The sequence below is a fragment of the Carassius auratus genome, chromosome 1, assembly GCF_003368295.1.
Source record: "Carassius auratus strain Wakin chromosome 1, ASM336829v1, whole genome shotgun sequence".
NCBI lineage: Eukaryota > Metazoa > Chordata > Actinopteri > Cypriniformes > Cyprinidae > Carassius > Carassius auratus.
The window spans coordinates 6,374,995-6,663,352 of record NC_039243.1 but is presented as its reverse complement, the minus strand read 5'-3'; the positions used below and the strand labels follow the sequence as shown (position 1 = coordinate 6,663,352).

The following is a 288,358-nucleotide window of genomic DNA, read 5'->3' as shown; positions in this document are numbered from 1 at the left end:
ATTTGTGCACATACATTCATTAAGAACTAATAATTATATATGTGTGTACATGCAGAGGTATTTTAGTTATTACAGCTACATAGTTGTTCAGATGTGAAATTGGTATTATATACAAGTACTATATTGGTCAGCACTGTGGATTATTTAATATATAGCTATCAGTTAACATCAGCATCAAAGACATTTTAAAACATTTCAGCTTAATTCATTTTCAGCGAGTTTTTTAAATAACTTCTGTTTGCGATCTAATGTGGATTTTGTTCACCATATAAGACAGAAATATTTATATTCAATGTAAAAGATCTTCATGTGGATCATGCATACAAATATATACAAATATCTCACTGGATTATTACAATTAATGGCAAAATGAATGTGTGGAAATGTAAACTAATATATCCTACTGACACACAACAGCAAAAGATATAAATAATTGTCTTAAAACAGTTTTTTTTTTTCAATGTGAAAATACTAACATGCCTAATACTTCTGCACAGTACTGTATATATTAAAATTTTATTAGTGGTATTATAAAAGAATGAGTATGCAGTTGTGACAACAATCTATAGAGTTTTTAATGAGAGTTTTAAAGCAAGGTTGTCTGCATTCAGTGTTTATACAATGTTTAATAACTTTTATATACATGTATAAATAAACCTATGTATGTTTTTGATTCAGCAGCTTCCACTGGAAATCCTCAGGGAAGTTATTTGTCAGCGGGTGATTCTCCATATTTGACACTTTCTCTGGTTTGCAGATGGTTTAGGGATGTGCTCCGAAGTTTTTCGGAAAGCGGCACAGTTTGTCTGGCTAGACAGTAAGATTTCCCTGTTTAATGCTCATTCTCCAATTGAATTTTATAGTAGAAGGCTGTTAAACTTTTTTTGTATTATTATTATTATCTTTCATGTATTTTGTCTTTACTCTATAAGTTGTGGCCAACTGGAAGAATTGTCCTCCTGTCTCCTGACCGGAACGAGTTCAGACGGATGTACAGCATCAGGGAATGCTTGCAGTGCAGAGCCCTTTTCAAGTTTAACCCACCAGGGTACAGGGAAGAGACCGGCGTGGTGATCTTCTGAGCTTTTGTTTACACAGGATTTTGTTCCAAGGACTGTTTTTTTTATTTATTTTTTTGCGGCATGAAACACATTTGTGTGTTAAGTTCATTGAAGGGAAATAGAGAATGGACTGAGATCAACTGGTTTTGATGTATTAATTGATGTCATTTAAAGTTAAACTTTGCAGTGTATAATGTTTTAATAAAAAAGCTATGGAAAACACATGCATGACAACAGGTTTCAGTCATTTACATCAGTCTATCATTCTTTAAGGTTTCTCATATTTGATGATAACATCATTTGCTATGCATTGCTCATAATGGATTCTTAGTTTAGTTGTGACAGGATTGTGAGGATTAATGAGGTTTTCAGTAGTGCAGTTCAGAAAACAAATAACAGAAAGTAACAAGTGTTTTTGGGCAAGTTCTTTAGAACCTGTATAGTTCCTTCCTTGCAAAAAGTAACCATGGATTTATTGTAGTAAAAATATTTGTTGGCATATTAATTACTGTGAGCTGTAATTATAAAAACACCATAGTTTTACTATAGTTACTGTAGCAGAACCATGGTAAATTTTCGTAGGGGCCAAGGGAATGTTCAGAATATTATTGGTGACGTTCAGAGACTGGTGACAATTTGTTACACACACACACACACACACATATATATATATATATATATATATATATACACACACACACACACATATATATATATATAATTTGAATATATAAATCAAGGTACTCCATGGCTATCTACATAACCATACTTCGCATAATATTGCCGTGTCATTTTCAAACCAGAGAGTAATGCCGAGGTAGCGTCTACACTACAGCCATTGAGGGAGTAGACCATTTATTTCTATTCTGTTCGTCGTAATCCAAAACTCTTTGTATTTATACGGGATGTTGTGGAAATGCAACAATAAATGCAAAAACACAACATTTATATTCACTTTTTAATTTATATTAAAAGTTTATTCATCTGAGTGTCTACTTCCGCATTCCAATCCTGCTAATAGCGTCATAATTCTCTATACCAATAAGCTGTAAAATCGTCACTCATCTCTACACCAATAAGCTCATCTTAATCATAAACCAATAACCGCTGATGTGGGCGGGGCGACACGCCCCATCGTCCAGACTGCACTCTGGGATACTTGGAGTAAACAAACGCAGACGTTTAAATCCTCGGCTGTCAACGAGACGCCTCCGCCGGTATGAATCTTTACAAATAACACATTGTTTTAATAAATATCATTAGTTTTTGGTGCTGTATGCAATAATATAGATGTATTTGTTTTAAAAATCTGTTTTAGACACAGGTTAGCTAGAGTTTCGTACTGTAGGTGGTGGTTTTGTCCACGAACGAACAGATGAACGTTACTGCGACCGTTCAAGTACACGCACACTATAACCTATGTAGTGCGTAAAGAATACATTTTTTGTAAGTCAAATGTCTGCACACTAATGGTGTTGGGCTTACTGAAAATAAAACTGAAACTCCTCTAGAGATGCAGAAGGTCTGTAAAAGGAGCAAGAGCGCCACCTTCAGCTCAGACCGAGGATCCACCTTGATGATCTCTGGAGAGCAGGATCCACTTCAGCAGAACTACACAGAGACCCTTCCTACAGAGATGAGCGTGAGGATCTTCAGTGAGCTGGACGTCAGGAGTCTGTGCCAGGCCTCGCTCACCTGCAGACACTGGAATGATATAATCGAGGGCAGCGATCAGCTGTGGAGGAGCCACTGTCTTACAGTGCTGGCTGTTTGTAGGAGGGAGGTGGACGGGGACAGGCTGGATGGGTGTTCATGGAAGGTTTGTGTTTTTGCTGTTTAAATGAAGTGATATTCTGCTTCATTTTGCTCCTGTCTCTGCTGTGTGTTGCTTATTTGCATTTCCTTTTTGTGCCAGGTTACTCTTGTTCGTAACTACAGGAAAGGCTGTGTAAAGCGGAGGTGGCTGAAGGGCCGATACAGTAACATCCGCTCTGCTGATGATATCCCTCCTAACAGTATGTGTCCATTAGACGTGGAGACCTGGGGAGAGATACTGGAGGCAGAACTGGATAGATAGAGCAAACAGAGACTTCTCTGGATCCTGCCAGTGGACTGAAATACATCCGCGGTGTCTTACAATGGAAACATTGTGACTGAAACACTTATTGTGCAAATCATTCTATGGAATGTTTTATAATCGGTATTGCAAAAAAAAAAAAAAGCACAAATGCTGTTGTGGTTAAAAATACATGATCATGTGGCTTTTGTTACTGTAATTTTTTTATGTATTACTGAAATTTGCTTGAGACTGTAATGGAAAACTATAGGTTTCATATGATGGAATCATTTTGCAGGTGGAACAGAGAGAGACCTTTTCTTTGCACTTTTATTTTAATTTTTTATAAATCAACAAAAATGTGCACATTTTGATTTAAGTATTGATTGTTATGTATGTATTAGATTTTTTTTTAGAGTCACTGCCAAAACATGTTTTGCCTTATATAATGCAACTATTATTTTATCAAAGCTAATATATTAATGAATATCATGTGTCCCAATGCTGTACTTCCCTCTTCATTGCTGGCCTCTCTTTCCATTTCGCTCTTTCCGCTATCTGTATGCATATGCCTTATCTTTATAACCACATAATAATTCAAAACAATATAGAAATATTGTTACATTTAAATGCACAATTTTTGCTATTTAAAAAAAGCTTTTTTGTACACAAAGTGAGAAATCAGTATGTATGGACTTGTGAAATGGAAATAATTTTTAAAAAGAGACTTCGAAAGAAATCCTGAATATCTTTTCAGTCCTATTAGACATTAAAAAAAATATTTTTTTACTACTAATAAATAGCATTGTGCCATCTCAAACTTGTAGGAAGGCATTAATTGATAAATACGTTAATTAATGGACTAGAGTCATGTGAATGATTGTGACTTTTTTTTCAGCTATTTGGACTCTCATTCTGATGGCACCCATTCACGGCAGAGGCTCCTTTGCTGAACAAGTGATGTTATGCTAAATTTCCCTAAATCTGTTTTAATGAAGAAATAAACTCATCTACATCTTGTATGGCCTGAGGGTGAGAACATTTTAAGAAATTTTTATTTTTTTTGGGTGAACTATTCATATGAATTCATAATGGAGGAATCTGTGTGATGAGAATATAACTTATTTTTTAACTTCTCTGATTACTCAAATTATGTATATTATTTTCATTCTATTATTTTAAATGGTTAAAATGACACTGTTACTCTGCCTGACTGTCCATTAAAAATTTGCACAGATACTGTAATTAAAACTTATGCTTTCTGCAAAGACTAAACTGCATACAAATGCATGCAAAAATGCATACACTCCTTCAAAAAACCTTCATTACAGACTATTAAAAATAGTTTATTTTAGTGCATTTAAAGTGTACTTTCACTAAAAATGGCTCAGTACTGATGGCAGTATTATTAGCGCAGCACCACGTGATTCTTCAGTTTCAGCACTTTGGACAGGGACTGTTTTTAATCGCGAGGATAACGGAGAAGGACACGAACACAGTGGGATTAGGATAGAAATCTAATACTTAATAAGATATTTACACTATTTTTGAATCCTAGAATACAATACACATGATAAAAATAAATATAAAAACAATCGATAGGACAGCAATGCCTATTTTAGCAATGCCATTTGGTGAATTGTATGAGACCATTTTAGCCATACACATATGCATAAATGTATTCTGCATTATTGAATGGGCGTGATGGCTTGTGTAGACGTCACAGCATCTCTCATCAGCTTCCTGGGACCATCCGCCATCCCGTTAATGACCGGGAGCCCTGAAAATACATCGACCTCCGTTATCTCGCAGCTATGGCCGACGTTCCAGCGATAATAAACATCGCGATTTCTTTGAAAATCCAACCCAATGACGGACCCGTGTTTTATAAAGTGGACGGGACGAGGTTCGGCCAGAGCAGGACAATCAAATTGCTAACAGGATCGAAATACAAAATCGAGGTGATCGTGAAACCCGGTAGCGCGGAGGCCGCGTAAGTCCATTCAATATGAATACGCGGTCAAATTGATCCGGTTTACATGCTCCTGTTATTATAGGTTGTTGCATACAAAACGTTCGCAATATTGAGGGCGAAAGCTGCACCTGCGCTTCTCTAACAAAGGAAATATATCGTGTTTGTGATATAAATACACTGCTGCTGTTTATACATGCATTAAACTCGATTGTTTGTTTGCGCAGTGGGCCTGAGTTATTTAGAAACGCTGTTAAATTGAACCATGGTGACGTGTTACAAGTACGAGTCGTTAATGTTTAATTGACAGAAGGAATTTCAGATGTGTGTGTCAAATAAGCTAAGCAGGCAGATAGTCTGACACATGTTTAAACTGGGTTTTCAGCACAATGGGAATCGGCGGAAAGAGCTTTCCATTGGAGCAGCAGTCCAAAGATGAAGAACAGATCGTCTACAATGGCTCCTATGACACTGAAGGAGTGCCACACACCAAGAGCGGGGACAGACAACCTGTGCAGCTCTTCATAGAGGTGACGAAACCAGCCGGGAATAGAATAGAACAGAATTCATTATGAACTGCAAGATTCTATTGTTCATGAGGATTTGGGATTTTAAGCTAAACTCAGCCTTAGCATTAGATTTCACTTGAACCGCAGTGTTTTGGCTACGGACCTAAATGGCACCTCAAATTACTGAGCAGCTTGTGCTTGTGTTACTACAAGACTCCTGATTTGCTCCTGACAGATGATAAAACAGGCAAACAAATCATAGTTTTGAGTCATATGTGGAGGTCAGAATGTCATACAGTTGGGGGATGGGCTCTTTGACCTAAAACTATACCAGAACATACAGCAAACTCATATAAACACCATGCAAACTAATGCTTGAGAAATTTTGCCCAATATTGTTATTTACAAGAGCCTATACATTAATGGTAATCTCCAAAATATATTTCAACCTTGAAAATTGTATTTTCAGTTTTTATTATTTTATCTATCCTAAATTAAATGGAAAGCAAGTGACAATAATGAAAAAAAAAAACTAAAAAAATTTCACTCAGAAATTACAAATAAAATTTCATGAGAAAAAAAACTTCCCAAGAAATGGTAAGTAACATTTAATTAAATTTGAAATTTTGAAATAGGAAAACTGAAATAGTATTCTCTTGTTAAATGTAGTGCAATAATCTGTTTTTTTTTTACAACTTCAAAAAAATAAGTGCAGACAAGTGCAACATGTGAAAAAAAAACTACAATTATAGACTGCTAGCTTAATCAGTCTAGTGAGTTTGCTGCTGTACATCTAGTTAACAAATAAAACATTGTTTTTCTAACAATGTCGAAGCATTTTCTTTTTGTTAATTTTGCAGTGTGTCATGGAAATGCAAGCATGTAATCATTCATGCATCTGTAACTAAAGACAAATCACTCAGCCAACTAATTAAGTAGAAAGAACTGAACTGCAAAATGTTTTTAACCTCCCATCTTCTTTTTGTTGCCAGTTCAAAGATGCCGGCATGTTTGAAACCGTGTGGCAAGTGAAATACTACAACTACTACAAGAGAGAACACTGCCAGTTCGGCAACAGCTTCAATTGCATCGAGTACGAGGCCAAGCCCAACGAGACCCGCAGCCTCATGTGGATAAACAAAGAGGTTTTCCAATAAAACACCAGTGGAGTGGCAGCAGCAAACCTGCACAATATGTCCTATAACCATCACGGGGCCGCAGTGTGCGAGATAAATGTAGTGCTCAAGTGAAAGAAGATGTGACTATTAAAGGCTCAAAACAAGTGATCCATCAGGGAATCTGTTCATCAGTCAAGCACTGCATCTATTTGTTGTACCACTGGTCATGCATGATGTGAACATTTCAGTCTGAACAGAATTTCTCCTTATTTATGTCTCCTCCTCTTTATCATGCCTAAGCTGGTGAAATAAGATGGTGATAGTCTCCATGGGAAGGGGTTTTAAATGAGACTTGCACAGAACATATCCGCTCTATTATGGTTACAAATACACCAAGACGATCTTTCAACAAGACTCAGATGAGAAAACTGCACTGCAGGCCTGTATTTAACCCAGTGGTTTGCTGTTGTAGAGACGGGCAGTGCTCTAAAATGCTTGCTCAAAAAGGTGCTGTATGAACATACACAGGCTATACATGATACTCTTTATTAGTATGTATAATATAATATTATATAAGTGAAGACCTGTTGTTTAATATTGTGGACTTTTGAGACCAGCGTAAAACAATTATATGTGACAGACATGTCTGTTACTGTAAAGGTGTGAATGGATGTTTAATTATTTCCTATTTTGTGTTACAAGCTTAAACTGTTTTTTGCCTATTTTTCACAGAAGCATTAGTTCACTGGTGCGGGTTAGAAGTGAATCAGAAAAGCAGTCAGTGCTTATTTTTGCTTAATTCTATGCCTATTTTAACTCATGTTCTAATGCATTGTTTGCTCGTGGGATGTCTGTATGTTGCTGAATATCAATCTTGATTTTTGTGTGACTTTGAGCCAAACTTTTCACTTTTTTTGTAAAATTATAAACAATCTTGTTGCTTGAGGTTCTGTTCTGTTTTAATAAATACATGTTTTAATACAATACCAGCCAATAAAGACCAAAAGAAAAAGAAAAACATACAAAATATGCAATACATTGAAAATAATATATGTCGTGGTTATTTTTAACTTAGCATATTGTTATAATTGACTTTATTCCTGATATACATTACCTACAACAGGCAGATATTAAAAATTTTATACAAAAGCAGGCCTCACAAAAAACACCCCAAGGCCGATGAAATATGCCACAGCAAGAACAAACAATAAAATAAAGGAAACAAAGATAAAACAATTTAAAAAGAGAAAACTATTGGATATTAAGTGGCACATGTAAAACATTACAAAAAAAATAATAAAATAAAAGCATTTAAATGTTACATTTAACCATAATCCAAATTATATTTATTACAATTCCCAAAAACTATTTTTAACTTTTAATTTTATTTAGGATTGTTCACCAAATGTCTTTTATACAAAAGCAGTCCTCACGATAAAAGCCCCTTAGGACATAGATTAATCAAGAAAAAAAATGTATTAAAATATATTTATGCGATTGTACTTCGCCATAATTCTAATCATATTTATTACAAACTACAAAAAAATAAAAATAAAATAAAATAAACTAATATCATATTAAGGTACTGTAGCATTTCATCATGAAGTCATACTAAAGGCCATTTCAAACTCCATTTTTAAACTCCAATCCATCACCGCCTCTTCGATTATGTCTAGGTTTCTATTTCAGACTTGAGATGCAAAATCATTTGATCAACGATGCGAATGCTCGTGCATTTACAGAGAGAGAAAATATGGCAGAAGTACCCGGATGTGCTGTTCCAATGCCCCTCCCTCCCTCCCTCTCTTTCTTTTCTCTCTCCACCAACACCACTAACATTACCAACTCAACCCACTGCCTCTTCCCCCTCCGCTGCGGACCTAACGTTACCGAAGCCACTGCAGTCAATCCGTCGTCAAAGCCCGAGGACAGAATAGGAGCGACGCGCTACTGCGACTTCCTCGCCCAGAAAAGTAACCGTTACCGACAGCGCCCGTTCAGTTCCGCGAGATTCTCCGCAAGGCGAAGACAACCCCGGCCACAGAATGGTAAGAATCTCTTACATGGCTCGCTAAACCGCTGCAAGTAAACCCGAAAAAGCAGATACTTCCGATACCGCTGCGCTTTGGGCGTTTAACGCGTTTCTGCTGCCGTTACGGGCTGGAAATTCGCTCGCTCGCGGTGTCGTGATCGAAGCCGTTGTTGATAAAACAGAGCCATGGCTGTCAGTGTGGCCCACGGTCAGGACTGCTAGGCTCTGTACGTTATGAACGGAGAGGCACACAGAAAACACATCGCTGTCTTCTAGATTCCTGTGTAAATACGGTATTTGAGCGAGCAGGGATCAAATGTAATAGCTCGGCGGGTAAAAAGAGACGTAGTTTGGTAGCTAGTAGCTGCTACTCGATCGATACACGACTGTCAAGCTGATCGAGAGATGGTGCGCGTGTCTGTTGACTACTTCAATCGACTGGTTGATTCTTCACAAAAGCTTGACTTTGCTGAACCATTAATCATAAAATGGGGTCTCCAACATTTAGGGACCTTTTTTTGTCCCCTGGGGTCATTTTAAATGCATGCTTTTTCATTTAAATGTATTTCTTTTTTTCCCCCTCCTTTATATTTTCTAATTTGTCATGATTCTGTTGGTCTTGACCCACACTTTTCAGCTTTCCCTATATGATAAATTAATAAAAAGTGTTAAATCTGGGATAATTTTCTAGTGTATTTTCATAAAAGCATAAAATAATTGCACATCATATGATATTAATTCGAATCACTGTGCCAAACACTGCTGGCATTACAACTATTCCAAGCATTTTAGATAACAACTGTGCTTCTTAATATTTGGTTATGATGTGACTGTAATTTGCCAGGTTTTAGACTTTCACATTATGATTTGAGAGCGGATTTATTAGTTGTCAGTATCACAGGCCAAACAGATAGTATTTAGATGTTTAAATCTAGAAATATTGTCAATGAACTGTGTTTATGTGGCCTTATTGTAACATTTAGCTTTGTATTTGTTATTATGACATACATTTAATGAGTTCAATGTTCAGTGACACGAGAGGAAGTCGTATTAGCTATATTACTGATTAATAGGGATGCACCGAAATTCTGGGCCGAAAACAAAACCGAAAATGCTTTGACATAATGATGTATTATTTTATTAAATAATAAGTAATTTTGTAAGGCTTTTTAATTTAACTCAATAATTTAAATGATACTGAATTTAAAAAACACAAGCGAAAAGAAACCACACTTTTATTGAAAGTATCAATACAATTGGACAAAAAATATAGTAATATTATTAAGTTTTATTCATATTTAGTCTGATCATTTTTGGAGGCTGAAATTTTGGTACATACCTACTGATTGACCAATGAATTTGTGCTTTGAATGGAAGCAGATATTTATTTTGAACTACAGTATTTATGATTAATTATGTGGTTAAATTTAATTTTATTTGCGTTTTTGTGCTGTCCATGACCTTATCAGAACAGAACTGCAATCTATTTTTGGGTCTTGACCCTCCAACAATAATTTTATTTTATTTTTATTTTTATTTTTATTTTAAATTCTTATGAACTATAACAACCGGTCAAATAATGGAAGCTCATTGGTCAGAAGGTGTGTGCCAGTTGTTTGTTTGGTACAGATATTAAACTTAACCTTAACTTACCCCAAATTGCTATCATCAGTAGTGTGGCCGATACAATGCAGATATATGTATAATTAATGATAGCAAACAAGAGGGACACAATATAAAAGTTTGGAACTGACATTAGTTGGAATGGAAGCACACTTTGTTTAATCAGCTTGGCCAGTGAGAGAATCTCACTCTGCATATCTGTGTTTCAATCCAAGACGACACTCAATTCAAAGAATAGAAAAGTATGCGTACTTGGGATGCGTAGCATAGGATTACATACTCCAAGGACTAGCTTCACAGACCCAGATTAAGCTTAGTCCTAGACTCTACCAACACCATTTCTATACTGCAATGTAATTTCTATCCTCTCAAAAGACATTTCATCTGTAGTGCCTTATAATCAGGCCCAGACAAAATCAGAGGGTGTTTTCCACAATTCCAACACTGATTTGGGTGAAACATAAGTGGAATAGATTGTAACATTGTAAAATACATTACATGGAGCTGACTGAGAGTGCTATAATAAGTAATCAAAACTGGTTACACTTTTGTTTTGAGACATTTGCTCAATGGCAAAAGAAAAAAATTGTCATTCTCTCAGCTGTTGCATTAGAAATACTCATGCAGCAATATTAACTAGTTTTCTGTCATTTAATGCAAAGGTAAAAAGACAAAGTATTATATTATTTTTCCCCTATACAACCCCATAGAGAAGACTCCATTTTCACCAGAAAATCCAGTTGACATTTTGATTCAAAATTGAGGTCTAAACATTTAAAAAAAATTAAATAAATGTATGCACAGATTGATTATTCACTTTAAGATAACTTACATAGATTTTCATTTTATGCTTTTTTTAATGTTAAATTATGCAAATGAACATCTGTTAACCAAATGTTTTGCATATTTGCATATTCATTTTAAATCATTACTTTTCACCTGACCTTTCCCTTTAAAAATAAATTCAATAAATTCAGTATTTATTAAATGTGTAGCATATAAAAGTAAAGAAATCTATCCAGAAGCCAGTTGCCTCCGATGATCCTGATGTCTTATTAAAAGGCATTTCTTCTGAAGGAGCTTCTTGATTGGACGTGACTGGGAGCGCCGTGATGTCATAAAGAGTCAAACGTAGCCCAATCGAACATTGCAACATTTGTATGAAAGTTTCCTCCCTCTTCCTTGCTTTGGGACATCTTTCCTTGCCTGTCGACTCGCTCATGCTTGACCGTATAACCAGATGAAGTAATCCTAAACCCTCAATCCACTTTAAGTTCATTTGCTGTCTCTCTACCACTAAAGTCAAAATAGCACAGGGCACTCAACCTTAGCTAACCTACTAGCTGTGGCAAAACCCTGTCTGCTTGTAGTGCACGTGAGCGCTCAAACTAATTTTAGAGGGAGGGACATACTGAAATGGCTATGTTTAATACAGTAAAATAGAGAAGTCAGTGAACAGCGTTCGACCTCGCAGTGACTCAAGTGAGCCGTCTCACACACGTTTAATCTACTTCCACACCATATGTGCAAATACACACACTTATGTACACACAGCATGGAAATACACCTCCTTTACTATCTTTACTACATGGTTTATCCGTGTGCTTGAATTTTTATCTTTGAAGAGAATTAGAAAACATTTTATTTTAGCATCATGAAATGGCTCTATTATGTAGTCGCACAGGGACTTAACTTTGTAAGCTATGTAATAAACATCTAATGGAGAGCTCTAGATATTCTGGAAGTTGCACTAGAAACGTCTAGGCACAGTGATGTCCCGGTTTATCCGTCCCGTTCTCTACTTTGTATTCTCACTGCAAGTCATAACAGGCCTTCAGCACACAGCTCAATGAAAGCATCATTCCTCTTGCCGACTTGAAACAACTTGATTTCTGTCTGCATGTCACACCTTTCTACATTTTTTTTTTCTCTTTTCTGAAATCTTGCCCTCTTCTTGTCTCATCTGTAGGTCAATTTAAAATGAAAACTTTCATAAATTCACTTATTCTAATGCTGTATTGTTTTTTTTTTTCTACCATGAAACCCGAATTAAGATAAGAGTATCCAAGCCGCTCTTTTTGCATAAAGACACTTATGTTCACTAGGGGTGTCCATGGTTAACCGGTTAACCGATTAACCGTTAAAAATTGTGTAACCGAGTGAAACATTTTGCTCGGTGAAGTGACGTCAATAGCGTGCATTGAATTTAGTTGTAATACATTTTTGCACCACCAGAGACCGCCAGAGCGCTCCCAGACATTTGTAATGTCCACAAGAAGAAGTCATTTTTCTAATATGAAGCGGGCTAATACGAGTGACGGGGCAAAATGCAAGTATTGCAATACAGTGCTTAGATATACTTCAAGTACAACCTCGTTGTTGTAATCTCAACAGCCAACACCCGGGCATCATTAGGCCGGTCAGGACACACTGGATGCATGGCGAAAGCATCTCAGCTGCGTGGCGTGTCTGTTTTTAATTCGGTTCCCATGTTAACAGGTTAGAGCTTGCCGACTGCCTGCGTCAGACGCGCGGCTCAGGCGCGGCTCGACGCGTGCATGCTAGAAATAGAACCGACGCCTTGTTGGAAGCGTTTCCAGGCAAAGTATAATAGGAAAATATGTTTATATGTCATTTTGTACAAAAATACATATTAATTCATGACATTTTGATATTTGAAAGTCTATAGGTTGACATAAATTCAGATATAAATGTAATTTAAATAAAGAAATAAATAATTATCGATTTTCAAATATTGTACGTGTCAAACATAATCATAGTCATAGCCTTAGCGAGGCGGCCGCGGAGTCTGCTTGTTACCTTTTGCCTTATACATTTTAGGCTTATTCTCAAATTCAGATTGTGTTAATGGGCGGCATTATTAGGCAGTTTTAATAGGACAATTTGACCGGAGAGATTAAATTTTGTCGGACATTCCATTTTTTTTTCGGCCAATGTCCGGAAATTACTATGGTTATGGTTACTATGGCACACTATGGTTAACCGAGTATTAACCGCTAAGGGCCTCGGTTAACGGTTAATGAAAAACTTGAGAACGTGCAGCCCTAATGTTCACCAAGGCTGCGTTTATCATATTAGAGTGATTTCTGAAGGATCATGCGACACTGAAGACTGGAGTAATGATGCTGAAAATCGGCTTTAATATCATAGGAGTAAATACAATTTTATAATATATTAAAAAAGAAAACTTATTAGAAATTGTAATATTATTTCTAGGGCTGCACGATTAATCACATGTGATTGTCATGCGCATCTCGTCAGTAAAACTGGTTCTTTGATTAGTTATAAATATCCATCACCAGCTTTCAAATGGAGCAGCACTTACTGTGACTCACATGTGATTAATCGTGCAGCCCTAATTATTTCACACCATTCCTGTTTTTACTGTATTTTTTAACTAAAGAAGCGACTTTCAAAAACATTAAAGCATTTTACCAACCACAAACTTTGCATCAGTCGTGCATATATCAGCATAAATCAGCTATTACCCACACTTCGCTCTAGATTTTGATGAGTTAACTCAATCGAGACATCACTAAAGGATGTTGCCATTTCCCTTTTAGAATGATTGCTGATATGATCCTTGATTATGTAGTGTTTATGTGCTTTCTCTTTTTACATCTACAGTATTATACACAGCAAAATCCAGTTTCTTCTCTGAGACTGATGGCCCCGTGCATAGTATTGTAAACTCACTCCTCAAATCTGATTAGCTAATTAACTAAGACACATTTAGAGCCATAGTTGTGACTCTGATGACCCTTTCACCTTGTGACAGCTGTATGTAATGATGAGAGAACATACAGAGATGACTAAATCCACTTTTACATTAGAGTAATGAGTAGAATATAATAGATGGTATGCTTGCTTGAGGTATTTGATGAGGCCGAGTCATTGATTATGCTGTTTGATGTCTGTCAAGCTTTACAGAACCTGCAGGATTGATCAGTAACATTTTATGTGCATCGTCATGCTGATTCAGACTCTTGTTCTCTCTCTACAGGGAAATGAGGCGAGTTATCCTTTGGAGATGTGCTCACACTGTAAGTAATCTGGCCTGTTTCAAACTGTATTTTTTGTTTCCTTAATTTCACCAGAGGTACTGAAGCATCTCAAACTAAAACTTCAATGGTCCTTCCTATATACTGTATAATAATATACTAATATACTGTACTGTATAAGCACAGCTCTAGTTGCAGAAATAAGTGTGAATACTTTTGATACAGATGTTACATTTAATTTTTTGTTAACATTTATTATTAATATATACATATTAGTACATTTTTTACTTTTTTGTGCAATTTAATTTTTTATTATTATTTTATTTTAAATACCTTTAGGTACTTTTGCATACTTTGCATTTGTGTAAATAGGGTAAATCCAGTCATAGTTTATGTAGGTTATATCAAATTCTGAGCTAAATGATTTTTGGTTAAGTGCTAGGTCTAAAACAATGTTTTGAACACCATCTATCCATATCTGGATTTGTTTCGGCACTCTTAAAATAATAATAATAAATAAATAAATATGTATAAAAAAAAAACAGTGATTATGTAATTATTGATCTACGGATTATGTAGGCAAATACACTGTTTTAATAATGTGTGTTCAGCTCATCTGATGCATATTGTGGGGTTTTGTTTCATCAGTAATTTTAGTCAAATTAGAAGTTTTGCACATTCACATTATAACCAAAGATGACCATGGTTAGTCACTTGCATGTTGCTGGTGGTGTGTGATCAGAATAAGCCGCCAGTGCAGTCTACACCTCAGCAGAGGGTATCCCCCGGATCAGTGGGGCTCTCCGGGTCTGGAGCAGGGCCAGCGCTAGTGTAACCAGACTAGACACGGTGGTGTACTAGGGCTATAAATGCCTCCAGCTGGTAAAGGTTAGTCTCTGGGCTGTAGGAAGAGCTTGTTTATTTTTAGAGTTGGTGGGAGTGAGTTGAAGAACACAAGGTAATGGTCCATTTTTTATGTGTTGTTTTTTTTTCTGTTCTATTTTAGACATTGTAAGTACTGACAAACACAGTAGAGCTTTTGGACTCCTTTTTTAGTGTAAAAGTGCTGACCAGTGCTTGACTGTAAAATCTAGAGCTTATCTTTTCCATTTATTTAAAGGGACAGTTCACCCATAAATCAATATTCTGCCATCATTTACTCAACATCATGTTATTCCAAACCAAAAGGAGATATGTTTTTTATATTTTTGTCCAAACTATGAATGTCAGTGCAGTCCAAAATATATAATTATATATATATTTATACTCAACAGTAAAAGTTATAGGGTCAAGAAACATTTAAGTAAAAAAAAAAAAGCGTATGTGAACGTTATCATTTTTTATATTGTGCCACTTAAAGCTGCAGTAGGTAACTTTTGTAAAAATATATTTTTTACATATTTGTTAAATCTGTCATTATGTCCTGACAGTAGAATATGAGACAGATAATCTGTGAAAAAATCAAGCTCCTCTGGCTCCTCCCAGTGTCCTATTGCCATTTGCAGGAATACATCACTCCCGGTAAAAAACAACCAATCAGAGCTGCGGTCCGTAACTTTCTTTTTGTGTTCAAAATTTACTAAATGTATATAATAAGCGAGTACACCATGAATCCATTTTCCAAACCGTGTTTTTATCTTGTCCTGAATCACTAGGGTGCACCTATAATAAGTGTTTATATTCGGACTATTTTAGATTGCTTCGGGGGTACCGCGGCAGAGTAACCCAGTACCTTTGTGATTCTTCATAGACATAAACAGAGAGAAGTAGTTCTGGCTACGATGTTCTTCCGCAAGACGCAAGCAGTTCTGTTTATTAACCGCTAGAGCGTCAAAAGTTACCGACTGCAGCTTTAAGATCAGCTATAGAACTACATTACCCAGAGTTCTCTGGGTACAAGCACAATGTTCCCTTAATGTTGCTATGGCAACTTCACTGGCACAGGTTTCCAAGACCACAGAGAGATGACCATACTGATACATGCATTGCACAGCAAAGAATAAGCTGCATGTATGTGTTCTGTGAATAAGAGGACAAATGTCTTAAAGATCTGATGCTAGCATGCCATTAACCGGTCAAGGTGAGGAGTGAACGATTAATAACTCATTCCCAAGAGGTTTTGCTGCAGAATAGAGAGGCAACAGTAATGAATTTTGCAGGGCTGTAACAGGGTGAGAACAAGTAGGCTGCTGTGAAACTGAGCCACCTGTTGGCCAGATGGGTGCTTAGAAACCACAAGGCCTCTGCAGTTAGTGACTGGTAACAGGACACTTATGACATTGGCCCAAATCATTTTTGAAGATGAAATGCATCTGGCAAACGCAGACTGTTTATGTGAAATGTTAGAGATCAGATGGTCACCAGGTTGAGCACAACAAAATGGCACTGCATCGTTATGATGGGTCATAATTAATAGGTTACTAGAGATGTGAAAAGCTATGCATTTTCCAAATTTGCTAGTCAGTAAGTTGTCTGAACCGGTGTTAAGGTCTTGTATAACTAAAGCAGTATTCTGGGTAGCATTTGTAGTGTAATGTTGATTACCACGAAAATTATTTTGGCTTTCTTTAAATAAAATTTGGATAATTTAAAATTTGAATTTATGAATGCAAGCATTAATTATTTTGATAAAACTATTAGTTGAGCTATAGAACTTGAAATAATTTTTTTATAATATTTTTTTACTGGTGTCGCATAAATGTAATTTCTTACTCTCAGATAGCATTTACAAAGCTTGTTGTTCAGGCCAGACCTGCCAATGTGCATCAGCACTGTTTCTATTGCAACTGGATCTTCTAAAGATAAATGCGATGACTCCATTAAGAAGGCGTGACTTTTACACCTTATTGCATTCGTAAGTAAAAGGAGTGCATTATCTTTGAAAATCTTCGGTGCTAATCAACATTATGCCACATGCTGTCAGTTGAGCTTTCTTAGAGCATTAAGACATGTTCGTATGTAATGAAGCAGAGTGTAATGTCCTTAGACACATTTTTTTAAAGTGAAACCATTATTACCACAAAACAGTGGTAGAAATGATTTTGCTGAAGTTGAAACATTTTTATAAACCATCCTGTGCTGATGAGCACGTACTCCGCTGCTCTCCCTCCATTGGGTTGCCGGTCTGTTGCTAGGGGGCTTTTCTGAGAGGCCCTTATCAGCCATTACAGTGTGTGAGAGACCATGGAGGATCAGCATGACTGCTATAAATATTTCCCCTCTGGCTTTCCCATCTCAACATTGTTTCAATTCTGTGACTCAGTGATGCAACTGCCCCTGCTGATGTCAAATGGGCCGTAGTGAATAGCGTGAACATTTTAGCTCTTGTTTTGAATCTTTTATTGCTTTGAACGTACCTTTAGGTAGCATAAAAAACACTTTCAGTATGTAGACTGTGACACTGGCATGCATTGTCCTGACGTCTCGGTGAACGACAGATGCATGATTGTGGCATACAGTCACCTGCTTTAATGACACACATTGGGCACAAGCTATATCAGGGTTAATCCGTGCCATATTATTAGATATGAAAAATAAAGGGTTACATCATCAACTTGAGGGTAAACGGGAAAGTATCCACATACTCAAAATAGCACATTAACCCTAACCCAATTGTTGCAATTAAATTCAAATGTTTTATTTTATCTGTTTGTTCATGTAAAAAGTACAAAGCGAAATGGATAATTATTATTTTTTAAACAATTGCAAAATTTAGCATGCCAGGCATTTCACGTATTTAATATTTTAACATTTCCTAACTTCTTTTTTTTTAATGCATATAAAATTCAAATGAGAAATCTAAAATGAATCACTAATTCAATTGAGAAATTCAAATGAATCTTTCATTTGAACCATGTTACATCGAGGGACTGAAGAGTTACAAAGGTTGAGAAATCGCTGCTCTCGGCCACATTGTGATTTAGATTTTTAATTCTATTAACTGGCAGCCGATTACTGGAGGTGTGCACCACGTGGCTGTGTGAATGAGATTAGGCCATTTAGCAGTCCACAGAGCACAAGAGCGAGCTGTAGTTGAGCAGCGGTCCTCTGAGGGATGACCATGACTGCCAGACAGGAGAAACTGGGTAAGGTTCATTCTGGGATGAGTTCTGGCTTTCTTTTGGCAGCCAAAGATGAATGGAAATATGTGTGAGAGCCCTGGATGTGGAATATTGCGCCCTGTGTGTGAGATTGCTTGTTTTAAGACATATGCAATCTTTGAAGTCATTTTAAATTAAATTTTTAAAGATGGATGTATGGTTTTAGCTGAGGAAAATCAAAGAGATATGGATGTATTGTTTGTGTTTGGTGTTGAAATGACTTGTTCTCACTGTTCTCTCTCTCTCTCTCTCTCTCTCTCTCTCTATTTTAGTTGATGCTGATGAGATTAAAAGACTAGGAAAGCGGTTTAAGAAACTCGACCTGGATAACTCCGGTTCTCTCAGCGTGGAGGAGTTCATGTCTCTACCCGAGTTGCAGCAGAATCCGCTGGTGCAGCGAGTCATTGAAATATTCGACACAGACGGAAACGGAGAAGTGGACTTTAAAGGTTTATTCCTGTTTATTCCAGTAGATGTGTAGTGTACATTGGGACGGGTGGGGGTGTGATCTAAGCATCAATATAGTGATGTCTTCATTACAAATTATACTGAATTCCAATTGGTGTTTTTGCTTGCATTCATTTGCATGCTGAATTGTGATTGGTCTTGTTTTCCTTGCATATTTTGAAAGCATTCATAACTGCCTTCATACAATCAAAGGGCTGAACTCCTTTCCTTTCTGGTCTTTTGAATGACATGATATTTCCTACAGGAAATGTAAAATTATGTGTTCAGATCTCAGTTGAAATTGTTGCATTGGGAAGTCCAGTCGAAGCACAAGATTTACCAGAGGTCCATGCTGGTTTCAGAGGCTCTCTGTGCTTGAGAAGTGCAGATGCATTAACATAACTTGACCCAATTAAAGATGAAGAGTGTAAATCACGCTCCTATTTTCTGTCTTTTTTCTTGCAGAGTTCATTGAAGGCGTCTCTCAGTTCAGCGTCAAGGGCGACAAGGAGCAGAAGCTCCGCTGTGAGTGTCTTTCAGTCTTGAATTTCACCAACACTTTCCTCTAGTTAAGTTTAAGAGTTTAGTACAACTGTGCTCATCCAGTGTTGAGCCAAACCAAAATAAACACAGGAAACCCCTCATGAAACTAGTCTGTAGTGCACCGGAGCAAAGCATTAGATCACTTTTCCTGGCAGGTTTTTTATTCTTCGTTTGTTTCTGCAGTTGCCTTCAGGATTTATGACATGGATAAGGATGGCTACATATCCAACGGTGAGCTGTTCCAGGTGCTGAAGATGATGGTTGGGAATAACCTGAAGGACACCCAGCTGCAGCAGATCGTCGACAAAACCATCATCAACGCAGACAAGGATGGGGACGGAAGGATATCTTTCGAGGAGTTCTGCGCTGTGAGTCTGAGAGGGGTCAACTTCATTTTGGGTCTGCTTTTTAATGTTGGGATACAGCCAAATTTGACATACCAAACACTTTCTTCTGCTTTTGCTGCAAGAGGAAATAAACATGAAAATAAGAGTTAATTTTCACTAGTGAGGCACCAGAGTTACTTTACAGAAACTCAAAATTAAAGTTTATTTAATAATCAATTGAATAATCAAGTTAATATCAACTTTTTAATTGATATTTGTGTTTTTTACTCCAATATGTTGTTAAAATATAACATTTAAACTGTGTCTGTCATAAAACCTTGTTTTCATGAGATTTATTATATGCACCGTATTTTCCGGACTATAAGTCACACTTTTTTTCATAGTTTGGCTGGTCCTGTGACTTATAGTCCAGTGCGATTTGTAATTTGACATGAACCAAGAGAAATGAACCAAGAGAAAACATTACCGTCTACAGCCACGAGAGGGCGCTCTATGCTGCTCAGTTCTCCTGTAGTCTACACTGAAAACATAGAGCGCCCTCTCGTGGCAGTAGACTGTAATGTTTTCTCTTGGTTCTTGGTTCTAAATAAATGCGACTTCTAGTCCAGTGCGACTTATATATGTTTTTTTCCTCATCATGACGTATTTTTGGATTGATGCGACTTATAGTCAGAAAAATAAGGTATATGACTAAGACAGGCTAAGAAAAAATATAAAGACTATGTAATAGAGCATTTTTTTTTCTTTTATTGACGTCTTTCCATAGAACGCTCTGTTGTAGCTTATCCACAAATACATGTGCACAAATAGATGCTGACACAGTCAAAACACACCATCAGAGAAGCCCTAATTAAACATCATTTCGGTCAGTGATTTTGGCTGAAATGCAAAATACATTTTTAAACAAGTATTTTCAGATGCCGAAATTTTGGCGCATCACTCATTTAACCCAAGCATTCAGAGTGTTTTTTCTTCCCAAATGTATTTTTTTCTTCCTGCATTTAATATGCATATAATTAACAAGTTCATGATCGTATTTACCATAATATCTTAATCTTTTGGCTGTTTGTCAACCGTTAGTTAGAAGTTGCAATGGTAGAGTGTGTCGAACAACTGACTAGTTATTAATATTTTTCCAGTATCTTTTTTTAGTTTTGGTATATTTTAGCAGTGGAGCTTTAATTAATGTTCTTGTCACCTTTTCCTTCTCTTCCGCAGGTTGTTGGTGGCTTAGACATTCACAAAAAGATGGTGGTGGACGTGTGAAAAGATGGAACACCCTCTTTTCACTTCTCCATTTCTGAGAATCAGCTCCAGATGTTCCGCTCACACGCTCTCTCTCTCTCTCTCTCTCTTTCTTGTTCTCTGTCTTTCTATGGAAGTATTTCTCTAAATGATGCCTGTTCCCCGTCTGTACTCCCTGAGCCTAGTGACGCCTGCCATCCTAAGTGTTATAGAGCATGAGATTCTTCTGTCCACATTCTCGGGTATTTAAGGACAGTCAGAGAGATGGCTTCTCTGTCGATTACGGAGTGATTCAGTGTGGTGGAGAAGGGAAAGAGGAGGGTGTGTGTGTGTGTGTGTGTGTGTGTGTGTGTGTGTGTGTGTGTGTGTGTGTGCGTGTGCGTGTGTGTCTTTATTTTTCTTTTTGAAGGGGGGATTTTTGTATTTATTTTGGTCCTGTTTTTTTTTTAAAGATGATCTAGGTCTACAGGGAATGGTGTGTATGTGAGCGATATATGACTTGACGCTTGATTTCAGTGCAACATGCTTCAAGCATGAAGTGCCAATCAAAACGTGGGATTTAACAATACCTGAATATTGGAATCGCTATCAAATGTTTTTCATGTCATGGGGAGATTAAAAAAAGTTTATTATCAAGCTTATTGTTTTTTTTTTTTTTTTTTTTGCTTCCACCTCTTTTTAGCAAATGCCTGCTTCAGATCTCATGCAACATGCAAATCCGATTTTTTACCGAGAATGTGTGTTAATACTGTCAGGGAGTTCATCTACCGTCTTGCTTTCTAATATACAGTAGACTAGGATAAAAAGCAAATATATTTGAAGTTGTGCATATATAATGCGTATGGTTTACTTTTAAGAGCTGTGTTTTATCGCAGGGGTCGGGTGGGGAGGGACGATCAGATCACATCAGGTTACTGTAGGATGGAACAGTGCCATCAGTAAAACTTCTGGACTTTTTTGTGTGTCTGTTCTGGATTTATTACCATTTTAACACCACAAACGAGTCATTTTGATTTACCTCTAGACACTGTAGATACATTCGAGGATACAGTGCATATTGTGGCAAACTGAATCCACAATAACATTTGAATATTTGTGAAATGTAAGGTTAATTTTTTTTCCAACTTGACTGCAGGCAGCATTGTAAAGCCCTTATAGCTGATATTTGTATATTAGGGATTGAAAGACCGTTTTTCTTTCACAGATCGTCGAAGCACGCAAAACCAGATGATGATCAGTTTATCTTTTCCTTCGTCATTTCAAAGACTGATCCGTGGGATTCAATAGTTCAAAAAGGAGAGACCAAAGCAGACTCTTTCGGTGTGGATGAATAAACTCGACGCGTTCGGCCACTCCGCTGTTTTGTTTTGCTTTAAATGTGATTCTCCCGCGCAAACCGGCGTTTCCCGCCAGCTGCTGCACGGTGATGACGCTTAAATATGTCTGTCTTCGAAGACCGTCGAGGTCTTCTGATGCGTTTGCATGATAATGGAGGGTTTCTCTCTCACACTTTTTTGTTGTTGTTGTTGTGCATGTAGATCTAATTTTTTGGGAGGGGGGCGGGGGGTATGTCTTGTTTACATATGAATCATACTATTGAGATATAATATGAATGGTATATATATATATATATATGGACGTTGCCAAACTTTTGGTAAATGTTTAAATAAATGGAAACAATTTTAAAGCAAGTTTTTTTTCACTACATATATCCCTTATTATTATTATTATTATTATTATTATTAAAATGAAAAAATAAGAATGTGTGAGTTATTCTGGATTGGTGTGCATCTCTCTAAAAAATGATTTCCTCTTAAAAAAAAAAAAAAAAGGAGTTTTATTTTCCTTCCTTTCCGTTCGCTTTTTTTTTTTTTTTTTGTTGTTGTACAGAATGTATTTGTTAATGCTCCTTGCTTTCGGTTCTATTTTGTATTTCTTTAGCTGGGGGTCAGACAGCCATCTGTATAACTTTCGACTGGAGAGCCGTGGTTTTTGGACACAAAACATAGAAGTGGATGAAAACATTTCGCTTTTAGGTTGAACGTTTTGTTTCTTTCTTCATTTCTTTGCATGCTGCGTCAAATGCTGTGGGAACCATTGAAATGTCATTCATGAAAATGAGAAATAAAATATTTGAGACTTGTACAACTGTGTTGTGTGTTCATCATAAATTTCTTCATATACCGTATATAAAACTCACAGTTTTTAAAGAGGTGATTTCCCATTGATACTTAAAAAAATAAATAACCAAAGTCAGTGTGAATAAGGTGATATTTCCTGGCGTTAGCTGGTGTCTCACTGTCAAAAGATGCTACAAATATTAACAAAGTAGTTTCAATTCTGTGACGTCTATCCATCTCGGTTTTTTATAATTAGTGTAATTAAGTACCTGATCTTGACCAGAGATTATTTCGATCTGTTTTATGTGTTCTTTAAATTGACATGCGTTTTATATTGCGACACAATTATGTTATTTTACAGGTTAAAAGGTCGAGCCAAAGTCCTAAATCTGTAATATTGTCGTTTTCCCACTAGGGGACAGTAATACACAACAAACGAGCACTGTTGAGCCAAAGATGTGTCCTATGTAGTCAAATTGTTATAAAATCCAACGTTTACTGTTATAAAACATATAATACCTTAACCCTTGCATCATTTTAGTTATGTAGTTACAAAAACCCCTCAGTGCAAGGTTCAGATGAGGTTAGATTTTGGTTTTGTTAGGAATGAAAATAAGGCTGTGAGGGCTAAAAGTGTGTTCCATGAATTGTACTGTTGTTTATCAACCAGTGCTGGGTGGTAACTGATTACACGTCATCTGGGTTACATAATTAGGTTCCAAAAATAAAGTACTTGTAAAATATATTACATCTTAATTTACTTATGTCTACTCACGCCATAGCAATACATCCTTCATAATTTGATTCTCCCTAATCCTTTTTCTCATCTTCCGAACATTTCATTGAATCCATCTAAAATAGCATTATATACATTAAGAAAGTCTTCCAGTTTTATGTACATTCACACAGAGACCAGTCACTAGGTCACAGCATGTGACCACTAAATTCACCAAAACTATTTCAATTTGAAGTGTTTTTTTCAACATTTCTAAACTATATCAACTGCTGATGAACACACTAATTTTATTTGTATCACTCAATGGCTTAACAATGTATTACCGTGTCGTAATCAATAAATCAATGTGATAAATCAGTTTGGTCAAAAGTAATCTAAACGTAATCAGATTATATTACTTAAAATATGTAATGCACTGGATTATGTTACTAACTACAATTTTTTTTTTTAATGTCATTTAGAATCAGTGACAATCTCGTTTTCACCTGCGTCGAATTCAGTTTCTAAGCGGATTAAGGTCTTGTCCATTTAGTCTCCAGCACCTGAAAAAAAAAAATTCAGAAGAGACTTTCACTAAATCAAATGGTACCTTTCAGAAGAAGGGTTATCAGTAGTCAACACTTTTCCCTGGGAAAGAAATCAAATTAAACCAGCCTAAACTGGTTCGTTAGTCTCAGCCTGTTTAAACTGCTCTTCCAGTTTGACTAAAAGTGGTTCACGAACCGATAGATCGTTATGCTTCAGCCCACATCTTTCGAGGACTATGTTTTATATAAATGATAAATGGCCATGCTTAATTTCAGTGCAGAATATATATTGATGTCTATTAATTGCTGGCTCAGAAAAATGCTCGAAAATATGACCCAAAATAAACCGAAGAGGGTAAATGTACAGACATTTTCCAACATGTGTTTTTTCTTTCTTGCATGACCAGGGTCCAGTACAGGATCTTTCTGCGGGAGAGATTCAAGACCAGTCGTATCAGTCAACATCAGGTGAAGCACAACAGACAAATTAGAACATCTATCAATTACAGCTACACACACACACACACACTTATTTCCCACACACATGCATAGACACTAGAGGACTTTGATCCACTTCCAGAATCTGTGCCCCGGTAGGACAATAGTCTTGGCCTGGCAGGTTGGCTTTTCTCAGGCAGTGTCTGGGACAGCGAGCAATATTTTGTATCGGTGTCCGTACTGATTGCGAAGGAGAATAATTGATGAAAGTGAGAGAACTGGAGTAAAGCAGAGAAGAGAGCGGGTTCAGCTGGAGTTCAGCTGTATTCTCAGGTGACTTTATTTCTGCACACAGGCTGCTGATAAGCATGTTTATCGAGCAGACAAAAGGACAGTGAGGATCCGGTTGCTTCAGTTTAAACCTGTCCTCCATGTCCATGTGCTGGCGACGGGACACCAGACTGGCTTTAAATGAAGCAGTACAGGGATAAAAGGTGCAGGCTCCTACAGTCAGCCAATCAACCAATGACACATTTGACCAATGAATTTCTATTTTTAAAAGATGGATATGAATTAGTTAACATCTTTTTAGAAAATTCAGACTGATTCATTAATGAATCACTTTGATTCTGACTGATTTTTATGCTTTAAAATGAACCTAGACCTTCTGGCCAGTGAATTGCATGGCTTTTCCAATCATTTGAGTACAGATTACACTCACAAAAGAACTAATCTTCAGTCATTACTTTTTCCTTTCCCTCATATTTCCAGGTTTTCCACGAAGGTGCAATTCTTAAGCATGATTGATCGAACTTCAACCTGCCTCAAAAATTTGACACGCTACCAAAGTGCTGTAAATGGAGCTGTTTTTCTGCATCATCCCTAATGTGTGCACTTGCTAGGGAACCAGCGGTTAATGAAGCATAGATGTAGACCTTTGACTTCAGCTATGTGATCCTCAGGTCGACCCCATATCAAAACACACACTAATCTCTGCATGTACGACACGAAGCTCCCCAGAATGCTCCATTCATGCTGTCCTCATCAGAGTTCAGACAACACGCGGAGCAGCTAAGTGCCTGGACGCTTGGCTGGTCGGGTGAAACCACATCTCCGGCCCGCGGGGGTTTTCAAAGTTCTGTGCGACTAGCTACAGTTACACACCGGCAGGCTGATAACAAGACTCGACTTTCAGGAGCACTCATGTGTGCTGCAGGTGTCCGAGGACAGTGGTGTCAGACGGGTGTCAGAGAGCTAATGATGAGAAACAGACCCACAGAGAAGACTCGCACACCGTTACACCAGTTTCCCCGAGTTTAAAAACCTTAGTTCAGACTTAAAAGAATATAGTTCAACCCGAAGTGAAAAAGTTCTACTCACCCTCAGGACATCCAAGATGTTTTGGGGAAATTTGGAGAAATTACATACCTTGCTCACCAGTGGATCCTCTGCAGTGGATGGGTGCCGTCAGAATAAGAGTCCAAAAAGCTGATAAAAACATCACAATAATCCACACGGCTCCAGTCCATCAATTAATGTCTTGTGAAAAAAAAGCTGCATTTGTAAGACACAAATCCATCAAGGCGTTTTAACTTGAACCTTTTTCCAAAGTAAATCCATAATCCACAAATCCACCAACAGCTGTTTATAACTGTTTTTGATATGATTCTCAGCTTTTTTTCTTCACAAGATGTTAATTGATGGACTGGAGTGTTGTAGATTATTGTGATGTTTTTATCAGCTGTTTGGACTCTCATTCTGACGGCACCCATTCACGGCAGAGGATCCATTGGTGAGCAAGTGATGTAACGCTAACCACATATTTTCTGATAGAAAGAAAAAAAAACACTCATGTACATCTTAGATAGCCTGGGGGTGAGAAAATTTTCGGGAAATTCCTATTTTTGGGTGAACTATTCCTTTAAATATGTGCTTGGTTGAATCTAAAAATGCTAATAAAAATATATGTTTAAAAGAAGAAGAACCAGCCAAAAGAGCAATAAATATTTCTATTTAACCCACCCTTAACTTTTTCCAATTTTTACTTTCTATGACTGTGACTGATTTTCTGAAAACACCTTAAGTAATGTTCCCTGATTGTGGGAACCTGAAAATAAATGTATTATAAGTGTCAGCTTGGTCATCAATCTGCAGCTCTTGATATGGTTGAGATATAAATCAGTTAGATAAAAAATATATATATATTTATTCAAAATATTTTTATTAAAGGGGTTTATTATTGCCTTAATTACAATTACAATTACAACTCAATAAATACTATACATCGCTTACTTTAGGTCATTTTATTATTCTGGGCTTTTTCTTTTAGACTCATTTAAAGGACAAAAACACTAAAAATCAACCAACCAAACATGTTTTAATTTCTTCTACATCATTATAAATTGTATCACACACACACACACACACACACACACACACACACACACACACACACACACACACACACACATATATATATATATATATATATATATATATATATATATATATATATATATATATATATATATATATATATATATATATATACTCTATATATATATATATATATATATATATATATATACTCTATATATATATATATATATATATATATATATATACTCTATATATATATATATATATCTACTCCTGATTTTAGTAATGAGCAGTGGGGATGTATTGAGAAGGTCAGCATACATCTCTGATGCCCAAACAGGCAAAATACTAAACATATGTCCTTAGATCAGCATCTCTTTTTTTTTTAACAGTCAAATGTTCTACTCATAAGAATGACCCTTAAAACGAAAACAAGTTCCTAAAGGGTTTCGGTAACACCTTGTCCATGAACAAGTGGCATGATGTGGGAAAATTAAATGTGCTTCCATTTTAATCCAAAAAATGGCAATAGTTCTAGTTGTGGTGTAGACACAGTGTAACTCGTTATATACATGTATACCTGTTGTGTTGTGCATCTTCATAGCAACAGTGAATCAGACCGGAGCTCTGAGGTTCTGATTGGCCAGGATCCTGAGTCTCCGCCTCTCCACAGCCTGCTGCTTCTTCCTCTCAATCTGAGCATCACTGCATGTCGGGGCTCCAGAGTTAAACACATCTACAGAAAAACACTCAATAAAGGGCATTTATTTAGGAAACCTTGATGCAAGTGAGATATGTAATGAATATAATGCCAAACTCTAGGATTTTTAATTAAGTAAATGTTAAATTACTTTTATTTTTATTATTTAACAGATCTAGGACCAGCAGTAGCATTTGTTTTTGTTTTATCTAATTTTTTATAAAGCATAAATACTTTTGTTCAGTAAGCAGGCAAAAAAACTGGTCTTAACACAGTAAAGGAATATATAATGTTACAAAGTTTTACTGTATTTAAATATGTTCACAATAATTATTACATAATTATTAAAAACTATTATAATAATAATATAAAGTAATATTAAGAAATTATTATTAAAATACCCCTACATAGCACTTGCACACACCACAATAATAAAGCAAAGAGCATGTAACATTTACTTTACCTTTGGCAATGACCACCGCAGACCTGAACGAGTCACTGTCTGCTGTTCTCACATCTGATTGGAGGACGGCCAGAACGCCCCTCTCGTGACCCTGCTGTTTTGGGGGGGACAGCACAGGTACCCCGTCCCACCACAGACGAGCTTCTCACCTGTTTGAATTTATACGCTCCATTACTTCAGGGGCCAGATGGTCTCGTTGCATCACATGACACATTAGAGCCGAGTCCTGTAGGCCCGGAGCTCACCGCATGAGCTTTCTGGGAGACACTGATGTGTTTGCACTGGACGTGGGAACATTAGCGGCCAGCTTTTTGGGTGGATAAGGATGAGCAAACACTGTTTGCTGACTGGTCGTTTCACAGGTGCCGTACAGCTTTTTTTGTAGTGCTTTTGTGGTGTTTTGTTGGTTGCTTGTTAAAGATAACTCCTCTAGATTATCACACGCCTCACAAAACAGATCATCGTCCTCCACTCCGTCATCCCAGATGTCATCAGATGCAAAAAAAAACATCATCATCTAAAACATCACTAAAGCCATCTCGGGGTGTAACGGCATCCTCTCCTTGTTTAAGACCTCCATAGTTTGGGTTCTGGGAGGATTTGAACGAGGAGGTTTTATAATACTGAGACTGGTGGACGGCAGCATCTCTTTGGTGTTTGGCCGGAAATGGCGCATTGAGGAAACAGCAAAACCTGAACATAACCTGAAGCTGTCGTACTTGTGTTTTGTGCTGATATTGCTGATTCTGGTTGTCGTTAAAACAACGCGGAGAAACTGGCGTAGCTTTACTCGTGGGGAAATGAGCCGCATTAGATCTTCTACAGTGCTCTGTCTGCAACTTACACAACATACACATCAGCAATCAAATACATATACATGATGTTATACATTTAAACCTATTTTTCTGCACCATTTATCGTTAATGCTTAGTTCGTGCATAAACGAACAACTCTGCACCTTGCTGCATTAATACACTATTTATCATAAAGCGAAGCTGGCAGTTTTATCACTCATTTCGAGTGAAGCGGAAGTTGCAAACGACTTTTCTCCAGTGTTGTGATGTATTTCCGAGAGAAACGGAATATTAAATGAGAAACAATAGTGTTTTGTGAATCCAATGTGCTCTGTCTGTCTTTTCTGATCTCCTGTTGTAGAAGTCTGGAGCTCTGTGTGTGTGTGTGTGTGTGTGTGTGTGTGTGTGTGTGTCAGTGCAGGACTGTGGAAAAGTGTCTGCAATCAGAGCACATTAAGTTTGTGCTTTTCTCAAATGAGCTGTGTCCAAATTGATCGTGATCTTAGCTTGTCAGATTCTTTTTCCTTTACATTCATACATTGCATGAATTTCATAATACAGCATGTGTCCACATAGTAATGTTTATATGTTTATTTTGTTGTTTTCTTGCAAAGCTTTGCTTGCAGACTGCAGCGCTGCAAAGCTGCAGTGTTATTTCAGGGTAACGTAACACAGGAAATAGCTGCAGGAGCTGAACATAAATTTAAAGGCGCATGTGATCGACCTCTCAGAGGTTAAGTGGAAATGTGCATCCGATTGATGTCATACCAAGCTATTTTGTTAACAGAACGTTTGACGATTCATTAATCAGTAACCTTAACATTAAACAAATTACTGTTCGAACTAGTAGTCAGAATTATTTGCCTTGCATCATTAAGAAGGGTTTTTAATCTTTTAGATGCCATAGACCCCTAAATATTATATCTTTATGTGAGGGACCCCCATCCTAAATTTTAAAAGGCAACTATACATTTTAGTTTGTTTAATGCATAAAGACCCAATTTATACTCATTTAAATGAGTGTAGTATTCATTTCAAAATATTATTTGGAAAATATTTTGTTTCCATTATCTACTCAATATTGTAATATACAGTTAGATTGTTATTTATTTATTTAAAACGAATTTATATTATTTATTAATATCTTATGTGCATTTATTTACCTGATTTAATCTAATGAAATATTTAAATCATATTTTTATGTACTTACTATTTAAAAAGTTTCAATTTAAATTTGAATGGTAAAAATTATTTTAAAATTACTACTTAGTTTATATTAAGTTTTTTTTTTCACTCACTGTACTATACTATTAAATTTGTTATTTATATATTTATTTAGTTAAGTCCAATTCCATTGTTTGTTTATTTATTTAAATATTATTTATTGATGCATTTATTTGTATCTGTTCGTATCTATTATTTTTATTCATTTCCTCATCATCATGTCATTCCAAACTTTTTTTTTCTGTTTCATGTATATTTTCATGTTTTGAACTGTTAAATATGAAATATAATGTAATTATACCACTTTTGTCGTGCTTTAATGGTGTTTTGGGTCCTTTTTGGACCTTGACTGATGTTCAGTGAAAAAGAGTTGCGTGTGTTCACATACCGATTTGGAACAACATGAAAGTAAAAGTAATGAATTTACTTTTTTTTTTTTTTGCTGAACTGTCACTTTAAGGCATATTTACGATGTCATTGTATCAGAATCACTGTATCTGTTCACCCAAATGATAAATGAAGACCATCTCATTGAATTATCAAAGCATGATATATTGCGGTTTGGCAATTTAGCCGAGTTTCCTGTGCGCTCTGTCCATGTCAGGAAGGGCCTCGCAGCCGAGTCTAATCAATAGAGAGAAGTCATTCTAAACAAGAGCAGACTGGGGATATATTATTTGATCTGACCCGTGGCTAATAAATCTCCCGTGAACTGTTAAACTGTCAGGCTGACATGTAGACGGAGGTCTGATTGACTGCCCTGTCATTGCTAAAGCTAGCTCAACAGATTACTTATGTTTATATCTGAGCCCGGGCTGGGTACCTATACACACACACACACACACACACACACACACAGAGTCTGCACTGCTTGGCCTTTTATTTGATAAATGGCTGTTCTCCGAGCAGTCGGTTATTGGGAAACTCTGTGATATATGGCCCTGTACAGTCGCCAGAGCCGGTCCAGATCCGGTTACCTGCAGCAACCTGATGATGTCATCAGAAGAGGTACCTAACAACCCCTGGTTGGCCTTTCTTGTGGTTAGATCCTGATTAGAGGAGCTGATTGAATGTGTGTATGTGTGTGTGTGAAATTGCGTAATCACTCACAGGCCTGTCTTTGGTGTGGTTTGGCCGAGGGTCACACAGGGGTCGGCTGCTAACTGTACGCATGCTAGCTGACCCATCAAATGGGTCACATCTTTGCCTGAGTGATTCTGGAAGGCAAGTTTGTGATTTGACATTCTGATTGCCCCTTAAGGTCTGTTCACACCGAGCACAATAACTGTAACAATAACTATACATTTACAGCGATAGGGTACGTTTACACGACAACGATTGTAATAAAAATGGACACGGTTTTCCTTTGAGTTTTTGAAAACTTTTGAAAAGTTTTGACAATTGTTTGCACACATCAACAACATTAAACGTTCACACGCATCCATGAAAGCAACTAAAAAAAACTAAATGCCTTTGACATATAAAATGAATGGCCAAAAAAACAAACAAATAAAATGTTTTCATTTTTAATTGAAAAAGGTGTCATGTAAACACCTCCTCAAATAGTCAATCTAAACTAATTCCATGAGAATACAGGAACACAACTAACAAAGGATTGTTGTTATCCATAATCACCTTTAAGACCCATTCACACAAGACTAAGTCTTAGACACAATGTATAGGCCTAAAGGTCCTATGACTTTGGTCTACTGAAAGTTTTCTGAAATACATTTTGTCAGCTGAACAATCATCATTATTATTATTATTATTATTAAACAACAGTACAGTCCATTGAACGCATGTACTGATTACCCATCATTCTTTATCTTCTGACACACCACTGCTTTGCCAAATGAGAGAAATGGTAGGAAACACTGATTATTATAAAGTGAAAGAAAAATAAATGCCTTAACTTTATTGTCATGCTCTACAAGATTAAGATAAATGAATCTAGAGTTATTCAGAACAAGGTCTGAATCATTCATTAAGTAATCAGGGCCAATTCTGCCTTCATCTTGACTACTGTGCAAGCCTGTGTGTTTGTTAAATGAAGCCAGTTGCTTCTTCAAACGAGGGCAACTTCCTGTCCTGTAAGCTTTCACAAGACAACCCGACACCCATCTGTTTGTCTCTTTCTCTCTTCCTTCCTCTCTTTACCCTTGAACTGAAATAGATCCAGAGAGATATTCAATCATTTAAATGGTGGACACCTCTTATTATATGCATGGTTTAAATGGTTAAAACAGCATTTATGTGTTAATCGTTCAGAGCTGATGTAATGCCAGATAATAAATTATATTGAAGCCCGTTTCAAGGAAATTATCTATTTTTTTTCAATGACAATTAAGTACATTTTCCCCTCTGACTTAATAATTACATGTAAAAAAAAAAAAAAAAAAAAAACCTATTTTAATTGTATGTATAAAAATAAATATGAACTCAAAAAAACTTTCATACACAACATAGTGTGAGTGTATAATGCAGTGCTTAAAAGTCACATTTCTGGATGCATTGCATTCAGAGTACAAAAACTTTCCTTATGATCCTAAAATACTGTAGATTTCATGAAACACAGTACTCCTGTACAGCGAAAGGTCTGAAGGATTAACTGATCTGAAACATGCACTCCGAATGCAAACAGGAAGGCTGTTTCAGAGTTAAATATGTCAACGTAAAACAGTTTGCCAGAATTGTAAACATGGTTTTGGATACGCTTCAAGATTCTCCTGTGTTGAGATGATGCCGGGTGTGTTTTGGTAGTGAGTTTAAACAGGAAAGTGGAAGAAGGGCGAGATCAAGCATTAAAATCCGACCCAGACATTTGAATTTCTCTGACCATAACTCACCTTCATACCACAGATGGTTTTGTTACAACCACAACCTATAAGCCACCTTCTCTCGTTCAATCCTCCTTCCTGTTCTATAGGAAATAGTTCATTTCAGGTGAGAATGCACATATATATGTTTGTCTGGAAATTAAATAGACATTAGTTTACCCCAGTTGTTGATGAAATGTTCAGTGTAACCAGAAGTAGTCATCTACAAACCACAAGAGAAACAGTACCTCAAGTGCCCTACAGAGGGCGATACACACCGGCTCCAGTGCAATGCGAAGACGGTGTTCAAAACAACATAGAAGCATACTTCTATTTCTCCAGTATATAGTATGTAATTATGTACAGTATGCATGGAATACATGTTTGCCAAAATGTGTATTTTTAACTGAGCCTTGCAAAGAAATACTGTATACCTTCCATATTCAGTGGACATTGTGTCTTCTCGTCTCATTAATTGTTAAGACGTTTTTATAACTATTTATTATTAAACTTTCAATAAAAGCAGATTTTCCCCAAAACTGGATCAAATTGGAAGTGTTTTTGAGATGATAGAAAGATGTACCATACTGAGGTCACGTTACTAGTGTAGCTCTGTTTGAAACATTCAGAATTGCAGATTGTTTTACATACACTATTATTCAAAAGTTTATTGTCAGTCAGAGTTTTTAATGTTTTTGAAAGCAGTCTTGTCTGCTCACCATAGGTATATTTATTTGATCAAAAATACAATAAAAACAGTAAAATTTTGAAATATTAATACAAATCAAAATAACTGCTTTCTATGTGAATATATTTTCAAATGCAATTTATTCCTGCAATGCAAAGCTGAATTTTCAGCATAATTCCTCCAGTCTTCAGTGTCACACGATCCTTCCTAAATCACTCTAATATACTGATTTGCTACTCAAGAAACATTTCCGATTATTATTCTTGTTTAAAAAAAAATTCAGTGTTTACGGTCACTTCTAATCAATTTAAACCTTACTGATCCCAAACCTTTGAACAGTAGTTTACTATTATTCAAATGAGTATGTACTGTACATTATAGAAAGCAGTGCACTAGTAGTTCATTCCAAACATAGTCAATTAATCGAAGCAGACGCGCAACAAAAATGATATAAACACGTGTGTTGAGGTATGATTTTTTTTATGTGAATAAACCCACACTCACTAAAAACCAAACACACACACACACACACACACACATAGTGTGAATATACAGCTCAGCTCACATCAGTCAAATTCAAAACAATCATTAGTACCTTTCAAAATCATTGACCGTCCAGATGCATCTGAGCACAGTAAATGATGTGTGAGAAACCTTTAGTTGCATTCATCAGGCAATACCAGCATTTATCAATCTTTCCTGTATCACGTTTGACACATCCAGCAGCTTTATATACATGTAAAGCTTTGTATTGAACTGCTTTGCACAGATTAGATCGACATTAGACTCCTGTTACAGACGCCTGTGAAGTGTGACGCAGGCCTGTGGTCGGGTGACGTCGAGGTCTGACGCTGGAAAAATACTCCCGGGCTTTTGTCTGCACAATAATGACTCTTCATTTCAGGTGGCACTTGAGTTGAAACATGAGACTTTGTTTCGGCCTTTCAGGCCACTTGAAGATTCACCTGGTTCCAGGTGAAAGGTCACATGAAGGAATCTCCCGGCCCAGAGCGGCTCCAGGTGTTGAAGCATTTCTTTTTCCTGGATTGTTTTCTCTCTGTCCTGATACGGTTGATCTGCCCATCACAGGGAACGTGAGTCCTGGTGGCCATCTTGAATCCGTCTGTGCCTCGTTTCGAGAGAGAAGCTGTAGGGGTTTCTTTAGGGTATTATTTGAATAAAGGCCGTTCGTGGTGGTGCAAGTCACAATCCAATTTCCGAATCCGTCCAAAAACTCCGGGTGCGTGCCTCTCGCCAAAAGCCTGACTCTGTAATGAGAAAGAGTTGAAATCATTTATGAGCGAACAGTACTGGCGACGGCGCTGTCGCAAATCATTTCAGCCGACATTTCTATCAAAACAGCCGCTTTCATCTTTATCTTTTCCTGTGGGTTGAGACATTAACTGATTCTGATGTCATAAACTGTCTCCACTGAGTAATTAAGTGACTAGTTAATCAGGCTGCCTGGGTAATACCATGTGACGGTGGAATTATGGGATAGGGACTGCTGGTAAATTTCCCAAATAAACAGCAAGCAACACATCAAATGAACATGAAAGTTTCGTGAAACACTAGCAAAGTATTTCCTTGTGAAATATAGCGTACTGCTCTGTTTTATGACTCTGAGAAATCTTTGTAAAGGTGGGAGATGTACGAGTGTTAGCTGGGCCTGCTTCCACTGGAGGGGAATCCCTGGTGCAGTGTCGTACCTCTGCTCCGCTGTGTTCAGAAGGAGGCCAGGGGTTTGTTTACATGTAGTGCCACTGACTCTCCAGCCCCATGTTCACTCCCCCAAGACCACCCAGAGCCGCTGAGAGACAGACAGACACAGACAGAGAGACTTTAATTTCTCTGCTATTATGTGTTCACTACATGTGACACTGGACCACAAAACCTTAAGTCTTAAGTGTCAATTTATCAAAATTGAGATTAATACATAATCGCAACGTGGAATAAATGATCTTTCCATTGATGTATGGTTTAATAGGATTGGATAATATTTGCCCGAGATACAGCTATTTGAAAATCTGGAATCTGACGGTGCAAAAAAACAAACAAATTGCCTTTAAAGTTGTCCAAATTAATTCTAAGCAATGATTATTACTAATCAAAAATTACTTTTGATATATTTACACCAGAAAATTTACAAAATATCTTCATGGAACATGATCTTTACTTAATATCCTAATGATTTTTGGCATAAAAGACAAATCGATAATTTTGACCTTTATATTGTATTCTTGGCTATTGCTACAAATATACCCCAGCGACTTAAGACTGGTTTTGTGCTCCAGGATTTACAAATAATATATTCACAAACACATCGACCAACAGCCTTGACAACGGATCTTTCGCATTTTATTTTCAAATGTTTCTGGTGAATTTTGAATAAAACTGTGCATACTTATCTAATTATTATTGATAATAATATTTGAATTGTATATATATATTCTGTAAATCATAATACAAATGTATGATAGTCATTAATTTTTTGCTTAAAAAATTTAATGAAATGAAAAATAATCCAAACAGGACACATTATTATTATATTGTATAATAAAAAAATCACGCTGAATACAAAAAATGTATTTTGTCTGATGCTCGATTCTTTGAAAAATATGAAATTCAAGAGAACAACTTTTATTTGAAACAGAAATCACTTAACATTAACATTTATAAATGTCTGTCCTGACACTTTTCAATTGAATGCAAATATTTAGACGGGCTTGATGTACCTGGGGGTCTGATGCCCATGTGCGACTGCCCCTCCATCACAAAACCACCCACCGGCTGACCATCAGGAGTGTACGGGCCACCGTGACCTACTGCACACACACACACACACACTAACATGTTTACACACATATTACACAAAAGACAGTTAAGAAGGTCTGACATTAATACGCCAGCCGCTTCCCAGAGGAAATGTGTAAACAGATGCGATGCTAATAACACTCCCCTTTCCAGTTCCCCCAGAAAAGTTTGACAAAATGATTTCGTAAGCATCTGTTTGGATGGATGTCTTTGAGATTCATTGCAAACAGCAAGCCTTAGTCCTCACCAGACCAACATGCATCAGACTTCACCCTGAGGTGAGCGTGTGTGTGTGTGTGTGTGTGTGTTCATCCTGAAATACATTTTAGGGGCAGTTCATGCATGCACATGTTCTTTTAAAAATAGCACAACATATGTTTGGAGATATATGTTTGGTCCATCGTTTATCATTATTAGCATGTTTGGAAATTGTTTTAAAACGCTTGCACACTAAAAACTTGAATTTGAGCCATGGTCTTAAAAACTTGATGCTCATGGCACAAAATACAGATTTTTTTTTTAAATGTAACGCAACGGCCAATTTCATTCATCTCACAAATATTTGCACAGACCAGTAATTAAAATATAGTGCAGATGGGGCGCGAGAGCACATCCTGGATGAACGGCACTTCAGTGTGTGCTCTGAGAACTGAAAATAAAAAGATGTGGGTCAGTTTACAAGGCACTTGCCTGCGCGGTTGGACTGGTCGATCATCGGCTGGACGATTCTTCTCCTGGCGTTGATAAACCTGATGAAGCAAAGGAAAGAACAGGGGTGAAAACAGTACAAACATTAAAAAAAAAACAATAAAAGCAGATTTAAGTTTTATTAGCGCTGCTGGCTTCTGTCAAAGGCAAACATCATTAAAATTATTGCTCATACTTATGATTATGGATTTGAACAAACCCAGAGTATGAAACTTTGGCGTGTAACTCATCCAGCACCGTTCGTGCTCCAGACATGAATGATTCCTCAAATCATGCAGCTTATTAAGTCTCAAATGATCAAATTCATGACTTTTGCCTGGTGGATAAGAAAATGGATGAAAACTCCAATAGACTATGGACCGAAATACCAGAGATGAGAGAGTTGTGCCAGTTAGAAACACCACATCAACCGTCCACAACATCCTATCGGTGGCAAATCTTTAGTACACTATTTTAACACAGAACATAAATAAACACGTTCCACAGACCTTCAATGCTTTCTGCATTTATTCCCATGCTACGCTTGACCTTTGACCCCCTGACTCAATGACCTCACACCCCGGGCAGCGCCGCAGCTCTGCTCTTTCTCAGCCTAAAAAATTCCCCGTGACCTCTGTCCGCCGAGTGCCAGGGCACAAGTCCACATGATTAATGAGCGCTCCGCGTCACCCCAGGTGCTTCGCTTCCATTTCAACCTTCACAAAGGAGGGGAAGTTCTACTTTTAATTCATAGGAAGTGAATTACACACGGTGTCACGGTCTGAGATGATAAAGACCATACGACGTTAGAGTCATGGGTGAGGAGAAGACTGACTTTAGACTAAATGCTCACAGTATTCCATTATTGCAAAAAAAAGAGGAATTTAAGGAATAAAGTCTAATTTTCAGAGAATATATGAATTATTGTTTTAAGAATAAATCTAACAAAAGTTGATAAAAAAACACTCTTGAGAAGTTTTTCTTAGAATTTTGTCTTAAGTAGGCTATGTGATAGAAAATCGTACTGGAAGAAAGATTCTGATACAACAAGGATGCATTAAATTGATCAAAAGTGACTGGAAAGACATTTATAATATCACAAAATATTTATGACGAACAAATCTTGAAAAAAAAGTGCACCACGGTTTTCACAAAAATTTGAAGCAGCACAACTGTTTTCAGCATTAATAATGATCAGAAATGTTTCTTGAGCAGCAAATCTGAATGATTTCTGAAGGATCATGTGACACTGAAGACAGAATAATAATGCAGAAAATTCAGCTTTGGTCACAAGAATAAATTAAATTAAAATAGAAAATTATTTTTAATTGTAATTTTACAATATTCTATTCAAATAAATGCCTTGGTGCACATTAAATACATAATAAATGCATCTTCTGTTTTCCAAGCATCCTACTATTCACATTACAATGTACTGTACATTGTGCATTGGATTCTTAAATACACAAAACTTTATTAAAATGTATGGAGATCACATGGAAAAATAAAATTGGCAATTAAAATGTATGCTTTATAGGATGTTATGCTAAATTGTACATATAATTTTGCACATCACAGCTTGAGGAGCACAATAAAGCAGAGTAAAGCCAGAGATTAAGATGAAGAGCAGCGTCAGAGGTCCAACATTCGGAGCAGGTACTATAAACACTTTAGTGAGGTTGTTGAGGGCGAGCATCTCCCTCAGCTCCGCCCGTTAGGTGACCAATCAGAGATAAGAGCCATATACCCAGCGGGGACGGACCCGTCCCACTCTTTAAGGGGGTTAAAAGCTGACCCCTCATTGAACCCCTCTTCTCACCACGAGCCCAAGTTTACGAGCTTCATGCCTCTGCCTGTTCACTCCAAACACACACACACACACACACACACTCGTACACGGCCCAACACGCACGCCAAACACATAACAACACTACGCAGCCAGTCAAATATTTGGGGGCCCTTTCTGGTGCACAAGGGAGCAAAGAAACACATAGTACCTTCCCTCCAAAATTCAACACGGAGCAAACCTGCTGACCTATATATATATTACTGTATTACTGTATACATCCAAAAATATGTAAAAGTATCAATATATTTGAGAAACATACATAAAATTATAATATACATTTATAAATAATATGACTATATTATAAACAATACAAATATGATAATAATATAATGATAATATATTATACATAAAAATTTTTTTAGTTTATATATATATATATATATATATATATATATATATATATATATATATATATATATATATATATATATATATATATTCACATTTCTTAAATATTTTTACATTTAAATATATACTTAAAACAATTTTATTTATAAAATGCTAAAATATATATTTTTAATAAAATAATAAATTACTCATAAAATGTATTTGTATGTGTGAGTGCATATGTGATATATGTTTCAACAACAAATTCAACAACAACAAAGCGTTCTTTTAGTCCGACATTATTGTGAGTTCATTTGGAGGACAGTGTGTGTGTGTGTGTGTGTGTGTGTGTGTGTGTGTGTGTGAGAGAGAGATAGAGAGAGAGTGAATGTGTGTGTGTGTGTGTCTCCACGTTTAAATAAACCAGTCCAGCTGTTCCCAGTGATAATTTCTGTTTAATTTGACAGCAGCTCGTTTTCGCCCCTCTCGTTCCCTCATCAGTTTCTCTGCGCTCCAGAGCTGCAGACATACACACGGCACTTTCTGCGCTCTGTTTGTGTTGGGCTTTGAAGAGCACCTAATGTATTTTCACTCCGGTGATTAAAATGCTAATCAGTTGTCATTTTGATTATGAAGGGCTCTGGAGGTCTAGATTTTGTTTACAGTGATGAGCCCAAAGCCAAAGACGAGAAAATGGTCGGCCAATTAAAATGTACGTCATGTAATAAAATCTGCTTTTATTAGTCAATGAAATTATTCGATATGATGGAATAAACTTGATTACACATAGTACAAAATGTATATTTTATATATATATATATATATATATATATATATATATATATATATATATACATTTCATTTTTCAATATATTTATTCTTCAGTCAACTAGTGCTTCTCAACTGGAGGGTTACAAGGAGTGTGTGAATTATTAAAGGAATTTCTGCTTGAAAAAGCCCCACAAATGCTTAAACTACCATGTAATCGTGCATGGTTAGGATAGCAAAACAGATATGCTTATCAGCTTAAAAGTTGATATGGAGGAGAAAACGCTTCCTATATATTGCTGTTGACGGCCAAGGCTGTCAAATTTCTCTGCAAATACGACAGATGCAAACATGGACAGGCCGCATGTCGTGCCTAAAAACATGGTCAAACCTATGCAAGCTCAAAAAATATGATCCAGAATGCATTAAGTTAGGGTTCAGTTGCTGCAAGCGTATTCATTGTAAGTGGCAACCACAATGTGTTTTTGTGTGGTGAAAGACTGGCTGCCGAGAGCATGAAGCCATAGAAATACAAGAGACATTTAAGAACCAAACACTCAGACTATAAAAACAAGCCTGTTGAGTTTCTTTAAACTGTCTGTCTGTCTATCACAGAAATGAATACTTTCATTCAGCAAGGATGCATTGAATCGATCAAAAGTGGCAGTAAAGACAATTATAATGTTATGAAAGGTTTCTATGTGAAATGAATGGTGTTTTCACTTACCAGTTGTTGACCTGCAGGATGGTGAGTCCAGTGTCCTGGGACAGCTGCCTCTTCTGTTCCTCAGACGGGTACGGGTGCTGCGAGACACATTTTTAAGATTACATTTGACATTTTATTTTTGATCGAATGAATTCAGCCTCGGTGAGCATAAGATGCTTCTTTCAAAAACATTTAAAAACCATAATTATTGAAACGGCACACCAATCAATAGGACTTGAAGAATCAGGTTCCAGTTGCCATTGTCCCTCTATTAAACTGTGACTGTATTGTCTTTGCATGTGCAGCCAAACAAATGCATTGTGTTTCTTGGCAAATAAAGCCTTAGACTCTAAAGGAAGCCCCATGCGCTCATCGGAGAGCTGCCAGCTGGGATTTAGACACCAAGCCACAAAGTAATTACAAATTGCTGTCCTGTAACCAATGGTGATGGCTGTAGCAATCACCAAAGCCTTTCTCTAAACCCAGAAGATAGGCACACAGTGAACGAGGAGGTCTCAACCTGTAATTAGACAACAACTGATCCCGGGTCAGCCATCTAAAGATTAACGAGATCTAAGAATAAAGAGGCGTGCATATTAAACTGATCCTGGAGCAGGGGTTTTACAGCAGCGACTATAAACACCTCACCCATGAACGACTCTCTCTTAACACCTGTTGCACGCTGAGAGCTCTGCTAGCAAATGGTGGGTAACTTTACGAGCGAGTGAGCCATGCTGGCTGGAGGTGTGTGTGCGTGTGTGTGTGTGTGTGTGTGTCCTGTGAAACTCAATGAAGAGTTAAAGGTGTGTGTGGGGTCATTAGCCTGTTTACAGAGGCAGTAAAACTGTTAGGGCTCTAATGATCGGTAATTCAGGGTGAACGGTATTTAAAAAGACTCTAAAACACACCCAGCTTCACCCGCTGCAGCTGTGTGTGTGTGTGTGTGTGTGCGTGTGTGTGTGTGTATGTGATGGTCTCTGTATTGTACTCAAACACTGTGTCTAGACTTTAGACTAAACTCTACCTAAACTATACCAGTGGTTCAACGGGGAATATGGTGGGGAAAAAAACAAAGCTAGATGCAAATAATAAAATGTAAAAATCGGTCATAGCTAATATAATACTTTTAAATATTTTTGGGCATTTACTATGTACATATATGAATGAAGATATTAAACATTAATGTATTTTACTTTAAAAAAAATAAATAATTGCATATATTATTTTTTTCACAAATATGTTTTTAAAAAAAATAATAATAATTTTGGGGCATATATTGTTCATATTAGTATTATATATTAAATCTATAAATATATCATATTATATATTAAGTATATAAAGTGACACACTAATATTTAAAAAATGTGTGTGTTCCTGTGGCTCAGTGGAAGAGTATTGCATTTGTAATGCAAAAGGTCATGGGTTCCATTCCCAGTGAACACACAAACTGGTTAAAAAAAATGTATAGCCTGAATGCACTGTAAGTCGCTTTGGATAAACACATCTGTTAAAATGCATGAATGTAAATGTTTTATAACATTGTAAAGTAAAGTATAATAATTAAGAGCTGATACATAAATATATCTTTTATTAAATATAATTCTATATAAATACAAATTTAGATCTGAATTCTGAATTAAACATATTTGAGAATATATATATATATATATATATATATATATATATATATATATATATATATATATATATATATATATATATATATATATATATATATATTTGTATTTGTATTTTTTTTTATGAATATATAATTTCATATATAAAATGTATATATTGTTATATTCCTGATTATTGTCTATCCTTTTTTTTTTTTTTGGTATAAAATACAACTTAATAGCTACTTTTACTGAATTTAATGTAGCTGTCTCAGAGTCACCAGATCCTTCAGCTTCACAATCAGCAGGATTCTGATGGATTCAGCTGTCAGCACTCATCAGTCTCAGTATATAAACACCTTCCCATCACCACCTCAGTGTCTGCTCTGGTTGTTCACTAGCATGCATCAACTTACCGGCTGCTTACCTGCTCTACCTATACCTGTTCGTCTGATCCTTACCGTGTTGTCTGTCATCATCGTCTCTCTTCATCCCAGCACACTGTCTCAGCCTCACCATGCAAAGTGACCCACAGTGACTATTCAGCTAAATCTATGCTCAAGACTCTCAGCTATTTGATCTCACCTCTGATCATCGCTTGCTCCTCTACTGAAGCCTGTAATCAAGCTCTATTAGATGTCATTTACCTGTGTTGTCTCCTTTTGTTTGCTCACAGTAGTACTTTCTCAAACGGATAGCTTTATAGTAGCTGTACTCTAAATTACGAGTAGCTTGTTACTTGACAAGCTAATATTAAAAGTAGCTTCTCCGACACAGGTTTTCATTTTAAAAAGACGTTCCTGCAAAGACCCAGCAGGCCGACTGTGATTTTCATTAACTTTGCAGTGCATCCCAAAGTGAGCCTGACTTCAGCGTCCGACGGTTCTCCGTTTCATCTCTACGTCTCCTCCTCGCCTCCCTCCCCTCTGCGTTTACCAAAAAAGTCTGGCTGTGATGAATCACCTCTCCTTTCTTTCATTCTCCCCAGCATTTTTCTTTTCTGCATCCCTTTCTTTTCATGGGCAAGGACGGAAATTCCCTGTAGGTCTGGCAGAGCCCAGGTCCCCAGGAGGAGCTGTCAGAGCCGTAATGGATGGTGTTTTGATAACAGCGAATTCGACCCTGGAGAGACCCTGGGTGGGGGGGGGGGACCCCAGCAGATCCATCTTCACACAACATGCCCGTGCAGTTCGGCTAAATGAAGTCTGGGGCCCTCCCCGCCCCCACTGCAGCCTCATTTTTTGGGACTGACGTTAATTGCGGCTCCCTCATTACAAACAAATGCTCCGGTGCTTCAAAGGAAAACTACGCCTGTGGAGAAACCGGCTAAAACAGTGGCATGAACAGCCTAGAAATAATACAAGCCATAAACAAAAGGCACGTACAGGTGGACATTAAATACAGTAAGTGAAATCTCTGTATTCCCCACTGTCTCTTTCATATATGTGCAATGATGTAATTTTCATGCTTGGGTAAAAAAAAAAAAAATTTGCATGAAAATGACATCATTGCACAGTGAAATCCAATACTCATTTCTTGCTAATTTTGGGCTGCTGATTCCAGAAATAGTGCTTAATTTTGCTCAAGCACGCCACACTTTCGCACAAAATATGTGGCTTTTCTGCTTTCAACATTCATTTGTAAGTGGTATATATATATATATTCTAAATATTCATTCATATTTTTATGGAAAAACTGTCCGTTGCAAAGAATTTTGTTGATATTTTTGAACTAAGCATAAACAAATTAAGTAATATTAGGCCAAGTCACTTATTTTGGCAAATCAGCAGATTAAAAAATTAAAAATAATTCAAATCAGCTGATTTTTTTTCAAGGTACAGATCCAAGCCTGCATATTTTTGGGACACAAAACTTCATGCAATACAAGCAACAATGAACCGTCCAAAAAATAATAATAAACACTATATAAGTAGTCATAATGACTCATGTATTATAAAAAATGGCAGCATATGGGTCTTGGGCAACAGTAAGAATGAAGAAAATAATGACTGGGTGAACTATTCCTTTGGTCTGCGCTGCAGCAGAATTAAAGGGTAATCAGTGAGCGGAGGTCACATTTATGACTGACAAGCACGAATATGGAGATTGGAAATGATCAGAGCCTGGGAAGAAGGGGCAGGGTGGAAAACGTGAATTAAGCTTTGCTTGTGCTTCTCGCTTTTCTAAACTTCAAACAGAAGGATGCAGTAATGTCTGCGATGGCGCTGCATTGTGTTTGTGTGGCTGCTGGAGCTGAATGGATCAGGCAACTGTACGGGAATAAAGGTTGGGGGCGCGTTCTTTTACACCCACGACCTTTGACCCCCTAATGATCTCAGGGAATGTTGTAATGTCATCTATCTGCATGCTAACCACCTTATTCGGCGCCTGAAGGAAAGCCCTCAGTTCTAGAATCCACAGTCTGTTTCATTATTTGCCTCCAAATCACAGTGAAGAGTGTTTAGGTGTTTGTGTGCCGCTACAAAATATCTTTACAATAGTGTTATAAATATGTACTATTACCCTGCGACTGTCATATAAATATATTAACACCTCTTGGACTCTATTCATTTTTTAATTTTTTATTTTATTTTTCCAGCATGTGCATATTGTATTGATTCCTCTGTGAGGGATATTTGTGATTCTGCCTATTTGTAAAATTTAAGTATTTGATTTTATTTACCGTTCAGTGGTTTGGGATGAGTTTGGGACTTTTTCTGAATGTAAGAAGAACAGAAAAAAAGTTTAATTTATGAAATATTATTTAAATTCTAAACAACTAAGTTATACGTGCATATATATTACAATGTAATTTATTCCTGTGATCAAAGCTGAATTTTCAGCATCATAACTCTTCAGTCTTCAACACATGAAACATAAATCTTTTGAAATGTTATAAATGTCTTTACTGTCACTTTTGAACAATTTACTGCATCCTTACTAAATCAAAGTATACATTTCTTTAATGAATATATAAATAAAAATAAATAAATCTTATTGAGCCCAGACTTTTGAATCAATATAGCAAATATATATATATATACACACACACACACACACACACACACACACACACACACACATATATATATATATATATATATATATATATATATATATATATATATATATATATATATTTCAAGTATACAAAGATGGCCCCAATTTTTTTTCTACCAATATTTTCATATATATATATTTTTTTTAAATATAAATGTATATTTTAAAATAATTTAATATGTATATTTTGATTAAAATATATGCAGTGATTACAGTCAAGCACATGTTTCAGTAATATGAAAGCAAAAAAAAAAAACTTCTAAAATTGCTCAGGCAGCTTTGTATTTTTCTGCTTCACATCTGCTGTCAAGAAGGGAACAAACTACCCACTAATTACCCAATCCAAATCACAGCCTTTATGTGGGATGCATTTGAGCTAGTGTTTATGAGGCAGTGCTATTTGTTTGGAAGGAGATTCAACAAGTTTCCAAATGAGAGAGGAGCAAAACGAAGATTCAGAAATGTCTGTTCAATTCTCTGAAAGCAGTATCACTGATTATATATTCAAGACTAGAGGGAGAGGGGGAGGGGCTCTGAGTCGTACCCGCCCACTTTACCATGAAAACCATTAACACACTGTACACATGACAACAGTAAGGAACCCTGCCTGTGTTTCATCCCAATATATTGTTACACTGCTCATTAGTGCATCTTTCTGTGTGTGTGTGTGTGTGTGTGTGTGTGTTTGTGTGTGTGTGTTCACTAACTACCCTCCAGGCACTGTGGGAGCGTCACTGAGCTTGAAATAATGTAGCCGTGCAGGTACAGACACGCCACATGAGCTTCTTGTCTTGTTCTGTGCATCTATAAGCTGTTTTATAGGTTTATATACATATACATACATATATACATGCATTTAACTTGGACTACTTTCATTATCGTCAATGTAGTTGAGTAACTATTTTTGAAAGCTGTAATTATTCCATTTACATTGACGTTGCAAACATTTTAATTACTTTTGGCCTTGGTTCAGCCCATCTGGTTTGGTTTTGATAAGAGCTTGATTTGTGTTATCATTGGGAAAGCAGAGAGGTGTTTTACCGTGAGGTGCTGGAACAGCCATGCCCTCATGATGTTGGTTGCCACTTTGGGAAAAATGCCTCTTTTCTTGTTGTTCTTCCTCTCTTTATCAGGGTCTTCCTCCTCTCCTGTGCTTGGAGAGGCAACACTCTGATCCAGAAAGTCACCTGGAGAAAAGAAAACAATTACAGGTTTAACAGATTTGAGTGACAGTGTACAGATAATTTTTTTTATATATATTTGCATTGGCTGCATTTTGCTTTTTCACATTTTCAGATCATTTAAAAGGGTGTTCATAAACCTTCTAATGAATGCAAATGCACATTTAGATTGATGTTGTTGTTTTTTTCTATTAAAGTACATCAGAAGTACTTCGTTTTCGTTCATCATAACTTGAGCATGACGCTGTGAATGTCTTTCAGCACAACAGAATAATCACATTATTTTCTATTATGCTCTTATTATAAATAATAACAATTATAAAACAGTAACTTTCAAAGCTATAAATGTCCTCCTTTGTGAAAATTACCATTTATTGTAAATAACAAGAAAGAAACCCACATTGTTTCAAACTTGTTGTCATGTCAGACAGAAAAAAAAACTGCACTGTGAAAAGTGTTAACCTGCAGCTGTTGGTATAAATCAGGATGATTCAATGATGTTCAACCATATTTTTGACCTGAATAAAAGCAGTTAATTTAGATGTTACCAAAAACTGACATAAAAAGTAAAAATGCATGGCCCCTTTAAATTCAGTCTAAAAACAAACAAACTACAAAATGCATAACAAATGTTTACAGTATAAAATATCTTAACCGTTAACTAGCTAAAAGCATACAGGCTCTTTACTTTTATGCATTAAAAAATGTCATGAAAATAAAATGTTAGCTATTTTTGAAAACAAACTTGACATAAAAAAGGAAAAAGGTTTGACATGGCCCCTAGAAATAAAGAAAATCCTCATGCAAATGTTACAGTTTTCCTAAAAGCCTACTGGCAGCCCTTTAGGTTTATGCATCAGAGTCAAGCAAATGTTTACAGTATAAACAACGCTCCAGGACAGACTCAGGCTTCATTGTGATCATTGAACTGTGTGTTTGTCTGTCTGTTGTTTCTCTTTCTCAGGTAGTGAGATATTCTGTCCGAGCCAGACTCACAGCTGCTGCGCTGAGGCACAGCGAACAAAACACACACACACACACACACACACACACACACAGATGCGGTGCTCTGGGAAATATGTACTCTGGTTTTATTGGCCATGGTTGGTGCTCAGAGCAGAGGAGCCAAGAGAAGAGTCTTTATATCCATCATGCACCATTTCCTGTCCAACACACATCCACACACACACACAAGCGGCTGCAGTTATTTAGGAGCAGTCTACCGGTGTGTGTACTTGCATGTTTGTGTGTGTGTGTGTGTGTATGTATGTCTGAGACCCCTGTGGTGGTGCTAAAGTGTAAATGTATGCTAGAGATGACAAACCTGCAGCAGATCTGTTTCACTTGGCACATAGCAAGACCTTCGCAAACACTGGTGTGTGTATCTGTAGCGTGGCGTGTGAGTGTGTTACCGTGCTCGCTGCTGTTGTCTCCATTGTGAGAGCCGTGGCGTCTGCCACCGGCTGCAGGAGCCTCAGAAGAATGAACAGATGCAGCGTCGTCCTCCCTCCAGAATGCCTAGAGAGAGACGGACGGAGAGAGAGACAGGTAGACAAAGTAATAAGCTGCGGTCAGCATAATATAGGATTGGTTAAGTACAGTATAGCAGTGCATACCAGAGGCGTGCTGTAAGGAGTAATACAGAACACATGCTGCAAGAGCAAACAGTTGAAAAGCTCTACAGACTGCTGTATATAAACACACGTGCGCGTGCACGCACAAACATCTGCGCAGAAGTTATAAGACAAACAAACGCACTCACATACACGCACAGGATATTTTGAAAACCCATCTTGTTGGCTTCAATCGACCGAATGAAGCGGATGGATACGGGCCGGGATACTGATTGGTCAATTGAGCATTTGAACTGTGCTAAAATACATAATATAATATAACAGCTATGACGTGAAACACCTGTGCATCTGGCCAGTGTGTATATGACACATACTGTAGAGACTAAATATGAACGCTACATGTCAGCGGAAAAACTGAATATTTATTATGTTGTAAAGATGCAATCTGATCAGTGTGTTGCTTTTAACTGACACTAAACCTAGAGAGAAATGTCTTAACCATGCGTTGGCAACCGTTCACAAACAAGCGATAAGAACAAGACAGATTAATATTAGACAAGACCGTGGCTAGTTGTCACATTTTTGACTCCAATCATTATTTCTTATAGAGGCATTATTCAATAGATTCAATGTCTATATACAGTATATATACATATACAGTATATATATATATATATACAGTACACACACATATACACACATACACACAAAGACATACTATATATATATATATATATATATATATATATATATATATATATACATAACATTTTTTTTTTTTACATTAAAGTATCTTATATCTGCATTCTGAATTGCATGTTATTATTGCATGTTTATTCAGTTATGAGTTGTTTAGGAAAGAAAATGCTTCAAAATTTGGACAAGCTCTAGTGCCAATTGTTCACAGAATAGCTACATAGTTTGTTCTACTCAGAATAATACTTTTCATGAAAAAGGAGATGTTCAGCATCACTGCACAATAAGGAGACACTATCTTGCGACACGCTTACAATAAATCAATATTTTCAACCAGACAAACACAATCCCTAACATTTCAAAACTGCACCATTAAGAGAAATGCACTGCGAGTTATCCTCACATGACACACAATTCACAGAGAACAACAAACATATGTGCAGACAATGCAGTAAACAGACAAACCATGCCTCAGTGATTTGCACACACAGCACACTTAACAGTGTTAATGAACTCTGATGGATTATTTACACATCATTAACACTTCCCAAGTTTGCTGCATTTATATATATATTCTGAAATAACAACATATATTTATATGTTTTTTTATAAGTAGGCATTTTAAATCCTTGAACTTTAGTGACCATAGTTCAGATGTTGCTGAAGTTTAACACCAACAGTTAGGAAGACGGTTATCTAAAACATTTTGATTATACTTCTCCCCATGCAATAGAAATTAGAAGAATGGGAGTTTTAATTAACCTGCTTTATAAAATCAAAAATGTCTTTTTAATCTCTTTAAAAATGTAAGGTGAAAGGTTTGTTCATGTTTCTCTGTCAGTATTCAAATGAGCAACATATAATCTGAATTATCATATGATCTGTAATCATTTTGTGGGATTTAATCAAGCATGACACTATAATGTGAATGGTTACGTTTCATTTAACCACAAAAGAGCAAAAATGTTTCATTATAAAATGACAGAAGATTGATTATCTGCTGTTATTTAATATATATGAGGGGGACAAATAGTCTGTGGCGTATTGTATCACGTGAAACAGGAGTTTCAGGCCTCCCCCACAAAAACAATCTCTCCAGATAGTGTTTCAAGTTTACTTTGTTACTGTATTCGAATGGCTGACAACACTGAAATTATAAATTAAAACTATATTAACCTATTACAGAGAGAGTATATTTTAGGTGCCTTAAGGTTTGCTGCTGTTTTATTTGTTTAGTTTTCTAAGGTAAAAATAAATAATTTTTAAATGCACAAATATTCCAAATAATTTCTCAAAGAATCTGCATGCATAATAAATATATAAACAAATTACAAAAACGCTTAAAATAGGTTTCACATCAGCTGCCCATTTGTTGGGAAAAAATAACTTTTCACAGCACAGAACTCATATATACCTATATATATATATATATATATATATATATATATATATTATATTATTTTGTTTTATGTAAGCGTCTACTAAACTTTTAATATAACAAGTAAATTAACTTTTTCTTTACAGGGACTGTATGTAGCAAGAATATACAGCACTGCCTGTTCAAAAGCATAGAAAAGCAGACAGACTTGAGCTAAGGACTTGCCGGGTCTGTCCCGCCTGGAGTGCGTGTAAATTCTTCTCCATCAGATCTGGATCCCCCCTCTTTATCATCCACCATCAGATCAGTGGGCATCTTTCCCTTCAGACAGCTGATGTAGCGGTGACAGAAATTGTCACACAGCTCGTGCACCTACGACAAGGACACATTTATCATCAATGACCGGCCAATATGTTATTTGCATGTATAGGCCTACGTCACTCATAATAATAAAAGGCTAATAATAAAAAATAGGTAAAAGTCCAACCTTCTCTAGTTCGAGCAGATGAAATCGTAACACTTGTATGGCTTGAATCATCTAAAATAAAACGACACATCACATCACAGAAATGTTTTGTGATTATAGTTTCATTTTATCCAGCAATAAGAATGAAACTGTTTAAGGGAAAAATACTAGAAATTGATTTTAAAAGATTTCAAACCACAGGGCGACCTACCAAATTATCCAAGTCTGGATTTGACGAGAAGAAAGGTTTTTCTGCTCTTATCTGAAATTAAAAAATAGTGTCGTGTCGTTAGTGCATAATAACGAGGCACGAAGATTAACTCGGACTGCGTTGTTGGTTGCTTATATCAGAAGGCCTGCTGTTTTTTATTGTTGTATTAAAGCATTGCTAGACCTGACCTGCTTTGAAAATACTGTGATATCTTCGTCAAAGGATTCAGACGAGCAGACGTCTCCGGTCACTCCGCTTTCTCTCGGAGTACAAGTCGCTAATTCACATTTTTCGAAAACTAGTGCAAGCAGAGGAAAGAGAGGGTGCCTGAAAAAAAAAAAACACATTTGGTGGAGTTTATAGCCTTTTCGTGGCGAAAATAACGATTTGCCTCAAGCACAGGACATTCAGGCTCGAGGCCCTGTCTTTCTCTTTCTCTCTCCACAACTTTTTCAATAACAATGAAATTAAATATAGGCCTATATTATTATGTAAAAAAATAAAATAAAATAAAAAAAGGTTTATTTTTTATTTTTAGGCTTTATACACCAATTATGGTTGTGACAAACGAAGTTCATTCTGGCATTGCTATCGTTAAAAACTGATGATGATAGGAGGGAAATAAAAGTTAATTTTCGAAAAATTAAATAAAATAAAAATCCCACTGTCTACAAATAAACATTTCCACTAATACCAGTATTTCAGCATAACAAAGTAGCCTAGTCAAACAGAACATCGTAAAATAATAGCAAAAAATAACTAATTTATTTTTACTTTTAAATTCTACCCAACAGTTTAACTCCTCTTCGTAACAAAAATATACAGGGCTTTAGGCTAGTAATTACATACCCGTAAATTGCGTCTTTATCCCGTTTTAGCGCGTCGTTAACGGGCGACGGGGCACCGGGAGCCGCGGCGTGCGCGTACTGGTGAAGCGGCAGGCCGTGACTCACGTGCACCGCCTGCATCGCTCTGGCCGCGTGAGGATCCCCGTACATCGGAGACGGGATCCCGACCGCATCCATTCCGTAATGGACCAGATCCTCGAACTGAGCAGATGCAAAATGTGAGAGTTAAAACTCAGACTCTGTTGTGCACACATCTTGCAAATGTAGATATACCAGCAGCCAAGGGAGCATGAGCGAGGAACAAAGCTCGTATTTGTTTAATAGGTAATACATTGAGCATCACAAGCTAATTAACGAAATAGCCTCCACGACAATAGTTTCAACCTTCAAACAAATTAATTACATTTGGATCAGTTCTAATTTCCAGGCTCTATGTGGCTCTAAATGTGCCAGAACGCACAACGGAAAATATGAATGTGTTGCCATAAGAATACCTACCTTAAAATATTTTCAACACGTTTTACATTTTTAAAAACATGGAAATTTTAAATTCACATCTTTTGTCAAATTCAAATTAGGGCTATAACTTGAAATGACAGTGATACAACAAACCAATATTCGGCCAAAACGATTTAATAAATAAAAATAAAACTGAGTTTTCTTGTTTACGGCATATTACAAATTAATTAGAAATGCATAATATAATTTAGAATTAAAAAGAAGCACTGTTTTAACTGCGTGTAAAAATGATTACTGCAATTACAATCGATGTTTTGTAATATTAAATCAGTCTCGGATAAGTAGGCTATCCAACGAGAGAAATATGAGTTATGAACAGGCTGTAAGCATCAAATTACGCTTTTGCCTGTCAGCTATATATGGAATTAGTTGAGATAATAATTGCAAAATAATAATAATAATAAAAAAACATAAGCCTATTTGAATTAAAAATATATAAATATAATAATAAATAATGGTTTTAAGACGGAAATGAAAAATGGAGTGCTATGAAAAAAAAAAAGGATTTTGGATTGGTTTCACTTGTTGCTGTGTGTATTCCAAAATAACTTTGGTGTTTAAACACACACATCGTTCATCCGAGGAATTAAAGGGCATCTGACTGTAATTATGTCCATTATCAGCGTCTAAGGTAGAATTAGTCTTGACGGCCACGTTTGAGTGTTTTCTGTTGCGGAGGTTTTTACGCACCCGTTGCGCCATGAGGACTCCGTGTCACCGACTCCCTGCTCTCGACGCGTCCGGATCTCCGTGCAGCGAGCCCGGGGAATCAAAACTCTCCCGAACACCCAGCTCAAGTGCCCGTGATGAACAATAACATCGTAATTCACCCAAATACTCCTGGTCAGCTTTCACAACAAACGCAACGCTGTCTATCAGCAAGTAAAAAATCCAGATCCCGACGCTTCGAAATAACCAAAGTGCGCTTCGGATGTCTGCTGTGTTCTTCTATTGCCAATCGAAGATTTGTAGCCAAAGGGTGAAAAGGCAAACTCCATTCGGGTCTTTGATCGCTTGGCTGGTTTATTCTTAATGCAATAACACCTCTATGAGATGTGAGGAGCGTGGAGAGGGAGGACGAGGAGGAGGAGGAGGAGAGGGCATTTGGACTTCTTAAAGGAGACGTAAGAGGGAGACCAATGCTAACCCGTGCGTAAAGAGCGCACAACTGTATTCCGAGCATGCAGGCCACTGGAAAAATACAGTATATCGTTAAAAAAAAAATATATATATTTTTTTTCATTCTTTTTTTATACTTGGACCAACAGTAAGGTAACCAACAGTCTGAAAGTGCAAGGTAACAGATGACCAGTTTAGATTTACTAGTGGCAAAGACCAGCTAAAAACCAGTTCGTGTCCCAATACTACATGGAATTAGATTTTTTAAATCATCCTAATAATGGTACATAATGAAACCTGGTAAATGTTTAAACAATTTAGCTTTATTTAGAAGGGAACTGATCTATCCAACATTGTTACTATGTACATTTATGAAATTGTGAAAAATTCAAAAACACATGATTGGAACACTATATTGGTTTGATTTATTAAATGCATCTTCTAATTTAAATCAGAGAAGGTAAAGAGGTCAGCAGTGATCTAATGTAAACTATATTTATTAATCATCCTTATGGCGCCCTCTGCTGGAAGATATGATGTTGAAAAGATTTTCCAATGGACGTGATTACTTAATAACTGCTTAACTTGAAGCTGAAGACTAAATTACTTTCTTTATTTTTGTTGTTATTGAACTTGTATTGTTTGCCTTATAATTTTAACAGTTTTAAATATAAGCTGTTTTACCGAGACTTTTTCTCGTTTATAAAGTATTGAGGAACATTCCACATTCCACGTAATCATCTAATACTCTTTTCCAACAGCTCTTTAAAAAAAGTTATTAACGCTAGCGCCTCCTCTCACCATGAGGGGGCAGCAGATGAGCGGCTTTGACTTTGGCCCTGAATTTGGGTTTGGAACACAGCTCACTTTAAAACGGCCTCACTATTCCAACTCTATTTGCCTCTGAGTCTGAGAAACTGGAAACTCCTGATCCAAGTTCAACAACCACCACAATTTACCTGCTTATTTTATCAATGTTTTTGAGACTGACTAGTCAAGATTTAGGACCAATGTATAGGCCTATTACATTCACATTTTCTAAAGAATTGCTTAGAACAATTTATATGTCTCTACAAAACTAAAGATCATTAAATGCTACAAACAGATTATTTGCTGATCAAACTGCAACAGGATCTAAAAACCAAACTTACCACCTTGAACTGGTATGGTCTAAGGGGGGCTACCAAATTTTCCCTGTGCCCCTCCATCATCCCCAGGATCCTTAGATTCCAACTTGTAAAAAGGGTTCAAGCCCTCGTCCTTTTCCAGAGCAATTATCCGAGGCTTCTGCACACCTCATGTCTGATCGCATCTCAAGATACTGACAATCTCATGAGCAGAAAAAAGATGTAATTATTCTAGTGAAATATGTATTAGTTTTGCTCAGTTATGTATTTTATCAGCATATTGCACTCTTTCTTGTTTTCTATACATGTAGTTTACATGCACCTTAAAGAATCTGGAAAATACTATTAAAAATTAGGCAACATAAATTGCTTTTGTCTTTTCATTTAGTTCTGCCCTGAAGGTTTTTCACATAACAGACATTTACATATGACATTATAATATCTGCATGTACACAAATGAAGGAAGGTTTATATATTGATTATCAATACTGTGTCGTTATCATCTACAACTTTTGAAAGATCTGTTTTTATTGCAAGTCAAGCCAAGTTTCTTTCTTCTGTTGAGCACACAATAAGATGTTTTGAAGAATGATGGTAGCTAAAGACTCGACAGCAGCCAATGACTTTCATAGTATATAAAAAATTACTATGGAAATGAATGGCTACTGACAGCATTTCGGTTATCCCAGTATGTTGCCATGTGCATCAGTGAATGTTTGCAGTTTTGATCAGGTGACAACACAGTATTCAAAATTAAGAATCAAGAGTATTAAAAATAAGCAGTGATAAATAAACACAAAATGCATTATTTGTATAATCCCTCTTTTTAAATTATTAACATTTTCCAGATTGTTCAAGACTGACTGTCTCTTTTTCTCTTTGTATTAAATGCATTTTATTTACATCTAAAAACTTAAATACGAATCAAACTGAATCATTCTCAATTTCTCAATATATATATATATATATATATATATATATATATATATATATATATATATATATATATATATATATATATATATATATATATATAATGTATATTATAAAGCTTTCAAATTAAATATAAAGCTTTCAAATTAAACCAAAAACCTCTTATGAATCGAACCAAGTCTGACCAACCACTGCAAAATAATGCTGCCCTATGGTTTTCATGCAGTCTAGAACGAAAGGGGAAAGTAATTAGTTATGTATTTTATTAGCATATTGCACTCTTTCTTGTTTTCTAGGATGCCTGTATGTATAGTTGAAGATATAAGTTTACATTCACCTTGCATTCGTTTAGTACTTCCCTGAATAAGTTTTTCCACATAACAGACATTTACGTATGGACATCCACCAAGACATAATAACATTGTTCAATCTCTGTATTTAAACCCCGGATGCTTTATGGGGAAAACAATAACCCAGACCCACAGGTTAAGGTCAGAGGAGGCACACTAGGTGGCAGGACGTCGGTGCAGCCCGTCACACCGGAGATGCCTCAGTCCAAAACGGCCTGTATTCGTTCCAACGTGACGTCATTGCTTCCGCAACCCCCCACCCTCCCCCCACCTCCAGTGTCGGCGGCTCTCGCCCGCTGCTGACTACACAATCCAACATGGAGTAACGAGAGATGGGGCTCCTCTTCGAGACCAGCGCGCAGGAGACGCGAGGCGAGAAACCATCGATATAGCCACCAGGATGTTGCAGAACGCGAGGATTAACCAGATGCACTGCAAACCCTGACGGATAAAGTGCAGTGCGCGGAGAAAGAACGAGAATAAGGAACGCGGAGACGGATTTGAGGGAAACTCGTTGATGCACTGGACTTTAAAAAAAAGGCGAGGTGGAAAATAGAGACGACATGAAGCCAGAACGCTGCGCGCCCGCGGTGGGATATTATTTCTATTGTAGGTGAAACGTGGGGAAACATGACTGAGGAATCGCACCCAGACGAGTGAGTATTCAGTTTTTGAGAAAACGACGCATGTGGACACGAATGGAAAGCGTATCCCGTGTCCAAGAATGCGTTCCCGAGCTCAGTCAGATGCAGGGGACTCGTGCATGCGCCTCGGAGAGAGACTTTGGAGATGTTAATGCTAGGAAACAATGCAGTGTCAAAGGGATTTGAGTGCTGGGCCCCTGCTGCAGGGATCTGGTCTCAAAGCGAGAAGAGGGAGAGGAGGAGGTGGAGGAGGAGGAGGAGGGGGTGCGAGCGGAAACATTTTGTGGACGGATCCTTTACTTGAATACCTTATATCCCGTCGACTGTAAAGGCGAATTAGCGCTCCAAAAAAGCTACTAGGCGACTGCAAAGTTTCTAAACACACAACGCCTGAGCATGGAGCCAGTTCTTGGTCTCCTTCTTTGTGGTGGTCTGACATGCCATATCCGCCATTTCTTTTTCGTGAATCGCTCTCATTTGCATACTGTCCTTCATTCATAAAAACACAGAAGGGTGCGCGCGCACATCAGAGCGCCTCAGAGCTGTGCTGATGTTACAGCAGGCCCTATAGTGGCCTATATACAGGCCTATATGTGCTTTTAAGTGTTACATTTAATCTGACGGCTTCCTCTTTTTGCAAGAAACATTAATTACTATTTCACTGCGTTCTTCTGCCTAATATAAACACTGTATCTCACGGTAGTTTGACTCAAGCCGATCAAAGTCTCGTTAATAGCATTAGAGCCGAGTTAAAACGCCTTGTGAACTTAGTGAGCTCTTTATGGGCTTAAACTATTAACTTCTGTAACAAACACTCAACCTGTATTTACAAGCTGATGTTTATTTAGTCTGTCTTTTATGATTTTGACAAAACGATTATGTGAGTTTGTATCGTTAATACTAGTGTAATGAGAGTCTGAAGCAATATTAATTAGAGTAGACTTGTGTTTTCAACCTATATGACTTGTATTGATTTTACAGTGCATTGCTGTAAAATACTATACAGTATTATATACATTACAGTATTATAACCGGTGTAAATTAATGCAATTTGTTGTTGTTAGGCTACTCCTAGCAACAAAAATAGACATTTTATATTCTGACAGGCAAACAGTTCTAACATGTGTGTGTTTGAGTTATATATACATGAATACATACATATACATATATATATATACATACATACATACATATATATATATATATATATATATATATATATATATATATATATATATATATATATATATATATATATATTTATATATATACGTGCATACATGCATACATATTTAGCCGATGTGTAAAGCCATAATAACGCAGTACGACAATTTATCGTTTGTTTCTATGGTTTCCTTCTGATGAGAACTTGTCATCTAACTTCTTTTTTTTTTTTTTACTTGAGCATCGTCTTTGTAGGAATGACTTTTGAGCAAAAGTTACATATTTAATTTAAATTGCTTGAACTCCACTTATGTTTCCTTTACTTGAGATGTAACGCCGAAGCTGGTGGGGAATTTGTCTCATTTAGATTTATGGCACACTCACGCCCGTTTGAGTAAATACTTGTGTCAAACTGGGATGTAAAAGCCCATATAATAGCCCGAGGTTGTGAAATGTTGACTTTTATCGGCGGAGGGGAGGGCTGTGGCCTACTCCAAAATGGGGGGAGGTTTCTGAGAAGGCGCTCCTGGAAGGGAAACAATGGAGAGAGGATTAAACCCAGATCCGGCGGAAGTGAAGCGGTGAAGCGTTACCTCGCTGTCACGCCCCTCGATTGTTTGATTCTCAGTGACGTGCAGGTAATGAATGGATTACTCTGCACTATTCATTTCTCTGCAAGGAAATCCTTCTCTTTTACTTAATAATCATATCTCTCTTTTTTGTGTTGTCTAAACCGTTATGGCCCAGTTAGGCTATAAATGATTGAAGTTTCAAGTCTTGAAAGGTTGAAATATATATGGATACTTTAACTATTAAAATATCTGAATGGGATTGCTTGAGTTGCAAAGCAGTTGTAAACCAAATACTAGGTTTATATATATATATATATATATGAGCTAACTTTACTGACCCCAGAACTCAAGTATCCAAATACTCTTTTCATTCAATAGTTTTTAAAACATAGTTAAAAGAATAGTCCGCCCCAAAATGAAAATTCTGTCATCATTTGCTTACCATTAAGTAGGTTTGAGTTTCTGGTGAGTAAATTATGACAGATTTTCATGTTAGGGTGAACTGTCCTTTTAAGATTGTGAAATTTGTTGCTTGATTGCATTAAAAGTGTTTTTAACCAGTTTGGTGTTTTGCTATCTAACGCAATGACATTCATGCAGTGTTTAATTATGTCTTAATGGTCTAAAATACTTTTTGGGGGCAATGTATCAAAATGCCTTTATCACAAGACCTGGAGTGAAGGAAAATCATCAGGAAGTTTGTTTGAAAGTGTTTGCTTAAATGATGTTTTCAAATAGGCTAATGGATGTACTTGGAATTAGTGTTGTCCTCACTACTTGAGTCATGATGCATATCTGGTCTCTCTGTCACATAAGTTGTATTATTCAAAATCACCTGGATAATTCAGGTTTACTGCGACTGAATAATTAGAGATAAATGCCACCGTTTGGGATGGGCATTGTTAAAGGATTAAAAAATGAAAATCCTGTCATCATTTACTCGTCCTCATGTCTTCCTGTTAAGTAAATGATTGCGAGATATTAGTTTTGGTTGCGATGTTCCTTCAAAATGTTGAAGATTTCAGAGAAACTCTAGAATCCTGGTGTTTGTTGAACTGTTTTTTGAAGTGGAATGTGAGCGAGTTCCTCAAAAACGTGCTGAGCAAACCAGTGGCTCCCCATTGGTAATGACTGTAGCCTGAAGCTGTGTGTACATGCTCACGTGAACTGGCTGGCGTCCAGACCTCAGACCCGGATGTCCTCTCCAGCCTCTGGGTGCTTGGGAAGAGCCGATGGGGAGGGGAGGAATGTGATCTATATTGATCACACCAGCATGACCTATATGCAGAACCATTATGGGTCGATAATATCTGACATTGAGGTAAAGTCAGTCCAGATGAACCCCTCTACTGGTTCCAGCATAGTTCTGATGTATTTACAGTAAAGATAAGGACTGATTTCCCAGCCAGCCACTCGCTGGAAGTGTGAGGGTAGAGGAATGCAGAGCGTTTTAAAGAGTGGAAGAAGATCAGAATGAAACGGTTTTCCTTTGTATGCTGTTCAGCGTGCGGGAGACAATGGTTTCTATGGCAGCTGCAGATGTCATTGCATTGTGTACACTGTGAATTAGCCACTTTCACGTTTACATTTAATCATTTAGCACATTTAGTATAAAATGACATGCCAAAAAAATACAATAGTACAAGATTTATTCATAGCCTAATTATCAAAATTACGCTATAAGCAACCTGATGTCATGGCTAAGGTATACATAAAAAAGGAATATATATATATTTTGCATAAGCAATCATGTGTCAATGTATATTTTTGGAAATTCAAGTTACGTACTTTTATCTGTTTATAAAGACACAAACCAAAAGATGAGATTGTATGATAAGTCTGAAAGTAATTTGACAGATTCCAGCAAAACCTCAGATTGAGATCAAGAGGAAATGAACTCATGTTCTTGCTGCTGACATTTATTTCTCGACATACGATGTGCTGATTTTTAAGCACTAGTTCCTGTGTGAATGGCCTGTGATGTTCTCCATACCATGATGTTAATGCTCCTGTCTGATAGTCACGATGTTCAGTTCTGGAGACGGTTCCTCTAAAGAAATAATTCACGAAAATTAGCTGAAAATGTTCTCATCCTCAGGCCATCAGAGAGTAGATGAGTTTGTTTCTTTAATGGAACAGATTTGGAGAAATTTGTTACATCACTTGCATCCTCTGCAGTGAATGGGTGCCGTCAGATTGAGAGTCCAAACAGGATTCGTATTTTAGCTGGAGTCAGTGGTTTAAGTTTAAAGGTGGCTTTGTTTATTACAAACACACAGCTTAAGACCTTCATTTCTGGACTGGAGACTGGTTTGGATTATTGTGATGTTATCATTCTGTTTGAAAGTTGAAGCAGTAAATCAGCCGTTCTGATGTTGACTGGCCAATTCATTCCAGCATTAATACCAGGTAAAGATGAGCCTGTACTCAAGGCCTGTGAATCTGTGTTAAGTTCCCATGCTCTGCTGTACTACTCATTATGTAAATGATGTTCTGAGAAATCCTGATCCCAAACTTTGCATTTGTTAAACCTTCTGTCATATTTTGCACATGGTTGCACATAAACTAGGTTCAGCATTATCATATCTATGCATAAGGCAAATCTCATTAGCAAAACAAACACCATCCTCTTTAAGATTTTCATTGAAACCTCATTTGCAATGCAGAGCTATCGACTCTGCCATCTTCCAGAATGGATTATGACCTCATCATTTTGACTCAGGTCTGGGACCAATCAGGATGCTTGGTTTGACGCTGATATGTTAGCATAAGCTTTGACATCACTGAACTAACCTTTATGAAACAAAAATATATTGCAGTATATTGGAAAATATCATGTAATATATTAGCATATATTCTTATATATATTTATTTTTTTCCAATATATTGAAAGCGGCAATCATTTGTATATTTTGCAATATATTATATAATATATGTATCATCAATATATTATTAAATGTATTCAAAAATATAAATTATTAGAAAATAAAAAGGGAAAATAATATATTACAATATATCACAATATATTTTAAGAAATATATTGGTAAATATATTTTCCTTTCGTAAGGGAAGAAGGACAGAAGGCTTGTTTTGAGGATTGCAAAACCTCTTGCTGACACTAAAGTCCGCATATTTATATTTATAAAATATATGGCTGGGCTGTTTATCTAATTTATTACTATTATTTTTGTAAACGTGTTATTGTACGTATGCATGGTTTCAAATGCAATAACCCCAAGAAAAAAAATATTTGCAAAAATATTTTTATTCATGCTTTAAAAATTCAATTATATTATTATTTCAATATGTGCAAGGACATTTTTTTCATCTCTTGCTTAATGGTTACACCGCTTGTTATTTGTAGTCAATAAATCATAATTTTTATAGAAAATTAAATAAACAGGTCCCATTAGTTAACAGCAGTCATGTATTAGTGCTAATTAAGAACATATTAATGCCTTATTCTACATCCCTAATATTGCCCAATACCTAAACCTAACAGCTACCTTACTAACTGTTAATAAGCAGCAAATTAAGAATTGATTGAGAAAAATGTTGTAGTTAACAAGTGTTACCTATTGTAAAGTGTTACCAATTTTTCTTGTTAGTTCATGTTAACTAATATAGTTAACTTATGTTAACAAATGGAACCTACTGTATACAGTTTGAAAAATGCATTAAACCAACATAACTTTTTGAAAACTTGCCACATGCGTTTTAAACCAGACGTCGTCTTCTAATCATCTCTGACCGTCTTATTTGTCATCGCACCACATCAGAACATCCTTGTGTCTCTCCCTGCAGTGACAGTTACATAGTGCGAGTGAAAGCTGTGGTGATGACGAGGGATGAGTCTAGCGGGGGCTGGCTGGCTCAGGAGGGCGGTGGTCTCAGTCGAGTGGGTGTCTGTAAGGTGGTCCCAGACCTAGAGCTCCTGGGACGCAACGGCTTTCTCATCTTTGGAGAGCGAGTCCGAGACAAGCAGGTTAGAGAGCTGCCAGTGTGTGCCAGTCTCCATGGTATGCACCAAAGACCTGATTCTTCAACCCTTAACATTGTGTTTGTGTTGAGCAGGTGATCCTGCAGTGCTTTCTGAAGAAGGATCTGGTGTACACTAAAGCCACGCCCACTTTCCATCACTGGCGAGTGGACAACAGGAAGTGTGGCCTGTCTTTCCAGAGCCCCGCTGACGCCCGAGCGTTCGATCGCGGCGTGAGGAAGGCCATCGAGGACCTCACAGAGGGTGTGTGGATTCGTGAGGATCATGAGAAAGGTTTAATGTGTTACATGTTAACCATGACCATAACATGACTCTTGTTCGTTTTCTCCAGGCTCCACGACTTCATCCTCCACGCTGCAGAATGAAGCCGAACTGGGTGATGATGATGTTTTCACGGTGAGTCTCGGACTACAGTCTCTCAGTCCCTGGCTTTAAAGGATGATTTATTATTTATTTTCAATCAGAGGAGCCATAATTTCACTGTATTCATAATATGGTGTATTTTACCGAACATACTGAAATTCGGGCTCCTCTTTGTATCAACGATTCTTAGTAATAAACATCAAGATTTACTTGCGCAGATGGTTTTAATTTGATAAATGTTGTGTTTTTGTGCACATTTTTAAGGGATGAAATAAAATGTTGGAAGTGATTCATTAAGACAATTCAATGAATCGACAAAAGGTTTTAAAACACCCTTTTTTTACATCATTTTTTATCGCTAGATAAAAAAGATTTTTAAAATATATAATGAATATTCCACATATCACTAGAATGTTATTATAATCTTTTTTTCTATTCATTTATCTCAAAGAATATGAGATATTATTGAGATATACAGTATAATATGCTATTATTGGGTCAGTTGCAATTTTTTGTTAGTTGGTCAAGTGTGTGTGTGTGTGTGTGTGTGTGTGTGGGCTGTGCTCAGGAAGTGACCTTTGCTCCCTTTTGTCCTCCTATTGCTCCTAATACAACACAACAATGCCACGCCAAAGCCTTAAGATACAAGAGACCGTTTATAACGCGCATGCATTCAGAAACTCAGATGAATTGTAATTCTTTGGGTTTGACTTCAGTCTTTAGGTGTTCAGTGATCAGCGTTTGCCATGGTCTCTCAGGAGTGGTGTTCCTCTAATCGCTAACTTTAGAAGTTTATGACTCACAGCTATTCATACAAGCCCAGCCAGACACTGATTATTACTAATCAGAGTAGTCAGTCGCTCCTAAGTTTAGAGAGGGAGAGATGGGATGTGTGCGGTGGGGTTAGAATGGGCAGCAGCTGTTGGATGTCTAATTCCCTCTGAGGTAAAGTCTAAAGTGATAATTAGCACAGCCACAAATATATTTCCATCCAGACATTACACACACACACTCACAACCCTGGATGTACTTACAATGCATATAGATTTACACTCTGTCTCAAGACAGTATTCCTTTATCATCTAAATGCTACAGTAAAAAGCTGGTCAACTGTGTGTTAATTTAACATTTACGATGAAAAATATAATAAGAGTATTAATGTATTCTAATTAACTGTATTATTTATTTAATAGAAACATTAATTAAATTGTTATGTAAAATTAACAAGGCAATGCACTTTTATGGAAAAGTGTTCCGTAATAAATTAAGAAATAAATTATAACTTATTTATAAGAGAATAATTAACATTTAACAAGACCACACTTTTCTTTTTGTTTTCTTTCCTTTCCTTTGTTTTTTGGGGTAAATGTAATGTATAAATCACCTTATTATTTATGGTGAAATTTTATATTTAACAAAATGGCCCATGTATTTTTACTGTAAAATATTGTAAAAATTGTGTAAGTAAAATTAACATTTAAAGTAAAATAATAATAAAAATAAAAAAATAATATATATATATATATATATATATATATATATATATATATATATATATATATTTTAATTTATTATTATTTTACTGATAATAGTAAAAAAAATATATATATATATATATATATATATATATATATATATATTTTTTTTTTTTTTTTTTTTTTTTTTACTATTATCAGTAAAATAATAATAAATTAAAATATATATATATATATATATATATATATATATATATATATATATATAAGACAATAGATGTTCTGAAGTGTTATATATTGTTACATTTATATGTTTGTTTTTGTAAGACTTTATAATTTCCGGTTTAAAAACATAACATAATGTTCCCTGTAGTCCAAAAAGAGTATGTAAATTGTAATTTCTTCTTATATTCCTTTGTTGTGCATTTTGGGGTGTTTATGTTACTTTATGTTGTGTAGTTAATGTTTACTGCGTTTTTAAGTGTGTGTGTTTCACATGTGTCACCCTGATGCTGCAGCTGTCAGATTTGTGCTGTAAATTTAACAAATGTGTTTTACAGTGTAGTGTAGATTTCAGACTTTGGAGAAGAAAGGAGTCAGATGACTTAAGAGAGGCGAGCTGTGTTTGTAATCATCTCGAGCGCTTTCTCTCACACACACTCTTGAGTTATTGATGGCCGTGTGGCTCACTGTCAACTCTTAAAACAGATGCTCTCTCTCTCTCTCACACACACACACACACACTCCGCTGGCTCTCGTTCAGGCTCCAGGCTTCAGGAAGAGCCACAGGAAGGAGACAGTGTGGATTTCAGGGGTTGAAGGTCAGAGATAATAGTGCTGATGATAGTACTCAAGCACTTAATTTACACAAACCTCACGTACCCGTACACAGGGTCAAAGGTCAAGCAGAATGACCTGTGCTGTGTTGTTCTGGAACGTTTGAAATGCTTTTATATTGATCCATTTCTGTTTTTATACAAACACTTTGAAGTGATGATTTGATGCAATTCAATGTTCTATTTTTCAGCTGAATCCAAGTTATCATTAGTTTTATATCATGGTAACCTTATAAATCTCAACAGGGCTATTTTGCTGGAAATTCAGTGAAGAATACAACTGTGTTACCCTCGTTCAAGAGTGGGGAGTCATTTAGTTTGTGCCACCATGATCCTGCCAACATGCACTAATTGGGACACAATTTCTGTTCTCTATCTGTCCTTCAGAATGCCACAGACAGCTCTTCTAACTCTTCTCAGAAGAGAGAGACGTCCATGCAGACGCTCGCACCAATCAGCTTCTCCGAGCCCCACCATTGCATTCTGGGACATCTCTACGACCAACACAGACACTCTGACCGATTCTACCTGGAACAGGCGAGTTTGTATGAATAATATGTTTATGCAAAATTGACTAAAGTTATGTAATTGTAAAATGTATGCTTTGTCTTCTGTGTTTCTGGTCCTGTCTGACCTAGTTTTCCCCAGTCTGTTTAATTAGTTATTCTGTTCACCTGTTGATTATCTCATTAGAGCCCTTTGTTTGGTTCTTGCTTCTAAACCCTCAGTTCTCCTCAAGTCTAGGTCTGTTCTCATCTAAACTTGTTGGTTTTATGAGTTTCCTGTGGATTTATCTGTTAAAGACTGTTATTGTTAATTCTTCTTTGTCGTGCACTTCGCTAACAACAACCAACTGTAACAAAAGAATGGACCTAAACAGTTTCTAGCTGCATTTTTCTTTCTTTTTGTTTTGTTCTCTCTACCCAATATATACCCAATTCTTCTGAGTCTCCGCTGGTTCTGCCCAGCTCATATTCTCCTGAGTTTCTACCCAGCCTCTCGCTCCTAAAACCAGCCAGTTCCTCGGTACTGCCTCCACTGGTTCCTGTCAGCTCCTCAGCTCATCCTCAGTCAGCGCTATCTGTGCTCTCTGATTTGCCTCGGGGCTTCCAGGCTCCCGCTCCACCTAGGAGTGGGGATTCTCTGTCCTATCAGCTCTGCTTAGGCTCCTTGCTCCTTCATCTCCACCATGGCCCGTCATCCCACTGGCTCCACCAGGCTCCCACTTCTTTCTGGCTCCAACTTTGTCAGTCGTCGACCTTCCTCCGCTATGGAGGACTCTTCTGGTTTATCCTCATCCCTCTGGATCCACCTTGATCCTCATTTACTAAAGCTCCACTGCGGCCTTCCTCGCATGAGCCTTCTGCTTCACCTTTGGCCCTCCGGACCTCAGGTGTCGCCCTGCCTCTCCGTCTGTTCTGCTCCACCTGGGTCTCCATCGCTCATCCTCAGGGTGTCGTCTGCTAAGTTTCCACCATGGCTCCTCCCTCCCTTGACTCCACCCTGGTTGGGCCCTGGACCAACATCTGGCTCCTCCCACCTTCTTATTCCCTATGGACTTTGGTTTTGTTTTGCCACTCTCCTGCTCCTTGCCCCCCTTCGAACCCCTACCCTCCCTCCTCAGATGGATTAGTTACAGCGCAAGGATGTGCCTTCTGGGAGGGGGAGCTACTGTAACATGTATGCTTTCTTTTCTGTGTATTTCTAGTTTTCCCCAGTCTGTTTAATTAGTTATTCTGTTCACCTGTTCATTATCTCATTAGTTCCCTGTGTTTGGTTCTTACTTGTAAACCCTCAGTTCTCCTTTAGTCTTGCTCCGTTCCCATCTTTACCTGTTTCATGTGGTTTATCTATTAAAGATTGATATTGTTGATTCTTCATTGTGCGCTTCACTAACAACAACCAACCAACCATGACAGCCACCATGATGGGCAATATATAGTTTCCATTTTGGTAAAGCTTTCATTATGATATAGATTGATAGATATAGATATTTTTAAACATATTTTTTTTAATAATATATATATTTTTAAATATTTAGTGTAGCAGTCGTAGTGCTATGTTAAACAACAACATTAGTAATTATAGTTATTGTTGGTGATGTTATTATTGTTATCAAGTGTAAAAAGTTGGCTAAAAATTCACTTTCAACCAGTAGCATTTTTTTCAGTTCACTGAATAAAGCTTAAATATTTTTAAAATAGTTAGTTTTTTTTTTAATCAACTTTTTTAAATGTATAAATAAAATACTTTAAGAAATTGGATTATAGATATACATATTAATTTAAAACATAAATTATGTGTGTTTGTGTAATTAATATTTTGAAATTCAGTATAATAAATTGAATTAATAATATCTGTAATGTTATTACACTGTGTTATATTAAAATTATGTAATATTCAGTCAAAATCAATGTTCATGCACAGGGGTTGTTCTTGCAAACTGGATTTGCACCATTGTTTCCACCATTGTTTAGTGTGATTTTTAGACCTCTTTATGTGAAATGTTGATTGTTTATCATAAAATATTGATCTGCTAGCATTCCCGTCTTTTATACCTGTGTATTCAGATATTTCTATCGGGATGTCTATGGATCTTGTGTTTACCAGTCTTTCTGCTGTACAGACGGTGCCCATGTTCCCGTGTCCCCGTCATGTAAGGTTTCACGAGGAGGAGGACGAGGAGATCGTCCGGATTAACCCACGCGAGCGCTCTTGGTTAACGGGCTACGAGGACTATCGGCACGCCACCACAGCGACGCGAGCCAAACCTCTGCGCACGGACGCCACGGACGCTTACGTTCACCTCGCTAAGAGCGAACCTCCCAAACACGACTACACTTATTCGTACCCACTCAGCGGGGACGGACACACGCCACGCAACGGCAAGACGGGCATCGGCGGCGGTGTGGTCACAGGTCAGCCGCGGGTGCTTAATGCTAAATGGCTGCCACGACGCGTGGAGGACAGCAGAGAGCGCTTACGGTGTGTGTACTGTCAAAACATGTTCAGTCCGGCCGAAAACAGACGCGGGCGCTGCCAGGAAGCTCCAGACCCCGTGCAGACGTGCATTCACCGGGTGAGCTTCATGTGGTGCGCGGACAGCCTGCTATATCATTGCATGTCGGACCCCGAGGGTGACTATTCGGACCCGTGCTCCTGCGACGCCAGCGAAGAGCGCTTCTGCCTGCGCTGGCTAGCTCTCCTGGGACTGTCGCTGCTCGCGCCCTGCATGTGCTGCTACGCCCCGCTGCGAGCGTGCTACCACTGCGGCGTCGCGTGCCACTGCTGCGGCGGGAAGCACAAGGCCTCGGGGTGAGCGGAGAAAAACACGAGCACACCTGCCGCTGGGAAGAACGAACTTATGGCTGCATCTGTGTTTCTCATCGTTGTTGTTTTTTTCTCCTTCCCTCCTGAATTTCAGAGGGTTGCTCCATATTTTTGTTTAATTTTCTCAATTCAATTGTACTGGACCGCTGTCCTGGTTTGTATTTTTCTTTGTTTTTAAAAGAGTAACCCTCAGCTTCCATTTAAAAGACTACACGATAAATATCCATTTATATATGAAAAGGTATATATAAATATATGTAGATATAAATATATAAATCCAGGTACTTTATATTTTTATGCTCATGTGCTTTGAAGGTTTGAGTTGTAATCTTCCTTCCGTCTCGTCTGTGTTTCAATGTTTGTTTGATTTGATTTTCCTCCCCCCGTCAGCCTTTCGTTAAGTCTCTCCAGTCAGAGGCGTCTCTTCTACTGTGATCCACTCCGTCTAGATAAGACAAACCCAGAGGAATCCAAAATAGCTGACCTGTAGGAAGGTGTGTGTGTGTCTGTGTCTGTGTCTGTGTCTGTGTGTGTGTGTGTCTGTGTGTGTGTGTGTTGGGTCAGAACGGGTGTTGGAAATGTTATTTTGCCAAATTGCCAATATTTAGTCACTGTGTGGAAAATTGCAAACACATTGGTGCCCAAATATAAAGTAGGTGTGTGGGTGAATCTCATGTGACGGTCATATTTTACCCCAAAATCTAAAGAAAATGGGCCTTATTTTGCCTATTTTAGGACTTTAGCGTTGTGGCATTATTTCAGTTTCATTACAGTGTAAAAATGTCAAAATCAGATGCTACTTGTAAATTTCACAAATTCAATTAAAGTGAAATTTTTAAGTTGTAAGACTAAAATAATATTTTCTTTGTACTTTCTCCAATAAACTTTTTGTATAACTTTGAAAAATAATTTACAGTGCAAAAAATCATTAAAATATTACTGAAACAGTATTTTTTTAAAAATATCCCAGTAGAGTAAGTTGTTGCATTGCTTGATTATCGTGAAAAAATGTCACAGTGCAAACTGTTCCCAGTTTCTCATTTTGGGGTGCGATATGAGCTGAACATGTTCTTAAAAGGTGATGTATGTGCCTGTTCTCTGTGTTTTGAAAACCAGCCTCAAAATCGATGTACCCCTCCTACGGGACGAAAAACAAGATGTCTTTTTTCTCCGCCTTTGTCTTAAGCACAACACAAACTAGTAAAACTAACAAACAAGAAAAAAAACAACCATCTGAACACTGTGCAAAGTTGTTTGTTATGTACTCAAAATATAACTCCAATCGCTGGCCAATCAGCATCATCCTTCAAAACAACATCCAGCCAATCAGTGGACTGTGACAGCGTTGTCATTACGACTGTGATCCAGATGTTTTCTGTCCTATTTGTCTGTCTCTCTGGTGTCTGTCCTTCTTCTCCCCATCTCCCCGTGAAAAGCTTTTGCAGTAGTACTATCTGACGCGTGACTAAAGAGGAGCATTTTATTTTTTTACTGGTGTCCAGGAGAGCGACTTCTCTGTCTGTCTGATGCTCCTGAACAATCTGAGATTAAAAGAAAGTGCCTGAGTCAGCCAGTGCGTCTCTCACCCCTTCTGTCCACCCTGAAATGTTACGGTCACACTCTCGCGACTCTCGTCTTTTACTCACATCTGGAACATTTCTGTGACAAAGAGTGAAACCTGATCACAAGCAGGTGTGACACGAGTCAAGATCATTTGTTGTTGAGTGCAACAGTAGGCTTTCAGAAGTAAAAACTGGGTTGTTTTTCTCATTAGAGATACTAATATTTAGTAACATCATAAAATGTTTTGCAAGCTCAGAAACTGTTAAATGTTGGTATGTAATGTCACAAATCTCAAATGTATTTAAAAATTGTTCCCAACACTCATTTATTTATATATTTGTATATATTTGAATATTTTGTAACAAATATATCAATAAAAATATATTGAATATACTTTTTTGTATATATAAAATGACATTTTCACCTTTTTATAAAATCATATTTTTCATATCTCTATGTATATGTATTCACACATGCATATATGCACATCAGTGATTTTGAGCAAAAGGATACCATAGCTATTATTATTTTGAATTTTGTTTTTATATTTTTTATTTTAGTTAAGCTTTTGTCTTTTTTGTACACGTGTCTATCTAGTTTTTATTGTTTTTTATTTCAGTTTTAATTATTTTAGTACATTAGAACACCACATTAAAATGAGTACACTAATTACACATTTAATTTAGTACACTAAATTAAAATGACAAATGTTGCCTCAGCAACCAGCTGAAGTTTTTAATTTTTTATTTTAGCAAAAATGTATTTTATTTCAGGTAACATTTTCATTATTTGGAAATAAACTTTAACTGATAAAATGACATATAATTAAAAAAATAATAATAATGTTAATAATAAAATTAACATTAATGTACACACAGCACCCCATATTGACTGAAAAACACAGAATTGTTGACATTTTTGCAGATTTATTAAAAAAGAAAAACTGAAATATCACATGGTCCTAAGTATTCAGACCCTTTGCTGTGACACTCCTTCATTTGAGTCCAGCTGTGTTTGATTATACTGATTGGACTTGATTAGGAAAGCCACACACCTGTCTATATAAGACGCATGAATCATGAGGTCAAAGGAACTGACTGAAGAGCTCAGAGGCAGAAATGTGGCAAGGCACAGATCTGGCCAAGGTTACAAAACAATTTCCGCTGCACTTAAGGTGCTGAGACCAAGATAGAACTTTTTGGCCTTAATTCTAAGCGTATGTGTGGAGAAAACCAGGCACTGCTCATCACCTGTCCAAAACAGTCCCAACAGTGAAGCATCATACTGTAGTGGTGTTTTTCAGCTGCAGGGACAGGACGACTTGTTGCCATCAAAGGAAAGGTGAATGTGGCCAAGTACAGGGATGTCCTGGACGAAATCCTTCTCCAGAGTGCTCAGGAACTCAGACTGGGCTGAAGGTTCACCTTCCAACAAAACAATGACCCTAAGCCCAGACAGAGCCCTGACTTAAACCCAATTCAGCATCTCTGGAGAGACCTGAAAATGGCTGTCCACCAACGTTTACCATCCAACCTGACAGAACTGGAGAGGATCTGCAAGTAGGAATGGCAGAGGATCCCCAAATCCAGGTGTGAAAAACTTGCTGCATCTTTCCCTAAAAGACTCATGGCTGTATTAGATCAAAAGGTGCTTCTACTAAATACTGAGGAAAGGGTCTGAATATTTAGGACCATGTTATATTTCAGTTTTCCTTTTTTAATAACGGTGCAAAAATGTCATCAATTCTGTTTTTCTGTCATTATGGGGTGCTGTGTGTACATTGAGGAAAAAAATGAACTTAAATTATTTTAGCAAATGGCTGCAATATAACAAAGAGTGGAAAATTTAAGGGGGTCTGAATACTTTCTGTACCGTGTGTGTGTGTGGTTCTAGTAAACCAAAATAACCCCGATGCACATCCACATATTTGTATTATAAATCTGATTTAAACTTAACATTTTATTATTGGGAATGACTTATACAGTAGTTTGTTCCCTCATAATGTTCAGTGCATTTGTCTTTTTTTTCCTACAATTCTGCATTAAATCAAAAAGTTTTAATGTCATGTTTGTTTGCTATTTTAAAACTATACTTTTTTGCATTGATTTGCAAAAATACTTCCACAACCAAGGCTGTGTGCACATCTTCACCATTGCCACAAAGTTATATATCAGCAACTGTTTGGATTGGCAGTATTTTGTGTTGCACACTTTCGTCGAGGACAGCTTGTGTCATGTCCGTTTTAGGTGGAAATAAAAGCCAAGAGACTAGAACGCACTGATAGACAAATGGTAGTAAGTCACGCAGATGTTTGGCCATTCAATATTATGGAAAAGCGTGTGTGGCCACTGTCCAATGAGAAACCGTGCATGAACTGGATGTGGCGGTGTGTGTGTGTGTGTGTGTGCGCAGCAAGCCGGGCACGTGCTGGCATGACTGCACATCCCATAACCCAGCACTATTACTCTGCATGATCTTACAGAATGGGCAACCATTGTAATGCAAAGTCGGAAAACCTCTTAATCATGAGCTCCCGAATGAGTGAATCACAGCTTGAGTGGGACAGATTGGGAGGGGGTCCCAAAGGCCTTGTCCAGCTTTGGAACTGTAACTACAAATAGCATCGAATTCCTACATGTGCAGACATTTAGACCACGCTGGACTCAACAGGAGTCCTTCTTTGTCCTCTTCCCGCGGTTACAGCACACTAATGCATATACCACAGCAGGGATGACCAAAACTCCTTACAGCATGACGAAACCAGACCCATCCTCTTCTAATCTGGGTTTTGTCATTTCATCTGCTGACAGATTTGTTGGTTATAATGGGAGCATGCTAGTTTCCTCTCGTTATAGAAGTGTACTAGTTTCGTCATTTCTCCGGCTGACAGTCTTGGATAATGAGAGAATATATGTATTTTTTTTCTGATTTAATGATGCAATGTAAAAAAAAAAAGTGAAAATGCTACAGTACAAACCTGTTAAATGGTTATCGGTAATTTCCTGTAAAATGTACTAGAAAAAAACGAAAATTGACATTCCCAAAATTCTCTGCGTTGCATTTTAAATTTTGTTTGAAATTGATTTTCTCTTTGAAAAGAACCGTTTCTTTTTTTATTTTTTTTATTTTTTATGTTTACTAGGGTTGTATGTTTCATATAATGTTGTTAAATGAATGTTTATTGCATATTTCAGTTTAATGAGTCTCACCATGATGGTGTTGCACCTTATATATATCTTATAGTCTAAAAACTGCTTGTGATGGGCTTTGTTTCATCATGTGACTTTCTTCTCACCACCTGCTTTTGGTGGTTACCAGTGTATTACAAGGGTACAAAATGGATTTCAGTACTTCAGTAATTGGTATATTAATATTATATCAGTTAAATTACGGTATTAAACTGTTAATGTAAGGTAAAACCGTGTTACCGTATTTTTTACGGTATAATTCTGGCAACCATATGTCAGATAATTTTTTACAGTGTATTTTTAGGTTTGTCTTTTGATATGTCATTTTAAATCTGTATCTGCATTTTAGTTTTTTGTTTGGTCAGCTTTGTTTAAAATGTCAGCATACTAGTTATATAGTAGCTATTTTTGTCTACTTTTTTCATTTCATCCATCAACAGCTTTGTTGATTTTAACAAGAGTTTAGTTTTATTCATATTTTCCATATTTAGTTTTGTACTTTTATTAGTTTTTTTTTTGTGTATGTATATAATATTATTTTTTTTCTATTTAGCTTTAATTTATTTGTTTAATTTTTTGTAATTTTACTGTCCTTTAACCAAAACTTACTTTATTTCAGTTGGTTCAAGCAACATTTTTTTTATATTTCTATTTCTTTAGTTATTAATTTCCCAGTTTAATTGGACTAATTTTACCTTAACCCAAACTTATTTTATTTCAGTTGGTTAAGGCAACATTTTTTTTTTATTTTTTTATTTATTTATTTATTTTATTAAATTTCAAATTAGAGTTAAAAATGCTTGTTCTGTACTCAAGTGCATTGGTTTGCCTTATAACGATTAATAACGGTTCTTTCTATTGTAATCAGTTCGTTTACTGTTAATTAACATTTTAATATTTCATACTTATTAGTTTAAGTTGACACTGGTTCTTAAGCAAGCATACCAGCTTTGTCACTTCATCTGCTGACATTTTTGTCAATTATAATGGTCCATTGGAATATATTTTGTTTGCTGATAATAAGGATGTACTAGTTTTGCCATTATATTCATTTTACCACTGACATCTTTGTTACTAGTTTTGTCGTTTCGTCTGCTTTGTTGATTTATAATGGCAGTGTACTATCTTATGTTTTCGCTTTGTTTCGTCCACTGACATCGTTGTTGATTTTAACAGAGCTAGTTTTGCTATTCGAGTTTGGTCATTTCAGTCAAGCTTCATTGATAGTAGATGTGTAACGTCGGAGTGAAGAACAGGGTGTTAATCGTTTGCCGCTCAGCAGGCACATTCAATCTTAAAACATGCTCATTTGTATGCATTACTGTCAGATTGGCCCATCTTTCTGATTGTGTGCAGCTGAACCCCGTCACCCCAAGCTTACTCCCAGGCTGCAGGAGGCGCCATGATGACGCTCCCTCGTCTCATTCAGGACCCTTGTCGAGTGTTTGTGCAACGCGGCTTCCTCCCAGTTGGGAACATACCAGGATGTTATTGTGCGTGACACAGTTTGAAGTGTGTTTGTGAGAAAGATGAAGGTCACCAAAGATTAAATGGACATCAGTATCAACACTGTAGCTTTACACAAAAGAACAAGGAAGAGGGAGGAAACCGAGATGTTCAGAGAGCGGAGGGGAGTGAAGGAGCCGTCTGTGTCTCCAGAGGAGTCTTCCCACACTGAGCAGGGACCTCGGAAGGAGCTGTGTGTGTGTGTGTGTGTGTGTGTGTGTGTGTGTGTGTGTGCAGCAGGAAAAGAGAAGGCCGGCCAGCATTGTCTCTTTCCCCGTGTACACCCTTGTTTATTTACTTTCGGCAGTAGTTATCTGGCAACCTGTCTGCAGGGCCGGAGAGGTCATGGTAATGAATTTACTGCATTAGTCCGAGGTCAGCTGAAGCCTTCTGGACCACGCACGTCTCTGTGGAGCGATCCAGTGCTTTGAATCCAGTTAAAATACACTTTAAGATTCCAGGTCCGGAGGGAGCTTTTGGTAGCGCCTGGATCTTTGAGACTAAAGTATTGAGAGAGACACAGTAAAAATTGGCTCCGTTGGGAGCAGTTTCTTATGAGCAGACAGCATGATGGGAAATGGATCCGGATCTGGGACGGGAAGGAAGCAGATGGACGCATTGCATGCTACCTTTACACCCTTAACACTCTGGGCTTGGGTCAGTCATTTTAGGCGGGGGGGGGATTATGTTTAGATTTTTTTTTTTTTTTTACTTCTTTGGAATAGAGTGTATTAGCTCATGTCCCCTTTTTCAGAGGTGCTGATTCTGGAAGTATTTATTCAGTTAATTTTTCCCAAAAGGTCTTTGTTAAAATGCTATAACCCTTGAATCAACCCAACCGGCTAACAGGTGAAACACAACTGTACAACATTTGAGTTGAAGCAAGAAGGTTTTTGAAAATCAGACAAAGATACAACACTGGGCTATAATGAGGGAAAGAACTATAATCCCATGAAGAACTGTGAATATATATGATGATATAATAGAATTGAAATCGATGGAGAAATATAAGACTATCCATTTCAAGTCATGTATTGCATATATATATATATATATGTATATATAGCAATAATTATGTCTCTAGACGACTAAAAACAAACAAATATTCATCAGACATTTTAATTAATTAATTGTCTTTCACTGTGAGGTTGAGTTTACAATCTGAGGAGCATGAATTATCTTCAGAATGATGTGTGTGTGTGTGTGTGTGTGTGAAGAACAACACCTAGTCAGTCTCTTATTTACATTGTGTCAATGCTTTGCTCATTATAATGAGTGGATTTGCCAGCATGTTGAACTACTGGACAAAAACCAGCGGGAACAAAAAACTAAACAAATGTTTGACGTCAGTTACTCCTACTCGAATACTATATGCAACATAAAACATGCTTTGGGAAGTCATAATTCAGAGATAAAAAGTATTGATTACGACAAAGCCTAAAATTATGATACGCTCATTATGAGATAAAACTCTAATATATTATAATAAATCATATTGTTGCCATAATTTTGAGAAAATTCATGATTATGATCAACTTTTTTTCATAATTGCTACTTTTTGTCTCTTTTTTGTGTTAAAGGTTAGTTGATAAATGGATCAAATCAAGTCCCAATGCTCCACTTCACATAAAAACGGATCACATTTTGAAAGCAAAGTGAGTTTACAGAGGCTTTCATTCGGACTTTTTTTGGCCCCACTTTATATTAGGTGGCCTTAACTACTATGCAGTTACATAAAAAATAAGTACAATGTACTTATTGTGTTAATATTGTATTGTAGAACACTTTTGCTGCTATTGAGGTGGGATAGGGGTAAGGTTAGGGAGAGGGTTGGAGGTATGGGTAAGTTTAAGGGTGGGTTAAGGTGTAATTATGAATGTAATTACAGAAATTAAATACAGATGTAATTACGTCATTTTTTTATAATATAAGTACAATGTAAAAACATGTATGTACAGAATAAGTACATTGTACTAAATTACTAATTAAAATGTAAGTACATAGTAGTTAAGGCCACTTAATATAAAGTGGGTCCCTTTTTTTTTAAATTGTGGATGTGGGAGAGTGCTTCAATATAGCCTTGTGCTCCATACTCCATCCCAGCATGCCCTAATGCTGACTGTCTTAGCAAATAACTGCCAGAAAGGAGCATTTCCACCAGATTCCTGCTCTCACAGTCCGGCTGCATAAGGATATTGATAGTAAACATGTCTGTGGTTCATGTCATACACTGATGAATCGGCTAGTTGTGCTCTGGATATAGCATGCGGAGTTCAACTCAACAGAATAACTATTCTCTTCCCCAGAGGCCAGTTCAGTCATGTGTACAGTGCAGAGTGGAATTATGGGATATATATTATGTGAATAACAGTTTTCTGCAGTCTCTACCGTGTTACTTGTTATTAAGCAGATGCCACTGACAAATCAAAATATGACGGCACACTGATGACTAATATTTTGATCTATTGTATGATGTAAAACATGCAATATAGTGCACCAGCCATATATTGGTGTTGCTTTGTCATTCCACAGGCAAATAAATGATGACAAAAGGTTCATATTTGGGTGAACTTCTTCATACCCACCACAATTTGGGACAAGATCTGCATTCCTGTTATTTATGCAAATAGACCACTGCTCTCAGTACGTGTAATGTAACACAACGAGTGAGTCGCTGTTTTCAGAGCAGCCTGGCCTTAATTTAAACAGGCCCCACTGAGTCTGACAGCCCCCTGTTTACATGAATAAAATCGGAAACAAATGTGAACACAATCAGCCCCTCCTCCACACACACACACACACACACACACACACACACACACACACACACACACACACACACACACACACACAATCAGGCCACAGCTCTGTATTTCTGTGCAGGATGACTGTCTGTTCAAGAACTTGATGGTCTTCTTGAGAAAAGAACAGGAACATAAAGAGAAAAAAACATTTTGTATTGTTCACGAACATTACAAATATTTCCTACTAAAGGAATATATTGTCTTTTCTTCCGCCCCGGCCCAGACCCATGAGACTCGTTAAATGCCCAATTCTCCTTTAGTGAATCCCACAAAAATCTCAACGTCAAAACGAAAAGCAAAAAGAGATTACATTTGATTATCTCGTTTTAGTATCAGGAAGTTTGCATTGTGACAACTTTCTGGACAATTAAACGGATTCATCTCCCAAACTCTCATTACAGTAACACACAAGGACATTTTGTAACGCCCATTATTCTTAATAAATTCTTAATAAAGTCATTTTTTTATTACAGTATAAATACTGTAATTACTTTATTCTTTTTTAAACATTTAAATCAGCATAGCAGTACAAAAACCTGCCACGTATATTTAGTTATTTTAAACAGCATTAAGGTAATGACAATGGGTGGGTTTTTTTTTGTTTTGTTTTTTTGCATTTCATGAATGAAAAGCATTCATTTTTGCTCATTATCAAAAATTTGATTTTTTCACAAATTCCATTCAAAAAGTGAAACTTGTATATTCATTTAATACAATGAATATTTGTTATAACTTAGGAAAATTATAACTTAGGAAAATCCCAAATTCAGTATCACAGAAAATTAGATTATAACTTAAGATCAATACAAAGAAAGGATTTTTAGAAATACTGGCCAAACTGAAAAGTATGAACATGAAAAGTATGAGCATGTACAGCACTCAATACTTAGTTGGGGCTCCTTTTGCCTGAATTACTGCAGCAATGCGGCGTGGGATGGAGTGGATCAGTCTGTGGCACTGCTCAGGTGTTATGAGAGCCCAGGTAACTCTGATAGTGGCCTTCAGCTCTTCTTGCATTCTTGTTCTCAATTAAGAACAGGGATACAATGGTCCTTAAACCAGGTACTGGTATTTTTGGCACTGTGTACAGGTGCCAAGTTCTGTTGGAAAATGAAATCTGCATCTCCATGAATTTGGTCAGCAGCAGTAAGCATGAAGTGCTCTAAAACTTCCTGGTATACGGCTGCGTGGTCCAACACCAGCAGATGACATGGCACCTCAAACCATCACTGACTTTACACTGGACCTCAAGCAACATGAACTGTGTGCCTCTCTTCTCTTTCTCCAGACTCCGGGACCCTGATTTCCAAAGGAAATGCAAAATTTACTTTCATCAGAGCACATAACTTTGGACCACTCAGCAGTCTAGTCCTTTTTGAAGTGAGACGCTTCTGTCGCTGTCTGTTGTTCAAGAGTGGCTTGACACAAGGAATGTGACAGCTGAAACCCATGTCTTGCATACGTCTGTGTGTAATGGTTCTTGAAGCACTGACTCCAGCTGCAGTCCACTCTTTGTGAATCTCCCCCACATTTTTGAATGGGTTTTGTTTCACAATCCTCTCCAGGGTGCAGTTATCCCTATTGCTTGTACACTTTATTTCTACCATATCTTTTCCTTCCCTTCACTCTCTATTAATGTGCTTGGACACAGAGCTCTGTGAACAGCCAGCCTCTTTTGCAATGACCTTTTGGGTCTTGCCTTCCTTGTGCAAAGTCAGCAGTCTTCCCTATGATTGTGTAGCCTACTGAACTGAGAGACCATTTAAAGGCTTTGTAGGTGTTTTGAGTTAATTAGCTGATTAGGGTGTGGCACCAGGTATATAGACAGATGATACGTAGATAATCAGATTGATGTACGTTTGTTTACTTATTCAAATATGGATAATAGTGTGAATAAATTATGAGTGTTTGTGTGCATGCACACACGCGTACACACACACACACACACACACACACAATACTGGCTTCAATCTGCTTAAAAGACTCACTTTAACCATCGAGTAATAAATCAAATTTTTTTATTTAAATCAGCGGTCTGGCAGTATGCTACAAATTAAACAAAATCCAAAAGCAGAAAACAGTCAAACAAAATGACTACAATACCCAAACTTGGCACTGGAAGAATGTGTGAGAGTGACATCAATGGAGTCGTCGTTTAGTTTGATCCATGTGCGAGTGTGTACAAACACAGAAACATCACTGATCCAGCTTCCAGACGGCTGTCACGATTACAAACACTAAAATCATCATCATCAACAATACCATCATTATGTAATTCATATTACAAACAGGCAGTAAACCGCGTCATCACGGGTGCCTTAAGTCTGGGAATGAAGCGCCTGACCCAGAAACACCCATCGGGCGTCAGCGTTCCCAGACTATTAGATCCAACTCCTCTAGGACATGAAAATGACCGACAACCAACAGCAAAGAAAAAAGCACGAATGCAAAACCATAAAGAAATAGTTCAGGCAGCGAAACATGATTCAGACTCGTTAGAACACTAAATAAATGAGCTGATGAAAAGGATTCAGGGTTATTGCAATGGAATGAAGCCGCATGGATGGATGATGCACATGTGTGTGAAAATGCACTGCTGCAGCTGCTCGCACGGTTTTATAGCCAATGTATGTGTGTGTGTTTCACTAAAATCCCCAAATCAAAAACAAAAGCAATCAGAAATTACATTTGATTTTCCTATTATTTTCTTGACAATTACACACATTCATCTGCCAAATCTCAGTACAGTAACACACTGGACATGTTGTAATTCCATTAATAGATTCTTACTAAGTGAATTACGTTTTTTTTTTTTTTTTTTTTACATTTAAATCAGTATTAAACATAGTATAAAAAATGAAATAAAAGTATTCAATAATACTAAACCAAAATAGCACGCATTTCAATCATTTAAAAAAGTTATTTTTTTTGCATTACGGAAATAAAAAATAAGGGATTTTTCTGCATTACTGTAATGAGTATTTGAGGAAAAATGGTGATTAATGTCATTAAAAATAACGTGACAAAATCCTTCAAGGAAACTATAACTTATTATTTCTTTCTTTTGATTTTGAAGATTCACCCAGCTATTTGTGGAGATGAGGTTCTAGACACAACTGTACACCAAGCATGCAGCAGAACATTATCACTCCCTTTTAAATACAGTATGATACTGATGAAGGTCCTTTAAACTGATCCTGGAACTGAGTCTATATCTAAAGACTTCCAAATGCCAATTCAAACGATGAAAATGACACTCTGCTCATCAAGAGTGCATTCAAAGCCTCCTCGGTGACATTGTTGGATAAAAACACGCTCTTCAAATGTTCTGTTAAATACTATTGGGGGAAGCTGGTTCCAGATGCTACTGCATTTCTCTCTCTCTCTCTATTTTCGTGGGGCATCCAATAATGAAGTGCACGGATGCTGAGATTACAGACAGGAAGAGACAGAAAACAGACGTTTCAGCAATAGCAATCTGCCTTCAGAAATACGTCTGTGTGTTTGATACTCTTGGCCACAATTACATTCTTCATTTTTTTATTAGCAAACTGGATGCAGAGATTTTTATCCATACAATAAAATTAATTTTATTACCAAAGAAACTTTATTTTTCTTAAAAATACATCTTTTTATTGTTTTGTCCCTCTACGTACACAACATCCTCCTGTTTCTTGCTCTCTTTTGAGCGGTGTTTCTCTTCGTTAGGGTCAATGTGAACTCATGAGACAGACAGGACATGATATGGTGATACACATGAAGGATGGTTAGAGGATTCATTTTGGCAGCATAAACTAGCAAATCACTCGATTTCATTCAATTTTTGTCTCGTGCTGTGCAGAGGTCATATGAATCTTTACATTTGGAATGTTGTACAAACAGAGCACTTTTTTGGATTGCAAGGGAATTTCAAGTATTTGAATATCATTTTTCTCATCCTCATAATCTGCTGAAACCTCTGTGCTGTATACGCTGCCAAGATGCCACCCTGACTGGGAGTGTGAATGCAGTGTTGTGTGTGTGTGTGTGAGTGTGTGTGTGTGTGTGTGTGATTTATCTAACAGTGACCCCCAGTTTCTCCAGAACCCGTGTGCCCTTCTCCTGGTACTCTTCTCTGGTCATCCAGAAGTTGTCTTTGTCCTTCATGATGTCGGCTAGCACCGCTCCGCCCAAAAACACCATGTGTTTACGACGTGGAGGATCCTCGATGCGGATCTTAAACTTCTACAAAAACAGAAGCCAAGGCAGACTCAGAAAAACAGCCAATTCTAAATGATGCAAGAAATTATGAGTAATAAAACCCAAAAATCGCCAGTGTTATTTTAATATTTGGATACTATTTTAGTTTTTATGAATATTCTAATTTAATTGTAATTTTTATATTTTTTTTCATTTTCAAAAGAATTTTGGTTCAAGTTTGTTTTTATTTTAATTATATTTTAAAGGCATTTTAGTACGAGTTAATTAATGAAAATTAGAAATTTCTACCCTGCAACTAGCTATATATATATTACACACACATATATAAACAAACTGTTCTATATAACTATACTATGGAGGCAAAAAGGCTCTGGAAATGATTCATCCATTTCAATATAGCTGACATTTGATCATGCTTTATCATAAGCCTATCTAGTTATCGGTTTAGTGCATCTGTGAACATCACAGTGACCTTTCACATAGTTAGGAGGGAAAAACATGTCATTAAAAAGTAAAAATTTTAAAGGAATTTCCCTTAATAAAGGAAGCTGATGTCGGTCTATAAATAATCTCAAATAATGTTAAATAAACTGCTACATCGCTAAATACTCAGTTACCGGTGAATATCACCACCTAGTGATCAGAAGGTTTTAGGACGGTCTAACTGATCATCTCTATTTTGGGGTCTGTATTACATGTTAGTTGTGGTTAAGCTTTGGTACCGAGAGCTTGTCGACGTCTCCCTTCAGGACTCTCTCCAGGTAGAGCTGCTTGAGCTCGCGCTCCAGACGAGACGGCAGACCCGGATACATCGTAGAGCCGCCCGACAAAACTATGTGTTTGTAAAACTCAGCCCTGACATAAAGACAGAGACAAATGTCAGTGCGTATATGTAATTGAACATAAAAACATGCGTCTGAGACAAAAAAAAAAGATCATTTTGACAATATATGTAACAGCTAAAGTAATAATAATAAATGTAATAATATTTTAATTATATGATACATAATACGTTGTAACAAAGATATAAATATACAATGCTATCTCATGACCAATTTGTACGTATTTTACGAGGTGGCTAATTCGTAAGAATCTGTACGACCTCACTCGTATGATTTTGTACGATTTATCTAGACCCCAATGTCATTCGTACAAATTCATACAAATTGTGCAACTCCTAAAATACATACGATTTAGCACAAATCATATGAATTTGTACGAGTGAGGTCGTATGAATTAACCACCTCGTAAAATATGTACAAACTGCCGTGAGATCAGGCTGAAATATAAATAATGATAACATTACAATTTAAAAAAATTATTATTATTAGTAAAATAATATATTTTTTTAATTATACAATAGTATATATAAAAAAAGATTAAATTGTTTTACTATATTATTATTATTATTATTATTATTATGACCTGTTGTAGCACTTAAAAAAATAACATAATAAATAAAATGCATTACTATTATTTAGTTTGTAAAATAAATGAAAAATAAAATAATATAAAAATAATATACAAGAGAAAAAAAATCTCTTGTATATTAATCCTGATCATGAGATATGTAAACTGACCTGGTGTCGATGTCTGCGGCCTGGATGGTGTTGAAGAGCAGTTCAGCCACACCCACTCCCTCCACGTTAATGAGGTGGGGCTGGAACAGAGCCTCCGGAGCCTCGAACCGCTCGCCGCCCACTTTAATCACTCGGCCGTCCGGAAGCTACAAACCCAGGGACAAACTAGTGTGAATTCTCCCATTTTATACCCTGCTGACGGTTTCAAAGAGACACAGCACATTGCTGCCCTCTGCTGGCAATAACAAGTCTGCTGTCACGAGGGTCATTATGGTTTAAGATGGTCATGGAGAAGATCTTATGAGTTAACAACCGTCTCGCTGCTCCTCCATTGGGCTGAACTCACCGTGTAGGACTCCACCAGCACGGTGGTCTCCAGCGCAAGCTTCTGCTCCTGCTCGATGTTATAACCCACGTAACACAGCTTCTCCTTCATCATCCTCACCGTCTCGAAGTCCGCTGAGTGGTTGAAGGCATAACCCCTCAGCAACAACAGCTGCAGAGAAATGGACAGCGTTAAGAGTCATTCTGGAAGGTTGTCCGTGGAAAATACATCTGAACGATTGCAGCATGTAAATGAGAACTGTTTGTGTGGAGCAGCATTTACTGTGAACGCAGCCGTTACTACATGCATAGAAATAAATTACACACTGAACCCGCAGAGCATAGATTTATTGAATTGAATCAAAGCCTCTGTGAATTCACAATAGCACTAAGCACTATGATTTATTATGATTGGATTTAATATTTTATGCGGACTTAGAAAATGGGCTAATAATGCTTTTCATGGATTCTGTGCTGTTTCCGGTATTTTGAAAATTAATCGACACAGATTAAGATTTTTTTTATAAACGAGTATTTGAATTTAAAATCGAGGAATCATGACAGCCCTAAACAAAATTATAAAAAAAGAAACTTTAAATGAAAGCTTTAAACATAAAAATGACAGCTAATGAGACAAGAGAGAGTATTGATGGGGCGGTACCTTGATGAGGTAGCGTGTGATGTCTCGTCCAGCGATGTCCAGACGACGTGTGAGATGAGGAAGAGAGAAGCCTTCGTACACTGGACAGATATGAGTGACACCGTCACCAGAGTCCACCACCACACCCGTCAGCAGACCTGTACAGAGAAGAGGCATTCCCAAACATCACCTTGTCAAGTCTGGCATGGACTACTGCTTTTTTAAATATAATATTATACAACATTTTATTGGGTGTTAATTTTGTTATTTTATACAATATATTTGTATTATTTTATAATAATTTTATTTTGAATTATTTTTATTATGTTACATTTTATATTATTTTTATTATTATTATTTTACATTTTTATTATATTTCTTTTTATATAATATTTTATTTTGTACTATTATTATATATATTATTTTACATTTTATTTTAGATTTGTATGATATTTATCATTATTATTATTATTATATATTTTATTTTGTATTATCTTTATTATGTAATTTAAAAAAAGTATATTTATTATTATATTTTATTTCATATTATTTGACATTTTTTTTCATATTTTTATTTTATTTTCTTATTATTATTATTATATATATTTTTTTACATAATTAAAAAGGTTGAGTACCTTGAGCGTAAAGAGTGAGCACGGCCTGGATGGCGATATAAACGCCTGAGAACTGATAGGTCTCAAACATCACCTACAGGGAGACAAGAGGGACAAAAATGATCACAAGCCTCACTGAGGTTCATCACAGATTTAATTCAACGAACGGGTGCTCAAACCTCGATGATCTTCTCTCGGTTCTTGGTGGGGTTCATGGGCGGCTCTGTGAGCAGGATCTTGCAGTTCTGGGAGTCGATGTTGAGCTTCTCGGGGCCGAAAGTGTAGTCCCACAGGTGCTTCATATCGTCCCAGTTCCTCACGATCCCGTTCTCCATCGGGTAGTTCACCTCCAGCATGGAGCGCAGCTCGCTCGCCTCGTCACCCACCATCAGGTCCTACAGGTCAAAGGTCAGAATGCTCAATGTTACCTTTCAATGTGAGCTGAATGGAAGAAAAATTAAGTGTTGAATGGAGCTGGAGAAAACTGGGAAAACAAACTTCATTTCATCAGTTTTTCAAAATAAAAGTCACTGATGTTTATGAAATAGACTATTTTCTGTACACTTGTACACAAATGCGAGTTCTAAAATTACTAAAACTGAAATAAAGATATTACAAAAAAAACTAATAAAATTAAATTGGAAACTGAAAGCATAAAAATAAAAACTCATTCAAAATATGAATACTATAAATGTATTTAAATAAAACTAAAATAACACTGCCTCCCATATTACGTTTTAACCATAATTAAATATTATCGTGTAATCATGCAGTATTTTTTTCCAGGTGTTAAAAGCAAACTTTTAACCTGACATTTCCTGGCTTTCTTATTACAATGAATTTATTCATCTACTTTTTGTTGCCATACCAGCATCTATGGCTACTCATGACCATGAACCCTGTATATCATATTTGGACACGGCACACTCATGCCATTCTGTACAGACCAGTGCATTCTGGGTAATGTCAAAAACTGACCCATACAAGCAAGATCATTTCATCAGGGTTAGTGAGAGATAAAGATTAGTCCAAACATTAATGCAATAATATTGTCAACCAGCTCTGCATCTCCTGAAAGGGTTTGGAGAGAATCGCTACAGGTAAGACTCTCACACACACACACACACACACACACTTACCATCTTCCTATAATCCTACAGCACCTCAATACAGTAACAGAGGAGAGAAAGACATATTTGGAGAAAACAGGAGATGAGCAATGAGAGTGAGAGTCAAAACTGATGCAGGCTCAGCGATCTTATCCCTGATTCTTGGAAAAAGGGACAAAACATGTCCTACTTACAAAAGACAGTAAGGGAATCGGTATACTCGGGTCATTCATTGCTTAGATTTTTTAAATAACTGTATTAAAATGATTTAAAATGCATAAATTAGTTCTCTTAATTTATTGTTTGAAACTATGTTTGTTAGTACTTTTTTATTCTTTTTCTCAACTCCTTAATTTAATATAGACTATGTAGCTCCGCCCCTTTTCAGCACTGCGCTCGCTGTCTTCAGGTTTGTATTTCCACGGCACGATCATAAAACATGTTCCCCAACATCATTCATAAGCTGACAGACCTTTGTCTAGAAATATATCCATTTCTAATTAAAGTATTTTAAAAAAAAGTGTTTATGGCAAAAAACAAACAAAACAAAAAAGTGTTTACATGGCTAAAAAACAATCTAGTCATATTTTTTCAGTTTTCTTAAAGTATATCTTAATATTTCTGTGTTTCCTTTTTAATCAAAGATGAATATTTCGGTGAGAGGAACCTGAAGGACCCCTCTCGAGGCGGCTCCACCCCAGTGAACACCACTCTGCAGGAAGTTCAAGTCAAACAGGAACCGTTACCAAACTCACAGCATTTCTTTGAAATCCTTTAAAATTATAATTTACAACCTCTGATACAAAACAAATCCAGTTGGTGGCCTAGATAGGCAGCATTTCAAGATTATGAACCTGCTTGTGATACATTTAATAGCAAAGATCATAAATAAACAGTTTCATATGATTAAAAACGAACTGTTAAGTTACTAATTTCAATCCGGATGCAGCTTTAGGGGACTGCTGTAGGGTGTATACGGCTGATTGGGACAGAGCCCAAGACATAGGGAAAGATTTAGGGTGCAGTTCAGTGGGGAAACTTACCTTGATCTCGATGTTTCCCACTTTGGCTGTGGAGCGGATGATCGGTCTTCCCACCAGAGCCGGGAAAATGTGCTCCGGGAAATTAGAGCCGGCATATCCACACTTCACAAACTGAAGAAAAGACAGACAGACAGAGAGTTGTGGAAACAATGACACACATGCCGACTCTAATGTTCAGTTTAAACTAAATTCATATTACTATTTGTGGATTTTCGATGGTACCGGGGGAAATTTTAATAATATAAATAAGTAGACAATTTTGTGTAAACTTATTGCGGATTATAAACAATTCTAATCAGTAACCATAGTTTTCTGGACATTTATTGCAGCGATATCATGTTTTTTCTAAACATGCTAACACCATGGTATTGCAGGATATGTACCACAGTATTCTTCACCATTACCATTTAATCCCAGACACAGAGAGAATGATGATGTGATGTGTTTCTATGGGTTGTCTCGTCACTTCCTCTCTCGGCCAGATGTGAAATTACAAACTCGGAAGTGAGTTTGAGATCATCTTTAGCTTTTACTGACACAAACTCGCATGCAACATCGATAAATATGTGCACAACCATGTAATTTAATAAATTATGCACGCTCACATTGCGACCTCATTCAAATATTAACGGAAATACGTGTGTCAATCGTGTCAATACATTCATTAAGATCCTGCAAAACACCCACATGCAAAGCATTTATAACACGGTCCGATCTATGATTTCTAAACATCCGATCACAGCTTTTTTTCCACATAACAGGCCGAATGTAACGTTAAATCACAGATAATCACTGTGTGAAATAAGGTGCTATCAGATCACTTCCTGTTCCGCTGCATCTTCTTCCTACAAGCCGTCATTAAATCACACACAGCGGCGATAAAACACATCATTCAGACCGGAGCGAGCGGTATAAGGTGCGCAGTCACACTCACCCCGGTCCCGTTGTCACAGACCACCACTTTCCTGCCTTGACTGTCCATGTTTGTACAGACTCGGTGAATCCGCCCTGATCTCAGCTCCGCCGCCGCCGCCGCTGTCTTCGGACACCCGGAAGTCTGCGAACTCAGCCCTGCCCTTCACTCCTCTTCAAAATAAAAGTCCGCCACGACACTTCAAAACAAAATCACACGTACAGCTACAAATTTAAAGCTTTTCACGAAAATTATCGAAAATACCCACCTTCAACGGACAGAGGTTTACAACTGGTGTTATTTCAGGACCCAGAACAACGAACAAATTGATTTTAAAAATCAAAGCCATAAAATGATAAATGGGTTGTTTAGCATTGAGAACAGACTTTTTTAGGGCTTGAAAGTATTTTTAAGTGCAGGTGACAGTTCAGGTAAAAAATATAAATACATATATATCTCACTAATCTCTTCTTCTTTTTCTAATTTTGACAAACTTTAGATAAAATTACAAACAATAATAAAAGCAAATAGGACAGTAGCTCACCTTTTCAATGGTACCAAGAGGCACTCAAATATGGGACTCTTGGACCACAAAACCAGTCATAAGGGTCAATTTCTCAACATTTAGATATGTGCATCATCTGAAAGCTGAATAAATACATTTTCATTGATGTGTGGTTTGTTACGAACAGACTATATATTTGGCCAAGATACAACTATTTGAAAATCTGGAATCTGAGGATGAAAAAAAATAAATAAATAGTGAGAAAATCGCCTTTGAAGTTGTACAAATGAAGTTCTCAGCAATGCATATTACTAATCAAAAATTACTTTTTTATATATTTATGGTAGAATATTTACAAAACATCTTCATGGAACATGATCTTTACTTAATATCCTAATGATTTATGTCATAAAAAGAAAAATCTATGTTTTTTTTAGCTATTGAATATACAACCCAGCAATTTAAGACTGGTTTTGTGGTCCAGGGTCACAAATGTCAGTTCATAAAATGTTGTTTAAAAAATACTTGAAGTTATTCTAAGTCATATACTCATTGAGGACAACTGAGGCATTTTAACCAATTTACTCCTCGTTTACATTTAATAGATCATTTCCATCTTCCAATTCTGAAAAAAAAAAGTCCAAAATAAACAAAAGTATAATCTCATAATCTATTGTTCACTGGTCCCATGTCCAGGAATGAGTTCAAAATGTAAAAGACAATACATACACAATGAAAAAATTTACAATTATTAGAAATGATTGTTCAAACATTGACAGCAGTTCAGCTTAATCCACTGCATCTCCATAACAATCCTTAAAAATACAAGTTGTAAAAATAAAATGTTGACCTGAACAAGTAATAGCAAATCAGACATCAAATATTCAGACAGCTTCCAGCATTAAACCTAATGCCACACATCTTCTAGAGCTTGAGGAGGTTCTACGGCTGTGATTCCCAGTTAAACATACAATTAAATAAGAGAAAGCTGTGAACTGGTGATGAAGCACAATGATTTAAAACAAAAACACACTCAGTTCACACACACAAGCTAAGAGATTTACAATTTAACAAGTTAGAAAACCAGCAATTTCATACAGCAACAAGGAGGTTTACTCATAGTCATAATTACCCACAATCCCTCCAAGCTCTGTTATACAGCAATCTCAGTAGAAAAAAAAGAAAAGAAAAACTACCCGTTCACCTTCTTAAAGACAGCAACACAACAGCAGGATCACGTGTTCAGTGTATGAGACAAAATGTCAGTGTGTATGAGTTTATATACACGTTAAAGGAATAGCTCATCCAAAATTTAAATTTAGCTGAGAATGAACTCACTCTCAGACCATCCAAGATGTAGATGAGTTTGTTTCTTCATCAGATCACCAGTGGATACTCTGCAGTGAATGGGTGCCGTCAGAATGAGAGACTAAACAGCTGATAAAAACATCACAATAATCCACAACACTCCAGTATACGTCAATTAACACACTGTGTGGTGAAAAGCTGCATGAAAAGGGAACTTTTTTGCTGGAGGAAGCAAAAATAAAAATGGATTATGGTCACGTATTTTGGCCTCAAGCAACAGTTTAAAGCTGATATACCTTAATCATCGATTTGTTTCTCACGAACATGCAGCTTTTCGCTTTACAAGATGTTAATGGATGACTGGATTTGTGTTGTGGATTATTGTGATGTTTTCACTGCAGAGTATCCACTGGTGAGCAAGTGATGTTACGCTAAATTTCTCCAGATCTGTTCTGATCAAGAAACACACTCATATACATCTTGGATGGCCTGAGAAGGAGTACATTTTTATGAGATTTTAATTTTTGGGTTGAACTTTCCCTTTAATGTGGATGAATCATTTGAAAAATAGCAATAATAGAAAGTGCTCCCCTTCCATTCATGAAGAAATGCCACATTTAAGGAGCAGTTTACCAAAGGAACGCACCTCAAAAGTATATTATGCATTAAGAAAACTAACCTTATTTTTGGAATTATTATATTCTCACATTAATTATTAAGTAAATATCTCACAAAATTCTCATTAATGTCATGTTTTCTTTATGCAAAATCTGATTTCTTTGCATTCCTTGGGTTCTGGGGTGAAATATGACTCGGACAGGGTTTCTTGTGAAACTCAGTGCCAGGTTTGCTTTATATTTTGGAGTACACAGACATGAGGAACAGCAGTTTCATGATGTCGGGTTCACTGGGGTAGGGTCTGTGTTATATGCGATATGCTCCTCACAGGAGCACAAACTCATCTGTGCTTCCTCTCTTACTGTTCCTGCTCATTCTGTTGCATGAGAAAATATTTGCAGGACCATCCAAAGACCCCCCGCTCTGCCCCTCCAGTCCATAGTTCTGTCCCCTGCCCTCTACAAATGTAAAGATGGGATACTTCTCTTTAGAAGATGACAAAGCCTGGAAAAGAACAAAAAAAATAACATGCACATATTAAAAAATATATAATAATTATGATTTCAGTTTCTTGATATTTCTGCATTCATTCTGAAAATGCATAAAAATACAAATTCTGGCATTATCATCTTTTTTTTTTTATTCCAGTAGACATATATCTTATTGATTCAAACAAGACACTCACTTCACTGACCGCTGAACACAAAGACTCAAAGTCTTTCTTAGTCTGCGCGTAGAACCCGATGGTGCAGCTGGGATCCATACGACTGAAGTTCATCTTCCTGGGTGAGTTACAGTGAAAAGACTACGAGAGAAAAGACAAATGCAGCTTCAGTTCCTCCTACCTGGTCAAAACTTTGAGTTATGAGGGATGCTTTCCATCTCACCTCCAGAGAAAAGCTGCCTTGGGTGACGTCCACCACTGGCTGACAGTAGTGTGGGTCCAGATACAACAGCTGCTCGTCTGGAAGACAGAGAGCAGCAGCCAATCAGAGAGCAGACAGGAACGCAGTAACCAATCAAAACATAGCGCTTAATAGACACATACCTTGAAAACCAATAAAAAACAGGGAATGCTTGGGTTTTCCTCCAATAATTCCTATACAGCATTTTAACTTGAGAATGTTCTAGAAAAAAAGAGAGGTTCTTCATTTAAGACAAAGGTCAAAATAAGGCATTGTGTATTCTATATTAATGAAAAAAAATAAATAATAATAATTAATTAATTAATTAATTAATAAATATAAATATATATATATATATATATATATATATATATATATATATATATATATATATATATATATATATATATATATTAGGGCTGGGCAAGTTAACGCGTTTTTATCGCGTTAACGCATTAATTAATTAACGCCGACAATTAGTTTATCGCGCGTTAACGTACTTTTTATTTTGAAAGTCCGTTGCTCACTGCGTTTCAGTACACATAGCTAGACTGTAATAAAACAACAGAATACAACACAAACCATGGGTCACAGGAGGGGTGGGATGTTTATCAGTAGGCTACTGGCTGCTTGGGATGAGCTACAGCGCAAAACAGAAAATTATGTCCAGAGTCGAATTCCATCTGGTTGGAATGTCTTGTATAAGCGACTCCTCCTTTTTTCTAAGTTCAATTTGTTTTGTTCTAATTCTAATTCTGCAGCACTCGCTGCACTGTGCTTAAACTGGCCCGCAACCTTTCTGCATTTGGCCAGGACGTTGTCAAACGCGCTGTTGTGCAGAGATACTTTGACAGAACGCTGGAGACTGTGCGCGTCGCAGGGGACTTGTTCAAAAAGCAGATGTCTCGCAGCAGCTATCATATTTCTTGCGCTATCTGTGCTAAGTGTGCTGACTTTATTTGAAATGTGCCACTGCTGTGCAACAGGAATAAAATGTTTAGCGCACGTTTCAGCAAAATGTCTCTCTTTATCATCTCAATACAAATCTACTTATTTGTATTTTTTTGTAATTTTTATTCTTTTATTCTGTGTTTTGTGTTCTGTCGCTGTCATTCTGTTGTACTGCGGAGCTTCTGTCACGAAAACAAATTCCTCGTATGTGTAAACATACCTGGCAATAAAGCTCATTCTGATTCTGATTATGATCTGAAAATGTGAACGACCTTGTGTCTTAGCAACTGGCTAGGTGCAGATGAGTAAGTAAATGTAAAGTTGGAAGAATGGATAAATGAAGTTAATTTTGTCCACTCAACCTGCATTACTGAAAGATTTTTTATTATTTTTATTTTTTTTTTGGACTGAGATTCTCAGTCTCTTAAAGGAGATTGATGTTGTTGCTCGGAAGGGGCCAGTTAAAATGTTATGATTGAGGTTCTGGACATAATTTTTATATTTTTTTTACAAACTAAACAAAACTTTAATGTTTTATTTAATAAAACATTATTTTTTTTATTTATACGTTAATGTTATATTTAATTTGATTACATTAATGTTTAAGTTAAGATTTACAAGAAATGTTAACTGCTACTAACTTTTAACTGTTGTAAAAAAGCACTATTTGTTTAAAGCTTTGACAAACAAAAAATTTTATTGCACTTTTGTGCAGAACTTTGAAAGAATAAAATTACACAATACACTACTTTTGATTTCATTATTGAATTTTGCGCATGCTGCGATTAATCGCGATTCATCACAGAAAATCATGCGATTAATCGAGATTAAAATATTTAATCGTTGCCCAGCACTAATATATATATATATATATATATATAAATAAAATTTCATTTTTATTATAGTTTTACAATATAATAATGTAGTTAAGTTTTTAATATCATTTGGTTCATTTTTACACAAATATGTGTGTCAGGCTAAAAGGTGATGACATGTTTTCACCCATATTTTGACATTTTATGTTCACAGTTATTTGAAACATTAAAGTAGACCCTTTATTTGTATATTGTATATTTTTACGTATAGAAATAACTTTTGTAAATGTAACTTGCTCCGTAAATATATAATATAACATAATATCTGTTCACTTCATACATTACATACGTAACTACTGAGTTGATGTGCAGTAGATGATGTACCTTAACGCACTCAATGTAGGAAGGGTTTAACGATTCTCCTCCGAGTCGTACTGGCACTAGGATGATGACTGATTTCCAGCCTGTGCCAGCAGACTCGGACAGCTCACACAACCTCATGATATCTCCTTTATACACTGCGGCACACACAGAAGCAGAAGCATGAGCTAAACATCACTTAGAAACAGGAAAAACTTTCAGTTTCACTAACTGGTTTTTATAAATGACCGCATGATGATGCACAACCCAGCATGAAAGCTCACCCGTGCAGTCCTGTGCCACGTATACAGCAAGGTTGTGTAACTCAGCGGATCTAGCCACTGCTTTTCTGGCAGAAGAAGACACATCATCACAAAGTCATTAAAATGAAGCTTTTACATCTAAATACAATAACATTAATTTGCTCTCCTCTAACCTCAGCATATGAGCCACTACGGACGGGCCGTACCAGTCCCCTGCCCTCTTCCCAGACTCCTTTCCCAGCTCCACCAACTGGTGGACACCAAAAGGAGCTGAGGGGTGGTCCCCAAACCAAGACACCACTTTTCGGTGCAAAGCCTCCACCTGAGGCTCATTGCTGGCTGCAGGACACCCCCCCGGGGTCCTCCTGTGTCCCTCACTGCTGCCAGAGCTCGGGTCCCTCTGGGAAATGGGGCTGGTCCAGGAAGAACTGAAAGACGGAAGAGACATGGCGGCTGGACGGGAGGGAGAGCGAGGCTTCAGCACTTCAAAATCCACATCTGTCAGTGGATGACAATCTGCCCACCTCCAGTCTGGGATACAGAGAGCAGCAGACACCATTTCACAGTTTGGGGTCAGGAAGATTTCCAAAAAAACAAAACAAATGCATTAAATTGATTAAAAATGACAGAAAATAAATTTTCAATGTTTCATAAGATTTATTTTTCAATCAAATGCAGTTCTTTTTAACTTTCTATTCATCGAAGAACCCAGAAAAAAAAAATATATATCATGTTTTCCAGAAAAATATTAAGCAGCACAACTGTTATTAACATTGATAATTATAAGAAATGTTTCTTGAGCAGCAAATCAGCATATTAGACAGATTTCTGAAGGATCATGTGACACTGAAGACTGGAGTAATGATGCTGGAAATACAGCTTTGCATCACAGGAATAAATCACATTCTAAAATCTATTTACCCGTATTTTCCGGACTATAAGTCGCACTTTTTTTCATAGTTTGGCTGGTCCTGTGACTTATAGTCAGGTGCGACTTATTTATCAAAATTACATAACCATAAGTCGCAGTCATTTAGAACCAAGAAACAAGAGAAAACATTACCGTCTACCGCCCTCTCGCAGCTGTAGAAGGTAATGTTTTCTCTTGGTTCTTGGGTCTAAATAAATGCGACTTATAGTCCAGTACGACTTATATATGTTTTTTTCCTCATCATGACGTATTTTTGCACTGATGCGACTTATACTCAGGTGCGACTTATGGTCCGAAAAATACGGTAAGTAGAAAACTTTTTTTTTTTAATTGTAACAATATTGCTGTTTTTTTTTTTACAGTATCTTTAAACCAGTAAGTGCGGCACTGGTAAGCAAAATGTTCTTTCAAAAACATTTTTTTTTTTTTTTATCCAACCCCAAATTTTTTAACAGTATGGTGTGTATTACAGCACTAATGATCTATATGACTTAACAACAGTTGTTGTTTATTATGGTTAATAAAAGTATTTTTTTTATATTTATGCAGGTTTTAGGCACTCTGCTTTGCATCATTAACATATTTCTTTATAATTTGCATTTCATTTACATGCAAATAAAAAAATGGGACAGTCAGACCTGGAGGCATGAGATGCTGCAGTAACCCCTGCGCCAGCAGCATCTGTCCGCTGCGCAGCATGCAGCCCCAGCCGCAGTCTGTGGTCAGACTGGATCCCTCCAGCTGAGGAAACTCCCTCCTGTAGGTGAGCCACACACACGACACGAACGCCTGCCGGAAACCATCCACCTCATCTGGGATTGAGATGCAAAGGAATACAACCTTCAACATTTGTATAAGCTTTATTCTCTAATTTAAAATGCAGACTAAAAGCATTCATAGGTTGAGTTGACTCAACTCTCAGGCAGATCACATGACGCACCTTCACTGTTGAACAGGTAGGACCGACCCAGGAGGATCAAAGGAGAGGTCTTGTTGAAGGTAGTTTTAGTTTTAACGGTCCAGCCTGGGAAAATGATGACAGGAACTCACTGAGATACAGTCAGTGATATTTGTTGTCGTCATTTGTAAAAGACAGGCCTCTACATCTGCCTTCAAAAATAGCTTGAGAAAAAAGGAACTAACCATTTGAGGCATTATTTGGTGTCAGTCATACAAACCAGTTTTCGCAAACCGTAACAATCCCAATCATGTGTTTGAAAACTAACCATATTTGACGTTGTTCCAGGCGGACATGAACTTGGCTTTCAGGCGATCCACTTCATCGGGCTCTCCGGAGCCTTCTCTGAGGCCGTCAGGCGCTGAGCCGAGGCCGTTGTGGCGTCTGGACTGCGCCGAGGGCTTGTCCTCATGAGCGCCGCCGCCCACGATGTACTGAACGCCACTGGGAGACACAGAGTTCATGGTTCAGGCTGGATACAGCAGCATTACAGAGGAACTTCAGCCTGAAACACAGAGATGAGAGGTTCCTTCATTTCTTGGTACATTTTTGATGAATGAGCAATTGGTAGTTCCTTGACCTTCTGAAATAAAACAGCTCTGATTTACTGAACTCAAAACCTTCCTTAGTCCCCCTCCTGTTTTTTCATTTATTTATCCAATTGCAATCAGTCAGTGACATTTGCAATTGAATGGGACTGGAGACACTTCGCTGCCTCTCATTGGCTGAATCAAAGCAAGAGCACCAATCAATCACTCCCATAGATCAGCTTCCCTCCACATCACTCTCACTTTTCATTTTCCTTTCTTTCTTTTCTTCCTTCAAGAGATCAAATTCAGGGCAGCTGGCATGGACTCCAAACAAACAAAAAATGTACGCCCCGCATTCAGCAAGAGCACCTTTCCATTGACGCGTCAAGCTGCCCCGATTTACTCATGCATGTCTACCCAGATTGTGTTTCTACTTCCGATATGTTTTAGATTTGCTTGAACAATGTTGTATAATTGAGATAAGTAATATTTACAGCAAACAGTAATATTTTGAAATATTATTTCAAATTTCAAATAACTTTTCTATTTTCTTTATGTAATTTTTGTGATGGCAAAGCTGAATTTAGTGCTCAAGAAAAAGTTCTTATTATTATCAATATTGAAATCAGTTAAAGTTTTTGTAGAAAGAAACCGCAATATATTTTTTCAGGATTCTCTGATGAATTTGAAATTTAAATATATTGTAACCTAAATGTCTTTACTCTCACTTTTGATCATTTTGATGTGTTCTTGCTGAATAAAAGTATTAATTAAAAACAATTATAGTGTATGTAGATTTTTTAAAATTATTTTATTTAAATGGTTTTCTATGCCTGAAAAAACTATTTAAATTTCACTGATATTTCCATGCTTTCCTTGACTATGGGAACTCTGCCTGTAATTACCAACATGGATCTATAAAACCAACTTAATACCATAAAAGAGTTACAGCACTTTCTGTAGAAGCATCAAAGAAGTCACACAACTTGAATTACTCACTACACCACAGTACACATCTTTCGAACTAGAAAACATGCCACCTGTGTGTTACGCAAACAATCCAGCTGTGTGTGTGTGAAAGAGCCGGTCACATGAGCCCTGACTGAGGACAGGTGTGCCAGCTGACAGACACAAGAGACCACGCACACATTACTGTGGGAATGTTCTCACTTCCCATTTACTTATTCTCTCAAGGAGCTTACGGTCTAATGAAGGGAAATGAGACAGTGTCACCAGTTCACGATGACAGTCAACGTCATTTCCCAATAATGCGAAATCTATAAAAATTTCCACTTCATCCTAGTACACTAGACTGCTTGGAGAAAGTGGATGCATGTGAATTTTCGACCATGTGACCTCCGAGTGCTCAGCAGAAAAAGTGAACAGCCAGGTCATCACAATGGCTTCATTCAGAATAGCATACTACATGTATACTTGATTACTGGCATGATAACAGTGTATGAACTCTCTGTTTGCACAGGATTGCCTGCTTGCATAAACTATTAAACTATGTGTTTCCCACAATGCAGTGCCTGTCCTGTCCTGTCCTAATTAAACATCTTTTATTTACAAAATGATAACTAGACTGCCCTCGCTCAATTCAACATGCAACTTCTTGAGGTCACCATTGCAGAAAAGAAAAATGCAGTATAAGTATATAAAAATATTGATATGTAAAAATTGATTGCCTGAATGTACTGTAAGTCGCTTTGGATAAAAGCGTCTGCTAAATGCATAAATTTAATTTAATTTTAGTTTTAATTTAAGTATATAATGCACATAGTACAGTACACTAGTGTTTCATTTTAAACACAGCCCAACAGAGGAAAATCCAGTTTACTGTGAAATCATGTAATTAGAAATAAGTCATTCATAATTGCACGGAGCAATCGCCCACTTTTAGTCATGATACAGCTTTTAATGTCCTTAAAATGACCCAGCTATTTAAAAGGCAGCCTGATTTGTCTGGAATTAAGTAAAATCAAGTGTGAGGACAGGTATCATGTATCCAGACACTGACCAAAACTGCGACTCTAATGCGATTCAAAGTTTATTTTGACCAGCTAGAAGCGTTTACCTTCACGTTAGACCCGGCATGTTTGATGTTCCGGATATTTTCCTATTTTTGCTATAAATAGGCAGCGACGTCCGGTCAGTGTGGAGCTGCTCGAGCGCTGGTCTGGAGGAGTCTTGGCAAGGACGACCGCTGTGTGAAACCGAGCTCAGGCCTCATCAGGCGCCGTCGTCCTGGCGAGCACGTTATCGATTAAAGCAGTAGTCATGAGTTTCTGAGTCTTTACAATCTTGCGCGGCTCCCGAGCTGACGAAGAGCGTATAAAACAGCAAGCGATTTAAACCAGTATGCAGACACTTCCTGTTGTCAATGCGGCTACGCAACCTCGACCCGCCCACCGAGCGACGTGATTGGTCAGGTTTGACAGTTGCCGTTTAATGATTGGACGATCTACACGTACGAGAAACTGTGGTCAGTTAATTATTTTATTAATTTATTTAATTGATCAAATATGTACATACAAGATGAATATAAAGTAAAGCGATAGCCTGTGTTATCAAAAGGAAATAATTAATTTAGGTATTTATTTCGTTAGTCAGATTTTACATTTATGAGGGGAAAAAAATTCCTCATGTTCCAGTTTTCGTAGACAAAGTGTGTCATACATTCATAATTACTAGTATAAACCAGAAAAAGTTGATGGTAGTGTTATGCTTTGTTTGCAGTTGAGTAGACTCTGCTTGCAAAGCACTAATAGCATCGCTGTGTTCATAATAAAAGTATCAGCTAGTTTTTGTATTCGCAAAAAGTCAGTTTGAGTAGTGTTAACTAATAATCCCTTAAACAGTGATAAGGGAGGTCAAAAGATCTGTGACCAAAAGTCTATTACTATTTAGACTTGACTAAGAATCTAGCAATACCTTAACCAGCAAAAACCCTAGCAACTCGAACAAATAGACAAGAAGGTTCTGGTTCACCTTTTGTCTTGATGAACTTTCCAGTTCAAGTTTAGTAGGTTATTCTCCAAAGCAAATAAAACAAGCTTGTCATTTTATACAATATCTCTTTATTAATAGATTACACACAATTCACCTCAGTTAATGGATCGCTTGATGTTTGCTGTAAATAAATTGATGTACAGAGCCAAATAAATAGAATAAACTAACAAATGAATGTCCAAAATGCCTCATAACAGGTGATACAAGACTGAGATCCTCTTAATTTATCCTGTGTAGGAATACCTTTATATCTTTATATACCTCCATGTACAGTATTGTACAGAATTTTGGACAGTTGGATAAAACAACAAAGAACATATACAAAAAATCACATGAAATAAAGTGCATTCTCATAAGATCACATTTTATAGGAAATTACAATAAAAAATAAAATAAAAAAGGAACTTTTTCAAATATGGCCACATGAACACAAACACAATATAATCTGACATATAGGAGCGGATACTTTCAATATGTGTGGATTCTTGTTTTCAGTCCACTCTGTGAATCTGTTGTGCAGTGTAAATCCAATCATTCAGAGCTGAATAAGACACAGGGCTTTACAGCACAGAGTAAGTGATCATTATAAAACATTAGTCTCATATTCCATCCGCTGTAACAGTCACATGGTGGAAACATTCAGGCCAGTGAAATGTTAGTTGCCTTTAACCACAACAGAGAATTCATGCACGGGAAAGGGCCGAATATGAAAAAAAAACAAAAAACAACAACAACTGAAAATCAGTTTTCTTGTGTGTTACAAATATAACATCAGATATATTCACACCTTCACCCAAAATTTTAACATTATTTTGTGCATATTTTGTCGTCACTTCTCCATTTCACTGATGCATCCAAATAACTCTCTGGTATACTCTGTTGAGTTTCTATATAATACATTAAATCACTAATACTGAAACCAGATATGAAACGGCAAAAGCTATGTGAGATGAGAGTTGATGAGAGATAAGCAACGTCAGAATACATTTATGGAAAGATTAATCGATATCTTAATGTCTATCCAAAGGCATCATCATGCTACAGCAATTCAAGACCTTTGTACGTTACAGTGAAATACAAATAAATAAAGCACTCTTGGTTTCGTCACTGATTGCAACCCATACTACTATTATCCCTGTAAATATAAGATGTAAGTGATGTAACACTCTGGTGACAGTGTTTGTGTTATCCATCAGGTGGCAGCATAAATCCATCTATTTCAGCCACTCCTTATCATCATCTCCATCATCATCACCATCTTCTTGATATATTTGTTTTAAAACTAGCAATATGCTTATTTATACATGGCATAAAAAATAATGAAAAGGATAAATCAAATATATATGTGGTTATTATGGGTTTATACTATTTCTTTATTATGTTTCACTAGGGTAAACTATGGTTACTGTAGTAAAACCACTGTTCATCTTTACTAATGTTTGCTATTGATGCTTCAATGGATATGGCAAAAAATCCCCACACATCCCTACAAACATTTGTTTTGCATAAGTTTAAGTTAAAACAGAGTTACTTTAGTAACACATGTTTAGTGATATTTTCATTGCATGTTAGTGAACAACATTCAGACCACACAAAGAAATGTCAACAGGCGACAGGCTGCACCGGCTCCGCGTTGCCATGACAACAGTGACATTTACTGATGCCTGAGCAACTACAGAATATTTTTACCATAGAATCCTCTTTCAGTCAGATTCCAACAACCATCGTTAATTTGCTGATCCAACAATTTCTGTAATCAAGACCTGTGTTATGAAAAGACAATGCTCATGTACTCCGAAATTCTTGATATGCATTTAGCACTTAAATCATTATGTTTTTTAGTTTATGATCTCACTTTCAATAGCCACTGCTCCAGAAAACATAGCCAGAGACTTGCAGAGATGTTCAAACCCTTAACCACTCATTTCACCTCATTTTATTGATTTACAAAATGCATTTGCATTCTTTCAATACACAGCTTCTTTTGAATGACTGTGAATGCTCTCTTTAACAGCCAGATGGTGTAGTTATGACATCTAACATCAGGGGCTAACTGGGCCATACTTAACAGCCAAACTTTGACCCCTTGCTTTAACCAACTGCAAACCCCCATGGCTGGAGAATTATTATTCAGGTAGCGAATATGAGACTTGAGCGCTAGAGTCACAGTGAGGTCAACCATCACTTTCAAAGAGAATTCAGTAGCACAAAATAGAGTAGAGATGCACCAGTCCATGTCAAGCGCTGTGCATTACATTGACCTACGTGTGAGTATTAAATCTGCCAGTAAACTGTAAATTTACAGAGACACTGTAAGGCTAGAAACACACTATATGCAAGTATGCAAACATAGAGGTGCCTGCTTGCCAATGCATACTAAGGAACTGTCTGTGATCAATGATTATCTCGGAGGAATACCATTGTCTTTTCAGTTTAGTTAGTTTGATTTGATTTGAAAATAAATAGCTAAATGTAGCTACAAGATGCTAAATTTATAATACCATTTATTATATTGGTGGAGTTATTTCAATGTAAGCTTTAAATATTTCAGTCTTTCAAATGCACCAGCTTTCTGTTAAGGGACTGATATTTACTTCAGAAGGCATCAATCTGCACAATTAACAAAATGTCCACAGTTTCAACTGTCTTAATTCAGTATGATGAGAGACTTAGTTAAGAGGGAATTTTATAAGGGGAATAAATCTATGGTTTAGGCAACATCCTCCTCATGGCTAAAGCAGTATGCACTAGCCACTAATGCAGAGGCGGCCTTTCACAGAACGGTATGGCATTGACTTAAACCTCAATTAGTTCCAGTCCATTCTTGGTCTGCTCTAAGACAATGGGGGGAGGTCCCCCCTTGGTTCTGGGGTCATGTTGTGGGGTGGTGGGGGGCATTGCTGCTCCTGCACTAATGGTTATGCTAAACCTGATTAGAAACTCCTGAATCATGTAAGAAGCCCAAAAAACAAAAACTGCAAAAGAAGCAATGCGTTCTGTCAATGCCAAAAACTTGATATGCTGGAACCTTGAACAAATTCTTTTCAGTTTTTGTGTTTAAGGAAATTAAGTGGTTGGTCACCTTAGGAAAAGTACACATAACATTGTTTTGGTGTTCATAGAATTCAGCATTGCTTGATCTGTTAAAGCACTTTGCGCTTGTCAATTTTTTTTTACTTTGTAGCACAAGCACCACAAAACATGCACCCAATCATCACCTCATACACAAATACCCAACACACATTCTAATATAATACTTCTATAACTTTTTCTGATGCAGCTCTGCATGTACACTAAATAACAGCCTTTAAAATAACCTTGGAGTTGTTGTCTTTGTTCAGCGTAATATGTTTTAGTGTCTTTTTTTCACTGGGTGGAATGTCCCTTAACATCTAAGTGCTCAAAAACCTTTAATTCAGCTTAACCCTAAAAAAATGCATTTATTATTCCAACTAGCAGAAGATCAAGAGCCATTCTGAGGAGTAATGACAGTCTTCACCTGCGGAGAGGTGCTAGTAGGACTCTGGCTGACTACTTTGGAGCTTGGTCTACTCCCAGAAGAAGGATCAGGTCTTCCTGGTGCACAAGTCTTGGTGACCCCCAATGATTCAGTGGTATCTTTGGCCTTGGGCCCCTCCTGAGGTCCGCCTTTATCAGGCCCTATGGATTTCCCTGTGCTTCTCAACTGTGTAGCCAAACCAGATTTTTCACCAGGAGACTGAAGTTGAGTTTTGGGCAGATCAGGAGGAACTCCAGTTGGAGAAGAAGTGGGAGATGGAGAGTGTTCCTCAACTACTTCCAAGAGGCATTTGTCTTCCCAATCCAGTGTTCCCCGGTAGCAGCTGACCGGAGCTAAGCCCTTGTCCTGCCTAAGTTTTCCCAAAGCAGAGCACTGCACCTGGGGTGGGTGAGATGGGACAACCCCTTTGGATGGAGCAGTTCTTGCCCTGACATCTAAAGTTCTGGTATGGGAATCTAATATGCTCTTTTTGAGACCCTCTCCATCACCTGGTCCATTATTTGCTTTGGTTATCTCTGTGCTTGTTGTCTTCCCGAGATCACTGCATGGCATACTTGGCTTGACTGAAGTTGAAGTCTTCCCAGTATCCTTTCCCCCTTCTTTCTCCAACAACTCTTTGTTAATAACACCAAATGTACTCACAGAGTATGAAGGCTTAGTTGTTCCTAGTGCCTGGCTTTGGGCAACTTTTGTTAGACTTCCTTGGTCATCATTTGCTGTTTCCTTAATGAAACTTGGATCTGTTGCTTTGACAGACGGGGAAGACGTGGTCAGGGGCGATGGAAGAGAGGCAACTTGGAATAGAGGTTTGGACTCTGATGCTACCGGAGAAGACTTGGTCAATGGAGGCTGCCAAGTCTGAGGCTTGGCTTGGCAACTTTCCTGCAGTGTGGAAGGGGGCCGCTGATACGCTTCAACACTTGCAGATTTCTTATTTCCAGATAGAGTAATGCCACCAGAAGAGAGGGTCTCTTTAACCACCCCTGTTTTAGCTTCACTAGCTTGACTTGGTTCACCAGTCCTCTCCTTGTCTCGATCCCTTTCTCTCCCGGCAAGCAAAGCATCTCTACTCAAAGGTGACTCCTGCCTGCCCAGCTTCCTGGCCGGCTTCAGAACGCCCTTTTCAGGCGATGATGGTGTCGGTTGAGTGGGTGAAGGAGAAGTTGTTGGAGCAGATGCCAGATTCTCACCCTCAATTTCCACCAAACTCTGGAGGCCAAGCTCACAGTGGAAACCATCCTTACGATAATCTGAATGTCCAACCTCCAAACTGTGCTTCCTCATCAACCCAATCCCACCTTTCTTATCAGATGAAGATGAAAGAGGTGACCCAAGTTTCTCTGCTGACTGCACTCTTTTGAGTAGTGGTGATCTGGGTGGCTCAGCACTCTTGGGTCTAGGCCTTATGATTGGTGGAGATGAGTGTAGTTTGGCAGGAAAGGTTTGGGTGGTGTTGGAGCTCCCGACTGTGTGCCCAGGCAAAGGAGGTGGTGAGGACTGAGTTGGGGATGGTGTATGAGCCAATGGAGACAAAGGAATGTTGCCTGCTGACTTGCAGCGGGCTGAACGGTATTGGCGGTGTAGTTTGGGGGAAAGTCCATGCAGGGAGCTGGGTCTCATATGCTGGGTTGTTGCGGGGGAATTCGGGGCACTGGAGGCAGGAGAACTGCTCTGGGAGGAGGCACCTGGGTCAAGAATATCAAAAGGCAATTGAAATGAATGTATACACTAAACTTTTAAAGTTGCTGGTTTTACCTTTGATATCACAACATATGCATTGATCTACTCACCAAGGTGGGATGACTCAGGGGTTGAGCGGTAGCTCTGGGTAGGGGAGTGACCGGACAGGCTGTGTGTCGGAGAGCCAGGAAGACTATCGCTGGATGACAGGGACCGGTTTAGAGATGACAGGCTACGGCTCGTATGCAGCAAGTTGGATTGCTTAGTTATTTTGCGGAACAAAGACCCACGCCTCTTACTGTGAATGATCATGGAAGAAAAATAGAGAAACAGACAGGGGTAAAAAAAAAGATGAAAGATATTCTTTATATAGACAATCTTCACAACTGGAGGCACATTTTACCTCTCCTGTCCCTCTTTGACTGTCCTCTTACTGCGTCTAGCCATCTTGGACTTGCAACTGGACTTGCGTGCTGGTCCCACTTTAATGGATGTGTTTTCAAAAGGTGTTGTGGTCACAGTTACCTTGTTTCCACTCTGAAAAAAGAAAAAGCAAAGAAACATATAGGACTGTTTGGACAGCTATCAATAAATCTTTCTCAGGTCATGTCTGTTATTACTTCTCTGTGTAGTCTAACTTACAATTTTCCCTCGTTGATGAGAACATTTTGTGTCTCACCTTAAGTATAAGCTCTACCACCTCGGTATGGACCAATCCATGCACAGATTCACCGTTGACATGAGTGATGAGGTCACCAGCACATAGTCCCGCCTCCTGAGCAGGGCCTCCATCCTCCACATGCTGTGATTGGTTAAGGACGGAATTAGCTTCAACAAAACTATTGCTGCAAATCTGTTCTATAGTCAATCAACCATTTTTTCATGTTGTATTGCTGTCTCACCCAGACTATGTGGTGCACACTATAGATGTCAGTGTCTCCAATGTAGACCCGAATGGCACGGAGTGTGAACCCATACTTTTTGCCAGAGCGGTGGATAGTAATTGGTGAACGAAGCACCGTTACAGTGGGGCAGTAATCACGGCTGGGAGAGGAGTCTCGTGATGAGGGGTTGGATGAGAGAGAGCGTGGGGACATTGGACTGGCCAGTGGAGAACTACCGTGCTGCTCAACTAGATATTGGTAAATCAATAATCAATATATAAAATTTTTTTGCACTTGGCATTATTTGTATAACGAATGTATGACAAGTTCTCACAAGGAATGAAGGCTGAACTGTACCTCCGGGTATGATGACAGACAAAGCGGTGGCAGATGCAGATTTGATGACCTTGTTGCTGGGACGTGAGGTGCGTTTCTCCCCATCGCTTGACAGCTGCTGGTGACGCGCTTGCCGAAGCACCAGATCTTTGGTCGCTCGCTGTCCGACGGTGTCACCCATGGCCACCCCGTCCCTACCAACCACTGCTATGGCTCCTGGTATAGCCTTTGGTGCTGATATCTCACCTGGTCTCAGTGGCTTGTCTGCAAAATTTTATATACACAGAAAATATGTTTATCTGAAACTCTACTGTCTATAATATTCTTTTTCATTTCCACTTACCTGCCCCTTTACTTGCCGACATAACTTCCTTTCCAGCATTCCTCTGTTCATTAGCACTTGGCGATGACGGTGTGGTGGCTCCCTCTACTAATGATGCCGAGGTTTTAGCAGCACCCTGTTTTTCTGAGAGCTCTCCATCGCCCTCTTGAGTAGCGGCAAACCTGTGGGTGTCCATTAGGGCGGAAAAACGGCGCCGGGCACCCATAGGAGGACTGTAATCTCCGTCCATATACAAAGACTCAGAGTATGATAGACGCTTCCTGTGAAAAAAAGAAAAAAAAGAAAAAAAAGTAAGTAGTTGAGAGGGATTGTTAAAATTCAATAATTTTGATAGAATGTCTTCATATGCATTTATATAATTTAACTCTCTCAAACGTACATCTCAGGTGAGCCTGTCCTCCAGCTCTTGTCCCTCAAGCTTCCCAGACTCTCCCGCTTGGCCGTCTTGTCATCACGGCGACCTTTGTGCTCTCGACGGGTTACTACAGGTGTCTTCTGCTCCAGCTGGGACAGGTGCTCCATGCTGCTATACACCTGAAAGACAGAACAAAGGCTGCATTTCATCACAGAAATGTTTCTTGAGCAGTAAATCACCATATCAGAATGATTTCTGAAGGATCATGTGACACTGAACTGACTGGAGTAATGATTCTTGAAATTAAGTTTTGCATCAAAGGAATAAAGTTCATTTTAGAATATATTCAAATATATAAAAAAAAACTTCTGTCAGAGACTTCTGTCAGTAAGATTAAATAATCTTTGATCTGACTGTTTGAACAGTAGTGCTTTATGGTGGCTTTTTTTTCCTTTGTTATATTTAGTGCTTGAAATCACTTGAAATATTTAATCCAAGGTCTTGGTTCAACAAGTGGTTCTGAAGAGGGTTGCACATCTATACAAAAAATGTTTTTAGAAAATAAACAAAATCAATGGAGTTAAAATTGTGACAATTATGTCCGTTCTCTAAAAGGAATCTGAGCATGCAATGTGACCTTGATGGACCATTAAAAATTAAATAAGAAGAAAGATAAAGAAGAAAGATAAGTGTTAATGTGTCTGTTTACAGATTCAAGGGTATTTCTGAGAAAGAAAGCATGAAATATGAATGCAGCCATGTGTCAGACTGACCTTGCTGAAGCGCGGCGAGCAGGAGGAGAACTGTCTTATCTCTACTGGCTCATCGTCATTGGTGTCGTCCTCGTCGTAGGAGTTGATGTGCCGATAACGCTCGGACCGTGCTGAAACAGAGGGAGTATGAGATGATGATGATGAGAGATAGAGAGATGGCGATCAAGTGTCCTTACTGTCGAAATAGCTGGTGTCCTCCTCAGACTCTAGATTAGGGATAAACTCGGCCTTCTGTCGGAGTAAACCATTCCAGTCCAATCCCAAGAAAAACGAGTGCTGCTTTACTTCAAACGCTCCACCTGTTAGTGTAAAGAGAAGCACATTTATAGACAAATAGATAAACACGCAATCCTGTTAAAAATTTATAAAAACTTTAGTAAAATCATGGTTCATCTTCTTAAGGGACTGCCTCTGTCACAGGGTGTTGCACACATAAAATGCAACCTTTTTATTCTGACAATTACAATTTGTTCATTGTGAAACAACTCAAACATATAATGTTTTTCTGTCCTCTGATAAGGATTGTTCTGGGCTGCCATTTCCAAAAGCATCAATGCATTCTTGCGATACTTTTGAGAAATAATTTTTGAATGCACTATCAAAAGTGGTGTGTTCAGGCGCTTTTTAAGGTGCTGAAAATAGACTGCGCCATAGACCAACTCAAACCTGGTCTAAGGTCTGACGCAATGTTTTTTCTTTGTTATTTAAAGAACGTACACGCTGCTTATTAAACTCAGGGATGCACAGCAGCACACAAACATGCCAAATATTACAAAGTAATGCAATGCAAAATTTATATATATATAAATGCCTACATGTCATAATGGATAGTCATCGCATATATCAGAATTAGGCTATATATTTGCTCACACATGAGCAGCTCCGTTTCATTTCGGAGACGCGTTCTGTCTTTGCACATGCCAAATACAGCTGTGTAAATAGCAAATCCGTCATGACACGAGCGCAACTGACTCTTAAAATGAATGGAAGATGAGACTCTGATTGGTTTATTGCATGTTACGCCCAAAAAAACACCCATTACTCATTAAGAAAATAGGGACAACCCATTTAGACCATGCGCCCGGGCGCGCCAACCGTTTGGACATTCCCTGATAGCACCTGTGCCATGCACTTTACACTTTGCGTTTAGATTGTTAAAATATGGCCTCATATGTCCAATCTGAATTCATGACGTCTTGACTTATAACATACCGTATTTTTTGGACTATAAGTCGCACCTGAGTATAAGTCGCATCAGTGCAAAAATACGTCATGATGAGGAAAAAAACATATATAAGTCGTACTGGACTATAAGTCGCATTTATTTAGAACCAAGCACCAAGAAAAAACATTACCATCTACAGCCTCTAGAGCACTGAGCAGTATAGAGCGTCATCTCGTGGCTGGAGAAGGTAATGTTTTCTCTTGGTTAATGTCAAATTAATTTTGATAAATAAGTCGCACCTGACTATAAGTCTGTATATACATAAGTATGTAGTCCGGAAAATACGGTAAGTGTGTGAAAGTGTGTTAAACTGGTGGATGTGTACCTGTACCCAGTCGCACTAGTGGGTTGGTTTGCAGCAGGGCAGAGATCAGGCTCTGAGCTTCACTAGGCAGTGCCTCGTCTCCCTTAGGCCACTCAATATCATCTACACAAACACACACACAGAAATCTGTTGGCAGCACTGAAGCTCTTCAGCACTTTTCAGTGTATGGCATTACAAAGCTCTGGAGCACTTTTGAAGAGGTTTCCAGAGAAGAAGAATGTGTTTGCTTTAGCACAAATCAACACCGCTGCTGCTAATATTAGCTCTGATGTGCTGGGACATGAAGTTTGATCAGGATTCACCTCAAGATTCAGACTCACCTGTGATCACCTGACCAAAGAGCTCTTCAGTCGTGTCTCCGAAGAACGGCACGCAGCCCACTAGGAATTCGTAGAGGATGATACCCATGGCCCACCAGTCCACTGGTTTCCCATAGCCCTGCCTGAGAATGACCTCCGGGGCGATATACTCCGGCGTGCCACACACCTGGGACAGAGAGACAATACCATCCTGTGTACACCTGGCATGTGAACTGAATCACAAGAGGACATGCCTCTTTCCTTACCTGTTTGTCCAGGAACTCCCTGGCGTCCTTTTCTATGTGTCCCTCAAACAGGTTAGTGGTGAGATTCATGAGTCCCATCTTTGACAAGCCAAAATCTGTCAGCTTAATGTGACCCATCGACGTGATCAGCAGACTGTGAAGAAGAACCACAAACCATGAGCGTTCGCTTCAGAAATAAATGACAACATGAGATCTGTTTTACACCTTGTAACAGAGAGCTACAGTCGGTTCCCCAAAGTAAAAATCCTGTTTATTTTCTTCATAGTGTTAGAATTGATTTTTAACGATAACTTATAAGCCATTAAAGACAGACCTACGGTAAACAACGAGTTAGTTAATAGATCATATAAGCTTTTGTTGAATGTATTTTTAATATAGTCATAATCAACCTCAGAATTCCTTATGAAAAACCACATTACCCATGATTCTGCAGAGAAATCTCCACAAATCAGAAGACTGGGAGTATCACGTCACTATTATTGACATGAGGCAGATTTTTAATGCTCTCAAACTACTTAAGAAAACATGTTTGTGTGAGTGTGTGCATGCAAATTTTTTAACTTAAAATATTTTTTACATACACACTCAACATCTGTTGAAATCACTGATGTCATTTGCAGTGCTTTATGTGTTTGTAGTTCTTTCACGTTCTTTCACAGCCTACAGTATGCTAGCTAGCTATGCCTTCATCACATATATGCATATTACCTGGTTGCAATTATTTACAAAATACAGTCTTCTACTTTTGAAGAAATTTTTTTTTTGTCTGAAATCAAAGTTTGTAACGTGAACTTGAGATTCACCTTGTTGCTGGTTGGATTGGTTTATAGCTTATAACTAAAAAGAGAAAAATAAATGGGATAAATACTTCAGTAACAAATGCTGCAGAATAATTGGACGGGCACTAATGCACGTGTGTAAAATGTGTAAAAGATGCTTTTGCAGTACAGTTTTTTTCTACTTTGTACAGTACTTTGGATCAATAAGTTGTTTTCATACGTGTCCTCCACTCCAACAGGGGGCGATCACTTACTTGTCTGGTTTCAGGTCTCGGTGTACGATGCCATAATTATGAATGTACTCCAGCGCTAAAACGGTTTCGGCAAAGTACATCTGGGCCATTTCCACAGGAAGTGCTCCGATATTCTTTAGCAGCGTTGCACAGTCACCGCCTAAATAAAAAATAAAGTGTTTTTAATTGGCTAAACAATGACTAAAATCTGGGTTGTGTGTAGAAATTAGGATTCAATCAACTGCAGAATGAGGATAATGTCTTACCCTCCACATACTCCATAACCATACACAGGTGACGGCGCGTCTCAAAAGAGCAGAACATGCTGACCACAAAGGGGTTCTCGGCGAAGGTCAGGATGTCCCGCTCCACGAACGCCTGCTGGATCTGGTTCCTCAGGAGCAGGTTTTGTTTGTTGATCTTCTTCATAGCAAAGCGCTGCCGAGTCTCTCGGTGTCGGACTAAATACACAGCTCTGCGATCCAAACGACAGGGAGAGATCTGTTTTATACACATTTACATATTGGTTTTGAGTAGTTTCAGAGTAATTTGAGAGTGAATAGCGGTATTCTCACCCATACGCTCCATTGCTGATGAGTTTGATAGTCTGGAAGTCTGATTCACAGGGCGCTTTGATGGCCTTGAGCTTCCCCTGAGACAAAGACACATAAAGGATTCAGTGCAGGGGAAATAAATCAACTGGAGTATAATTTCACTCCCTATGCCGTTTCATTTCTACCACTTTTATCCTGAATCCCTGACGTGCTGCGAGAGTTTGCCTAGTCCTTCATTAAAAATATGTTTCCATGTTAAAGAGGGAGAACATTGCAGGCTTATATAACACATCTTGATCTGTTTTTTTCCACACCCTCTTTTTCTCTTAAATTACTAGTGGGTAAACGTTTCAATCTTTGCAATCTTTTTCATTATTGCAAAGCAATATAAACATGATTATATTAATACACTCACTTCAGCAGAGTCGTCCGTCTCTGGCGTGTGGGGTCCCTCGCTGTCATAACTCTCCAAATTCACCATTTCTGCATGCAAGAAGCAAGGTAGGTTAATACATTTTACTATGCAGTGAACATGTACTGGCTCTGAGACATAAATTAGTTGTTTTAGAAGTTTGACACGTTTCTAGGCCAATTAATAACCTAAAATAGCCTCAAGATTAATTAAATGATTATATAATGGGTATATAATAATAATAATAATAATAATAAACCACTGTTCAAAAGTTTGCAGTCAATAAGATTTAGAATTTTTATTAAATAGGTCTTCTGCTCAACAAGGCTGCATTTATTTAAAAAATACCGTAAAACAGTAATATTGTAAATTTATATTAAAATTTAAAAGAATTGTTTTCTATTTGAATGTACTTTAAAATGTAATTTATTCCAGTGATCAAAGCTGAATTTTCATCATCATTACTCCAGTCTTCAGTGTCACATGATCCTTCAGAAATCGCTCTGATATGCCATTAGCAGCACTAAACTGAACAGCAAAAATAATGGTTATTTTTTAAATGCTACATCAGTCTGCCATTGGTCAGTCAATGGTCTAAACTCAACACCATTGGTCGAGCCAATGCTACTTAATTAGGGCTGATGAGACTGAGTCACATTGTTTATAAGGTGGAAATGAACATAAAAACATCTTACATAAATCTGTAAATTAAACTGGTGAATTCACACAGTGAATTTTCTGCCTGTTAAGTGTTTTGTTGTGTTTAGCTCTGCAGTGAGAGAGAATAAGTGTATCCAGGCTGCTTTTGGCCAGCTTCCCAGCGTTGCTTACACATCTCCCTGTGTTCTTGGCAGGAATCCAAACTTCCCACCGCCTGTGCACCACCTTCACCTGCTCCATAATCTCAACAATGTCTCTCAGTATGACCTACATTTCCCTTCCTCTCCCCGGCTTCTTCTACGCTCTTTCCCTCCAGAGACACACGCGCTCGCTGTGTGAGGATGTTCGGTCGTGTTTGTCCTTCTCACCTTCCAGAGGGTCTCTGGTCAGGCCGAGCTGGCTGATGATGTATCGCGGGATGTCTGCTTTCATCAGCTGGCCCTCTTTAGCGTGGTCTTCTGCTGCCTCCAGAAGGTGGTAAAACTCTTCAGGGTTAAACTCCTGGAGAAACATGGAAAAAATAGCATTTTTGCTAAATTTCTGCATTCTGTACTTAATACACATCTGCTCAAATATTTGGCGTTGATAGATCTTTTCAATACCTTTGAAAGAATCTCTTATGCACACCGAGGCTGCATTTATTTGATCAAAAATACAGTAAAAACAGTAATATTGTGAAATATTATTACAGTTTTAAATAACTGTTTTTTTATATTGTATGTATTTTAATATGTTATTTATTCTTGTGGATTTTCAGCATCATTCCTCCAGTCTTCAGTCAAAAATATTTATTATTATTATTAATGTTGAAAACTGCTGCTTAATATCTTTGAGGAAACTGTAATACATGAACTAAGAATTAAAAAAATACTAGTTTGTGAATTTTTTATTAAAATTAAAATTATATCTGTTCATATTCAGTGGACCTGAGTTAACATGAACCTAAAAATGGGTTAAAAGTTGTATTTTCATTAAATAATGTTAAGAACGATTAATAAACACTGTAACAAATCTATTACTCGTTGTTAGTTTTTGCTAGTTAATGCATTAACTATTTTTCACTATCGTAAGTATCACCAAAATAACTCATGTCACAATATTTCATGTCCACATTTGTATTTATCTGGTGATCCATATTATTTATTTAACCACTGATCCATATTTTCAGTGATCGCACTACTGGACACATTTTCAGGGGTCTTTTGTGTTTGATAAAAACCAGTCGAGGGTTTTGTTACACTCGGGCCTTTCAGTACATCGTACTTTCTTCTCCTGACCCCTGGTGACCCCATCAGCCAGTTGCCATCACAACTGCACAAAGTAAGCTGAAGAAACGACCAAGCCCAGCGACCGGCAGATCAAGTGTGTGTGTGTGTGTGTGTGTGTGTTTGTGGAGACTCTCACCAGACATTCAAGCAGTCGGGCAGGACGGGAGATGATGATGAAGAGTTTCTTCACCAGCTCTGCGATGAAGGTCAGCTCTGAGCTCTCTGATCGCTCATAGGCCTGACAGATATCACAAGTTAGAGATACTTTTGACTACTGAAATCTCTTAAAAATCTTAATGGGAAAATTAAAAATCATTTAATCTACCCGGTCAGTCAACAGTTCGGACACACACTTGAGTGAATTCATATTATTTAGGATGCTCGAAATTAGTTTTGTAGAAAAATATATAGTTGGTTACAAAATTTGAAGCTCAAGGAAAAGATTTGATCATGGCCATAATGTATGAAGGGCTGAATGACTCCAAATTAAACAATATATTAAATAAATAATTAAATACTTAATAATAAAATAAAATAATAAGATAATTAATTCTTAAATTACCAAATAAATTAATAAATATATGTTTTAGTTCAATTTTACAAATAATTTGCCTTTTTTTCTCATTACTTTAGATAGATTTTTCATGTAAGCAGAAGCTTACATTTAATTAAATTTTTCTTTTTTAATTTAAAATCATTTAGTAAAATATTTAATGTTTTAATATTTAATGTTTATTACATTAAGTATTAAAATATTTGTGAATAGTGAATTTTGCAACAATTTCTGATGGTGTGGAATTAAAATTTCTGATATTACCACTATTACGAATAATAATAATACAAATAAAAAATTATAATAATGAAATGCATTATAATTGATCCTTTAACTAGATATTAACTAGATCATTTCTTTAAATAGCCAACAGACAAACATTGAACTAATGAAATATTATGGAACTAATAAAACTATTTAATAAACCAGTCAAGTAAAGTGAGATATCAATTCATACAAGCAGAAACGCACACACACACACACACATGCTCACCTCATGTAGCAGCTTCTCAAGGTTTTCCTGCAGCTCGTAGAAGTAGACGGTGGAGATGAGGCCTTCACGAGATTTGGTCAGGCAGTCTCGGGACAGCTCGGCGATCTGGTGGTGGATGAAGCTGAGGACCCCGTCAGCCAGCGGCAGCACGTTCTCAGGTGAGTACGCCTCGATGAACTCAGCCAAGCGCTCCTCCATCTGAGCCCTGGCCTGAAGATAACAGACAACATTTAAATAATAACTTCAACAGAGACTACATTCTGAGCTCAATTACAGACAAACTCGGGTCTAAAATGAACACTCGTCAATATTTCCAGAAAATAATGCAACAGTGCAAAACTCTTGGTCCTAAAAACTACATTTTCTTCATTCAAAATAAGATTTTTTTTTTTTTTTCGGGGTGAGACTTCACTGGAATGGCAAAAATTTGAAAAAAAGCAATGTAGGCAAAACATATCTGCAACGCTTTAATAATGTTCTGCAAGTGCTTGCATTCACAAATTAAAAAACACTAAAGCCTCTTAAAGAGACAGTCTCTCGTGTCGTTCCAAATCCACATGAATTTCTTCTGCTGAGAAGAGAACAAAAAAATATTTTGAATAATGTTGGTAACCAAACAGTTTCGATCACCTTTGACTTCCATTGTAATTGTTGTCTTTACAACTGAAGTCAATGGAAACTGAAACTGTTTACCTACCAACATTATTCAAAATATCATCTTTTGTGTTCAGCTAAAGAAAGAAACTCATACAGGTACAACTTGAGGGTGAATAAATGATGGCAGAATCTTTATTTTTGGGTGAACTGTCCCTTTAAGTGACTGAAAGCCAGTGGGCGGGGCCTATGCTGCGATGCTGTGTAACTATTCGTCGATGTCTTGCTCCAGAGATGGTATTTGTCTGTGTGATGTCACAAATACCACAATATCCAAACAAACTAGATTCAGTACAAAGACAAAAGATCAAAGCAAATGTGATTTCTCATATCATGACACCTTTAATAATCCAATTTTAGTCTGAAGTGTGTGTTTGTGTTTCGCTAACCTTAGGGAACCGCTCCTTATAAACATGGTTCATCATAACAATCTCATTGTCGTAACAGGAAGGCGATCGCCCCGGACTGTAGAGAGAAGCAGAGAGAAGGAACATAAAAGATGAATAGGAGACACTGTGCATAGATTGGTTCCTTCAGACACTGATGTGTGATTGTGTACCTGAGACTGCGTGAGCGCGGTCGCACCTGCGGTGATCTCCGTCCATCATCATCAGTGATGCTCTCAGTGCTGCCGAAGTGTTTGGACAGGAAGTGCAGCTCGTCCAGGGTGGGCTGGAACGGCAACTGATGCAGCCGCTCCTGAGACGAGCTGGAAGACTAAAGACATGACACAAACGAGTGAGGAAAATACCATACAGGATGCACATTTCTAAACTTTTAGAGATGGGGCAAAAAAGTCTCACAGTGGTCTCACAAAAATAAACAGAGAATGCTATTAACAGATCGATTTACTGTTTATTTTATCAAAATTATGACACCTTAACACCTTCATACTAATTAGAATTTCTATTCATCTTAAGCAGAAACAGAAATAAATACCTTTCAAAGAAACATTGCGACAATGTCTTGACGAAATTAAAATGGTTAATACAATTTTTTTCACTGCTGTATCGTTACATTTTTATATTTATGAATACATTTAGAAAATCATATACTAACAAATCAGTTAGGACTTTATCTTGGAGGTTGTCAATCAATCAATCAATCAATCAGACAGTGTTGACTTGTGTAATTTTAGTATAGTTAGTAAAAACTATTCTAGTTTTTGTTAATATTATGAATTAGATTTTTTTATATTTTCTGTTTTCATTTAAATTTCTGTTACAGTTTTGTTACAGTTTTAGTATTTTTTTTCCTTTTCACTTTTATAATTTTTTTAATAATAAGTCTGTATATATATATATATATATATATATATATATATATATATATATATATATATATATATATACATATATATATATATATATATATATATATACATATATATATATATATATATATATATATATATATATATATATATATACATATATATATATATATGTATATATATATATATATATATATATATATATACATATATATATATATACATATATATATATATATATATATATATATATATATATATTAGTTTTACTTTTTGTCGATTTTAGAACTTTAAATGAAAATGAGAAATGTTGCCTTGGTGAATATTCATCTGAAATAAAATAAAAAAAAATGTAAGAATTTTTTTAAGAATAAGATTTTTTAAACATTTATTATTTGTAAAAATAATGATATATACACACATTACTACTCATAATTTATTATTATTGCATTTTAATGCATAATTGCGGGGAAGTCGTGGCCTAATGGTTAGAGGGTTGGACTCCCAATCGAAGGGTTGTGAGTTCTAGTCTCGGGCCGGACGGAATTGTGGGTGGGGGGAGTGCATGTAGTTCTCTCTCCACCTTCAATACCACGACTTAGGTGCCCTTGAGCAAGGCATCGAACCCCCAACTGCTCCCCGGGCGCCGCAGCATAAATGGCTGCCCACTGCTCCGGGTGTGTGTTCACAGTGTGTGTGTGTGTTCACTGCTCTGTGTGTGTGCATTTCGGATGGGTTAAATGCAGAGCACAAATTCTGAGTATGGGTCACCATTCTTGGCTGAATGTCACGTCACTTCACTCACTTTAATGTCATTTTTTTTTTATTAAAATATTTGTATTTTATTGCACGTAAGTTTTTATTTTCAAATGGTTTTAGTTTAAGTTGTGTCATAAAATGATGAGGAAAAAAAAACACATTTTGTAAAAAAAAAAAAAAAGCTAAAACATTTTACGTTTTCTAAAAGTTATGTTAAATTTTCAACTTTTTGCATTCTATAGCCTATTTTGTTGCTTGTCTGCAGAATCATGGCTTGAATATTCAGAGCCAAAGACACTGCAAGAGTCATTTTAGAAGGTTTATAATGCAATTATGAAAGAAGATTACCGACCCAAAGGAGTCGAGTGAACTGTAAATGCATAGTACACACAGGGGCCTGCGCTAATGATTTTCACTCCTACTTGATGCTCCCCTGTGTTCATGAGTGAATGAGTTTGCCTTTAATCGCAAATATATGTCACTGTGGAGTCAATAAAAGGCCAAAAGCAACTTGAGTCTATGAGCAAAACCAGATAACCTCAAGAACTTTCCCCAAGAAGACCAATGAACATGAATGTTAAAAAATATGTCAAGTTGCCCTAATGAAGCCCACATTCCACATATAATTTCACATTATCTAATTAACAGTCATTAATTTAAAATGTTACCTTTTTATGAATTATAACAATTCAGACTTAATGAACTGGATCTAGACCACTGATGATTTAGACAATGCACTATTATTTTGTATTTTTTTATTTTTTTTTACAAAATTTACGAATAAAAGGGCAGAATGGACAATTTCTCCATTATTATTCTTTGTAAATTCATCATTCTCACCCATTTTGATTTATCCTGTTTTGCCTGTCTATTTAATATATCCACATGTGTTTGATGGTGGAGGAGAGTATTTAAGTGTCTGAAAATGGTTAACAGCACCTTTAAGTGATTATTTAGTCAAAAATATAAATGCAGCAGCATTCTATGGATGGGTTGGTCCTGTACCGTTGAGCTGGGTGTGTTTGTCCCATATCCAGAGGAGGGAAGAGAGGCCAGAGACCAGCGTCTGCCATCAGCCCTACGAAGACAGACAAAATGAAGTTTCCTAATCCGTTCCAAAACGTACCAGATGCACAGTTAATCTTACGTGAAAAAATTACAAAAATTTAATAACAGGTTCATTGCAACCAGAGTACATGTTTGAAAGCTAACGTTCAGCTAAATGTTTCATATCAAGCAAAATTAAAATGAAGGTATGTTCAGTATGAGTCTGCAGATGAAAGAAATTAATACTTAATACTTGAATGCAAAGATGCATTAGATATTACAATTTTATAGATATTACACTATACAATTTTAGATAAAAAGGTAGAGACATATATGCTGTTTTTCACTTTCTATTCCTAAAAAATCTAGAAAAAGTCCACAAAAATATTAAGAAGTATAAGTAAGATTGATAATAATCAGAAATGTTTCATGAGCAGCAAATCATCTTATTAAAATCATTTTTTGAAAGATCATGTGACACTGGAGTAAGACTGGAGTAATGATGCTGAAAATACAGCATTGAATAAATTACATTTGAAAATATATTCAAATAGAAAACAGTTATCTTAAATTGTAATAATATTTCCGTTTTTTTACTGTATTTTTAATCAAATAAATGCATAAATGACTCCTTACAAAAACATCTTCCTTGCGTGAAAATGTTTATCTTTTCTATAATAAAAAATTATTAAAAATTAAAAAAAAAAAAAAGGTATGTAATTTCAGTGTCACTGGCTGCAACAAACAGAAACATCAGCTCAACCAATGGCGTGCATTGGGGGCGGGGCTTCCCGTTTGCAGTTATCAAGGTCCTTTGAGTTTACGAGTCTGTTTCATGTGGCGGCATTCTTGTGTGGTAGCTAGGCAACTGTCGCATTTCTGCTTTGTTTAGTGTGTATTTCTGTGCAGGCAACATGCCCAGTGGGGTCATTAAAACTACATAAGAAGAGAGCGCGTTCAAAAGAGGACCGGTGCGCTCAGAAACAAAGGTTCCTCGTAATGAAAGCAGTATCTCTGCAGGGCCGAACCGCTCGGCTTGGCCCAAGAGTTTCAGGACATTTATTGATGGTGTGCATGTACACACTTTTGTTGTGATGTATTTCTGCACTGGGCTGGATTGTGTGGTCTTTGTCAAGCACTATATTTCATCTTCCAGTGTTTCCAGCGAGCAGCTGCGCTGTGCTTTGGACAGGACTGATGACACATACTGTGCAACCATCTCGCTGCATGAGATTTATACTGACTGAATCCAATATTAGCCCTCGCAGGACACAGGCACATCTCTCCTTTGCACTCGTCTTTCAGAACAAAAGGATGTTTCGCTGGGGAACGATGATGCTGAGATATGTGTGTGTGTGTGTGTGTGTGTGTGTGTTAGACACCTGGAGAATCTCCTTCCTTCCTGCTGCTGCTCACAAACAATTATTTTTATGATATATGCATAAATAAACAAACCAGGATACACAAACACAAAATTTAGCCTTATTCAGAAGATTAAAATATGTTTGAAGATTTTTCAAATGTTCTCTACCATTCAAAACTATGTAAACAATTATATTTTAATCAAGCAAGGACAAATCAAATGAATAAAAAATGTACAGTAAGGACTTTTATAATAACACAGGATATTTTTATTTCAAATAAAAGCTGTTAATTCAAACTTTTTCTCATCAAAGAAAAAAATTCATCTCATTTTCTACAAAAATATTGTTAGAGGGACAACCGTTTTAAACCGCAATAATCAGAAATGTTGACTGGAGGAATGATGCTGAAAAGTCAGTTTTGACCACAGAAATAAATTGCATGTTAAAATATATTGACATTTCCAGTTATTTTAAATTGAAATAATATTTTATAATATCATTTTTGATCGACTAAATCCAGGCTTTGTGAGCAGAAGAGACAAGAGCAAAGATTTTGCATTGCTTGGTCAAAAGTGTGAAGAAAAAAAACGAGTAACTTCTGCACTGTCTGTATTGATTTTTAGCTTAGCTCTGGATGTTAAGCCTAGTTTGAGTCTTGAGATTGTTGTGTTGTTGAGCAGTGAAATCAAGATCGATGAGGGAAAATGTGCGCTTTCAGTCAGGCAGCACACAAACTGGATTTGTTCTTCAAATCTGATCTTTAGCACTGACTGTCCGCGAGTGATTAAATCTGATCTGTTTGCTTTGTCAGTGTCGTCAGTGTAAGTTGTTGGCAAAAGCATGAGAGTGGAAGCCAGTGTTGAAAGAGAGGACTGATAACTGGGGTGTCCATCATGACATTTCGCCATGGTCCTAAACTCATGAAGCCCATGAGATACAGAGACATTACTGTCCTGCAATGACTAAACAGATTTGAGTCAGACATGTCAAAAACATCAGATGTGTACAGGCTTTCTAAACAAGGCCTACGGCATCAGATTGAGGATAGCTTCTTGGTTGTTTAGCTATTTATTTACCTTCTGGATGATGCGAAAGAGAAATGGGCCGGTGCGCTGGGGGAGAACGTCCTAGGACTGTCCAGCGGACTGCTTCCTGTGGGACGGACGGACGGAGAGAGAGAGAGAGAGAGAGAATAACACATGTAGATAGAGGAGCGGATCATGTGATCACTGAGGAGTGCTCTGCTCACCGATGTGTCCCGGCAGAGGAGAGTGAGGCCGGGGAAGAGTCGGAGACGTACTCGTCAAGATCAGACTCTTGCGGTTACTGGTGCGACAGCTGAAAGAAACGAACAATCACACATTCAGGACGGGAAAGAAAGCGGTCAGTGATTTGTTTGGATCTGGAACTATTGAAAGAAAGACAACAACGTCAACAAATCAGCATAGAGACTCACTTAATGACATCATGCAATAATCAGAAAGTTTATTCGCTTAGAGTGAACAATCATCACACCTGATCTAAGCATGTAGATGTGTGTGTGTGTGTGTGTGTGTTTCCTGATTAAAATCCTGAGTGATCTTCCCAATTATTTTTTCCCCACTGCTCTCCTTCCTTCTGATCATCTTTTCTGTCTCTTGTTCTTTTGCTTTGCTTTCATCGGTTTCTTGTAGTTCCTCAGGCTGCATCTTGCCCTATAGATTCAGACCTACAAGTGTGTGTGTGTGTGTGTGTGTGTGTGTGAGAAACACTAAAAATAAATTAACAAACACACATGGTCAGGAATTTATCCAAGTCACTTTTATCCCCAGAATCAAAAGAAATGAATAAATATTAATGAATTAATTTTTTTTCGAGTTGATTTGTATTTATTTTCATTTAGACAGTATTTTTTTAGAAAGCACATTGCAGCAGAACAGACAGAGTGTGTGCGTTGTGAAATATTTAACAGAAGTGCATCAGCATCAGACTGCAGGAAGCAGTAAGTGATGTTCTTCCCTCGAACCCTCAGCGAGAGAGAGAGAGAGACAGGAGCCCAGCGGAGATAAAAACAGCTAAGTGTCCTTCTGGTCTTCTCTCTGCATCTCGGTTTCACTTCACTAAGACTATCACAGATCACAAAAGTATGACAGTGTGTGAAGATTCATAAAAAATATTTTCATGATCTTATGCCTGTGGCCACATCTGCTCGTCTCTCTTCCCCAAATCTCTCTCAAATGGCGAGTTAGACTACTTTTCAATTAAATTTAAATACCTAGGTTATTGATAAGGTTAGTGTTTTTCCCAAATGTGAATAGAGGAGTAAACGCCTTCCTTACATTCAAAAACAAAATACTTTATTTATTTGACTCTTTGTAATTAGAATTAGTTGTTGGGAATGAATATGTGATTGCTTTCATAGCTTTTTATTTCCTAAATTTAATTTGAATTATTTGATGTTATGAGGTGTTTTTCCCCAAATTGTATAAATAAAGGTGTTTTAATAATTTTTGTTTAGATTTTAGTATGTAACTTATGTAATTTGTATTAGATTTTAAATATATATATATTTAATATTTCTGACTAGCTTTAGTTTTTTTTATCTTTCAGTTTGAGCAACTTTAGTATCTCAAGAAAACATTTGCGCGAGTATTAATTATTGTATTTTTGTTTAAGTTCTAGTAATTGGGTTATGTGCTCAGCTTTAATTCATTTTTATTTCATTTTTAGTCATTTTAGTACTTATCTTATGTAGACTTATTTGCCTTTTAACTTTAAGTTTTTCCTGCAAAATACATATATATATTATTTGTATCAGTTTTATTTCAATTACTGAAAACTATTTTTAATGGTTCTAATTTTTGAGGTAATAATAACAGCTCTGATCTGAACTAAAATCCCTGGCAGATGAATAACACAAAGTAAACATGTGGATGGGATATTGTACAGTATATCTTTCATTTAGCTGGAGACAGGAAGTGTCTTATAGACAGGATGCATTCATATCTCTGAAACACAAAGCATGACTGACAGGTGGATCTTATATCCCCTGTTTATGAGCTTTTCTGCATGTAACAGGATAGTCAGGAGAGGAAATATGTGTGTCTGAGTGCATATGCTTGATCTGTGCTGGATCTTAGTTCAAGCCGAAGAGGGCGATAAATCAAAAACACCTCTGACAGCAGGCAGCACACCCGTGGAGAAAACACCGGTGCCTGATGCTCTTCTGATGCTGCCAATCACGACTGCATTATACAGCGCCAAAAATAAAACACACACACACACAACTGCAACAATAACACTGACTTTCAGCAGCATTGACCCATTTAGCAAACTCTCTTTCATTAACTCCCCTCAGTGTTTCTCTGTAAACAAACAGAGCTTTTTTCAGTGTTTGCGAAGCACTTCGAGAGCAGAGAAACATCTGATTTATTCTTCACAGCCTCTGCCGGGCCATCAGGAGCACTCACTGTTGATTTGCAATGCTTAATTCATCAGGAAAAGTTCATCCAAATGCTCCAATTCAGATTCAAATAAGCTTCAAAGTTGAAACAATAAATCTGCATGGCAAAGAATATGACTACAGTACGCTCTGAAGAAGAAAAATGAACATTGCTGGAAATGTAAGTCTGCAATGGGATTTCCTTTGAAATACAAAGAGAACAACGAACTGTAAAAACACTATAGCAAGTTCAATGAGCTTGGTCTTTTTTACCTTTTTGCATTTAATTCTATAGTGTACAAGCGTTCATTTTTAAAGCACAATTTGGTTTATTAACACAAGTTGTTTAATTAGAGCCAATGAAAAATGATAATATTCACTATAACCTACAAAATCCCATATTTTTGTTCAAATATGTCAGGAGAAAAGTTATTATAAAATAAAATACAATAAAAATCCAATCTTATATCATGTCATCATGCCAAGGCAATATTTCTCCTTTTAATTTTTTTGTTTAACTTTATGTACTAAAACAACGTGAACTGAAATCATTTTAGAAAAAATCACAAAAAAATTAAACAATAATTAAATGAGAAAAACATACAACAAAAGTACTAAAACATTCAAATTTAAAAGAAAACGAAATAAAAACTAATTCAAACAATAAAAATATCTCAGTGATACTAACACTGGTCATGATTTGTTACTCCATAACAGAAAAAATTAATGTTTGAATATTCGTCCACATTCTGATTAATATTCATGAGATCACCATTCAGCATCCTAGATGTCACAAATTAAATATTCATTGCAGAAACCCTGCGACAAACTGACGATTTTTTGCACTTCTCAAAGATGTGATCATTATTCTAGCAGATCAGCTAGCACATTTTTGTGGATGCTAGCAAAGTCGCATGTGTTTTGATACACACGAAACAGTAAGACACCACATCAAGCTCCAGAAATAATGTCCAAATCTAAGGTTTATTGTATAGTTCGGTGAAGGTCGCTAACTGATGAAAACTGGAGAATAACAACAAGAAGGCAGGCTGTCAGAGGAGACGGATGCGTGGCTCATGATAAAGGTCTCTAGTAGGTAATGGACTAGCAAACACAGACTCAAGCATCTGCTTATACACACCAGGGATCCTTAAAGCTGTAAAATCCCACTGATTTCTGATGTTTCACCCACATAATATCATACTTTGCATAAGAGGCTGTACATTCAGAAGCTTTAACACTTAAAGTGCCCCATTATGCCATTTCCAATATTGCCTTTCATGCAGTGTGTAATGTAGCTGTATGTGAATGTAAACGACCTGCAAACGTTAAAGCTGAAGGTGCATGTTAAATACCAAATAATGCTACCATTAAGAGTTTTTTCTACTTGATTTAAGCCATGACAAATTAGTTTTGTTTGTTTCATGAAAATATTGAGGTTGATTCAGTGACATTAAATAATATTTTTTGGTTTGAATAAAAGCAATTAATTAAGACGATGTTATTATATCACACGCACAAAGATGTATACATACATAATAGAAATTAAGAGATCTAGCCAAGACACCGGGACGTTTGTTCTTCAACTCACACATTCAGGGATTATAGAGAAAAAAACAGCACCCAAAAACTTTCAGAAAAGAGACAGAATGGAGGATGGAAGAATGAAACACAAAAATCTGTGTGGTGTGAACACATCAAAACCTTTAAAAGGCACAAACAAACAAAAATTGATGAAATCAGTCATCGCAAGGTCAGAGGTTAAATCAGTGGTTACCATGGAGACTGACCCAGGCAGCCTCACAATTAACAACTGCTCAGACTCTTAAAGGACACACTCACATAACACAACATAACATAACATAAAAACATAACACAACATATAAAACATAAAATAACTCAAAGTGTTAGTTCATCCAAAAAGGAAAATTATATCATTAATAACTCACTCTCATGTCGTTCCAAACCCGTAAGACACACTTTTATCTTTGGAACACAGTTTAAGATATTTTAGATTTAGTCCGAGAGCTCTCAGTTCCTCCATTGAAGCTGTGTGTACGGTATACTGTCCATGTCCAGAAAGGTAAGAGAAACATCATCAAAGTAGTCCATGTAACATCAGAGGGTCCGTTGGAATTTTTTGAAGCATCGAAAATACATTTTGGTTGAAATTATGACTTTATTCAGCATTGTCTTCTCTTCCGTGTCTGTTGTGAGAGTGAGTTCAAATCAAAGTATTTTGAAGAGACATTCTCTCTCACACATTAAAAAAGTGAACAGCTTAAGTCATTTGTAGATTCATGCGTATTGGAGACGCAAACAGTTTAAAACGATTCAGATCGATTTGGTTCAACTGGTTCAAGAAGATACGGTTACATTGAATCATTAGTTCATGAACCGGATGTGACAAACTGCTTTGTTTTGAACTCTCTCTCACACCAGACATGGAAGAGAAGACAATACTGAGTAAAGTCATAGTTTTTGCTATTTTTGGACCAAAATGTATTTTCGATGCTTCAACAAATTTTAACTGACCCTCTGATGTCACATGGACTACTTTGATGATGTTTCTCTTACCTTTCTGGACATGGACAGTATACCATACACACAGTTTCAATGGAGGGACTGAGAGCTCTCGGACTAAATCTAAAATATCTTAAACTCTGTTCCCAAGATAAACGGAGGTATCACGGGTTTGGAACGACATTGAGGGTGAGTTATTAATGAAATAATTTTAATATATGGGTGAACTAACCCTTTAACACAACACAACAAAACACACAACACAACATAACAAAACATCTAATACACTTAACCTGTATAATGACACCGCAGGGAGATTGTCTTGTTGAATGCGACACACACAAGGTTTGCTTGCACTACAGAACAGCAGTCAGTTTACTAATGCTGAGAGAGCTGCTCTGCGGCGGGACGCTTCATCATCCTTACTGCACACCTGTTACATTTCTCATCTACACAAGCCTCTAGAGCTCTAGATTTCATCTGTTGCTCCTGCTGCAGAGTGCAACTTGACTGCTCACTGCCATATGTTGATACAGATGTCACCAAACAGAGCCACCAAACCAACCGCAGGCTTTCATATATATATATATGCAGATACTGGTTTACAGACGGTTTCAAGAAAGAGAAGAAAAGGCAGAAGGTGAAGAGAACAGATGAGTGTGCTGATGAATGGGTGAAAGAGAGGATCAGAGGAGGTGAATGTGCCGGCAGTGTGAGAGAGCAAAGCTCACGGAGGACCTTAACTCCTGTTCTGCTCGTGATAGGGGACAAGAAGGACAAAAAGGACTGATAAGCAGTGACCAGACGTCCTGCTTTCACGAGGTGCGTGTCTCAGTGTCCCGACGCATTTTACTAAAAATCTAAACATGGCCCAGATTCAACTGATAGACTTACTGATTTAAATTAAATATTACGTCCCTAAAGGCCTCTAGTGACAATATCTGGTGTCATTGCAGAAAATAAAGATGTCTTTACATTCAAATTAGAGATGTGCACTTATAAGACGTCCTGTAAAATTAGGCTGTAAAAAAAAGACAGAAAATTAAATACATAAAAAAAGCTAAATAGAACAGTATAAATTTACTATTTTAATAGAATTACATGCATTAAAAATACATAAAATTAAAATATGAATAGAAAAGAAAATGCAATATCTTTAGTCATATGAAATGGCTTGAAGACCTGCCTGACTGTAATGTGCAATGAAACCCTAAAACTTTGAGTAGCTGGTCACGTTTGTTTGATCAGTGATCTAAATTTAGCAGGAAAAGACTTTGCTTTAATATGGAATGCTGCAATCTTTGAAAGGATAAAACAGGCAATCTTTAAACCTCTGCCAACTTAGCCGTAATGGCGGCTTCACATCAAACTTTAATCCTAAAACCGCATTGGAATATTGAGAAGCGCTGAAGTCTGTTTCACTGGGATTCAGGTGATATATATATATATGATGTGAGCTGCATTTATTGACAGACTTTAACAGTCAACTCGATTCCAAATAATTCTCTGCACAGATTGAACTGGAAAATATAGACACTGTTAATGCAGCAAGTCCACAAAAAAACACTACCAGCAGCAGAGCTGGTGAACTGAAATCATATGAAATAAATGCTAATGCTGCTAATTTCTTGATTGTGATAATTTGATTGTATACATCCTTATAATAGCAATTTTAACTCTTGATTTAATAATTAAAAAAAGTAAAATAATGTAAATTAGAGATGAATGCATGCATGAATGAAAGCATGAATGCATGGATGAATGAATGCATGGATGAAAGCATGAATGCATGAATGAATGAATGCATGGATGAAAGCATGAATGAATGGATGAATTAATGCATGGATGAAAGCATGAATGAATGAAAGCATTAATAAATGCATGCATTAATTAAATTAAAAACTGAATAAAGAATGCATTGAATGAAATAAATTACATCATCAGCATCCACTCTAGCTATAAATCTAACAGATCACCTGAAAGTCACTGACAAACAAGATTACACTGCAGGCAACCCATATTCCTCTGTTCATCTGCCGTACATCATCCTTTCATTTTTCCTGCTGTGCTTTCATTTCCTGAGCTCTGATTGCAACAGAAGACTGGAGTCATGAAGGTGTGTCATTTCAGGCCACAAAGGAATCGTGCAGAATGATCTATCAATGTAATGTGATCTCTAGGGAAATCTGAATCATCTCATCATCCCAGATATTGTTATTGCCATATGAGAGTTTTGATATAGTCTGTCATTTTAATTTTTACCGTTACAGTTTTCACTGTTTATATTTCCATAGACCTAATTATATATCTCAAGGTCTGTGACAGTTGAGTCTTTAGAAATGGCATAATGACATTAAATTAAATATATTTTGTCTTAATAATATTAATTTGAATGATATATTCCTGCCAAGTATTTTAATTACATACTTTATAGTCAATATATAATAAATAAGAAAACTCCAAAATGCATAAATCAAATCAAATCAATCAATCAAATCAATAATTTTCATTACTATTTCATAAAAAAGACTTAGATTACCATAACTTTCCTGGGGAAAAAAATAACTGAAAAATAAATATTTCATTCATTTTAAAAAGTTCACTGTAATAATAATGATGATGATAATAAATTATAATCTGTGAAATTTATGGCAAAAAATGGCAGCCGTGATTGCCAGAACTTTATCATAAAAATATACAAAATATGGCAGCACAATATAATGTTTTAGAGATTAGATGTAACATAAAACTATGATGTACAGAAGTGTTTAGAATATATATATATATTTTTTTATAGAAAGAAACATAATTGTGTTTTTAACCATAAATTATAAGATGACTTGCACTTTTTTACTTCCATAAACTGTACATTTAACAGTATTTTACTTTACAATTACATTTAAAGTAAAGTGAGATTTATCAGTTTTTCACCACATAGGTATATTAAGGAAAAGTAACAGTTCTGACAGTTACTGTCCTTGCAGTCTTTTACCATTAATACCACAATAATTTTTTACAGTGTACACACATAATTTAAATAAATGTTTAGCATTAACAATAAAAATGATATATTTGTTGCCAAGTAAATTCAAAAAGCTTAAATAAGTGAAGCAACTTTCTGTTTCCGATGGCATCACAAACAGTTATCACCAGAACATTTTCAGTTCTTGAAAAGTCGCTGTTGCAAACTCTTTCTCTTACTTGTTCTGTCTTTGAGATAAAGCCGCTGAGATTTCATGATCAAATGAAACACACAGTAATGACTCAGTTGGGAAGTGAAGTGCAGGATGAAGAGAGAGAAATGCAAGAGCAGGTGTTTTAGAGAGGAACACCGTTAACCCACTCCACTCTTCTCAAATATAGGCCAAGACTCTTTCTGTTCTATGCCTCTCCATCGGTTTTCTTCCATAAAAGCATTTGAGGCTCAGAGCAGCCCATCCTAAATGACAGAAATGACAAAGCACTAAACTCACAAAGACAACAGAATATCAAAACACACTTTCCCGAGCACAAGTATGTGAGCACAAATGCTTCATTAGGCTACACAAATTTAAGTCTGCGCACAATCCCAAGGCCTTTACTAGCAACTATCCCGAGCTGTGACGTCAAACACAGAAAACAGGGCAAAACACATGTCCATTTCATGGTTTAAAAAATGAGAAATTAAAAAAATCTGTTTACAAAATTGTATCTACTAAAATATGATGAGATACGTCTATGAAACTAAGCTAAATAAAATAAAACAAAACAAAAACTGCTTAAACATCGACTAAAATATGATTACATAATTGGAATTTATATAACTTTAAAGTAAAATAAAAACATATATTAAAATATGATCAAATATTTGGGATTTACATATTTATAGAAAACAAAATACCTCTAAAACTAAAATAAAATAGATTAAAAAAAAAGAATCAAATAAAACTAAATAAAATAAAATGAAATTAAATCACTAACGTATCTACTAAAATATGATGATTTAAAAAATTAAATAACATCACTAAAGTATCTACTAAAATATGATGAAATATTTTGGGTTTACATATCTATAGAAAACAAAATACCTCTAAATATAAATTAAAATTAAATAGATTAAAAAAAAGAATAAAATAAAACTAAATAAAATAAAATGAAATTAAATCACTAACGTATCTACTAAAATATGATGAAATATTGGGGATTATTTGCATCTATGAACTAAAAACCTCTACAATATAACAAAACAAAATAAATACCATGAAATACAGTTACACAACACATTTAACCAGATAAACCATGAACTCATTGGACAGGTCAGTGATTGTCTCACTGAGCAAATCTCAACAAACATGAATAATAAATAATATGTTCAGTGAGGTCATCAGGTGGAATCAAACTCCAGCCACAAGACAGTACCATAAAAGTAGAATAAAAATAAAAAAATCTTTGTTTTTGTGTGAACTACTCCTGTATTAAGAAGTTAATTCATCTTTTTATGCAGTGCTGAACAAAATAATTGAACTTGAACTATTCATAAGCCATCTCTCTCTCTCTCTCTCACACACACACACACACCAGAATATGACTAATGTGAGCTCAGTGTAGACAGAATGGAGCACCATGGGGGACAGACAGAGATGAAGAGAGAGAGAGAGAGAGAGAGAGAGAGAGACACACACACACACACACACACACACACACGTGTGTTCAAAGCCACTTTAATCTCTTCTGTCACACACTTATAAGCACACAAACGGATGCACACACAGCATATGCACAAAAACATAAACACATGTAGTCGCTGCTTGCCTGTTATGTGCTCATGCCAAGCCGAACAAATGTGTGTGTATGTGCATATGCACAGTTTACCAGTTTATTTACACACATACATTCAATCAATAGCACTTTTACACAAACGGTCAACCAACATTAGCTTTCCAAAACCAAAAATGCAATATCTATAGACATTAAGGTGATCAATGACCAATATAATTATTGTTAGGCTGTTACATTGTGATATACAAGAGAGGCTGATTATATACAGTGTGTCGACAATGCAAGGTTGTGAGATTATCGGCTCTGTTTAAGATCTGTGTCTAATCAGATGATTAACACAAATGTTAGATTTTTCTATATATTTTCTTCTAATACAGTTTAGACCAAGTTTTTTTTCAGGATTCTTTAATAAATAGAAATTCAATTTTTATTTAATTTTTTTTAAATGTCTTTACTGTCACTTTTGAACAATTTAATGCATCTTTGCTGAATATTTTGAATATTTGAATATTTTTTTTATCATGAAAATGCACTGTAGAATAAAGAATATCATATAATTATATAATTATATATAATATATAATTTTTCATTTATTTTCAATTTGTCATTCTTTGTTACATGGCATTAAATATTTATAACATAATATTATTTTATATTTCACTAAATTTTAAATATATTTTAAGTATTATTATTATGTAAATAATGCAAAAAATGTGTGTGATGCACCATTGGCAGGTGTGGCAGAAAGTCATTTTTGGTTCTGGTTATTGGCAAACACAGATAATCTCAAAACGGCCATATAATGAACAACCAGTTAACCACCCTGACCGATATATCGGTCTATCACTACTTCAACAGAAAGACAAGACCTCATGAGTTCACACATGCAAAACACAAGCTGTCATCCCTCCATGAACCAGCCGAGAGACGATGACATCAGAGTAAACAATCACAGTGCATCATCATCATCATCATCATCAAAAATATCGAAATCACCGACACCAATTTATCGGAACAATCTAACTCGAGCAGCACATTCTGATGAGTCATAATTGCAAGTGCGAGCCAAATAATTCTCTCTCTCTCTCTATTACCTTTTGGTTCGGCGGAACATGTTGCTATCCAGGACGGCCGGTCGGCAGGCGCACATGCGGAGATGAGAGTGACAGCGGCAGCCGAGTGTGTCAACACACACTTAAACAACATTCACAGAGAGCAGCACCATTCCTCACACATGCTCTAGATTCATCTGAGTGCGTGTGGCTGAGTGATGGAGATACAGAGAAAGAGAGAGAGAGAGAGAGAGAGAGGGAAGGTGGCTCTAAAGGGTGATGTGCCAAGCCAGGAAGTAAAGACAGCGAGAGAGAGAGAGAGAGAGAGAGAGAGAGAGAGAGAGAGAGAGAGGACTCATAGGAAGACTGTCAGCATGTGTGTGTGGCCATTAAAAGCCTATCAGAGCTCAGGACTCAGGACTGTTAATGGAAATCTAAATGACACATGGGAGGGATAAAAAGAAAGAGAGGAAAGGATTATGTTGATCTTGTTCAACATAAAATATACCATTTGGACCCTTAAACATGAACGCTCCAATCGGATTGGTCCACAAGATATTTTTAAGCCTTTTATATTAAATATATCTTAATATGTATGCATGTTAGAATCTGCAATGAAATGCCTTAAATAATAATACAGTACATATGATAATAATAATAATGACATTGTTTTCTATTTGAATATATATTAAAAACTGTAATTTATTCCTGTGATGCAAAACTGAATTTTGAGCATCATTCGTCCATGCTTCAGTGTCACATGATCCTTCAGAAATCACTCTGATATGATGATTTGATGCTCTGTTATTAGTGTTGTTATTATCTTAATATTTATGTATCTGCACAGAAATGTCATGCATTTTTTTCAGAAAGTCAACATTTAAATCAAACATAGTAAATATACAATCAAGTTGTGAATATAGCACAAGTCCAATTAAACATAAGTACATGTTTTGCATTGAAACAGAACATTTTTTGAACCATTTTGAACAGAAAAATAAATATACTAAAAAGTGTACATTATTTCTGTATAATAGAAATGCATGTAAAATATATATATTTTTTAATAATCAGCATAATAAAACATAATAATATACCATGGAAATATTTATTAAGATTTTTCATTAATAATTTTAATTTAAGAAAAATTCCACAGAAATAAATTTGTGAATTATTTTTGAAAAATTATGTCAAATTAATCACTGAATAGGAGTTTTTATTAAACTCACTGAGACTGTCTAAATTGTCTTAAAGGGGTGGTTGATCAGCTTTCCTTTTTTCCCGAAAGCTTTATTGTGTTTATGGGGTTCAGTGTTTTTAGCAGTGTAAAAAAACAACAACATTATTTTCTCTAATTCACCTTTATTCTACACCGCTGTTTCCATTCTTGTTAAAACGGTCTGTTGAGTTCCTGGTACTATTAAGCCCCTCCCTCAGAAATACGCAGTGGGCTCTGATTGGTTAGTGGGCTCAGTGTGTATGTGAATTGATTCAAGAAGATGAATGTAATTTTCTAAATTGTATGTAATGTTAACTTTCCCCAGTTTTAATCAGACACAAGATAAGAGCGAAGCAAATTATATTAATGGATTAATTTATATTATACCACAAGTCTTTGGCACTTATACTTGGATGCTTACATCTGATTGGTCGATTTCATTGTTATGGCTACAGAGCCCCACCCATCTCTCTCTGTGTACCAGGGTATATAAAATCTGACATCATCTCTGTGCCCTAGCTAGCTCACAACAATAAACCTTGTCTGAACCTTCGAATCTCGTCATGTCCCTGTCGGGAGGATTTGTTGGGACTGCGAGGGTAACCGTCTCCCAAAGCACACAGACGCAGCTGCACACAAGCCCAGACACACATTAAAAGCTGCTCATTTCAATAATAAATGATCTGGATGGTGGAAAGAGAGATGAAATATAGATGAGAGAGAGAGATGCAAAGGACCTTTTGGGAGTTACTGGGACAAATTCATAGAAGGGAAAATATGACCAGGAATAATGGATGGAGGGAGGACATGTGTGACCGGCCCAGTCTCACAATGGAAACATCACCTCTAGTAGGGCTGGACAGGGCTAGATGACATACAGTATATAAAGAAAAAATGTAATAAAACATATTAAGAAAAGATTTATATAGATGGATAGATCTCATAGATTTCATGCTTAAAATAAAGTCAATGTATTCTCAATATAAACCAACAAATTAATAAAAAATACCATCAAAAACATCCAAAGCTGGCTAAATACATTGCTAGAGTGGCTGTGTAGTTTTGTGGATGTAAGACATTCTGAAAGTCACGGCGGTCCAGACAGCAGTGAGTCTGTATCCTGATTATAGCTGGCGCGGTTCAGCCGTCCTGGAAATGTCATATTGATTGTCTGCTGATTAATCTGTATCAGCCTAATTAAACATCGTGACCCATACTGAGCACAAAAGACCCATCTGTTATTAGCTGCCATAAGAAACTACAAAAACCTTAAAACACTTCTTTGTCTCTTCACAAGCCTCCCAAGAGAGCTCTGTTCACACACACACACATACACACACAGTCACACACATTTGAGCACCTGTGTTGTGTGTGTCAGTCAGTGGAGAGGCTCTTTATAGCAGGTTTGTGAATGCTAATGGTGGTGTCAGTTCACAGTAGAGCCCAGTACAAACAACAGCCATTCTGATATGATCAGCATACAAAAAGCCAAAACTTTCACAGGAGCTAACGAAACCCACACAGTCTCTGTGACACTAAATGTGTGAAACGGAGGTGTTGTGGTGCTATATATATAAATAGGCGATAAACAGGCAGAAGATCACACAAGTGTTCAGTATAGACAAGCATAGGGATGCACAGGAAACACATCCAGGGAGTCTCTCACACCAGAGAAAGGTTCAGCACCAAGGCCAGCGTTTCATTCATTATCTGTACAGCTCAAACTCTACACAGTTCTGGCTCTCAGCTGGTTTTGCTTAAGGAGAGAATTTCACACTGGACAGCAACATAGTTCTAAAATTGCATATTGTTCAATGGTTAATGTCCTTCAGATAAACTATTAAAGTGATTCAAGGTTTAATGTTTCCTGAACCCGATAGTTTACTGCACAATGTACACTATGGTTGCCAAAAACCATGGATCATCATGTGCAAGTATTTAATTTAGTCTATTTCCTCGCACAATTTATGGCTTTTGCTGATCTTGGCATCTTTGATATTATGCCAAAATACCATAGGTTGCACTAGTGTATCACTGCATCCCTGCATTACTGCACAAGTGTATAGCTGCATTTCTGCAATGCTGCACTGAAGTATTACTGTGATCCTGCATTACTGCACTAGTGGATTGCTGCATTCCTGAATGTTACACTGATGTATCATTGTGTTCCTGCATTGCTGCACTAAAGTATTCCTGCATTAATCCACCACATACTGTTGCACTGTAGCATTACTGCACTGAAGTATTACAGTGTCCCTGCATTACATTATAACTTCCTGTGCTCTTGAACTACTGCATTAAGGCCCCGATATACTTCAAACGATGTTTGTTTTCATTATTGGTTTGGGAGCAAAATTAAGTTTGAAAAGGCTGAGCAACGGTATACAGTTTCCGAACTTTCCAACACCCAATTTATCGAATTTATGTTGCTAGTGACTTGGAGGTATTGTTTTCCAGCCGCCTGCCTTCCTTTGAATGAGAAACGAACCGGGGGAAAAAAAAACTGCACTTCAAAGAAGGTGGAGTTCAATGACACACCCACCAATTGTGTAACCGCTACGGACCAATGGTAGCTCAAAGGTGTTTAGGAGCCAAAACGAACTCCCCTAGAAAGTTTGCTTTGATCAACTCTTTCGAACTGCTGAAACAAACTTGAAACAAACTTCATTTTGGCCTGATTTTGTTCAAAATTACATAATACCAGTTCATTCTTTGATTTTGTTAGAAGTATATCGGGGCCTTTACTCCCACATTATTGCCCTACTTCACTATAGCAGCAGCATATTACTCAACATTTTTCCTCCGCTTACTCAAAATCACCTTCAGTGATGCAAGACCAGTCTCCGATTTCCAACTTTAGCCCGTCATGTTCATTCACCACATTCATTCATTCCCCAAGTATTTTCAATGTTGACAGGCATAGTGAAAAATGTACACAAGTCTATGGTTGTTTGTTTCAGATTAGTTTTGGGAAAAGTGTTTTTATTGAGTACCACATTACACTAGGTCCCAACAACAACAAAAAAAGGTCCACAGACAACATTTGAAGAAACAAATGCAGAATTAAATCAGGTAAAGTGGATTTGCTACACTCACCCACTGCTCTTCCTGGGCAGGGGAAGATCCTTCTGGAAAAGAAAGAGTGATTATATTACCCAGAGTAAAATGATACCATCAATAACTGCTCAGTACCATTTGGATTCAGGACATAAATATCTTGATGAAACCAAACTGGAATAATCTTATGCCAGCTGACATTCATTATGACCCATAATGCTTTTCAGATCTCTGAGAGGGAGGACGGCACTTAGGGGAGAACAATCCCCAAAACATTAAACTGGCCAATTACACAAACAAGGTCACTGGAGAGAGCGAGCGAGAGTGTCCATGTTAGATAGCGGGAAAGAGGCCATGCTGGCGCTTGTGATGGTACACTAAGGGCTTCAGTCGGGGGGAAATGACTTCATCCACTGTGACTCACTTTGATGACATTGTGTGTGACAAGGACTTTCCTGCCAGCATGACTGGCGCCACTGAGCAACTGATGGAGGATTAAGTGGACAAATAGTCTGTGGCCAATCTTTGTGTGTGTGTGCTGTGTTCTGCACTTTATAGGCACTTTAATTTTTGAATTTATAACCATAAAAAAGACCAACAAAATATGAGCCTTTGAGTCCTTTAAGAATCTTATACTGTATTATACTGTATTATCATAAATTGCTGCCAATATAAACATATAAAAGCGATCACAAACAAGTATGAGATGAAAACCAATAGCTGACAGAATGCATTTAGTATAGATTTATGCCAGTGTTGCTATTGTTAACTAAAACTAAAACTAAAACTGAAGAGCCGGTGGAAATAAAAAGATGAATAGAAAGGATGCAGCAGCTGACAAATGAGGCCAAGGAGACAATGAGGGGAAAGCAAAGGCATTAGAGAGCAGCTCAATTCATTACATAAGGAAAAGGACTGAACCCTTCAAAGGCCTCTGTGGATGGATGTCTCGCTTATTTAAAACAGCCTCTTTTTTCATTTTAACAAGATTTTACATCTTCTGAAGGACATGTGAGAGATGACAGTGCAAAACTCATGCGTTGTGCTGTTGACAAAAAGTTAGCACACTCTCCACAGTGCAACTGTAGAAGTTATGGAGTATTTGTGGTGATGTGCCAAACTTCCTTAGTATCCTAAGGAAGTACATTCTTTGCTTGGCCTTCATTACTAATTTCACCGTGTTATATGTCCACTTGAGGTCCTCGCAGATGTGTACACCAAGGAAGATTGTTGGTCTCACACCATGTGACCAGTTCAGTTCAGACACTGTGACTGTGGTGTCATCTGCCAATTTGATGACGTTGTTAGGATGCATAGGGCTAAGTACACAGCCCTGAGGTGTACCTGTGTTCATTATGATGGTGCTGGAAGAGTAGTTTTTTAGGTCTACAGGTGAGTAGGCTCAGGTTATGCAGGCTGTTTATGAGTTTTAATTGGATGATAGTGTTGAATGCCAAATTAATAACTGTAATCAATCAAAAGCAGTCTGGCAAAGCTGTCTTTATTTTCCAGGTAATTATGCTAACAGCTCATCTTTCCTCTATGCAGGCATTTAGTAATCACACCATTGTATTACATATGATTTATTATTTATTTCCACCAGATGGTAACCATCTGCCTTTCATGCATTGATTTCTTTTTTATTAAACACTGTATTTATTTCTATTTTTATTATTTTATATAGGAAAAACATGGGTAATTTAGAGGTTGTTTATTACCATGAGATGCATTTAAAGATATTCTCTAGTACCACATCAAACTTAAAGTTTTGCCATTCTCTTGGCATCTTTCTGCTCCTCTCTGTAGGGAGTGAGTGTGCAGGAAAAAGAAGCTGTTATTTTCTCTGCAGCTGCACTTCATTTACATTTTCACGTAGTTCCATTCACCTCTTTGAACTCTATTCTAAGAACGGTGATGAAAAAAGCAAAGAGATTCTCTGCTGTGTTGATCCTGCTATATCTTTATTGTTCACTCATTAGAACACTATTTCCAGATCTTTGTTTGGATGTTTAGGTCAAAGTTCAGAGTTGAAAAGGGATCTACGCTAAAGCCGTTTTCTCCCACTGTCTCAGTATCTTTAGCGAAGGCTAAAGGGACATTTGATATTTGAACTCAATCTCGGTTACTCCACACATTTAAACAACACCCATCTTTACAAGCTTTAAGCCAGTGATTTTCTAGTTATCCGCTGAAGTACGGAACTGCTATTGATCAGTGATTTGAAATGACCAAGCTTGAAACTGCAACAAATTTTAATGCAATGTCTGGTTTCAAAAACCAGTCTATTTTATGATGTGATGATGTCCCAATACTGCTGTATTTACATACTTGAGTCAATTAAGGATGCGATTGGGATGCAACCACCTTCCCACGGCTGTGTTTCTCTCACGCCCAATGAAGTAGCTATGAACTGAATCAATATAAGATGCAGAAAGTAACATATCCATAGCATGCACTTGACATAATGGCAAAAGACGATCTTCACAAACACCCGACTCATTAAGTCTGTGAACTTCCAGACCGTGATGAATAAAATCCAATCTACAGCTGAGACTAATGAAACAGACTAGGCTCTGCGCCCAGAAAAGAGAAACCCCCATCCTTCCAACTGGAGATAAAACGAGGGACGGAGAAGAGAAATGAGGTTAATAACAGAGTCACCAGACTGGGCTTTCAATCAAAACACAGCTAGAGAGATTCACCTGAAATAACAACATACACCAGTGAGTATTTATTAAATCACATACTTTTTCAAACTTTTAGTAGCTAAAATATAAAAGAAAAACATATCACATACCTACATCCCTACTTAAAGATAAAGGACACTTTTTGATCATTTTTATGCTTTGTTTTAAAAAATAAGAGGCAAATCACTTCATCAATGAGCATAACAGACTTTCGAGGGAAAGTGTAAATGTAGGTATTGCTGTTTTTTTACTATGTTTTGTTACATTAAGCATATAAAATAAATTAATGCGATACAAATATACTTTTAATTTAGTGACAATACAATTATTTTTTACTAGATTTTACTCTATTATATGTCTTACATTTACATAAACATCACATTATAGTGAAAGACATACTGAAAATCATCAAAAGGCTGAAAAATATCAAGATCATTTTTATTGCCCAGCCCTGTACTTTATATATACTGTACATACAGTACGTGCACTCTATGATATATATTCCCCCTTGGCTGAAAGCTGTAAGACTGCCATTAACTTCCTAATGGGGCACGAAGAGCAAACTCGGTTTGTCTCAGAAAAATCAGACCTTCCCTGAAGTCCATCTCAATATCCAGTAGGCTCTGATAGCTTTATGGTATGGACTTGAATGTGTCGAAGAGGTGTGTGTATCTGTTTCTGTTAGCATTTGCCTCGGTAAGCATTTATAAGACTCAAAGTGGTTGCTCATGAACTCTATGCGTCCTGTATGCACATACACCGATCCGAGTGTTTTCTATTTGACTGTGGGTTTTATGTAGCTTTGATGCACCTTTACTCAATAAAGCTGCATCCAACTGTTAAGCTGCCTTCCCAGAAGGGGTCAATTCCCAAGTGGATGGGTATCTCAGAAGTGCTCCCTAAAACAAAGCCTTGAGTTGCTTAAAACTCTCTGGCAACCCTGAAAGCAACTAATTTGTGGTCTACATTTAATCTCCCAGAATGCTTTGCAGGCTGAAAGCCAGTGCAACATTACACATGTCATAGATCCAAATGGCTTTTTGAAAGCAGAGCTGCAAACCTGGATAAGTGTCTCATGGGGTACAGATCCTGAATAAGAGAGTGGTATTATGTTAATGTTTAAATTAGACCTAAAGAAGACTTTTTAATTATGTTCAATTATGATTTTAGTATTCTTTGTATCAAAAACAGTTACTAATAAAAGTTATTTAGTATTTCTGCCTTATAATTTCCATCCTCCCGCACTTAGAATAGAACTCTGCTGTACCTTTAAGACTTCTATGCAAATGTCCTCATGTGAAATGAGATGCTGCACTTTGCTGCATTTAAACACGTTTAATATAGTTTTTAGCTGCCCCGTTCTAAGACTAAAGAAAATTAGAATCTGACATTCATAAAAATAAAAAAGGCATTTAAATGAACCAATTTGAAATAATTAGAAACCTTATTTAAAAATATAATAAATCAAGCCACTCATATTTAAAGATCTGCAGAGTGTCGGGTGCTACACACAGCCAATAACACTGTGAATGAACAGGACAAGTTCTGAACACCAAACAGGTGTTTTTTGCACTGAAATGTTGAAAGTTGCAGGATATTATGCAGAAACAAGCCATTTTACAGCTTAGTTACAATAAATGCCCTTTTTCTCTGAGAAGGATGTTTTGAAAGTTACAGTTTTAATAAGACTATGAATTATTATTTTGTCGCAAAAGGGATCAAGGAATGCTTTATTCCTCATTGAAAGTTTACAAGTAACAACAATGCTGAGTAAAGACATCTTCGCTGGAATATATTGTAATCTTTGACTTATAATGAAATACACAATGTTAGGCTCTGAAGTTTAGTTACAGATTATAAATATATATGAGCAGCTAAACCAGATGACCAGCACTTTAGGATAAAGTATAAACACTGACTTCTCTAATTTTACAGTAAAAGAGCTTAAAGGTGCTGAACTTTCAGCAAAATGTCTAGCTGTCTGGGGTGGAGTACAGCAGATCAGCTGGAGCTTGAAAATGACTTGTTTATTTTGAGCAGTGAAAGAGGGGAAGTGAAAGTAATACGCACACATTTTGTTTTGACTTCATATAACAGCAGATGGTTTCCGCACTGTACCAACAATAATAAGACTACTCAAAACCCCTTTTATGTTTTTTTTTTTTCTTTCTTTTCGGTTTATGTTGCTCTGGGCAAGATCTGGCCTTGAAAACAAGATGAAAACAATAACTCCCAAACCACAAAGCAAATATGAACTCCTGTGTGTATGCTGAAACCTAGTGAGTAACTGACAATGAAAACAAACCTAATCTGGTTTTGATAACATATTTACATTCTGTTGGGCAAAGAATTAGTGTTGAGAAAAGTTTTTAAGTGTTAATAAACTGCTCAGTGCAAACTAGATTAATAAAAAACCATATTAGATTAATAAGAGCCAGATTATTTATTTATTTTTAATCAGAGTTCAGTGAGTTTTCATACAGGAGTTACTTACGAAGAACAAACTCAGATTTTAAGTGCACTAAAAAGTGAACTAAGTAAAAAAAGAGAACTGCATTCACACCGTGCCTAGCCTTGAAATAGATTCAAGCCTTTTTGGTGCACTTTCCATTCACATTGCCATTTTACTCGTTGAAATATAGGAATAACTCATAAGTGCCAAATGTATAATACTTTTTGCTTTTTAAGCATAAAAAGCTCCATTGTCCATTCATTGGAAAGGCACTGAAAAGAAATGTCACACCGCTTTGCTAACTTAAATGACACGCCCTCTCCAGAGCCCGCCTTCCGAGGACGCGCCAGCCAATCCGATATCAGCAAACCCGACCGCGTCAAATGATTGACAGACTGATGGCGTTTCTGATTGGTTCCCTCGATTAGTCAGCTGTGCTTTCTCGGGATATCGATTTCAGTCAGGTATGATGAGAGACATTTATGTGGGCTGTTAAAAATACACCTTTAATGTGATCAACTTTGTAAAATAAGATTATACAAAAACGTCATCTCACCTGCATCCTCCGCCTGCGCATGATACCGGAGTCATCTATGGCATCGCTCATCTCGTCTTGTCAGTCCAAAAAACCCTTCACAGATCACATCCAAGTCCACGTGGTGACAGACGCCTACAGATGATGCTCAGAAGTTTCACCCCGTTTGTATCTCCCTCCTCGGGTTGAGAAGATCATGGGCGTTGCAAAGCGATGCGTGCTACACATCAACAACAAACACCCGGCTGATGAAAAGAAAGCACACCAGATAACTGTTCAAAATAAACCGGAATATCGTGTCATAATGACTAAAACGCGCGACAAGGGTCAGTGTGCCTGGTTTGTACGGTCAGAAACGAGTATAAGATTCATCTTGATCTTCACTTTCTCTGTGCGCGGGCGCGTGCTTTCAGAGAGGTCCATTTGGACATCTGGCGCACTAACGAGACATCCAGCCGCACTAATGGACCACAGTCTGTCCCCCAGAGGAGATCGCCATCATATCATATTCGCCGGCAGCTGGAGCAGTGTAATGGCATCGTTTATGTGAAATGCATCCTGCTTTGATTGCTGTCGTGAGCTTCTTTTTGAATGAAGTACAGTAACCATCCCTTCCTGTGCTGTACTGAGCGCGCGTCAAATCTGCACTAGCTAGCCTACTACCGCCTCTGATGCTGAGGGATCCACACACACTGTGTACTATAGCCTCAGTAGCCTGGAGAATACATGCGACTGTGTGTAATGCATCTTCTCATTCTGAAGGAGAAGCACGGTAACCATTTGAGCTCTGAACTGAAGGAAACCTATCTAGGAGGTGGCCAGCAGAAGTCAAGCTCACTAACAAGTGCAGAGCCAGAGCTGGAAGTTTGGGGATTCTGGGACATAAAAAAAACAACAACTGATCTGACACCAGGTCTAGGTCAGAAATCTATTTTATTATGCATAATTTGATTTTAATAATAAAAATATATGTAATAAAAAATAAATAAAATGATGTATTTTATTATATTTGCAAATTAGGATATATTTGTTATATATATATATATATATATATATATATATATATATATATATATATATTTTTTTTTTTTTTTTTTTTTGTGTAATGCATTCAAAATATCTTCATTTAGTGCGTCACATCTTATAAATTAAAATTTATAATGATTTATATTATTGTAATAAATGTTATTAAATATAGAATTTAATACAAAACTATATCTATATATACATATCTATATATGCTTTTTTATTATAATGTAGTGCCTTTACTTAATTTCTTCAATTGTGTCTAGGCCATATTTAATAAAAAAAAAACACATTTCTCATTTTCATTAAGTTTATGTACTACAACAACTTTAAAATTAAATTAATATAATAGAGAATAATGCAAACTATAAAAAGAGTGATGAACCAGCATTTGTCGCAGTATTTATTAAATACATAACTGACTGTGTGTTCATGTGGGTGTGTATGAGTGGAAATATTAGCCTTCCCCCAAGGTGTGGTTTCCTGGTTTAGTTTAGATGAAATCTGTTACATATTTCACTGAGACATTATGTTCATTTGAACAGTGTTGAGGGGGGATTGTCCACCTGACAATGACAACAGTGTCAAACTAAAAGGTAGAACGTGCTGTATCCTAGAAACATCTCAGACACAGAAATGAGCAAAAACAGATGCCATTCTCTCCAAGCAAAGTCCATTATAACATCACAGTACAACATTTAAACAACCACACTGACATATTTACACTAACATATCACACTGATCATATTTAAATACAACATATTTAATATATGTAATTAAACTTTTTATATTATACACACGTTTAAATATACATTTTAAGACAAATTAAATGTTTCATTGTGATGTCTGACCCCTAACGATGCATAAAGTCACTCACACTTTCTTGCATGTGATTTGCAGGGAGAAAATTATACTGGCAGTCTTTGAATTTCAAAAAACACCATTTAATATGTTTTTTAAGCCTTATGTTTTACGAGGACACAAGAAGTGTCAGAACACACACACACACACACACACACACACACACACACACACACACACACAAACAAACACAATTACTTAAGCTTATACTATATATGTCAATTCTTATTCGAAAAGATGAAATGTCAATCCATTGTGTGATTTTGCTAGGGCTCTTCTGTTAAAAGTAAAAGGCACACTGGCTCTCTCACATATTCTTTTACTTTCTCTCTCTCACACACACACACACACACACACACACACAAGCTCAAAAGCTGTAGGCAAGCAGAATGCAATCAGCCATAAAAGAAAAGATGCACCCACGAGGAATCTCTAATCAGAAGCTTAGCTGCCTTAGAAACCATTACATGAGAGAAAGACAAACACCACGGGAAACTACATCAAATCATCCATATACACTGAGAACAACACCACTAATCAACTTGTAATGCTGTTTACAAGATTATATACCAGCACCACTGCTTTAAAATAAGCAGGAAAGTGAATTATGAAACAGGTGAAGAGCTCACAGTTTTCAACTGGTGCGTTCCAACCGAAAAATGTGCTGCTGATCTGTTCTGATAGGGTCAGGGACAGAAACATAAAATATAAAAAGGTACATAAAATGCATAATGTCATGCACAGGAAGGACAACAATTGTTCAAAACGGAGGAGAAAATGCAACAGTATTTTGGTGCAAATTAATCTGTCAAATTAGATGGATAACATGGATAAATTGTGTAACACGCATTTTATTAAGGTCCTTGCGACAAACAAGTCCTTATGAAAGGAAGAACGTGTGCTGCCAAACAAAGCTTTAGACAACGTTAACCATGTTATTCTTTGTGTGTGTGTGTGTGTGCAGTGAAAACAAAAGTATCAGTAACTAGAGGCTTTGCCGTACACACACACACACACACACAAACCAGACTTTAGCATGCATGCAAGTGAAAGAATTAACATTGACATCTGTTGGTAGACAGTGGAAATATCCAGGGTGTTTTTGTTTTTACACTTAAGCTTTGACAAAACTTAACAAAACCCTAAACAAAACAGAAAGCAAAAAAAGCCATTAAAGCAAAACTATACAAAACGTAAAGGCAAGTAAAAAAAATAAAATTTAATAAATAAGACCAAACTGACCAGCAAGAACAAAAACAACAAACAGCAATTTAAAAAAATATTAAACCAAACAGTAAATATAAGAGGCATCAAAAACTAAACTAAAAAGCAAATAAAAGACAAGCAAAAAAGTGGAATTAAACTAAAAAAGTGAGAAGCTAAGCCAAACTAAATGGCAAGTAATAAAAACTATTTGAAACTAAAGCAATCAAACACTAAACAACAAAATGAAACAAATCAAAATAAAGCAAAAATGAGCCAAAAATATACAAAACTATATGAAAGAAAACAAAGCTAAACAAAGTGAGCAAAACTGAACAAAAGCAAACAAAACTAAATGAAACTAGACCGAAAAACGAAACCGTGCAAGAAAGTGACGATAAACAAAAGAAAATTAAAGTAGACAAAAGCAATTAAAGCTGAAAAAAGCAACTAAATTACACACGTCTAAACAAAACAAGACAGCACATAAAAACTTGTCAAAACTATACAAAAGCAAACAAAAATAAATAAAACTAGGAAAACCATGACAAACTAAATAAAGTGAAGCAAAATTAGACAAAACTGATTGTGAGGACAAAGAAGAATGCCCTGAAAATCATATCGCAGGTAACCGTCTGTCTCCACTTTTGAGGTTGAAACAATGAAGGACTGAGATGATGCATATTAGTGTGACTGTTGGGGATCCTGGGAAACCTGTGACAAAGCAAAGCAACAGAACTAAACAAACTCTGAAAAGAGGCATATTTAAAGTAGGCTTATACTTGTTTCTGAAAGTCATCCTAATTACCGCAACCAAGTCTCTTTCTGACACTGATTGTTGCGTCACACGGTTAATTGTTCTTGAAGTGAGCTTGTGGTGCAATAATGCCTAAACTGACAGTGCCAAGAACCGAGCGCTCTCATCAGCCTCGCCTGGCATTACTGAGACGGATAATTAGATTTGTCAATTATAGTTCAATCAAAACATTTACATTTTTGCTCCATTAAGTAGGCTATTTATAAAGAATAGCGGACAACATGATTTATTTAGTAAAAAAAAAATTATATTAAAAATCATTGATGAATATGAATTGAATGCAGACACAATTCTAGTAATACCATGGGGAGAGCTATTCATTAGCATTCTCATTTCCACCTACTAAAATAAAAAAATATTCTGTCATGATGCACAGCTAAGAGTGATGGAAAAAGCAGTTAACCATTAAGTGCCGCTGACTGTGAGAAGTGAATCACACATGAACAAACCAAACAGGATTAATGGTTTAACGGTGACTGTAGTGTTTCCTGGGTCACCTGATTATTTACAGCAGCGCGGCCTTGACTGACATCCCCTGCTAATGTCCTCAATCAGACATTACCAGTTAAAGATGAGGCCAATTCTTTATACATTCAACGTTCTCAATCTTACAAGTCAGACATTTCAAAACTTAATTGAATGTGTTCAAACAGTTTTGTAAAAAACAAATACAAATTATTTTCTGTGCATAAATATGATTTTGTATTAATTTTTAAAAGTTGCATTTATTTATTATTTATTTGCTTGTTTGTTTTTATCACCGTAAAACCGAACAGTGAAATTAATCAAATGAAATTAGTTAATTGCACTCAAATAATAATGAAAGTTCATTGGACTTAATTTAAATAAATTCTGTAAACTCAAAATATTGTTGTAGTAAGGTGAACTTAATATGATTGCGTTTTCTAGTTCCCAGCATGCTTTGCATCAGAAAACAAGGAAAATAAATGTAGAAATTAAGTGTTATTTTGTGTTTTACACAAGATTAACATAGAGGGACATAAGTTAGTACTTAAATGTTGTGTTATTTTAGAATTTACAAAGGTTTCTGTTATGTTGGTTTTGTAGTGTTACCATTGTGGTGAAGAGTAGAGCCTATGGTTAGACTAAATTTGAGTGTATTTCCCACATTATATGAGTTAATAATAGAGAAAATTTTGAGTGAATTACTCCCTAATTAAAAGTTGAGAAAATATCAATATTTATAAAATAACATTGAGATAATTTAAGGCAACAAACTTAAACGTTTTAACCTAAAACATTTAAAAACACCACTTAAATGTTTTTGTCTAATCTGTTACAAAATATTTTTTTGAGTTCTGTGAAGTTAGGGTTTACAGTGTAGCATACATGCCGTTTTTAAATTAATTTTAAAATGCATAAAAAATATAAAACAGCTCCTGACACGTTCTTTTTGGACTAATAGTATTTGTGTAAGACTTCCCGTCTCTTAAATCCCTTCTCTGTGTTACAGAGCCTCAGCTGGACTCCTCTTAAAGAATTAAAGTCAGACGCGTCTGACTGTGCGATCCCGGTTTAGCTGACCTCTGTTATGCTATCTGTCCCACATCCCACTGACGCACACAGGAGCTGGGCTAATTTAGGGATTTAATGCTTGTTATGAGGGCAGGATGGGGTGATGAATATAAAAGAAGGAATGGACAGAAGGGGCAGAGTGTTCATGAATGAACGTGTGTCTCAAAGGAGCCTCAAGCTTTTTCATCTTCAGCTGGTGAAGCCACTTCAACTTCTGTACCTAAGAAGATCCAAGTGAACCGGATTTTCCACTAACGGGAATCATGGAATCAGTGTCTCACTCGTTCTCTCGCCCAGAAGGATCCATACCACGGAGAGCCCTGAAGGTCCCGGCTCGGGGGGCCTCCTCACATTTTGTGGGATCCACCATCGTCATCCTCTCCTCTTACGCTGTAGCGACTCTGGCTATGAACTGTGGGAAAAAAATCCAGGATCAGAGATTGGGCGCTTTAAAAAACTGAAGCAAGAACTTCAGGGCACTTTAGCTCTAATGGCTCATGATGGAATTGCCTTATAACTCAGTTTATGTGTATGAGCTGATGTTAACAGCCTCTGCTGGCTCTGCTGAAGAAAAAATGACAACTAATAGAGCTGATATGATTATGATGTGTAATGTTGTAAAGCCACAGGACAGCATGCATGGATTCAGGTCAGCATCTGAGGACCATTGTTCCTGACGGTCAGCGGGAGCAGAAACACGTGTCATTAAATGTTGTCTCAATGTATTTATTTTTGTTCTGGATGTAACATCTAGAGAGGTCCATTACCAAATAACTCTAAGTTATTTAAATGTCTCATTTGTACTGTAATTTAGATAATAAAAGCATTCCATAATGGAATTATTTTTGTCTGTCCTTATTTACAGATTGCAGTGGGTTTTTTTATATACTATAGCATCTATTCATTTTTTGAATTGTCATTTTCTGAATTTTCAGTTTCAATTTTAATTTTAGTTAAAAAAAAATATTTCTTTTTAGCTTTATTTTTTCAGTTTTAGTAATTTAGTAGACTACCTAAACTTATTTAATTTCCGTTTTCATCAACATTTTCAATCAAATATTTACTATATATTTGATTCTTTTTGAGTTCAGCTTATTTCAATGTAAACACATTTTTACAGTTTAAGTGAATAAAAACAGCACTGATAAATACGCATTTAATTTCTTAATGGAATGTGTATGCAAAATGTGTAAAATGTCTCATTCATTATGAGGTGCTATAATTGAATGCCTCAAATTGTGCCATCAGTCACTAAAGTTAAAGTAAGAGGCGACCTGTTTTAAGAGACCTAATGGTTTTATAACAAATAAAAAATAAAATGTAAATAACTAAATAATTAATCAGCCAGGGGTCTGTGAAGGCATTAAGGTAACAACTAATTTGAACATTATTTAGATGTTAGCCAAGGTCTGCGTGTAAACTGACCTATAACCAATAGAGCATGCTGTTATTACTGGATTAAACGCAAACCTGTAAAGACTAAAGTACACTTAATTAGAATAGACTAGAACACAGAAGATTAAAACAGCATACAGCAATATAGACAACAGCCTAATCATTTCAATGTGGAGAATTAAGAGAAATATCTGAAAATGTCTTTAAAAAAACAACAACACCATTTCACCATTCATAAAAAGGCCATTGCTAAAAGAACTGTCACGTTTTTAATGTTTATTTATTTTGTTTTTAGTTTATTATATATTTATTTGTAATAATATGTATGTGCTATTCTACCAATAAAACAAAAGAAAAAAGCACTATCTTCTATATTATTTTTGTAATGGTTATGCACTGATACCTCATATTCATATTAATACACCAAGTATTTTTGTTCTAGTATACATTAATCCGACCGCAAAGCACTCCAGCGGGTGGTTAAAACTGCTCAAGAGATCACCGGTACCCAGTTAACCTCCATTGAGAACATTTATCATAAGCGCTGTCTGGGCAGGGCAAGAAACATCATCGAGATGCCTCTCACCCTAACCATGGACTCTTCACCCTCCTTCCATTGGGCAGGCGTTACAGGAGCCACGCTCTCACACTAGTAGGATCAGGAAGAGCTTCTTCCCCGAGGATGTGACACTTCTGAACCCCACACCACCAATATAACCTGCACCTGCTCTCTTACTGCACTGATCACAGTACTTTACATACATGTATTGCACTACATTTTAAACTAGCCACAGATAGACAGAATTTCTTCTCAAACCTTATAAACAGTAACTTAAATAACACTCGTACTCTTTTTGCCACTGTTGAGAGACTGACAAACCCCCCAAGTCAGATTCCCGGTGTAATGCTATCAGACAGCAAATGCAATGAGTTTGCTTCCTTCTTTTCTGAGAAGATCATCAATATCAGGAAGGTGATTAGCACATCCTCAAGTAATGCAGAGGTCAGACAGATTCGTCCAAAATATCAAAAAGATACTATGTCTATTTTTGAAACAATTGATAGCAAAATTCTGAAAGACATAGTGCAGCACCTAAAATCATCAACCTGCTGTCTTGACACACTTCCCACATCTTTTTTCAAAAGTGTGTTTAACTGCTTAGAAGCAGATCTTTTAGAAGTGGTGCACGCCTCACTTCTTTCTGGGACATTTCCAAACTCCCTAAAAACTGCAGTTGTTAAGCCCCTCCTGAAAAAGACCAATCTTGATAACACAATTTTGAGCAATTTCAGACCAATATCTAATCTTCCTTTTATAGGCAAAATTATACAAAAGGTAGTTTTTAATCAGATGAACAAATACTTAAACTCAAATGGATACCTGGACAATTTTCAATCTGGTTTTCGACCGCATCACAGCACAGAGACAGCACTCATTAAGATAATAAATGATATTCGCTTAAATTGCGACTTTGGAAAAATATCGGTGCTGGTATTGCTAGATCTCAGTGCTGCGTTTGACACTGTCGATCATAACATACTACTAGAGAGACTGGAAAACTGCATCTGGCTTTCTGGGTGGTACTTAAATGGTTCAGGTCATACTTAGAAGGGAGAGGCTATTATGTGAGTATAGGAGAGCATAAGTCTAAATGGACGTCCATGACATGTGGAGTCCCACAAGGCTCAATTCTTGCACCGCTCTTGTTTAGCCTGTATATGCTTCCACTGAGTCAAATAATGAGAAAGAACCAAATTGCCTACCACAGCTATGCTGATGATACCCAGATTTACCTAGCCTTATCTCCAAATGACTACAGCCCCATTGACTCCCTCTGCAAATGCATTGATGAAATTAATAGTTGGATGTGCCAGAACTTTCTTCAGTTAAACAAGGAAAAAACTGAAGTCATTGCATTTGGAAACAAAGATGAAAGCATTCCTTGACTCTAGGGGTCATACAACTAAAAATCTAGTCAGGAATCTTGGTGTGATTCTGGACACCTTAGTTTCAGTAGTCATGTCAAAGCAGTAACTAAATCAGCATACTATCATTTAAAAAAACATTGCAAGAATTAGATGTTTTGTTTCCAGCCAAGACTTGGAGAAACTAGTACATGCCTTTATCACCAGCAGGGTGGACTATTGTAATGGGCTCCTCACTGGCCTTCCCAAAAAGACCATTAGACAGCTGCAGCTCATCCAGAACGCTGCTGCCAGGATTCTGACTAGAACCAGAAAATCTGAGCATATCACACCAGTCCTCAGGTCCTTACACTGGCTTCCAGTTACATTTAAGATTGATTTTAAAGTACTTTTACTCGTCTATAAGTCCCTAAATGACCTAGGACCGAAATATATTGCAGATATGTTCACTGAATATAAACCTAACAGACCACTCAGATCACTAGGATCGGGTCAGTTAGAAATACGGGTTCACACAAAACAAGGGGAGTCCTCCTTTAGTTACTATGCTGCCCGCAGTTGGAATCAGCTTCCAGAAGAGATCAGATGTGCTAAAACACTAGTCACATTTAAATCTAGACTCAAAACCCATCTGTTTAGTTGTGCATTTATTGAATGAGCACTGTGCTATGTCCGAACTGATTGCACTATATTTTCACTGTTTTATTTTATATAAAATCATTTTCTAAATGTTTTTAAATTGATTTTAAGTAAACGTTTTAATCATTTTAAAAGTTTTAAAATTGCTTGTTTTATTTTTTATTTTTTTCTTATTTTTCATGATTATTTTACTTTCTTTGATGTAAAGCACTTTGTATTACCATTGTGTATGAAATGTGCTATATAAATAAACTTGCCTTGCCTTGCCTTGCCTACATTTTGCACAGACTGCACATTGTTCAAGCTATTACACTGTAAACTGTCTAAAGTTGTTACTGTACAAAGCACGGTAAACTATTTATATTAAAACTAAAAACTATAAAAATTTAATTGAACAAATGTTACTTTGCATAAAATACATTACTTAACAACAATCCTCCAACTGTCATTACCACTGTTTTTACGTTGCTGCTGTTCAAAATGTATATATAATCCTTCATTGCTCTGTTCATAATGTACATACAATCCCTACATTGCATTTCTATTTAGTATTTATATTCTGTATATACTCTGCTCAATACTGTATATAGCAACTCCACTGTACATTCTGTAAATCATAGCTTCACTTACTATGCACTTATATGCATATTAAACACTATTTTCTTGCACTTCTGGTTAGATGCTAAATGCATTTCATTAGCTCTGTACTTGTACTCTACTGTACATAATGACAATAAAATCTAATCCAATCTAATATCACGTGATGTTGTTCCCGGCACGATCCATGATTACTCCAGACCGACAGGAGGCGGAGTCGCGTCCGCCATGTGTTCCGTGCGCCTCCCTGCTGCCAGCAAAGAGCAGGACACTGTGAAACACTCCGGGAAAATAATACGAAGTGAACATCTGCGTCCCGGACTAATAGATCTCCTTACATGCTGACTGTTGATAAATACTAGACGAGCGTCACGAGCTCCTCTCGCGGACACACGGAGCTGTTTTCTGGGATACAGTCGCATCACCCGGAGCCGGTCAGAGTTGTGTCAGTCACCCATGAGAACTGACCGCTGAAGTGTGTGTGTGTGTGTGGGGTTCTGACCCTCTTTAGGGATGTGTCATGGCATCGGTTCGGGTGGCAGTGCGGGTCCGGCCCATGAACAGACGGTGAGTGCGTCTTAAACACATAAATCACCGAATAAACAAACACGCAAACACCGGCGTTAATGATGTCACAACAGCTGCTGAGTGAAAGGCGTGACAACAGCTATTAAATACACGTAAAATTAAACTAGTGAGCTGTATTTCTCATTATTAACTCTTAATAATCTGTTCATTATTATTGAGGGGTTTTTTTCCTTTGGAAAGTTGTCATGTCGCAGGTCAGATACGAACCTGCGCTCCCAGAGTAGACACTGGACTCTACTGTAAACAATCAGATCGAGAGTCAATCGGATGCAAAATGCCCAAAATCTCTTGAATCTCTCTCTTTTTTTTTTTTTTTTTTTCAGACCCCTTTGTATTGAGACTGTCCCAAACCAAATACTTATCATAATACTTGTCATTTATAATAATAATAATAATAATAAAACAATATTTTTATCACAATTGTAAAAATAATAAAAAAATGATGATTCATAATGATTTTAACATTACTGTTATGTGAATAAATTAATTATAATGTTTGTATAAATATTGTTTATTTTTGTTTTTAATTTGCAACATATAATGAATGTTTTACAATAATGTTAGTATCATCCTGAAATCATCCATGAGTGCAATAGGAATTATAAACATGCTTTAAAATAAGGATGAGGATTTGTGGGACTGTATGCACACAAACCTGTGTGGATTTAGCTTGTGTAACTTCTGTATGTCTCTGGGGATTTACTGTGTACGGCTCATTCTTTCTGAAAGATCTCCTGATCCCAGACGAGCTGAAAGATTTAAATCTGCTTTCCACCTTAATAAAAGCATCGGGTCTAAAATAGACACCTAGTTTGTTTTGTTTGATTGCTCTAAATTAAATCATCTCCCTTGAGAGTAAACGCATGTGGACGATGGATTTACAGTATGTGTGAATAATAAATAAAGTGCATAAATATATATTTTATTAATGTATTATTGATTTTTGGCACAGGGAGAAAGATCTGTCTGCCAAATGCATCATCGAAATGGAAGGCAACAAAACCTCCATCACCAACTTAAAAGTACGTTGCAATGAAAGTCTCTAAACGGTAGATTTTCACAGATAAAACTATAGTTTTTTTTGTGCTATTTTTTACATCAGATTCCAGACGGAGTGACTGGAGACTCTGTAAGAGAGAGAACGAAGACTTTCACATATGATTTCTCTTACGACTCTTCGGACTGTAAGAACGGCAGCTTTGTGTCTCAGGAGAAGGTCAGTGGAGATATCAACAGCAGCACAGATTGCCAAATGATGATTGAAGAACTTTTGACATTTGCATGCATTAATTTGTTAATTAGCTGTGTACGCAAACAATAATGCGGTAAAATCTAGTTATATCAAAGTATGTTTTCCACACTTATTTTACTAAATGAAAAAATATATATGTGCATCAAATTAACTATACATAATAATAGTAAAAACTGATTCACAGATCAAATTTCTGTTAAGATTTAAATCAGAGAAAATTGAATGCAATGTAAGTCGTTTTGGATAAAAGCATCTACCTAATGCATGAATGCAAAGTAAATCTTGCAAGATCTCAGAACTAGTTTAATTATGTGACTTAATAGCCAAATACATATCTTCATGCTATCCACAATGCAATATCATTCAAACAGATTATGAGCATTTGATAATAACCGGAGCATGTTTGTGGAAGGGTTTATTTTATTTGAAAACCCCAGCTCCGTTTACGTATAATAAAGTAATCAGATCTCATTAGGAGCTAATCGTCTTAGTGCATGTGTTCAGAATGGTTTGTTACTCAACGATGACAGGTAATAATAATAATCTTGAGTGTTGAGTTAGATGGGACCCTGTACCACAAAACCATTCATAAGTGTAAATTTTTTCTAAATTGAGATTTACACTTCACCTCAAAGCTAAATAAATATGCTTTCTGTTGATGTATGGTTTATTAGGATCAGACAATATTTGGCCGAGATACGACAAAAATTAAAATACTGAGAAAATGGCCTTTGAAGTTGTCTAAATGAATTCTTAGCAATGCATATTACTAATCAAAAATGAAGTTGTGATATATTTACAGTAGGAAATTTACAAAATATCTTCATGGAGCGTGATCTTTACTTAATATCCTAATTATTTTTGGCATAAAGGAAAAATCAATCATTTTGACGCATACTATGTTTTTTTGGCTATTGCTACAAATATACCCCAGCGACATGAGACTGGTTTTGTGCTCCAGGGTCACATATATTAAAGTAAACACTAAAATAATAGCTAAAATCAAGGCTGGTTTCCCAGATCCTGAAGGGTTTGTAATGTAAATGCCCAGCCATCATTAACAGTACAGTTGAGCTCACATCTTGACTTTATGATTAACTTTCAGTTATCAGCTTTGCACGGGTGCATCTATAACTACTGTAATATCACAGGCATGATGTGTGTGTGTGATTTTAGGTGTTCAGGGACCTGGGCACTGATGTGTTAAAGGCAGCGTTTGAAGGATATAATGCCTGCATCTTTGCTTACGGCCAGACTGGATCAGGGAAGTCACACACCATGATGGGCATCCCTGTAAGCCTTTTCATTAATCCAAGTCTTTTTTATTTATCAGCCTATTGAGCTGAATACAGGCTCTGAATCATGACTCGTTGTGCCGTAGGGTGACGTCGGGCTGATCCCACGGATCTGTGAAGGATTATTCAGCCGAATTTCAGGAATGACTCGGAGAGATGAAGCCTCTTTCCGTACAGAGGTCAGGTGAGTTCAGAAATCAAATGTGAACATCCTGCAGTATTCGATAGCTAAAGTATGATAGTCAAATGGTGAAGTGTGCTCCATTAGGGCCAGCAAACAGAGCTGCATAAAAGTTTCAAGCAGTCCCCATCACAAACTCACACATTTATTGCTTGCGTCAGATTGCAGTTATTTTCGGTGATGCTAGTAGCACAGAATTCATATTTATTCACATTTACATTTTCAAAGTAAAGGTCTGTTGCAGTAGACACACAGAAAAAAAAGAAAAGAAAAACTGTCACGTTTTGATTATGCTGGCAGCTATTTGGAGATTTACAATGAACGGGTGCGGGACTTGTTAAGGAGAAAGATGGCAGAGACGTATAACCTCAGAGTCAGAGAGCATCCTAAAGAAGGACCCTATGTAGAAGGTAAGAGCATGACTTCAGACCTTAACCAAAACTATACTAGTGAAATTTTACTATTCTCAAACTGATTTCAGTGTCACAGCCAAACAAAGATGTTATGGATGGCACTCCTCTAATTAAAAAACAAACAAAACAAAAACATTCATATATATATTAATAAATTGATCAAAACAGTGGCATATAGCTTTCTGGTATTGTTTAATTAAGTGAATGTTGCTTTAAGTTTTTACTAGTAATAATTGAAGTAAATATTGAGTAAATATTGCAATATTAATTACATATTCAGTAAATATTGCATAGATATTGTTATATTAAGTATTGGTAAATATTGCAATATTATTTAAATACTCAGTAAATATTACAATACTAAGTAATTGTCGCGATATTATATATTGAGTAAATATTGTTATATTAATATTGGTAAATATTGCAATATTATTTAAATACTCAGTAAATATTACAATACTAAGTTATCGTGGCGATATTAAATATTGAGTAAATATTGTTATATTAATATTGGTAAATATTGCAATATTATTTAAATAAGTAATCGTTGTGATATTATATATTGAGTAAATAATGTTATATTAATATTGGTAAATATTGCAATATTATTTAAATAAGTAATCGTTGTGATATTATATATTGAGTAAATATTGTTATATTAAGTAAACGGTGAGTAAATACGATATTAAGTTCAAGTAAATATTGCAATATTTATTAATATTTACTTATTTACTTAATCTTGCAGTATTTACTCATTCAGTAAATATTGCAATATTAGGTAAACATTGCTTAAATATTGAGTGAAAATGTTAATATTTAAACATTAAATAAAAAAATGGTGTAAATATTGCATGTTTTAAAAAACACTTTAATGCGTCCTGATTGATCTCAGACCTGTCGAAGCACCTCGTGCAGAACTATAATGATGTGGAGGAGCTGATGGAGGCGGGAAACATCAACCGCACGACTGCCAGCACCGGCATGAACGACACTAGCAGCCGCTCACACGCCATCTTCACCATCAACTTCACACAGGTACAGGATCTACACTAGTGTCGTTGCCATAGAAAGTGGATTTGAACCATCTGTAAAATCCATGATGTCAGCAAAAGATGTAAAATACCATTACTAGGAAATAAGGTTAAAAGGATAAAATCATGCATTTTGTTTTTATTCCCTTCTTCTCAGGCTAAGTTTGACGCTGAGATGCCGAGTGAGACGCTCAGCAAGATTCACCTGGTGGACCTAGCAGGAAGTGAGAGGGCCGATGCCACCGGAGCCACGGGTGTCCGGCTCAAAGAGGGCGGCAATATCAACAAATCACTGGTCACTCTGGGAAATGTCATCTCCGCCTTAGGTGAGAGGCGCTGTCCTGCCCTGACACACTTCTGATTGTCTTCTTCCATTAAACTTTTGGGTACAGATGGTTCAAATTCTGTCTCTTTTAATGGTTATTCTGATGTCTCCTCCTGTCCCTGTAGCTGATCTGTCACTGGAAGGAGGGAACAGTCATTTGAAGAAGAAGCAGGTGTTTGTTCCTTACAGAGACTCTGTGCTCACGTGGCTCCTGAAGGACAGTCTGGGAGGAAACTCAAAGACCATCATGATTGCTAGTGAGTAACACCTTCTGTAATTAGTACAGACAATGGCTTGAAGGAAGGAACATCATTTATAACTTTTTACTTGATTGTCACACCACTTGTTTTCTTGATGGTGACACCATTAGAGTTATTAAATCAGTTTTTTTTGCAAGAATGTCATGCATGTGAGATCTCAAATATTTTTGTCCAGCTGTATCGCCTGCGGACGTCAACTACGGCGAGACGCTGAGCACGCTGCGCTATGCTAATCGTGCCAAAAACATCATCAACAAACCCACGATTAATGAGGATTCCAACGTTAGACTTATACGAGAACTGCGGGCGGAGATCGCTCGGCTGAAAGCACTACTCGTGCAGGGAAATCAGGTCTGAATGTGAATTTGACTTGGTATTTACTCTAAAAGATTAAAGCTATTTAGCCTTAACGATGGATCTTCTTTTCTTATCCAATTATCAGTTTTAATAGATCCTTTCACTTGCTGTTAGAGCTGTGGAGCGGCTATGTTGATTCAGATTCGTTCAATAATCGACAGTCAGTAAACTGAAAAGAATCAATATTGATCTTAAGGACACTATTGTCTTCTACCAGTCTGTTTCTAGCTGAATTTTAAACTTGTTTCATAATTGATTAACTTTACACAGTTATGGAATTAAGCTACTATTTGAATTAAACTACTGAATAAACACTATTGAGTCTCATATTTGAAGAAGTTTGCTTCATTGATTCTGTTGTTTTCCTGTTTATTACTGTGAAGCTAATTTAAAGCGATCGTTATCGTATAAAGTGCTTTATAAATTAAGGTGACTTGACTTGGTTGTTATATTTTTATGTCGTATATTTCAGATAGCCCTGCTCGATTCCCCCACAGCGTTAAGTATGGAGGAGGAACTGCACCATAATGAAGCCAGGGTAACACGAAACTCATTCATAATCACATAACAACAGCTCTTGTACACTCTCCTCCCAGCTGATGCAGTCGCACTGAATAAGCAGTTTCTAAAGCGATTAGTTTTCACACACTGAAGCCCATGATGTTCTGAACAGCAGGGATTTCTTTGCTTTTTGCTAATAAATGCTGTGCGAAATTCCACTGATGAATTCAAATGTTGGTTATGGCAGGACATGAGATAACACACACAGTCGTGTGCATGTTTTTCTGTCGCAGGTGTTGGAGCTGACCAAGGAATGGACGAACAAATGGAACGAAACGCAGAACATCCTGAAGGTCTGTCACCATCTGTCAGTCAAGCATCTCACTTGTATCACCTGGTTCTCTGAGTTAGAGACTGTGTGTGTGTGTGTGTGTGTTGAGCAGGAGGAGACTCTGGCTCTGAGGAAGGAGGGAATCGGAGTGATCCTGGACTCGGAGTTGCCTCATCTCATCGGGATTGATGATGATCTGCTCAGCACGGGCATCATTCTCTATCACTTAAAGGTAGTGAACATCAGGCAGTGTTCATCATGGTGGTGAAGATGAAGATGCAACTACAACCGAATGAATGAGTTTTCTATATTAACGTATTTAGCGGACTATAAGTCACACTTTTTTTTCATAGTTTCGCTGGTCCTGCGACTTATAGTCAGGTGCGACTTATTTATCAAAATTAATTTGACATGAACCGAGAGAAAGTGCCAAGAGAAAACATTACCGTCTGCAGCCGCGAGAGGGCGCTCTATACTGCTCAGTGCTCCTGTAGTCTACACTGAAAACATAGAGCGCCCTCTCTTGGCTGTAGACGGTAATGTTTTCTCTTGGTTCTTGGTTCTAAATAAATGCGACTTAAAGTCCAGTGCGACTCATATATGTTTTTTTCTCATCATGACGTATTTTTGGACTGATTCGACTTATACTCAGGTGCGACTTATAGTCCGAAAAATACGTTATGTTGTTTATTTCATAAGAGTTTACAGTGTCTGTGTGTGTGTTCAGGAGGGAAGGACATACGTTGGCCGTGATGATGCCACTACCGAACAGGACATCAGTGAGTTTACCAGGCTTCATTGACAGAACTCTCTCTCCATCTGTTTAGATATTATTGGATTCAGTCACAGCACACAAACATGATATTAATAAGAAGCAGTTGAAATGCCACAATGTAAATCCGTCTAAATTTATGCACCATGTTTTCTAGAATTATCTAAATTAATTAAATCTGTATAATGTGATATGATTTCATTTTATTTTTTTGGAAAATGTGGATATTTAGTTGGTGCTGTTTAACAGAATTATTTATTTTAATGTTAGTGTTAACTATTTTACCCGTAGTTTAGATAAGTCAGATCAGATGAAAGAAAGAAGAAAATGAAAGAAGTAATCAGAATTAATTAATCATGTAATGGTTTTATTATCAAACAGGTATCTCTATGAATTGCAATTTCACAGTAAATTCCTCTCCCTGTAATTACAATTCAAATATCAGAGCAACATCCTGTGTATGATGATGCATTCATTGGTTTATGTTTTAAATGCATAAAAACATTTCATAAAAAATAGAACTTCAGTTAAATGCATTTTTTTTTAATTCCATTTGAATTCTCCCCTTAAATGGATATTTTACCCAAAAATGAAAAATTGCTCAGGACGTCCAAGATGCTCTATCCTCTTTGTTTCTTAATTCGGATTTGGATTGCCGTTTTCAGTTCTATTTAGATTTAGATTTGCAACTGGAGTAGAATTTAAAATCAGATCTTTGCCTAACCCCAACTCAGATTTTGCCAGATATTTTCTCTCTCTCTCTTTGCAGTTCTTCATGGTTTGGGTCTGGAGAGTGAGCACTGTCTGATAGAGAATCAGAATGGCACGGTCACTCTTATTCCTCTGAACGACGCTCAGTGTTCAGTCAATGGCGTTCAGATCACTGAGCCCTGCCAGCTCAACCAAGGTCACACATATACCTTTCTACAAAGAATTGCATTTGTTTATTAAATAAGCTATGCAGTTTTATGCAAAGCTGATGTTTTTTCATTTATTAAACAGACGGTAGATTTATTTGTGCATTTGTGTTGCTCAGGTGCTGTCATGCTCCTCGGCAGAACCAATATGTTCAGATTCAATCATCCTAAAGAGGCGGCTAAACTTCGGGAGAAGAGAAAGGTGAGAGGAATTCACACACAAAACTTCAGCATCTCTCTCACACAAACACTCATTTGTTCATGTATCTGCTCTTCCTGTTTTCCAGAGCGGCCTCCTCACCAGTCTGAGCCTATCCATGTCTGATCTGTCCAAGTCCTGTGAAAACCTCTCCACAGTCATGCTGTATAACCCTGGGTAAGCCACCGTGTGTGTGTGTGTGTGTGTGTGCAACAGAGCGAGTGATATCTTCCTCTTCCTCAGCCCTTCTCCCTCTCTTCCTTCCCAGAAGCCTTCTCTTCCCTCCTCTCTCCATCCTTCTCTCTCTTCATGGCCTCCGGCACCATTGCTGGTACTGCTGATGCCCAGTGCTTAAAACAGCTGATCGGAAACTCTGATTCATCCCCGCTTGCCAGATCATCAGTGATCCAATAGGGATGCACGATATATCAGTTACCATACTGGTACTGACTAATGGAAGATAAAGCATGTATATAGTATATAGTGGAGGAATATACAACATGACCACCAACAGCCAGTAGTTTGAGTTGAATGGCTGGTCATCATTGGTATATTGCACTACCTTTAAAAGTTTGAAGTCAGTTGGGGTTTATGTTTTTGTTCAGCGAGGATGCATTAAATTGGTCAAAAGTGACTGTAAAGACTTTTATAATGCTACAGAAGATTTGTTTCAAATAAATGCAGTTCTTTTGAACTTTCTGTTCAGAAAAAGATTGATAATCAGAATTGTTTTTTGAGCAGCAAGTTAGTATATTAGATTTCTGAGAAATCATGTGACACTGAATGATTCTGAAAATACAGCTTTGCATAGCTGAAATAAATTACAATTTAAAATATATTTAAATTGAAAACAGCTATTTTAAATTGTAATAATATTACACTATATTACTGTTTTTATTGTATTTTTGATCAAATAAAAGCCTTGGTGAGCAGAAGAGATGTCTATCCAAACCTGAAAATAATCTTACCATACAAATCATTATTGGAAGAAAATCCTCTTTTTTTTTTACAAGCTTTTTTCTGTTACAGTTCTCATGAGCACTGAACAGATTTTTGCCATTTTTGCTGTACATTTTAATATTTCAAGCCTAAATTTGAGCATATATAATTTTAGGTTGGACAAGGTTGGTCTAGTATAAAAAAACATCTGTTCACCAAAAAACATTTTTTAAATCGATGCATCCCTAATAAACTACAAAATGCATGTTGACTTTTTGCATGGTCTCATTAATAAAGGAACGCACAGTAAAAAAGAGTTTTCTGATGATTTAATCTCGAGACTGATCATGATCCTGGGCCATGACTTACCACACTACAACTACATCTCATGAATCAACACCAAACATTCAACTTTCATTTGATTTGAGCTTTTTATTATATTATTTTATTTTAAGGAGTTGTTCAAACACAAATTCTGTCTTTATTTATTTTTTTCCATTATCCTCAAATAAAATGAATGAACACTAACAGTCTGGACCTGTGCAGCAGTTTTTGGTAACGTTTCCTCTTTCTCAACTTCTTCATGGCAGTCTCTTCACTGAAAAGGGTCCCATCTTTCTCAGGTAGAACCAAAGTACAGCTAGTGTTCTCGTGTTAACTGTTGTGTTTTTACATACATAATAATGTCAGTATTTGTGGGTTCAGTCTCTCCGTTTCTCGTTCATCATGCTTGTGAGAAGCACTTCATCATCATCCTAACACTTTAGTCCAATGTGTGTTTCCATCTCTTATATTTAAGCACGTGCTTATAGTTGCAGCGCATGCAATGTGACGGCTCAGTGACCCTCATCCCATGTGCTGGTGTGAGTTTGCAGTGGTGTGTGTGTGTGTGTGTGTGTGTGTTTTAAGGGTGGAAACTAATTGTGTCTTATATGTTCCAGACTGGAGTTTGAAAGGCAGCAAAGAGAAGAACTGGAAAAACTGGAAAATAAAAGGTGTATCTTGTGACATATCAAGATGCAAAATACTTCAGTGAAACACGTGATTTACATAAAGCAGTTCTGCAAAACATCTACTAATAATTTTAGTGTAATATAATAAGTAATTTGTAAAATAATTGTATTTATAATCACGTAATAATGATCTAATAATATATATTCATTTATAGAAATCCATTTCAGATTGATGTATTTGTGGCCTAATCACAATTTCTGTCCTTTGTTTTGTTGCTGGTCCAGGCGGCTGATAAAGGAGATGGAGGAGAAGCAGAAGTGTGAGAAGGCGGAGCTTGAGCGCATGCAGCAGGAGGTGGCGTCTCAGAGGAAGGAGTCTGAGGAGGTGCAGCTGCGCATCCGCAGACAGGAGGAGAGCCTGCACAGACGCAGTCAGGACATCGAGGGCCGCCTCCGAGACTTGATCGCTGAGAAAGAGAGGTTTCAGGTCAGACTGCTGATCAGGAAGCAGGACATTCTATGGTTCAGTGTTTGGAAATGTTCTGCTAATAAAATCATGACATGTTTTTACTAGGGTTAGTTTTTGTCTCCAAAAAGAGCCTTTTTTATATGCTAATGTCTGTTGTGTTCAGGAGGAGAGACACCGAGAGCAGAAGGAGCAGGAACAGCAGAAACAGAGGAGACTGCACCCGAAGCAGAAGCTGAAGGAGAAGAAGGAGGAGGTGCAGGAGGAGGATCTGGAGGAGGACGAAAAGACTCAGGCCCAGCGAGATCGAGCAGAACAAACCGAGCTCCTTCGGGAACTGGAGCGGCTCAAACGAGAGCGCGTGGAGCAGGCCATCAAACTCCAGCTGGAGCACAGGTGAAAAAGTCAATGACTTACAAGTATTTTCCGGACTATAAGTCGCACTTTTTTTCATAGTTTGGCTGGTCCTGCAACTTATAGTCAGGTGCGACTTATTTATCAAAATTAATTTGACATGAACCAAGAGAAGTAAACCAAGAGAAAACATTACCGTCTCCAGCCGTGAGAGGGCGCTTTATGCTGCGCAGTGCTCCTGTAGTCTACCACTGAAAACACTGAGCACCCTCTTGTGGCTGTAGATGGTAATGTTTTCTTGGTTCTAAATAAATGTGACTTATAGTCCAGTGCGACTTATGTTTGTTTTTTTTCCTCATCATGACGTATTTTTGGACTGATGCGACTTATACTCAGGTGCAACTTATAGTCCGAAAAATACAGTACAAGTATTGGTAACACCTGACTTAAGAAAATATGTTGAGTCTCAGTAATATATATATTGGTGTGAAAGCAATCCGGACTAACTTGCATATAGATTTTATGTTTAAATTTAAATGTTATTTAATTTTTTTTAACTACAATAATAAGACAAAGAATATTATTATTAGTATAAAGTATTTAATTTAAATAATTATGTGTAATTATGATACATAATTTAAATTAACTACAATAATTATTATTAAAATATATAATATATTATTTTGTAATATTGATTATATTATTATAATAATAATTATTATTATTTTTAGATATAAAATTAAAAAAATTATATGAATTATATTAAATATAATAATTATAATAAAGCTATACTTTCAATTATTTTGTTATAATTATACACTTAAGTAATATCGTATTTATATATTATAAAGGTATTATAATTACTAAATATATTTTAGATATATTAATATATGTAGCTTTATCGAGTGTGTACTTTTGTCATGTCAAAATGAATGTATACTGCAAGGGTGTACTTTCTTTAGTGAAAATGACAGTAAAGACTGACATTATTACAAAAACTTATTTCGGATAAATGTTGTTCTTTTTGAAAATTCTATTCATTACAAAAATCGTCAGAAAATGGATTCTACAAAAATATGAACACTGATTATAATAGGAAATGTTTCTTGAGCTTTAAAACAGTATATCAGAATGATTTCTGAAGGATCATATGACACTGAAGACTGAGTAATGATGCTGAAAATTCAGCTTTGACCACAGAAAGAAATGTCATTTTAAAATATATTCAATCCGAGATCAGTTATGTAACAATATTTCACAATAATAACCTCCAGGCGTCTGGAGGAGCGAGAGAAGGAGCAGCTGAGTCTGGTTGGGCGTCTGGAGGAGCAGCTGAGGGAGCGCAGCGAGGAGGCGGCCGCCCTGCTCACGCCGGATGAAGCGCGCCGACTGGAGGACGATAGACGGACGCTCACCGAGCTCAGGGAGGAGCTGCTCAGAGCCAAGGAGGCGCGGATCGATGGAGAGGAGGAGGGCGGGGAGGAGGCCCGGAGGAGCGTGCAGGCTCGGTATGAACACTTCAAACTGATGCAGGTGGAGGAGCTGAGTTTGCTGGAGGAGTCACTGATCCAGCAGAAGGACGGACTGGAGCGGGAGGTTACCCATGAGCGCACGTCTATCGGCCTGCTGCTGCACACGCACAAGGACAAACAGAGACAGGTACAGGGGTCCTTGTTTCAAAAGCACTCTCAAACAAGAGGAAAACTGATGTGGGGAGGTTTTCATTGTTTATTTATTTTTTTAAACGTAATGATTGTGATGAGAGTGTGGCACATTCACGACACTTAAGTAAATACCATTGTGTTCATTTTTACATTTATATTTAAGTTTGAAGTCACAATCTTTTGAGATGATTCTTTTTAGTGAGTCTGTAACATGCAACAGGACCAGTGTAGTTTGATTCACAAACAACTGAATCTTTTGAGATGATTCTTTTTAGTGAATCTGTAACATACCACAGGATCAGTGTAGTTTGATTCACAAACAACTGAATCTTTTGAGATGATTCTTTTTAGTGAATCTGTAACATACCACAGGATCAGTGTAGTTTGATTCACAAACAACTGAATCTTTTGAGATTTTTTTTTATTTATTTTTTTTATATCCAACAAGGCCTGTGTAGGTTAAAAAAGCACAAGCATTTTGTTAAATGGTTCTTTTTAGTGATTCTGTAACATTCATCAAGACCAATTTAGTCTGACTGAAAAAAATGACTCTTAGGAGGTTATTTTATTTTATGAATAGTTCCATAAGACAAATTACCATTTTGAATTAGTGAATTAGAAAAACTAAGTAATTTAAAGCATTAGCAAAGAGAGAATTTCTTTGAAATGTGTGCAAAATGGACATTATAACTGAATTATAACCCAGAATGAAAAGACTCTGGTGATTCACTTTTCTCATCCTCGCAGGTCTGTGATATGATGGAGCGCGGCGTTCAGGACGTGTCCTTTCTGGGTCAGGAGGAGGCTCTGATCCAGCAGGCCGAGCACAGGCTGCAGTTTAAAGAGAGACAGCTCCAGTCTCTCTGTGAGAAACACCTCCCTGCTGTCTCAGAGGAGCGACAGAGAGCCATTGAGCTACTGGAGAGAGTTAGAGGAGGAACAGGGTCTCCTGGTTTGGACGGAAGTCCAGAAGCTATGGACAAAGAGCTGGATGAGACTCTGTATCAGGTAAAACTATGATCTCTTCCTGTCTAAATGGATGACACTTGGCCTGAATAAGCTGCATACTTGTATTGATAGTAGCATCTCGCACATGTTTTTTTTTTTCTCCTGGTTATCCATCTTTATCGTTTCTGTGTTTTTCTCTGTAGGTAGAGAAGGAGCTGGAGGAGAAGGAGGAGCGTTTGTCTCAGTACAGCGCGAGCGCAGAACAGCTCCAGCAGCTCCAGCAGTCGTACGAGTTCACGGCAAACGTGGCCCGTCAGGAGGAGAAGGTCCGCAGGAAGGAGAAGGAGATCCTGGAGTGGAAGGAGAGACAGCAGCGGGAGGCTCTGGAGCAGGCGGTCGCACGCTTGGAGAAGAGACACTCCGCTTACCGCAGGAGCCTCAGTCTGGAGCCGGACGCCGAAGGGCCCCGAAAGAGGTCACAGTCCGCTCTAGGACAGAGCACTTCCAGGCTTACAGGAACACAAGACCTGGACCAGGACAGGTGTGTAGTTGGACAAAAAAAGACTGCCCTATATTGTTATGTAAAAGTACACCGTATGCTGTGTCTTTGCTTTATCGTTTTGTTCTGGGTGTTTCTCAGGATGGAGCGAGAGATCGCACAGTTGAAGCAGAGGATCAGTGAGAGTGAAGGAAGTGTGCGGAGTCTCAGTGTGAGCGGGGAAGATAAAAACAGTGTGAACCAGTCGCCCGTCAGCCCCATACAGACCCTCCCGACTGTGCTGTCTATAGGAGACGAGAGGTACACACACCACAGCTGCCTTTTATTGCTGCTTAACCATCTCAAACAAGCAGTGTGTAGTAAAGACTTACTGCTTGGTTGTGATTTTATCAGAAAGTAATTTAATTTGTGGCCATTTCCCTCTCAGGATTAACACATATATTGAAGAAGAGGTGCAGCGGAGACTGCAGAAACTGAACCTGAGGAACAGAGAGAATAACAACACACTGTCACTGTCTTCAGACTCAATGCAGGTATAAACCTACAGCTAACACACACACTCTCTTTAAACTGCAACACCCAGACTTAAAGTTTTGCCTTTTAACTTTGGTGCAAATCAGTGTTTTCATTGTTAATTAAATCTATGAAGTGTCATATTCGTTAATCGAAATCAAGCTGAAATCAAAAAATGAACAACTTTTTAAAATGTAATAATTGGCAAAAGTTGAATTACTAAAATGACTGAAACTAAAACTGAAATAAAAATGAAGCCCCCCCAACCCCCCCACCAAAAAAATAAATAAATTACAAAAGCAAATAAAATGATTGAAATTTAGACTGAAATTAATGAGACCAGGAAATGCAAAAATGATTTTCAATACTATATAAAACATATTGAAATAACAATGGCACGTCATCTTTTTACTTTAACTGTTTTCTTCAGAACATCTTATCATTTTTACCAGTGTAACTGAGACGACACAACCAGGGACAAACATCAACAAATAATAAACTATTATAACTAATAAAACTGAATATTTTGTCTCACTCAAGAATACTTTACCATACAGAAGTGAAATATGTTGTTTTAATGTTTTCTTTAAATTGTAGACCAAAACGTCATGTTCTTGCTATCATTATTCTATTATAAACATACACTTGCTGATGTACAATTGCTTTTCTATTTGGTTTGAATGCAAATTGTGCCGAAAGCACAATCAAATTAGCCCAATTATCTTCTGTGAAATTTTTGTGCAAGCACAGAATTGGTGTGGGCTTATAAAAGAGGACAAAAATGATGTTTAATGTTACCCTAGTCATGCACAAGAAACCCGTTAAAACCCACAGAATTGTTTTTGGCTCTGCAGGAGGAGGAGCAGGATAGTGAGGGTAGCTCTGTTAGATTGACGGATGAGGTAAGCACAGGCCTCAGCCAATCAGCACCAGCTGAGTGGACTGTGATTTGCATGATCCAGCCTTAATTTGCTTTCCGCTCACAATCTCTGGTATCAGTAGATTGGGTCTTTCCTGTTTTCCTGTGGTTTTCTGCTTTGGGAGCATGCAGCCTGCCCAATGATGTCTTCATAGATGCATTTCACATGTTCCAGCAAAGAAACTGATATTTTTCTTTTTGCTACCACACTGATGGGAAATGACAAACAAGTGCTTTCTCCCCTAAATCAGCTACTATTTATTGAGATTTTATGAACCTGTTTTATGAACCTAATGAAATGTGTTTAAATCTCTCAGGAGAGCGATAAAAAACGCATCGATCAACGCAAACTGAAATACGAGGTACTCTCCTGTATGTTTAGGTCATTTTATTTCATTAGCACTTTAGTTGAGGATGTTTTCTGACCGTCAGTGCCTGTCTTTCCACAGCGGCTGGTGTCAGTTCCTCTGGATCCGAGTCCGGAGAGTCTTAAAGATCCAGTCAGGATCAGTATTCCCCGTTATGTCCTTTGCGGGCAGGGAAAAGATGAACACTTTGAGTTCGAAGTCAAGGTTTGTCTGCATTTCATAGAACCACAATCACTGCATTATCTGTAAGAATGATTGAATTGACCTTCTCGCAAGCTCCTGTAAAATCCCTCTTGTGGTTTTGTGTCTGTGTTCAGATCACTGTGTTAGATGAAACGTGGACAGTGTTCAGAAGATACAGTCGTTTTCGGGAGATGCACAAATCTCTGAAGCTGAAATATCCAGAGGTATGACCCACATGTATACTAAGAAACAAATATGACGCAACTGGTAGAGCATGACACTGGTAACACCAAGGTCATGGCGTTTGATTCCTCGAGAATGCACATATCAATTACATGTATCAGAGTGCATCCTAAGTTGCATTGGAAAAATGCATAGATGTACATTTATTCCAGATCAAATTTATTGATGTAATTTTTGAAATATTTGTAATTTTTGTATAATTTCAACCCAAAATATAATTAAGGACCATTTCCGCTGTATTTATATGCAATTGATATTAGTGCATGAATAAGCTGCTTTGATACATGCATTAATAAAATAAATAAATAATAATAATAATAGAATCAGATCAAGTTCATGCATGTATCCTGTGAATTTTCAAGTTTTTTTAATCCATCTTTATTACATATTAATATATTTCATCCAAAAATAATAATATGTTCTGGACCATCAAAATTTGAAATATGACACAGACCCCATTTTTGTGAGATTCACCCAACTGTGGTGCATTAGATATTTTAGATAATCTTGAATCTTGTTTTAGCTCGCGGTGTTGGACTTCCCTCCCAAAAAGATTTTTGGAAACCGAGATGAGCGAATGGTTGCAGAACGCCGGAATCAGTTGGAGGTAACTGTTTTTGAGTGAGAACCTCATGAACACTACAGGGGTTTTACTGATTGGAGATGTTGATGATGTCATTGTGTCTTCCCAGCAATACCTGCGGAACTTCTTCCACGTGATGATGTCATCCTCGCCTTCTTCTCCTCTGAGAACAGACGAGTTTGGACTACACCTCTCAAAACACGCCGTGTGCAGCATCTCTCCTTTCTTTAAGAAGGGAGTGTTTGACTACAGCAGTCACGGGACGGGCTGACACACTCACACACAACAATTAAACAATTAAAACACTCAATAGATAAATACAAACTGACTCCCAGAAAGTGAAAGTACAGCCAAAAGAAAAAAAAATAAGAAATTGTATTCAGCATAAAGAAAATCAAGCCTGAGAACGTTGCATTGTGATATTGTTTTCATGACAAGCATATTTTTCATATGACATTCTCATTATACTATACACTTTGAGGTTTAACTTAAGGTTGTTGTTTTTTTTCAAGTGTGATTCCCATAGTAATATAGATTTTTATTTTTAATTCTGTGTTAAAGTTAAAAATTCTATTTCTTTTTAAGTAGCATACATTTAAATAACAGTACGACAAGACTGCCATGGTGTATGAATAATTTACATTTGAAATATAATATCATTATTATTGTCATGAAAATAATATCATAATGAAAAAAAAATAATCTAAATTAGGCTTTTTTTTTTTTTTTGAGGTGAAACATGACCTGGGTTCATGCAGACACGTGTGCACTCATTTAGGAAATCTGAAAATCGAGCAGGAAAGGTAGAGTTACTTGAAATGGAAAAAATGTATGGTGAAAAAAAGGATCCAAAGATTTGTTTGTGCCTTGTTGGCATTAATTGAGCTTTAAATGCTACAAACATAAACTGACAACAGATGACGTCTTGTGTTTACATCGAGGACCGTGAAGCCTGTTTCTGTGCACAGACAGGACGTCCTGTAGCTGCTGCTTGGGTTAGTGATCGACTCTAAATCATGCTCTTGTTGTAGTTGATGCGGACAGTATAATCAATCTCCTCTACTTTAGTCTGGATGTAGATGATGAAAACAGCAACGTGTTACTGGCTCCAGTCCATATCTACTCCAGATTAAATGAATTACAGCAAATCTGTACTAATATCTATGATACTCAGGCTAACGTTGAGCAGATTATTATTATTTTTATATAACCACTAAGATGTCAAAGCTCACAAAATAGCATATGAAGTGTGAGCTTATGTCTTCCAGCAAAACGACTAATGCTCCTGGTTCAGAGCTACTGTCTTACTCAACACCCTTGATGAAGTTTAAGTAGAACAGGCTGTGATATGTCCACTGATAACTATCCAACACTATAAAGCCATATAAATGTATATGTAAATGTAATTTACACTTGATGTGTACAGAGGAGTTTGTCATGAACATCTCATGATGTTTGGAGGAAAGGGATGTACTGCTATAGTAGCCATTAAGATCTTCTTGATCATTAGAGCACTTGTTTCCTCTAAAAGAGAACTGACTGAGAGTAAGATTTATACATTTGCTTTTTTTATTTCTGGAACTGAATGTAATAATTTGTGAGTAACATGACTTGGTAACTCAGTTTTAGAGAGTAACATGAATTGTTTAGCACCGTATTAAAATCATTGGTTATTTATGTTGTAATGAGTACATTTGTCAAAGAAGCTTTTGCAAAATTCAGCTTGTTGATGCAACATTTCAGTGTAATCATGTTCATGTAAGTAAAGCAGATCCAGAGTTGATCTGAAAGATAAAACATCTTCCTGTCCTAGGATTTTTCGTTGGTTTTCTGAAGTTTGTTTAAACTTGACAGATCAGCGAATTAGATATTCGCCGACCCCCTTTTTGCTGGTTTCGCCTGTAAATTCATCACAAGATTGCAAAGTCAGAATCTCACTACAATTCTATTTTTGGAGAAATGTGATTGGCTGTGGTTCGTTCCATGCTGACCAATGAAAATGCAACAGACCTGAGTCTCATGAGGCTTCCATTTATATTTGTTAAATTGATATGATTAATTGGACTTATACTGTTATTCCACATTGACTGGACATATACTGTTCTTCCACATTCCAGAAATGTAAATTACTCTAACTTTTTATTTTTAAGATTGATACAAAAAAATCCTGTCTCATTAGAATTGGGAAGCTTTTGTTGTCTATCTTCCAAGTAAAAAAAAAAAAAAAGTAATATAATATTCAGAGTCCAAATAAAAAAAAAAAATTATTATTCAAAAATTGAAAATATGGACTTATATGGTTCTTCGTCTCAAACCCTCAATTGAAAAACATAAAAAGTATGACTTCAAATTAATTTTTTTACATTTTTAAATAACAGTAAAAACAACAACAATACATGAAATAAACGATAAACAATAAAACTGCTGGTAAATTAGTGATGGTAGTAAAACAGAAGTTGCTGCCACTTTTTCTGATATAAAACTGATGATGAATAATGGAAGTGACTGAAGTGTATTTTATTTGTGAATTTATTTATTTGAAGTGAGTCTGAAATCTTAATCTAAAATGAGCATTTGTTTTTTATCAGGTTCCTATATTTATGTTCATTTATTTCACTTTAATGGCATAGAAAAGATCTAGCCTATACATACATTGACATTAAAGTAAATTTACCGAACCTAAACATGGGAGCCTGATAAAAAGGCTTTTGCAACTGAACTCTTCATTTATTATTTATTATATTATTTTTATTTGTAAGTTTAATTATATTTCCAGCTAAAAACTCATGAATTAAACTAAATAATAGCCTCAGCTCAGTGTTTGGTATCTTAAATAGTTTTTATTCGCATTTTGAATTAGTTTGTATTTTTATATTTCCATTTCCACTGGACTTCAAGTTTTTAGTAATTGTGTTGTTTTGTCATTTTTATTTTTGTATTATTTGTAAAAATATATTTCACATTATTTATATTCATTTTATTTCAGCTTTAGTTTATTTTATTTTAAGAAACAATTAAAAAAATTAAGTTGGCTATAAAATCTGCACAGAATGTCAAAAGTAAAATGAAAGACGCTCGTGTCTGGTGTGCTTTTTATACCTTTTTTTAATGAAGAAATCTAATTCAATACAAAACAAATAAATGAAACAGAACAAAGAACGTGAGGCAATACAGAGGAAATAAGAAAAAATAGCATATTATAATTTACTTTAAAACCGTTCAATAATACGAGATTTCTTCAGAGCTTTTTTATTAAGTGTCTTTTTGAAGGGATGGCAATAATGCAAGTAGATCAGAAACAAAAATTTAAACATAGCTGCAAAATATAAGGCATCAAGCTTTGTGTAAATGGTACTTAACCATCATACACATACATTTTAAGACATAATCTAACTGCTTACTGTCAGAAATATCAGAATAGAAACGAACTGTACAGACTGAAACACCTCCGCGTCTAGAGTGTTTTGAGGAAAAGAGGGCGTGGCTTCCAAGTGGTAACGGAAGTAGTGAAGCATCACGGGAAAACACGTGTGGAGTGGATCTGTGCTACATCGCACGAAACCACAGTAAGTCGGGTTTTTTTTATTACTATGCAGTCAGTTTTGTACTGAATTCTTTGATTTTTCGTAAAGTGCAGTCTGTCGTGTTGTAAATGAACGACATGCTCAGTGTTTTGGTTCTGTGTCATTACAGTCTGTACAATGTGTGCAGTGCGAATCATAGACAGACGCTGTAAACAAATACATTCAAAAAGAGCTTGCATACAGCCAGATGACAAGTGTACATTCTAAACTATAATCTGACCGCATGCACCGTTATCTAACAGTATAAAGTGTGCAAACAAGCACCACTTCACTCATTTTTTTCCCACAATTTATCATATTTTGTTTGCCTAGTGTTTTCTATACAGATGGAAACACGAGCCGAGTTATTTTGGGTTATCTGCGTATTAAATATGCATTTACAACTATCTGATGTAATTCTAGGTAAGTGCTTTCACGTGTACTTGACATGAACCTCTTCTGTTTTTCCCCGCAGGTTCATGCTTTCATCTAGCTCTTCCTAATAATCACCATGACCTCCAAAAACACTGTCAGCGGCGACGACCGCTTCTCCAAGGTCCAGAAGGACCCTCGCTTCTGGGAGATGCCCAGCAGAGAACGCAAAGTCAAAATCGACAAGCGCTTCAAGTCCATGTTTCACGACAAACGCTTTAAACTGAAGTATACAGTCGATAAACGCGGCCGACCCGTCAACCAGACGTCCACCGAGGACCTCAAGCGCTTCTACAATCTCTCCGACTCTGAACAGTCGGACGAAGAAGAGGAGAACGAGAAGAAGGAGAAGCCCAAGAAAGAAAAGCAAGTGAAAAAGGCTGATGAGGAACCTCAAGTTGAGGATGAAGAGGAGAGCGATGAATCTGAAGAGGAGGAAGAAGCCGAGAAGATCCCGAAGCCGAAAGGAGCGAAGAAAACGAAAGAGCCGCTGGTAAAGGGAGTGAGAGTTTTTGAAGAAGGTACTGCATTAACTTCCTTTAATATTCATTATTAATCTGAGTTATGTAAATCTGATTTTCGTCTTGATATGGATCTTCTGAAGACTATACTAGTGGTGTTTGTTATTTATGGCTTGATACTGTTTGTATTGGTTTTATCAGATGAGGATGAGGAATCTGGTGTTGAAGAAGATGAGGAAGATGATGGCGAGGAAGAGGAGTCTGATGAAGATGACGAGAGCGAGTGTGGTGAGGACAGCGACAGTGGACCCGATCTGGCCTGAGGGAAGGGTAACATTGAGACCAGCTCTGATGAAGATGATGACGAGCTGGAGGACTATCTTCGTCGTGAGGAAGATGAGATTGAGCATGACTGGGGAGAGATGTGGAAGGATGCTCCACGCAGTGATAACGTGAGTTTCATCCCAATGCTTTATTAATCATAACCTGCCATCCAAAATTTCGGGGTCTGTTGAAAGATGTCTCTTCTGTTCACCAAAGCTGCGATTATTTGATAAAAAAATTAGTTATATTATGAAATATTATTACAATTAAAAATAACTGGTTTCTGTTTGGATATATTTTCAAATGTAATTTATTCCTGTGTCGCAAAGCTGAATTTTCAGCATTATTACTCCAAAATACATAGATTTTTATTGTTATCAATGTTGATAACAGTTTTTGCTGTTCGATATTTTTAGTGGAAACAGTAATACTTTGAGGATTCTTTGATTAGAAATAAAAAAACAGCACTTATATAGAAATAGAAATCTTTTGTAACCTTCTAAGTTTATTTGCGTTCACTTTTGATCAGTTGAATGCTGAATAAAAGTATTCATTTCTTAAAAAAAAAAAATCTCTTATTGACCCCAAACCTTTGAACAGTTGTATACTTGTTAAATTAAAATAAAATGTTATTTTTGTTATATAAAAAATATTTAATATAGTAATTTTTGTAATAATGATTACAGCTATTATGCTTTTTTGAATTGTGATATTTTTTAAATGACATTTAAACACATTTTACAGACCATTTTTAAAAATGCATAATGCAGTTAAGATATTTACTTTTGTATTTAAAAAGTATTTATATATCAAACTAGTGTTTGTTGCTGTGTTCAGTCTTCCCGGCGGTTGGCGGTTTGTAACATGAACTGGGACCGACTGAAAGCTAAAGATCTTCTGGCTCTCTTCAGTTCCTTCAAACCCAAAGGAGGCGTGGTGCTGTCCGTGACAGTAACTGTCACATCACTTCCTGCACTTTCCTCCAGACTTGTTTCTGTTCTGTGAGATGTCAGTCCTGACCCGGCGAGTCTGAATTGTTGTCGTGCATTCGTCAGATCTATCCGTCTGAGTTTGGGAAGGAGAGGATGAGTGCAGAACAGACTCAGGGTCCGCAGGAGCTCAGCGGCCTCCCGGAGAACCCTGACGTCGACACAGAAGAGCAAAGGTACTGGACGCGGTCAGTGCCTGAGATCAGTGATGATGAACTTCCTGCTGATATTGACTTTAATGACCCTTTCTTCAAAGAGGAGCTCGGTTCGACCAGTAAGTGACGAGTTTGCTTTCTTCTTTTCAACATGAGAAAGAATCTCACAGTCCTTCAGGAGTACTGCATTGTTGGTGCTCTCTCTGCATGTTCTCTGCAGCAGCCCTGAAAAACAACAAGAAGAAGAAGAACAGCAAGAAGGATGAGGACAGGACACCAGAAGAGCAGGAAGAGCTGGAGAGACGGAGGGTATGTTCTTCTGATGCTCATGAATGGGTGTTTGTGTGTAATGCATCATGGGTAATGGCGGTGTTGTGGCATCTAGGCTGAGATGGAGCTACTGATGAATGACGATGAAGACGACAAGCACAAGCATTTCAACTACGACAAGATCGTAGAGCAGCAGAACCTGAGCAAGACGAAGAGGAAGAAGCTCCTGAAGAGCAACACGCCACTGGAGGAGGACGACTTCCAGGTCAGAGTCCCAAAATATCACCTTCACAGATTTAGTGACTTGAGAATCACTGAATCAGAGATTTGAATCAACTCCCTGAAGAACTGAATCAAATTTATTTGACTCTTACCCCATTTCTGCTGTTGTTCTTCCAGGTGGACGTTCAAGACCCGCGTTTCCAGGCTGTGTTCACGTCCCATCTTTACAACCTGGACCCGTCCGACCCGGCCTACAAGAAGACCAAAGCAACGCAGAGCATCTTAGAGGAGAAACAGAGACGCAGAGAGGAGCGCCAGCACAGTCAGGAGGAGGCGCTGAAGAGCAAAGAGACACCCTCTTCCTCCACTAAAGTCACGGACCCCAGTTTATCACTGCTCATCAAATCCATCAAGAACAAAACTGAACAGTTTCAAGCACGCAAGAAACAAAAGACAAAATGACTGATAACAAGTGGAGTCATTGCTGTTTTATACAACAGGGTTGGTTTTCTGGAGTCACTTTAGTGGAGAAAAAATGAGAAGTTTTTGATTTAATAAATATCATACTTTCTCCTAGTTCGAAACTGTTAGAACTTGTCTGCTTCAGACTTTTGTAACTGACCTGCCAGTTTTGGATGAAAACATCAAGGGTCTGTTTCCAAAATCTCATTGCACTCGTGTTGCTCGATAAAATCACAGATCAGTGCTTCCCAAACCTATCCTCCAGGAACCCAAGCTCCCTCATCTAACACACCTGATTCATCTCATTAGATCATCAGAAGAGACTGCAAGCGCTGAATTCTGAGGATTTAGTGCAAGTTACATTCATTAGATATTACATGTACTTTTGTGAGTGAAATGTGAAGTGTGGCACATTTAATTGCTGCAGACCTGAGCATGTGTACATCTTAAAATGCTATTGTGAGTCTGATCCAGCAGATCCAGCAAGTTTTCAAAATTGATAGAGAGGAGCTAGGTTTGCAAGGAGTCACTTGTAATGAAATGAGAACAATGTTTTGTTAGCAAAAAAAAAAAAAAAGCATAATTAGTATTGTAATTCTAGTGGTGTTCTATGAAAAATATCATACTATTTCTTTATTTTAAGGCCCATTAGTATTACTTCTATTATTATTAATTAATACTTAGTAGTGGTAGTAAGTTTAAGTTGAAATGTGTTTTTTTTGTGTGTGTGTTTCATTTAAAGTTGTTTGCTGCTTTAATTTTGATTCCATACTGACTTGGATTCCATTTAGAACTTTAAGATTACACAACAAACACATGGATATGTACAGTGAAATCATAAGCAGTCGATCACAATAAAAATCTTGAACTTCAACATAGAGAAGCCAAAGAATATAGAATATATTGTAGAATATAATTTCAAGTATGAGCTGCGGCAAAAACAGGTTTCTGTTGATTTAGATTGATTGGCACTACAATAATGAAAAACGGACACTTGTAAGATGGAGTTAATGTAATCTTTATTCATGTTGACACAAACGCAGCTCACACATTCAAGTCTGTTGGCACTTTCAAATACAACTGTAAAACAACGAATGAATGAAACCTCTTCCAGTTCCAGTGAATATGAGCAGTGCTCAGAGCATGTAAAGACATCTCAATTCATGGTCCAGGAACAAAGTGTAAAAGTCAGTAAACCCAATCCAGAAAAGGCACAAATAACAGATTTTAGCCGAGTAATGTCAACAACAGGAACTCCAGATCACAAGCATTTCAGAAGTAAAACCAACGGAATGAAATGATACTAGATTGTGCCACAGTGTTACAAAAAACAGCTACTTTACGAGAAATAGTGCATTTAAGGTTTGACATCGACTGAAAGAGCTCGGGTGCTGTGTTGTGTTTCAGGTTATCACCACAGTATCATTTGTTCAGTTTCTGAAGCAAATGCAAACGGTGCTCGACATTGCCGTCATGCTGCTAAACTGTTATGGATTGACAGGGCGTTGGTTTCTTACTTGCTTCAGTAAACAACCCAAATTTCTATGATATTCTGCTCTTTATGTGGCTCAGGTCCCTCCTTCGTCATCTATGAAGATACACTTTATAGCAAAATTCCCAAGTCTGGTTGTTATGAAAAGTGACCGAACTCCTTGAGTTTTGCCCCAAACCTCTAAACTTTGAAGCAATAGCTCCCTCTCCTCATCTTTCCTCTCAAAGTCTTTGTAAAACCCCTCTTGACTTCACCCCACTCACATACAATGTTGTGTCGCACCAAAATGTTACAAAATATAGGATTACATGGATGGTGAGTAGAGAAAATAAGTTTTACTGAAACGCTTCAGGACAAATTGTGCTTCACGCTTTGAGTAAAAAAAGTATACAAATACTTTAGAGTTCAGCAAAATACAGTTTCGTTACGATACGACACACAAGGCAATAAAATATGATTCTGTAGATTAAATCAAGTGTGTGGCTTCACAAATCATCTTCCTCAAAACCCGTCTGCTGTTATTTAGCTCAATAAGTGTCAGTCGGGAGGAAACGTGAACCTCACGTGACCTTTAACCCGACAGGACACCAACGCTTCACAAGGATTTACGTGAGGCAGATGTTATTTGTGCTGAAGCTTTTAAGTTGCACTTTTATCTTTAGTATTAGTTTCATTTTCAAGAAAGGTCTATCCAGCTAAATAAGTGAATCATAATCTCTGCGCTTAACAATATATACATCACACAAAAATGAAGATGAGTTCCTTTACTCAACCTCATGTCATCTAATTCACCCTTGCACCATTGTCCAAGTGAGCCGAAGTCGTGTGGAAATTTATGTCATTATTAATTAGAACATCAAACATGGCAGAAGTGTCTTGAAACCACAAGTTTTGAATATGTGCAACTGGAAAATGAGACTTGAGAGCCTCAACTAATCAATAATAACAAAAAAGTTTGCGGTTGGTTAACTTTTTCTGCATCAATACTGTCTAATGATGCTTCAGAAATCACTCTAATATGATGATTTGCTGCTCAAGACACATTTCTGATTATTATCAATGTTGAAAACAGCTGTGCTGCTTATTGTCATTAATTATTGCTTATTAAACTGGATTCTTTGATGAACAGAAAGTTCAAAAGAACAGCATTTATTTGAAATAGAAAACTTTAGAGACATCATAAATGTCTTTACAGTCACTTTTAATCAATTTAATTGGTTCTCTCTGAATAAAAGTATTAACTTTAGCACAGTAAAGTGTATTTCATGGTGTAAATTACAGCTTTCAAGTTTAATCGACCACTTTAAGAATTCTGAGTCTGAAATTTGACGTTGCACAGAAGGCATATTGGTTTGGAAGACAATGAGGCTGAGTATAACCGAACTTCATTTTCAGGTGCACCAACATTAATATAGTCTCTAAGGATTGTCAGTAATCTCTAATAATCTTTTTTGCAGCCTTTGTGCAAAATCTGAGCAGCACTTCATTAAGGAACAGGAAGATTGGGTTCTGATTAATCAGTGGTGAACGGGACGCTCTCTCAAGCATAAAATATGAGTTCAGGGATCTGCCCCCCCTGCACACCCGTCCCGTTGGTGCTGTCCGAGGAGCACTGGAACTGGAAGGTCACCTTCCCGCACTGGACCTCCGTCATGCCCTCCTGGCCAAAATAGCTCAACTCGTTCCCGTCCAGAACCACGCTGGCCGTGTAGAAGGTGTCGGGTTCGATCTGCACCGGGTGCTCGAAGAAGACGGGGAAGGTTTTGCTGGAGCCGTCGGAGAAGTAGTTGATGATGGCGACGCCGAGCGTCACGCTGCCTTGGCGCTTCAGCTCGATCTTGGCCTGGTACTCGGCCGAGCCGCAGCTGGAGCCGTACAGCCCGAACCCGGCGATGAAGACGCGCTTGTCCACGGCGAACTGGATGCTGTCGCAGCGGCCGCGGTATCGCCACTGATTGCTGCGGTACGCGCAGGACTGAAAGCGGTGGCACCACTGCGGCGTTAACCCTTTACGTGGCTTGCAGACGAACTTGAGCTCCGGTTTCTTGGCCGCTGTGTACCACAGGAAGATATCGTTGGTTTCGTTGAGCGTCAGCACGCCGGACTGCGCAACACCGTTGGCGAAATCATCAAGCGCCATCGCCGGGATCCGTATCAGGTAGATGTTCTTTCCCAAAACAAGCCGTTTGTTCTCGATGGTGGGCTGGAGCTCCTGTCGTTGACACTCTGCTTCGGCCCAGCTCAACGCCGCCTCCAGCACCACCATCTCTTTGGCGTTGAGCGTCTCGCGCCGCAGGATGCTCTCCAGAGTCTGAGCGTCGATGTCGCAGAATCCCTCGGAGCGGAGCGCGAGCTCGGCCTGCGCGTCGATCACCTCCCAGCAGCGCTGCGTGAGGTCGGGCTCCTCGAACAGACAGCTCTGAGAGAGCAGGACGCAGGCGTTTCGCGCACTCAGGCTGGTCTCCAGGAAGTTGACGCAAGCGCGGGCCAAGTGAGGTACGATGTACTTCTTGGCAGCGTACAGCGTGGCGAGGACGCTGTCGGCACACAGGTCTATCTCATCACAGTAGATATACCTGAAAACAGAGTGCAAAACATTGTATAAATTTAGATCTTCATGACCCCACAACATTTGAGTTTTTTAATGAAATAGTGTCTATCTGTACGCTAGAGTCTGAAAAGCGTACTTGAGCATGGCGAGGAATGATGCAGGCTCCACATCAGGGATCCGGATCTCGTCCTTATCTTCAGCCAGCTCTCCGTAGAACATGGCATGAAATACCGAACTGCCCACAGCCAGGACGTACTGAAAGACAAAAAGAGACCGGAAGCATCACTCAAGAACATGTCCCGGTTATAATCCACCCCAAAATCAAAAAGGAAAAAATAAATCAATTTTGCATTCAAAAAAAAAAGAGAAATCTAATTAACCTACTCTAATATTTAATTTATTTCATTTCTAACTTATTGCATGCACTGGAGTGATTTAATATCAGTATTTTTTAAACATGGCTGAAGCGTGGTGAATCTGCACCTTGTGTCCCGGGACTCTCTGGGTTCCTCCGGGAGGTCCCACCACAAAATGAATATCAGCCATCAGCTCGTTGTTGAACATGACTGCGTTTCTGCAGAGGACAAATGAGTGAGACCCTTCACATCCAGAGCATCAATGCAACATCACATGATGTCTAGGGTGGCAGCATAACAGAGCAATGCACAAGAGAAGAGTGATTCACCTCTCTCTGATGGAGGGATACAAGCCTTGCCAGTTACATCCCTGGACGGTGTTGTTGTTGTTGCTGAGGTTCTGCTGCTGGTACTGTTGAACAGTGGACAGTTTTCTGGCAGGAAACAGCTCAGCAGCCATTTTACCAAAACATGTCAATTAATCAGGAGGATTACATGCCAGAGGATCTGGCAACCTGCGAAACTGGAGAGACAAAACACTCCGGGTATTCTGAATGAATAGCAAGCATTTAATATTTTTGACTTGATTTTAATATAAAATATCTCATCCCTGTTATCTCACACATAAACAATTTGAGATTGAAGCAGTTCACGTAAGAACCTCAGTTAATTCACATTCATTGCTAGCCTGACACAAACAGTTAGCACTCACAGCTAAAGCGGCGATGAGCATCCAAATATCGCAGAACAGCAACAAGTACTGTTAAATAAGTGTTCGAATGATCTAGAAGCATGTGCATTTAGTAAATCGTTTGATAACTGTAACATCAATGATGACAGATTATGATCTGAATTCAGACGCAAACAACAGGAAATAAACAAAAGCGGCCATCGAGCTCACAAACCTACAAAATCCCCAAAACATCAAACTAAAATAATATCACGACATCAACCAATAACGGGTCAACAGCAGTAAATTACCAGAGGTTGATTAATGCAGCAGGTTTAGTGATAAGAGTGAGGAAAGTTTGCACATCAACATCCTCCATGAGCGAGGATCCGCCTGACGGACTGCGCATGCGCCGGAAAATACAGTTCTGGTTGTTATTATTATTCAAGGGAAAAAAGAGAAGTATTGCTTGCAGTTAACAGTAGGTACTATGAACTTTATATATGTTATGTGGAATTCTGTTAATATTTAGAGACTAAAACTGATGTTTTAAGGGCAATCGTAGTAGGCCATAACTTAACAGTCGTAACATAACAGTCGTGTCTTGATGTGATACGGGTTTTCACATAAATTACAAATATTTGCTGTAAGAATTTCTACCAAATTATTTATTTAATGCCAAAGAAAATTCTTATATTATTTATAAATGTTTAAACTTATAATGCATTGTTACTAATATAACCAGCAGGTGGCGCTTAATGCAAGGTTGTAGAATAATTTATAACCTTTTTAAATCGTTGCAATGACGTCTTTCCTCAGTCAAATTGACGTATGTTTTTTTTTTATTTTTTTATTTTATAATATGCTATTTATGTATTATTTATATATATATAATTATATTTATTTTTCAGCACTGTAAAACCCAATTTTAGTTTTTGGAATTAAATTTTTCACTTAGAAAATCAAGCTAAAACTCTGAAAACTTAATTATAAAAACAACATTTTAAATAGAAATGGTATACATTGTGAACATTGCCTCAGGTGCGTTCTGCAACTGTGATAAAAATATTTTTTTTAAAGAATCTTTGCAGATTGTTCAGTTTGTCCACTGTAACGAGGGAATTAATGGATAATTCAAATACAAGAATGTTTAGCTCATGAATAATGGGCAAGACTATCTAATAACGTTTTTAAAGTACAGTTGCAAATAATTACAAGCATACATTATTGTATAAACATTCTCTTGCCACTGACAAAACATGCATTACAAAAAGAAATTGGATTTTTGCACCTTACACATTTTTAGACTTCAACTATTTATCCATCTTCAGCTTTAAACATGGAGGTCTGAGTGCGAAATTCACAGACAGTAAAAGAATCTCTTTTATTATGATAAAATAAAAAAATTTTCAGACTCATCGCTGGAATCCCACGGCCAGCAAACCTCTGACTGAACATTGACCCTGGAAAGCAGCTTGACTGGAGCTTAACAGCAAAAACAGTCACAGGAATGCGACGCTGGCCTTGTTGCACTGATGCAAAGGCTTTACGTAATGGTTTACTAATGACACTATAGAGGCCTCAGCCTTGGGGAATGCTGGGTAACGGCTCTCTCAGTCAGACTCCGACAGGCACCGACTAATGGAAGGGGTCCATAAACAAGCCACACTTTTATTGTCTGGCCATTGATTTGTATCTCTCAGACCAATTCTAGGTCATTTAGAGGTAGGAAATGACCATTGTTTGCCTGTCTACAGTAGTTGGCTTGTACATAAAATTGTTCATGTGGAGACTCTCATGTTTGCTCTTCTATTCATAGATCCAGTCAGTTTTCTTTGCATTTCCATAAAGTCTGAGATTAAAGTTCTGTGGTAAAGTTTGTCAAATGTTATATTGAAATATCAGTTTGCCTTTTATAGGATGGTCGATTTGGTTATGGCAGACACAAAAACATGCAAGGCACAGGAAGACACCAGAATGTGCCCAAGACGTATTCGGACACTTAATATTATTCAGGCTTTTCTGAAAACCTATTTTCATTGGTATCTTCAATTTCATATCTACTGTTTTAACATGTAAACTTAAGAAACTTAGTTTTATGAAATGTTCTCATACGGCAAAATAAGCAAATAAATTATTTTAAAACATAAAATATTTATATATGTTTGGCCATTTTTTGATATGCATATATATTTTACAAATATATTTAAAAAATGTAAATATCAAATATATATTTAAAGATTTTTTTAATAAAATGTATTTCAACCTAAGGAAAAAAAAAATAAAACATTAATTGTTGCCTTTAACATTTTAACATAATACATTTCAATAAAAATCAGCAAGGACCATACTTTACAATGTTCCAAAAAAATTTAAATTTACAATATGTGAAAAAAAAAAAAAAAACATTAATGCATTATTATAAATGTAGTTATCGGCTATTCCATTCTGAAGTGATGTGACATACCTGTGGGCAAGTATGGTGAGCCATACTCTGAATTTGTGCTCTGCATTTAACCCATCCAAGTGCACACACACATTAGTCAACACACAACACACACACACCATGAACTCACACCCGGAGATCAGTTGGGGGTTTGTGCCTTGCTCAAGGGTTTCACCTCATTTTTAAGTGTGGTTTAAGTCTCCAATAACTTTTAGGGGCCACTGTATTTGCAATTTATATTAGCGTAACCACAGATCATGAGCTGTGATTAACAGCATATGCAGGTATTTTTACATAACTCATGTGGCGTTGCAGTCATAACGTTATACTATATCTACAAATACAGATATTGTATCATTTTAGTTGAATGTGGCTGCTAATGAAATCTGATGTTCTCTTTTTTTTCCTCTGTAGTGAGCGGCGGTGATTTATGCCCCAAGTGTATTGTGGGATATCAGCGTCTCTGAACACAGGGCTGGTAAGACTTTTCCTACTCCACAATGATTTAAATTGGGCCTTTGTGTGTTTTTTCCTTCTTTTATTAGATTATCTGTAATTTTGCAAAACATATTTTATACCATTGCACAAAACCTCTATGATCTTGAGATTTTGCTCTGAGTTATGATCATTCAAGCCCAACAGAGCTCACACTGTTTATATAAGTTCATTTTAAAATTGACTTCAGAATATATTTCAACATGCTTTCAACATGAAAACTAATTTCAAAATATATTTCAACATGTTACACTAATATTTAACTCTTAAACATTGTGCAATGAGTGACATCACATGCATTCAGCCCCCAAACCCCCCATGATCCTTTTCAAATCCTCCAGCAAGCAGATTGGTCAAAGTCAATTAGAAGTCTATTACAATGAAATGCTGTTTATGGAGATAAAGGATGAATTAGCCGTACTAACTCTCTTTATTCACAGCCTCTTTCTTTCTCTTTATCTGTCAAGTGGCATTCATTAAATTGAATAATACGTCTCATGCCTGGGAACCGCAGTGTTTGGACTGAACACATGGTGTGATAATAGGAGACTCTGTATTCATAGGCTGGTCAGTTCCTGCCCCTTGTATTGTGCGCAGGCTTTCTCAGGGCTTAGTGTATGTGTTGTGGAGAAGGAAAGGGTGATAACAGTGTTTCATAAAGGGTATTGTAGTATTTCTTAGTGAAGGCTCTTATTGTTCATTTGGATGCGAATGAGTGGAACAGACTGGCTGGGCTGCACAGCCAGGTGCATTCTGGGATCCGGTGTGTCTTGATCCACCCCCTTCTTTGTCACATCATCCATTGTCATAATTTCAAGTTGTGTGTCCATATCATTGAAAGTCTTTTATGAGAGTATGTAACACACCTTTGCCAGAGATTTCATCAAAGAAAACGTCATTCTAGACTTTAAAAAATAACACACACACACACACACACACACACACACACAAAAACAAGAGTGAACCTAACTAAACAGAACTACACAAAACTAAAATAGACCAAACTGTAAGTAAAAAAGACAAAAAAGTAAACAAAACAAACCAAAACAGCAAGTAAAGACTAAACAAATGCAATCAGCAAGTTGAAAGACAAAACAAAAGCAAACAAAACTAAACAGGACTCAATTTTTTTTAAAAGACCAAACTTCAAGTAAAAAGACAAAACAAAATCAAACAAAACTAGAAAAATTAAAGACCAAACTGCAAGTAAAAGATAAAACAAAAGCAAACAAAAAAGCTCAAAACAAAAAACAAACTGCATGTAAAAAGACAAAACAAACACAAACAAAACAGCAAGTAAAGACTAAACAAAACTAAACAAGACCAAAATAAACTCGGCCTGGACTAAACTAAACTAAATAAAACAGCATATAAATTAAAAAAAAACAAGAGTAAACCTAAACAGAATTAAAGAAAACTAAAAGACCAAACTTCAAGTAAAAAGACAAAACAAAAGCAAACAAAAAAGGACAAAACTAAACAAAACAAAACTGAATAGCAGGTTACAAGACAAAAACAAGGCATACAAAACTAAACAAGACAAACAGCAAGTAAGAGACCAAACAAAACTAAAAACTTGAAGCCAAAAAGTAAAAATTCAAAACAAAACAAAAAAAAAGTAGTTAAAAAAGACAGGTTATAGACCTTAAGGATAGATAGACAGATAGACAGACAGATGGACAGATGGACAGACAGACAGACAGACAGACAGACAGACTGACAGACAGACAGACAGATAGATGGATGACAGACAGACAGACAAATACAGACAGATGGACAGATGGACAGACAGACAGATAGACGGATGACAGACAGACAGATAGACAGATAGACGGATGGACAGACTGACAGACAGATAGAAGGATTACAAGACAGACAGACAGATGGATGAATGACAGACAGACAGACATAATGACAGACAGATAGACAGACAGATATACGGATGAAAGACAGACAGACAGACAGATAGACAGACAGATATACGGATGAAAGACAGACAGACAGACAGATAGACAGACAGATATACGGATGACAGACAGAGACAGACAGACAGACAGACAGACAGAGACAGACAGACAGACAGACAGACAGACAGAGACAGACAGACAGAGACAGACAGACAGACAGAGACAGACAGACAGAGACAGACAGACAGACAGACAGACAGAGACAGACAGACAGACAGACAGAGACAGACAGACAGAGACAGACAGACAGACAGAGACAGACAGACAGACAGAGACAGACAGACAGACAGAGAGAAGATAGATAGATAGATAGATGATAGATAGATAGATAGATAGATAGATAGATAGATAGATAGATAGATAGATAGATAGATAGATAGATAGATAGATAGATAGATAGATCGATCTCAATTGAGTGGACTATCTGCGAGATCATGACCAGACCAGCAGTAACTAACATAAACCAGTCTGCAAACATAGGTCTGGGTCTTTCTTTCTGTGCTCCACTGGTCATTCATTCAGCTGTAGGGACCTGTGTTCACTTTTCGCTGCATTTGCTTGAAAGAAAAGGATCTCAGAAAGCTCTTCTCTGGCCCAAACGGTCACCCTGCCATCTGTGCTGTGGTTCTCCTGCGCGTGGTTGAAAGGGATAATGGAGTCTTGAATGAGTTTTGAATACTTGAGAATAGACCGTCCCTTATTATCTCCGCCAGCATCTGCCTCCCGCTCCATTGATGTGCTCCGTGTATTTACTCCACTCAATTAAACCACTATAAACTCCATTAGCAACAACAGAGCCAATCAGAAATGGCCACACAATAGAGACGGATGAGGGCCCTTCTCTCGCTCCTTCGGGAGGAGGTCTCTATTCAGAGGAGCGCTGGAACAGCTGCTGATAATCGGCTTGTGTACTGCTCGCCGTGTCTTTCTATTGTCACGTCAATAGTCTCAAACATTTATGAGCATTCAGGGGCCGTCAACCTCATAAGGACCTTCTAATGGTAGAAAGAGCAGCCAAACAGACATGCCATCACTCTCAGAACCAATATTACAGGCATTAGTGACTTTAAATGGGGTTTAAATGAGGCCAATATGCAAAAGTGTCCACTGTTTGCACTGTGACTCACTGAAATGAACACACACAAGCATGCTGTTGAACATTAGCATGTGATGTTTTTAGACTCTTGGGCTTTTTGCCACTTCTTGATAGGAAAAGAAGAAGGATGGCTCAGATGTGTCTGGAATTTGTATGCTTACTGCTAGTCTATACAACTGTGAAGTGTTTTGCACTTTTTTCCATGTGTATTTCCAACGCTATCTCACTGCCAATTCCTACGTATTTTACGAGGTGACTTATTCGTACGAATTTGTACGATTTGTCTAAACCCCAGTGATGGTTAGGTTTAGGGGCTGGGTTAGGTGTAGGTCATTCGTACAAATTCATACGAATTGTTAAACTCGTAAAATACGTACGATTTGGTAGCAATCGTATGATTTTGTACGAGTGTGGTCGTACGAATTCATACGAATAAGCCACCTTTTGAAAAATTTACGAATTGCCGTGAGATCGGGTTGGTATTTCAGAAAATTCTTCAATAAAGAGGCCAAACTAACGAGCTCCTAAGCACCTATTTAATTTAGGATTAAATAAAAAAAAAAGTGTTTGAAAATTAGAGTAAATACGATACTCATCCAGTGATGCTAGTAATGTCAGAAAAATTATGATACGATAAAAAAACATTAATTATAATTAATTGTAATTAATGTAATGTGTTGCTTTTACATTTACAAGAAAATATCAGAGTTACTTTTTTTTTCATTAAGTAATGCACGTTACTTTTTAACTCAAGTAACTCAAAAAGAATTTAATGCAATACTTTCCATAAAAGTAATGAAGTAACACAAGTACTTAGTTACTTTATACTGAATACTGCAATATTGTAATGCACTACTTTCCTCTGAACAGTGAATGTAAGTAAACGGTGAGTAACAGAGGCACTTGCTTTCAATATATATTTTTTGGTGAAGTTTGCATTTTAAAAGTTGGTTTTTGGTGGCTTAATGGTGTAAAGAAAAAATATGTAACTTTTACGGTACAGCCCAAACACCAGCATCACTCTTTTCTCATGTAATTAACATATTTTCCCATTTGAGAGGGTATTTCACTTTGGAGAACCTGATCTGCTTACAAAGCGGCTTTGACCCTTCAAACCAGCATTATAGATCCACTGGGAAACCCAAGAAATGGAAATGTTCTGAAATATGACATTTGAAATTATTTTCCATTGGTGGAGCTTATAAGGGAACAAGGAATAGAGAGACTTAAAAACGAAATTTTGAAACGGTTTATGAAAAAGGTGCCAAAGATTGTTGAAGCGGGCCATCGCTCACCGGAGGGACTGAACTCTGGCCCGTGTGGAGACGCTGCATGGCACATTGGCTGGAAACTATGCATTCACTGCACTGCTGCATGAAGAAGCCATTACCACAGAGTGCCATGGGAAAGACCTCCATACATTATTCAATCAGTGCAGAAAAGGAATTGATATTTTTTCCCCTCATCTTTAACTGGGTGGAATCATCTGGATACTGAAGGCATGTATTAGATGTGAAAACCATCGTCCGATGTGCTTGTTTCTTCACTGTATCAGAGGTGTTTTTCAGGGGTTAATGGAGAACAGATCTGGGTATTTCACCAAATACTTCCTGTCTTGCTTTGGGGTTTCCTCTTACTCTGACAAATTATTGTTTTTTTGGACTGGAAAACAGTTTGACAGTATGCTGCAAACATGTATGGAGTATTAATTTGGCCATTCATATTCCAAAAAGTGTCATTAATGAGATCCTCTGAGAGGAGAACTTGCTGAGGAGAATGTGTTTTTACTTGTTTAATCAGTCAGGCATTCATTTTAATAATTGTGGCAATAAAACGGCTGATAAAATCATGCAACTTGCTGCAGGTTGAAATCTGACATCACGCAGGAGCATCAGTTCTTTGCATGTGTATAAAAGTCATGGTGTCACCCTTTCTGTGTGTGTCTCTCTTCCCTGAGGCCCATGGGATCCTGAGCTCGTGGTGTCCTCTGCTGTAGGACAATAGGAGGAATGTCCAGTCCTCTCTGTGGCTTAAACAGAGCGTCCGGAGAGGAAGTGGCCTCAGCGCGTTCAGTCGATCCACAGCCTCAGGCCGCAGGGAACCGCTTTCTCATCTAATCCCTCTCTCAGGCTCTTCTCTCTTCCTTTCTCAATCCCTCTTTCCATCAGTTCCCCTCTCTTTTCATTCTTTCAGCTCCAGCTCTCTCTTTAGGCTGTTTTTACAGCATGTTTGATACATTACGGCACCAGGGATGGGCTCCCTTTGTTCGGGTTACACTGTGTGAAAATAATATATGAAAATATTATTACAATACATTTAAATACATTTTGTTAGTATTAATTGCACTGAATATAATTAATTGTAGTAGATTAAAGTAATGCGCTTATAATTCTGCTTATAAATAGTAAAAACACCAGCAATTTAATATAATAAATGTTATTACCTTAATACAGTGTGCTTATAATATAAATATGCTGATAAATAATAAAACCATAAAAATAATAAACAATGAAAACTGTGTAAAATGATTAGATCATCCAAATTGTACTGCATTTCTGTTTTTTTTTTATTGTATTACATAAATACAATTAGTCATAATATAATTTTTTTTTTACAAAACTATGAAATAGTATAAAAACGAGTAAAATATCTAGTTGCTTTACAGTAATTTGGGAGAAAAAATGTCCAAAAAAAACCAACTAAAATAATAGTAATAATGCAAATAATCCCGATTATAGTGAAGAAAACTGCATAAATCTGCATAAATTAAAGGTTTCACAACAGACAACAATGAAACAGAAATACTTAACAATTTAAATATATAATATATAAATATATATTTTTCAATACCGTAATGAGAATTCAGTATTAAAATGTACGTAATTGTCATAACGTACAAATTCAAGAAATGGTAAAGGTTCCTAAAACAGGCTTCATTCTTAGGCTTTGAGAGATTCATCTTACAGTAAAATAGCAGGTTTACTTTGAATGCCCTGATGGCAAAAGAAAAAGACTCCAAAGCTCTGAAATTAGAGGAAACAGTCTCACTCATCAGTGGAAGGATTAGATGTGCCTCACTGACTGCAAACAAGCCAGAGAAATACTTCACGTTTGTGTTTTTCAGGGCCGTGTGTTGTTTTCATTTGTGTGTGAAGGGGAAGAGGGGGCTTGATATGTTCCTTCCTCTTTGTTTAAGTGAGCCGTTCAGTGGCAGAAAAAGTCAGTGTACAGTGAAAGACCCATAATAACTTGTCAAAAAACATTGAGATTCACATGAACAAATGTTTCCAACCATTGGAAAGTCACTTAGAGCAGTTTATCGTCATTTGCTGTGACAGATGTTGGGAACACAGTCTTGAATTTCAGTTTCAGACTCAAAACTACAGCGACTACAGAGTAAGACAGATAAGATGCACTTAATATGTCTTGAATATTACAAATAAATGCTGTACTTTTGATGTTTCTATTTATTAAAGTATCCTGAAAATGTCATAATTATCACAGTTTTCACTAAAATATTAATTAACTGTTTTCAACATGTTACTGTGAAGTGTGTGCTTTTCACTCGATACTGTGAATCAGTTCAGTGATTTACAAAGCATACCTGTATGTGTTTGTGTGGATGCAACGTCAAAACTTTTCCTCATGCATTTGCTAATGGGGCTTGTGAAATGAACAGTTTACACTGCACAGACTAATTTACTCCGTATAGGCCCAGCGAGGTGTATGTTAGTGTCTGTGTCTTTCTCTGCACGCTGTGAAAGAGCGTCTCAGTTTGGCCAGGCGTACCTGTGTGTGTTTTCCATGCACACTGTGAAATGAGGCCAGAGTTTGCACTGACTGATTTCTGTACACACAAGATGCTTCCGACAGGAATCCGCTCCTAATAATCACCTGTAAAGACCCTTCACTCAAACTATCAACACACCTTCACTGAAAGAAATTTGGTGAAGAAACAATTTTCCCTCAGAAACTGCTAGTGAAGTTCACCATTGATCACTAGGACATTTTGGAGTGGAAAGACTGTTTTATAGAAAACATTTTCTTGTCTAACATTACAAATTATTATATTGTTTATCTGCATTAGAACACATCCTGGCGTATCTTTCCTCCTTTTGCGTCATAATCATCTAAAAGCCCTTCATTTTGGTCTTATGAGATGTTGTACGGTGATATCACAACCGAGAGAGATGATTGTTCGGATTAATGGTTTCGTTTGGTTTCCTCTCATGGGTTTGTGGTCTTAATTATTCGCCTCAGTTCTCCGTGTGGGATTTTCATTCAGATGCCGTCTCCAAATTCAAAGCCACACTCTTTAAAACAAAGGCTATTTACTGGCATCTACTGTGAAGAACCTTTAACATCCATGGAACCTTTCCATTCCACTAAACACTAAGGGTCGAAAAGAGGGGGTTTTCACAGAAATGCCACAGAAGAAATATTTTTTGGGATCTTCAAATAAACTTTCAGTCAACAGTTCTTAAACGAACCATTTAATTCTTAAAGTGAACCAGATTTTAATAATCTAAGAAACTTTTTTTCTTATAAAGAACCTTGAGTGGAATGGAAAGGTTCCATGGATGTTAAAGGTTCTTCATGGAACCATTGATGCCAATCAAGAACCTTTATTTTTAAGAGTGTACATGCAAAGAAAATGAAAAGTAACTTAAAAAAAAAAAAGTTACATTCTTCATGTTGAAAGATTAATTACCAAAAAATCTTTCAAAAAGTTCTAAATCGATCACTTATGAGGTTCTATTTCAGTAAGGGAGCACCCTTAAAAGGTAGCAAGGCAGCACACTTGGTTTTGGCCAGAGCTCATGTTCTTACTTGCTCTTACCATCAACCGTTCATCTGTGTGTAGTAATTTGCTCCAGGCGTCCGGTTACCGTCGCAGAGTGAGAATGAACGAGTTTGCCATGGAGATCAACAAGTCATCGTGACTCATGACCGAGCAGTTTCCTCTTGCCTTGTGCGGCGCGCGGCGCGTTTCTCCCTCACTCGTAAACACAGTTGTATTCGATTAGCGAGGTTTGTTTTGCATTTAATCTGTCGGCCTCAATATAACTCTACTTTTGTGCTCTCTACACTCGTTTTTGCTTTTCTCTCAGGCGCACATAAACACAAAACACAATCGCGAGTGCATAAAACAAGATTAAAACCGCAGGCTGTGACACGTTAGAAGCCGTGATCATGTGGTCGGACATTTCTAAACGCCTGTGTTTGTGTGTGTGTGAAGGTGGAAGAATCGTGGTTTCGAAGGAAACTGACTAGAATCAAGTCATTCTGAACTATCTTCTCTCTGTGTGTGTAAAACTGCTAGCTTTTGTAAAGAGCATCATTAGTGTTTGTAGCTGAAGCCTGTGCCTTGGGCATCATCACTGCAGATCTGTTTACACCACAGAGAAACCGCGGGAAACCTTGTCGCCTGGAGAAACACATGAAGACTAAATATTTCATCATTTACGTAGCCTCATGTCGCTCCAAACCCATGTAGCTTTCTGTTGTTTGTGGAAAACAAAATGAGAAACGAACAAATCTTATGAGCCGATTCCTTTTAGTGAGTCGAAAACACTTAAGGGGGGGGGGGGGTGAAATGCTATTTCATGCATACTGAGTTTTTTACACTGTTAAAGAGTTGGATTCCCATGTGGACAAAGTTTCAAAAATTAAGTTGTACGTTTGAAGGAGTATTTCTGTTCCAAAAATACTCCTTCCGGTTTGTCACAAGTTTCGGAAAGTTTTTTTCGAGTATGGCTCTGTGTGACGTTAGATGGAGCGGAATTTCCTTATATGGGTCTTAAGGCACTTCTGCCGGAAGAGCGCGCGCTCCCGTATAGCAGAGCACTGAGAGCACAACAGACATTCACTGATCAGAGCGAGAGCGTCGTGAAAAGTCACAAAAGAAGTGTGTTTTTGGTTGCCAGGGCAAGACAACCCTGCACAGATTACCAAAAAAAAACAGCATTAAGGGACCAGTGGATGGAGTTTATTTTTACAGAGCATCAACGGAGTTGTGCAAGTGTTTGTGTTTGTTCCCTGCATTTCGAAGATGCTTGTTTTACAAACAAGGCCCAGTTTGATGACGGATTTGCGTATCGTTTATTTCTTAAGGAAGATGCAATCCCAACGAAAAAGGGTCACGATCGTGTGTTGGAACCGCATGCGGTGAGTAAAACTGCTTCAAATATCTCTGCCTCCTTGTTAGTGCGTCTCCTCCCATGCCGGAGACCCGGGTTCGAGCCCCGCTCGGAGCGAGTCGTTGCTGCTGCTGCTCTCGTTCAGTTTCAGCCTCGGGATCTGATTCTGGATCATAAATAAACGGCTGACTGTTAGCCATGGTTTGTTTTGGATTATGGTTTTTTTTCCTCACGGTAATGTCACAACTTCCAAACGCTCTCAACGCAAAACTCGCGCTCGTGATTCTTTAGCTCCGCCCACACGTCACGCCTCCAGCCAGCCGGTCGTGTTTTTCCGGGAAAAATCGGTACAGACTATCTTTCTCTTATGAATATAATAAAAAAACTAAAGACTTTTTGGAGTTATGAAGGATGCAGTACTACTCTATAGGTACTCAAGATTAACAGGATATTGAGTGAAAACGAGCATTTCACCCCCCCTTTAAAAAAACAGTCTAATGATTCCTTCACTGAATTGACTCACTTACTATAAGTCTTCGAAATGAACTTTGTGTGGTTGTTTGTAGGCCTAGTTTAAAGGATTAGTTCACTTCCAGAATAAATATTTCCTGATAGCATAATTTTCTCACTCTCATGTCATCCAAGATGTTCATGTCTTTCTTCATTCGAAAAGAAGTTAGGGTTTTTAAGGAAAATATTCCAGGATTATTCTCCATATAATAGACTTCAATGGGAATCAATCGGCTGAAGGTCCAAATTGCAGCTTCTACATGATATCCCAGCCAAGGAATAAGGGTCTCATCTAGCAAAACTATTTGTCATTTCCTAAAAAAAAAAAAAAAAAAAAGGTGCGCATTATGTAATCAGGTTGAAAAGGTCACGTGAGGTCAACTCTTCATCTCTTTACTCCGGTTCAGAAAAGTGGGGTGAAAAACTCCCATCTCATTTTCTCCACCAACTTCTCCAACAACTTTGCATGTTCGCTTTGTAAATGCTGGGATGGTTCTCCCGCCTACATCACGCGTGACCTTTCCTCAGTGCAAGATGAGCATTTGTGGTTTAAAAGTATATAAATGTTTTTTTGTTGTTTAAAAAAAAAATTGCATTTAATCATTCAAATCAATTTGTTATAAAGGATTAGTTTGGTAATTAAACAAAACATGATAGAAATTAAAAAAATTGGAATCAGAAATTAAAATGATGTCATCATTTACTCACTGTTATGTCATTTCAACCTTATAAGACTTTTGTTCATCTTCTGAACACAAACAAAAATATTTTTAATATTCTCTCATTATTTTTGTCAGTCCATTGAAAGTCTATTCAGTCAACATGTTCAAGCTTCAAAACGTATCAAAAATCATTGTAAAAGTAATCCATAAGGCTGTAAATTGAGCAGGTTAGCTGAAGAGAGACGGTTGATTTTTATGATGAATGGATTTGATTGTTTTTAATGACATATAAACATTGATCAATGCACAAAAGTAGAGCTTATCAAATATGGTAATTAAAAGCTGAGAGGAAGTGTAATTTTCAGGTGAACTGTTTTTGTGGATTTATGAATTTTATGCTGTATGTGATTGATAACAGATATGCTTTTAACAGACAAATCCATTTTAATATTTCCAATCTCGTCCAGATCTGGATTCTTCCTGACAAAAAAATGGCACGTCTAGGTGATGTTGGAAGTGAAAAAGACACAGTGATCCATATTTTGATAGCACTAATTCATTTACAGTAAATGGGTATAGTGACTGAACCTTGCAGGGTGGACCACCGAGAAAAAGCATTTTAGATTGAGGGAAAACTTAAATAACATATCAGTGAGAGCAAATTAAACAAAATGAAGAGGACAGTTCTCAGTTATTTTTATTGAGTAATATGCAACCAAACCTTGAAGCCAAGAGCTCCTCAAGCGTCCTCTCCAGAGACTGAACCTCCACCCAATCAAAACGATCAGAAACACTCTGAATCTGGCACATCCACTCTGTGATTGGTGTGTGTTGTGTCAGACTCTCATGAGGGCAAATGGGAATGTATGAATGTGTCAGTCCAACTGTGTGTGTGTGTGTGTGTGTGTTTGTATGTGTGTGTATAATAACAGTAAGGTCTGTGATCTGTGTCCTGCGTCTGTGCTGAGAGCCAAACCGAACTGGGACACAAAGTTTATAGGTTTTTTTATATATAGTTTTGCTTTAAAGTGCAATTTTTGGATATAACAATGACACGAATAAAGCTCAATATTGTTTGCAATTTCTGATTTACTAATGGTATTATATAAGTTTTTTTTTACAATTCATTGCAGTCACACAGTTTGAACTCAGTTTTGTGTGTGTGTGTGTGTGTGTGTGTGTGTGTGTATAATGCATATATTTGAAAATGGGTTTCAAAGTGCAAGTTTTTGAAAATGCCACCGTTATCGTTTCTGTGTAAACACCCAATATGGGAATCTCTGACAACGGTGACGTCATGCGAGTGTGTAGGGTTAGTAGGTCAAGTGTGTGTTCTGTGTCTGTGTGTTTGTAATCAAAAACAGCTTTCCATTTTCTCATGCAAACTGAATTATGGTGTTATTTAAAAAACAAACACACAACCTATTAACAAAGTAGTGGCCACAAACACAAGATTTCAGCTTTGATACACATTTGGCTCTCCACGTTCTGTTATATGGCAATCACTGATCCATCCACATAGATAGATAGATAGATAGATAGATAGATAGATAGATAGATAGATAGATAGATAGATAGATAGATAGATAGATAGATAGATAGATGGATAGATAGACAGACGGACTGATTGCATTAACTATGGTTACTGTAGTAAATTTTATAAGCCCCTTTATCATGTTTGGCTGAGCCACGGTTAAAGCGGTTGTAAACTCCATTAAAACACCTGTGACCTCATTACATTCCATTAATTATGTTCTGCTAAACATTGCTGAAAACCAACGCAGTTTGGTGAAAAACTGTTTTGTTATTAATAAATTGTTACATTTTGTTGCTGTGTGTTTATGAAGACTTGACCTGTACTGTATATTTAGTAAGCATTTTATTAAATCAGTAAGCCCTTTGAGGATGTGGTTCGAGTGATTTCAGAACAACTCAGGGGGTTCAGACACTGCGCTCCACATTCAGCTGTTGAACAAACGTTCTTCTGTAAGCATAATAAAAAAACATTTCAAATATGTTCAAGGAAAATATATTTTTTTGGCTACGTTGAGATTATTTGCATACCTGGACTTTTTATGTAAAAATATTACATGCATTTTTGTCTGTTTTGTGCTTGGTTTGTACTAGGGATGGCATGGTTCACTGAAAAAAACTGCACCGTTCGGCATAGTGCGAACTACGGGGGAGCTAGGGGGAGCTCGGCTCCCCTTAATAAGACATGGGCTCCCCTGAAAACGAGAAATCTGAAATTTTGGGGGGTCTCAAAAAATACTGACAATGTGAATATTGCAATTTCAGTTTTGTAATGTGATTATGATGGCAAAATATTATTCATTCATGCATGACGGCGATTAAAACCTAATTAACTTCAATTAAGATTACAGAAGGTGTGGGGGCGCTGCGCTGCAAATTCCACATGTTAGTATGTCATAGGTTCGTAGAAACAAAATAAACGTTGGAGGCCATTTATCGTGCGCAAAAGTCCTTCCATTATGCAGTTATAGCATCATAGCTAGGGCAAAAAGAAAACAAGGTAGTTCAATTAATTTTGGTTTTATTAAGAAATTGTGTAGTGATGACGCACGACTGATTCACTTGCTGAAAGCACTGGTAAACCTCAAGCCAAGCCCACCGTGAAAACGCATGAAGCTGAAGAAAAGTAATCTCTGGGATCCTAAACCCTCTTGCTTTCTTGCTTCGAGTCCTCTCTCGCGTTAAACTGGAACAGCCAGCAGTGGAGAGACTGGAAGAGCCAATATACATGGCTGTGTGTTAAGGATGGAAGCTTGGGGTGCATCACTTTGTAACGCGTTGTGTCAAGAGGGGGACAAAATATGGGTAGCTCACAAAGTTATTAGGCCAGACAAAACTCACGGAGGCGATTGACATTTAACAACGACTCGCGTTTTATTTCTCCAATCGAACTCGGGCAATTGTCTGTCCCATGTTCCACCGTCCACAGCGTAACCAAAACAAAACAAACAAGATTAAAACAAAATGATTTCCAAACAGAGATTACCCGCATACATGGGCGATTCGAGTCGCGCTTGTATACATTATCATACAGAGTGCATACCGTTTTACAGGGAGCGCGCAGCTCTTAAAGGGGCCACATTTTTTCCCACTCGTTACAACTTGTAAGGACGCAAAAAACCTTCTTCTGTCTGACTCTGAAAAGGTACCTGGCACGCACTTGTCTGAGGAGTGGATTAATGGTTAATGCTCAGAACCAGTCGCGAAAAATTATATATAAATACAGGGACAGCATTGCACACAAGATGGCCATTGAAGTGGCATTAACTAAGCAAAAGGCGATTCTGCCAAATAAAGTAATTGAGGTCTAAATTAATGGAGGAGACCACAACATCATTTCAAGGCTGTCTTCCTGACCTATCAATTTGTGTCGATAAAGTATAATAGTGCATATTGTAGCTGTTATGTAGCTTTGTAAGTTATTATAAGTCCTTTTTTGAGGCACTCGTGTCGATAATGTATAATAGTGCATACACTTGTAGCTGTTGTAAGTCCTTATTTGAGGCATGCGCATGTGCACGAACTCTACCCCCCCCCAACCCCCCCAAAAAAGTGGGCTCCCCCAAAGGACACGGTATAGTTCGAACACTGCCGTTCGGGGACTTAGATCCGTTAGCACATTAAACAAAAAGGGTTCAGCTAATATATATTTCTGTTGATGCATGTGTATTCTGGATTCCCAGACATAAAAAACCGTGTACAAACCTTTAACTCTTGTTCAATGTGAATGCCTTATGCTGGTATATAAGCAGTCATGTATTCCGTCGTCACCCGGGTGCTGATAGCACGCGTGCACATATGAGACCTGAACAGCACACGTTGATATCTGTGTTTAAACTAAACTCATTTAAGCTTTGTCAGTTTAAACATTTAAGAACCAAAGGATGCGAAGCAAAGGAATTGTGCATGCGCTCACCCGAAGCGTGCAAACTTTATTTTTTTAAGTATAGTTTCTCCATAAGCAGCACATACCGAAACCGTGACTCTAAAACCGTGAAACAAACCGAACCATGAAAAAGTAAAACCGTTCCACCCCTAGTTTGTACTATATTCCTCTGTCTCTATCTCCTGTCCAGATGTGCATGTTGAGCTCTGTTTTCAGAGTGTGAGATGTTTTCCTGACACATCAGGGATGGAGGAATTCAACTCAATCACATGTGTGTGCAGCCTAGATCTCGAAGCTGTATTGGTGACGATCCCTTTAAAATACAATGGTTTTTATACTCAGCTAATGATTTTTGCTGTAATCCTAAACTGAACCCTCATTCAAACCTGCTGAGATTAGTAGATTTGAAGCAAAACATGAGGTCTAGCTCACAAACCAATGGTCGACCGCTGGGGTTATTATTATTTTTTTTAAATATACACCTCACAACTTTAAAAAAACAGATGCACACAGGCAATAACACAGCTCATTTTCTGATTCTATTGACCAATCACTTACAAATTTTACGCGACTATCCTGCAAGTGTTGTGGCGAGTGAATCATAGCATTCCCATTCTTTTATTTGCTCATTACTGTGTAATCAGGAGAAGTCCCACCGAGCGCAGCTGCACGGCCCGCGGTGCGGGGTCTCGGCTCGAGCTGGTCCCGTGTACTGCTCCTCTGGGAAAGGATGGGAGGTTTGCACCAAAACAACTTTAAACAAAACGTGGCCTTTGCCACATGATGTCCCTTTACCAGGTCACAGATTCAGCGAAGTCTCATGAGAACAACACCTGTTGAGAAACGGACAGCAAGCTCACGGCCAAGAGAGATTGCTGTTGTTATCTGCCTAATAAACACAATTAAGATAAAGACTATTCCAGCATATAACTAAAACGTTATAAAAATCACAATATTTATGAATTTATTAATAAGATCAAATGAATGTAACTCAAATTATTCTAACTAAATAAACACAAAGATTAATGATATTTAATCTTTTTTTCCATGCACAAATATAACAATGCATATTAATAAAAAACACTATTTACTTGCATCTATTTATTACAACATTTCCCATATGCAAATGTAATACGTGCATTACGTGCATACATTATTACATTTCCATATATTAAATATACTGTCATAGGAAGTGAAAACATGAAACCTATTAGACATTGGAGCACTTCCATAAATTAGCATATATATTGAGCCCATACATGACTGAGGTCATTTTATTACTGCAGTCACTTACAGCACATAAACTCTGTAGTAAAGATGAGGGGGAGTTCAGGACACACATTCTCTGCACAGTTGGTAGAATATAATCACACACACACCCTTGAGATCCCACACATACTCTTCCATTGACTCTTCATCTGTGATAACATTAGCGTGAAGATTACAAGTTGTGCTTACGAGGACAAATGGATCATGAAGACACTGTTTAATATCCTTATTCACTTCTGTAATCTGGGAGGAATTTGATTTATCCATCGGGAATGTCTGAAAAGTGGACGGTACATTCCGGAAAGAAGTCGGAGGGGGGAGGTTAAAGAGTATTTGTAACAGTATTTAAAAATAATGATTGTTTTAGAGGTGGAGCACTGAAATAATGATGAATCGTAGATCAAAAAGGAGTACAAACACATTGTTGACATGAATCCATGGTAGATTAATTATATGTAGAAGTCAATTAGAAAGTGATGTAAATATGTGGCGCTGAAATGTTGCCATTTTACATAAAGAAGGTCTTGTTTTCAGTGTTTTGCCAAACATGTGAGCTTTGACCTGTGCCCATAATTGTAATCTTGTATTATACTTTATTATGTCATAGTACAGGAACCTTTTTGTTTTGGTCAAATGTCTTTGGTTTTTCTTATCTATGATATCTGTAGAGAAGATGCACAGCATTTTATTTCTAAGCTGTGTTTTTTGTCATTTCTTTTGTTCTTAGGAATCTTTTCTTATATCTGGTTATCTGTTATAAAGATATGTGTGATCATATATCTCCTGAAACACAAACTCATCACTTGTGCGATCGACTACACGGCGCAGCTATAGAAGAGTGTAGAAACTGCAGCACTTTTTCATTGAAGACAATGACAACATCTAGCTAGCTAACCTCACAGAGATCTGAAACGTGTTCGTCATGTGGTCCAGTTGAAAGTATTTACAGTGTCTGGCTTGTGTTGAGCTATTTCATCTCCAGAAGAAAAGAAGGAAGCTACGTTTTCCCTTCAAACTAACTCAAAACTTTCCTTCGCACAAACTCAAACATTGCCAATCATTTTCTTTCGGCTCAAGATTAGGAGGACTGGTCATTTCCATCAGGTGCTGGACAGTCCAGATGCCCCTTAATGTACAGGTGAAAAAAATATATATTTTAAGGAAATAATATTTGCAGTGCACATTCACTGGGTGTCTGTGAGTAATCTGAAGGACAGATGAAGCATTGCAGATCTAATATGTAACAACAGTTGCTCATTAACTGTTCGTTATTTTCTCACTGACATATTTCGCAACGTCGCTCCTGCAGGGAACTGACATGCAGGTCAGTGCAAGAAAAAGCAGAGGAGAAACTGTGGGAACTTCAGCTCATACACAAACACACAAACACAAAGCGCGATATTACTGTAAAACATCCCAGATACGAATGATCAGCCTCCAAAAACGAAGTCAATGGAAACAAACGAATAAACAAACATGAAAATAGTCAAAAATCACAGACTGATAAAGTTTTTCTCATGAGGGTGAGTTAACCCTTGTCATCAGTCATGCATGAATAAATAAGGTGTGAAGATAGAGGAATGTAAAGCTGCATGATTCTGGCAGCTTGACAGCGTATTGCTGCCTGTGGCTACAGGCCTACTGCGATGCTAAAATCAGTTTTGGTAAATTGTGGTTGAGCTGCTATGATGTCACTCAGTTCTGAGGAATTGGGAGGATCTGAGGATCCTTGATAAAATGCTTATTAGACTCCTAGATTTATCTGAATATTTTTAGACTCCTAGATTAATATTTGAATTTGCCAGCATCAACACGCTTCAATTTCACACTTTTTGAAAATGTCATTCCAGTCCTGGAAAATGTACAGAACAGCTAAACAATTAGTTAAATATTATAGAGATCATGATTGATTAGTTGTGAACACTACCATTCAAAAGTGCAAATGAATTACTTTTAAAGAGATAGAAATTAATAGGATGCATTAAATTACATAATAAAATAAATTTATAATGTTACAAAATATTTATAGTTCTAATAAATGTTGTTCTTTCAACTTCTTATTCATCAAAGAAGCTGAAAAAAAGTAAAGATTTTCTGAAAATATAAAGCAGCACAAATGTTTTCAAACATCACGGAGTCACCATCACTGATGATAATAAGTCATTTATTTTTCTTTTCTTTTTTTGCAGCAAATCCGCATATTAAAATGATTTCTGAAGGATCATGTGGCACTGAAGACTGGGGTAATGATGCAGAAAATTCAGCTTTGATCAAAGGAATAAATTACATTAGAAAATTTATTCAGATAGAAAAAAAAATTTGATTGAAAAAAAAACCAATATATCTTCAAATAAATGCAGCCTTAGTGAACATAAGAGACAAATTTTATGATCTTCAAACAGTGTTTATTTGTACTTAAGAGAAATTTCCCTTTTTTTTTTACACGTGTAATTTACTACCTGCACTCTTCCTGTCTTGTCAAAGTAATGCAGTTCATTCCATCCAGCAGAGGCTGAGGGGGCGTGTCCTAAAGGGAGGGGTTGGCAGCTCCTGTTTGGGTCTGTGCCATAATCTATTCATGACAGCTCTTTAAAGAGACTGAGACCCAGCTGCTCTAATTTATAAATAAAGAGCCCCACCTTTGTCAGCCCCTCCTTCCTCCATCTCTGTTACACAGGAGATCCCCCTTCTGATCGCCCTTTCTTCTCTATCCCCCCTCATTCCCGTCATGTCCTTTTCTTTTGGGACTCCTCTAACATGGACTGGGAGATGATTAACCGCTTCACGTTTAAGCTTTGAAAAGAGCAGTTTGTTGTTCCAAGAAAGAGCCGTCTCTGACCAGCTGCCATTAAAGGCATGAAAAGACTAAGGCTGATTCTGTGCCCAAAACAATGGCGAACTAGCAGGGGTCCTGTGTTGTAAAATTTCAGGATTCTTGCTCATGAATAATATATGCATATTAACAGGAATGCCACAATGGCAACTTGTGCCGAAACGTGTAGCAAATGAACCTCGTTAGAATGCAATCAAGTGAAGTAGTGAAAATGCAATAAGGCAGAGACACTAGGGAAGAAGGTCAGAGAGAGATGCCTAATGTTATTCGACTGACATTCTTTGCTCACGCATATTTTACGCCTGTGCAGGCTCATGGGAACAAAAACTGACAAAGATTGTGCCTGTGAGTGCCTTGGTGTCGATTGTGAAGACAATGAAACATTAAAATGTATTTCCAGTGGACAAAAACAAAACAAAACATGGTTGTAAACACCGTGTGGCATAGTAAATACAGATACAATGGCATTCAGCTGACTAAGGTTCAGTTTTGTCAATATTTTAATTTGTTTTATTATAAATGTACTTATATATGGTAGTTTCATACATATAAATTATCACATTTCATTAAAAAAAAATTAATAATTGAATTCTGATAACCATTATTATTTTATTCAAAATTTATCTGGTTTTATTATATGTTCATTATTATATGGTGTTGTACATATTACATTTTCATTTGAAATATAAATTGTTATTTATTGTTTGTATGATTGTATTTTATTTTATTTTATAATTGAATCCCGATACTCTTTATTATTTATTTAATATTTAATATAGTGGTTATATTATATATTTATTATTATTCGCTAGTCTTGTACATATAAATGTATTTATTTAACATATACACTTATTATTTATTATTTTATTTAAATTAATCTAATTTGATTTCATTTTAGAATTAAATCACGATACATTTTATTATTTATTTAATTTGTTATTATATAGTAGTCTTGTACATATAAAATTGTTTATTTAATACATAAATACATTGTTATATAACTGAATAAAATTTCATTTTTATTTGTTGTTTTATATTAAAATTTAATCCATATATCCTTTATTACCTATGTAATGTTTAATTGATTTTATTATTATATATTTATTATTATATAATACACTTTAACATCTAAAATTTACAATACATTTTATTTTATTTTATAATTGAAACCTGACACCCTATTCACCTGAATTAAAAAAAAAATCCTTCAAATAACCTTGGCAAACAATTTGCTTTAGAAAACAAGGTGTAGCCTGTGTTATTTCCAGTCATGGCTCCGCCCACTCATGAATATGGAATCCTCGCAAGTGTCGGACCCGCCCCTCCTCCGTGAACGCGCTGTATAGATGAAGCGCTCTCCTGGCCGCATTCGCAGCTTTTCCTCTCCAACCCGTGGGGATTGTTATAAAACAGAAGGACAATACAAGAAAAGAGTAACGGATAATAGAGCCTCAAAAGGGACATCAGGGAATCTGTCCTCTATTGGATCTGAGCGGCTCTGTCCTCGTGCATGAGGTAATATATGAGAGAACTTCTAGTTTCACAGCGATCTAAATGAGACAGACAGACAGAGGAGGCATGATTCTGAGACGGAGTCCAAGTTTCGCGGTGCTGTCCATTCATGTACTTTTGCGGTGCCTGTGGATGCGGGTACGTGCGATTTGGCTTTTGTGGCATAACTGTTTATGTGATGCTATCTGAACATTTACACTGGAATAGATTGAAAACTCGGGTATTTTTAAGATTTCTAATTTTTTTTCACACCTTTTGAGTTAAATGGCTTTTAAAAACTTTTTGACAGATTTTGATTCTTCATGCACACAACTTCAGGACAAGAATTGAGCACATGCATTCATATAAACAATTGTTTAAGATAGATGTCTCATTTGACAAATACTGTACTCTAATATTATTAACCGCCGTATTTTTAATGTTCCAGGTATGTGAGGCATCGGGGCATTTTGAGATGCAGGTTTTGTCCATGCAGAACTTGAACGGAGAGCTGCAGAGCGGCGCGTGCTGTGACGGTGCTCGCGACGACCCGGATCGCTCGTGCACGGCGGACGAGTGCGACACGTTTTTCCGCCTGTGTTTGAAGGAGTATCAGTTGCGGGTGTCATCGGGAGGCCCGTGCAGCTACGGAAGCGGATCTACTCCCGTTATCGGTGGGAATAGTTTTTCTGTCAAGCCCCTCGACACCCCGAACGACAAATCCCGGATCGTGCTGCCCTTCAGCTTCGCGTGGCCGGTGAGTTGAAAAAGGCTGTTTTGTTATCAAAGCTGTTGGGAAATCCTAATCTGATTAAACAAATCCAAGGATTACGGGACACTAGTTGTCAAACTCTTTACCACAGTAAATGTTTCCCACGGTGGGTTTATTGTGAAAGTAAATTCGGGTTTATTTGTTCAAAACAGCCACTGTTATAAGCCATAAAAAATGTACAGTGTTTTTTGACATCATACCCCCAAAAGCAGACCATAAGCTTGTGACAACTTGCCCCGGTCTCACCAACATACCTTTTTCCACGAGGCTTGTTTGTGAACGCCGGTTCTGTCCCGTTCTCTTCTCGTGCTCTGGGCCATGGCATTCCTGTATGATGACTCTCAGGTTGGACAGGTGTTGTGTTACCCCACCCTATCCGGCACAATCCCCCAGAATCCTCTCAGAATAGCAGGACAATGCTGGAGTTTATCTCCAGCTCCTGCTGATGGACACGCAGAGGCTGATTTACACACAGTGGTCTCTGGAAGCTGCTCTTAGATATCCAGTCAGACCACCATTGATCATTTAAAGGGGGTTATCTCACTATCTCTAATTGTCTTAATGAAACCTACAGTGTGCTGCCTACCTAGACACATCCTATAATTCAAGCTAAGCATGCATTCATATTTACAACATTTTGACAACATAATGCTGTATGCTGAAATAAAAAATGACAATACAATCATAGCAAATAATAAATCAGCACCTATTCTACAAAGTATTTACTTCAACTTCACTAAATAAATAAATAATATAACATGGTTGACTGATTATTCAATTATTCATCCAAGCTAATTTATTGGACTATTTATACATTTTGCTTGCAACACATTATTATAGTTTATTAAATAAGGGTTATGCAAGTGTGTGTTTTATTTTTTTTTATTTTTTTGATTTTACAATCACATTTGAGATATATTGATGAGACTATATTTTTGATCTCTAATCCACATGCTGTCAACGTCTGTACTTCTAATTATTTTAGATAAGGATTAATAAAACACGAAGTTCCTGTCTTATTTTACAGATTTATTTTTCAAAAACAAAACAAAAACAAAAACATTTTTTTATTTAAAATAATTTTAACTGTTCAAATTAAATAGTGGGACAGGGTAATTCAGTGTTATATCTGCTCTAAAATATATTGGCATCAGCCATCAAAATATTCATATCTGTCGACCACCAGACGTTGACATCAGCCTTTGAAACTCTCTTATCTGTCAGTGCATAGAGCATCTAACCAGATCTGATTTTGGCATCTAATTTTCTCCACTCTGAATCTGAATGGTGCAATTGTTTTTGCTGAAGCCCATATTTACTTTCACAACTCCTGAGGCTGAGCCGTCAGTACGAGGTCAATGCAAGTCAGTCTGATAGTTCAATTAGGGCCAGTTACCGTGGCAGGCGTGCTCAAACATCTCACCCCCTGCCCACATCGACCAGAGCGGTCTAGACCTGCCTCACAGCCGCTCTGAATGGAGATTAATTAGACATTGTCATCTTGCATGCTTTCTTTTCCATCACTAGTCTACCTAGCAATTGAACTCCACGCAGCCTGCGATGCTGGATTTTTGGACGGCGGTTCAACAAAGCGGGTTTACAAAGACACACAGGGGGTCTTTGCATGACTGTGTGTGTGTGTGTGTGTGTCCTGATCTATTTGTTGTTGGTTTTCGCATCATCAGCAGTAGTCAGATGAAATGCAGGGTGTGTATGGATGTTTCAGGCCGTGTCTTGGTAACCAGCGTCCTGCTGTTAGTGAACTTGGAGAAGATGAAGACTAGTCTTATAGCTGATATAATAGATATTCACAAATATAACCCATTTATAGTGATTTTGTTCATTAAGCAACATCAATAATATCTGGTGTGGGAAAAACCTTGTTATAAGTTTGATTCAATTGAATCAAAGCATGGAATGTTTAAAATTGTAAAAGTTTTTAGTAAACAATATGTTGGCTCTTATTGTGATAGTGGTTCATGTGGCTCAGTGGGAGAGCATATCCTTATTAATTCTGTTCAAACAGTGACAGACTAGCCTTGATTTGTTTCTATAACTTGATTTTTTTGTTCTTGCATCAAACGTTTTGAATCTTAATGATTACACTGACAAGTTCAGTGAAAGGATGGCTCATCTAATTGAAAGTAATTGAAGCCATTTCAGAGTAAATACTTAAATAGTCAGTCAGTGTGACATGAGTTCTGTCTGAGAGGTTCTTCATGTCTTTCTCACACTGTCTCAAGTTCAAATCACTGATGTGTCACGTGTGGATGAATCCTGTGGCCCTGCTGTGTCTTTCTGTGCGTGAGTTTGAACTCTGATTGGCCTCCAGTCCATGCAGCACTCACTCGTCTGACTTCACCTTCATGTGTGTGTGTGTGTGTGTGTGTGTGTGGATGGATTAAAGCTCACAAAGGGCCATAGATCCCTCAGACTGCAGAGGCAGGAAGAGCCGGCATTATTGGTGTGTGTGAGGTAATCTCAGAGAGCACCGATGGAGTAAACGCGTCTGCGGTCTGTTCTCCGAATCAGTTTATATTCTGAGAATATTTCTCAGGCTGTTTCTGTCAGTTTCATGCTTCTCCTTGTCCTCAAACGTCATCTAACATCTCGTGGAGGGTTTTTCTCACACATTCTTTCACTCTCCTGTCTGTCCTGTTGATTATCTTCAGTCGATGAAGAGCCTGATAGTAAAAGTAGTTCAGTGCTGTCTCCTGATAAGGCACCGAGTCATCAATCATTAGTGTGTGTGAGGCAGTGCTGTATTAATGTTTCTCAAATGTTCTAAACCCCAACCTCAAGAATGAACGTTCTGTATCAATCAAACTGTTCTATTAGTCAAAGATATACAGCAGCACAATTGTTTTCAACATTGATAATTAAAAGAAATGTAGAAATGAGCAACAACTCAGCTTATTAGAATCATTTCTGAAGTGTCATGTGACACTGAAAGGCTGCTGAAAATTTAAAATTGCCATCAATGGGATATTCAAACTGTTATTTTAAATTTTGTAACATTTCACAGTACAATAGTTTAAAGTATATGTTTAAATGTTTCATTTGTAATTTTTTTTAACTGTCAACAATTTTGAACTTAGGCTATATATTCAAGAATGCATTGATATGATGTTTTGAACAGCCAGTGATTATATCATTGTATTATTTGCATTTTGAATGGCCCTTTCTGCATGTTTTTAACCATTTAGCTCTAAAATTAGTAAAAACCTTTTGGTGTAAAGTCCTTATGATGAACGCAGAACTTTTTGTTTTATAATTATTGTAGTTGTAGTTACACCTTGAAGTCTTTCTCTCAGTTTTGACTAAACCATTGGCTCATTTTAGCCAACCATATAACTTAAAGCAGCAGAATTTGAAACACAAATGTTCAAAGAAGACACAAAAACATTGTGAATGAATATAAAATGAAGCTTCTTTGAGATTGTGTGTATTGGTGATTTCATGTGTGTTTTCTTTCTTTCAGAGGTCATATACGTTGATTGTGGAGGCTTTGGACTTCAATAATGACTCGAGCACTGGCAGTGAGTATCTCTCTCTCTCTCTCACACACACACACACACACACACACACTATCTCTCTCTCTTTATTCTGTATCTTTGAAGAGAGCACAGTCAGAAAGTGATAATGAGAGAGAGCGTGTGTAAAGGCAGCATGCAACATGTGTGTATTTGTGTGTATTTCTGTGCGTGTGTGTTGTGGATGGCTGGCAAATACTTCCTGTCACTAAACCGCTGCCTGCACCTGCTTACATTCATCAGTCTTTTAAACACATTGTTACAAGCAGGAGACAAATTTACATGTGAAGCAGTGAGACACTTGGAAATTTGGTACATTAGTTTTGTGTAGAGTCAAGCATGTAAAATGTGTATAATCTTTTTTATTTTCTGATTCAGAGTTAAATGAGTGTGTGCCAAATGTGAACAGGAGTGCAAATATTGACTTGTACTTAACACCTACATGTCAAGTAGCCTTTAGCGCGGCTCCAGCTTCTGTAGTGTAGCATTCATTAACACACACACACACACACACACACACACTGTAGTGAATGCTGTTTGACCAGGGTTTAAAGACTAAATAAAGCAGTAAATACATTCTTAGGCTGTGTTTTTAAACATTAATACTCACACTATATATTAATACTCACTGTATATATAATGTGTTGGTGCGTAATTAATGAACTGGGCGTAAAATCGACTGTAATTTTTCTCCCTAGATCAATTTGAAATATTTAAATGATATAGAATAATTTTTATTTTATTTTATATACATACGTACAATAAATAGTGTAAATATTAAGTTCATACATTTACAAAAGTAAAAAATATATTTATAAATATATAATTTTATATATTTATATATAAAGTATATATTATATTTGTGAACTGTATACTAGAAGAAATGTATATTTCACATATATATACATGTGTGTGTGTGTGTGTTTTTGCATTTTGTTTTATATATTATATTTGTGTATGTATGCTAGCAAAAATCAAAAACACAACACTTTTGGCTCTTGCACTATGGTGTGATGTGTCCAGCGTCTCTCAGGTAAACAGTGAGGGAAGGTAACAGTGAGATCTCCTGTATTTCTGAAGGACAGGTGTGGGTCAAGACAGTTCTCTTAAACCACGAGCCACACACACTTCACACACTCGTCTCACAATTTACAGCCCTTCGGCCAAATACCTCACCGCTGTGCTGGATTCCTGCCTGAAGTGAAAAAATCACTACAATATTTCTCTGCCCAATAGTAAACAAAGACTATAGTACACTGCTCTTAAAGGGACAGTTCGCCCCTAAAAATCTGTCATTGTTTTTTTGTTTACATGTTCTTTGAAACACAAAATGAGATATTAAGCAGAATGTCTAAGCCGCTCTACACATCAAAAATCAAAAGGTGATGGTGATTTATGCTGTCAAGCTCCAAAAAGGATTTAAATTTAGATCTATTTGTCAAGCTAAGCTATCATATAGCTTCAGAAGACTGGGAATATAGGGTATGTTTACATTTACAGGAAACTTTTGTGATACTTTTAGTGTTTTTTTGTCTATTTTGGTGGTATAAATTGTATTTTTGTTGTTGTATACAATAGGCATTCAGCCTAAAATCTCCTTTTGTGTTTCAGAAACATTTCATCTTTAAGCCATTACACAAATCCGCTTGTTGCGATCAGACTTTGTGTGTGCGTCAGGGTTTTGTAAGACGGCAGAATTTCTCAGTCACGCTGTAAAGAGGTGTAATTAAACCACAGCTGCCCACTTAAGTGTCCATTTCTCTCTGTCTCTCACTCCTGTAGGCGTTAATGGACAAGTCATAGAGAAAGCGGTCCAGTCAGGCATGATCAACCCAAACCGTCAGTGGCACGTCTTGAAACACAACGGCCTCGTGGCTCACTTCCAGTACCAGATTCGGGTGACCTGCGACGAGCACTACTTCGGCTTCGGATGCAATAAGTTCTGTCGGCCCAGAGATGACTTCTTCGGCCACTATAACTGCGATCACAATGGCAACAAGACCTGCTTGGAGGGATGGGCTGGCCCAGAATGCAACACTGGTAAGTGGCTGGGCATCTGTCAGATTTACAGTGCTACTGTGCATGAATTTATGGATTTGTTGCTATAGGTAAAATACTTCACAGTTCATATTTGAGGTCTGTTTCCATCGGGGACAGTGTTCACACTACTGTTTCAAAGGTAGAGATTTGTAAGATTGGTTTTTAAAGGTCTCTTATTATAAATAATGTCAGGAATTGAAAACAAATTCCAAACCTGAAATACTCCTGGAAATTACTTGGCATTCAGAAAAGTCATGTACATTCCTATAATGAAAATGTTTTTCATAGTGTTTAAAAAATATATATTTAACTAATTATTTTTTTTAATAAATGTTTAATCTGCAATAAAATGTTCTTTTTGATAATAAAATAAAATATAAAAATTCACAAAACTACGGAAAAGTCATGGAAATTCATTGTTTGATAAGTGTGGGAATGAGATTTAGGCTCGGTCAGTCTGGACTCATACTGGCTCTGTATCATTGACCTCACAGGGATGTTATTATTTGAGATTATCACTATCACAACAAAGTTTTGTCTCTCACACACACACACACACAGACACACAGCATCCCGTCTGCCAGCTAGTGTTTGTTACTGTTTGAAACGGTGTGGGTTTGCGACAGTATTAGGGTGGATTTTATCTTTGTAATAGTGTTTATTCCCTCATTCACTCTCGCATGAAGAAACACGAGTGGAGGGGAGGAGAAGTGACATCACTGGCTGAGGGTGTGATGATGTTGAGAGCCGCTGGAATGGCGTGATGAGAGAGAACTGCTGAGATCACACAGATGGAGCTGATAGCAGTAACCATGTCCCTCTTTCTCTCTTGTTTCTTTAGCCATCTGTAAGCAGGGCTGTAGCACTGAGCATGGCTCCTGTAAAGTGCCCGGAGATTGCAGGTAACACATCGTCTTTATTATACGGATCATGGATCTAATGACTCTTTTCCAAAATCAAGTGAGCTAACTTCTCCCTTCTAGGGAGCATGCTAACTAAAATTCTTAGAGCCTCATCATAAGTAAACTCAAATGAAACGCCTGCACTGGCCTTCTATTAAGTGACTGGTTTGGAACACTACGATGACTACTAACTAGGGCTGCTAGGGATTTTAAATTTTTTATTGGTTATGATTGCAATTGTAGTTTAAAATGTGATTTATTATTTTGTTTTTATTTTATTTTTTTTCTTTAAAAATCTTTTTTCCTATTTCTGTGCATTTTTGTAGAGCTGCGAAATTTGGCCATGTTTTTTTTTTTAAATATATTTTATTAACCCTAAATAATAATAATGATAATAATAATAAAGTACAACGTTAATTCTTGTCTTGTTCTTTCTTTTTTAATTTTCAAATGTTTTTAATTTTGATAGTCTAATTTTAAGCATGTTGGTAAGCTAATGACAAAATACTGAAATAAGCAATAAAATACACAAAAGTTCAGTCATATAGTCTTTTAATTAGGGATTTTTATAAGATTGAACTATGTTTACTTCAGAATTTAATGTAATATGACTGTTTATATTGTACATTTTTTATATGATTTGTTTTCTGCAAAATGCATTAAAAGATTTCCTTCTCTGCAAAAAATGTCATGTATTTTGGCCTAACGAAGTGCCGTAAAAAGCAGCATACTGTTGCCGTGTACCCTCACTAGCAGCCTTTGCATTGTAAGTGCACACATTATGCCTAGTGTATCCTATCTAGGTAGGCAGCTCACTAGATCTTGCAACAGTGCCACATTATTATGTCAGTGATTTCATATTTCAAAAAAGTGCATGTGGTAGAGTATATTCAGAGGCGATGTTCTGCCCTTCACAGGTGTCTGTACGGCTGGCAGGGCGAGTACTGTGACCAGTGTATCCCTCATCCCGGCTGTGTGCACGGATCATGCATCGAACCCTGGCAGTGCCTGTGTGACACCAACTGGGGAGGCCAGCTCTGTGACAAAGGTGTTCTATTCTATTCTATTCTATTCTATTCTATTCTATTCTATTCTATTCTATTCTATTCAGCTTCTTCAGCTTGAGTCTTTTGTTGAACTGTTTTCTCCTGTTTAGACTTGAACACCTGTGGCACACGCCAGCCCTGTCTGAATGGCGGCACCTGTAGTAACACAGGACCAGACAAATACGACTGCGCCTGTCCTGATGGCTACTCGGGACAGAACTGTGAGAGAGGTGGGACACACACTCACACACACACACACATACACACACACCTCACATGGCTGATGTCCACCGTAATGAATCACAAAACCTGAGGATGCATCATGATTCCTCCATATTTATTACACTACTGTTACACCACAGATGAGATTTTAAAATGTTTTTGGAATAGGTCTCTTATACTCACCAAGGTTGCATTTATTTGATCAAAAATGCAGTAAAAACAGGATTATTCCATATCAATTGAAGTACTGGAGGAAAACAATCATGGATAAAATTCTGATTGATTAGATTTTTCCAAAGAGGATAAAAAGTTGTTGGACAGATGTTTTCTTGAGTGTGCGGTTTGCATGTTTCGCTCGTGTTAGTTATCAGCGAGTCGTCGAATTAAGCCATGGATCATGTTGCAGTTCATTCCAGCCAACTGGCGAGAAACTCAATTTTACCTACTCTCCAAAGCCAGTTTCTACTCACATTTGGCACTTGGCGAGAGTTCATTCTGGATCCTGCTTGTCCATATTTCTCTTTTTCAAAGTATCCTGGATTCTGTCATCTGTCTTTCTTTGAAAAGAAAAGATCAGAGAGCAAACATACTCTTACTAATCAAGGAGTCCGTGTCCTGGCCAGGCCTATGAATGCAGTGTGCATTAAGTTGATTTTAGGCAGAATAATGCACCCGATCGTGCGCAGGCTCTATCACATATGTGTGTTGGAATAGATCTGTTGGTTGGGTTGTTTTGGCATGATGTGTCGTCTCCTGTCAGACACACTTCACCAGGACACAGTTACAGAGATGTTACTGTTTTCGTTTTGTTCTGGTTTGCTTCGATTTTTTGTTTATCCTTCTTCTTGTTATGTTTTATTGGAAATAAAAGCTCACAGCCTCTTGCTACACTCGTCTGTTTTTGTTGGTGGTCTCTGAGAAAGGCCAAAGGGGCTTTCCCGTCCACTGACTGATCTGATAAACAGTGAAGAGAGGGAGGGACTGGGAGATTGAAAGGGGGAAAACCAACGTGGTCCTGCCTGACTGTCTGTGAACAATAAAAGACAATGTGATTTGATGCCACAAAACTCCTACTGATTATTTTCTTTCTTTGTTAGCATTCAGTTGACCCTTTGTTAAACTCTGCCTGCTTACCATTGCTTGGTCTGAGAAGCTTTACAGAATGTCCAATAATCTCTGAATTGGGGAAAAGGAGTTTTCAGTAAAGCTTTCCAGACACAGATGACTTCCATATAATTACAGAAAAAAAAAAAAAAAAAAAGAAAAAAAAAAATATATATATATATATTTATATATATATAATATTATTATTTTTTTTATTTATTCTTTTATATAATTATTTTAATATTATTTATTTACTATTAGAGTTTTTATCAATATTTTGAATTAGCTATTATTTGTTTATTTTCCTTTTTTTGTTTTAATTTTAGGTAAAGCTTCAGTAATTTATTTTAATCATTTTTATTAGTTTTGCAAATGTTATATATTTTTATATATTTAGGTTTTTATTTTAGTTTTAATTTTATTATTAAGTAAGCTTAACTTGCCAAGTCAAAATGTCTAATGTTTCACTGTAATGTTTTCATTTATTTTATTTTATTTTCAATGGTTTTCATTAACAATAACACTGCCTGACATGAAGAGGCTATTAAGTAAGTAACTGGTTAAATAAATAGATATGAAATTTTTATTTGATTTGTAATTATTTTATTATGTGAGTGAAAAGAGACCGTGGAGTCATAAAATGACTTGAAACGGTCCGAAGCATACAGTGCTGCTAGAACAGAAAGGGAGTTTGTCATGGTTTGGCAAATGTTTGGTCCATGTCTTTTATTTTGGGGTAAAATGTCTGTGTATTTTGTGCATTCCTGTGGAAAATGCTGTTCTGTCTCAGTTTTGTTTTGATTGTGTGCGAGCATACATTACAATCTCTCTCTCTGGCTCTCTGCAGCAGATAACGCCTGTCTGTCTGAGCCGTGTCTGAACGGAGGCAGTTGTGTGGAGTCCAGTCAGGGCTTCGAGTGTCAGTGTGCACCGGGATGGACCGGACCGTCCTGCAACATCAGTAAGCCATCTCTGCAATGCCTCAAACTGCTCAGATCTGCCTGAGTGTACATGAGTGTTAATTAAGAAAATATATTAATATCAGTTAGTATTAAGAAATGTAAGTATTAAATATAAACAACAAGTGTCATGATTATTAATAATGACAATTTATTATTATTATAATTACTTCATCAGAACTTTAATAAATGTTTTTTTATTGTTGATTTTATTTCTAAAGTTCTTGTCATATGATTTTTAAAATAGTTTTGAAAGAAGTCTCTTATGCTCAACATAGCTGCATTTATTTGAAAAAAATGCAGTAAAAATTATATATTTTGAAATGTTATTACCATATGAATATATTTTAAATTGTCATTTATTCTTGTTATGCAAAGCTGTATTTTCAGCATCATTCCTCCAGTTTTCAGTGTCACATGATCCTTCAGAAATCACTCTAATATAGTACTATAACCACTGATCTATATATATTATAGATCAGTGACTATAACCCAGAATATAAAAGCAAGTGCATGTCAACACATTAAAAACCAGTCTAAACACCTCAGCAATGGCACAGCGACACCATTTGAACCATGTAAAATACGCTTGTATCATTGCAGGGACTTTTGCGTAATCAAGGACCACTTGTTTCTTCAGAAAATGAGAAAATCAAGCTTTCTTACATAAACATTTGTTTCCCTTTTATTTGATTCTTAACTGAAACTGAACTCTGACCTTCAGAAGTCTCTTAAACTATGATGCAAACTTCCTCTGTGTCTCCTCCTCTTCCTCAGATGAAGACGACTGCAGTCCGAACCCGTGCAATCACAGCGGTGTGTGTTTGGATCTGGTGGACGGTTTTAAATGCATCTGTCCTGCGCAGTGGACCGGCAAGACCTGTCTCATTGGTGTGTGTGTGTGTGTGTCTTTCTTTGAGTCAGGGTGTGTTCGTTCTAAAATTCAGTTTACGGTGGTAACCCAATCAGCCTTGGAAGAATTTAAGTACCAGACCCCCATGAGACCCCCGCTGTGGATTCATAGTGGATCACGTTTACAGACCATTAACACACACGCACAAATTCTTCAGGGACGTTATTTAGACTGCGCTCATGCTGATTTCTTTTGTCATTTTTGGCTCAGATGCTAATGAGTGCGAGGAGAGCCCGTGCGTCAATGCCCACTCCTGCCGGAATCTGATTGGCGGATACTTTTGCGAGTGCCTCTCTGGTTGGACGGGCCAGAATTGCGACATCAGTAAGTATGTCACAGTTTCTAATGAAAGCAGTCAGAGATTGAATTCTTAGGAGCTCTCAACGAAGTTCACATATTCAAATAAAACTCATATCAATATGTTTTCATATCATAGAGCAGTTTCCGGGAGTAATGAAGTGATCAGTGTTGGGTTGAATGCATTAAGATGTAACTAATTACTGAAACTTTGAAAAAGTAAATTAAGGGATTACTCTTCTGTGATCTAATTACAGTTATTTCTTATTTCTAACTGAAATAAAAAAAGTGCAAACACTTAGAATTATTTTTTTATGATGATTATTGATGATTAATGATTATTCATTATTATTCTGTCACTAAATAGAAATGTGAAAAATAGTAAAAATAAAAAACATAAAAGCTAATTACAAATATTAATAAATACTACAACAGTATATAAATCTTCCTAAATATCACATTTATATTACTTTTACTTTTTAAATATTCCTTTTTTTTTTTTTTTACAAACAAATTTGTGAATTTAGAAGCATACGAGAAGTTGTCCATTATTTAATTCCTAAAAACTAGTGGTTTAGTGTGGGGCGAAACACAACTTCAAAAAATAATTCACCTTTTCATCCGAGTCATCGAATAGTTTTCTTCAAAATCCTAGAATCCTAATAGAGTCTAGTAATCTCAGCTCTCTCTGTTTAACATGTTTCACCTTGTATAAGTTTAAGGTTTTCTCACTAAATGCAGAAAATGCAAATAAGTGTGCAGAGTCTGTCTGGACCTGATATGGAGCCTAATGCTGCTTTCTTGGCATGATTTCTGAAATATGAACTGATATTTTGATTGATCACCTCCCTCAGATGTCAATGATTGCCATGGACAGTGTCTTAACGGAGGACTGTGTAAGGTAAGGCTACAAATGTTTTCCATCGCTTTTGGCAGATGTGAAAAAAAAAACCAGACCCCTCTTTCTCCATTTCTATCCCCTCTGTCCGTTTCTGTTTAATAATAGCAGAAGCGGAGTCATGTTTTGGAGAGTGAACTTAAAGACAGAGTGAGTTTGTAAAACGATCGGATTACCAGAAGCATTCTTGTCTCTTATTCATTGTTTTTCCGCTCTCTTTGTATACTTTGCTCACTCTGGTTCAGCGCTTTAGTACAGCTGGAATACATTAGGACATTATCTGAGCCAGTTAGCTCCCAAAACCCTAATCAGTCCTGACAATACCGTGTTCGGTTTGATCAAATTAAATCTGTTGTAATGGACTGTAGGATATCAGTCGCTTATAATGCAAGAAAGTACAATATCCTCACTAGGGATGGGTGAGATTATGTTTGAATAAACCTCACAAAATGTTGTTAAAAGAAAAAACGATTTGTCAGTGGTCCTAGAAAATAAAATTCAAGATATCATCAATGGAAATATGTTGTACCATACACCGTTTTGCTGTTCAGGTAGATTTATTTTGTAGGTGCCTAGATATTTTTGCTCTAAAATGATACTTGCTGAATGATACTACTTAAATAACTAATAGTTATTAAATGAAATTATTAATGATCATTAATTAATAATATTAATACACTTAATTATTTTAAAGTATAGCAAGTAACAAAAAATACATTATTATTATTATTGTACTGTATAACAAGTAATGATTATTAAATTATTCAAAGGAAAATATAATTATAAAAGAAAAATACAAATCATTTTTAAATATATAGATGAAACCATAGTATTATAAATAACAATGTTATTATTATTACTATTATTGTTAAAAAATAATTTTACAAAAATGTTTTAAAGTTTATTTAGTAAAGTTTGCAATAAATAACAATATATTATAATTGTTTTTACTATTAACCATCTATAACAAATAAGAATTAAGAAAATAAATAATTATGCAAATTTAAGTAATTAAAAGAAAAATATAAATATAAAGATAAATGCTGAAAATTATTAAACAATGATTAAAAATTATTGTCAATATCATGATAATAATAATAATTAATAATAGCATATATTATTAATGTTTACAATAATTATTATTTATAATAATAATAATAACAATATTATTATTATTACTATTATTGTTACTTTTTTACAATAAATTTTGTAAAGTTTATTTAGTAAAGTTTGCAGTAAATGTTATTTATTATCTTTCTCTGTATAAAATAATAATAATAGGTTTTTATTTTACAATATATTCTTATTGTTATTACTATTAACTATGTATAACAAATAAGAATTAAGAAAATAAATAATTATTCAAATTTAAGTAATTAAAAGAAAAATATAATTATAAAGTAAAATGCAGAAAATGATTAAATAATTATTGTCAATATTGTAGTATTATGAATAATAATAATAATAGCACTTATTATAACTGTTACTATTAAGGTTTACAATAATTATTATTTATTATCTTAATAATAATAATAATACAACATTTAATTTTACAATGTAGTCAGTTGATAATAATAATAATAATAATGGTATTATTATTTCATCCTGATTAGTGTTTTAATACTGTGTGAGTGTAGTGTTTTCCCGCCCTGTCCTAATGTGCCTCTCCCTCCGTCCGTCAGGATCTGGTCAATGGATATCGATGTGTGTGCGAAGCAGGCTTTGCAGGTGAACACTGTGAGCGGGACGTGGACGAGTGCGCTAGTCGCCCCTGTCTCAACGGAGGACGCTGTCAGGACGCGCTCAACCGATTCCAGTGTCTGTGTCCACCTGGTTTCTCAGGGGACACGTGTCAGCTGGACATAGACTACTGTGAGAGCGGCCCGTGTCAGAACGGGGCACAGTGCTTTAGCCTGGCCTCAGATTACTACTGCAAGTGTCCCGAAGACTACGAAGGCAAAAACTGCTCCCAGCTTAAAGACCACTGCCTCATCACACCATGTCAAGGTAGGTCACCCAGAGAATCCAGTATATATATCATTTATATTTTTATTAATAATATTCAAATTATTACAGGAGTGCTGAAGTCTCCAGCTATTGGCTGCTGATGGGCTCTCGTGTGCGGGGGGGAAAGATTATCTGTTCAGGCACATTCTGAGGTTTAATGGCTACTCGGAATAGAAGTTGAGTCTTTTTTAGTTAGCGCGGCTGTAAGACTATCCTCATCTCAAGGCCTCGGTGCGTTTGATGCCGTGCCATTGTGTACGCTGTAGCGTTAGTGATTGCTAACTCTAGTCTATTGGTCTCCTGGGCTGGTGCACTATGGTAACAGATAGGATACCGTTACACGATGCATATGCTAACCCGAAGTGAGCTTATACCGCGAGGGGAAAACCCACCGTTAATCAGACGACGTGACGACTTCGCTAACTCTTAGCATGCCGCTGTCTGCTTTCATCATAGCTGTCAGTGTGAAGGAGATGTCTGGATGGAGGCAGGGTTCCCACGCTCAAGGAAACCCTGGGAATATTTTCACCTGTTATTGTTCAGGACTGTAAAAGTCATCTTAAAGTACAATAACTTTTTTTTTTGTTTTAGTTATGCTCATAATATTTCAAATGGCTTTAAAAACAATGGAAAGTCATTGTTCAGACGACTTTTTACTTTTCAAATTAATTGATATCCTTTTAAATATTTTTTTTTCTCTAAAAATACATATGATGAAACTTTACTATTAACAATCATAAATGTATTTTTTTATATGTATAGCAAGAAATAATAACAATAACATCTTGTTCTACCGTCAAATATTATTATTATTATTATTTACTGCAAGAATTATTTAAACGAAAAATAAGAAAATGCTCAAATACTTATTTGAACTTAATTATTTTGAACTTAATTACTTAATAAATGATTAATGCTTATTAAAACAAAAATATATTTATTAAATCAGATAAATCTTAATCAGATCAAGATTATTATATCAGATGTAATTTTTGTCAACATTAATAATATAAATTATATTATACTAATAATAACAGCTTTATTATGATTAATGCTGTTGAGAGCCAGCTTCTTTGTGGTTTCTAGCTGGTTTAAATGGCTGCCAGTTATTGGACATGAGTTTGACCGAGTCTAGACTTTGATTTTGATCAGAAGGACTCTTAATGACTCCTTTGGTTCCTCCAGTGATTGACAGCTGCACGGTTGCGGTGGCGTCTAACAGCACTCCGGGCGGCATGCGGCTCATCTCCTCTAACGTCTGTGGTCCTCACGGCCGCTGTCGAAGTCACGCCGGAGGACACTTCAGCTGCGAGTGTCAGGAGGGATTCACCGGCACCTACTGCCACGAGAGTAAGCAGGAGTCCCCCGTATTAGATTTAACGCCTTGACTCAGAGTCTTTTTAACGTTGTACCTCTCACTCTTTACTCTCAGACATCAACGACTGTGAAAGTAGTCCCTGTCGTAACAGCGGTACTTGCATTGATAAAATCAACGCGTACCAGTGTATCTGTGCTGATGGGTGGGAGGGACACAACTGTGAGAGCAGTGAGTATCATTACAGCCTTTAATAGTCACTTCAAGTGGAGCTGATTTTCTATGGAAATGATTTCAGCAATGTCTCTGATTATATTTAGCAGTACATCATTGTTTGTTTCCAAAACAGACATTGACGACTGCAGCTTGAACCCCTGTCGGGATCGAGGAGTGTGTCGGGATCTGGTCAGTGACTTTTACTGCGAGTGTGAAAACGGCTGGAAGGGAAAGACCTGTCACTCACGTAAGCCCACGCCCTCCTCATTTGCATATTGTATAATTCATACAACCTTGAAACCCCCAAGATTTTTTTTTCAGTAACGTTTTTCTAGTAATGCTCTGCTGAAATGTTTTCAATTGACTGGAAAAGGCATTGTTCAGATGACTTTTTGTCTTTAAAATGAATCTTGTTTTAAGATTTTTATATTTTTGTGTTAAACAAGACTGTATAACAAAATACTTATTCAATTTTATTAATGATTAATTAACAATATTAATACTCATGGTTATTATTACTGTATAGCAAGCAAGAATGAATAATAATAATTATTATTATTATAATTATTTAATATTATTTAATGTATATTAAACAAATAAGAATTAACAAAAATATTCATTATTATTTTGATTTAACTAACAAAATTCTATATGTAAAAAAAATAATAATAATAAAAAGGGATTTTGTCAACAAAACCGCTGCAGTCAAGGAGATCCAATGATTAAGAAATAAACTAAATACATAAAAAAATCTACCATGTTTTTTTTTCCTCAAATAAGAATATTTGAATTAAATTAAATCTTTAAGAATGATATGTAATCTTTTTAATTTATATGAAAATCTAATATAAATACATAGTGATATTTATCCATATTTATCCATATGCCATATTTATCTTCATATATTTTCACTAAACCATCTTAATGCATGAAATAGCATAGAAAAATGTCCCTGAATATTCTGAACAGTGATGATACATCATTAAATCATTAAATCAGTTTTGAATCAGTTCATTTAAACACACAATTTGAGCTGATTCACGGAAACCAATCGGACTTTCTGGACTAGTTTAAATCAGACGCTGTTATCATGCAGAATTAGAAAAAATCGTTCAAGTATCAAGTAAAGGATTTGAATGTAATCCATTTTTACACTTGATTTCTTCTGGTTTATAGGCGAGAGCCAATGCGACGAGGCTACTTGTAACAACGGGGGCACGTGTTCTGACGAAGGCGACTCATTTAAGTGCACGTGTGCTCCTGGATGGGGAGGAGCGACCTGTAACATAGGTGAGAAGAACAGCCTGAATGACTGTTTCGGTGAACTAGCCTCTGAATCCGCTTTTAAAGCTTTTCCCCTCTTCTCTCTGCAGCAAAGAACAGCAGCTGCCTGCCGAACCCCTGCCAGAACGGAGCCACGTGTGTGGTGACCGGTGACGGCTTCACCTGCGTCTGCAAAGAAGGCTGGGAGGGGCTCACCTGCAGCCAGAGTACGGCAAAACTTCCTGTTCCACTTCCTTACTACTTCCTGTCTTGACTCCTGTCTACCTCCTGTTTCCAACTCTCACCTACTGCTGCTTAAGGTTCTCTTTCAAACTATATACTAATCGGATAGCACCTTAAATTCCTACACCACTAGCGTCATCATTATAGTTGTCTGTCTGGGATAGAAGAAAGTATATCAAGACACATGTCGTCTTTACCTTCAGATGCAGAACTCCAGGTTTTTGTAAATGAACCCAGAAATGGCTTACATAGTTCACAGATTATTAGCAAACGTAATAATTCAGGTGGGATTATGATCTGCCTTTTATGACTATGGTGAAATGATTGCGACTGATCTACTGGTTGATGTTGCATCGTGGATTATATATAGGCAGTCGTGCATGTGAACATGCTGATTTCACTCTTCTGATGATTGTTTCTGTGTTTGAATACTGTTTAATGACAAAATTGTTTGATGTTTCATTTACAGATTCCAATGATTGCAACCCACAACCATGGTGAGCTTCATTTTAAGTCCATCATTTTGCAAAATGCAATTAATTGTAATTTGTAACTAAAGCAAGGTCTTTTCTTTTATCTAACAATGTTATAATGTAACAAATAATACATAGTGATAATCAGCTATATTTACCTAGTATACTTTTATTAAACCATTTAATTGTATGAAATACTGTGCAAATTAAGCTTCAGATGAATAGTAAGATTATCTTCAATATATATATGTAAAGCATTAATTAATCAAAAAAATATTTTAATGAAATCAATACTTTCTTACAATGTGTATATATATATATATATATATATATATATATGTGTGTGTGTGTGTGTGTGTGTGTGTGTGTGTGTTTGGGATCAGTAAGACTTGTAATGTTTTTTTAAAGAACTTATGCTCATAAAGGCTGCATTTATTTGATCAAAAATACAGAAAACAAACATTAATCTTGCAAAATGTTATTACAATATAAAATAATGGTTTCTATTTTAATATCCTTTAAAGTATACTTTATTTCTGTGATCAAAGCTGAATTTCCTCCAGCCATTACTCCAGTATAAAGTGTCACATGATCCTTAAGAAATCATTTTAATATGCTGATTTATTATTGGAATCTTCAATGTTGTGCTGCCAAATATTCTTTTGTAAACTGTGATACTTTTTTTCAGGAATTATTTTATTAATAAAAAATAAAAAAGAACTGCATTTATTCAAAATATAAATCTTTTCAAAAAAAAGAAAAGAAAAGAAAAGAAAGAATAAAACATTTTAGGACTCCAGACTTCTGAATGGTAGTGTAAAATATTTCTATTTTAAATAAATGCTCTTCTTTTTTATCTTTTTATTCATCAAAGAATCCTGAAAAAAGTATCACGTTCCAAAAATAAACATTATGCAGCACAACAGTTTGCAAATCAGTACATTAGAGTGATTTCTGAAGGATCATTTTGAAGGATTTGCCAAAGATGTCCAAAATCATAGAAATTTCTCAGGGGGACTTTTGTGTCCTGGTGAACTTTGACCCTGTATCTCATCCCGTGTGTGATGTGTGTGCAGCTATAACAGCGGGACGTGCGTGGACGGTGATAACTGGTACCGCTGTGAGTGTGCCAGTGGATTCGCAGGGCCGGACTGTCGCATCAGTGAGTGATTCGTGCTTCATTCATCTTTTGTCAGGTTACAGCTAAATTAATCCATTCTAAAAAGTCACATTAGCACACAAGATGGTGATTTTAGAGGAATATTGTTCTTGTGTAAACGTATATGTCTCACCCCACAGACGTCAATGAGTGCCAGTCGTCTCCCTGTGGGTTCGGTTCCACGTGTGTCGATGAAATTAACGGCTACCGCTGCCTGTGTCCCCCCGGAAGAACCGGACCCAGATGTCAGGAAGGTATGTGCTCCACACTCCACTTTTACAAACTCCTATTGTTGGTGCTTGCTGTTTAAAACATTAATATAATTAGTCATGCAGTTATTGATCATACAGGATTCAGGAGTTGGTCAAATCCCTAAACTTCAGTATTAAATTATCAATTGTGCATTGATTAGGGGAACTTTTCTGTCCCCTAGGGAATGATAGACTTTTCTTCTTCTAGATTTATTATAGTTATATTTTAGCAGTTTTTAAATTTCTCTATCTATTTTAATATTTATTATGGCCAATATAATATATATTTTTTCATGGTCTCAGACTAGGTTTTTAGGTGTTGCTACTAAAACCTAAAATAAAAACTTATTTTAATAGATTTAAAGGATATATTATAGTAGCCTCTGTTGTGTTAATATTATGGAGTCATTTATTATTATTATTATTATTATTCGAAATATTTTTTCTAGATTTAAGGGAAAAATATAATAGCCTTTAATTTTTTTACTGTAACTATTGTGTTAATATATATGTTTAATCATGACCAGAACCATAATTCAGTTTGAATTATTTTAAAATAATTCAGCATTTGAAATAATTTGAGTAATTAACAAAAAATTCACTACATAACACATTTAGTCATTTTAATTCTGAAGCGATATATATCTTTGTATTTTACAATGCACTAGATAATGTAATTTGCAAGATCTCTGTTTATTTTTTCTCAGAAACATGGCAAATATCATTACCATCACAAATTGAAATGACAAGACATTTTTCATAATCTAAAATAGTCAGAAGTGGCCCTAATTAAAGAATAAGACATGTAAATGTAGCATGTTTTTTTTAAATGCCATGTTTTTTCTCTCAGTCTCCGGACGTCCGTGTTTGGCCGGAGGTCGGATTGCTGTAGATGGATCGAAGTGGGCAGAAGACTGTAACACCTGTTACTGTCACCGAGGGATTGTCAGCTGTACCAAGGTAGTGTTGTAGCTGGACAGAAGTTAATAGTGATGCATTATCGTTTCTGAATACGCTTCCTTCTCTTCCACAGCTGTGGTGTGGCCCTAAGCCTTGTCATATGCTTGGCTCGGGACGAGGCGACTGTCCTCTGGGTCAGCTGTGTGTGCCGGTGCGAGACGAGCAGTGTTTCGTGAAGCCCTGCTCCTCACAGGGCGAGTGCTGGTCTGCTCACCGGCCAGCCGTGAGGGCCCACTGTCACCCCGAGAGCGACTGCGCCAACATCACCTTCACCTTCAACAAGGACACCATGCCACAGGTGAGGCGGCTGGGACTGAGATTTAAAGTGTGCTGCTAGGGTTGGGTGATGAGGTTGCATATGTTGGATTAATGCACACATTTGTTGAGGTTTTCTGATGTGTATATTTGCTTCGGCTCTAAGGGAGTGACGGTGGAGCAGGTGTGTCGTGAGCTGAGGCTGTATCTGTATGTGACTAAGAATGTCTCCATCTCTATGAGCTGTGAAATCTCTTCTGTCACCAATAATGAGATCCATGTGGCCATCGTAAGTGACAGATTCATGCAGTTTTTCATTGGCTAGAAATAGCTTTTTCTTGAGTGGTTTTAGTATCCTTATTGTATTAAAGAACTACTAGAATAGTCATTAATTTGCATTGTCTGAAATGTTTATACATAATATATTTGTATACATTTTTTATATTATTTTTTTATTTACATGATGTGTCTTATTCTGTTGTATTTTATCTTTTTTTTTTTTTTTGCAAGCTTCAGTTTCATAACATTTTAAATCAAATATTGTTTTCTAGCATGTTTTATTTTTATATGTGTTTTTTATTTACATGATATATTTCATTTATTTGTATTTTATTATATTTTTATTAATAATTTTTTTTTAAACCATGCATTTAATTCTGCTTTAATTGAATAATAGCTTACAGTCGGTATTTCAAAGGAAAAAATGTGCATGGTTTTTATTATATTATTTTATTATACATTATGTTGCGGTATTATATTCATTATTATTATTTTAACACCCCATGCATTTTGTTTGCTTTCATAAAAAAAAAAAAAAAAATTTGCATTTAGCAGACGCTTTTATCCAAAGTGACTTACAGTGCATTCAGACTATAAATTTTTACCTATCATGTGTTCCCGGGGAATCGAACCCCCAACTTGCGTTTGATAAGAAATGCTCTACCAATTGAGCTACAGGAACACTAATTTAATTAAATTTAATAACAGCAGCTTCAGTTGTAAAAAGAAACTATAGAAAGCTATTTAAGTCAGGATTATTTTTGCATTTTGCGTCGCATGTTAAAGCAAACACTGTGTTTTGTAGCATGCGACTGAGGATGGCATTCACGGCCGGGCTCCTGTTAAAGAGATCACAGACAGCCTCATTGATCTGGTGAGCAAGCACAGCGTGAACAGCTCCATCATCGGCTCCATCGCTGAGGTCCGTGTGCAGCGCAGACCAGCACTGAACTCCAACGGTGAGACACCACAGGAAGCACCTAACCATAGTTCAAAATGATGGATGCTCTGATTGGAAATAAAGTACCATTTTATGCAATTTCAGAGCAAATATATAAATACTGAGATATACACTATCAATCAGAAGTTTGGAGCTAGTGAGGGGTTTCTTAATACTTTCATTCAGCAAGGATGAAAATAAAGACATTTATTAACTTTCTATTCATCAAAGATTATATTGCCAGCTTGTTTTTATTAATCTTTTTGTTCTCCATTCAGTAGACTACTTGGTGCCACTGCTGGTGTCTATAGTGACTGCGATCTGGCTTTTGGCCCTGGCGTCTGTGTTCCTATGGTGCGTGCGCCATCGACGCAAACACAGCTCCAGCCCCAGCGCCATCAACCCCACCACCCCCTACTCCACGGGGAACACAGAAGACAACACAGTGAACAACGCCCGCGAGCAGCTCAACCACATCAAGAACCACATCGAGAAGAACGCGTCCAACGCCAGCCTGCCAGGAAAAGAGCTCCACTGCGACGACAAGAACAGCGTCAACGCCAAAATCAGGACGCATTTGTCCGAATCAGCCAGACTAGCGCAGGAGGACTCCAACAAGAGTCTGCAGAAGACATGCTTTCCACGCCAGTCGACCTACATGCTGGTGGACAGAGACGACAGGCTGAGCGCCAACACCACGGACCTAAGAGATCCACGCTGGACTAATAAACGAGACAACAGGGTCCTGGAGTCACAGCACAGAGATCTGGACGCACAATACCGCTTGCACAAACTGGAGTATATCGTATAGCAGCCGATGATCGACATGTTAGCAATCATTGCACATGATGTCACAAGAGGTCAAACGAAAGAAGACATCTTTTGGACTCAGAACGCCTATTGTTGGCTGTCACGACAAGGCCGGACAGTTTTTGTTCAGACCTTGCCGTCGGACCACGGGCTGGTCCGGTTTTTTTATGGCGTTAGTAGGGCCTGAAGATGTTAACCTGTGCTGAAGTTTTAGCCTAAAACACAGAACCAGATTTAGAATGGACTGTAATTGGCCAAAATCTGCTTAATGTGGGAATATCACGAAAACATGTCCAGGTCACATTTCATCCCAGAATTCATAGGCATTGTTCACATTGTGATGTCTTTTTGAATGACAATTAAAGGGGTATTTCACCCCAAATATTTTCATTTATTCACTATCGAACTTGTTTGAGTTTATCCTGACAAAAGAAGATATTCTGAAGTAACCAAACATTTGACTATAGCCATTGACTTCCATAGTATATATAAAAGAATTATATATATAATAATATGATATAGAAGTCAATGTCTACCTTCAATTGTTTGATTACTTCAGAATATCTTCTTTTGTGTTCAACAGAAGAAAGTAAGTTGAACAACTTGAGGGAGAGTAAATTATAACAATTTTAATTTTGGGGTGAACTGTCCCTTTAAGCACTCTATACATGCGATCCGCATAAATTACAAAAATTACTTTAAATACCACATAATTAAAATAGCTTGAATTACAATTATTTTTTGTATTGCATAAAACATTATGCAATTACAGTGGGGTGTGCTTAACCTTTATAGTGCTAAACAGTATAGTCCTAGAAATTTTTATTCGTTTCTTGTGACTTTAGGATGAAATTATATGTGGAGATATTTCGTGAGTTTCATCCAATTGCTGAACTGAATTGCAAATTATGCAGATTGTGTTACATTTTTATAATGTAGAACTTAATGCACCAGAAATAGCTTGTGAATCAACACTGCTGTGTCATGTGTTCGAAGATTGTATTTAACTCCCATTTATTGGGTTTTTGACTGGATTTTATTTTCACATTCTCTTTTTTTTTTTTTCGTCTACAGGCAGACAGGTCATGCTTAGAATTGACTGTCTGTATGAAGAAATTCACTGTCAGTTTGATGTTGTATAGATGACTTTGTACATATTTTCTAATTAATCATTTGTGTATATTTGATTTATTAACTTAATCGAGAGCCTATTGTTTGTTTTTATTTATATACATAGTTTAGGTTTGAGAACGTGACCGCTTGTGTCCAACCTTTGTATTTTTGGATGGAAAATATTGTCTTATTTCTGAGATGCCAAAATAATAGTTTATTTTTTGAATAATAGGGTGTTTGTTTAAATCCAGAATACAGTGTGCAATGTCTGTTTCAGAAAACCTGAGACGTAGGCTAGATGGTTTTCCATCTAGTTTTGATATATACATCCTTTTTTTGTTCATATGTTAAAATCATTCCTAAAGATGTTTAGCAAATATTCTGCCATAGCGGTGTTAAAATGATTTGGCAGCCCAGGATATCAAACAACGCTTGTCTAGAGCTTTCTGGTAAACCACAGTATTCAGACGAACTTTAACCAAAACGTCTAAAGGGAATAAACAGTATTAGAAGTGCAATGCTTGTACAGTAATATGAAATATGAAGAACACAGAACTGAATGTGATGTGCAAGACAAATATTCAATCAAAATCATTTACAATACACTTGGACTGTTGGGCTTTTTTAGGTCCAGTCTTACGTTTTTCAATTCATTAGTTATTTTTTTCCTTGTGTTTGCCTATGAAATGTTCTATGAAAAAAAAAAACAAGACCATGAAAACACATCCTGGGGTTTGTCAAAACATTTATTTAGATTTTAGTTAAATTTCATTCAGCTGTTTACATTTGGAGTTCTGAAATCAAATAAAATTTCACTTGAATGTTTTGAATTTGTGCAATTCGATTTTTTTATTTGGTTTTTTTGTACAAAAAAAGTCATATTTATCAAATAATATCTATAATTCGAAGGAAACTCTGTGGTGTGAATACTAGTCCTAAGCTATCCATTATCCCATGACAAAGTCATAAAAAATACAATTTATTGTGTGAAATGGATAAATATTTGTCTTGTGTAGGATGAAACTTGCTTGCAAGCTAACAGTAGTGATGTCTGATTTGTGAGTGAGTCATTCTTTGAGTCATTTTGTTTAAATGAATCAGTTGAACAGGTTCACAAACTTGTTTAAAAGACTCATGTATAAATTTGAATAATTTTTCCTAATCCAGCAGTAATCACAGACTACTGTTTATGGAAATTTGACAAAAGTGTGGGAACTCTTCTTTGAAAATTCAAATGTTGATATGGAATTTCTATATGGAATTATAGGTTTAAGTGTATCAAATACAGCTTGTGTAGCATATGATCTCCTGTCAAGTTCTAAGAGCATTGTAAATGTTTCCTTAATAATGCACAACTTAATGTAACCCTGATTTCTGATATGGTGGACACAGCCGTAACCGGCCCCAACAGGGTCCACATTGTGTGAGTCTAGACGTTCAGCTGAGCGCAGCGGGGCGGGCGACCATGTGAGAGAGGTTATGAAAGCCCTTCACACTGTCTCTCTCTGCAGTCGTGGGAAAGCTGAAGATGCACACCAAAATAGATGGCATGAGATGTGCTTGCCTAACGTGTTTGCAAAGGCATCGCACAAAGAATGTCTTCTTCTAGATCTCTACCTCCAATCAGCTTTTCTTCGAAAACCGTGCGGTGACCCTTTCTCAACAGGCCTGTTTCACTAAAGCATTTAACATGTGCAAAACTGTTTTTCTGGAGCTGAAGTGATTGCCATGCAATGATCATTAATCATATCACTGAAATGACACAGAAAGTATCTGGAGACAGTGGCTTTCAGGACTAATTCAAGTAATTTTTACTGTCATGTATCAAGTCTCTAGTAGCCTACCATAGCTTTAAGGCTAAACATATCATAATTTTAGTGTAATCCGTTAACTACGTTTAATATAAACATTGTAAGTTACTAATAACACTTTCATTTCCTTGGATATTTGAACAGGGAATAAATTACAAAAAGCGACCAAAAATAATTTAACTTTCTAAGAACTATCTAGGAATGATCTCTGTTGGCAAGCCAGGAAAAATCTCTTACCGTAAACGGAACATTCCCATTTAGGGTAAGGGAAACGTTCCAGGGAACCTAACGAGAATGTTTTGGGAACGTTCTATTTACTCTCAAAATGAACGAAATGACTTTAAAAAAGGATTTGTGAATTTTGCTAAACAAGATTCAAAGATCCGAGTCAGTAAAATGATCCGAACTTCCCTCATCTGAAAGCCTCTGATTGGCCTTTGCATTCATTAGCTCAACAGAATCGTTTGTGATTGGTTGTATTGCTCAACGAAAAGAAATATGGTGGAACGTGAGCCGATCTAAATGTAATGCCGCAATTAATTTCATTTGCACTTTACTCACGACATTAACCTATTGTTTAGGAATGTACAACATCATTCCTAAATTTATGAATACACAGGAATAACTGTTAATCACTTTTAATAAAAAGGTGAAACAAAAAACAACAACATTCCATTTACCAGAAGGAGCTATTTAGAACCATTTCAAATATGAAAAGCCCTTGTGTAGCTTAATACAGACCAGATGTAGTAGGCTGCCTTCAAACCATGTCGTAATTACCATAATTCTGAGATAACAACATGTGAAGTTCTTTTTCTGGCTGAATTATGCACCTCTATCAAATTATCAACATCAAAGTGTTTATTTGTGCAGAACTCGTAATTACAACTCGACCACCTGACCGCCACCAGATTCATTTAGACCAGGGGTGTCAAACTCTTTCCTGGAGGGCCGGAGCCCAGCAGAGCTTAGATTCAACCCTATTTAAACATTCCTGATCCAACTAATCAAGTCCTTCAGTGATAAAAACAATAGATGATAAATCAATAGAATACTGTTCGAAAGTGTTTAGACACTTTCTGGTAGTTTAACATCAGTGGAACATATTAATCTGTTTGAACTTGAGGAATAGTGACTGCATACATCCACTGAAAATCTTCTTGACGCCAGCTCCTTAAACCTTTTTTTGTAAGAATGGCTTAGTTCTGAAGTTAGTTCTGAGAAAAGCTCTAGCAGCACAAATAACACTTGGTTTGACATTTTGAATGCAATGGCATTCATTCATTCATGTGTAAATGTGGCATAAGCGTCCAAATGCTTTTTGGGGCCGCTGTATCTTTTTTCATTTTGGTGGATGTACAGCAAGCAGAACAAATGCCTTTTGTGAATATCCCATATAGTTGCCTGTAGACGTAGAGCACATTTGGACTATTAATCTGACTGACCCCTCGTCTCCTGGTTACAGGAAATGCTGACATCAGAACAGCAACTATGACTATTTCGCTGACTTCAAAGCCTGAGAAATAAGTTAGACTGAAGGAAAGTCTGAAACTTGACTTGGCCACCCTCTTCAGAGCTAATGGCTCCATAACATTAAGAAATTTGTCACAGTAACTGGACTCAGTGTTCCCTTAAGAACAACACTGCGGCGTGTTCAAGTGAGCGAGTTCACTGAGGTGATGTAACATGAGCTTCCTAAAGGGGCTTTATCATCTTTTGTTCTCTGAAAACATTTCAGAATCCGATCCGTGTGTGTTTGTGCTGTAAGGAGAGTGATCCCAGAGCAGAAGGTTGGAAAGTACAAAGCATTCAATGCTAAGAGACCCTTGCACTCAAATTTAGCCACAAAAACATTAGCTCTGGTCCAAAACCCAGTGAGACGCCTACACAAGCAGTATTTAAAGATAGCATGGACACAATCCCAGTACAAAGACTGTTTTAAATGGTAGACATCAAAATAATGCCTTGTTCTGGCTGAATTTTAAGGCTTCCATGGGGAATGCAATCCCATAATGCATTGCATTCGGGTCAGTGGAAGCATCATTAGAGATGGTGGAGAAAGCGGGAGAAATGTTGATTGTCAATAAAGTATATACCTAATGTATCAATGAAAATAGATTACATTTTGGTATATTTTGGTGGCTCTGTTAGCTTAGCAACATGCTAATGACGAACTCAACTGAAATCAGCTGTGAGTCAAGTTTCCAGAGCAGTTCATGTGATTAGTTCTTACTTGTTGTTGCTAAGTGTTCAAAAATTGTCACTTTTGAGATTCATGTCAGTTAGGGTGCTGCCTTAGAAGGCAGATTACTAAATAGGCAGCAGACAACAAGGAATTAGGTTTTGGAACAGATCCATTGTAAAATTAGCATAGATTTCCGACCTTTAAAAGCCATATACAGTCACACACTGTCCTGAACACAGACCAAGGGTATCGCAGACACACACACACATTTTCAAGCACCCTGAGGAGACGGGAGCCCATTCCTGCAGAAACACTTTCCCAGTGAAACCACACCCTGAGAAGATGCATTTAGAGCCAATAATTAGTTCTGTACCATGACTCAGCCTGTGAATGTGTTTGTGAGACGGCGAAGAGTGCGTGGGAACTCGGAGATGATGATGTCAGTTTTCCTTTAGGACGAAGAATGTGCAAAAATAAAAACGAGAGAAAGACGGGGGAAATAACAGCAGAAAGAGCAGCAGCCTCCCCTCAGGCTTAAGTCGGCAATACAGACTGAAGTTGCTTTTACAAATAGTTTATTTACAGACTAACAGAATCAGATTCCCTCCAATTGTATAGTGATTTGCACACACACACAAATGTTCTAAACTGTTGCTTGGGCATCGCTAGGTGGTTACTGTGTTTTCTAGGTTTTTGCTAGTGCATCACTAGGAGGTCGCATTGACAGATTGCTTCTAGTGATTTACCTGCACATTAAGGTGTTTTATGGGCTGTTAACACAGTGCAACATAAAATCACAATTGGCTATACTTTCTTTCTTGCATGTTCCTGGCCTTATTGTGCATGTAATCTATTTTTAATAAATATAAAATCAAGCAATAAATAAAATACATTATTACTATAAATGAAATTAATTTATTTTACGTCTTGACAACATCAATACTTCTTATTCAGCCACCTGGTTCATCTTACATTTACAATAATGCATTTAGCAAATGCTTGTATCCAAAGAGACTTAAAGTGCATTCAGGTTATAATTTTTATTTATTTTTTTTACCAGTAGGTGTGTTCCCTGGGAATTGAAACCATAACCTTTTTCTCTGCTAACTCAAGGCACTACTACTGAGCCACAGGAACAATCTTACATTTGTTTCTGCATTTTGTCAGTAGTGAATATTCTGCTCAATGCAGAAATTGTTCAGGTCTGATTGTTATTACTGCTCATTTTACGTTTTGGTCAGACAGTCTCTTCCTGTCTAAGTGGATGTTTTTTGGCAGCATTAAGCTACATGAACCAGACTTTGTGTTGTTAGTCAAAAATCCCATCTAATGAAGTCAAAGAAACATGACACACACTTGCTTTCATGCTAATAGCATATGAGGTTAGTGAAAACATCCATTCATTATGGCGGAGAAAGTGGGAGTATCAATAAAAGACCCAATTTGTGTGTGTGTTGTTAGCTTAGCAACATGCTAAACATAAACACCTTATGCTTTTATGCTAATAGCATATGCTAATAATCAGTCTGAAAAATCAAGTCATAAAACCACACACACTCCCATGCACAGATCACACAGCACAAACCCAGTGACACACTCATGCTTCCTCTTTAGTTCCTTTAATCACTCTGAAACATGAGAGTGTTTAAGAGAGGTCATAAAAACAACATACTGAGAGAGAATATGGCCTTTATCAAGAATCACGTGCCTGTGTCATGCTTTTTAAGGTCTCTTTTATCTGAGCTGAAAACAAAAGCTGGATCTTTGGTTTCGGACGCAGGAAGTGTGTGATCAAACAGAGACGGCCGATGTATGATGGTCTAGATTTCAGGGCTTCACCGTTTGCGATTAGCTTATCTGGAGAGGCGTAATTGCTGTGTTATTCTTCAGAGTGATAACAGCCTGATTGTTTTCTCTGATGTTGTAGATGTTTCCCACAGTATAATTTCCTTGAAATGCCTTGACACATCAATTTCCTTGACACATCACAAGTGGCTCATTGGCAAAGAGGTTACAGTATGCGTTCTGTTTTGTGTAAATCCATTCAGCATATATCATAGCAAAAGTTAAACATAGACGACTTCACCACAAGATTTCTAGAATGGGAACATTTATTTATTTGCATAATAACGGAGGCATTGCTAGGGTTTTCTCAGTTGCTGTTATGTTATTGCCATATTGTTATCACATAGTGTTCCTGTAGCTCAATTGGTAGAGAGTTGCGCGCAAGGTTGGGGCTTTGATTCCCCGTGAACACATGATAGATAAAAATTGATAGCCTGAATGTACTACGTAAGTCGCTTTGGATAAAAGCATCAGCTAAATGCATACATTTAATTTAATATTGTCCTTGGTTGTTGTGAGGCTCTTCTGGGTTGTTGCTAGGCTAGTCAAAAGATTGCTAGCATGTTCTTGTTGAATGCTGGGTGTCTCTCCCTAAAAATCGTACAGTTTTGATTAAATGTACTTCTATATTGTTGGGTACATCCGAGTTATGAATTATCTAAAAAGAAAAAATGTATAGTGAGACTTGCTTCTATGTATTGGTTGTAGATTAGATGGAGGCAGATCTGAATGCAAGCCCTTAGGTAAAAAAAATAAAATAAAAAAAATAAGGGACAGGGTTTAAGTAGACAAAATGATCGGATAAATCCAACATGCATTGACAGAGCGAATTTAGACACTTGGCAAAACACAGCCAGTCGAATTGCTAAACAAAATTAACCCAAATGTAACCCAATTGTGTTTTTTCTGTGGTTTTCCCTCCATCAAATACTTTTTCCAGGTGGAGGAACTAAACTGGACTGAAAAACTACCCACAACAACATAAAGGAGCCCAATTTTGCAGGAAAACTTGGCAAAAAATAGTGCCCATTTGAAATGGGGTCACTTGAACCATGTAATGTAAATGCATACTGTGATATGGAGGGGGGGGGGGGGTCCAGTAAACAAACATTTAAAACCCAAGAAAGAGCTACTTTTGTCGGACCTGCATTTTTAGGGTTTTGGTACTGATCCTGTTTTATATGGAGTATATGGTGCTGAGAGTCCAGCTCTCTCTGTGAACTGAAAGCATCACTGGGCTGTTTGTGTGTATTTGATCTCACCCTACAGCGCAAACTGTTGATTAACCACATGCTATTGCAGTGAATGAGGAATGTGGGTCAGGCACAAGAGAAAGCAGCAAGCAGTCTGACCCGTTCAGACCCTCTGAAGATCAAAAACAATGTGGCCAAATGTCAAGATTCACAGATGTACTATCAAGCACATACACATCGTGTTTTTAGCACTCAAACATGCACGTCCAGCCCCAGATCTCCACACCTGTGACCATTTCTGTAGTATTTGTGAGGCAGAATAGTTTGTTATTTTAATGCAAATGCAAAAATGAGGTGAAATTCAGTTCCCAGAATAGTTCTCAGTCATGTTTGACTGACTATGATTCATTTGTTCCCATCAAACGATTATACCTCCACCTGTGACGACATCCTCAGTGCATCCTCTCTTACATCACATACCAGAAGCTCCTGGGAAAAGAAGGTGTGTCCAGCAAACACACACACTCTCCTTACATGATTCAGATGCATCTGCACTTACAGCTAAAACTATTGGGCGTGTCGGAGCGGAGATACAGATGAAACAGGTTACAAGCCAGAACATTTCAAAATGGATTCAAATCCTGTGTGTGTGTGTGTGTGTGTGTGTTTCCTAGTTTGAATACAGGTGAAGGTATATTATGCACATTGCATCTTAAAAATTCCTGAAAGTCAGACGGAGCAGGGAAAAGAGTGGGTGAGGGAGGGGAAAGGTTTTACAGTAATTGGTGTAAGTGGTTGCTGTCATCGGGGAAATTGCCCCACAGCAGCTTCAAGTAATAATGGAGAAGCTGCAGTACCAGGTGTTACACTCACAACACACCTTGCCAACACACAAACACACAATCACACACTTGATTTCTCCATGGGGATATATAGCTGGAGGCTGCTGTGCTTCAAAAATAGTAGTCAATATAAAAATGGGGTATAGTAATAATATTGAAACATCACTGACTAAACACACATTCAAACACACGTGTATTTGCACAGACAAGATTGGACTTTGAATATAGTCATGTGACAAGCTGATGATGGTAGTCCCGTGTAGTGGAATAAAATCTGGCCACCAAAAATTGCTCACTTAGAAACAAAGAGACTATTTGAGTAAGAAGTAAAGCATCAAACCACAGTTTGCTGTATTTTTATGTTCCGTATAATTTCATGACACCACAATAAAAATCTTATTATTTCACATTTGTATGTCATAATCATTATTTAACAAAGCATGATTTGTGTTTCTTGTGTGGCAGAAATAGGTTTCCTAAGTTTGTGTTAACGCCTGGAAGTATTATATGTATTGAAGTATTTTGAAATTGAAAAAACTGGATTGGTTTTTCAATAGCAGCTGTAAACATGACCTCTGTGTCTGCACATGCCCAGAGAGAACCGCTGCTGATTGGTGGTTTAGAATGGGATGGGGACGTGAGGGTTGGGGGTGGTACAGGCGTGTCACTGTAATACAAATGAGTTTCCCACACTGACTACATGTGTATATGTGTGATAGATGACTGAGCCCTGAGCTTCAAACAATTAGCAAGTTTAAATTGTTATTGCCCTCTGTCATTCCCTCAAACCTGCCTGCCATTTCTCTTTCTCTGTCTCCTCATGGCATGGGAAGACTGGAAACTCTTTGAAAAGAGAGTTAAGAGAGTCACCTTAATACCAGGAATGACTATGACACATTTTTTCTGTTTTTAAAAAAAATACTTTGTAGTGAACTATTACAACTGTCCATTTCTGTGAATCTGAGACAGACACTCCCTCTCGTTTATCTTTATTTAGCGTCTTAAAGTAATCTAGTAGGTATAGTTGTCTTCTTAACACACACATACACACTGTGGGGGAGCCATGGCACACTCTTGGTGGGATTACTTGTGGAGTTGCTGTGTGTGTGAAGTCAAATTCTCATGGGAACTGCAGAGACGCTGGCCTGTTTTAACAAATACAGTGTGTTTACCACACAGGCTAATTAGAGAGAAAGCCTGGTGTCGAAACGAGTGGTAATGCTGTATTGTGAAGGATGTTTCAGTCCCACTTCACACACAAAGCTCAGAGGATTGCATTTATAGAAGCATTAAAGGAAAAGTTCATCCAGAAATGCAAATTCTAAAATTATTTTCTCACCCTCATGTCGTTTTTAATCGCGGTACACAAAAGTTGAATTTGTGAAAGATCTTTAGTGCCAAACAACAACAGAACCAAGAATTAATATTTTTTTCCAAAAGTTGTCCATCAGATGTCGTTGTATGGAAAAGAGCTGATTGAGCCTGATTTCCATCAATCAGACAATGTTGGTGAACATTCTAAACAAATGTTCTTCCAGTAACATTAAATGAACGTTCATTCAAAGTTATGGTCTTTAATAATGTGGTTGAAACTTCAGCACAAAACTGGTTAATGTATACAGAATTCATGGAACCTTTTTTTTCCCCTCAACTCATTTGGAAATTTGTCTAACATTTTCTGAATGGTACTACTTGTTTCAGAACCTTCAGAGGACATTCAAAAGTAACATTTGCATAATATTTTTAATATGAGACATTTGAATGTTCCCTTACCCTGATAAAACATTTACATCACAGAGATATCTATTTGACATCTGCAATTACATCTGCAAGATGTATTTTTGGATTGTTTGCTCATCTGCAATATGTCTAAATGTAAAACTGACGTCCTTGTTTGTACGCAGCAGATGCTTTCCAGATTAAGTGATCTTCAACAGACATCTTGCAAACATACATGAGCTATACAAGGTTTTCAAAACCAAGAAGAAGAAAAAATAGAACATAAAAAACTGCACATTTTGAGAACATTAAGAAATAAAGTATTCATAACTTAAAGTATATGTTAGCAAGCATTTCTTAGAACATATTTTTTGTTAGCTGATGATGTTCCTGGCCTATATTTGCGATCAGTTGAGTAATTCCCTAAGTCACGCCAGTAATTCGGAACAGTGTGAAATTATCTTGCTTTTAATGCTGGAGTATTAAATCCTCCAAAAGCTCCACACCCTGTCATTAGTGTCTTTAAACAGATAAGACCCAGATACTGCACATTCCGGGAACTATAAAAGATAGTAACAAATATAATACAAATACTAACACAGTAACAGGTTACTGAAATCCTCTTCTTCTTCCATGTCAGGTAGGCCTATACAGACTGTCACCTTTTATAAATGTTTTTGCAACATAATGCAGTAGAGCAAAATGCAGCTACACCTTGTTACACAGGAATGAAACCGAGAGATTTTATTGTAAACAGTCAACCAGTGGTGTTCTTGGATAGTTTTGTATCAAATCAACAGTTTTGGCTTTGAGTAACTTAAAACTAGGCTAATTCATAGTTCATGCAACAACCTGAAACACATGAAAGCCCCACTATAGTGTATAGGCCTAGGCTATTGCATAGCATGCCAAGCAGTGCACCAGTATTTCCTTTTAGAATCTCTTCCCCACTTCTGAGCATCAGCTTTGATGTTTCACATGAATTAAGCTATACTTTAGTGCAGTGGTTCCCAAACTGGGCTGCGTGCACCCCTAGTGGTGCGCAGACTGACCACCAGGGGTGCGCAAGAGAATGTTTGTAATGGCGGGGAAAAAGATCGCTCTTTAAACTTTACATGCAAAGGTTTTATTAAGAAATAAAATTTCACATTTCACATTACACACTACACACTACATTACTGTATAAATTACAATTGATTTCATTTCATTTTACAAGCACGTTTGTGTCACAATAGCCCCGCCCTGTTCTTTTAGTTCATATTAGGTGCTAACCATAGACAGTAAAAGAAATCAGTCATCGCTGTCCCTTCAAAAAACTTGTGCACTCTAGTCCTCCTATGTATTATATGTAGCTGTTGCTGTAATGTTCAAATATAACAATTAATTTCAAATAATCCAATAAATTAATTAAATAATTATTATTATTTGGATTTAAGAAAAGTCTGCGGCTTTCCTAAATTTAAGAAGATTATCTTGAACAATCTTAAGAAAAGATAAGAATATCCTTAAAATGAATTTTTTTGGGAATACAAAATATCCTTAAGTTTTTTCTAAAATTAAAAAATAAGAAGAAAATGGAAGTTGAGAAGAAATTTCTTCTTAAGAATGTTTTGTGAATCCAGGTTAAAAACGGGCACTTTAAACAAATTAAATATTTATATGTATATATCATATATTTCTTGTATATGATCTGTGTGCAAACATGCAGGCCCATCCATCTCACAAAAAAAGGAAGTGATCTTTTATTATTATTATGTTTTCTAATTTACAGTGAATATTTGTATTTAGTTATTGCAATTAAAAATGTGAAATCTAACCAGAGTAAGGTGTTGGGGGGTGCTTGACAGGTGCCAAACACTAGAAAGGGGTGCATGCTGAAAAAAGTTTGGGAACCACTGCTTTAGTGAATAGCTCTCTCTGCTGGTTCAGGTGTGACAATGTTTTTTCCCCCAAATAAAAATCTGCCTATTTGATAGATTTTCTGTTGGGAAAAGGATATCACGACGAATTGTTTTTAATACTTATTTTATACCCGTTTAGTACGCCTCTTCAAATAACACACAGGCATTATCACCTACAATGAATCCAAGCAGCATTAACTGAAAAAGAATACATTTACATATTTGTAAATAAATCAAGCCTCCAATTAATATGTTAATAATACAGGTGGCTTTACAAATATATTATCTTATTATTTCCCGAGGAAACGTTAGCTTTTTACAAATAGTGTGATACAACATAGACTGTAAAACATACAACCCCCAATATGTGACACAAAAACAACTTCCTACAATTAATAATACAATTTAACAACTAAACCAGCATTCTAATGGCTACACCGAATTTAAATATTTTAATTTCAAGGGGGAATTTAAATTTTCATTGTTTTTTTAGTCAGGACATTTAGCGGCTACCTACGTCACCACCGTCAGGACCCCAAAATGGTGGCAGCGTGTGTAGAAACAAAACCCTGAAGGTGAGTGAGTTATTCTAGAAATAGTTATTTAACATTTTATCACCTAACAGATATTTAATTTGTCAACCCGTCTATTTCCTTCTAAACCTGTCAAAATTATAAGCGACAGTGTTATACGATATTATTACCGCGTCTAAAATATATGAGTAGTATACAGGTGCTGGTCATATAATTGGAATATAATCAAAAAGTTGATTTATTTCACTAATTCCACTCAAAAACTGAAGCTTGTATATTATATTCATTCATTACACACAGACTGATATGTTTCAAATGTTTATTTCTTTTAATTTTGATGATAATACCTGACAACTAAGGAAAATCCCAAATTCAGTATCTCAGCAAATTAGAATATTACTTAAGACCAATACAAAGAAAGGATTTGTAGACATCTTGGCCAGCTGAAAAATATGAACATGAAAAGTATGAGCATGTACAGCACTCAATTTAGTTGGAGCTCCTTTTGTCTGAATTACTGCAGCAATGCGGCGTGGCATTGAGTCGATCAGTCTGTGGCACTGCTCAGGTGTTATGAGAGCCCAGGTTGCTCTGATAGTGGCCTTCAGCTCTTCTGCATTGTTGGGTCTGGCAATCAGCCAGCAATCAGCCAATTTTCATCTTCCGCTTCACAATACCCCATAGATACAGGCGCGTATAGCCGTGACAGGTTGAGTGACAGGCGTGTATAGCAGTGACAGGTCTCAGTGGCAGCTGCCACTGCCACGCAAAGATTTTATCCCTACTGGGGAGATGTTCTATGTGGTTAAGTTCAGGCGAGTTTGCCTGAGTTTGACTGTGTGCAGGTGCCAAGTCCTGTTGGAAAATGAAATCTGCATCTCCATGAAGTTGGTCAGCAGCAGGAAGCATGAAGTGCTCTAAAACTTCCTGGTATACGGCTGTGTTGACCCTGGACCTCAGAAAACACAGTTGACACTTTTTTTGTACCATATCTTTTCCTTCCCTTTACTCTCTATTAATGTGCTTGGACACAAAGCTCTGTGAACAGCCAGCCTCTTTTGCAATGACCTTTTGTGTCTTGCCTTCCTTGCGCAAAGTTGTCTTTTGGACAACTGTCAAGTCAGCAGTCTTCCCCATGATTGTGTAGCCTACAGAACTGAGAGTCCATTTAAAGGCTTTGCAGGTGTTTTGAGTTAATTAACTGATTTGAGTGTGGCACCAGGTGTCTTCAATATTGAACCTTTTCACAATATTCTAATTTTCTGAGATACTGAATTTGGGATTTTCCTTAGTTGTCAATTATAATCAGCAAAATTAAAAGAAAATAAACATTTGAAATATATCAGTCTGTGTGTAATGAATGAATATAATATAAAATTTTCACTTTTTGAATGGAATTAGTGAAATCAACTTTTTGATGATATTTTAATTATATGACCAGCACCTATAATTCACACATAGGAGAGGAGAGAGCAGGGCAAATTATCCCCTTACTCCACTGGCCTGGCACCAGTTTATTTGTGTTTTTCATGTCTTTCAGTTTCTGTAGACATGAGTAAGCTCCGGAGCTTTTGGCAGAACTATAAAGTGCTGATTGTTATGGGCTCTGGCCTCGGGTTGGTTCATTGGGGTTGGTACTCGATCAAATCCAATCCACTACTGAAGAAGAGCAAGGAGGAGTATATCCCAGAGCCGGGCATCGTGTCCTACATCGCTCCGTCCCCAGAGCCTCTGCCTCCTCTGCCCCAGAAGAGCAGCAAGAGACAGGCCCAAGACCAGAAGTGACTGCTGCTCCGCGAGGTGGGAAGAGTCTCCTGTCTCCTGCTACAGGGACAGCTTGTCCAAAAATGAAAACTCTGTCATCATTAACTCACCCTGAGGGTCGTGGTCACTTCAGCCTTGAACTCTGATTTGTCATTGTAATGCTAGGTGCTTCAAAGTGTTTGTTTTCCATGTGAATAAGAAAGTCAGACTAAATGTGTGAGTAAATGATGACAGAAATTATTTGAACTGCCACTTAGATAAGTGTGTTAGTGTGTGTGTGTGTGTGTGTGTGTGATCTGTCCTTGAGCTCTGTTATCAGTCACTCGGGTCATATTTTCTCATTGTGTAAACGGGAATATGAATGAACATGCTGTTCTTTTCTTAGTTGAATGTGTGTGCGTTTAATATTATCTGGAAAGATAACAGGAACGTTTCTTGATAACGTCATATTTTGTCAAAGATTTCCGTTCAGATTTCATAATTTTGTTGTTTTTATTCATTTTTAAAAATGTCTATGAAGTTTTTATTCATTTTTATTTCAGTTTGAGCTATTTTAGTACAAGTTAAGCTACATGAAAAAGAAGAACTATTGCATTTGCAACCAGCCGATGTAAAATGTTTTAATTTTTTTTTCATGGATGATTTCAGTTAGCTATTATTTTACCTAAATTTACACAAATGTCGTTAAACTATGATAACCGTATAAAGCATTTTAAAACTCAATTTTAAATTCACTTCAGAACTGAACGGTGACAGTTTCTATTTTAAACATGGCTGCTAACATTTTTACAGGTCACCACAAAAAAGATAAATATACTTTTGTTATGTATTATGTTAAATATATTACATATACTTATGGAAATATGTATATATAATAAAATATTCAAATATATTTTATATATGTAAATATTCAAATATAAACAATGTTTAAAATGTGTTTGTTTATATATATATATATATAGTTTTGTCTTTGTATTGCTTTAATTCTCTGCAGAGAATGATCTGGTTTACACACAGCTGCTGAGTCTGTGTGCAAAGAGATAACACAGACTCACAGTCCACTTTTTATAGTATGTAAAAGATACATTGAAGGACAGGTTAGGACCTCTGAGCCAATCATGTTGCTCAGTGCACATCACCCCATAACACATGCACATCTCATCATAGATGTCTGGTTGCTCTCAAAAACTGTCCGTCCCTGCTACACAGTTTCCCCTCAAATGTTGTTATTCAACCTAAAGCAGTTGTGTGCACAAGTTACATAAAATAACTCAATGTCCCTATGGACTGTATATACCACCTTATTCATTGTATGTAAAAAAAAAAAGATACTTAAATGAGATTAATGCAATCAATGCCAAATTAACAAAACTAAAAATTTCCATAAGTTATAATTACAAAGAATATTATATGCCATATTTCAATCGGTAAATCATTTTAAAACCGGTATCATCCAGGAAAAATGTTCTGTTACCTATACCTATATCTTAAAACTATATTTGCATACACCAAAAACTAGCAAATATAATGGGTTTTACTTTTATCAAGCTATTATAATAATACAATTTGTACTCCTGAGTCTTTAGCATGTTTGGTTTAAGGATGTGTTTTCTTCAGCTTTTCCAGTCTATGAAATGCTTCTCGACAACCCTCTATAAGTATCGTTCACCTCACCACAATGTTCCCATTAGTCATTAATTGTCATTCAAACATCAGCAGCTGTTGGTGAAGTTGTGCTGACATCAGCTTTATGCACATAACTAAAGATCACAACACTTTGATCAGCTGCTGATGTGTCAGTTGATCTGCTCTTTCCTTCCTAACATTCTCATTGGGTTTTTGCAGGTGCTCCTCTTCTGAAGACGTTAGTGTGCGGTGAGGACAGAGAAGATGAGGAACCAGAGCTGGCTGAGGAAGAACTGGTTTTGGGTTGCTGGTGGTGCATTTGCTGCTATTCATTTTGGCACGTGGCTCCTGCAGAAAACGATGAAGAGTTCGGTGCAGACTGAACGGCAGCTCAAACGCAGGGAGGAGTAAAAGCAAACCATTTATGCATTTGAGAGATTATGGGGTTGTGTGTGGTTTATTACAGTTAATATAAGTGCTTTGTTGTCTGTCTAGTGACAAATTAAAAATACACACTTTGCTTCCGATGTACACATATGAGACAATGTTATATATGGATATCATTTGAAAGTAATTTTTTTTTTTTCACAAATTCAGAAAGTGAATGCGTTGCGAAGACATTCTGAGCATGTAATGAGGCCAAAACATACAAAAACTCTTGAGTTTGTGTGTTTTGTGTTTTATATTTCTTGCACCAGTGACACTCGACCACTTCTAAACCTTTGAAGTCTTTCATGACAAAATGGGAATATGTATACTGTATAAATGAACATTCTCCACTCTGTACAGATGTAAACATAGGATTTTAATGGTGTATTTAAAAATAATAAATACAAAATAACAGGAATGTTCCCCTTGGGTGTGAGACTTAAAGTAAGAACATCAGCACTTGCGGTATCTTAATTTGCACTAGTTTTTCCTCTTGAAAATGTCTAACTTTGTTATAGCAGGAAAGGGATCACAGCCTTTCTTGATTTAGGGTAATCTTTAAATTTCTCCAAGTAATACCTGTGAAGAAAACAAGGCATTTACTTCCAGGTTTGCATGACGCTTTATAAAAACATAAACCCTTTATTATAATCCATAACATAACTTTGTGTACCAGATGCTGGATTCCTTACTTGAAATAAAATTAACATTAAATAAAATATCAATTGCCATTAAAAACTAATGCTTTTGTGCCCTATTGAAAAAGAAAAACATTTCAATAAAACTTTTTATCAGTATTTCATGGTTCTCAATCAGTTATGTTTATACTTAAAAATACAGTAATCTAAAGCAGGTGTCTTTAGAAGGCTGCATTTTGGAACAGCCCTCACTAGATTTAGGAGCAGGGTTTGTGTCAGTACCTGTGATGGTGGTAGGCTCGAGGCCCAATGGAGCAGATAGTGAATATAGCAAAGGAGAAAGCAGGAAAGGACCAGCTGGCCACAGCGTATCCACACCATTCAACGATCTCGCCAAAGAAGTTAGCACCAGAGACCAGCTCAAACATCCCTCCTGAAGAGAACACAATGAGAATATTTCAGGAATAGGAATAAGGAGGTTCAGTCTCACTCACATCAATCTATTTGAGAATATGCCTGGGTCGTATTTTATCTCCAAATTCAAAATAATATTTTGAGAACCATTATTTTTTTTTTAATTAATGTTATTTAAATATGATTAATGTTTATATTAATTTATTACAATTATGTATTTATATTTGTAAATGGATATGTTTTAATTCATTTAATTATTATTGTAATATATACACACAGTCCAGTAAATATATAGATTTAATAAAAAAAGCAAAATTTATTATATGTAGTCATATATTTAAGACAAACATTTTTAAATTAAAAAATATTTTCATAATTAAATTTCTTACTTTTTCCCACAATTATTTGACCGATCATATGTGGTCATATATTTTTATCTTTATACAATTTTTCTTGCTTTTCCCCCTCATAATTATCCATAAATCCATTTGACTGAATAATATAACGACACAATTGACCTTGTCATAATTAAATACTGACCTCTAGGGATTTTATAGCTGACATCTCCTGGTTTCCTCAGGTTTCGTAAAATATAGTCGCTGTGGATGTTGATGGCCATTCCAGTGAAAAACATCAACAAACCTGGAAGAAAAATTTATTTCCACTTGAGTGTTTTAACACCAACATTATGATTCAAATGAATATGTAGTTCTCTCAGAAATATCTAATTTAGCAGCATGTAGAGTACCAGTAATGAAGCGCGTGTCTCTGTGCCAGTCGCTGTGGTAGTGAGCGCAGTGGAGCACCTGGTGACCCTGCAGAAAACCATTCACAGAGCAGAAGATCACCGCATACACCACAATGTGCAGAGGAGACGGCCTGCCTTTAGTCAGCAAGGAATACACAAAAGTCCTGCAGGAATAGCAAAAAGTGTGGGGAAACGGAGACATCAGATATGCTTTCTGTTTTATATTGTCGTCTTGTTTGTGCTTGTTTTTTCCTCCTTTTGTCACTGGACCATGGGAGAACAATAAGGCCAGTTCACTCAAAGAGGCGTCTTGATCTCTGTGTTGTATCAGGAGCCAGAATAAAAGATCCAGATAAATGAATGCATGCTTCCCACAGTTTGATAGTCCAATGCACAAGATAGGATAGGATGTGCACAAGACAGGTTTTACCGTTTTCTAACTTGTGTCTCAAACACAGCTTGCAGAAGGTGTTTCGTGTATTCAGAGTTGTTCACAGTGTTAAAGAGATGGATTCTCATGCTAAACATGGCCAAAGTTTAAAAAAAAAATAATTTAGAAGAATGACTGAGAATTTCTGTGCCGAAAATTTTACTTCTGGGTCGGTACAAGTTTCGGCTGTTTTTAAAATATATATATATATTTTTTTTTATCGTGGATCTAATGACGTAGACGAGAACGGAACTCCTTATATGAGCATTTCTCCCGGAAAAGCGCGCCCGCTCACACCAGAGGAGAGCGAGACCGCGCACATTAACTCTGCGTAGGATTTGTTCGAGAATGCCTCCAAGTGTAGCAAGTGCATTTGTGTGTTCTGGTCATTTGAGTGACGAATGTTTTATAAACAAGGCCCAAGTCGACACTGTATTTGCACATCGTTTGCTATTAAAACATGGAGCCGTCCCAGTGCTAAAAAACCCATTCATGTAAGTACAATTGCATTAGATTTCTGTATTTTGTTGGAAATCAGCACATAAGTAAATATATCTTAGTGGAAATGACACAAAACATCAGTATTATAGCTCCGCTTATGCCTCCAGGAGCTCGGAAAGAATCGGATAGTTGTATTTTTCTTTAATAAATGTGATAAAACTAAAGACTTTTTGGATATATGAAGGATACAGCACTACTCTATAGGTACTCAAGATTAACATGAGATGTTATGTACCCTTTAAATAACTATTCATGTGTTTTTTTTTTATTATTAACACCAGTTTTTAGTGCTTGTCAGTGTTTGTTAAAGGTAGGCCTCAAAGATTGTAGTACTTCGGTAGGTTGTTATATTAATAAAACTTTATATGTTAATGAAATATACATTTTTGTTTTAATTTTTTACTGTACATTTAAGCTTAGCCGGTAAAACCAAAACTGTAACGTGCTGGCAACCACAGCTGCTGTTTTCTTTGTGTCTATATGGGAGGATGTTTATTTCGAATCTCATGAGTAATGAAATGACTGTATTCTGTCTTACGCTGTATCAGCTGAGATTTAACAGATTATTTGATAAGCGTGATGGAACATGGTGGTTGAATTTCCGATTTCCAGAGAGGTGGCTAAAAATAAAACTGTCTTGCAAGTAACGTTCACTCTTCAGCCATTTTCAGAATCAAAGTCACTTTAAATTGCCAAATACTGTATGTGTATATACTGTATGTATATGTACAAGGAATTTGTCTTGGCAAATTGGTTCTTGACAAAACAAAAGAAAAAACAAGAATAAATAATAGAACATTGAGATAAGCTTTTTTAAAGAAGACAAGTTTAAAAGCTTTACAAGAAGAGCAGAGAGAGAAAAAAATTCAGGAAGATAAAAATATAAAATACGAAATAAACATGAACATTAACTCTACATTTGTGCAGGTTACGGTATGTGAAGTGGGGGAATTTAAATGTTCTTGGTAATGCTGTTTTCTATGTTGGCAATTAGCATGCAAGCACAGTCCTGTCTAATTAAATCTGACCAATTATAATGCCAAATTTGTCATATTGTCCAACAAACAAACCAGATCAGAGAATAGATTAACGACGGTGGACCTGAACTTTAAAAATGGTGTAAATTCATTGACCTCACATCCTCACAGCTGTTGTTACACATCTGTTACACATTTTTTCCTTCCTGTTCTTTCCACTGGAGTGAGTTGCCCCCATAACTGAAAAGACGCTCTGCCTGTAATCCATTATCTAGAAACCTGGCTATTGACCTTTTCAGACCAGTTTGAGAATTTGTACTTTAGACATCCAAAGTACATTTGTGCAGGTCGTCATGACTTTATGCCGCTTTGTCAGATTATAAAGACTGAGGCAGTATATTTCAAATACAGTCACTGCTGGAGATGGAAAGTCCTAACTCAAGTGTGAAAGCAGACCACAAACCATATACAAACAGCTATTTTCAAATACTTAACTGTTATAATGATCTGCTCAACAGTTTTCGGTGAGAGGTGTCAGCCTTGAAAAAGAAAAGGGTTCATTTTCTCTTTAGGCTAATATATATATATATTAAAACTGAACTATATACTTTGATTTTTTAATTTAGTTTTAAGATTTTGACCTTTTATACTTGTGTAATTTTCAGTACATCTTACAACTTGTTACAGATAAGCTAGTGAGTCTACTTTTTGCACCATTGACTTTCCTATTGCAAAACTCAAAACCACACACGCAACAAAAAAACGAAACTATGCTGTTTAGTATGTTAATCTGATAATTATTCAGAACATTCTTAGCATAGTTCCTTACCAGTATGAATTAAGTCTTGTTCTTGTTTTGCTGCTGTTGGCATTAATGCACTAGTCTATGTGTGAAATATGAACATCATTACCTCTGAAAGTAGTGGAAGCAAAAGATCCAGAACAGTAAATGTCTTCCTATCCCCGGCAAACTTTCTGTTGTCAAAAACAGCAGGACAGGAATTAGGAATGAAGGAAGTTCCTGAATGAACCATGCTGTCTTGGCTGGGACCATTATCCCGGGGGATTTTGTGTCCACATAACGTCCATATGGCGTGTGTGTTGTCATTTGCCGCAGGAAGTAAAGCACTCCACCAACCAAAAATGTCCAGTTACAATAGTGAATAGTGTTTTCCTGGCAAAGCATCGCTGCTTCTGTTTGCTTCTCAATGCACTGCAGATTTACTCACTATCTCACTATTGTGTACTTATAATGAAATGGAATCCAGCCCTTGGGTTCACTTGGGTTCCTCCCACCAGATTCTATTGGCTACAATTGTGCATGAAATGTGAGATACATTCTACTGAATGAGAGCGAATAAACATCTGAAGTCAGTTAGTGCCTCCAGTCATAAAGAAACAATGGAAACTTCTGAAACGAGGTTTGAATGCTCAAACATACTTGAATTCTCAGTCTGAAGATATGTTTGAAGATAAGAGCTGTTGCTGGGTGTTGGGCAAGATTTTCTAGATGGTTGATACATGACAAACTATTTGCAGACATTCTTTCTGAATTTATTCAGAACCAGATGGGTATTTAGTTAATCCCTTTTTTTAGAAGGTAATCATAGTGACTAGTTAAAACATTGTTTAAATCATAATATTTAAAATAAATAAATAATATTTAAAATACTTTTTTTAATGTCTCAGACCATATAATGGTACAATGAATAGTTAAAATACTACCAGTACTAAGATTTATTAATAAGCAATGGTAATTGAAGATTATAAAGTACAAATTTATGGAAAGATTATTAGCAGGATCTTAAAAAAATAATAATATGTGTGTGCGTGCGGACTGTGTATGTTTATTATGTATGTATATAAATGAACAAACATACGTATATTTATTTTACAGGCACATATTTATAATAATTTATATTAAATATATACAAACCCAATTCCAAAAAAGTTGGGACACTGCACAAATTGTGAATAAAAACAGAATGCAATGATGTGGAAGTTTCAAATTTCAATATTTTATTCAGAATACAACATAGATGACATATCAAATGTTTAAACTGAGAAAATAAGGGAAAATAAGTTGATTTTAAATTTCATGGCATCAACACATCTCACAAAAATTGGGACAAGGCCATGTTTATCACTGTGTGCATCCCCTCTTCTTTTTTAACAGTCTGCAAACGTCTGGGGACTGAGGAGACAAGTTGCTCAGGTTTAGGAACAGGAATGTTGTGCCATTCTTGTCTAATACAGGCTTCTAGTTGGTCTTCTTTGTCACATCTCCCTCTTTATGGTGTGCCAAATGTTTTTTATGGCTGAAAGATCTGGGCCCGTATTCATAAAGATTCTAAGAATCCTCTCAGGAAACTCTTAAATTAGCTTAAAAACGTTTACATAGGAGTCTTAGCTTAAGAGCGATTCGGGACCGATCTGAGAGCAACTTTGAGTAACGAAAAGACAAAAACTTTCATCTTAGTGAGGAGGCGGGGTTGACCCCATTGCTATGTATGACACAATCTTTTGAAGACTGTGATTGGTTGGTTGTCCAAGAAGGAAAAAAATAGTGATTTTAAGTATAAGGTCTATTCTAATTCTCACTTTGAATTTACATGCGTAATTTTTCCTATTTGACCGTTCTATCTCTCTCTCTCTCTCTCTCTCACACACACACACACAAACACACATTATATGTGTGTATCTAAATCCTTTTTTTTTTTTTTTTACCATGCTTGTGATTTCCTATAAGGTATTTGATTGGCTTAGACTGATAAAAATTGTTCCACTCTTTCCAATTACAGTGATTGCTGTCCTATTTAAGTGGCGGTTTGAATGTTGGTTTTAATGTATCAAACATGGAATCAAAATCAAGAAGGGCGAGAAAGCCCAATTGGACCGAGGAACAGTGCTTACTGTTAGCCCAGTTAGTGGATGAGCACAAGGCCATTCTTAAAGGAAAATTCGGGCCGGGTGTCACAGCACGGGACAAGAAGCAGACAAGAGAGCCTATAGCACAAACTGTTAACGGTTCATTCCCCCTGCTTATGCGCACCTATAAGCCTGCTATATTCATAAATGCAGTTTTTTGAGCCTGCAAGGTGGGAATGTCCAGTGGAATCGAAATGAACTGCGAACAATAAGATGTTCTGAAAGTTTGTGTGATCACTCTGCTTACAGAAGGTTGTGACAGACCCAAATCATCACTATTTCATTGTTGCATTTTCCCAGTTGCCAAATGTAGTGTAGTGATGTAGTGATTAATTTATATATTAAATTACAAATTATTATATAATCTATAGCGTCTTATTAACTCGCTGTCATCCATTGTCTGCAACACATTTCTTCTGCCTCTTCGTCTCTCTGACATTTTCTCCTCTGCTAAAGAAACTCTTAAGCCTCTTAAAAGTCCTCGTCTGTGCTCCTAACACATTTGACCTTAAAGGGGGGGTGAAATGCTATTTCATGCATACTGAGTTTTATACACGGTTAAAGAGTTGGATTCTCATGCTAAACATGGACAAAGTTTCAAAAATTAAGTTGTACGTTTGAAGGAGTATTTTTGTTCCCAAAATACTCCTTCCGGTTTGTCACAAGTTTCGGAAAGTTTTTTTCGAGTACGGGTCTGTGTGACGTTAGATGAAGCGGAATTTCCTTATATGGGTCCTGAGGCACTTCTGATGGAAGAGCGCGCGCTCCCGTATAGCAGAGCACAGAGAGCACAACAGACGTTCACTGATCAGAGCGAGAGCATCGCGAAATGTCACAAAAGAAGTGTGTTTTTGATTGCCAGGGCAAGACAACCCTGCACAGATTACCAAAAAAAAAAAAAACAGCATTAAGGGACCATTGGATGGAGTTTATTTTTACAGAGCATCAACGGAGTTGCTCAAGTGTTTTTGTTTGTTCCCTGCATTTCGAAGATGCTTGTTTTACAAACAAGGCCCAGTTTGACGACGGATTTGCACATCGTTTATTTCTTAAGGATAATGCAGTCCCAACGAAAAAGGGTCACGATCGTGTGTTGGAACCGCAGGCGGTGAGTAAAACTGCTTCAAATATCTCTGCCTCCTTGTTAGTGCGTCCGCCTCCCATGACGGAGACCCGGGTTCGAGCCCCGCAGCTCTCGTTCATTTTCAGCCTCTGGATCTGATTCTGGATCATAAATAAACGGCTGAATCTGACTGTAAGCCATGGTTTGTTTTGGATGATGGTTTTTCCCTCACGGTAATGTCACAGCTTCCACATGCTCTCAACGCAAAAGCCTACTGGCGCTCGTGATTCTTTAGCTCCGCCCACATGTCACACCTCCAGCCAGCCGGTCGTGTTTTATTTCCGGGAAAAATCGGTACAGACTATCTTTCTCTTATGAATATAATAAAACTAAAGACTTTTTGGAGTTATGAAGGATGCAGTACTACTCTATAGGTACTCAAGATTAACAGGAGATTGAGTGAAAACGAGCATTTCACCCCCCCTTTAAGACCTCTTTTAAGGGTTAAGATGCTTTCCGAATTACTTTTTTTTTTACTAGGATTTTTTCTTTAATTTTAAGAGTAAACGCCCACATTTCTAAGAATTTTCTTAGAATTTTTCACTAGGAGCTACTTTTTGCATTAAGATTCTTTATGAATATGGGCCCTGGACTGCAGGCTGGCCATTTCCCGGATCCTTCTTATACTCAGCCACGATGTTGTAATTGATGCAGTATGTGGTCTGGCATTGTCATGAAAATGTAAGGTCTTCCCTGAAAGAGACGACGTCTGGATGGGAACATATGTTGTTCTAGAACTTGCCTTTCCAGATGTGTAAGCTGCCCATGCCACACGCACTCATGCAACCCCATACCATCAGAGATCCAGGTTTCTGAACTGAGCGCTGATAACAATTTGGGTTGTCCTTGTCCTCTTTAGTCCGGATGACATGGCATCCCAGCCTTTCAAAAAGAACTTCAAATTTTGATTCGTCTGACCACAGAACAGTTTTACACTTTGCCACAGTCCAAGTTAAATGTGTCTTGGCCCAGAGAAAATGCCTGCGCTTCTGGATCATGTTTAGATATGGCTTCTTTTTTGACCTGTAGAGTTTTAGTTGGCAACAGCAAATCCTCTGCCCATCTTGACTTCTGAGAGACACCGACACTCTGAGAGGCTCTTTTTATACACATTCATGTTGCCAATTGACCTAATAAATTGCAAATTGGTCCTCCAGCTGTTTCTTATAGGTAACATCTAACTTTTCCGGCCTCTTATTGCTACCTGTCCCAATTTTTTGGGAATGTGTAGCTCTCATGAAATCCAAAATGAGCCAATATTTGGCATGGCATTTCAAAATGTCTCACTTTCAACATTTGACATGTTATCTATATTCTATTGTGAATAAAATATAAGTTTATAAGATTTGTAAATTATTACAATTTGTACAGTGTCCCACATTTTTTGGAATCGGGTTTGTATGTAAATATATTATATATATAAAAATTCCCCATTTATACATGTATGTGTGTGTATTTATATATAAAATACACACACATATGTAAACAAAAACCTTTGCGATTAATTGTTTGACAGCACTACTTTAAATATACTCCCCAAAAACTTAAAAAAACCTATAATTTCTGTTATTTTGTAAAGAATGGGGGAAGACATTAGGGAGTTTATTTCAAAAAGAAAAATTGGAAGAAATAAACAAAAGAGAATTTGACATATTTTGCTTGAGAATTAACTCTTTTGCATACGATATAAAGAAGAACATATTCAATTGATAAATGATCAGGGTTCTCTTAATAAACATCTATTTAAAAGTATTTATTTATGTTGGGCTGAAAGTGAAAGAATATATTCTTAATACATTGTGCTTTTATTATTATTATTTTAATTCAATGCAATAATAAATTGTGATTGACTGACGTGAAATGTCAAGTACAGGTCTCTGCAGGAAAATAATGGGAGTTACCAGATCAGGGTGTTTTTACACCATGATACCTGATTGGCTGACGTCATAATGGTGTTAGGTTTAGGGGTGGGGTTGGGTAAGGGGGATCATTTTGATTGCATTATTTAAGCTGCGTTTCCACCGCAGGAACTTTACCCAGGAACTAGGGACTTTGGGCCAGTACTCGGTGTGTTTCCACCGCAGGAACCAGGAACTAAATTAAGTTCCAGGTAAAAAAATGCCCCTCAGAAAGTCCCTGCTGGCCAGTGGGGGAGGGTTTCATATTAAAATGATCAAAATTACTCAACGTCTGCAAGATTCGTTGGGTGATTCAGATTTCTCTTGGCAAAGCGGTTAGAAGACTTACAGGTTGCTCACGTGATCTCTACGTCATCAAGCTCAGTTTGAGTCGATCCCCATGAAGTGCGTGCTTCTAATTGACTTCACTTGTCTCTGTTGAATCCAATGGGGAGGCTGTGCCCATTTCTTTTACTGTCTATGCTGCTGGCGAGGTGGTACTTTTTCAAAGTTCCGGAACTTTCGGGGACGGGACTTGGGCGCTAAACATCCTGATTGGTTGAGTTCACGCAGCATTGGTTGAGTTCAACCACCATTTATTCGGATCATTTTCAAAATATTACTGTTATTGTGCAGGGGGGCAGGGTTTCATATTTTATTGAAGCAGCCCTGGGCGCCACCACTGGCTAGCGGACCCCCACCTGCTGTTAGCATTCCATTGACTCCCATTCATTTTGGCATCACTTTGACAGCAAATAACTTTACTTCTGAAGCGTTTAAAGACTCCATTTGTCCATTAATTATTTCTAAAGAAACACGAAAATGTATAAAAGGTTCCATTACCCTGTATCTCATGTTATGGTCCCGTAGAAGCAGTTTTTGTAAAAATAGGCTAACGATTGCGTCATAACCTGCTACTCTCTGTTGAACAGTAGAGAAATTACCATATGGACAGGATGAGAAGCTCGCAGGCAATCTTTTACAGTCTATGAGGCAATCGTGGGGACGTGGAGGCATAAAGTCAAGGGAGATATAATCAGAATTAGGGCTGGGCAATAAGGAGCAAAAAATATATCTCAATATATTTTGCTATATCTCGATATCTTTACTGGAAAAGTAACCCCCCAAAAACTACTGTAAAAACAAATATGCCAAATATTACATGTTTAGGGCCTTATGAAATGTTTTATTTTTTTCTTCACCATATGTTTTATTGTTATCTAATTCTGTGTTTAAGCAAGTGTAATTATTTAAATGCATTAAAAAAACTTAATTTGTTAAATTTTTTTCTTAAAATAGCCTTATGTGAAATGTTTTTCCTCTCTGAAATTCTGTGTATTCACATTTTTCTGGTTATCAAATGAAAGTATAAAACATTCATTTAATTTATCTTTTAATTATTGAAAATTAAGCAAACTTTATTTTTTTGCTAACTACTGTAAATTCATTGTCATGACTGGATTCTGTTCTTCACTCCGCATCACAGAAATCATAATGAATTAACCTTGAATTATAAATGGTACATAGATGTACCTGAACGGGATGATGATGTTCTGAATAGGTAAGTTAAACATGTTCAACGCGTTTCCTCGTTTTGCAGCTGCTTCCCAACCACAGTTTTTGATGTGTCTGTGTCTTCCTTCAAGGACAAAAAAGCATTTGTACAAAAAGTATTCCCATACAAGTGCCAATTTTAACTCAAATTTTGACATGGGATAGAGATAAGAAATAGCGGGCTCTGTCTCCGATGTTGTCTTCGCTGTACGTTTGGGTGGAGCAAGAGAACAGTTAGGGGCCTTTCACATTTGCGTATTTTGTGTGCTCAAGTCCGTTATATTTCAAATGTAGTCGCGCGATATGCGCACTCATAAAGGTAGCGACGCGGTGACGCGCTCGTTTTTTCCAGGCGCGTCCACAACGCATCTAGTTAAAAAACATCTCAACTTTTCGGAATGCCGCAAGTGCACCGCAGGTAATGTGGCTTCCTCACATTTTCCATAACAACGTTGAAAGCTCAGCCAAGATGAAGGGACAGCTGATCCTAGCTGAATATGGATTGGCATTTTTAAATTAATTTAGTAGCAGAGCTACTGCAAGCAATTTTGAGTGCTGTAAATTCATTTATCCATTGCTGGAATATCTGCGTCTTCATGGAGAGAGCGGGTCATGGTTTCTTAGCAATGGCAGACGCAAGTGCCCGAAGGCTTTGGGAAAAAAATCTGAAAGCAACGTGCCTAGCGTTTTCCACGCATTTTTATGCATGATATGTGAACGGCCCCTTAGGTGGAAAGTTGTTGCCTAGACGCAGGTGAGATTCTGTGTCTTTTATTTTCTCTCAATATCGTAAATAAGCAAATGTACATGGTATGATAACCGTACATGTTTATATCACGGTATATCGTTACAACCCTAGAATGTAGTTGTTTAAAACTCAAATCTGTGGTTTATTTACAAAAGACAGTGCCTATTTAAAAATGTGTTTCGCCGATTTCGGAGACGTGAGCTCCACATTATCAGCGGGAGCTCAGTCCTCATGTATCCGCCGACAGCAGCCTCACTTCGGATAGACCTTCTGATATGTGCCGCTGGCTCTGATGTCTCTTTAGTGGTTAAACCAGAGCCTGTCTACGGAGAGCCCTCCCACTCCCTATTAAGTCCTGTTGTACTGAATTTTGGTTGCAGTTACACCAGAGTTCCACTGGGGGCAATCGCGATGAGTGCAAAATTAATGGGAGTCTATGGGACTAGACCAGGGGTGCCCAACCCTGTTCCTGGCGATCGACTATCCTGCAAAGTTTGGCTCCAACCCTAATCAAACACACCTGCCTTTAATTTTTAAGTGAGCCTGAAGACCTTGATTAGTTGCTTCAGGTGTGTTTGATTAGGATTGGAGCTAAACTTTGCAGGACAGTCGATCGCCAGGAGCAGGGTTGAGCACACCTGGGCTAGACCGAGCGGCAACCTCACGCTCTCTCTGGTGAAGCCAATAAGGAAGTGACTAAAACTGCAATTCATCGACTGGCCGCTTGGGGCTGGCTGCAGAAGAGAGTCAGTCCCATAACTTTACAGCAGAAAAAAAAAAACATGTTTACAGCCTGGTTCAAAAAATAATTTTGGTCTATATTGCTAATTTTGCCCTTCATGACAACTGTGAGGGGGGTGAATTTTTTTTTATAACTCATCCGTTTAAATTATATTAAGCCTTAAAGTTCTGCATAATTAAGGGCGTGGCCACTTGAGTGACAGGTGGATTGCCGCTGTTGACAATGGCGTCGTGCAAGGTGGGCGTGGCTTCAGCAATCAGCTCCCGCCTTTTTGCCCATTTTCGATTATCCGGGTGAGTCGCGCGGTAACGCGCTGCCAAGATGGCGACGGCCCGCTCTGCACACTTTAGGCGTCAAAACCGCTATTGAGGAGTCTATGGGTGACGTCACAGACACTACATCCATATTTTTTTACAGTGTATGGGCTAGACGGATAAATTTGTCTCTTTCACCCGATTGCCATTAAGAAATCTCAGATCTGATTGTAGGTTTTGCAAGTTCAACATGGGTTAAAGGTCGAAAGTTGAATGAACGAGTACTTATGTCCTTTCGATTTCGTACAGGTTGAGTTGTTGTTGCCCATAACACGCTAGAATTCTGCTAATGAAAGCTGATTGGTCAATGAAGGACTAATTACGACCAGAGATACTGCTTGATGGCATTAGAATCAGCGGTGCAGAAAAGCAACAGGTCTTGTGGTGTATTTTGCCAGTTCTCAGAAGAATCAAACTCAGTCAGGGATTTTTCTCTCAGAAGAAAAGACTTTATTTTAACCAAAACAAAACCGAGAGCTCGTTGCAAGGAGATCTCCCGAAATGCTAGGTTGCATCTCATTATATACCCTATACAGGGCGTTTCCAAATAGTCAAACTTTTCCTTATGCTTGCAATTTTGATCCCTCCCTAGGGAGACGCTATGGTAAAGAGAAGAGACCCATTGCATGTTTTTCCAGATGTTTCCTGAGACTTGCTATGGTAAAGAAAAGTGGTGGTCAGGATGTTTTTTGCAGACATAGGCACATTCCTTTCACACAAAGGCTATATGATTCTAATGGAATAAAACACGTATGTATATATATGACTAGATTCATCTTGATCATACTTGATTGAGCAAAATCCCACCAATAAAAATCTTCCACATATTCTCCCCTTTGAGACTTAATAAGCCTCACATTTGATTCTTATCCAGAGTGCTACTCCATAATCCAGTCATATTAGTTACACTACCTAGTGACTAAATAAGTCACATTGTATTATCACCAGTGACTAGATTATGAAATTCCACTCTGAGGGATTACTGGACCAAATATCTCTCTCCTAATTTGACAAGGAGTGAGTAAAAGATCCAGTCTCCCTATCCCCTCTTTAATAGTAAACATTGTTAAAAGCATGAATATGCAATTGGTTCAGCATTTGCCTGGTTATCACAGTTTTGTATAAAAGGCATAAAAATACATACACATACAAATACAAATCACATCACACATTGAATATCACAAGATTATAAGAGTTGATCTTCAGCTTAGATACCTTATGTATCAATTTCCCATTATTTTGATATTTTTTAATTTAATTTGCTTAACTGTGGCTTTGACTAGTGACCTCAATATAGGAAGTATACAGTAAAATAGTAAATATCCTGTCATTAATGCCATTCCTAAAAACTTTCCCTATTTAGTTATAAACTATGCTCCCCATGCTCCTAACTGTAAATCGAACCAGTCTTACATTTTATTATCTTTTCCAACATTTTTTTTTTTTATCTACTATTCTTAGCCTTTTCAATTTGATCAGTTCTTCATTAAATGCTCCCTTCTATAAATACAGCATTTTCCCCAAACATAACACATACTTTTCCTTCTTCGATTTTCTGTTTTGCTCCTTTCATTCTATTTGTTGCATCCAAGTAGTCCTATCATACACTTTATCTCAAGTCTTGATGATTTATTACCCTGATTTATGGCCTGATTTATGGCCGTACAGTCCGTGTAGATTGACAGGTAGTCAGAAGTGTGCATGGTCAGTTTGGATTGATTCATGACTATAAGGCCTGTCAGTCAAAGCGGTTGCCATGCCACTGGGTCCTGTGACCCTTGATTGACATGGCAGAGGTGTGTAAATCAAAAGATCAAAGAGATCTCAGATTTGACTTGTGTTGTGTTTATTACTGGATATATGATGGTTGTATCTGTTACCAGAGCAGTGGGGGGGGGTTTCTTATGATGGTTGTATCTGTAACCAGAGCTGTGGGGGGTTTCTGTGAAGTTCCTTTCTGGCTTGTTGTTCACACCTAAAGACAGTGGGAGGTGTTTGGGTTCTTCCGGAGAAAAAAAAATGGCTGTGCAAAAGTGAGGGTTTTGACATCTTGACAGGATCAATGTTTGTTTGATCTATATGGTGTTGATACCTAGGCACCGACAGGCCACATGCTCCCCGTCTACAAACACATTTGAAAAGGAGGACGATGTCTGGTGTCTTTCCAGGTGAGAATTTCAAAGAGTGAGAGAGACAATTATCTAAATCATCAACTAACCAAGCCGCTGAAGAGATAAATAATTGAATGTTATCTGGAATTAATAAAATCAAACAGGCATTCCTTAATGTTAAGAAAATACTATCCATAATATGTGATGTGTAAAAGGAGTTGAAATCTCACGCTAATTTTAAAACCGACTTTAAACACACACACACACACACACACACACACAAATTGGTTTTCCATGTTCTATGGGACATCCCGTAGATGTAATGCTTTTTTAGACTGTACAAATTGTATTTTGCATCACCATACACCAACCTTACACTTAAACCTACCCCTTACAGAAAATTTCGTTAATTTAAAGATTTTCAAAAACACTTCATTCTGTATGATTTATAAACTTGTTTCCTCACAGGGACAAAAACAATCCCCAAGGATTTTGGATATTGCCATCATTGTTCCCCATAACATGGGGTATACCTGAACCACACAAACACACACAGACACACACACACAGACACACACACAGTAAAACTGAGTAAACTAAATTTTATTTATGAGCAAATTCGTATTTGTTGTTTTTACTTTGTGTTATGTAAGAAATGTTTTCATTTAATAATCTAACCTGTAGTATGTGTACTGTAAATGAACAAATATACATTTAGCTTAAACTCAGTAAAATAATTACACCTACCATTTTAAACATGTTTAAAAGATTACACATTGTGTGTCACTAAAGCAAGGCACACTGTCTATTGTCTTAAAAAAATGTTTAAATAACCTGATGACCAGCATTGTTTCTTTAGATCATTTATGCACACAAGTGCTTTTTTCACACGACTAGAAAACTCTTTGGATGTGTTTGGCAAACATCATTTCTACATCTTAAATGCATGACTGAACTTTTCTCATTCGACAGAAATACTATTTTCTAATTATGTACCCGGCCTATAACACTTGGTGTAAATGTTCTTACCTAGAACAGAAAACATACACTTTGACTATTTGACTATTTTGTAAGCATCATGTAATGTTAAATGGTTTACAAAAAAAAATGTAGCACCAGCAGCTGTGATTTTCAAAATGAAAGAAATGTACAAGCTAAGGATGCTTCAACTATTATCATCATTTCCTTTTGACTCTGATAAACTGGTAATGAATTTTCTATGCAAGTGACACGATATACAGTTCTCATACTATTTGTGTAGATAGCTGTGCTAAAACATTTATGACTATTTCTGCATGCCAGCAGATTATGTCAAGGGTGTTTCACATCTAAGAATCACAATGTTTTTTAAATTACATTTTTCTTACACCTCAAGATTTAGCCATATCAAGATTTTGGACGGCCGTTCACAATTTGTTTGTTGGACTGTACGTTTTTAGGTAGGGATGCACCGAAATTTCGGCCACCGAAAATTTTCGGCCGAAAATGGCCTTTTTGGTTTTCGGCCGATAGACTTTTATCACCGAAACAACACGGCCGAAATGTTGTGATGACGCAAACAGAAACCGCGACCTGCACGTGCACCTGCATAGCGCAGACCACGAGCTCCACGCGACATTCACTTAACACCAGTGAGAACATTAACGTTACCATTAACCATTAACGTTACTTGGATGCGGAAATAAGGCAGCGCGCACAAGAAATGATCCAGGCCGCGCTAGATGTGGAGAACCCGCGTGGAGACGGAGAAGCGCCAAGCGCAGGAGACAGATCAGAGCGCAGAAAAAAAGACTGATCTCTGCACCAGATGAGTGGCATGCACCATCGCTGTCTGATATGTTCAGTGGAATTCTGCAAGAAAGTGCCTCAAATAATAATAATACGTTGGCTATTTTGTTCTTAGGCTACTATATATATACACACACACACACAAACATACATACATAATATCAGATTGTAGCCATATTTATGCTAGATTTCTGCTTTAATTTGATAAAAAATGTTTATTTATGCCCTGGCCCTATTTAAATACACTCTCTCAAATATTTCTCAAATGTCAGGCAGATGACAAGCTCAACTGCTCAACAGCTAGATGGTTATCTGTCTGAAGTCCCCATCCCCAGAAGTGATAACAGTCTTGCCAACTGGAGAAGTAATGCACTTTCTAGTCCTACATAGAAAAATTTCAAATGCACTTCACCTAAATGCACTTTGTTTTTATGAGAGAACTGTTCATTTTAAAACCTTTCTGCGGGCCAGTAGGCCTGTACATTATTATTAAATATACACATGAGTGGGATACATTTTTAGTTTGAATTTTATTTTATACTGTGCTTGTTGCAATGATTGTTGCAATGTGCTTAATAAATATTTGCATCATTTGTAATTATGTATTTTTATGTTTTTTTTTTTTAAATAAGTTATGTAATTGTAATTATCTTTGAAACTTTAATATTAATTTATGCAATTGCAATGTCTTAATTTTAGTAAAGTTAGTACACGGTCATAGCAATAAATGCAATGGTACTAATAATTGACATAATTTCTTTCGGTGTTTCGGTTTCGGTTTTCGGCCTTGGTTTTCTCTTTTTCGGTTTTCGGTTTCGGCCAAGAATTTTCATTTCGGTGCATCCCTATTTTTAGGTGATCTCTGTGTGGTGTCATCATAATAGGAATAAATGAAAATTAAGAAATTAAGTTACAGTTTTTCTCTTCGAGATATTTCTTTTAGTGCAACTTTGTGTCTGTCCAAAAAGTGTGATCACATGAAGCATCGACACAACAAAAAATGAAGTCTAGCTGTTTTACACTTAAAACTATTACAACCTAAACAAATGAAACGGTTCCACTGAAAGATGCCCACTCGTTTAAGTTTGAGCATGTTAAAGTTTCCACACTCCTGTGTAGAGATAAATTTTATCCATAACCTTTTGTGTATTCACGTGACCAAATCACTAAGAAAGAGAGTATAGCAAGAAAGCAAATGTTTACAATGCATATAAAATTCAGAATACAATTGTTAAAAAAAATTATGTTGATTTGTAAATGGTATTTTTATTAATCCACTAGATTAAGTCATCTTGTTCAGATAGCAGATGAAACCATTCACATTTTGTTTGTTTGGCCGTTTTTGTTTTAAGACTCCTGTAAGTTCATGCTAACTCTCGCGTGGGAAAGAGAGCAGGGTGAGCACATCCTATTCATTTAAGAAAAAGTATTAAACATTTGACCAAACTTTTTAATTATTTTGACAAAACACAACAACATTAAAGAATGTTATCCGTTCCTATGGCCATCTTCTTTGACTCAAATAAAGCAACATCTCTGGTGTACGCAAGCATCTACAATGTGTGTATGTGCTAAACATCTGTTTCTCCACTTCTGCCAGATTTGTTAGATGGGCTTTTGTTGTAATACAGACACATTTGAGAACTATGATGTTCTCACTTTTGTAATGGTTATAGAAAAATTCAAACATAACTTTTGCATACGTAGCAAAACTGACTAAAAAAATAACTGAATTATGAAATGCAAAAGTGTGTACGGCATTTGACAAAACAGGATTTTAGCTGTAATGAGCACATAAGACAAAAATTGTCAATGTGTGACTTGTAAATATATTCTATTTTATTTTATTTATTTATTTATTTTTACCAGAGATAGTCGACTGATCTGTTTACATGTTGTTTTGCCGTTTGTGCTAAGAATTTTCTGCTTTCTCCACTTTTGGTGGATTTGCTAGAGGGACTATGTGACCTTGTTGTAATGTGATTACGTTTAAGATCCATATGATTGCACTAAACCCCCTTGAATAGGTTATAGACATACTCGTTTATACAGGAAATGTTTCCACAACAGAAATATGTATCAGAATAACAAATACCTAATTTGAAAATATGAAATCCTCTCTTCTAAACTATTGTGAAAACTTTTAATGTTGATCCGGCCCACCAGCCGTGTATCTTTTTCATTGTTTTTTAGATAAAGACTATTCTCAGAGTTTGGTAAACAGGCAAAAACATGAACAAAATGTAGTACAAGATGATGAAATGATTGTCAAGAGAGTGTTTAAACTGAGATTGTGATGCACTTTAGAGCTTTTTCTGGTCTACCAGTGTCACAAAGACACAAAATTTTCAATCAACTTGAAAATGAGTCCTGCCATTTTCTGTTCTGACTGTTACACTTAATACAAACCCGTCTATTACACTTACCTAATGTTAGACATTAAAAGTCATGGATGCCACAGGAACTATTTCCTTTCTCTGTTTCTCTAAACATCACACTAAATAAACCAGAGATCACATGTAGAAAGAATTCATTGAAAGTGGCATGTTTTAGTCCATTTTAGATGGTCTGCACCAACACATGTTTTAGATGTTTTAGGTATTCATCAGACTAACGACTGGAACTGAGTGTTGTCATGTCTGTATAATTGATCTACTTTTACTTTTAAAACAACACGGTGTGAAATTATGGTCTTCGACAGCATGGGCCCCTGAAATGTTGTAGTATATCTTTGTTTTCACAAAATATCTAAACATTTATCTATCTTAAAATATTAGTTATTACGTGTTTACAAAGTTGTCATGTCTGACGTTTACATTTTTAAGAACATCTGATATAGTTTATCATCTTTTAAATTTTATAACGTATATTTCACCAAACCTTGACGCCTGAAAAACGGGTTTAGCATCAGTCCACATTTCAGTTGTTAGCCAGAAAATGCAAGTGAGCCGATATTTCATAACCCAGATAATCTACATGATGTGAAACTAGCTCACAGTTACATTAGAGTTTTGGGGTTCTAGTTTATGTTGAATAGTGTTTGTTACTGTTCCACATGTTTAACACCACATTACTCCATTGTGAAGATATGTACTGTATAAAAAGTTTTTCACTGTAGTAGTCCAACTCTGAAACCAGACCAAACAAAAATGAGCTTGAGCCTTAGTTGTAGCAGAATTAAAATGTTTTCTTTTTATCTTTCCATGACCATGGTTTCATTTTAAACATCACAATCGTATTGTATTGTCCTGTATGATTGTAAAGAGTTTTGTGTGTGTCAGTCTCTGGATTTTTTTTTTTTTTTTTTTTTTTGCAAACAGAACTGCTGTAATGTATTCACACACACTCACATTACCCAAAACTGTGTTAAATACTTTAATCGAGCACATTTAAAGAAATCTGACGTATATAAACACAGTAAAGCAGACAACACAAAGAGCTCGCTAACATTACAGCAGTTCTGTTTGCAAAAAAAAAAAAAATCCAGAGACTGACACACACAAAACTCTTTACAATCATACAGGACAATACAATACGATTGTGATGTTTAAAATGAAACCATGGTCATGGAAAGATAAAAAGAAAACATTTTAATTCTGCTACAACTAAGGCTCAAGCTCATTTTTGTTTGGTCTGGTTTCAGAGTTGGACTACTACAGTGAAAAACTTTTTATACAGTACATATCTTCACAATGGAGTAATGTGGTGTTAAACATGTGGAACAGTAACAAACACTATTCAACATAAACTAGAACCCCAAAACTCTAATGTAACTGTGAGCTAGTTTCACATCATGTAGATTATCTGGGTTATGAAATATCGGCTCACTTGCATTTTCTGGCTAACAACTGAAATGTGGACTGATGCTAAACCCGTTTTTCAGGCGTCAAGGTTTGGTGAAATATACGTTATAAAATTTAAAAGATGATAAACTATATCAGATGTTCTTAAAAATGTAAACGTCAGACATGACAACTTTGTAAACACGTAATAACTAATATTTTAAGATAGATAAATGTTTAGATATTTTGTGAAAACAAAGATATACTACAACATTTCAGGGGCCCATGCTGTCGAAGACCATAATTTCACACCGTGTTGTTTTAAAAGTAAAAGTAGATCAATTATACAGACATGACAACACTCAGTTCCAGTCGTTAGTCTGATGAATACCTAAAACATCTAAAACATGTGTTGGTGCAGACCATCTAAAATGGACTAAAACATGCCACTTTCAATGAATTCTTTCTACATGTGATCTCTGGTTTATTTAGTGTGATGTTTAGAGAAACAGAGAAAGGAAATAGTTCCTGTGGCATCCATGACTTTTAATGTCTAACATTAGGTAAGTGTAATAGACGGGTTTGTATTAAGTGTAACAGTCAGAACAGAAAATGGCAGGACTCATTTTCAAGTTGATTGAAAATTTTGTGTCTTTGTGACACTGGTAGACCAGAAAAAGCTCTAAAGTGCATCACAATCTCAGTTTAAACACTCTCTTGACAATCATTTCATCATCTTGTACTACATTTTGTTCATGTTTTTGCCTGTTTACCAAACTCTGAGAATAGTCTTTATCTAAAAAACAATGAAAAAGATACACGGCTGGTGGGCCGGATCAACATTAAAAGTTTTCACAATAGTTTAGAAGAGAGGATTTCATATTTTCAAATTAGGTATTTGTTATTCTGATACATATTTCTGTTGTGGAAACATTTCCTGTATAAACGAGTATGTCTATAACCTATTCAAGGGGGTTTAGTGCAATCATATGGATCTTAAACGTAATCACATTACAACAAGGTCACATAGTCCCTCTAGCAAATCCACCAAAAGTGGAGAAAGCAGAAAATTCTTAGCACAAACGGCAAAACAACATGTAAACAGATCAGTCGACTATCTCTGGTAAAAATAAATAAATAAATAAAATAAAATAGAATATATTTACAAGTCACACATTGACAATTTTTGTCTTATGTGCTCATTACAGCTAAAATCCTGTTTTGTCAAATGCCGTACACACTTTTGCATTTCATAATTCAGTTATTTTTTTAGTCAGTTTTGCTACGTATGCAAAAGTTATGTTTGAATTTTTCTATAACCATTACAAAAGTGAGAACATCATAGTTCTCAAATGTGTCTGTATTACAACAAAAGCCCATCTAACAAATCTGGCAGAAGTGGAGAAACAGATGTTTAGCACATACACACATTGTAGATGCTTGCGTACACCAGAGATGTTGCTTTATTTGAGTCAAAGAAGATGGCCATAGGAACGGATAACATTCTTTAATGTTGTTGTGTTTTGTCAAAATAATTAAAAAGTTTGGTCAAATGTTTAATACTTTTTCTTAAATGAATAGGATGTGCTCACCCTGCTCTCTTTCCCACGCGAGAGTTAGCATGAACTTACAGGAGTCTTAAAACAAAAACGGCCAAACAAACAAAATGTGAATGGTTTCATCTGCTATCTGAACAAGATGACTTAATCTAGTGGATTAATAAAAATACCATTTACAAATCAACATAATTTTTTTTAACAATTGTATTCTGAATTTTATATGCATTGTAAACATTTGCTTTCTTGCTATACTCTCTTTCTTAGTGATTTGGTCACGTGAATACACAAAAGGTTATGGATAAAATTTATCTCTACACAGGAGTGTGGAAACTTTAACATGCTCAAACTTAAACGAGTGGGCATCTTTCAGTGGAACCGTTTCATTTGTTTAGGTTGTAATAGTTTTAAGTGTAAAACAGCTAGACTTCATTTTTTGTTGTGTCGATGCTTCATGTGATCACACTTTTTGGACAGACACAAAGTTGCACTAAAAGAAATATCTCGAAGAGAAAAACTGTAACTTAATTTCTTAATTTTCATTTATTCCTATTATGATGACACCACACAGAGATCACCTAAAAACGTACAGTCCAACAAACAAATTGTGAACGGCCGTCCAAAATCTTGATATGGCTAAATCTTGAGGTGTAAGAAAAATGTAATTTAAAAAACATTGTGATTCTTAGATGTGAAACACCCTTGACATAATCTGCTGGCATGCAGAAATAGTCATAAATGTTTTAGCACAGCTATCTACACAAATAGTATGAGAACTGTATATCGTGTCACTTGCATAGAAAATTCATTACCAGTTTATCAGAGTCAAAAGGAAATGATGATAATAGTTGAAGCATCCTTAGCTTGTACATTTCTTTCATTTTGAAAATCACAGCTGCTGGTGCTACATTTTTTTTTGTAAACCATTTAACATTACATGATGCTTACAAAATAGTCAAATAGTCAAAGTGTATGTTTTCTGTTCTAGGTAAGAACATTTACACCAAGTGTTATAGGCCGGGTACATAATTAGAAAATAGTATTTCTGTCGAATGAGAAAAGTTCAGTCATGCATTTAAGATGTAGAAATGATGTTTGCCAAACACATCCAAAGAGTTTTCTAGTCGTGTGAAAAAAGCACTTGTGTGCATAAATGATCTAAAGAAACAATGCTGGTCATCAGGTTATTTAAACATTTTTTTAAGACAATAGACAGTGTGCCTTGCTTTAGTGACACACAACAGTGGTGTCAAAAGTATTGGCTTTCATTACTCAAGTAGAAGTATAGATACTAGGGTTTAAAAAGACTTTTGTAGAAGTTGAAGTATCAACTCACGCTTTTTACTCAAGTAAAAGTGTAAAAGTACTGGTTTAAAAAACTACTTAAAGTATAAAAGTAAAAGTAATGTAAGGGAACAAATGCCATTAAGAACAAAAGCTTAGGCCGCACCACAGGGGCCTATTGTGCACTACCCCACCTCCTAAAAAAACATTTTTCTAAAGGCCATAATGAATATAATGTTATATTAAATGTTCATGTTGAAAAATTTGGGATGCACTAGGCTACATGTTTCAGCAACATATATGCCCATTGAAAATGAACGCATTTTAGTACAATGCAAATACATTAAAGGACTAGAGATATGATTACTAGTTGCCAATAAGTATTGTTATGGTGCAAAAAGTCAAACTTCAGAGGCATGTCATCAATAACCTTTAATGGAATGTAAATGTACATCCAAGCTTAGCTGCAGGACTCTGTGAGGGCAATGGACAAGAACATTGGTGCAGGCTTAGTAACAATTACTCTTGTAACGTTGTCTATTTACAATAAGCATTATAGTGCTGTCAAAATTAATGATTAATCCAAGTGATTAATCAATAACTAAAAAGGAAAATTAACTCATAATCCCGATACCTTCTTGATTGACAGCTTCCTGTATTCGGTACATACGTATGCTATGTTAAGTTACAAAGTTGGTATAGCCTAGATATCACAACATTGTCAATCGCAAACGATAATTTATTAAAACGTCTCACTACCGAACTACCAACAGTAGCTTTATTTGTGGAGAACGAAGATAAAGCACCCATTCGGTAAATGAGCCAGTGAGAAATAATAACTTTTAAATAGGGTCCAGTGCCTTTTCGATACTTTTAAAACAGTACAGGCGCCTAAATGGTGCCTGAACCTATACTTAAAAAAAAGAACCTAAAAAAAAAAAAACTATGGATAACTTAAAAGAACATTCCAAATATTTTAAATAAATCCATAGCTTTCACCTTGGATGCTCTCACTTCCCAAGTTGTGCTTCCCTTAATCTAAGGCTAATAAATGTATTTCACAATCTGTGTCATTATTTAATATAAAACCACACATAATTCTACTGTATATCTGTCACTCACTCTGATATTTAGTTAAGATGAGTGCTGTCTGTCACTGTCTTAAATCAGTTCTGTGAATGACTGTATGCTCATTCTTTATAAAGTAGCAACAATGTCGTTTGTAAAGTACAGTAATGTGCAAAAGTCTTAGGCACATTAGTATTTTCACCCCAAAAAAGGGTTTTAAGCCAGTTATTTAAATCTTTTGCTTTAGTGTGTCCATAGTAAATATCAGTTTGCCATTAATTTTAATAATAATCTAGTGCGATTTTGAATGCACAAGCAGTTTGACAACGGCAAAATGAATGTTTGGAAATGTAAACTGATATTTTCTACCGACACACTATAACAAAATATATAAATAACTGGCCGAACACCATTCTTTTAAGTGAAAATACTAACGTGCCTAAGACTTTTGTACAGTAGTTAGTGTATGTATAAAGTACGTATGATTAAATTAATATTTAGTATAAGTATATTTAAATAAGTGTAATTAAAGTATTTGTTCGGTCATATGTGTTAAGGGCTAGATTTTCACTGGAGGAAACGGCTGTGACAAGCGAAAACTTTACAGTAGATGAGAAAGCGACAGCTTCTTCGCGAACCTTTGGTAAACTGTATTTATGACAAATAACTTCACTGATACAGATTCTAACAATCTATCGGTAAACACACACCTTGTGTCCTCTGTCTCTGTTTGAGCTCGTGCTGCTCCGCCGCGGTCTGCGGATTGAAGAGCGCGCTGAAAGACGGGAGGAGACCGGTCTGACGCCGGTTTCATATGAAATTTAAGCCGACTGACTCTGAGGCGATCGGATACCGGTTCCATACCCAACCCTACTTTTAAGAAATACATTTTATGATAAACGAACCAAAAACTGTCTATGCCCTTGCTGGAGGGTGATGTAATTTGTGTCATGTGCAGGTGCGATGGATCGCGTAAGTTACAAACCAATAGGGTGTCGGGATGGTATCTTTTTATACTTCTCATCCAACCACAATCAAATTCACTCCATCCGGATGGCGCGATTTATCTGGATAGGTTTTTTTTTTTTTTTTTTTTTTTTTGAGTGATGACAAGCCGGAATGAAAACAAGGCGAAATGAAATACCAGTAACGAAGCTATTTTTAAAATGTAAGGAGTAGAAAGTACAGATACTTGCGTGAAAATGTAAGGAGTAGAAGTAAAAAGTCGGCTGAAAAATAATTACTCAAGTAAAGTATAGATACCCCAAATTTCTACTTAAGTACAGTAACGAAGTATTTGTACTTCGTTACTTGACACCTCTGACACACAATGTGTAATCTTTTAAACATGTTTAAAATGGTAGGTGTAATTATTTTACTGAGTTTAAGCTAAATGTATATTTGTTCATTTACAGTACACATACTACAGGTTAGATTATTAAATGAAAACATTTCTTACATAACACAAAGTAAAAACAACAAATACGAATTTGCTCATAAATAAAATTTAGTTTACTCAGTTTTACTGTGTGTGTGTCTGTGTGTGTGTGTCTGTGTGTGTTTGTGTGGTTCAGGTATACCCCATGTTATGGGGAACAATGATGGCAATATCCAAAATCCTTGGGGATTGTTTTTGTCCCTGTGAGGAAACAAGTAGGGCTGCAACTAACGATTATTTTGATAATCGATTAATCTGTCGATTATTTTTACGATTAATCGGTTTATGTACTTATATTTTAGTTTTTTCCATTTTTTCCCCAAGTAAATTATTAATAAAGGGTCTTTATCATTCAGCATAGATTTTTAAGAGATTTTAACCATTTTGCATTGTCATATCCTCATCAAAAATATACCTGGAGTTGTTTTATTATGTTAGTAATCCTTCTGCAATCAAAACACTGACCCATACTCTAGCAAAATTCACAAGGAGATTTCAAATATTGTTTTCACCATGGCAGTCCTTAGAGCTCCTAAAGTAGTTTAACATCTCAAACAAAGCTTAAGGAATCTTTGAGAACATATTTTCACGAAGTATAAGGATAAAACAGAATAAAATTGCAGTGCATTGTATTTTATTATTTACTGGGAAAAAGCTTTATAGCTTATGCTGTGAAATTGTAAACAATCCTTCGAAAAAAAAGTGCCAGTGGCATGAAACCTGAATGGAACTCACAATTTAAAGTAAAATCCATCAGAAGGTTGTCCAGAAAAAAAAAATTGGGACACACACAAAAAACCTGCTGTGTGAAAAAGAGCAGTGAATACTTAGAAGTGCATTTTAAATATACTCATTTACCTCTCTCATTCAGTCATAATTAGGCTGCAAGTCTGAATTATGAACGGGTAAACGACAAACTGATCACATAACATGTTTGTAAAGCTTTAAATGTTAACTGTTAAAAAGCAATGTTATCAGCTTTTACGACTAAACATTTGCAAACAACCTTGTACTGGAGAATCTGCACAAATAAAATTCTTAGGGGCCGTTCACATATCGCACCTAAAAACGCGTGGAAAACGCTAGTCGCGCCGCTTTCTCCTTCTTTCCAAAGCGCTCGGGCAGAAGCGCCCCTGAGGCGTCTGCCTTTGCTAAGTAACTATGACGTGCTCTCTCCATGACGTGCCCTCTCCATGAAGACCCGGAAATTTCAGCAAAGGATAAATGGATGCGGTGTGGACGCGCCTGGAAAAACGGGCGCATCGCACCGCGTGCGTGTCGCGACCGCGTCGCTTCCATTATGAGAGTGCATACTGCGCGCCTACATAGGAAATAACGAACTTGAGCACGCAAAAGACACGATATGTGAACGGCCCCTTAAACAGTTCAGTAGTGCAGAGTTTACAGGTTACTCTTCATTTTGAAGGCTCAAAGTAAAGTACTCCCACTTCCCGCTGAATGCTGCAGAGACGCTGTTCGGGAAGCACGTGACATAAAACGAGGCCAGCTATTGGCTATTCGCTACTTCACCTGCTGTACTGGCTGAGTAAAACCTCCGGTGGCTCATTACTGCCACACTTTGGTCACCGCAGATTTGAAATATGCACGAAATGAGCCGCTTATGGCAAATAAAATTTATTTAGCGACGAATCGATTACTAAATTAGTTGACAACTATTTTAATAATCGATTTTAATCGATTAAATCGATTCGTTGTTTCAGCTCTAGAAACAAGTTTATAAATCATACAGAATGAAGTGTTTTTGAAAATCTTTAAATTAACGAAATTTTCTGTAAGGGGTAGGTTTAAGTGTAAGGTTGGTGTATGGTGATGCAAAATACAATTTGTACAGTCTAAAAAAGCATTACATCTACGGGATGTCCCATAGAACATGGAAAACCAATTTGTGTGTGTGTGTGTGTGTGTGTGTGTGTTTAAAGTCGGTTTTAAAATTAGCGTGAGATTTCAACTCCTTTTACACATCACATATTATGGATAGTATTTTCTTAACATTAAGGAATGCCTGTTTGATTTTATTAATTCCAGATAACATTCAATTATTTATCTCTTCAGCGGCTTGGTTAGTTGATGATTTAGATAATTGTCTCTCTCACTCTTTGAAATTCTCACCTGGAAAGACACCAGACATCGTCCTCCTTTTCAAATGTGTTTGTAGACGGGGAGCATGTGGCCTGTCGGTGCCTAGGTATCAACACCATATAGATCAAACAAACATTGATCCTGTCAAGATGTCAAAACCCTCACTTTTGCACAGCCATTTTTTTTTCTCCGGAAGAACCCAAACACCTCCCACTGTCTTTAGGTGTGAACAACAAGCCAGAAAGGAACTTCACAGAAACCCCCCACAGCTCTGGTTACAGATACAACCATCATAAGAAACCCCCCCACTGCTCTGGTAACAGATACAACCATCATATATCCAGTAATAAACACAACACAAGTCAAATCTGAGATCTCTTTGATCTTTTGATTTACACACCTCTTCCATGTCAATCAAGGGTCACAGGACCCAGTGGCATGGCAACCGCTTTGACTGACAGGCCTTATAGTCATAAATCAATCCAAACTGACCATGCACACTTCTGACTACCTGTCAATCTACACGGACTGTACGGCCATAAATCAGGCCATAAATCAGGGTAATAAATCATCAAGACTTGAGATAAAGTGTATGATAGGACTACTCATCCAATTGCTCTATTTTCCCTTCAAATCTTCCTACATCCATATTTCCCTTCTCATAATCTTAAAATTCTTCATCTACCATTACTTAAAATTCTCTTTCCACCTTTTCTTTTCTATTTGTTGGCTCATATCTGCACCCAAGTATTTTGATCTCATTAGCAGTCCCATCATTCTCTCATTCCATCTTCACCAGGGAGACTCTTTGTGAGTCGTTGCAATGGTCTTTCCCTCGTTGGCAAGGGTGGGTCGTTACTAGCACGCCCTTCATCCCTCACTTCATGCTGTGTTGAGTTGTTGAAGCTGGTTGGCGTATTTTAAGGTTAGAGATGTGAACTCAGGTGTCACTCTGTAACCGTTTTGCTGATTAATGCAAGGCTCTCTTGAGATCATAACTGCACCTCACTGGTTCTCTTTGATGGGGCGAAGCATTCCTTGGTCTTACTGGAACTGCTGTCACCTGTAAATGGAAAACTTAAGAATTTTTTGTTAGTGTTATCAAGCATGCTAATTTGTTCATCTTGCCAGTCGTCCTTCTTGGTGTGACCTGTGGAAATGTAATGTGGGTTGAGGGCTGTCTTGGCCCCTTTTGGAGTTTTCACAATTTCAGTGCTGTCTTTACTATTTTTTAATTCCTTTCAATTTAATTCTCAGCAATTTGCTTATTCAATTATCTCTTTGTTGTGTAAACTGAGTTCCACTATATCACTGGATATTTTATCTAGGCCTATGTTGCTCAGTAGCATAGGCCTTTTGACCTGGAAAACACTCAACCCACTGCATTTATTTTAACAGTCAGAAAGATAATATTTCATCCTTTTGACACAATCAGCTCCATCATGATATGCTGAAAAGGAAGTTAGATGAGGGGTAGACAGAGCAAGCTTGCTTTGCTCTGCCTTCCCATGTTATACGCTGCGCATGTGTGGCACTGTTTTTCTTTCTGCCACAACAAAGACCTAGGTACTGACCAGGAAACTTAACCAAATTCATCCATGGTCATTCTTTTACTGGGCATAAGTTTGCCCTGTGGGCCCACATTCATATTTGTATACAGCTGTTTGGGCAAATTGATTGAATTGCCTCAGTGTCTCGTCAGACACTCTCTTTCATGCCATACAACACCATCATTCATACTTTTTCCACACACTTTCACTCCCCCTTTTTTTTTTTTTTGCCAAAAACTTTTATTTTCTTTCTTTCCTTCCTTTTTTCAAAATCTCATAGATGAATTTGTTTAGAATATTATGCCTAGGCATTGGGCATTTGAGAGAGCCAATTATCATTTCTCAAATGTCATGTGTTTGTCTAATTTAAAGTTTAGTCAAATAATTTTTTGCTATTGCTCATGAGCAACTCTGAGAAGAGGATTGGAGATCTCTGCATAATCTAGGATCCATGGCCATCTACATTTCCATCTGGTTATCCCCAGTGATGACAGTATATGTGATTACATGATTTTGGATCTTTGGAATAATTTTTTATTCATTATTATTTTATTCAGTTTTACCTTAGAAAATTACCTTTAAACAAAATGGAGTGACCAATATTTCTATTTTCTCAACAATAAATATTTTCTATTGTTCATCAGGATACCCTTTTTTATTTATTTATTTATTCTCTTCTTTCCCAAAGCGCTCAGCATTGTTGTCAAGTATTTAGTTGTGCACTTTCCCCCAGTTGGTTAATGAAACTGTCTTACTATGCCAAATCCAGCTCCATGTTTATCTGATTGGTGAGTCAAGTACTCACTTCTGTCTGTCAAAATATTATTTTTTCTTTAAGACATGAGGCTGGACTGGTACCTATTGAAAAGCAGATTGAGAGAGTTAGTTAAAACACAGAATTTAAAGAAATGCTGTGGGACCACTGAATAATCAAGATTAAAACATAATACATAAAATAATTAAATAAAATAATTAACATTTGAAGCAGTCTCTATAGTGTTCATTGAATATGCAGCACCTGTGCACTGAAGGCATGGAAGTCCTTCTGATGACATCATCAGGCCTGGGCTGTTGTACCGGGTTGTCAGTCTGTGATGGCACTCAAAGACCTGATGTTGTGGTGTACGGTCTCCGTTGTTTTTCTGCTTCTTCTCAGTCTGGCTTCTGGTTGCTTTCTGCCAGAGTTTTGCATTTCATAATGTTCTTTTCACCCTCAGGAAAAGTCTCAAGTGAAAGATTCACCTTTTCCTGCTTTGATTCAGTCTTTTTCCATGCTGAAAAGTGTTCTTCTCTTTCAGGAGGGGAGGGGAACATCCATCAGCCCCTCCCTCTTCTTCTCTCTGCAGCTGTTTGCTGCTTTGCCATTCCTCGACAGACTCCATTTCATTGCTTTCCTTTGTCAAGGCACTGTTCCAGAAATCATCTGAAAGTTTAACACTCAGAGACTGCATTAATCAAATGTACCTATGTAACTTCTGACCAAATCGTGTTACAAAGCAGTCAGCTCTTTTTCTAATTTTCACTTTTCCACCTCCTCTTTCAGTGGTCCCTTAATAAAAACAAAATCATCTGGTTGAAAACAGCAGTTCTCTTATTCTTTGTTAGTAAAGCAAGTTCTTCATTGCAGGAAAATAGCAAGCATTTTTCTTCTTTGCAAAATGCAGAAATCAGCTACCTTTATTATCTAAATATACTGAAAATAAAATTAACCTTCCTTTTATAACAGCATGACATATGTTAAAATAAAGACTTCAATCATAATTTTTCTTCTATATTTGCATACTTGATTCAGAATAATCTAGTATTTGTGAATTAATGTTTCCTAACCAACATAAAATAATTCCTATTATTGTAAATAAAATGATTAAATTTAATTCTTTAAGCAACTAGTTCCCTTCCTATTATAAAATACCTATAGCTTTTGAATCAAAATGTCTATTAACTTGGTCACCCAATCTTGCTTTCATTCCACATTGCACAAGTTATTTCTTTTATTTTTACATTTACACAAGCCCAATCTCTGAAACTCTGTAATGGATTAACTTTCATACTGTCCCAGGGATAACAAGATACAAATTTTAGATGTCTTCACATATTAGATATAAAGTTTTAAGCACGTGCATCTTTTAAATTCATCTATTAATATAAGTTATTAAATAATAAATGCATATCTTATTTTAATTAATTTATTATTATATCTATATTCCACCATATCTGCCATCTCTATATTAGTCCATTTCTTGGAACATTTGTATTTATTTTTCTCTAAAACAACCTTCCTTCAGTTAACTTTATTGTTTTAGGGCTCCTGCATTCCTTTCTCAACACCAGCCACCCCCGTCTCTGTAACCTGATCACTCCCAAGTGATGGTCCAGGAGGGGAGAGCACCTCTTGCTCCACCCATGTAATACAACTTTACTGTGGAAACGTCCTCCTTTGTTCTCACTCCCACTACACTGGGCTCAGAAAATTTTCTCCCCTTTGCCCCAGACATCCTAAATGCAAAAATCTATTATAGATCTTGGTTCAAACTTTATTGATGCTATTTTCCTAACCTCATTCACACTTTCTGCACTCTTTATTGAGCCAGAGTGCTTATTCTTGCATACTTTTTCCCTTCATTTAAGGGATAATCAGTCATTAATTGTCCTTTTATTATCAAGGCTCATCATACATTCATCCCTCTCAAGTGGATACTAGTTGCGTCCAACTCCACCCAGCCACCCTGAAGTGATGGTCCAAGAATGGTGCGCAACCTTTACCAACCCAACACAGAATTTATTTGTTCACACATTTATTCGTCCGGACACAAATACATCCACACAACAAAACACAGCTCACCTAGAGCTCCTTAAGGGCCCACCTATTTCTGTCCTTCGAGAATTTCACTTATACATTCTCAAAGCGGTATCCGTGGGACTTTTCCTCGCGATTCCTTAATCTGCTTATCCGTTTATCACTGTCCTACCTAGGCCCAGCTATCCAATAAACACAGACACACGGCATGCCATGTCTTTCTGCCTACACCATATTTGTCTTAAATCGAGGTTGCCTTCCAAGGCCTTCCTATTAATAACCCAAATATGTGCATGCAGTTATTTCTTCTGGAGTAAAACCCCTTTTTTAATTTAGATATCATATTATTTTTCTAAATTTGGAAGAGCAGATTTTAAGTGTCCTTACCACTCAGAACTGACCAGTCAACAACACACACTAATTATATAAGCAAAAATGCTTACCTTATTCTATGGTGGCCACCACTGTGTGTGTGTTGCTCATCAGTCAGCTCAAAAGCAGTCGTCCACTCTGCTCCTTTCCAGTCCCATCTGGGGTGCCAAATCTGTGGTGTATTTTGCCAGTTCTCAGAAGGATCAAACTCAGTCAGGGATTTTTCTCTCAGAAGAAAATACTTTATTTTAAGCAAAACAAAGCCGAGATCTCCTTGCAACGAGCTCTCGGCTTTGTTTTGCTTAAAATAAAGTCTTTTCTTCTGAGAGAAAAATCCCTGACTGAGTTTGATCCTTTGGAGGACCGGCAAAATACACCACAGTCTGGGGGGAAAATGTTCCTGGGAAAAAAAGTTCCTGGTACAAATATTCCGGGTAATTTTGGTGCAAACGCGGCAGTTTGAAAACACCCACAAGGTGATAAACGTCCACTTTTACTCTGCAGAGACCAACTGTGCGTTCACATCGCCGGCGTCTGGAGCGTCAAAGTGGCCAGAAGTCATTCATTTCAATGTAAGCCAGCATCGAGTAGCGGCGAGGAGCAGTGCGGCGTGACCTGGCCCTTGAGAACGTCGAGGAGAGTTGAAATCAACACAAGTTGGTAATGAGCTATGACGCTGTTGGGCATCAACCAATCGGAACATAGAAGTCCACCACTTGAGAGGATTCCAGAGAACGCAGCTCCGACCACATTAGTTCCCAAGATAATTGCTGTTTCGGGTTTGCAATAATCTATGATGTGTCCCTGTTTGCGTACAGGGACATAAAAAATTTATTAAAAGTGATACGTGGACCAAGGTGTCTGAGATTGTTAATTTTCCTGGTGAGTTGTTGATGTGCAGTAACGTTATAAGAATAATAATTTAATGATATAATAAATAATAGTACTGTAGTCCCAGTTTACTTTTAAACAAATCTTGAAAGTAAACATTTGTTTAGTTTTTGCTTAATTTTAATAAAAATATGAGACCCCGAGAAAGTCTGTAGTGTTTTTTATTGTCATATTAAAATTAATCTTAACTTAGTCATAGTTAAACATATAACACTGTAAAATAAAACATTATACCGTTATATGTAAATAATATATATAATAGTATTAAATGTTTTAATAAGTTATGACATTTGTTTGTAATGTTATATTTATTGTTCATTGGCCTCTGCTTATGCTGTGACAATGGAAGAACGCAGCACATCTCAGTACTCATAAGGGTGTGTTCTGTGTTCTCGCGTCCTTTTTTCTTCCAAGGAAGCTTGGCAAGTCCGTTCTTTCAGTTCTTGGAAACTGAGAAACAGCCTAATTTATTTTTATTTTAATTAATTTTTTTTATTAATGCTTAAAACAATACACACGCAATAACAGATAACAACAGAATATAATATATGTGTTAAATATATGTTAAATATATGTTAAATTAAACATGAACAAATTATGAGAATTACATGACACTGAAAAAAGGAAAAGAGTTACAAATAGATAATGTTTTTAAGGCTTTTTTTGTTCTCATACAAATTAATTGAGAATAAGTATTTTTCAAGTTCTTTCACAAATATAAGAAAGAGAGGTTTAGCATTAAGATATTTAGATTTATGCACTGAAAAAATAAAAACCTTGTATCAACTTAAAAAAATTGAAGTAATCAATCACACGAAACATTTGACATTGACTCAATGTAAATAATTTAATTTAGTTTAACTTGAAAATTTTAAATCCATGCAAACCACTTTTTAAAGGTTGATCAATCTAATTATTTTAGGTTGGAACAAACTAATTTTTTTAAATTAGAACAAACCAACTAAACTAATATGTATAGGTTAAATTAAATTAATTATTTTAGTTTGGAACAAACTAATTTTTATAGGTCCGATTAAATTAATTATTTTATTTAATTAATGATTTCAATACATTTTAATCAATGACTACTCAGAACACTTTTCCTTTAGAACACATTTATTGTTCAATAAACTCACAACATTGAACATTTGCTTCAAATGTATGAAGATTGACAGCAGAAATACTTGAAACACTGCAATCAGTCTCTTCAGTTGTTCATAAGACTTGGCCTTATTCAACCTTTGTACCTGGTAGCCATCGAACTTGGGCAGCCAAATTTGTAAATGCTGCAGTGAAAATGCAGCCTTGTTAGTACAACCTTTTTATTAAAAGGATCTAAAGTTTTGGCTGTAAAAACACAATAAAATGTAACAATTATGCAATTATACAATTAATCCCTGTACAGCTGGGTGGTCAGTCTAGTGACTTTTGGGGTCATCTTTATTCCATCAAGCTCCATCAGGACCTTTTGCACAAATTCAAAGGTGAACTGTAGCCTTTTTGGATATTTTAGGTTTAGTGTATATATGAGCCCAGCAACCGATGGCAACTCGTTCAGGACCTCTTTTCCTTCGACAACAATTTTAATGTCTTTAGGTGGATGGAGAGGATCCTCTTTCCCAGTGATAAAGATCGCCATGGTTGTCTGCTCCAGTTCTTCAACCTCATTATCCTGCACAAACAAAGAAAGAAAATATGTTATAATTTCAGAAAATCTCCCGATTTCATGTTAGATCATAATGTGCCAAGCTCTTATATAATCTAAACTTTCAAAACAAAACATTTCATTAGCAAATCAAAATAATCAAATGTTCATTACAAGGGATGTGACTAAATTAAAAGTGATGATCTAGTTTTACTTAGTAGATCTGGTAGACAACTTCCCAGATGAGAGAAAATTTTACACTTTAGGATGCCTAATTATCACAAACGTCCTCATGACATTGGAAATAGAACTTACCACAAGCAACGATCACTGGCAGGAGATTCCAAATAATTTGCACAGCAGGAACAGCTGATTGGTGGCTGCTTCCCTGAAGCTGAAAGAGAAAACATGATTTAAGTTTCAGCCATCAAAGTGTGTTAACTACTAACATCATACACAAATTAAGAATACCCAACATTTAACATTAATAGATTTATACTTTATTTTATGATTTTAGGAAAGCTGGCTAAAATTTTGGTAAATTTCTACCACATGTAAATGCTGTTAATAGTGTAGCAAACTAACATTACCAGATACAAATAGCTGCGCCTTGTAATATTATGGCTGATAAATACTGAACACAAGATAAATAGGAGTGTAAATAAAAGATCACATAGGACCTTTAGCTATTGATAGCATAAGTAACCATTACCATTAGTCAAGTTTCAGAGTTTCAGGGATGCAAACACATGTAAAATGGAGTCAAAAAGTATTTTGGGCAGTTCGATTCAATAAAACGGTTGAAAAAAAAACAGCATAGGTCTCTGCAGGAATGTAATGGGAGTTACCAAATCAGGGTGTTTTTACACCATGATACCTGATTGGCTAATGTCATAGTGATGTTAGGTTTAGAGGTGGGGTTGGGTAAGGGTGATCATTTTAATTGCATGATTTAGAAACACCCAGCAGTTTGAAAACACTCACAAGGTGATAAATGCCCACTTTTGCTCTGCAGAAACCTGTCAAAAAAAAAAAAAAACAACCCAGTCCATCTGTTCTTTTACGCTCAACGTATTGACGTCATTAGAGAAGTCTATCAAATATAAAGTCCGTAATCATAACTTTAGTCAGTTAAAAACCTCATAATCATGGAAAGTTTACAATTAAGTTTTGCAACAACACACCGAATACAGTAACAGCAATAATGTGCATGAGGATTTAAGTCTTGAAGATATAAAGTAAATAAATTAGATGTTATAAGGGCTGAAATCGTAATCCACTTACTATACATAATTTATTGCAATGTATTTGTTATGAAATAAACTTACGTTTCGCCAGGTCAGAATCAATAACAAAAGAACCAGTTCAGTTCAGACGCTCTGTGTGTCAGTCTGCTTCACGCTGAATCATGCATGCGCAGTATCATCAGCTCATCGGTTATCAAATCGGACGTGTCCGACAGAAACGATTCTCGGTTCAGTGTACGTACTGCTGATCGGAAAACTGATGTAGAGTTGTGACGTTCGCGAACGAACCGATTCTTTTGAACGGCTCATAAACATGAACGATGGGAGCCGAGTCGCGACTGGAGAGGAGCCGTTCTTTCTATCGTTCTTTTTTCCTATACGTGTTTCACACAGATTCATACAAATGAGCTCCTCCAGGAGACAGAACAGTTATAGGGGGAGGGGCGCACCCAGCGCAGGCCAACCCTTTATAGCGTGATGATATTAGTTATTAGTTGTGCATGCATTTACATTGCATTTTGTGTTCATTTAAAACTTATTTTAAAATCATTAAAAATGTTCTTTTGTGATACTCTACTTGTATAGAAATTTTTCACTAAAAGCTGTTTTCCACAGACATTCATTGCAGCCCACTTTGTTATTGTTCATTGACTTGAAGGGGCTGATGTCCTATTTGCAAAGTTTACAGTAGTAATAGTATGTAGTATGTAGACATTTCCATTTTATTTATTCTAATTTTATCTACTTTAAAAAAAAAATAGTTTTCTATCAAAATGTTCTTGTGTGATAACAATGTTCTTGTGTGGAAGTGTTTGTAGTAAAAGCTGTTTTGCACAGAAATTCATTGCAGCCGGCTTTGTTTTTTATGTTTATTTGTGAGTAGGTATTGTATGAATAACATAAGTCAACGTAGTTTTACACACACACACACACACACACACACACACACACACACTTTGTACTAAAGGTAAATCAAAATAATGATGTCACTGTCTAAGCAGAGGGATTTGTGCAACCCTATGGAATATAGTCCACACATGAGAAATGAGGTAATAATCAATATTTCAGAATAATTCAAACTCGGATATTGGTGTGTGATATCTGAGCTTTAATTATTTGACTACAAATCTCACCTCATAATACCTCCCAGTGATTATTTCCAGGATAAACTGAGATGCTCCCAAGCTGGCTTCTTAAAACTGACTAAATATTTAAAAAGAGCCAAAAGAGCCATTCTTTTGAACGGCTCTTTGAAAGGAACGGATCGCGAAGATCCGGATCCCCTCAAAGAGCCATAAATCCCATCACTAAACTGATGCAACTGGTTCTTGACTCGAGAAAGAGAACCGCTCCAGCAGTGGGCGTGTTCGTTTGTAATCTGGCTCGGTGTTCATCTTCAATTCTCTCTTCACAGCAGTTCAGTCAGTGTACTGTTTGAGTAAATGAATTACACTGGGATATTGGTTTGTTTGAACTCAGAGGGAGTGTCAGCCACATCAAAAAAGTTAACAGCTTAAGTCATTTGTGGATTAATGCTTATTGGAGACGTGAATCGTTTCAAACGATTCAGTTCGATTTGGTGAACTGGTTCAAACGGTTCACTAAGAAGAACCGGTTAAATCGAACGATTCGTTCACGGCACAAAGCGAAGAAATGTCGAGCGCACAAATCCTCGTGTATATCTGTCCAACAGTTTATCGATCATTTGTTTCTTCACGGTTTTAAATTCCATTTATTGTTGGTTTGATGCCAATTCATAGTTCTTGTAATGTGTGATCTAACAGACACACGGTGGCGAGTCGTTTTTAAAACAGCATAAAACTCCAACAAAATAATCATTTTATGCAAATCCACAGCCCTTTATCTACAGATCAAGCATCATAATGTGAATATATCATATTGGAGAGAGTTTTACCGTGTATCCTGCTCGATCCTGCTGTAACGGACGAGGCGCGCGGTTTGAATATAAAATGGAGAATGATTGACAGCCGCAGGGAGAGGGAAGACGAGTTTCCGTAAACTGTAATTTAATGATCTAAATATAATTCTGTCCCTCAGATTAAGCTATGGAATGACTTCAGATGACTTTGTGAAATTATAATCAGAACCTCTCAGAACTGCACGATTCACACAAGTCATGCAGACTGACGCGAAAAAAGCGGGAGGTGTCGAAAAGCGCGCTGTTTGCATCCATGAAGTTTGAAGCTTGAACCTGGGGATTTACTACTGCATTTCAAGTGTCAGAAATTCAGCGGGAAAAAAATGTCTAGCATAATTATGCATTTAGAAATAATAGTGATATCCTAGTGATAGTTACATACTATCGAGCGTGAATGATGAAATTACGAGTCAAGGCCAGTCAGGTAAAACTTTAATTGAAAGAAAAAAATAAATAAACATTAAGGGTATACAAAGTTGATTATTTTACCTTCTTCAGGGTTGCTCGTAGTTCTTCTGTGTCTCTCAGCCAGCCTGGAGGGGTCTGTTGGAGTGTAAGTTACTGCAGCCGCCGCTTAACACACAGTTCAACTGTAACGGACGTTTTTTTTTTGTTTTAAATTCTTTAAATAAACAGGTCAGGTGGTCAGAGAGCGGAACTCCAACTCAGCAATGCGCATGTGCAAACCATGCTTAATTTAATAAAATTGCTTTGATTAAATGAATAAATTCAGTTTAATGTCCCGCTGCAAATCATATTGTATCCATGTAAAAAAAATGGATTCAACCATAAATATAAACTAAAACGTTTAGTTTAAATGAAAAAAACAATAATTTTAAGCTATTTCAACGACAAAATACACATTAAACGAATAACAGCAATGTTAGACTTTTTTCAGTGTGAATATGGAATTTTGCTAGAATCAAAATCAGATTAATCACATAAAAATGACATTTTTAGATTGGTCAAAATCAACAAAGCCTAAGACCACATTCTGCCAATACAACACACATTCATTAGAGATTTCAGACCTAATAAATCCTAAAACATCTTGCCAAAACATTTTCGTAAAAGGATAATACCAAAAAAGATGAACTACAGTTTCATCAGAGGTGTCACAGAAAAGAGCAACTAGAGAAAATATCCTTTTTGAGCTTTTTAATGTATAGATTTGCTGAAATGTGGTCAGTTGACGTCACGCGCTCCAGCCTCACGTGGGGTGGTGAGGATCAGCTGATCGGCATCACTTCCTCATTGGGATTCGCGATGTTTTGACGGAGTCTTTCTGCAAAAATCGCTGCTGGATTGTCATTCATGTAAATACGGTCGTATTTGAAGGTATTTCATTATTCTCACCTGTACGCTTCATCAGATGTGGTTTTACTTCAGACGCGGGGAGGAGCTGGGTTTCCAGACACATACACCGGTGTCATTTAAATCTGTCTGGACGCGACAAAGCGACCGTTGAAAATCACTTGAAATGTGTGTCAATACGTCATAAATAGAACGCAGCAGCAGCAGTGTTTTGTCGGGGATTGTCGCGCGGCTTCCAGTGTAGACTGCGTCACTGATTATAATAAGTTCTATAGTATTTTGCCTCTCCGCTCGCGTCCGGGGTGTAAATAACACTGTGCTAGTGTTGGGCAGACATAGACCATGATACATGATTTGATGTGGTTTTGTGGAACATTATTAGAATATGACAGTATAATGAGTAAGAGCAGGGGCGGTTTACAGTCATTGTAAATGGGGATAAACGCGTGTTTTTGTCCCAAAGATTATTATTCGTTTTAAAAGATCCACGTTTTTTCTGTCTTTAATTTGTAATCCATTTATTGAAGAACAGTAGTACTATTATGGAACATTGATAAGATGGTAATGTCTTATTAACATATGATTTGAACATTTAGCCGATACAGTTGGATATTTTAAAATCTATTTTCTTTTGTCCGTTTCATAAAAGTGTTCACACTGAAGCTCCAATCTATCATATTTCATCCCTAAAGAAACACTAGAGAAACACAATATATCAGCAGCATATCAGTTACTGACTTACAGTTGACTTGTTTTTATAGCAGATAATGAGTGTATAATTTCAGTCATTTATCAATTATTTGCCATGACATTAAAATAATTATTAGTGCATCAAGAAAAAGCACTTCAAAAGAGTTCAGTTATATATATATATATATTTCCACTATACTAGTATAGTATTATCTTTTTCATAAACCATGCCACAAGGCATTACTATCATGCTAAAGTCCACAAAAAATGAAACTGTGGTGTTACTGTTGTTTTTCTATGATGCTGACACTTATTCATCTGGCGTGATGCACTTGTTGTAGCTCTGGGCATTTGGCTTCTGTCACCTTCTCTTCATGAATACCTCGGACAGTGAAGAGGACTCCTACAACGAGAGGTCTGCTCTGGTCCAGTGTGAAAGCCCAACCATCCCCTCGTACAACCAAGATCATGATATGTCTCTCCCCCAGGAAACAGACAGCAAACAGGTAAGTGGACATGAGTTCTCCTTCCTCTCTTTTGAAAAAGCTTGACGTGTGCTTATATAGAGTTGTTACATTGCGTCTGATGATCCGTATCCTGATCCACAAATCAAATTTTTCCTCATCCTCTCCTTTAATCCCGCAGCGGAGGTCAGTCAGCTCAGGTTTGGACGAGCCAGGGCCGGTGGAGCAAGAGAGAGCGGCCACTCCTGAGGGAGAGGAAGAGGAGCTGACCCTCAAATATGGTGCTAAGCACGTCATCATGCTCTTCATCCCCGTCACGCTCTGCATGGTGGTCGTGGTGGCAACAATCAAGTCCGTCAGTTTCTACTCGGAGAAGACCTCACAGCGGCTGTACGTGCTTTGTTACCTGTTCAGCCAAAAATGAAAAAATCTGTCATTTGTTATTCATCATCATGGCGTTCAAAACTTATATGCTGTTATTTTTCCATGGAATTTAGTTTTAGAAGGTATATTTCATCTTAAAAAAAACAAAAATAAAACAATCTAAAATATCAGAAGTTATCAGCCATAACATTAAAATAATTAATGTTGAGCACTAAACAGCACAAGTCGAAGCATGATTTAACATTATTGTACCCATCTTAGCCACAGAAAAAAGTTAAATATGAAAGTATCTTATAATATTAACTGATTTTGGTAGATCCAGATCCAGAAATGCTGTTTACTGGTCTATACGATATTGCTATTGAAATGCATTATTTAATAAAAAGTAAAATGTTTTTTAGCATTATGTTTTTTTATTATAATGTTAAACACATCATATAAAAAATAAAAGAACAAAAATAATTAAAATCAAAGAAAGATGTTTTTCATTTTTACTGCCTTAGAAGAATTTTAATTTATTTTAATTTAAAATAATATTCAATTCTTTTTTAAATGTAAAAAATGCTTTCATTTCCTTTTTTTGTTTTTAATACTATTTTAATAATATTATAAAATGTATAAAATACTAATATTCTTATCATCATAGTTATGCTATGTAGGATGTGTCTCAAAACAAGTAACAAACCAAAAACAGATTTGAGGGTGAATGAATGATGACAGAGTTTTCTTATTTCAGTCAGTCCTTTACAGAGAAGCAAATATGTATGCAGTGAAGTCATGGTGTGTGTGTGTGTATTGCAGTATCTACACGCCGTTCGAAGAGGATCCGAACTCTGTCGGTCAGAGGCTCTTGAACTCGTTCCTCAACACCATCGTCATGATCAGTGTCATTGTCTTCATGACGATAATACTGGTGGTGCTTTATAAGTATCGCTGCTATAAAGTGAGATCCTCTTTATTACTACCACACTATAGAGTTCTGTGGTTTTGACTGGGACTTTATGATTATAACACTATAACTAAACTAGTCCAGTCTGGTTCTAAAAATCCTAGCTGTGTTTTCTGAGGTGTTTATCTGTGTGTGTGTGTGTGTGTGTGTGTGTGCAGTTCATTCATGGCTGGCTGATTCTGTCTTCACTGATGTTGCTCTTCTGGTTCAGCTTCATGTATCTGGGGTGAGATTCTGCTGAGCTTTGCTTTCTTGTAACATTGTGTCATGATCACAATGTTTGAATAATCACCTTCAATACATTAAAGAAGCAGAATAACAGAATTTGGAACTATTGGAATCAATATAATGATTATGATTTTTGCCAAATCATTTGATTTGATTTAGTTGATTCAAATGTGTTGTCAAACCCTTTTCAGCGAGGTGTTCAAGACGTATAATGTGGCAATGGACTACCCAACGTTAGCGATGATCATCTGGAATTTCGGCGTAGTGGGAATGATCTGCATTCACTGGAAAGGGCCGTTGCAGCTGCAGCAGGCGTACCTCATTATCATCAGTGCCCTCATGGCTCTCATCTTCATCAAATACCTGCCCGAATGGTCAGCATGGGTCATACTGGGAGCCATCTCCATATATGGTATGGTGCCAGAAGATTGACCACAAACCACCTGCTTCTGCATTTGTTCTTCAACTTCTGTGTCACATCCTATACAGTGACTCTCGTTCACGTTTAGAACAAGGATTATTATTTCTTTCAGGGGTTAATCAAACCACAAATGAAAATTCTGTAACGATTTAAACTGTAATCACCCTTGTTCCAAACCTCTTTGACTTTCTTTATTGTGTGGAACATGAAATAATACTGTGAAGAATGTTGTTAACAGTTATGGTTCCCATTGACCTCCATTGTATTTTTTCACCTATGGTTACAAACATCTTTCAGAATATATTCGTTTATGTTCTGTAGAAGAAAGAAACGCATACATTTTAGGAACAACATGAGTACATTATAACAGAATTGTAATTTTTGGTATCCCTCATTAAAAATTCAGTTCTTAAAGGTACAGAACATATATTTTGTATTTTTCTGGAGTGATACAGAAATGTCTTCTTTTTTTATCACTGAAAATGCTCATATCTGTGGGATTAGTGCACATGATTGTTTCACGGTTTGTGTGTTTATTTTCCAGATCTGATAGCGGTACTCTCTCCAAAAGGCCCTTTGAGGATGCTGGTTGAGACTGCTCAAGAAAGAAACGAGCCAATTTTCCCTGCACTCATATATTCATGTAAATCCTGAAAAATGAAACCCAGAACATGCAGCATACAGACTCACAACATATGGGATAAGTCCAGTCAAGATGGGTCATGCACTAATCAAAGTCTTTTTTTCTCAGCTGCCATGGTTTGGATGGTTGGAATGGCTGATTCTAGTAATCCAAATTCTGGTGAGCTGCATTAATTTTTTACAAGCACTTTAATAATATTTTAGTACTTTTTACCAAGACCTTGAAATTGTTTGTTTAGAAAGTGGAATGTAATCTCTTTAACCTAGATAATGGTGAATAAGCTGTTGTTGTCCTCTCAGCTGATCAAAGGCAGCGTAATGAGGGCGGAGCCCTGGCACAGGAAGGGGTGGAGTCAGAGGATGATGCAGCTCTGGGAGGGAGGCGGCGGTTTTCAGCAGAAGAGGACCTTGAAGAAGACCGTATGTGGTTTCTGTGTCTACAGCCTCAGTGTCATACAGATCATATTCTTTGCTTATAATACTTAACTGTGTAGAGAATGTCCAGTGACAATGAGGTGAACTAGTTAAAAATGCCCCAGGGAATCAAAGGAAACCTGACAAATAGGTTGAACTATTTTTCATTCTAGTGTCATATGCTGAAATGCCTGTTGGTTGTCTTCTGTCTCACAGGAGGGGTGAAGCTGGGTCTTGGTGATTTCATCTTCTACAGTGTCCTGGTGGGAAAGGCGGCTGCCAACGGAGGAGACTGGAACACCACACTGGCCTGTTTCGTGGCCATTCTCATTGTGAGTAGCACAACTACAATGTGAGATCCATCATGGCATGTGAACAGCTCACTTGGTTTTGAAACGGAGCAGAAGAAATGGCTGATGTTATGTTGTGTCCTGGTTGTTTTGCAGGGACTGTGCCTGACGCTTCTCCTGCTGGCCATTTTCAAGAAGGCTCTGCCGGCTCTTCCCATCTCCATCACCTTCGGCCTGGTCTTCTACTTCTCCACGGACAATCTGGTACGGCCCTTCATGGACAGTCTGGCAGCCCACCAATACTACATCTGACAGAAACCCACTGACACATGAAGGGCTTTATCAGAAAACAGTCTTTATGTTTCAATGAGATTCATAGGTTTTTAGTTCCTATGAATCTGCAAGGTTTCTGATATTTCTGATACGCTCTAGGTGAGTGAATGAACGTGTAAAATGTGTCAAAACAAGTAAACCGATTTTATTTGTTTTTTCATGCATCCTTGCATTGGCATTTTGGCTTTTTTTGAAAAGCTGCACATCAGCTCTTAAGAATATACAGTGATTTACTCTTCTTTTGTACTTACTGATGCAGTAAATAAAGGCTCTTTTTCATAAATAACTTCTACAGAGGAGAACAGATTGCTGCTCGATTCAGTCGTGAGACAGTAGTCTGTATATGTGGCTTACATGCAGCTGATGTTCTGAGTGAGTGCTGTAGGTTTGTCAGCGGTTACAGCATAATAAACTAATCACACAAATCATTTTTCCTGCATAATTTCATTTTTATAATCATTGACTTTATGGCAGGTTGAAATCATGATTTTGGCAAGCAGGATATGATCCTGGATCAGCATATTTGATTTGACCTACATAAGGCTGGGTGATATATTTAATATTCAGAAATATTCATTTTTTATTTACGATTACATTTCACAATGTTTAATTTTGTTTGCAGCACATTGTTCTAAGCCTAGAAATAACACCTAAAATAAAACACATTAACAATTCCAGATTGCTGCAAATGATTGGTACCAAAACCGCAATCTCGAGAAATGTGATTTTATTCATAAAGACATAAATGTTTTGGAAATGTTGTGTTTAAGTAGCCTCAAAAACACAGGAATAACACTGAACTAGAAAAACCAAACCAGACCGAACTGCAGCATTTGTAAAAATGTTTTGATCAGTTTTAGTGAAATTATAAGTCCTGCGACTGAAGAGTGTTAATGCAAAGATGTTTTAATACTAGTGTTTGTCATTTACTTCTGTAGTAAAAATGGCCTTAAAGTATATTTTAATCAGTTTGAAAGGTCTATTTCACTAAATTAAATTAAAAATATTCAGTGATTACTCATTACAT

The 288,358-nt window shown here is 36.9% G+C and overlaps 13 protein-coding genes, 3 long non-coding RNA genes and 1 pseudogene across 27 annotated transcripts; 9 read left to right on the top strand and 8 right to left on the bottom strand.

Annotated features, from left to right (window-relative positions):
- The first annotated feature begins 2,176 nt into the window (after positions 1–2,176).
- Positions 2,177–4,137, top strand: LOC113048929 (F-box only protein 48-like). 2 transcript variants are annotated; one of them, XM_026210940.1, is made up of 3 exons: positions 2,177–2,278; positions 2,573–2,880; positions 2,977–4,137. In XM_026210940.1, exons 2-3 carry the CDS (start codon positions 2,575–2,577, stop codon positions 3,136–3,138), a joined length of 468 nt encoding a protein of 155 aa, XP_026066725.1. In that variant the 5' UTR covers positions 2,177–2,278; positions 2,573–2,574; the 3' UTR covers positions 3,139–4,137. The 2 variants fall into 2 exon arrangements, with proteins under 2 accessions (XP_026066725.1, XP_026066798.1); XM_026211013.1 differs by having other exon boundaries at positions 2,203–2,278; positions 2,380–2,880.
- Positions 4,138–4,655: 518 nt separating this feature from the next.
- On the top strand, positions 4,656–7,605 carry LOC113048863 (CB1 cannabinoid receptor-interacting protein 1-like). Its single transcript, XM_026210820.1, has 3 exons — positions 4,656–5,110; positions 5,475–5,619; positions 6,591–7,605. Exons 1-3 carry the CDS (start codon positions 4,932–4,934, stop codon positions 6,753–6,755), a joined length of 489 nt encoding a protein of 162 aa, XP_026066605.1. The 5' UTR covers positions 4,656–4,931; the 3' UTR covers positions 6,756–7,605.
- A 915-nt stretch (positions 7,606–8,520) lies between these two features.
- LOC113048743 (calcineurin subunit B type 1) lies at positions 8,521–23,223 on the top strand. The gene is made up of 6 exons (XM_026210606.1): positions 8,521–8,764; positions 14,396–14,435; positions 18,766–18,942; positions 19,406–19,465; positions 19,667–19,851; positions 21,049–23,223. The coding sequence occupies exons 1-6, from the start codon at positions 8,762–8,764 to the stop codon at positions 21,094–21,096; spliced, it is 513 nt and encodes a 170-aa protein (XP_026066391.1). The 5' UTR covers positions 8,521–8,761; the 3' UTR covers positions 21,097–23,223.
- LOC113048815 (uncharacterized) lies at positions 19,866–34,092 on the bottom strand. The gene is made up of 6 exons (XR_003276542.1): positions 33,453–34,092; positions 33,303–33,376; positions 28,439–28,587; positions 27,856–28,011; positions 24,417–24,473; positions 19,866–19,945 (listed from the first exon to the last, which is right to left on the bottom strand). It is a non-coding gene; the product is annotated as an uncharacterized LOC113048815 (long non-coding RNA).
- Positions 34,093–34,423: 331 nt separating this feature from the next.
- Positions 34,424–53,752, bottom strand: LOC113048580 (homeobox protein Meis1-like). 2 transcript variants are annotated; one of them, XM_026210525.1, is made up of 13 exons: positions 53,351–53,752; positions 52,143–52,342; positions 51,482–51,620; positions 51,294–51,344; positions 51,104–51,154; positions 50,842–50,988; positions 48,381–48,486; positions 46,829–46,974; positions 41,133–41,209; positions 37,465–37,523; positions 36,696–36,782; positions 35,670–35,770; positions 34,424–35,228 (listed from the first exon to the last, which is right to left on the bottom strand). In XM_026210525.1, exons 1-12 carry the CDS (start codon positions 53,360–53,362, stop codon positions 35,709–35,711), a joined length of 1,137 nt encoding a protein of 378 aa, XP_026066310.1. In that variant the 5' UTR covers positions 53,363–53,752; the 3' UTR covers positions 34,424–35,228; positions 35,670–35,708. The 2 variants fall into 2 exon arrangements, with proteins under 2 accessions (XP_026066310.1, XP_026066264.1); XM_026210479.1 differs by having other exon boundaries at positions 36,696–36,785; positions 53,351–53,750.
- Positions 53,753–56,461: 2,709 nt separating this feature from the next.
- Positions 56,462–70,434, top strand: LOC113048492 (sprouty-related, EVH1 domain-containing protein 2-like). Its single transcript, XM_026210381.1, has 6 exons — positions 56,462–56,845; positions 62,374–62,554; positions 62,644–62,812; positions 62,901–62,965; positions 65,631–65,780; positions 67,870–70,434. The coding sequence occupies exons 1-6, from the start codon at positions 56,820–56,822 to the stop codon at positions 68,560–68,562; spliced, it is 1,284 nt and encodes a 427-aa protein (XP_026066166.1). The 5' UTR covers positions 56,462–56,819; the 3' UTR covers positions 68,563–70,434.
- Positions 70,435–79,635: 9,201 nt separating this feature from the next.
- Positions 79,636–88,238, bottom strand: LOC113048427 (actin-related protein 2-A). The gene is made up of 9 exons (XM_026210253.1): positions 88,079–88,238; positions 87,145–87,255; positions 85,172–85,387; positions 85,014–85,086; positions 84,400–84,536; positions 83,761–83,910; positions 83,415–83,560; positions 82,557–82,689; positions 79,636–81,858 (listed from the first exon to the last, which is right to left on the bottom strand). The coding sequence occupies exons 1-9, from the start codon at positions 88,124–88,126 to the stop codon at positions 81,688–81,690; spliced, it is 1,185 nt and encodes a 394-aa protein (XP_026066038.1). The 5' UTR covers positions 88,127–88,238; the 3' UTR covers positions 79,636–81,687.
- A 2,090-nt stretch (positions 88,239–90,328) lies between these two features.
- Positions 90,329–98,609, bottom strand: LOC113048351 (cysteine protease ATG4D-like). Its single transcript, XM_026210162.1, has 11 exons — positions 98,279–98,609; positions 95,940–96,176; positions 95,654–95,737; positions 95,352–95,525; positions 93,956–94,313; positions 93,804–93,868; positions 93,544–93,677; positions 91,537–91,615; positions 91,376–91,452; positions 91,174–91,293; positions 90,329–90,992 (listed from the first exon to the last, which is right to left on the bottom strand). Exons 2-11 carry the CDS (start codon positions 96,133–96,135, stop codon positions 90,813–90,815), a joined length of 1,467 nt encoding a protein of 488 aa, XP_026065947.1. The 5' UTR covers positions 96,136–96,176; positions 98,279–98,609; the 3' UTR covers positions 90,329–90,812.
- A 638-nt stretch (positions 98,610–99,247) lies between these two features.
- Positions 99,248–141,869, bottom strand: LOC113048202 (microtubule-associated serine/threonine-protein kinase 1-like). 2 transcript variants are annotated; one of them, XM_026209878.1, is made up of 27 exons: positions 140,994–141,869; positions 135,338–135,369; positions 120,518–120,606; positions 120,345–120,420; positions 117,863–117,935; positions 115,385–115,542; positions 115,215–115,290; positions 114,172–114,381; positions 113,262–113,363; positions 112,226–112,358; positions 111,201–111,268; positions 110,807–110,883; positions 110,498–110,706; positions 110,253–110,391; positions 109,220–109,352; positions 108,975–109,140; positions 108,655–108,756; positions 107,281–107,403; positions 107,105–107,214; positions 106,356–106,510; positions 105,977–106,236; positions 105,655–105,897; positions 105,316–105,545; positions 105,093–105,215; positions 104,817–104,950; positions 104,524–104,711; positions 99,248–104,418 (listed from the first exon to the last, which is right to left on the bottom strand). In XM_026209878.1, the coding sequence occupies exons 1-27, from the start codon at positions 141,042–141,044 to the stop codon at positions 102,677–102,679; spliced, it is 5,202 nt and encodes a 1,733-aa protein (XP_026065663.1). In that variant the 5' UTR covers positions 141,045–141,869; the 3' UTR covers positions 99,248–102,676. The 2 variants fall into 2 exon arrangements, with proteins under 2 accessions (XP_026065663.1, XP_026065748.1); XM_026209963.1 differs by lacking the exons at positions 135,338–135,369; positions 140,994–141,869 and adding an exon at positions 131,065–131,320.
- On the top strand, positions 141,824–147,254 carry LOC113048310 (uncharacterized). The gene is made up of 2 exons (XR_003276440.1): positions 141,824–141,891; positions 146,354–147,254. It is a non-coding gene; the product is annotated as an uncharacterized LOC113048310 (long non-coding RNA).
- Positions 147,255–151,190: 3,936 nt separating this feature from the next.
- Positions 151,191–169,840, top strand: LOC113047924 (kinesin-like protein KIF16B). 6 transcript variants are annotated; one of them, XM_026209443.1, is made up of 33 exons: positions 151,191–151,539; positions 152,513–152,582; positions 152,663–152,776; positions 153,989–154,105; positions 154,194–154,291; positions 154,589–154,698; positions 155,594–155,736; positions 155,890–156,058; positions 156,183–156,314; positions 156,493–156,668; positions 157,147–157,212; positions 157,469–157,528; positions 157,619–157,738; positions 158,234–158,285; positions 159,048–159,185; positions 159,315–159,397; positions 159,483–159,571; positions 159,666–159,725; positions 160,924–160,956; positions 161,275–161,328; positions 161,572–161,773; positions 161,919–162,148; positions 163,381–163,765; positions 164,518–164,778; positions 164,922–165,259; positions 165,359–165,517; positions 165,645–165,750; positions 166,585–166,632; positions 166,967–167,011; positions 167,099–167,221; positions 167,335–167,424; positions 167,967–168,050; positions 168,136–169,840. In XM_026209443.1, the coding sequence occupies exons 1-33, from the start codon at positions 151,493–151,495 to the stop codon at positions 168,295–168,297; spliced, it is 4,164 nt and encodes a 1,387-aa protein (XP_026065228.1). In that variant the 5' UTR covers positions 151,191–151,492; the 3' UTR covers positions 168,298–169,840. The 6 variants fall into 6 exon arrangements, with proteins under 6 accessions (XP_026065228.1, XP_026065145.1, XP_026065304.1 ...); XM_026209360.1 differs by having other exon boundaries at positions 159,663–159,725; XM_026209519.1 differs by lacking the exon at positions 166,585–166,632 and having other exon boundaries at positions 159,663–159,725.
- A 1,502-nt stretch (positions 169,841–171,342) lies between these two features.
- On the top strand, positions 171,343–175,481 carry LOC113047781 (ESF1 homolog; annotated as a pseudogene).
- Positions 175,482–175,906: 425 nt separating this feature from the next.
- LOC113047859 (BTB/POZ domain-containing protein 3-like) lies at positions 175,907–180,375 on the bottom strand. The gene is made up of 5 exons (XM_026209228.1): positions 180,285–180,375; positions 179,633–179,826; positions 179,431–179,521; positions 179,084–179,202; positions 175,907–178,972 (listed from the first exon to the last, which is right to left on the bottom strand). Exons 2-5 carry the CDS (start codon positions 179,761–179,763, stop codon positions 177,937–177,939), a joined length of 1,377 nt encoding a protein of 458 aa, XP_026065013.1. The 5' UTR covers positions 179,764–179,826; positions 180,285–180,375; the 3' UTR covers positions 175,907–177,936.
- A 22,271-nt stretch (positions 180,376–202,646) lies between these two features.
- LOC113047484 (protein jagged-1a-like) lies at positions 202,647–227,597 on the top strand. Of its 4 annotated transcripts, none has more exons than XM_026209016.1 (25): positions 202,647–202,825; positions 203,250–203,558; positions 207,055–207,112; positions 208,889–209,146; positions 209,988–210,048; positions 210,966–211,096; positions 211,205–211,324; positions 213,268–213,381; positions 214,157–214,270; positions 214,503–214,616; positions 215,444–215,490; positions 217,170–217,494; positions 218,680–218,844; positions 218,927–219,040; positions 219,159–219,272; positions 220,202–220,315; positions 220,399–220,515; positions 221,001–221,028; positions 222,081–222,166; positions 222,304–222,417; positions 223,265–223,374; positions 223,448–223,672; positions 223,796–223,918; positions 224,714–224,867; positions 225,127–227,597. In XM_026209016.1, the coding sequence occupies exons 2-25, from the start codon at positions 203,277–203,279 to the stop codon at positions 225,657–225,659; spliced, it is 3,621 nt and encodes a 1,206-aa protein (XP_026064801.1). In that variant the 5' UTR covers positions 202,647–202,825; positions 203,250–203,276; the 3' UTR covers positions 225,660–227,597. The 4 variants fall into 4 exon arrangements, with proteins under 4 accessions (XP_026064801.1, XP_026064775.1, XP_026064728.1 ...); XM_026208990.1 differs by having other exon boundaries at positions 202,647–202,960; positions 213,271–213,381; XM_026208943.1 differs by having other exon boundaries at positions 202,647–202,960; positions 225,130–227,597.
- Positions 227,598–242,974: 15,377 nt separating this feature from the next.
- On the bottom strand, positions 242,975–247,570 carry LOC113047413 (3-oxo-5-alpha-steroid 4-dehydrogenase 2). Its single transcript, XM_026208794.1, has 5 exons — positions 247,239–247,570; positions 244,420–244,583; positions 244,212–244,313; positions 243,540–243,690; positions 242,975–243,198 (listed from the first exon to the last, which is right to left on the bottom strand). Exons 1-5 carry the CDS (start codon positions 247,511–247,513, stop codon positions 243,132–243,134), a joined length of 759 nt encoding a protein of 252 aa, XP_026064579.1. The 5' UTR covers positions 247,514–247,570; the 3' UTR covers positions 242,975–243,131.
- Positions 247,571–277,469: 29,899 nt separating this feature from the next.
- On the bottom strand, positions 277,470–281,926 carry LOC113047347 (uncharacterized). Its single transcript, XR_003276248.1, has 3 exons — positions 281,692–281,926; positions 278,332–278,410; positions 277,470–278,043 (listed from the first exon to the last, which is right to left on the bottom strand). It is a non-coding gene; the product is annotated as an uncharacterized LOC113047347 (long non-coding RNA).
- A 465-nt stretch (positions 281,927–282,391) lies between these two features.
- Positions 282,392–288,015, top strand: LOC113047188 (presenilin-2-like). Its single transcript, XM_026208550.1, has 11 exons — positions 282,392–282,540; positions 283,548–283,712; positions 283,852–284,060; positions 284,856–284,997; positions 285,162–285,229; positions 285,423–285,643; positions 286,197–286,295; positions 286,404–286,454; positions 286,595–286,714; positions 286,925–287,040; positions 287,155–288,015. The coding sequence occupies exons 2-11, from the start codon at positions 283,581–283,583 to the stop codon at positions 287,308–287,310; spliced, it is 1,314 nt and encodes a 437-aa protein (XP_026064335.1). The 5' UTR covers positions 282,392–282,540; positions 283,548–283,580; the 3' UTR covers positions 287,311–288,015.
- The last annotated feature ends 343 nt before the right edge of the window (positions 288,016–288,358 follow it).

Coding starts and splice junctions, on each gene's coding strand:
- LOC113048929 (XM_026210940.1), top strand. CDS start 2,575: ATGCAGAAGGTCTGTAAAAGGAGCAAGAGCGCCACCTTCAGCTCAGAC. Junction 2,881..2,976: donor TGGATGGGTGTTCATGGAAG/GTTTGTGTTTTT, acceptor TTTTTGTGCCAG/GTTACTCTTGTTCGTAACTA.
- LOC113048863 (XM_026210820.1), top strand. CDS start 4,932: ATGGCCGACGTTCCAGCGATAATAAACATCGCGATTTCTTTGAAAATC. Junction 5,111..5,474: donor CCCGGTAGCGCGGAGGCCGC/GTAAGTCCATTC, acceptor CTGGGTTTTCAG/CACAATGGGAATCGGCGGAA. Junction 5,620..6,590: donor CTGTGCAGCTCTTCATAGAG/GTGACGAAACCA, acceptor TTTTGTTGCCAG/TTCAAAGATGCCGGCATGTT.
- LOC113048743 (XM_026210606.1), top strand. Junction 14,436..18,765: donor TTTGGAGATGTGCTCACACT/GTAAGTAATCTG, acceptor TCTCTATTTTAG/TTGATGCTGATGAGATTAAA. Junction 18,943..19,405: donor CGGAGAAGTGGACTTTAAAG/GTTTATTCCTGT, acceptor TTTTTCTTGCAG/AGTTCATTGAAGGCGTCTCT.
- LOC113048580 (XM_026210479.1), bottom strand. Junction 51,345..51,481: donor TCACAGTATTTTCAAAGCAG/GTCAGGTCTAGC, acceptor TTTTAATTTCAG/ATAAGAGCAGAAAAACCTTT. Junction 51,155..51,293: donor ATCCAGACTTGGATAATTTG/GTAGGTCGCCCT, acceptor GTTTTATTTTAG/ATGATTCAAGCCATACAAGT.
- LOC113048492 (XM_026210381.1), top strand. CDS start 56,820: ATGACTGAGGAATCGCACCCAGACGA. Junction 56,846..62,373: donor GAGGAATCGCACCCAGACGA/GTGAGTATTCAG, acceptor CTCTCCCTGCAG/TGACAGTTACATAGTGCGAG. Junction 65,781..67,869: donor ACCGATTCTACCTGGAACAG/GCGAGTTTGTAT, acceptor TCTGCTGTACAG/ACGGTGCCCATGTTCCCGTG.
- LOC113048427 (XM_026210253.1), bottom strand. CDS start 88,126: ATGGACAGTCAAGGCAGGAAAGTGGTGGTCTGTGACAACGGGACCGGG. Junction 85,388..87,144: donor TGGGAAACATCGAGATCAAG/GTAAGTTTCCCC, acceptor TTTGACCTGTAG/GACCTGATGGTGGGTGACGA. Junction 82,690..83,414: donor GCCGCAGACATCGACACCAG/GTCAGTTTACAT, acceptor TCTTTATGTCAG/GGCTGAGTTTTACAAACACA.
- LOC113048351 (XM_026210162.1), bottom strand. CDS start 96,135: ATGAACTCTGTGTCTCCCAGTGGCGTTCAGTACATCGTGGGCGGCGGC. Junction 95,526..95,653: donor CTACCTGTTCAACAGTGAAG/GTGCGTCATGTG, acceptor TCTCAATCCCAG/ATGAGGTGGATGGTTTCCGG. Junction 91,453..91,536: donor GTTTTTTATTGGTTTTCAAG/GTATGTGTCTAT, acceptor TCTGTCTTCCAG/ACGAGCAGCTGTTGTATCTG.
- LOC113048202 (XM_026209878.1), bottom strand. CDS start 141,044: ATGAGCGATGCCATAGATGACTCCGGTATCATGCGCAGGCGGAGGATG. Junction 112,359..113,261: donor CCCGACTGCTTGAATGTCTG/GTGAGAGTCTCC, acceptor ATGTTTCTCCAG/GAGTTTAACCCTGAAGAGTT. Junction 104,712..104,816: donor GTCAAAGAGGGACAGGAGAG/GTAAAATGTGCC, acceptor GATCATTCACAG/TAAGAGGCGTGGGTCTTTGT.
- LOC113047924 (XM_026209360.1), top strand. CDS start 151,493: ATGGCATCGGTTCGGGTGGCAGTGCGGGTCCGGCCCATGAACAGACG. Junction 158,286..159,047: donor CACTACCGAACAGGACATCA/GTGAGTTTACCA, acceptor CTCTCTTTGCAG/TTCTTCATGGTTTGGGTCTG. Junction 165,260..165,358: donor CAAGACCTGGACCAGGACAG/GTGTGTAGTTGG, acceptor GGTGTTTCTCAG/GATGGAGCGAGAGATCGCAC.
- LOC113047859 (XM_026209228.1), bottom strand. CDS start 179,763: ATGGCTGCTGAGCTGTTTCCTGCCAGAAAACTGTCCACTGTTCAACAG. Junction 179,522..179,632: donor TATCCCTCCATCAGAGAGAG/GTGAATCACTCT, acceptor TGTCCTCTGCAG/AAACGCAGTCATGTTCAACA. Junction 179,203..179,430: donor AGAGAGTCCCGGGACACAAG/GTGCAGATTCAC, acceptor TTTGTCTTTCAG/TACGTCCTGGCTGTGGGCAG.
- LOC113047484 (XM_026208893.1), top strand. CDS start 202,865: ATGAGACAGACAGACAGAGGAGGCATGATTCTGAGACGGAGTCCAAGT. Junction 211,097..211,204: donor AGGCCAGCTCTGTGACAAAG/GTGTTCTATTCT, acceptor TCTCCTGTTTAG/ACTTGAACACCTGTGGCACA. Junction 221,029..222,080: donor GATTGCAACCCACAACCATG/GTGAGCTTCATT, acceptor ATGTGTGTGCAG/CTATAACAGCGGGACGTGCG.
- LOC113047413 (XM_026208794.1), bottom strand. CDS start 247,513: ATGCTTTGCCAGGAAAACACTATTCACTATTGTAACTGGACATTTTTG. Junction 244,584..247,238: donor TGCTTCCACTACTTTCAGAG/GTAATGATGTTC, acceptor CTATTCCTGCAG/GACTTTTGTGTATTCCTTGC. Junction 243,691..244,211: donor CAGCTATAAAATCCCTAGAG/GTCAGTATTTAA, acceptor TGTTCTCTTCAG/GAGGGATGTTTGAGCTGGTC.
- LOC113047188 (XM_026208550.1), top strand. CDS start 283,581: ATGAATACCTCGGACAGTGAAGAGGACTCCTACAACGAGAGGTCTGCT. Junction 286,715..286,924: donor AGAGGACCTTGAAGAAGACC/GTATGTGGTTTC, acceptor TCTGTCTCACAG/GAGGGGTGAAGCTGGGTCTT. Junction 287,041..287,154: donor GTTTCGTGGCCATTCTCATT/GTGAGTAGCACA, acceptor GTTGTTTTGCAG/GGACTGTGCCTGACGCTTCT.